The following is a 288358-nucleotide window of genomic DNA, read 5'->3' on the forward strand; positions in this document are numbered from 1 at the left end:
TGAGCATCTTAGTAAAAAGACAGGTGTTCTTTGTACATGTGTCCTTGTGTGTGTGTGTTCTCTGTGTGTAGGTGTATGCACCCCTTCTGTCTGTGTGCATGTTCCTCTCTGTCTCTATGTGCGCATGTTTCTGTCTCTCTGGGTGTACATGTTACTGTCTGTATGTACAAGTTTTTGTGCATGTGTCTTTCTGTATGTGCATGTGCCTATAATGTATGTGGGTGTGCATATGGGCCTGAATGTATATGGATGCCAGGTCCGTGTAGGTGTTTTCCTCTTCAGCTCAGAGAGGGTCTCCCTCACTGAACCTGGGCCTCACTGTTGGTTGACGAGGGTTCTTCTTTCACATCCCAAGGGCTAGGACACTCTACCACCCTCAGCTTTCACAGGGTGCTGGTGGTCTGAACTCAGCTCCGAACTCCTCATGTGCGATTGCAAAGCACTTTACCCACGGAGCCATTTGCCTCGTGGAGATGCTCCTTCTTCATGTGCGTAGGGGCAGGAGTTCCAACAGCGTCTGATCAAAGTCTTTTCATCGGGATTCGGTGCTTGGGAGTGCTAAGTGCTCCATAGAGGTTGTTTGATTCTTGATTACTGCTGCGTGGCCCAGTAGCCAACACCAAACCTGAAGCCAAACATGTTAGGAAGCTTTATCAAGTCGTTACGTGTTAGCTTAGAAAGGTAACAGAAATGATGATTAAAAAGACAAGTCACTGGTTTTTGTCCAACGAGTTGGCAGAGATTTTAAAAGCACCAAGAGTGCTGTGGCAGTATGAGAGGCCGTCGCTGTCTGATATGACAGGTTGACAGGCTAAACCTGTACTCATGGTGTGCGTAATCTATACCGATTAGAGAAGTTTAACCTCATCCTTTCCCGTCTGTAACATTGCCCAGTGCGCTTCACCATTTAGGGATGCGGAAGAAGTGACCCTCGCGAAGCCCCGCCCTCGCAGCCTCCTGCCATTGGCGCTTTGCTGCGCCTGCCTCATTATGGTTCCACCTCCAGCCTTCAGCTTAGCCAACAGGCTGGTTTTGATGTAATGCTTTTACATCACAGTAAACTCCCAAGTGGTGCTCACACAATAACCAGAAACAAGTAGAATTTTATCAGGAAGTGCACGTATCATACTGCCATTTATGGTAGGGAACAAATAGAAGCGACTGTAATGTGCACCTGTAACGGGTTGGTTAATTAAGGTCCGTGCACCAGGGATGCAAAGACTAGAAAAACCTCTTAGATGACCGATAGTACAAGAATTAAATGTTAAATGGAAAAGGGACAGTCGTTATAGGCAAAACAACATAATCCAAGAACATTTACTGCCCTTTGAATTAGCTGTTGACCATGGTTTTAAATATTATCATTTTTAATCTCTTCAAAGAGTAAAACCCTATTTCTTCCTTCTCATCGCTTTGAAATCCTGTGGGTTTTTATTTGTTTGTTTGATACAGCAGTTCCGGGAGCCACCATCTATCTATGTAAGTTTGCTTTCTTGAGGGTATCCCATTTTCTAGCTCCCAAATAAGAAAGAATGCTTTTAAAGTTGACTGTGAGTGACGGTGCCTCTGGATTTCTTGCTGGTCTTTAGCTGAAAGAGTAATGGAGAGATTCTCAGCTTGGTGTGGCAGTGTGTGCCTCTAATCCCAGAGACAGATGCAGAAGAATCAGAAGTTCGAGGCTCTCTTCAGCTACGTAGCAAGTTTGGAGGCAGCCAGAAAGATATGGAACCTTGTTTTAGACAAGAAAGCAAGCAATGAACAAGAAAAAAAAAACACAGAAATAAAAAGGAGATATATATATATATATATGCAAATATTTATGTAGCATAGATATTATTTTCCTTCTACTCAAGTACGATTCTCTTAACTGCAGATTATTTTAAACGTTTTCTGTTCTGCCCTTTCTCTTCAGGGGTTTTCTATAACAGTGTGGTTCCTTTGTTTCTCTTTCATATCCCATAAACTGGTATTTACTGTTTTGAGGTCGGATGTAAACCTGCCCATAAAGGGTTACATGATAAATGTCTATAATCTAACTAGATCACCTTACTTGTGTAGGTTGATAAAACCTGGCCAATCAGATTAGTTACTTTGAATTGATTGAATTCTAAAAGGGTATTACTTTAAGTAGAATAGTATTTTTTACCCCCTGATAATCAGTGTACATAGAAAAGTCACAAATGTCTGAAAAGAAACACTTACAGTGAGGTTTTCTGTAGTTTGGTTTGGAGGGGAGTGTGCTGCTGCTAAGCCTATCACTTGCCAGTCGAGGAAGGTGTTTTATTTTAGTTTAGTTTTACTTTTTATTTATTTTTCTCTCATATATTGCATTCCAACTTCAGTTTCTCCTCCCTTCCTCCCCTCCCCCAGCCTCTCCTTCACCTCCTCTTTCCCCTAGATTCATTCCTCCCTCCCTTTACTTCCCTTCAGAAAAGAACAGGCTTTTCTGGGACATCAACTAAATGCAGCATAAAAGCTACAAGACCAGGAACAAATTCCTACATCAAAGCTGGATGAGGCAATCCAGTAGGAAGAAAAGGGGCCCAAAGTCAGGCAAAAGAGTCAGAGACAACACCGCTCCCACAAGAACACCGAGCTACACAACCATAGGATACAAGAAGAGGACCTGGGTCAGGTCCATACAGGCTCCCTGGTCTCTGAGAGCCCACTCAAGACCCTGTCAGTTGATTCTGTGGGCTGTGTTCCTGTGGTGTCCTTGACTCCTCTGGCCCCTGCAGTCCTGATACGCCTATTTCCCCCTGCCCCCAATTCCAGTCACCACTTTCTATATTCTTTCCCTCTTCCCCCAACCTGGTATTTCCGGTTCCCATCTCCAACCCCTGAGTCCATCCTTGAAATCTATTTTTAAACACATGTATGTGTGTGTGTATGTATGTATGTATGTATGTATGTAATTTTTACATCCTGACCATACTTTACCCACCCTCCTCTCCTTCCAGACTTTCTCCCCACCTCTCCCTACCCATTGTCCACTACTCCATTTCTCTTCAGAAAAAGGCATGCTTCCATGGATATCAAACAGCCATGGCATATATCTAATCCAGTATGTCCAATATCATCACAGAAATATTTTAAAAATTTTTTTATTTAGCATTCTCTCATATAGTACATCCTGACTGCAGTTTTCCCTTCCTCCTCTCCTCCCATCCCCCAATTCCCATCCCTCAACCTATTCCTTAGAAAAGGGCTGGCCTCCCATGGATATCAACCAAACATGGCCTATCAAGTTGTTACCTCCCTTCATATTTAGGCTATATGAGGCCACCCAGTAGGAGGAAAGGCTCCCAAAGGCAGGCAGCACAGTCAAAGACAGATTCTGCTCCCACTGTTAGGAATCCCACAAGAAGACCAAGTCACACTGTCAGTGTTCTAGAGGACACAGGACAGTGATTGTTCAACGAGCCATTGCAGATGAATTTAGGCTTCTGAGCATGGGGGGGCGGGGGGGATCAACCTCTGAAGGACTAAACCCTGACTGCTTCCCAGAATCTCTTTTTATTGTTGTACAAAAGGCACCTTAGCAAGTCAATTTCTGAATACCAAAACTTCTTATCTGACCTAAGGGTTATCTTTAAAGACCCATCACCTAAGCATTTCTCAGCCAGAGGAGACTTCCTGGTTTGCCAGGCCTAAATTATACAAAGGCTCTGAGAATCCTTCAAAAGAATAATCCCATAAAAATCTCAGACAACAATCGCTGACAAAAGGCTACTTCAAAGCTGAGGTGCTACCCCCCCCCCAGATTCATGTCAGATAAAATGGTTCTGCTAAAATTCTGCTACACTATACAACTGTTATATATGCACGGGGCTTGGGTCAGTCCCATGCAGGATTCCTGGTTGGCAGTTGAGTCTCTGTGAGCCTTTATGAGCCTAGGTTTGTTGATTTTTGTGAGTTTTCTCATGGGGCTCTTAACCCCTCTGGCTCCTACAGTTCTTCCTCCCTGTCTTTCTTCAGGATTCTCCAAGCTCTGCCTAGTGTCTCACTGTGGGTCGCTGCATTTGCCTCCCTTAGTTGCTGGGTGAAGCCTCTTTCTTGATGTCAGTTAGGCTAGGCAACAGTCTATGAGTACAGCAGGATGTCAATCAGAATCATTTTATTGACTTTTTTCTGCCAGTAGTGTTCTGTTCTATCCTAGGTCTCTGTGCTGTCCAGCCTTTGGTTTCTGGACCTCCAGGGCTGGGGTCCCTCTCATGGCAAGGTTACAAGCTGGACCAGCCATTGGTTGGCCATTACCACAATCTCTGTGCCACCTTTACCCCAGCACATCTTGGAGGTAGGACCAATTGTAGGTAGAAGGATTTGTGGCCGTGTTGGTGTCCCAATCTCTCCACTGGAAGCCTTGGTGGGTTACAGGAGATGGACTAGTTCAGGATCCATGTCCCCCATTGCTAGGAGCCTTAGCTAGGGTCACATTCATAGATTCCTGGGAGGTTCCATTGTACTGGGTTTCTAGCTAGTCCCAGAGATGCTCCACACACTATCTAGTACTTTCTCCTTCAATCCTCCCTACACCTGGACCCCTGTTCTCATCCCATGTGCCATTAGACCCTTGTCCATCCCCTCTTTTACTCAGTCCACCCACAATGTCTATTCTGTTTCTCCTTCACAGTGAGATTCCCTCTTGAACCATTCTCCTTAGCCTCTCTGGGTCCGTGGAGTGTAGCATGATTATCCTTTACGGTTACCGTCCACTCGTAAGTGAGTATATACCATGTTTGTCTTCCTGCGTCTGGGTTAACTCACTCAGGATGACCTTCTCAAGTTCCATCCATTTGCCTGCAAATTTTATGAAGTCATTGTTTTTAACAGCTGAGTAATAAATAGTCCATGTGTATATGCACCACACTTTTATCATCTACTCTTTGGTTAATGGACGTCTAGGTTGTTACGGATAAAGCTGCTGTGAACATGGTTGAGCAAGTGTCCTTGTATTACGGTAGATTTGCTTTGGGTATATGCCCAGGAGTGGTATAGGTGGGTCTTGAGGTAGATTGATTTTCAATTTTCTGAGAAGCCACCATATTGATTTCCAATGTGGCTGTATATGTTCTCACTCTCATCAGCAATGGAGGAGTGTTCCTATGTTTTCACATCCTTGCCAGCAGGAGCTGCCACTTGTGTTTTTGATCTTGGCCATTCTGATAGGTGTGAGATGGGATTTCAGGGCCATTTTGATTTGCATTTCTTGGATGACTAAGGATGTTGGATGTTTCTTTAAGTGTTTCTCAGCCACTTGAGATTTCTCTTTGAGAATTCTTTGTTTGGATTTGTACCCCATTTTTAATTGGATTATTTACTTTGTTGATATCTAGCTTCTTGAGTTCTTTTTAATTTTGGATATTAACCTCTGCCAGATGTGGAGCTGGTGAATATCTCTCCCCATTCTCTGGGCTGTTGTTTTGTTCTATTGATGGTGTCCTTTATCTTACAGAAGCTCTTCAGTTTCATGAGGTCCTGCTTACCAATTGTTGATCTTAGAGCATGAGTCATTGATGCTCTCTGTTCAGGAAGTTGTCTCCTGTACCAATGAGTTCAAGGCTGTTCTCTACTTTCTCTTCTGTCAGATTCAGTGTATCTGCTTTATGTTGAGGTCTTTGATCCACTTGGACTTGATCTTTGTACTGGGATATATTTGCATTTTTCCACAGGCAGCATTCAGTTAGACCAGCACCATTTGCTGAAGATGCTTTTATTTTTGTCCATTTTGTATTTCTGACTTCTTTATCAAAAATGATGTGTCCATAGGTGTGTGAGTTTACATTTGGGTCTTTGATTCCATTCCTCTGATCAACCTGTCTGTTTTTATGCCAATACCACTTGGTTTTTGGTTTTTTTGTTTTTTGTTTTTTTAAAATTACTATTGCTCTGTAGTACAGCTTGAAATCAGGGATGGTGACACTTCTAGAAGTTCTTTTGTTATAAGGATTATTTTAGCTGTCCTGGAAATGTTTGTGTTTCCATACGAAGTTGAGAATTGCTCTTTCCAGGTGTATAAAGTATTGTGTTAGAATCCTGATGGGGATTGCATTGATTCTGTAGATTCTGTAGATTGCTTTTGGTAAGATGGCCATTTTTATTACGTTGTTCCTAGCTATCCATGAGCATGGGAGAACCGTCCATCCTCTGCTATCTCCTTCGGTTTCTTTCTTCAGGGACTAGACGTTTTTATCATGCAGGTTTTCACTTACTCAGTTAGAGTTCCCCTGAGGGATATTTTATATTACTTGTGGCTGTTTGTGAAGGGTGTTCCTCAGCTCTTTGTCATCTGTATGTAAGAGGAAAACTGAAAAGTATTTTCGGGTTAAACTTGTATCCAGACACATCAGTGAAGTGTTTATCAACTGTAAGTGTTCCTGGTAGAAATTTTTGAGTTGCTTATGTATACTACCATATGGGGCACCATTTGTAAAATAAAAGATTATTAATATTATTCTGTATATATTAATTAATGGTAGAAATTAGTATGGTGGCAATTATTCAGGCCAGCTTTTCCCCAAATAACCCCACAGAGATGATTTAATATTTCTTTTTTTCTTTTCTTTTCTTTTTTTTTGTTTAATATTTCAAGGACGTAGGCCTTAGCTGGCCTTAGATGCTCACCTAGCTCCTCTACGTTAAGCTGACCACCTAGCCACATCCAGCCATGTGGTTGGCTATGCCTTTTAGGCCTTCACACCTGTCTCCTCCCATGTCTCCTGGCACAAAGCTTTCCACCTTCTTCTTCCCAGAGTTCCTTTCTCCTTCCCAGGAAGTTCCCCCTTCCACTTTCTGCCCAGCTAATTGGTAATCAGATTTTTATTAAAGCCAATCAGGGAATACCTTAGGTAGATGAAGGATGACAGAGACACAGGGTACGCCAACAATCATATCATCTTTGGATACCAATACTTTGACTTCTCCATTTCCTATTTAAATCCCCTTGATCTCCTTTAGATGTCTTATTGCTCTAGCTTGAACTTTAAGTATTTTATTGAATAGACATGGAGAGAGTGAATAGCCTTGTCTCATTCCCAAGATTAGTGGAATTGCTTTCAGTTTTTCTCCATTTAATTTGATATTGCCTTTATTATGTTTAGGTATGTCTCTTGTAGTCCCTGCTCTCTCTCAGACTTTTATTATGAAGGGGTATTGGATTTTGTCAAAGGTGTTTTCAGCATCCAATGAGAAGATCATGTGGTTTTCTTCTTTTCATTTTTTAATATGGTGGATTGCATTGACAGATTTTCCTAATTTGAACTATCTCTGCATCCCTGGGATGAAGCCTACTTGATCATGATAGATGGACTTCTTGATGTATTCTTGGATTTGGTTTGCAAGTATTTTATATAGTATTTTTGCATCAATGTCCATGAAGGCAATTGGCTGGTAATTCTCTTTCTTTCCTTGTTGAGCCTTTGTATGGTTTGAGTGTCAGGGTGACTGTGGCCTCCAAGAATGGATTTGGTAGTGTTGCATCCATTTCTATTTTGTGGAATAATCTGAGAAGCACAGGTGTAGGGTCGTGGCTTTCCTGGTTCAGGGCATTGTCCTGGCCTCTGGTGGAGCAGAAGACGTTGGGCAGAGGGGTGGGCAGGGATATGGTGATGAGAGGAGGAGTGGTTTGTGTTTGTTTGCAGGTGTTGGAGGAGGGTGGGGTTTTCCTGGGGTTCAGGACTCTGGCCGGGCCTCTGGTAGGTGTGGGCCAGGATCACTAATGATCGAATTGTTTTGGAAATCAAAGTAAATTAGATCGCCTAGTGTGGATCACTTGGAAATTGTATTTTGTAATGTTTTAGTCATGTCCTAGCAGTATGATATGACCTTGTGTAAACCTCAGTTTTCTCACGTCAAGTATTTGTTCTTTTGCTGGATAAAATATGCAAAAGTATTACTATTAATACTAACAAAATATTTCCTGGTCATAACAATGAAGAACACTGAGCAAGTGGGGAAGGTAAAAAGGAGAACGCATGACATCTCGTTTCTGTGCTTCTCATGCTTTCAAAGGTTGGGATAACCCTCCTCAGGCATGGTTAGCCAGCAGTAGCTCACAGATTTGTTGGGAGACCACTGAATATGACTCTAGCCAAAAAGTAGTAATAAAGTGTTTAGGGAACTGTGCATGTACTGTTCCACTTTCTGTGGTAAATACTAGACTGAGTTACAAGTCTCCTTTTGTATAACTTTTTTCTTCATTAGGATTTCTTTCTTTCTTCATCAACATAAATTTCTATTTATTCAGTAGTATGATTATGGGTATGATGATCTACAATTTGCTAGTTTTTCATTTTTAGATATCTCTGAATTAATATTTTATCTTAATAGCTTGCTTACATTTGTGATAGAGTAGAAAATATTATGACAATTTAAATATATACTTAGGGTAAATGATAATTAGATGGGGAATATATTGTTTCTCTTATGCAGTGGACTATTCATATTTAACAAATTTTAAATTCCAGTATTTAAGCAGATTTTATGATGAGGATTGATTATGCTCCTGATAGAAGAACTCGAGGGATATATAATCTTAGTTTGTGAAAATTATAGATTTAGCTATAACTATTCTTTCAGGATGGGACCTGTCAGTCATGAAAATTAGGATGATTAATGAACTTTAAACAAGTGTGTAAAACAACACTGTCAACCATCAGTCATCAAAAGACGCCTACAGTCTGCAGAGGGAGCTCAGGACGTGGTCTGTGGCCCTAGGAAACAGTGACTTAAGCAAAATACCCAGTTTTAACCCTAAAATTGTGACATTCAGATGGCTAAAATAATCATACTTTCTGCTGATAGTAGCTGATTGTGCCTGTTTAGCTTGAACAATTGTGCTAAGGGAGTGCACATATGTGAATGTCACAGGAATGCACAAACATGAATGTCAAAGGAATGCACATACATGAATGTCACAGGAATGCACATACACGAATGTCAAAGGAGTGCACAAACATGAATGTCACAGGAATGCACGTATGTGAACGGGTGGGTTTCAAGCCAGAAGGAGGAGTTTCCGTGATGTTAGTACTTTCATTTGTTTATCCCCAGTCAATATTTCTACCAGTGACTCTAACAAATTCTGCTTAACACCCGTTTGTTTGGTATTAATGTCTGTGTACCAGGAGTTTAATCCTCAGGAAGAGATACCTGCAGCGATCATTTATCAGCTTTTCTATTAGGTGCCAATGCCCTGTATTAGTTCTGTATGACCGTGGCAGACCTGTGGTAGGAGATGGTGATGGATTTAAATGTGAAGTCAGGGAAGTTGATGTTAATAAGGAAGACAGGAGTCCAAGCCGCTGGCACTGTGTTGCGTGATTTGAACACGTGACTTAATTTATCTCCTGATACAGACACCTTCATTACCATCCTTGTACGCATAAGGAGATGGGGACATGGCGGCTAAGACTCTTACCCAGGGACAAAGGCAAGGCCATGATTAAGTTTGACTTCAAAATTCATGCTTTAACTACTTCATAAGCAACAGGAACTATTTTAGTGGACACCAGAAGTCACCTGGAGGCTTGTTAAAAACAAATTATTGCATAACAGTTTGTTCAAACTAATTGCCGTGTCCACACCTACAGCTTTTAGCAGGTCTGATGGGGACCTAAGAATTTGCAGTTCTCCTAAGCTTCCAGACGGGACCGATGCTGCTGCATCAGAACCACACAGTGAGAACAACCAGGCCTGTCCTCTAGCATGCTTAGTAGAGCTGAGGTACTGCACACATGGTTGGCTCATGTGATGAGCCGGTCAGTACTGCAACAATTTGGATGGGATGGAAGTTGTCTTGTCAGGTTTGCCAGAAGGAGAACATAGCCTAGCGTTTCTCTTCAAATGATTTGCGGCAGATGTGCTTTTAAGAGAAAAGAAGCCAGAGAAGCAGGGCAGAGCAAGGAATAACAGCCGGGGAAGAGAAACTGGAGACAAACTTAATCTGACCTCTGCTCTTCATTTCGAATCATAGCAGAGAATTAGTCCCACTGAGTGTCCCTGGGCTGGCCTTTGGTAGCCTAGTAATCAGTTTCAGTAGCCACATCTCAGGTGGGTAACTGCAGTTTCCCAAGTAATTCTCCAGAGAAGGGGTCCTCTATGAGTTATCGGCCAACAGTCATAGCATTTGAGTAGAGGTACACGGACCAGCCTTAAAGAGGAATTAAAGGGCTATCAACAGTATCACTATTAAGGAGTGACATAAGCCAACAAAAAATGAAACCTACCCACGACATCTGCGAATCCCACAACCGAGAAACACAAATATTTGAAAAAGAAAACTGCATTTGTATTGAACATATACAGGCTTTTCTTGTTGCCAGCCTTTAAATGCCACACTATATTAACAATTTATACAGCACTGTGTTGAATTCGATATTATAAGAGATACAGAAATGGTTTCAAATGTTTGGGAGGACATAAGTAGATCATGTGCACATACGACACCATCTTATACTGGTGTCTGCAGATTTGGGCACTTAAAACCGTCCTCCGTGGATGCAATCTATGTGTAAGACTTGGATTTACACGAAAAGGGGAGGCTTTCAGAAAGTTTTTAGTAAAAACTCAAGACAATGAAGAGAGTGTTTAAATGCTAGGAAACTAATTAGAAATTTAGATACATTGACCAACACAGGGATAGCCTTTGAATATATTCAAGGAACTCTGAGGTTCCAGAAACCATGTGGCGATCTTTATAGTTAAGATGGCTTCTTACAAAAGCGTGAACGTGTCACCTGTGATGTGTATTCTCAGGCCCACTCAGGCTTTCCTGAGTTTGCCTCATCTGTGATAGTCAACATATATATGTTATGCGAAAGCAGATGGGGGATCCAAACCCATGGTCACATACATGACCCTGTTTAACCAAAAATCAGTGGCTCAAAACAAAATGAGTCAAGATGAATGCGAAAGGTTTGTCAGGGAGTGAGGGCAGCGAGGCAGGAGTAGTGGGGGCAAGGGGAGGGTGTGGGGGCTGAGAGTGGTCAGTGTGCAATGGGTATTGTGTGTGAACTTGTGGAAGAACAAATTTAATGTATAAATTAAAGTAGATTGAAGAGTCCAGCTGTCCCTATTACCTCAAGCACTTAAAAATATTTTTAAAATGTAAAACAACGTCATCTTCTTACTAATTCTTTCCTTTGTTTTGGGAAGTATGTCTTCATAGAAACATGATCATAATTATATTTAAATTAAGTGAATAGTTGCATTTGGAATTTAGTTTTTAATATAGCAAGTACCCATAAATAAAACATTGAACCGAAAAATTATTGTCATCCTCAGTGGATTTTAAATGGATTTCCCGATATCAAATTATTTGAGAACCACTGCTACAGTTCAAGTAAAGTATTACATGATTACACGTGAAAAACTTTGGTAACAGGCACGAACAGTACATTCATTCACCAGTGATGGATTAGGAATTTCAATAGTTCACCTGGCAGAGAGCATGCATGGCACAGCTGTGGTGTGCTGGGGAACATCATTATCAAGTAGAGGCCGTCTTGGGGATGTTACAGTAGACCAGAAAACCAACAGAGATTAGTCATCGTCAGAGATTGGAATGCTTTGGTTTTACTTGGTTTCTGAGGCTAGGACTCGTGTCACAGTCTGACAGCTGCTCTGGACAAAACTTAGCATTACCCAGAGTGAGGCTGAAGAAAATGCAAAAGTAGGGACTTCCTGCTTCTTAGTGCAGACCTTCAGCTGCAGTGAGGACAGCTTCCCCTCCTCCCCTGCCCTCATCTCTTGGGACATCAGTGGCATACTGAACTGCCCAGAGGCTTACAGCAGCCAGGCAGATGGGGAGTCACTGAAATCCACTGGATGAAGTGCTGAGGGCTATGTGCAGGTGAACAGGCTACTGAAGGCCAGCTGGCATGGCCTTACAGCTTTGTAAGTTCAAATGGTGGCAGAGGTGTGGAGTTTTATGTATGGTTTGAGGAAACATTGCATGAAATTCAAATAATCTTTATCTTGGGCAGCAAATGTTCCTTACATGATCAGTACATAACTCCTCGCTTCAAACAGTGCAGAAAGGATACTTGACTGCTGTAGAAGACTAAACGAGGGACTTCTACGTTTCACTTAGAACTCAATGGCTAACAGATAGTTAACATATAAACCACACTTTGTTTCTAGACAGAGTCTCATTCTGTAGTTCAGGCTGCATTGTCTCACTGTGTCTTAGCCTGGCCTTGAGTTCATGGACGTCCCCTTCCTTTGCCTCCCAAGCTCTGAAAGCACAGGTGTGAGCCACCATGTGTGGCTTATATCGAATTTTATATTTTAAAATGTACAAAAAGATACCTCTGCTAATAACTGAGTTTTTAAAAGATCTGCTTTGAGTGGTATAGGAAATCAATTCACTTTGCTGTTCTATCGCGGACCACGTTTCTTAATTGTAGAAAAATAGCTAGATTTAGATGTATATGCCTGTGACATTATCTACAATGGATTTTAAAGCTCAAAGCGGAACTGCCAAGATGTCTGGAACGGGCCAGTGTGCTTGTAGCCCAGCTAACAAATTGAGTCCCATTTCCTGAACGTACCTGGTAGGAGGAAGGAACTGAGTCCTATAAGATATTCTCTAGTTTATGCTCTGTGACATGTCTCTCCTCTCTCTCTCTCTCTCTCTCTCTCTCTCTCTCTCTCTCTCTCTCTCTCTCTCTCTCATATATGCACAAATAAACATAAAAATTTGATATGGAATGGAATGAAAAAGGGAAGGTCATAACTTCTTCCTTTTTGACTGGCTGTAATTTAAAATTGTCATTAAAATGGAGTAGATGATCCAAAGTGGGCTGGTTAAGTGCATTGAAGTATCTTCTGTGCTAGCCCTGGGAAGCAGGAGTTCTTGGAAGTTGGTGAGTACAGGCAAGACAGTTATAGAATCATTGCTGTGACTTGCCAACTTCTGACATTGGGAATTAACAAGACCACGTCCTTCCCAGCAACATCCCCCACCCCAAAAAAAACCCCAGGGCACTGACTTATGATCCTCCATGCAGAAAAGGGGATATCCTAAGGGGCAGGCTAGTCAGAACTGCTCTCTGGGATCCGGTGTTTTGTGGGACACTTGTCTTCATTAGTACGTGTTAGGGCTTTTACTTTCCATCGTCAGTTTGTGAACTTTTCTGTTGGATGGAAGACTTTAGTAAAAGAGACGTGACCATTTCGCTGTAGTGAAAACGTGACCAGCAGCTGTCTGCTTTGTTGAACATGGACTTTACTGGTAATCCTTATCAAACCATGTTTGGATAAATGAGGTAATAGTTGGAGGTAGAATTAGGAGCACAGACTGTGTATTCCAATTAGGTAAGTTTTCTTTCCTAAACATTTTACTCATTTAGTTTAGGAAAGTCTTTTCTACATTAGTTTGACAATGTCGGACATTTCTGTATATAATAGATCTTAATTATATCTACCTCTAGGTCACCCTTTCCACCTCCCTGACAGCCTTCATCCATATCGAATACCTTCATGGCCCTTTCTGCCTTCACCCACTGAGTCCAGTCGATGCACCTGCTGGAATGTTGACTGATTTGTTGTTGGTCCAGGTCATGCGTGGAGACCCGAGGCTGCAGTGAGTTCAGGTCATGTGTGGGTACCCACGGCTGCAGTGAGCTCATGAGTGGAGCAGCCAAGCCATGTCCAGAAGTCGGCGTTTCGCGCATCTCTTCAAGCCTTGCTATGGTTGTTAAAAATCTTTCTGCTCCCACTTTCGAGATGTTCCTTGAGTCTTGGGGGATAGGGTATTGATACAGATAACCCCATTTAGGGCTGAACATCCAGTAGTCAGTTTCTTAGCACTTTGACCACTTACAGCTCTGCGTCTCCACACTAACTTCTGTCCCCTGCGAAAAGAAGCTTCCCTGGACTGAGAGCAACGTTCATCCATGGGTATAAACATAAACATTTAGAGGCAATGTTTATACCAAATCTACTTGACAAGACAACGCTAGCTTCCCTCCTTAGCACTAGCATTCTGGCTGAGTTTAAAGTACCAGCTATGTGTTCCTTCTTGTGGAGTAGGCCTCAAACCCAATGAGAAAATGATAGCCATTCCACGGTTACACCAGTGGGTCCATTGTGCCTTGCTAGTCAGTATTGTAGCATGCAGGGTCCAGTGCTGTGTAAGACCACCAGGGCCTTGTCTCCTTCAGTGTCCTGCATAGCACCTCTGGCTCTATGGGAAGTAACCAGCAGAGAAGTTTTCCTGTCAGTTCTGGCTTTATTTCTGTTGTGCAATCGAATGTGTTGTGTCTTCAGAAATAAGGCCTTGCTATGTAGTTATGGTAATGGTGATGTAATTACATTGCAGAAGGAAGGACAATGACCTGTGTTGTTTGGGGGACCTCTGAGGCCTGACCAGTGACTCACAGGAAGGCATCCTACATCTGGTACTGAGATTTTCACTTAATATCCCAGGTCTTCTGGGAGAAGAATTGTTCATCCATGCAGAGTACCTGTGTTCATAAAAAATTACATTTTGAATTGGCCTACAAAATCCTAGGATCCTGTAAAGAAACAGCCTTCTTTCTTATTAACTTGTTCCTGCCCTCTCTCTCTATTCCAATTAAATAATTATTTTTGATGGAAGAAATTGTTACCCTTTAGTTCATGATTAACTTTTAGGTCATAAAATAACCCACTGATAATTACTAGTCTTTATAATTCATATGTATGTGCTGTTGAAAAGAAAATAATATTTGAAAACATCCTGTGGAACTCTAACTTGCTGGCTCAGAAAGGCTGAGAATACAAAGTTGAAGAGGCAGGGGACAGGGTTCTCTTGTGTTTAGTGTTGGCCACGCAGTAGGAGGACATAGTGAGATGAACATGGAGCCTTGACATTGCTGGCAGTCAGGAGCAAATTACCAGTGACCACTCACAAGAGAATTGCATGGATGGCTTCTCAGGCTTTTATAGTTAACGTTACTTTGCATTTTTTTGTCTGTTAATTTCCTTATTTAGGTAAATTTTGAATCATTTTCGTGAAATAAAGACAGCTTATGTTTTGCCCTTTGATTACTCTATTTCAACGCTCACAATATTTACATTGGTTAATAGCACTTATATTACTGTATCTGGAGTTTTCCTGAACCTTGATTACTGACATTCCATTTCTGTTGCAGAGGATTGGAGATGGGCACTGAGCATATTTTGTTCATCCATTTACTACTTTAGAGCCTCAGGTTGCACCTTCAGATTACATTTTTTTTAAAGCTATGAAAATGACAGCGTCATAAAAGTGCTAATAGTATGTTACTGGAAAAAGAAAAAAAAGAAACAGGTTTTTGTCCTAGGGCCTAGCAGTTCACCAAGTGAGACTTTCCCCAGACAAGCACAGGTAGGATATTATGGAGGGTGAAGTCCTCAACAAAAACAACCCATCATAAACTCCCCGAAGCACAAACCAGAGCATCACTACGAGAGATGATCTCAGAGGCCAAGAGCACAACCAGAGAATGATGACCCTCCGAGGAGGCTGGCTTCAGATATGCCCACCGCCCTCAGGGTTTTACTAAATGGCTTCTTGGATGACTTCTATTTTGTATGTCCAAAAGAGACTCATATATTAGGATATTATTTCTTTTTTTATAATGGAACAAATGACAAGCCACTGTTCTCAGTAAATGTTAACAATTTCTCTGTAAAGCAGTTGCTGATCTTAGATGGAGGTATAGGTATGGTTCTAAGGGCAGACGATGAGTAAGAAGCATGATTAGCCTAGTATTTGGAAACGCAATTATTGGGGCAGCATTGAGATATCAAGAAAAGCTTCTGTTTAATGTCTCTAATTATAAGCAAGTAGAATCATGCACTGTAGTCACGGGCTTCTAGATACATGGATGTGTAAATTCCTCCTTTGTTTGTTTGTTTATTCATTTATGTGTTTGGGAGATAGGGTCTCATTTTGTATCCCATTCTGGCCTGAAACTCATTGTATAACCCAGGCTGCCCCTCAACATGTAGATCTGCTCTGCAACCAGGTACTGAGCCCAGGTTTGCACCACCTCGGTGACTTGGTGACCGAATTGTTAGTCTAAAGGAAATGATGCACCTGACTTCCATGCTTCCTCTGGGACCCTTCTTAAGATACGTGCAAGACGAAAGACAAGATAAATCCTAATCTTACCTCTAAAGTTTTTATTTTATGTGTATTGCCTGCATGTATTTCTTTGCACAGCATCTGTGCCTGGTGCCTGGCGGGAGTCAGAAGAGGTTATCTGATGCCCGGAAGTGTAAGCAGCTGTGTGGGTGCTGAGAATGGCGTCCCCGGCAAAGGCAGCATGGGCTCTTCAGTAGACACGGAGCCATCTCTGGCTTCTCCGACTCATTTAAGGGGTAACACATGCTGGAGTGTGGTGCGAGGTTTGAGAGGACACGGGCCTCTGAAAACCAGTCATGTCTGATTAGGACTTTGAATGGCAGTACAGTCGAGAATGGTTACGGGAGCCGGAACGTGCGGCCGCAGACTGTTTCTGTAGCTGGCGTATGGCAGAAGTGTTTGTGTGTTCATCAGACAGCGCCCATGCAGGTATGGGGCCGTTTGATGAAACCTGGCTTAGGGGTCAGTGCAGTTCAGTGCTCTGCTGGGAGGAAGACTGTTACAGAGGCAGGGCGTGGTCAGCATTCCGTGTTCTTTCATGGCTGGGCCCTGGGTACCTGAGTTGTACACTTGGAAACATTCATATAAGATACGCTGTTAGGGAGACCCCGTAGCCTAAATAGATGGCTTCCGAAGGCTTCTTTTTTTTTTTTTTGCCTTGAAGATTCTGTGCATTCTGTTCTCTTTGGCAAAACTTAAGAATTTATATTTTGAGAGAAACCAAGTTGAAATTCACAAAGGAAGCCAAGTATCTTTTCTATTCATCAGGCTAGTAAGAAAATTTGTAAGGACACCTGTGATGGCCGTTGTGGTCAGCAGTGAAGTGTATCAGACAGGCTCCTCTACGTGTAAGTCTAATGCTGACAGACAGGGTTGTTATTTCTGGCAGCACGCGTGTGCTTAAGAGGATACCAAGCTCATTTTTGTGTACGAAAACGTGCCAAGGGGATAAGGGTACACAGCTCGACAAAGAGCATGCGCTTAACAGGCCCCAGGCCCCAGGCTTGGTTCCCAGAAACAAACGACCCATCCAGTAGCGGGTAACCTAAACCCAGACAGTGGAACCAGGAGCCTGCGCTTCTCAGGGAGGGCATTAGTGCGCTGTTTTAGTTTGGTTGCCCTAGTTACACAGTCTGTCCATGGAGTGACTTGGACGGGTCCATGCTGTAGCTTTTTACAGGACGTTTAATGGGTTGCAGGTTTCAGGTTTGTTTTGAGTCTTTTCGTGGAGAATTCCTGAGGAGGATATCTTGATTTTATTAGCAAACCTAAAACAAATAAAAGGGAAACCACGTCTTAGTGTTTCTTCCTCTTTGAATTTTTTTTTTTTTTAAAGCCAGGTAGAAGTGTCAGCCCGGGAGAAAGATACACTGCTTAGAAGGTATTGCAATGAGATTTTATCTTACAAGAAATTATACATGAATCTAAAATCCTTGAATTTAAGAATTTATTCATTGTTAATTGGAAATTAATTTTCATCCGTTGTTAAACTGAAAAGGTTAATTTAGAAACATTCTATGGAGTATTGTGGATTGCACAAATGGGGTAGGGGGTTTCAAGTGTGTTCATGGCTCCTGAAGTGCTTCTTTAAAGGCCTGGTTTGCTAAATCAAGCATTGGGTATTTGATAAGCCTTGAGGAGAGGTGCATTTAGTCCTGCCGACCTCAGCAGAGCCTCCGGGCAGTGATTACATTTGTCTGGCTATATAGCAGGCTGAAGAGAGAAGGGAAGGGAGGTGTCGGGTTGGCAGTGCTGTCGAAGAACTCCCGAACGCTGGCTGGAATTGTGTTCGTGACCAGTGGGTCAGAAGGTGACAGCTGGTGCTCTGGTTGCTTGACTCCCTGACCCCTTCCGAGGGGGAAGTGGTGATGTGAGGAGAACAGTCTATGCTTTGGGTGAGAGTTCGGTGGTTGCAGACCCTTCTGAGTGCCCTCCCCCAGTTCCCGTGCGTGCTGATGTGCTGAGTGTGGACTGTTCGCAGCTGAGGCACTTTGTGAAGGTACTGCTGGTAGAAAGCATAGGTGTCTCGTGGTCATCCGCACTGGTCCCAGCCTGTTTTCTGTTTCCTGCTGCACCACAGTGTGAGGGGCCTCTGGTCTATGTCCCCGGTGGCCCTGAGCCCCATGCTTTTCCCCTGTGGCCCCAGCACACCCCACCCCCTCTTCCTGTGCTTACCAACACACTTTAGAGCTGGGAGTAAAACATTCCTTCCACGACAGTTTCTTTCAGGTGTTCTTGTCACATGGTGAAGAAGGTGATATGTTTACCTTGTCACGTGATGAAGAAAATGATGCATTTGCCAGGATCTGGGTGCTTTCAGCAGTAGCCACAGCAACTGAGCCTAAATCTTATCCCCAATCCTTTATGCCACGACCTGTATTTCTACTACCTGTTCTCTTCTACCAGCCTGTCTTACTCCATCACAACCAGGTTTTGTAAATAATTATAATACCTTTCCTAACTTCATCCTCAATCCCAACCTAGGCAGTTTCTCTTACCTTACATTAATGTCAAGAGACGGAAGACATCGTCCTTGTCACTACTAATCTTGGACTTAACAATTCTGGTGTTCATCTTCTTTGACTTATTGTAACATTTGGCTATATTGACTAAACTGGCTGATTTTGTGTATCAACTTGACACCGTGAGAGTCATCAGAGAGGGAGGACCCTCAATTGAGGAAGTGCATCCATGAGATCCAGCTGTAAGGTATTTTCTCAATTAGTGGTCAGTGGGGGAGAGCCCATCCCATAGTGGGTGGTGCCATTCCAGGGCTGGTGTCCTGGGTTCTGTAAAAACGCAGGCTGAACCAGCCATGTGAAGCAAGCCAGTGAGCAGCACCCCTCTATGGCCTCAGCATTGGCTCCTGCCCCCAGGTTCCTGCCCTGCTTGAGTTCCTATCCTGACTTTCTTTGGTGATGAACAGCAATGTGGAAGGAACTGTAAACCCTTTCCTCCCCAACTTACTTTTTGGTCATGCCAATAGAAACCATAACTAAAACATTAATCAAGCCTTTCTTCCTGGAATAAACTATTCTTGTCTGCAAAGCACTAGGCCAAATGAATTCTTTTACTCACCTAACGGGTCACTAGATTACACCATGGCAAAAGTTGTAAACTCTTCCGTAAGCCATGGTCTTTATGAAGTATTGAAGACAAATGCCTACCAACCAAGGTAATCTAGAAGGGGAAGACATGGCTGAAAGTGAGAAACAAAGTCAAAAGACTGAAGGTGGTCAGGAGTGATGGCTCTGACCATCTTGAAACACACTGGGTCTTTGCAGTTCATGGGCGTGTGGGACATCGCCGTCAAGACAGGTCTCGGGAGTTGCTGAGGAGACAAGTGGGAGTCTTCATATGTGGGTAGAGAACCAGGCGGTCTGTGGCTATCGCCAGTGTTGGTCAGCAGCAAAGTTGGACTTTGCTCAGAGATGCTGGGGAGCACTTGAGTGGTAGCCTTATGTTTTGGGTTATAGCTCCCTTATTCATCAACATCTTCATAAGTTCAGGGCACATCACCTATTTCATAATACCTTCTCAGGAAATAATCCTGAGTGAATTTTATGCTGGAAAGAATGTTTTAAACAACAGTGAAGTTCATAGTTACAGTACGCCTTTTTATGACAATGTCCCCTGAAGGTTAGCAATCCACCCTCTCCTGCTCCATACCAGGCATAAAATAGTGAAATAGTGAATCACGAAGTGAGAATGCACTGTGAAGATCTGTTGTTTGTAGACGTGACAAGGTACATTAAAACAAATTTTCAGTCAACCATGTATCGGGACCTAAACGACGTTTATAGGAGAATGTTATCCAGCTCCCACATTGGAACTTTTACATATGACTCTCTCTTGAAAAGTAATAAACAAATGAATGTTTCAGGAAATCTGCGATAGACGAAATCAGGTGGAACTGATTTAATGCTATGGATAATTACATAATTAGTGCTGTAAAAACTAAAGCGTGCTATCTGCTTGATGGCCTGGGGCTGCTGTGAGGGAGGTATGCAATTACACAATCAGCAGCCTCCTCCTCTGCCGATGCCAGGTAAGCCTGCTGCAGCCTTGGCTAGGAAGGAGCTTCCATTCCCTGCTGTTATCTAAGAGGAGAGGGCTGAGTCCTAAGTGGCCCACTGTCCTGGATACATTCCCCCGTGTCCTGGGTCTGTACGAAATCATCCCCTAGGACCAGTGGCTTCTAAGCTTTTCTGTAGTAAAACAAATCCATTTTTCCTCAGACCCATAAGACTACACTGAAATCTCTGAAACCAGTGTCTTTGTGAAACATCTTACCCCCTGAGCTACTCTACGAGTCCATTATTGTTTTAATGCTAGCCGGGTCCTACCAGTTGATTTCAGAACTCATTGATGGCTCCTGCACCCGACTTGAAGACTCTAACCTTCCGCCCTTAGTGATGGCCGTCGTCAGCGGAGGAGGAGTTAACGGGATTGCCCAGGGATTTGTGTGGCAGGGTGGTACAGCATGGTTGGATGCGCCAAATCTTTGAAGTTGGGTGTATTTGGTTTTAAATCTCTACTTTTACTCACTTTCACCGTGTGACTTTGAAGATATTAGTGAAATTTCCTAAACCTCAGACCCCTTCTCTGTAAAATAGAGTCTCGAATACCGACAGGACTGAGATGGGAACCGGGGTCTTCGTGTCATTCATTCTGTCCCGAAAATAATGCCCATCGGCTGTGAGTGACTCATCACTGCACTTGGTTTCTTTGCCTGTCTTCTCCATCGTGAGACACCTCAGCTGGAGGAGAGCGTAGTTACTAACGCAGCCTTATAGGTGGGATTATCATTTGTTCAGTTCTCATAGCACAACCTTAGGGCAGCTTTACTTCAGTAGAATAGAATTTTGGAGGTCGGCAAGCCCCGTGACCGTCAGGGATACAGGGATACACTGGTTCTGACATCCCACATCTCAGCAGTAGCAGGAATTGTCCCGAGATAATCGTTCCTTTGCTTGGTGTAACAGAAATGGAAGGTTTAGTGTTTATGACACATTTCAATATACATTTGAAATATTATGTTATATATATAGAATTTAAAGAAACTTTATGATCATTACACAGCCTCCTCATTGTGAGGCGTTAAAGGCCTATACCTTTGTGCCTGGAGTCCTACATATAATTTTTCTGTGGGTTTTCTCGATCTTAGCTGAAATATAATGATTTAATTATTAAATTAGAAAATACAACCTCTGTTTCTCACTTGAAAACAGGGCAGGAGAGACTCCTCATTGTACATCTGTATGAAACCCCCTTTCTGTAGTCGGTGAAATTTTTATGTCCATGAAATGCCAGTTCCTTGCTAGTTTTATTTCTGTAATTTCTTAGCCAGTAGGAACTTCCTTGGTTCCATTGCTGTCTTTGCTGCCCCCTTCCATTCATCTTTTCTCTGGAATTCTGCTGAGATCACGGTTATTCAGCGGTAACCTGGGCTTTGTTGGCTGTGTGGAAAGGACATAAATCAGCCTTGAGAGTATCAGCCAGAGACAGCTACAGGGCATCCCTGTTGCATGGCTTACTCTCCCTGGTACCCAAGTGCTGACTGCTTTGAAATGGATCCTGTAGTCTCATGCTTGGTACATACTGACGATGACCCTTATTTCCCATGCCGTCTCTGTTTCCAGGCTCTTACATCACATAGGAAAGTACTGAATGCATTTTAAAGTTCATACCATATTTGAAGGCGTTCAGGAGAAAGGCTCTGGCTCCTTTAAGACAGAAACACCCTTTTCTCTGCCAGAAAGCTCATTGTAAAACTGCGAGGTTTAACCGAAAAGAGCTTCCATTTAAATTGAATACTGATAGAGAAGGTTAATTGGCCTTAGATACTGGGTTGCTAAGGAAGCATTTTTCTGATTGGGAGGGAACTCTCCTGGGTGTTCTGCAGCTTCTTGTGGATGCTTTGCTTTCTCTCTTGCTTGCAGTGTCTGAGTTGGACAAGGAAAGAGCAGAAAGCTATCATCGGAATGGAAAGCTGTGTGGAGCAGATGGTTGCTCTGTCTTCGCTGCAGAAGAGAGAGAGAACTAAATACTGGCTAGCAACAAGCCCGTGCCAGCAAGGACTCTTTGTTTAAGGCAGACACTTGGAAAATACCACGAGGGCAAGATAGAAGGAGCTTGCTGGGAGGACAGAGAGAGGTTAGGCTAGGTTTTCCTCTGTGTCTGGATACATTCAAGCAAAGGAGATGGAAGGAAGTTTTGAATCAGTCTCCAACATCCGAGGAAAACCATGAGATTAACTAGTTGATCATATTAAGAAAATGATTCAGCATAGATTGTATTTTGAAGGTATTACACTACATTTTCTATAATATTTTGGAAGTTTAGAACTTTTAATCTTATAATTTTAATAACTACTACTGGATTAATAGTAACACTTTATATTTATGTCTTCCTAGTAAGAAAGGTAACTAAATAATTTTTTTTCCTTGAACATTTTTCGAAGCTGACATGTCTTTGTGTTCTGACTAGCTGCATGGACTAGGCTCTCTGACTAGCCTTTAATTTATAAGCTAGCACATCATTACTGAACGATGCTCCATTAACTCAGTGAATTTAATACCCGTAGTTGGCTGAACTTCGTGTTTTCCCTCCACAGGTACTTGTGAGTGTCTCCTGAGCAGGAATTCTTTTGTCCAAGGACATCTGAGGAAGAAAGCACTTGTAGGCAGTGGTAGCTTTCAGGAGAGCTACCCACAAACCCCCATTCCTTCTATTCGTCTTTCTTCATGTCTGTACTGGGATCTACTAGCTCTGTTGAACGATACGATGCAGAATTTTACGGCATCTTTAAATGTTAACATTTAATTTAACTTGATTTTTTTTTTGGTGAATGTATGCTTAAAGAAAGGGCCAGACATTCCTGACACATCCTAAAAACCTGGAGTGCCATACAATTCACAAATCCACTCTAGTGACCTGTGTCGCACACATCCCTGGTTGTATGCCCACTTAACTCTTGCCTTATAAGGGTTATCAGGAGAGTCTTAGAAAAAACACTTTTTAAAAAAAAACAAACCTTTTTATCCATTGTTTGTGAGTTTCACATGTACCCCAGCCCCGCTCATCTTCCCATAACCCCTCATATTCACCTTCACCTTGGTAACCTCCGCCCCCAAATAAACAAACAAACAAACAACAACAACAACAACAACAACAGATTAAGCATTAAAACATTTCATTGTGGAAGCTGTACTATGTTACAGTGTGCCCCTAAGTGAATCCCTCTGTCCAAACACCTTCACTTGCAAATAATTATTGCAATGAGTTATTGCTCTGGTTGGAGATCACTGGCTCCTGTGACACCATCGATATTGGGTCCTCGTTGGGACTCCTCCCAGTTACCCTGCTGTTGCCTTGTGTCATGGAGGTCCTGTAGCTTTGGATCAGCAGGACCAGCCTTTTTCTGCAACTCAACCATTCACAGATGATACAGATTTTAGAGTGGTCCAATTCAGAGCCCTGGATCTGGCCCTGAGTAGTAGCTGGTCAACATGTTGGCTCTCCCTTATCTATACCACCAGGGTGAGCTTTCCAGCCCTGCTCTGGCTAGGGCACCCGATGGTGCCATCAACAGGAGACAGAGTCAGCTCCCCTGCTTTCATGCCCTTGGGACCCACTCACCTGCACCCCATGCCTCCAGAACCAAGCTGTACTGTGCTGCAGCTTGTGAGGGCTGGGCCAGCTCTCCTGTTCGCTTGCTCACTCTCTCACCCTTGGTGCTGACTGGCTCACTTGTTCTTTCGTCATCAGGGCCAGCTCCACTGTGAGGTACAGGGTCCCTTCTCTGAAGTGCTCCAGCCAGTGATGGGGCAGGGAAAATTCTCCCACTCTCATGACCCCCGATTCTGCCCTCCTGGCGACTGCAGGCTGCAAGGGGAGGAAGGGAAGGGCATAACCTTGCACCAAAATCACCTCACACCAGACAGGTGGTGGGCTAGCTCTCTAGCTCTCTTACCCTCTCAGGCCTGCTCACCTGCTGAGCCATCTTGCTGGCCTCATCAATGATATATATTAAGGTGGAAAGCCGGACAAGATCATTAACAAAACAAAAAATAGAATAATAAATTAAAGTGGAATCGCTCAGAAGTAAAGCAATAGAATTGTGTATGTGAGACACAAGGAAGTCTCAGTAATCCTTTTTCAATTCTGTGGTGTAAGTACACTCTAATATTAAAGTGTGTGTGTGTGTGTGTGTGTGTGTGTGTGTGTGTGTGTGTTTTAAGTCTGTATTTTCAGATCGCTTAGCCTTAATCTTGCTCCATAGCCCATTGGTTCAGGACTTTGAGAGCCTTTCAGAGTTAGCAAGTGACGTCTCCTTAGTGAGACAGGGATAACAGTGACAGAAGGGGGCAGCTAGAAGGAAAGCAACTTCATACAGACTTCGAGCAGGTAAATCAACAAGAGGAAGTGGCACTGTGATAGCATTCAGTCACTTTCAGATAGAATGCTTATTTTAATGTAGTATCCACTGCTTTAACATATGTGTAGTTTTGTGGCTATGAAAGACTTCACTGAGCTGAGATTTAAAAAAAAAATTTTTTTAAACTTCAGATCTCAGCTGCTTATATTAAGACAAAGCTCAGCTAGTAAACTCATTAAGTCAGGACCCTAGGCAGTTCTCCAGTGCCGAGTCTGAAATCCAGTGTTGCAGACATCTTTGCCTCCCTGTCAGGAGTGACCTTGAAGGAAGCCAGCGCTTTATGAACCAGAATCCTTTGTGGCACTTCATTCCGAATTGATTGTTTCTTTACACTAAGCTTTAAGATCTTTTCTTTGGTGTGATTTGGTAAGCATTTTCTTTGGTAAGACTTTCTTTTCTTTATGCTTCATAGATTTTGCACTTATCTGGAATATTTTGTTGTCAAGTTCTTACAGCAGGACCACCATTCTTCCTGGTCAGGTGTTAGAAGGATCGAGGTCTTGGTACCACAGGATTGTAGCTTTTAGCAACAGGAAAACACGGATGTCCTGACTTAAGTGTTACGCAGATGTTTTTCTCCTGTCATAGTCAAGCTCCTCGGTTGGCTGGACTGTGAGCACTGAGCTTGCATGACTTCATTCATTACGTGAAGGATATATGTCCTGCCTTGCCGCTCTCCACTGCATGGTTTAGATAGACAGTTTTCCTTCTTCTAATTTTTCTAAACTCTAATACCTTGAGAAAGAGCTTTGATATGGTTTATATTCAAAGGAATCTTAGGAGATAAAATGATTGTTTTACCTCCTTGGTGTTACTTGTTGATTCATGCATATATTCTATGAAGTTCCGATCATCTGGTTGCTCCAACACTGCTTTATTGGACCCCAGGAAAACCTTTTCCGTGCTGTGCCTCTGGAAAGTGTCCTCATTTTGACCGGTCAGGGTAGGTGTGTAACACAGACATTGTGTTAGTGCATCTATCAACTGATGAGTTGTAGATAGTGTACATTTTCCTTTTTCCTAGTGAGTGAGCCCAAACTCCAGTGCTTTGTGGAAACAAAAAAGAAAGCACCAGACTTTTCCTAGGCTTCTTTACACTGTGCTTTATGGCAGCCCATGGTGGCTGGAACTCAGCAAAGCACCATGAGAAGTCGTGAGTAGGGAGCATGCGAGGGTGTCGTTCGGCAACACCAGAACCTGTTGCCATCTGTGGAACTGGAAATAGGGCAGTACATAGGTCCGTAAGCAGGCTGAACTCACGCTCTTGTTCTTTTCTTTCAATTCCTGTGTTGACATCACGAGAACTTCCATCTTGGAAACCTATTGAGAGCTTCTGAAGATGCTTAGTTTATTTTAAATTTTATTTATTGTATATTGTGTTGTTGTGGTTTGCCTTGGAGTTCTCTCTGAATTTGTAAAATAAAGGCAAGAGCTCGAGATTTGGGCAGAGGGAGGAGTCGGGAGCGAGAGGGGAGGAGTCAGGAGAGGGGAGGAGTCAGGGGAGGAGAAAGGAAAGAAGCGAGGAGAGAGTTGTCCTGGGAGAAGGAGAAGCTGGAGACCTGGCAAATAAAAGGTGCAAGGGATGAGGGATTTGGGAGCTAGGAATAGGACAGTGTAGGGTGGATCTGCCCAATCTAGACGCTAGATTGTTTTCATATTAATTGAGTTGCGTTTTCTTTGTACTGGCCGATTCGGGTTGGAGAGGAAACTGCAACAAACTGCAACATTGTGTGGCTGAGAAACTTGTAAATTGTTTTGTCTTTTAGAAGTATGCAGGGGTTGGGGATTTAGCTCAGGGGTAGAGCGCTTGCCTAGCAAGCGCAAGGCCCTGGGTTCGGTCCCCAGCTCCGAAAAAAAGAAAAAAGAAAAAAAAAAAAAAGAAGTATGCAATAAATACGTTGAGGCTGAAGTAAATTTTTATTATTAGTAATATTCGGGGTTTTTTTTCCTTTTCATGGTGCATGGAGGGTGTGCGCATCTACGTACGTCCTCATGGGTGTGCGTGCACATTGGAGATTAATATTGCTATCTTCCCAGACTTGTTCTTCCCATTATTCAATACAACCCAGAGCTTGCTGACATTCTAGTCTTACAGGACAGTGTGCTCTGGGCTCCTGACCCTGCTTTAGTGGCTGAAAGTGTGTGGGCTCTGAAGATCAGGTTCACCTTGCTGTACAGAGGTGTTTTAACCATTGGACCATCTCCAGCCTTGTTATTGTTTTTTTTTTTTTTTTTTTTTTTTTTTTTTTTTTTTTTATTTTGGAGTCAGGGTCCTAAGTTAGCCCAGGCTATCTTCAAACTTGCCTTATGACAGTGGATGACCTTGAATCTGTGCCTTTACCCCACCATGCCCTGCTCATTCCTTCATTCTTAGTTGTTTATTTTAATTATATATTTTTTGAATCTTACATATGAGTACTGCATTTACATCACCTCCGCCTCTCGTATGTATTGCATATTTAATGCAGCCCGCCAGGTCCAGTGAGTGTTGCGTGAACACATGTGTTTAGAGCTGCTCCCTTTGGGTTGGAGAACCTCCAGGAAGCTCATCCCTGGAGAAGACTGGCCCTCCCTCTCTCAGTCCATAGCTTTCACTGAGAGCTGGGGCTTTGTGAGAGTTCTCACACCCACATTAGAATGTCCACTGTTGTCCTTGTGCTGGACGTGTGCAGGCAACTGGAGCTTCCCCGTCACAGGAGAGACAAACTCTCAGTGTAGAGAGTCCTACAACCTCTCTGTCCCTTCTTGTAAGACAGCCCGGGAGCCTTAGGTGTAGACAGATCAGTTGGGGTTGTGCAGGCCACAGTCAGCCGTTCTCTGCATTTTGACCAATCGTAGGTGTCTGTGACCGTTTCCCTCTGTTACAGAAAGAAGCCTGGGGGTGAGAGCTACACTTATACCTGTCTATAGGTGTAAGGATAACTTTTAGAAATTATACTTGTTTAGGAAAATGGCAGTAGTGGGTTCTTCTCTAGGGTCTATGGCCCCACAGCCATGGGTAATTGGCTGGGATTACAGTACCAGGCAAGAATTCCCTCCTATTGAGTGGGTCTCAAGTACCACTTAAGGTTATCACCAAGATATAAGTGCCACTGTTGCCCCCTTGGGGATATCCACCAGTGGGACATCTACCCCATGGTTATGGTTCATCTTTCACAGCTAGGCAGGATGAATGGCTGCTTTTACACACTGGTAGCTTGCGTAGTGTGTCATCCACTAGTAGCTTGCGTAGTGTGTCTGGATTCTGAAACAGCTCATCCTTTGGCTGAAGGCGTCCAGCTCTGGCTTCCAGCTCTATTTCCCTAAGCTCTGTGTCCAGAGTTTTTCTAAGCAGTCACGCCTTTTCTTTGATTTCTGGGAAGCGAACAGCAACAGAAATGGCCCGTATTGTTTTCTGGGGTCTCTTGGACTCTCATGACCAACAACTTGCAGAGAGGTTTCCCATACTCGGCACTGGAGTTTCTGTTAGTCTAATGGCTGTTAGGAAAGCGTTTTCACTCCAAGTGATGTAACTTCATTTGCATCATATATATTTGTGTGTGTGTATACATATATATATATATCATATATATTTGTGTATGTATATATATGTACTTATATTATATAGTGTTTCCCTGTAGTTTTTTGAAGTATACTTAGTGTTCTTTACAAAAGTACTAAGAGGTTAAATAGACATGCACTCCCATTACGAAATGGAGGGCACATTGGAAGCCAGTGGAGAAAGCACCTTGGCGATAGAGACATATTTACTTCCCAGGCAGTGGTACCAAGCTGTCCTTAGAACTGGCTTTGGAAGTTAAACAGATATAACTAAGTGCATAATTAAACATTTTATCAGTGGTATATATACAAATTAGCATTTTTGTAAGTGCACGCTGCACTTTTTTAAAAATGTCTCTCTCTCAAGCTAACAAAGAATATGAGGACTTGCAAAAATCGTGAATAGTATGAAAACACTTATAGAAAATTTTTATATTTTTTTCAATAGCTATATTAAAAAACTATTTCTAATTATTTTCTATTAGGTCTTCAGAAATGCATTTAAAATGTCAAGTTATTTTGTTTTTGTTTTTGAATTGATTGTTAGCTAATTATAATATTTATTATGGAGAAATGATGGACTAGAATGGATAATATTGAATTAGAATAAAAGCTTAAGATTCTAAATAGACAAACAATAGATGTCAAACAAAAGTCTTCTTGCATTTTAAAAATTCTTAAATGGGTCAGTGGTGGATTCCATGAAATTGTTTGATTGAATTTTCGCCAAATGTTCATTTCCCATCACTTCCCAATTCATTACTCAACCTTTATTCAATAAGTTCCATTACTAATTAGTATAGAGAAAAATAATCAAGATATTATACTTATTTTAAAAAATTTTTTTTTAGAAAACCACATATTTCAGTAAACAATTGAGTGGATTCTACAAAGAAAAATTGTTTTCTGGTTATTGTTACTAATAATGCGATTATAGTTTATGACATAAAATAATGGAATCAAATTAAATGGCAATAAAATCAACAAAATAAATGCCATGAAAAACAGCAACTGTAGATGAAATAAATAATAGCTTTAGGGATATGACATGACTTGAATAAAAAAACATTTGCTCATTTTAGTCGTATTTCATGTGTAGCAGAATGATTGGATTTAAAGTATGTGTTTTAGTTACATGTTGTTACAAACAATAACAACAACAAAACGACTACAACACTTAGTAGATTTAAGCAACAGTCTGCCTCCAGGTTCAGTGTAAGCCTGGACTTAGCTACAGGCTCCACATCCAGGGGCTCTTTTCACTTGAGTGCTTGATATACCTCCATTGGGATTGCTGAACTAGGTGGGGCTAGACCTTAGTGTCTCTGTCTCTCTCCCCTCACATACCCCCTCTTTCTTGTGTGTGTGTGTGTGTGTGTGTGTGTGTGTGTGTGTGTATGTGTCCTGCCACATCTCCCTTTTCCCACCTCTACCCCAACTCCCTTTCCCCCCCTCCATCCCTCTCCCTCTCTCCCTCTATCTATCTCCCTCTACCATCTCTCATCTCCCTCTCCCCATCTCCCCCCCCTCTTCCCCCTTTCCTCCTTCCCATCTCCCTCTCCCTCTCTCCCTCTCATCTCCCCCTCCTCATCTGCTCCTCCCCATCTCCCCTTCCTCATCTCCCCCTCCTCATCTTTCCCCTTCTCTTCAGGAGGCTATCTAAGGCTTCCACCACATGCTCTTCTTTTCAGCACAGTTGATCTCTTAGCTGGTAACCTTTGTCCTCATCCACTTTTCAAGAGACCAAAATAGCAGCAAATGGGCTTCTTATGACTTCCTCCTGGGAACCACACGGGGCTTTATCTAGGCACCTCTCTTAACTAGTCTAAGTCCTTGGGTGGTAGTTGACGAAAGAATGGAGTGCCTTGGTCACTGACTGGGTGTAGGAGTAATCATAACAGCAGTTGGCACAATGCACATTCACTCCTCCAAATACTCAGGCTTGAACTCTACTTTAATTCAAAAGTATTTTAAAAGTTTAGTCATATAATTTTGCTTGGAAATGAAGTATCAAGGACAAAGCAAAGAAAAATGAAAAGCCGTGAGGAGGAGAATGGGGTTGTACTGAGGAGATCTGTGTTGTTGTCAAAGGGAGTGCGCTCCTTTGAGAGGTAATTTAGGTCATGAGAACTCTCCAGTGAAGCATGAACTGTGGCTTTTCCTCCTGGTGCTCAGCCCTCCTTGTGGAGGAATTTGTTTCCTTAGTTGGTGAATTCTCACTTGCTGTGATCATTGTTAAAACTTTTGAAAATTGGGGAAATTATGGCTGTTTTCTTAATCTTTATTACTGTTTTTAATTATGCATGGTAATGGTTTCATTATGATTGCATGCAGACCTATGTATACCTTGGTCTCAACCTAACCCCATTACTTTCCTTTGTCCCCTTCTCATTCCGGTTGGTCTCTTTTCTCTCCCCGAACAGCTACCTTTTAACAGTAATGTTTAAAATCTGAATTCTATATGAGAGAAAACACGGGGTCTTTGTCTTTCTGAATCAGCTTATTTACCTAACATGGTGATCACTAGTTTAATATGTTTTCCTGCAGTGACATGCATTTTCTCATACTTATGGCATGTGTGTGTGTGCGTGTGTGTGTGTGTGTGTGTGTGTGTGTGTGTAAATTTTCTTTATCCATTTATTTACCAATAGGCACATAGGAGCCTTTAAGTTGTCTGTTGTAAATAGTGCCATGATTAACATGAGTATAGTGGTTTTAGCTCTTCACTTGTATATGTGAAGATTATTATTTTTCCTATTAAGTACTTGGAACAAAGGTCAATGAAAAGCCTGGGTCACTTCAATAGTAAAGGGGAGATCTTGTATACAGGGAAAATGTTCGAGAGTAAAGAGTAAGAATCCTCCCGCACACATAAGCAGAAACAAGAACAAATCTTGTCCAGTCTTTGTCAGAAAGTAGATGACACTGGAACAGTTTCTAGTTCATTTTACTCTAGTATTGTTCTGATTACGAAACCCAACAACAACAACCAAAAGACAAAACAGTAAGCAGGAGAACCACAGACCTGTGTCGCCATTGTGAATAGAGCCACAGACCCCTGTGCACACACTGGCGAGTAGAGGTAGTTGATATGGAAATGGCTCTGTGCTTTAACACATTTGCTGCTTTTGCAGATGACCCGAGTTTCATTCCCAGCACCTATATGGTGGCTCACAAATACATAACTTCGGTTCTAGGGGATCTGACCACCTCTTCTTACCACCCCGGGCACCAGGTATGCGTGTGATGCACATTTACACATGCAGGAAAAAAGTAAATAATTTAATGAATGTATGTGGTGCACTTTTACATATGCAGGAAAAACTCTCATACACATAAAAAATAAGGTAAGCTATTTTCATCTCATGGACGAAGGGCTGATTCACCTTTAAAACATGAATTGGAGCCATATACCACATTAACAGCATAAGTGAGGAAAATCACGTAGTCGTATTTGTCATAGAGAAAGAATGTTTGGCAAAACACAATACCCATTTGTGATACAAACTAAAAGAAGAGTTGAGAAGTTTCACCACTTGATAACGGAAACTAACAACTAAGACCACCATAGCACCATTGCTGTCTTGTTGCTGAGAGTTGATTTTGTGGCTTATCCCGTCCAGTAAATGTTCTGCCTCTGAGCTGTCCTCAGCTCTATAGCACCATCCTTAATGCTTAAAGACTTTAAAAGACTCACTGTCCCACTAAATTTGAGGAAAATCAAAAGCAATTGCTATTAGAATAATTCCCATGGAAGATCTTTCTAGAGAGTTCATACTGCGGGCCTGAGAAGCTCCCAGGAAACCTGCAGATGACAAACCCTACCTGAATTTTAATGAGATCTATTTTTTCCCCATGTGTTTTGAAAAAGGGAAAAATGCCTTAAATTTTGTGTCCTAGGAGTAGACTTTAGTGACCACATCTCAAGAAGCATTTCCGGTGATGCAGGGTCATTGGGTAATAATAGTTGGGGAACTTGAGCAACCAAATCAAGAGACCAAGGTTAATTAGTACCAGTAAATTCTATTACAGTGAATACGTACTAAAAAGCTTTCTGAATAAGATTGTTTCTATGTCAAAATGTTACAAAACACAGGTTTTTGATTTTCTTCTTGAAATGTAGAAAAGGAATATGTAAAAATAAAATGTATGTGCATACTGAAAATGAAAATACAGATTTTAAAAATAGGAACATTACTAATTTTGTTTCATAGATTCTAGGAAGGTGAGCTTAAATGTTATTCTGAACTCACTGAGGTATTGGGGAGGGCCTGTCAGAATTGGAGGAGAGGAAAGCAGTCTGACCAAAATATATTATGTGAGGGCTGGAGAGATGGCTCAGCGGTTAAGAGCACTGGCTGCTCTTCCAAAGGTCCTGAGTTCAAATCCCGGCAACCATATGGTGGCTCATAACCATCTGTAATGAGATCTGATGCCCTCTTCTGGTGTGTCTGAAGACAGCTACAGTGTACTTATAAATAAATAAATCTTTAAAAAATATATATTATGTGAAATTAAAAGAAAATATACTATGGAAACAATATTGAAAAGTCAAGCTATTTATTAAATACTATTAGAATAACTATTGGGAAAAAGAGGATTAGATGTCATGTTTGTGAGCTTAGAATTCTCAAAACCTACATTTTTTTATTGAATATTTTCTTTACTTACATTTCAAATGTTATCCCCTTTCCCAATTTCCCCTCTGGAATCCCCCTATTGCTTTCCTCATCCCCCTGCCTCTATGAGAGTGTTTCCCCACCCATCCCCTCCCATCTCCCGGGCCCTGGCTTTACCCTACATGGGGGCATTCAGCCTTCACAGGATCAAGGGCCTCTCCTCTCATTGATGCCCAACAAGGCCATCCTCTGCTACATATGTGACTGGGGCCATGGGTCCCTCCATGTGTACTCTTTGGTTGGTGGTTTAGTCCCTGGGAGCTCTGGACTGTCTGGTTAGTTGATATTGTTGTTCTTCCTATGGGGTTGCAAACCCCTTCAGCTCCTTCAGTCCTTTTTCTAACTCCTCCATTGGGGGCCCTGTTTTCAGGTTTACAACCAAAAATACAAAACCTATTTTTAATAAGGGTTCTTAAATGCTTTAACCTCCCTTCTAGCCTACAACTCACCAGAGGTAGTGCCCAAGAAAGGTTATTAGGATACAGGGGAAGTGGAGCTGTTTAGAAATAGTTCTTTGGAGCAAATCCAGTCTGTGTCAGGATACCAGCAGTTCAGTTCAAACATGAATCAGCAGCAGTAGATGATCCAGCAGAAACATCTAGGCCTCTGCTGAATATGCATGGGTCAGCAGGAGCGACCTGGACCAGTAGGGTCGCCAGAAAAAGTTCTCTGCCATGCCTTTCTCAATGACGTGAAGATCAGCAAAGACACCAGACCAACAAAACCTTACAGAGTTAGCTGTACAAAGCCCTCCATCACTGCCTATTTATACTTCTTCCAAACATCAAGTGTCCTCTCACAGGTCCTGCCTCAGCAAAACATCATATTAGTCCGTCTTAGCAAAACTCTACATGAGTCTGACATATCCAGAAAATTCCACTTCATTCAGCCAGTCAGCCCAAGTCTGTGGAAGCAGCAAGAAGCCACTAGAATACCACCAGAAATCTTTTGGTGCATTTCTTTCTATGAAGTTACGATAAATAGTGACCAGTAAGGAATGGCAAGGCTTACCAATACCATCTATTGGGTTATATTTGTATTCCTTCTTAACATCATGTGTCCTTCCACTTGCCTGCTTTAGCAAAGCATCCTTTCACCTGTGTGCCTCAGCAAAACATCATTTGACAGAACTGACCTAACAAAGAAACCAGAAGTTCCCATATAATGTGTTCCTATCGTACACCAAAGGAAATCCAACATCCAAAACTACAGAACTAAAGTATACAGGAACTAAATGAAAATGTGGCTTATTTTTTTTATAATATGACACAATGAAGACTTTCTAACCATGATACTGATAATCAAAAATCATGTTTCTGTTAGCTATTAGTGAAATTAAACCTTCCCCAAACATAATCCTTTAAAACGATTCTCAGTTATTAATTCTTGAGAGTCCCTAGTCTGGGTGAGCAGGTCCTTATGGATTTCCCTTGACTCCCTTCAATATGGTTTACCTGATAAGTTGTCTCGAGCTGAGGAGACTAAGAGACTACCATCCCTCCCTCCAAGGCCTCTTTACCTTACATGGGGCCTACCTAGTTTTGAGAGACTGAAGGCAGAAGCAGTGGGGTTTCTCCAAACCCCATAAGGCTCTTACACATTCCATTGGTCCAAATAAGTTTTGAGATCACCCAGATATGAAGGAATGAGTAAATAGACTCCACCATTAAGGAGCACCAGCACATTGCAAAGGATATGGAAATGGTAAGGCCTCTTTGGAAACCATTATCTCTCTAGGAAATCTCATCCAAATCTACTTCACTTGGAGGTCTTTGTTCTAATTTGCCATCATGGTAGTACTTTTCTAATTCAGTGATGTGTAATACTTATTGGGTGACCTCAAGACTTATGATTGGGATGTGTCGTTTCATTAATGTTATTGTTCTTACAGTGTATTAAGTTTCCTAAACATGGGAGGCTATAATTTTTAAAATGCCTAACTTCCCCATTCTTCTCACTTGGAGTGCTAGAAGTAGCCTAGTAGTTTATTGACTTCTGCCTAGTATTTTCACTATGTCGTCTCTTATTGTTGGTTTTTTTAGTAGTTTCTATTGTTAATATCATCAAGTTCACTGAGTTTTTTCAATGTCTGATTTTTTTCTTAATCCTTTTCAGCATTTTCATATGTTGAAGTTTTACTTAGATGTTTGAAAAAAACATATCATCTATCTGTCTATCTATCTATCTATCTATCTATCTATCTATCTATCTATCTATCTGTCATCTATCCTATCCGTCATGTATCTATCATCCACCTTACCTACTTATTATCTATCAATCATTCTATCTATCCTATCTATCCTATGTTTATCAATAAATCAATCATCTATATTGTCAAGTAGTATCTATCAATCTATCTTATTATCTATCATCTATCTTACCTATTTTCTACCAATCGATATTCATCTATCATTTATGTTTTATCTATCAATATATAGTTATCAATCATCATCTATCTTATGTCATCTCATATAAAACTGTCTATCATCTATTAATGTATGGATGTATGTATGTTTGTATGTATTTATTTACATCTGTCTGCTTATCATCTGTCTTCAATGTTTCCTTTTAACATGTTCAGCTTTTCCTCCAACCCTCTAGCTAGATCTTGTATGAGCTGTATCTACCACCTGGTCTCTTGTTTGTTTTTGAGATTAGATCTTTTACATCTCAGGCTGACCTCAAATTCATTGTGTAGCTGGGGATAGCCTTGGACTCTTTATCCTTCCTCTACCTATCAAGTCTGGGTGATTACAGGCATGGGCCAACACATGTGGTACCATCTGCTTTTGAAATGAAGGGGAAAGATTTATTTTGGCTCTTAGTTTCAGAGCCTTCATTCTAGGGTCTCTTGGCTTCATTGCCTTGAACTAGCATAGGGAATAAAGGCCTACAGGCAAATTGAAGGTCTAGACAACATGATACCTGATGTGCTTATCCCAAATGACTTAGTTATGAAGGTGACTGCCTGATGTCTGGGGAACTATGAGTAAGCAACACTCATAAATAACTGTTATCTAACTCTTATGTAACTAGTTCTGGCAAGAATCCACTTTTATGTGATTCGGTATAAAATGTCCTTGAGACCAGGGCTCGTGCTCTTGCCAGAATAGAGTGAGTAAAATATGTCGCATCTGCAAACAGCACTCCATCTTTAATTTCCTGACCCTAACCTACCCTCATCTTTGGTCACTGAACTTGGCCTAGTAGCTGGAGGGAAAACGGTGTGTTTTAGTTGCCCCCGAGGAAGATAGTTAGGAAGCCAGGAAAAGAGGGAGAGGAGGAGGAAGAGATTTATAGTAATAAAACAAATGAAGTCTTTAAAGTCAGGATAATGTTCAAAAACATTGTTGGGTACATATGGTAGCTACCATCAAGGGCCTCCTCCAGTCACTAATTTCCTTCCAGTAGGTCTCACCCCATAGGGCATTTACCACCTCCCAGTAGAACTATAGGCTGACAATACGTCCTTAACACCTGCATCTTGAGAAGGCACGTACTTAACCTTATTAACAATCACGTTAATTTGTTTATGTGTTTCAGCGCTGGCTTCAATTGGTAGCTTTTCTCTCTGTGTGGTTTTACTTTTTGCTTTCTTTTAGCCTGATGATTTTGATAAGATGCTAGATCCTGGTGAACCTTACTTTGGTGAATGCTAGGTATTTTCTTCTTCCTGTAAGCATTCCTGAAGCTTGTTCTGCAGTGTGTGGATTACCTGGAAATCATTTGATTGTGGAGTCTTGTCACCTTGGCTAGCAATGGTCAGAACAGTTACTGGTCTGAGAGTATTTGCCCCTTCACTGTGGCACCCAGTATCCTGTGAAGTATGGCTGCTGGGAGCCTGAACTATTTTCACTTCTGTGTATCTGTCAGCCATACTTAGCTTTGGATGGTTCTTTCCTTGACCTGGTTAATCTTCTCTTAAGTGAGTGAATTTGTGTGTGTGTGTGTGTGTGTGTGTGTGTGTGTGTGTGTGTGTGTGTGTGTGTGTGTGTGTGTATGCGTGGGCAAATCTGTTTTCTCTAATTCTTTGACTAGTTAACTTGGAAAGTTATTAATTAAAATTTTATTTCTGTGGGTTTATAAATTATTTTATTTCATTTATTTTGAGATGGTCTCATTATATAGCCATGGCTGGCCTGCGACTTACTATATGAACCAGGCTAGCCTTGAATTCACAGAAAGCCTGCTTCTGCCTCCTAAGTGATGGGATTAAAGAAGCATGGTGCTGTTCTTGGCTTAGTTTTTATTAACACATCAGTTAATTCAGTTAGTGGACTTTGCTATGTGTTGTTCTTATTCAGTAACTGTTCTTATACCCCGACCCCTTATCTTCCTCACCCACTTAACTCTTTTTTAATTAAATGTATCTCACACAATATATTTTAATCATAGTCTTTCTCCTTCACACATATGTGTACACACACACACACACACACACACACTCATGTGCACACAAACCAAAATTAAAATAATAAAACAGACAAAACAAAACAAAACAAAACAAAACAAAAAAGGACCAAATTACGAAAACAAAAGGTTTACAGGAAATTCCATGGAATTCATGTTGTGTTGAATAGTTGATCCTGGGCGTGGGGCCTGCCCTAGAGTGTGCTTGATATACCCAGTGATGCTCCATCGGAGAAAACTGGTTTTGTCTCAGGGGGTGGGAATTTATGTCAACTTCCTCTTGTATGGCTGGGATTTTGTGTGGTTTTACTTGTGCCGGTCTTGAGTGTGCTGTAACGGCCTCTGTGAGTTCACACGGGCATCAATCCTGTTGTGTTTGAAAGAGGCTTTCCTTGGAATCATCTACCACCTCTGGTTCTTAAAGCCTTTCTGCCCCCTCTTTCACATAGAGAACCCTGAGCCTGTAGAGGAGGATTTTGACGAAGACGTCCATTTAGGACTGAGTGTTCCAGTCTCTCACTGTCTGCACATTGTTCAGTCGTGGGTCTCTGTGTTGATTACCGTCCACTGGAAGAGGGCTCTCTATTGAGAGTTGAGCAATCCACTGATCATAGATTGTCATTAGGGGTCTTTCTGTTGCTATGCATCTTTAAGAGGCTAACAACGATAGGTTTTCCCTATGGCTCATGGACTGTCTAATCTTAGATCCTTGGCCACTTTATCAGTATCGGATATGGATTCCACAACACAGAGTGGGCCTTAAAGCCAACCTAAAAGTGGTCTGTCACTCCCAGTCAACTCTTAACTATCTTGACATCCTTAGATTCCTAATTGAATCACCTCAACTCGGGAAGCCTTTGACTGCGCTTGCCTGAACACTCTCTATAGGCAGTAGGATGACCAGTCTCCCCTCTCACCTGTTTGTTTTTGGTTTTTCTATCTCAGGAACTGTAGTTTTGCTTAATTTTTGTTATTTTTCTCTCAAAAAATTCATTTTCATATGTCTTGTCCAGTGTATAAATTGTTTCCAATGGAAAGATCAATCTTGTCCCTGTCACTCCTTGACTGGAACTTGAAGTAATCACAAATGTAATAATTTTAGATGGCAGGAGATATTTGTGCCTCTACCATATTAAATGTAAATGATACTATTATAGAAGGCACTGTAAACAAGGTTGAAAGACAGAATGTCAGCCTGGGAATTAAAACCCCCAATATATAAAGCAACTGTTAGAAGTCAGTAAAAAATTAACACATAAATTTAAACTAGGGAGAGTATTTTTATTTGTTTGCTTTTGTTAACTAGCAGTTGACAAAAGACATAAAAATAACCAGCAAATGTACAAAGTAAGTTTTTGTTTCAATGCTAAGAAAAATGTACTAATTGAAATGGTCTAAAATACCATTTTTTTTATTTATCATTTTCACACAGAAGAGAAGCAATAACGGTGTCTGTGTCTGCCACAGTGAGCATTCATACACATTAATGAGACTGTAAATTGTCACAGTTTTTCTGGAAGATGCTTTAGTGATGTGCATTCAAAATTTACTTCACAATTTCTAATCCAGAAATTGATTCTTCACAAATAATATCAAGGATTTATAGATGTATTGATTTGAAAACCTGGAAATAATTTCACCAGCAAATAGTTATTCTTGATATATATATATAAAATATTTTTAGCTTAAAATGTTTTTAGCTTAAAATTTTTATAATTATGGCTACAAATATTTTGTAATTTATTTCTCCAGTTAAAATTTATGTATGTAAATACATTCAGAATATCACTATTCTCCTATTGCTAGTAATGAGGAAAGATGAAAGATGCCTTCCTGAGAAAAAGCAAGCTGCATTTCAGTATGTATAATGGGGAATGCACATAAACATACACACACATGCATACACACATGTATGGAATTCTTCTGACAGGATTACAAATACTTTCATGTTTTAGTTGCTCTTCTTGTATTTTCAGTATACCAAAATAATAAGAATGGCATTTTCTCTTTTTTCCTTTTACAGATTAATATAATTACAGCAATTTTCCCTTTCCTTTTCTCTCTCTGACCCCTCTTCTATTCCTCACCGGCTGTCTTTCAAATCATGCTTCTGTTGGTATCAGTTGTCGTTAGCATGCATATATATGTACATGTATATACATAAATAGTCCTAAATATAACCTGCTCAGTCTGTATAATGCTACTTGTATGTATATTTTCAGGGTTGACCATTTGGTGTTCGATATCCTTCTTGGAAAACAGTGTCTCCTGCTCTCTGCATTTCTTGGTTGCCTGTAGTTCTTTGAGCAGGTCCTGTGCTTGCTGTCACAGTCTCTTAGTCATGTATGAGTCAGTCCTATTGTCCCGAAGACACTGCTTCTGTGGAAGCATCCACCACCTCTGGCTTTTCCAGTCTTTCTGCCTCCTCTTTCACACAGATCCCTGAGCCTTTGTTTAGAGTCGAGACCTTGTGGGCTTTTCTCTGTCCACTTCGATGTGTTCGTTGGAGTTCTTTTCTTGTTCACCTCACATTTGGGCAGTCATGTTATAGCTCCTGATATTTCTGGGGGACAGTCTCACTGCACAGTCCTTAACCCTTTGGTTCTTCCAGTCTCTCCACCCTTTCTTTTGCAGTGTTACCTGAGCCCTAGATGTGTGAGTGTTTTGTACATGTATCCATTGGAACCGGGCTGCTCAGCCTGGCATTGTGATTCATTTTGAGTTTCTTTAACAGCCTCCATGTGCAGCTCAGAGAAGTTTCCTTGTTGTGGTAGAAGGACTACACTTATCTGTGGGTGTAAGGACAAATGGGGATTATGCTGGGTTAGTAAAATGGTAGTTGTAGGTTCTCCTCCAATGCCCATGCCTTCTCTAGAACTGACTTTAGTTCTAGTACCAGGCATAGTTTTCCTCTTGTTGAGGAGGTCTTTAGTGTAATTTGAGAGCCGTTGGTTACAGCCAAGGTATGCGTGCCACTACTGCAGCCTTAGAGCTGCCATGCCATGCCGGTCGTGGTTGTGTTTCACAGACACCATAGCTGTGTAGAACTCTTGGTTGTCAATGACTTTATGAAATTCATAGGCAAATGGATGGAACTGGAAAATATCACCCTGAGTGAGGTAACCCAATCACAGAAAAACACACATGGTATGCACTCATTGATAAGTGGCTATTAGCCCAAATGCTTGAATTACCCTAGATGCACAGAACACATGAAAGTCAAGAAGGATGACCAAAATGTGAATGCTTCACTCCTTCTTTAAAAGGGGAACAAGAATACCCTTGGAGGGAATAGAAAGGCAAAGATTAAAACAGAGACAGAAGGAGCACCCATTCAGAGCGTGCCTCACATGTGGCCCATACATATACAGCCACCAAACTAGATAAGATGGATGAAACAAAGAAGTGCAGGCCAACAGGAACCAGATGTAGATCTCTCCCGAGAGACACATCCATATTACAGCAAATACATAGGCGAATGCCATCATTAAACCACTGAACTGAAAATGGGACCCCCATTGAAGGAATCAGAGAATGGACTGTAAGAGCTTGAAGGGGCTTGAGACCCCATATGAACAACAATGCCAACCAACCAGAGCTTCCAGGGACTAAGCCACTATCCAAAGACTATACCTGGACTGACCCTGGGCTCCAACCTCATAGGTAGCAATGAATAGCCTAGTAAGAGCACCAGTGGAAGGGGAAGCCCTTGGTTCTGCCAAGACTAAACCCCCAGTGAACAGGATTGTTGTGGGGAGGGTGGTAATGGGGGAAGGATGGGGAGGGGAACACCCATGAAGAAGGGGAGGGGTTAGGGGGATGTTGGCCCGGAAACGGGGAAGGGGAATAACAATGGAAATGTAAGTAAGAAATACCCAAGTTAATAAAGATGAAAAAAAAAAAAAAAAAAGAACTCTTGGTTGTCTCACTCCTTCACAAGCGTGTGTGATGCCGTCTGGTACCATGAAAGCCAGTCCCCAGGGAGGAAGCATTCCAGTTTGTTCCATTTCCAGGGGCCTCTGGGACATGTTTCTGAAGCCTAAGTTGTCTTCAGCAATGGGAACTTACCTTTTGTATCTGGGGACCCATTGAGGGCAATAGCAATAGCTTTTTAAAGTCAGCAAATAGATGAAAGACGTGATGGAGTAACGGGAAAGAGAAAGAAAGCCACTGCCAGGGTCATTTTCTGTAGTCCAGTCTGGCCTTGAACTTGTAATTTTTCTGTTTCTCCTGCCTGAGTTCTGTGATGACAGGTCTTTGCCACAATGCCATGCCAGATCTGAGTGTGTTTTACAGAGGATGATAATAGGAAGGTTTGTTTTTTTAAAAAATGTCCCATAGGAAGTACAGGCATGCAGACATGAGCCTAGCGGAGAGGCTCTACCCAGCAGCTGACTGAGACAGATGTGCAGACCCACAGCCAAACATTAGATGGAGCTTGGGGAGTCTTGTGAAAGAGTTGGGGGAAGGGCTGAAGAACCTGGAGGGGACAGGAACTCCATAGGAAGACCCTTGGGGCTCCTGTGGACTTAACCCCCAACCAAAGAGCATACAAGGGCTGGACCTAGGTCCTCCACACATATGTAGCAGATGTGCAGCTTGATCTTCATGAGAATCCCTCAACAACTGGAGTAGGGGCTGTCCCTGACACTGTTCCCTGCCTGTGGATTCTGTTCCCCTAACTGGGCTGTCTTGTCTGGCCTCAGTGGGAGAGGATGTGCCACAGGAGTGGGGAGTCCTGTGGTGACTCAATGTAGCAGGGTGGGTTAGTACCTCCTCCTTCTCACAGGAGAAGGGGAGTGAGGATAGAGGGAAGAGCCGTTGTAGGGGGAGGGACTAGGAGGAGGGGTGCTGCAATCTGGACATAAAGTGAATAAATAAAATAAATTAATGGGGGGCGGGGGGAGAAGTACAGAAACTAAGGTTATAAAATAGAAATTAAACCAGTGATTTATCTTTTGTGCTTGCTGGGTAGAGTAAAATAGTAGACCTGTGTATGAGCCCTAACTTTTTAAACCTGAGGATAGACTTATTTTGGGTCCTGAATCTAGCCTTTAATGGCCGAGCCGTCTCTCCAGCCCAAGGATAGATTTATGGGAAAATTATATAACATCTTTGACTTTAAAAGTTTTAAGTAGTTGTTCTCAAATCATATACTCTGATTGTTATGTGTGTTATGTAAATACTGAAAGAGGAACACATTATTATCTGACTTAAATAACATTACTTCTTTTGAAATTGTTATACAATGTATTTGGAACATGGACATCCCCTTATCAAGTTCTGCACCTTCCCTTCCCACCCATCTTTGAGTCGCCTTCTTCCCTCAGTCTTCCCTCCTCCTCTCCTTCTCCCCATCCATCTAGTTGTGTTGCCTAACTAGTCTTGGGAGGGAAGTGCTGCCCTGGAATGTGGTCAGCCCACCAGGGGTCACACAGTTAATGAAAACTGACCCCTTTCCAGCTCCTCAACTAGTGGGGGCTCTGTGCCCATCCTCCATGCTGGGGCTTCTTTCTGGCTTAAGGTTGTGCAGGTCCTGTGCATGCAGTCACAGTCGCCACCTATGAGCTGTCCTGTTGTGTCTGGAAAACTCTATTTCATTGACATTACCCACCATCTATGGCTCCTATAGTCTTTTCACTGATGTTATCCGCTCTGCGTGGCTCTTACAGTCTTTGTCTCTCCTTTCTCTAAGCTCCCAAACCTTAACGGGAGGATTGATATGTATGTCCCATTGAAGAAAAGGAATGAGAATAGCTTCTACCTAATACCAGATGTACTTGGATTCTTGATTATAATTATAAAATACTAATTATCTCTGGACATCTTTAATATCAGTCCAGCCTCCCCATTATTTTTAACCCAAAATATATTAAATGAAGAAACTCACTGAGATTTAAAAAAAAAAAAAAACTTTTACTATTAGTGACATTCCTAGCTGCAGCTTCTTTCCCTCAGCTGTTTGAGAATCTATCCCACCATCCCTGCTTATGGCCTCTCTGGTTCAGAGCCCTGGACGTAGGCGCAGACCAGCATAAGCTTGCGTAGGCCCGGTGACTTCCTCAGCTTGTCAGAGTTTCTCAGGCTTTCCCACTTTCTAACCACTCTACTCCTAGGGATAAACTAGACCCAAAGAACAAAAGGAACCCCGCTTCTCCTACAATGACGTGAGGTTAGTAGAGATATTAAAGGACAGTAATGATCTTGAACTTTTCAAATGAACGCATCTCTTTATGGCTTTGCGGCCTGGCTCCAGAGAGTTCACAGAGGCAGCAAGTCTCGCCGCCTCCTTCCATGGCATCAAAACTAGTTTCATGTCACCAATGTTGTAGAATAGAAATGAGCGTTTTTATCAGGGACGTCGCTGATCTTCCCAGTGAGGACGCCAGCCCTCAGCTATTACGTGGATGTCAGTGTTAGTCAGATGACACCCAGAAGCTCAGCGCTGCAGCCTGTCTGGGTTTGGAATATTTATATGCACTGTGATGAGGAAAGCAGGTGCATGCACACATCTATTTCTAAGATTTGACTATTTTGTCAGATGATTTAGGTTGAAAATTCCTGCAGATGTCAACTTAAGCCAATTTTTGCTATTAGTAGAACAGTTTAAAAGTTGGTCTCATGAGCCTCCCAGATACACTTCCTGTGGAACGCCTTAAACCCAGCTTTGGAGCCAAATGGAGCCCTCTCCCTTTTGCTGTGTAAGCACGTCGCAGTCTTTTCCCAGTCTGGGATCAGCATTGCTTGGCAATATCCCTTGATGTCCTCTCGCCCCGTGGCCTCACTTTCTGTTGTTAGATTTCATACATGAGCGGCTGTGCCAGGCTCTGGGGTGTTGAAAGGAGAGTTTTTGCTAAGTAGGGGTGCTTCGGTACTGAAGTCTTGAGAGTTTCTAACGGGCCCTCCTGTCTGAGATGGCTAAAGTCTGTTTGCTGTGGAGGCTCACAGTCCTGGTGAGAACTGTGAACTAACCTAATAGTTTAGCATTGCATGGTAAGGTAACGTTTCTGCAGGCCGTGAATGCTAATGCCTTTAATCAGCAATTTTTTTACACTTTCATACTGTCCATGGTCACCTCTTTACTGGCTTAACCTTCTGTTTATAAAATCATTTGTTCAAATGGTATCAGGTCTTGTTTAAAACTTTTCATTGAGTCTTTGTGAATTTCACGTCATGCACCCCAATCCCACACGTCCCTCCATATCTATCCTGTGCCTTGGCAGCCCCACTTGAAAAGAAAAGAAAAAAGCAAAATAAAACAAAAAGCAAAGAAACAACAACAACAACAACAACAACAACAAACCCATCTCACCATGGAAGCTCTGGTGTGTCAGTGTGTCACACAGTACATTCTTTTGTGTGTTACACAAAAGCTTCACATGCAAGTTCACTGCAAGTCCCTGGTCTGGGTCAAGGCCCTTGGCTTCTGCTACACTATCCGTACTGGATCCTCACTGGGACTCCTCACAGATATCCTGTTGTTAGCCTGTGTCATGGAGATCCTGTAGCTTTGGAACTGCAGGACCACCCCTTTCACGCACTCCAGCAGTTCATAGATGGGGCATGTCTGTGGGCCCTGGATCTGTGCCTGGGTGGGAGCTAAGCTGACCAGCCTACCAACTCTCCATGCCCTTGCCACCATTATCAGGTCTCTCACTGTGCCCTGGCCAGGAGCAGGGGCAGGTCTCCTGTGCTAATAACGTTTGGGGCTGGCTCTCCTGCACCTATGTCACCAGAACCAACTCTCTACTGTACCTCCCAGGCAAGATGCTGCCCCTCTTTCTGAGTGTTGCAGTCTGTGAAGGATAGGGGTGTGGTGGGGGGCATGGTGAGGGGCAAGATCTGCTCCTTGATACTCTGGATATCAGCATGGCTTCAGGTAGCAGCCCAGCCCAGGGATGTGTATTTGCCTTTGGATGGTAACATGGGACATAGACTCTTGCCGATGCAGAGCCCCAGGCTCAGACATGGCTCTCAGTGGCAGCACTGAGACCTCACCATGGCATCAGATGGCAGCACAGGCTACTCACATCAGGCTGCTCCACACCACCCTCCAGTCTCCAGTTCCACCTCTCTTCCCACTGCACAAACCGTTTAGCTTCTCTTTCTCTCCCAACCCCTACCACATACTTGCTTTTCACAGTGGTGCCTACCTACCCACTGGTGGCCTCTGTGTGTCCTCTGTCTGAATGTCACATCTTTTAATTACTGTCTTTCCTGTCCATATTATCATGGATCATAATATTATGATATGTTGTTAAGTTTGCTTAAAGTATCTAAAAAGAAGTAGAAAAGTATACCTCTAAATTACCTACAATATCTTCTGAATTACCTTAAGGTTAAGATGAGCTGACTCTCCTGGTTACTGGACCTTTTCTGCTTGCTTGCTTGCTTGCTTGCTTGCTTTGAGACAGTTTCATTGTATCCTTGCATTTGGCCTACAGCTCACTATGTAGACCAAGGTGCTCCCACATACAGACATCTCTAACATACAAGCCTCCCAAATGCCAGGATTAGAGGTGTGCAGTCCACGTCCAGCCTATTCAGTTGTGTTTGAAGTAATTTAATATAGTCTACTTTTAATTTAACATGACCAAGTCCTCTGAAAAATTATAGCCAGTTTTATCTAAACTGCAGCTTTGTGTTTGTTTGTGTGTTTGTTTGTTTGTTTGTTTGTTGGAGTGTTTGGATCCAACCTAAGGCCTCGGGTTTGCAGACACACCTTTTACCCCAGCTCTGAAATATCTTTTGTTATGTATTTTATAGAACAGAACTTTAAGTAAACCTCTTTGATTAAAGAGGAACTTTTTCTTGAAGAAGAGTGTTGTGTCAAGAAGTAGTAGTAGCATCACTATGGTTATATACAACAGTGGAAATATTAGCAATAAAGGTTAAAAATCACCATTTTTGCCAAACCCAAACAACCTTCACAATTATCAGGGGTCACAGGGTTATAATGGTTAAGGAATAAAATGTCAAGCATTGTATACATAGGGATGTGCACAGGCTAATGTATATACCACACTGTCTTATGTAAGGAATTTAAATTTCCTAGATGCTTGTATTCATAGGTGTGTCTGTGTATGCATGTGTGAGTGTACTTATGTACATGTACATGTGTATGCTTATGCGTGTGAATGCATGTGTGTATATGTGTGTGAATGTACCTGTATGTATGTGAATGCACATGGGTATATGCGAGTTGCATGCATGCACATATGTGCCTGTGTATCTTTGTATGCATGGGTGTGTGAGTTTACTTGTGTATATGCATGTATGTATGTTAGAGCGCATGTGTGTATGTGTTTTCTAGATCCAGTTTATTAAGGATAACAGGAAGACTGTTTAGAAAACTTCACAGTTGAAAAATGTATGTGCAAAGTTTATCAGTATGTCCACACCATCTTAAATTGCTGCAGAGTATTTACACAGAAAAATCTCAGCTAAGCCTCTAACCTACCTGTGCTATAAAAATGTCCACCCCAGCAGCAAGGAAGCCATATACAAAGCTAAGCTCAAATTAACAAATAGTGAATCATTTCTTTATCTTATTTCAATTATGTAACTTCCATTACATGGGCTGTTTTTTCTTTAGAAACATATACTAGAATTTTCTTATGCAAAATAATGTGTGTATTCCTACCCTAGCAACATTTTAAATATCCATTTTACTCATAAAATCAAAGCAGTCTTGTTGAGCTGGGGTTTGCCGTGGTGTCAAAGCAATGTTTCTAGAGCACAGTTGGCAGTGGGATGGGCTATGGAAGGAGGTGGAGTGTGGGGCTGACAGCAGCACTGGTGACAAGGCAAGGCAGAAGTGTGCCTTCCCACACTGACAGTGACCCAGGCCCAGGCTTTTATATTTCCATGGTTGTCCATTAGTGTTGTTACATTGTGTGAAATCGTAATTTGAAATTATACAAAGAATGAAACATTTTTGCATGTCCTTAAGGTTAGTGTTTTAGTATTTAAAATTACATGTTGTGTGGTACAGTGAGTTTAATCGTGTTAGTTTGTCTTGACCAGGGTCTTGCTATGCTGTCCAAGCTTGCCTCAAACTCTTTGCATCCTCCTCCCTGTCTGGTTCTCAATTATCCCTTTGCTGGGGTTACAGGTGTGTGCCCTCATTTCTGGCCCAAGTTGTTGTTGTTGCTTTTTGTTTTTATTTGTTTTAATTGACCTTAGCATTTTCTTTCTTTTTTTCAGTGTTAGTTTTATATATTGCTGCAAATGAAGGCATCATCGTTTCTATACAAATGTATCAGCTCACAGGACCAGTAACTTTCCTTCCAGATAAGATAGTTCAGGATTGAGTAAGGTTTATGGTCACAGTGTGGAGTCAGTTTCAATAACAAGTCAAGGGGCTGGAAAGAAAGCTCACTCGGTAAAATGCCTGCCCTGCAAACGTAAGATGTATGTCTAACCCTCAGAAACCATGACAGTTGGCAGGTGTAGTCTCACCGAGGTGGAGGAGACAGAGTGATCACTGGAGCTTGGGACATAGCTGTTCTGGTTGAGTCTATCAACTCCAGGTTCAATGAGAGGCCATGTCTCGAAAAGTAAGGTGAAGAGCCGTCAAGGAAGACAGTTGATGTCAACTTCCGGTGGTCCCCAGTGGTGGAAAGCCGGACAGGACAGATCTCTGGGACTTCCTGGCAATTTTGTGTCTAATTGTCTAGCCCAGGCCAGTGAGGGACACCTGTCTCAGAAATTAAGGTAGATGGTGCCTAAGGAACAATATCATGGTTAACTTCCAGCTCCCATGCCTACATATACATGTGCGTGTACCCCTCACAAAAATAAGCTAAATTCACAGATACTGAAGGGACGTCTTCCTAAAAGGAGTCTGCAGTACATCATCCTGATCTAAGTTACACAAGTGGATGGATGCTTCTCCTTTAAGTAGTCCCTATGACATCTTCATGATGTAAGGTCCATGAGCATATAGATTTCTGTAAGCAGTCCCTATGATATCATCCTGACATAAGATCATCATTCTTCCAGCTCATCCATATCCATAACAGTCTAGTTAGGAGTATTAAACTAAACTTGAAAAGTGAATCTTGTAAAGGCAGAAGGACAGTATCACTTCTCGAATTTAATTTATATTTAACTAACCATGATCCTAACCCCTGGGTCTAAACACTAGACCCATTATAGTACTATGAAAAACTTGCCCTTATCAAAGAAATGAATTGAGGTTGTTAGGATGACTCAAATTACAAAGTTGTCAACATTTTTACTTTTTAGATTACTCCTTGAAAAAAAGTGAAAATCTAAATATTTGTCACCTAAACCTGTATGTATTAATTGGAAAATCTTGAGTTCAAAAAAAAAAAAAAAATTAGATGAAATTTGTTCCCTGCCTCATAGCTTAGTTAATTGGTTAAAGTGTGACATAAATACACATTTGACATACATATGTTAGGAAAACCTATTTAGTGATTAATTTAAAAGCAATAACTACTAAAGATTACATTATTTCAGTACGAATGTATCACATTTATGGGATATTAATATAATAATAAAGCATCGCAATTGACTGTATATATTTATATTTCATTTAGAGCTTTCATGGTAATAAGCCTACATTTAAATATTTCTGTATATTCTTATAAATGGGACGATAAAGACACAAAGGATGCTCAATTTGTAATGATTGAACTATACAAGATTAATGTAACAATGTAGTCAATATTCAAATGCTTTGCACTGTGTATGATAGATGGTACCTTTGTTCAGAAAATAGTTATATAGCCCTCTTAAAATCAATAACAATAATCATAAACAAGATAATTCTATCAGCGTAAGTCAGTCTTACTCTGAATATATTAATTTAGCACAGTATTACACTTAATGAATTATCATTAGTCATAGATAAATACATTTTCACGTGTGCATATTTATAGCCTTTAATACTTACAATCTTAGGGTTTTTTTGACAGGCTCAGGTAAAAGATGCTCATTTCCAATCTGTAAAGCAGTATAATCAGTCTTTTGAAGCCCACTGCAATCAATATCTATGCAAATGGAGTATCTTTGGAATTTACATTGCTTTGTCAATCACCCTGGATTACCCACCCTGCACTCAACCTACTAAGAGAATCTTTGTCTTTTTAAAGGGATAGTGATGACTTCTTTTGCCTAAGTATTTTTGTATGAATCAACGGGGTGATGGCTTTGATTCTCTCACCCCTACCCTTTTCCTACCTGTCTTTTCCACTTCTCCCATGTATCCTCTCATATTGTCAGTCATACGTTGGAGAGGAAGGGTTCCTGAGCTCGAGCCCTGATCCTTCCATGTTCCTATTGTTGACTTTGAGTTTTCAGGAGAAGGACCAGACCTCTGGAAACTTGAGCTGGTTTACCCAACATGCACAGAACAATGATCGTGTACCCCAGCCTGCTGGGAAAATTGTCTTCAGAGGCTACCAAGACTCTTTTTGACTTGACACATCATTAGCCTTAAAACCTGAGTGGTGACAAAGGACACCTGCTAAGCAAATGACATAGGATGTGCGCTCAGTTGGATAACCAAGTGCAGGTGACTCCATAATGGGGAGTTCAAAGCTTACTACAATTGAATGGAGTAATCAATAGTCTACAACAACTAAGGGATACAGTGGGAGATGACTTAAACTCTGTTTTTATAGCGAAGAGAAAAAACAGACTGAACAAAAAGGGGAAAGCCTTGTTTAACATCACTTTTACTACAGAGGCTTGGGTTTTTTGGTTCTGTGTAACCGCAGCACAAGCCTATGGTTTTGAAAACTGCTGGAGAAGCCCGTGGCTAAGGCTGTTTTCCCGTGAAGGCAATGGAAGGCTGATAATTGCCCTGTTCTTACACCGGCCAGACAACATCTGATGAGTTGCACTGTGTTCTATTCTAAACCGCTTGAACGTGTAGAAAGGAAATTACTTATGAAATTGCTGCCTATAGTAGAGAATGTGGCTCCGCCGTGAGGGGCACACATGTAGGAGATGCTGGGCTGCTGAAGCAGCTCCGTGACATCACGGAGGAGCCTGACTCTGGTAGTCACTGGTTATTTCCTTTCTACACGTTCAAACTCCTCCATTGGGGACCCCGTTCTCAGTTCAGTGGTTGGCTGTGAGCATTCACCTCTGTATTTGTCAGGCTCTGGCAGCGCCTCTCAGGAGACTCCTGTTATCAGGCTCCTGTCAGCCTGCACTTCATGGCATCAGCAGTAGTGTCTGGGTTTGGTGGCTGTGTGTATATGGGCTGGATCCTCAGGTGGGGCAGGCCCTGAATGGCCATTCCTTCAGTCTCTGCTCCAAACTTTGTCTTCATATTTCCTCCTGTGAATATTTTTGTTCCTCCTTCTAAGAAGGACTGGTCATCCTTCTTTTTGAGCTTCATGTGGTCTGTGGATTGTATCATTGGGTAATCCGAGATTTTGGGCTAATATCCACTTATTAGTGGGTGCTTTCCAGCTTCTGGCTATTATAAATAAGGCTGCGATGAACACAGTGGAGCACGTGTCTTTTTTATATGTTGGGGCATCTTTTGGGTATATGCCCAGGAGTGGTATAGCTGGATCCTCAGGCAGTTCAATGTCCAATTTTCTGAGGAACCTTCAGACTGATTTCCAGAATGGTTGTACCAGTCTGCAATCCCACCAACAATGGAGGAGTGTTCCTCTTTCTCCACATCCTCGCCAGCATTTGTTGTCACCTGAGTTTTTGATCTTAGCCACTCTCACTGGTATGAGGTGGAATCTCAGGGTTGTTTTGATTTGCATTTCCCAAACATGGCTGAGGATGTTGAACATTTCTTTAGGTGCTTCTAGGCCATTCGATATTCCTCAGTTGAGAATTCCTTGTTTAGCTCTGTACCCCATTTTTAAATAGGCTTTTTTGATTCTCTGGAGTCTACCTTCTTGAGTTCTTTGTATATATTAGACATTAGCGCTATATTGGATGTAGGATTGGTAAAGATCTTTTCCCAATCTGTTGGTTGCTGTTTTGTCCTAATGACAGTGTTCTTTGCCTTACAGAACCTTTGCAGTTTTATGAGGTCCCATTTGTCGATTTTTGATCTTAGAGCATAAACCATTGGTGTTCTGTTCAGGAAATTTTCCCCAGTACCCATGTGTTTGAGACTCTTCCCCACTTCTTCTATTAGTTTGAGTGGATCTGGTTTTATGTGGAGGTCCTTGATCCACTTGGACTTGAGCTTTGTACAGGGCAGTAATATACTTTATTTTTTTGCCTAGAAACCTTGGCCAGGGTTTTATAATTAAGGAAGAAAGATGACAAAGGATATTGAGAAGCAAGTACTTGAGATCCATGCAAGGTATCTGACTCAGCGGTGGGATGGAGTCAGGCTATACAAGTTCAGAAGAAGGGCATTGTTTACCAGATATGTACAGGAGAGAATTTGCTGGGCTGGGGAGATGTTCTGTGCATTAAAGTGCTAGCCATATATGGTGTGAATGAGAATAGGTTTGTATGTTTGAATGCTCGGTTCCTAGTTGGTAGAACTGTTTTGGGAAGAGTTAGGAGGCGTGTCCTTGTTGGAGGAAGTGTATCACTGAGGATGGACTTTGAGGTGTCAAAAGCCACAGGCACGGAATAAATAAATGTACATTTAAAGAAAGAGTTTCCTAGTAGCCTCATCAAATCCACACTGAATCTGCTTTTTCAAAAAAGAGATTTTGATGTCAGTATTGTTGACTCTCTAGAAGCCTACAGATTGGGATTTAAGGAGTCAAGTTAGAGGGAACCTGATTTATGACTCTGATCTTTACCCTCTTCTGTTCCAAGGCACTTCTGTATACACATACAGAAGCCATGCTGAGTGTCAAGTTCATTGTTTTACAAAGGATTCCAGTAAAAAAAAAAAAAAAAGATTTCTGTTACTTCAATCGATAATGACGAATGTTCCTGAAACCAAATACTTGCTCTACCGTCCAACTTTTATGTGATACTCAGCGTACTCTTTTAATGGATGGTGTCAGTGAGCATTAGGGATGAAGGACAGTGATGTGGGAGGCAGGTAGTCCTGTAGAGCATGTCCCCACCTCAGAGGGCAGAGCGTACCTTTTCCTGACTTTAGAACTAATTAACTTAAAAACAAATGAGTACCACATGCATATTTAGACATGTTTCTGATAAACAAACTCCCGTGTCCTGTGACTAGTCCACAGGGAAGATTTATTCAGTTGGTTGACATTTCATTCGCCTTACACCTTCCAAGGATACAGCATGAACTGTGTAACCCAAGATTAATTGATGGTTGTTTTGTCCTCCTGTAGTATTTTATTGCATGTTTTTTTTTTAGGAAGGCATTAAGAAGCTTGCATGATTTATACTTTGCATATTCACAGTTATAAGATCTTACGCACATTAGGGCTATGACTCTGATCCCAGAACATCATTGTACCTTGCACCATGTGCTACGTACGTAGTCTTGTGTCAGCTTGACACAAGCTAAAGTCATCTGAGAGGAAGGAACCTCAATTAAGAATATGCCCTCTTAAGATTGGCTGTGTGTAAGCCTATTGGGCATTTTCTCACTCGGTGATTGGTGTGGGAGAGCTCAGCCCAGTGTGTATGGTGCCATGGCTGGGGATCCTGGGTACCATTAGAAAGCAGGCTGAGCAACCCAGCAGGAGCAAGCCGAGGGGAGCAAGCCAGCTCCTGCCTTGTTTGAGTTCCTGTCCTGGCTTCCTTCAGTGATGGGCTACATGGAAATGGAATGATAATGGTCTGGTGCGATGGCTCAGCAGTTAAAGGCAGGCACAGAGCCTGGTGACAAGTTCTATCCTTGTAGAAAGGTAAATGGAGAAACTGACTCCACACAGTTGTCTGTTGACCTCCACACATGGACTGTGACATGTGCCCTCCCTAACAATAATAATGGTAAATGAATATTTCAAAACTTATGAGGACATAAGAATTATGAGAGGTTAAATTCTAGAAATATGCTCTTTGGCCTGGCCAGTAGAAGCAAGATGATGAAAGGAGCATCATCCTTTGGAAAGTGTCGCGATAAGACATACACGCTGTGGCTCTGAGGCCTGCCACCTTCAGAAGTTGACCTGTGGCAAATGTGGCTACCCTGCCAAGCGCAAGAGAAAGTGTAACTGGAGTGCTAAGGCAAAGAGATGAAACACCCCCGGGACTGGTCGGATGAGGGACCTAAAGATCGATCGTCTACCGCCAATTCAGACATGGATTCCATTCAGGAACAACACCTAGACCCAAGAGGGCAGCTGTTGCAGCATCCAGATCATCTTGAGGATTTCCATCAATCATAAAATAAATGTTCTGGTTTCAAAAGAAAATTCTAGAAATATTTTTTTAACTATTCCCATGTTCTAGGTAGATGTAAAATAATTTGTAAAGCTTTACACACAGCAACACAGCATCTAATATGAAGAAGCAAATGGCTTTGATGAGGACCGCATTGAACCTAGCCCTGATGCCATGTCCACTCCGGTTAGCTGTTCCACACGAGTTTGGACACGTGTCTAGTACATATCTGTGGCTTGTTCGTAGCCACAGCCTTTCTCCCTCCTCTTTCTTCCCACTTGGCCTTCAGGTCCCTCACAAAGACTAATGTTCTAGAAGTCTATCCTAGAGTGTAACACATGTATGTATGCCTGGCATGGAGTTATCTACACCTGTTTGTTACAGCTGCATTAGTCTTCGGAGGGTGCTGACGTCCGTGCGTTGTGATCTGGGCATCAAGAATCCGAGCAAGCTTAGAGTCACAGGGTCCTCTCGATGTTTCTAGTAGTCACTGCTGATGGACTGCTAACAGCAGCATTCTGCTTCTTTTTCCTATATGAATGTGTCACATGCTAAATATTCTCTTGTGTTTTCTTTTGTCTGTAAATGTATCCAAGTTTTATGTAGATACTAGCTCATTCTATTTTTCTCTTTGTTTTTAAAACTAACCATCAATTTAAATGGTTTTTCAATTTTGGATAAAAAATGTATAGTTACAAAAATGACATATAAGTCAGCACGTGTAATTTGTTTTTCTCTGTATTCTTCAGGCAGTTTATTTAAGCCCGGTCTTCATCTACTATGAATCTCCAGCTACTAGGAAACAGTCAGCAAGACTGTTTCCCTTTGGCTGTAACCCGAGAATTAACTGAAGGGAATAGAGAGAGGGAGGTTCAGCTCAAAGCTCTGACCCCTGCTGTATTCGGTTAACTTTTCAGGGGAGTAGAAGGATCTCATCTTGAGAGACCTGTCTGAAGGGACGTAGAAGTCTTTTTCTTGGTAAAGCTATACAAGATTATTATTGAATAATCCTAGAGGGTACCTATTACTGGGAGGATAACATCTGAATACAATATCGTATCCAGTTAAAATATAGTTTTGTTTCAGAACGTCTGGTGTTTATTGGCTTTCGTAGGTGTTTTGAAATAACTGTGGTACTATTGATTTGTTTGGAGGTCATTTATGTTGCATCTGTCCAGAAAGAATTAGCAGTTAGAACAAATACCCACTAGTGGCAGTATCTGACACCACCACACATTTGCATGTGGGGACGTCAGCCAAAGTATTGTATTTTCCACAGAATTTCATTCGTAGTTTGCTATATCCTGTTGCTGGCTACTTGGACAACTGACACACCATAAGGAATGCTCCAGGTGTAACTGTTTTTTGAATACTAAGCCACATCATAAGTCTCTATGCTCATTCATCATTGGGTTTATATGATGCTAAAGTAAACTAAATCATTTTTTGAATATTTTTCCTTCCACACTTCAAGATGTCTTCTTGGGTATTGCCTAAGCCTGCTAATTTACAGCTCCAGAACCATGTTGTCTCATTTGGAAATAAAGCATTGAGTAGTTTAAAGTGAAATGACTCACTGTATAACAGAATTGCTGTTGGATCTTCTGAGCTGTAAGGGTTGTTTTCTATAGCTATGTATGTAACTGTGCATTTGGGTGACGATGCCCTCTGAGTACTAAAGGACCCACTCGTGAGCTGCAAGTCCACGTTTAAATCTAAGATTGGACAGTGTTACTCACGAGATAGAAACTTGGTAGTTTCAAGGCCGGATGGCAGCAAGTCTGGAAGTTAATAACCTCTGTACTCCACTGGCATCTGCCATCTACCCTGTGCTTGACTTCCGTGGTCCCATGGCACTCACCCCAGGGAGAGGCACCCACTCATCAGGCAGCCTCTTCTCTCAGAAGCTGCAGAGGGTAGATGTCAGGATTTTTGTATAAGAATGACAGTAGCACCCCATTGTAGTAGTTATACCCTCGTTCTTATTCACACAAAAGTCCTTAAAGAAAACCAGTTTTCTACATATGCAGAATGGGCTGAAAGGACTGCTTGAACTCCTTCACATCCCATAGCCACAAAAGTCTTAGCGCCTAAAACGAAGAACGGAGTAAACAGTTATGTAAATGGATTGAATGGAAGCAGAGCCAAAAGCACACGTCGTTTTTCCTATCTGGCTTTCTCTGACTAGCCTGGTGCTTTTAATATTGCCGCACTTCATCTTCATGGATAATGTGCACGAAGCCTTAATTTCTAGCACAGAAGGATAATGGCTCAGTGATCATTGTCTTTCTCTAAAACACAGCTGAATATAAGCCAGAAGGCTAAGAAAGGGAGCTGTTCTTTTAAAACGGCCTTGAAATGGTGGATGAAGTCAGGTATCTGCGAGAGCTTGTTCACCTTAGTGTGGGTTCTTTTTCCACAGTACACCTCAGGGACTTAAAGTGTCCTTACCTACCTCAGCCGGTCAGCAGAGGAACTGTAGGCAGCCGGCTACTCACACAGGGTGTTGGAGACAGCCGTGCGACACAGTGTTAAGTGGTTTGGTCCATAGCAGAGGAAGTTCCCTTCTGCCCACCTCTGAGCTACAGAAATCCACTCATCTGTGGTGTTTTGTTGTTTCTGTTACAAGGGTAAGATCTCCTTTAACATGCTAGGCAAAGGGGGCTTTATAATAGAACGAAAAACCTATCACACAGCTATTTGTTTTAAAATAGGACATCGATCTTTAAACAGTTGTGCCTCTGCTGATCTTATGTTAATCTTACTATGTCATCTTTTAAAAAGTCATTATAACCGATATAATAGCTATGTGTGTTTATGTGTATGTGTGTGCATATATGTGTATGCATGTGTGTGTGTGTGTGTGTGTGTGTGTGTGTGTGTAGAATAGCTGCAGGTGTAAACAATCACTCCCTGGCCGCTAGCTAGTTTTATTTCATTTTTTTCCTGTGATGGAGCAGAAAGCCATTTTAAACAACTGAAATGGAGGACACAAAAGAGTAACCTAGAACCGTTTGAGAGTTAGTGCTGTGCTAACTGGGGGCCCTTCTCCAGCTTCATGTGATGGCATGCTCACTCTATAGAAAAGGCGCTTTCAGCAAGTGTTTAGGAAAATATGTTCCAAAAGATCTGCATAACATTAGTGTAACCAAGTGTTCCTCTCTGTGGCTTCCTGTTTTGGAATTAAATGCCTTCAGGGTACTCAGAATAACTCTGTTTAGAAACACAAGAAGAGTTTAACCCCTTATGTTCTGGATCAGACTTTTAAAACATAAACGTGAATTAGAAAGTAAAAGGACCTCATTCTATTCTATATCTCAAAAAATTTATTCTTAAATAAGGAGTTTTTATGTAAAGTTGGTGGTTTAGTTAAAAAAGCAGAAACATAAAGATAAATTATCATTAAAACAATAAGGTCAGTTTTGTTTCTTTATAAACAATTTTCAAAGACAACCCTTGTCTTATGGGTGATTTCCACGTAAGCTCACTGGTGAGTTCCTTGTTGTTCCCAGGAAGTGCGGGGTCCGAGGAAGCTGGGCCTGGGTGTCTTTCTTTGTGCTGTTGAATTGCTGCTGCAAGCCAGCAGAGGGCGCACCCAGCAATATTTTTGTTTCTCTTAAAGCTTAATAATGCATTACATTTTCCTCCTTCGCTTTCATTAAAAAAGATGTCCACACCTAATCATCCATTGATTGTACATTTTCATTGTGTCGATTCAAGTGTAAATATGTTGCTTTTAAAAGGGAGACTCAAAGAGGCCTTATTTATGTAATTCGGAACATATTTAAGACTGTAATGCAGAGTGAAAGGCGGACACTGCATGACCTCTGTTCTCCAGAATATTTTTTAACTTAGTTACAGAGAAGGCAAGGTAAAGGTCCTTAGCAGGAAAGAACGGTAGAAGTAACACACGGCTCAGTCCACGGTCAGCAGACATCAGCACCTTCACAGAGAAGGGACATGCCAAGTGAATGTTGAAAGAAAGCTTCCCCAAACTGGAGATCCTAGTTGGGATGCAACACGGTACATTTGGGGACAAACAGCTGTCCAGTTAGAGGCCAGAGAACTTGGACAGTAGAGGAGGTGCCCCGGGGCTTCAGCAGGTCAGAATGGGAAAGTGAAGATGCAGAATGATGACTGTGGAAACCATGCTGGGGAGCTGGTTTTATTCTAGGAGGACATACGTTTTGTTTATTTAAATTTCTCTTTGATATTGACACATGTTAATAATATATTTGGATAAGCCCATCCTCATCCCCTGCCCCCTACGTCTCCCCATTCCCCATTTCCCACTACTCCCCCTTCCCACTGCTTATTTGATCTACACCCCCCCCCCTTTTTTTCTTTTTTCTTTCTAATTCCTGCTGAGTCTGTCCTGTATATATGTCAGGGCGATCCCTGAAGAAAATTAACTCTCTCCCCTCAGCAGCCCTCAATTGCCAAATAGCTCCTTGGGTATGCCTGGGACTTTCCTTTCTCCCATCCACGCTGGGATTTTATCACATAATGCCTTTGGGGAATGAAGGGTTAGCACAGAACTGAGAGAACGAAGTTGTTTATTTCCATCACTGGGCAGGGGCAGGCACGATACCATCTTGATGATGATGATGGTGGTGGTGGTGGTGATGATGGTGGTGGTGGTGATGATGATGTCGGTGATGGTGGTGGTGATGATGATGATGTTGTTGGTGGTGGTGGTGGTGATGATGGTGGTGGTGGTGGTGGTGGTGATGATGTTGTTGTTGATGGTGGTGGTGGTGATGATGGTGGTGGTGGTGATGATGATGTTGTTGATGGTGATGGTGGTGATGATGATGGTGGTGGTGGTGGTGGTGGTGGTGGTGATGATGATGATGGGCCTTTCCTGTATTTTATCACTAGGTGAGGTCAGCTGTGACAACTTCATTAATAACAATGATGCATTTTGTTTGTGTTTACATATGTAATGTTTATGTATATGGTGAGACACTTATGCACGAGGTAAAATAACATTATGTGCAAGGTAAAATAACATTGATTTTGTATATACATATATATCACATGTACGACTCATATACATTTCAGCGTTATCACATGATTTAAACATTGATATTCAAATTGTTATGTAATATGTAATATACCCTACAGCAAATTCAGAGCAGAACTGGAACTCAGCTCCCAAGGCTTTGAGTTGAACCTGATGGTTTTTTTCGTTGTGCTCTCTGACTTTTCATCATATAATGTCAGTGTAGGTGGGAAGGGTCAGGTACACCTTGTAGACGCTGTGGAGATAGGAAGGTGAGCACAAGGCAGAGGGAAGGGACGAAGGCACCTGCCAGGTTCGTAGGCTACGTGATTGGGACGCAGAGTGATGTCATTACCCCACAGGAAACCCTACACCTATGCAGGTCAAGCTGTCAGGCTGTGACAAGCCAGGGGACAGAGGATGATTCTATCTCGGCAGGTCAAGTTCGAGACGTCCGAGGGCATCTTCTCTAGATGTCTAGCACATACTTCATATTTTAGGTTTGGAGCTCCAAAGAGAAGTCAGAGCTAGAGCTTCTGGACATCCGAGATAATTCAGAGAACAGGCGCAGACTGGTGATTGACGTCAGAGACAGATTTGGGGGACACTGACTGTGAGAGCAGTCGGATGCCCCATTCGTCCGTCAGCAGGGATGTGCATCACCACTGTGTGAGCTTCTGAAGCCTCTGCCCTGGAGGGTAAAAGAAGGGGCTCGGCACACCCAGATGTCTGTGGGGAGCCAGCAAGGGGACATCACCGGGCCTGTTCACCTTAGGGCGTAGACTTCTTAAGTAGTCACGGAACCCTAGTTCCCTGCTGAGGTGCAAAGCTGACTTCCAGCGCACTCTTCTGTGAGAGGTCCGAGGACTCAGAGGTGTTCACCTGCCCACTGGCTGGAAGCCAGGTGACTGTCACGAGACGCATACGACACCCTGCAACTCGGCCCATCTATCTTCATTTATTCCACTTTGAAATTCTTTATGGGAGAAAGCACTGCTGTTTTGTATAGTGGTGTAAAGTCACTAAAAATTTCAAAGAAGAAACTGGGATGCCACCCTTGAATATGAACCATAGAGTAGCCGTCAGTACGATTTCCTTCCCTGGAAATTTGTCACTCTGCAGAACTTTCTTTTCCTGTTGCTGCCATCTCATAGCTGACAGGAAACACATTAAAGGGCAAAGGATGGTTTTGCCTTTGGCTCAAGGGGCTTCCTGTAGTAGCTGTGAGGGGAAGACAGGGCCTCAGGAAGCTGAGGCTGAGGTCATGCTGCCTCTGCCTCAGGGAGCACAGGATGGGCGGAAGTAGGGCGTGGCTAATGAGCCTCAGGGTGCACCCCAAAATGGGAAGCAAGTGTTCAAACATGAGCCGGTGGGGGACATTTCATGTCTAAACCCCAGCCTTACCTCCAATCTGCCTTCCTTTCTGGTGATCTTGTTATGATACTATGCCCATTATTTTAAATAGAACTTAACATTATTTTTTTTTTAAAAAAAAAACTACTGTTACTTAAAAGAAATCTGGAACTTTTAAATATGTGTTTCTTGGTACAACAAAAATGTGTATACATGTATTAGCTATATAATACTGGTTTTATTATGATTTTTCAAGTACATGTATATAATGTATTTCAGTCATCTTCACCACCTCCCCTTTACCCTATCTTATTTCCTACTCATTTCTGCTAATGCCCTTCTTCTTCCTGTATTTGTGACAGATCTTTTTTTTTTTTTTAAAGTTGTGGAGAGAAAGGCTGGGGAGATGGTTCTGTGTAGCTGCTGTCTTAGCTAGGGTTTGCATTGCTGTGATAGGGCACCATGACCAAAAGCTGCTTTAGAAGGAAAGGGTTTATGTCTCTTACGTTTCCTGGTGACATTCCGTTGCTAAGGAAGTCAGGGCAGGAACTTAAGCACACTCAGAATCTGGAGGCAAAGGCAGGCTGTGGAGGGGTGCTGCCTGTGGCTTACTACTCATGGCGTGCTCTGTTTACCTCTCTTTAGCATCCAGGACTCGAGCCTTGGGGTGATACAGCTCCATTGAGCTTGTCTCTTCCACATCAGTCACCAACCAAGAAAGGCCTCACAGACTTGCCCACAGGCCAGTGTGGTGGGAACATTTTCTCAGTTGAGGTTCTTGCCTCCAGAGTGACTGTAGCTTTTATCAAGTTGATGTGCCATTAGGCCGCACAGTTGTGAAGCCTACCTAACATTCTTTAGAACCCACATGGTAGGAGGAAAGCAAGTGGTCCTGTGGTCTCCACACACACCGCGGAATGCATGCACCAACGCATGTGTGCATTTAGGGTGAGGTTTTAGAACACATGCTAGGGTGGGAGAGATGGCACGTGCCTTTAAGTTCACTACGCTGGAGGCTAAAGCTGGAGGGCCTCGGACTGGTTGTTATCCTGGGCTCCCAAGCAAGATCTTATTTTAGAGCATCCTAAAACCTCATATCTCTGCTAAGACCAGTACTGTGTTGTTGCTGAAAGTTGTTTCTGTGCCCCTGTCCTTCTTGCCCGTTGCCTGCTTTTGTTTGGTATAATAGATTTGTCACTTTATCAAACTAGTCTATATTTATCTTCGGTTCCATAAGTAAGTTCCATTTTAGTTTAATTTTCCACCTTTGAATTATTTCGATTCGCATTTCAACTGTCCAACCCCCATCACTGGGCAGGACTTTCCAGGAAAGCCTTGCAGGTGGCTGTGAGAATGATCCGTGTTGTATTAGCACAGATACACGCAACAGTGCGGTTCCTTCTAGAACTGCGCAGCTGTGGGCCCTTTTCCTCTAGTCTTCAGAGCGGCTGTGGAAAGGCCTGGTTATTCTGTGTTATGTGCAATTTCTCCCTGCTTTCACTCTTATTCTTCTCTTAGTTCCTTGACTTCGTATTCCACTTTAACATTACTAGCCTGTGAAATCAGCCGAGGTTGAGCCTCTATTTCACAGCATAACCCTAAGTAACCCTATTTCAGCTGGACAATTAAACATTTTTAAAGAAGCCATACAGAAAGTAAGTAAAAGCACTGTAATCTTCAGCAAATGCCTGCGAGATAGAAACTATGAAACAAGGATGTGTTCCTAAACCAAAAGGAAAGAAAGATTAGGAAACATACACACACACACACACACACACACACACACACACACACACACACACACGTACCATGGAGGGGGAATCACAACAAGGTAAATAAGTTGAAAAGTGAACTTTTAAGAAATCAGAAGCTCTTAAGTGTTAAACACAGGATTTGTCATGAGCTGTTACAGATATTGGATTAAGTAAGCTGCCAAGTTATGAAATTCTTCAGACCGTGTGTTATATTGGTTTGGGGATGTTTATGTCTCCTCCTGGCTATTAGACTGTTTCCTTCTTCATAAATTCCAGGAAGATGCCTTATACATCACTCTGTTCATCTTACAAATCCTTTTGTCTTTCTTGGTGCCTTATCCAAAGTCATATATAATGGTCCTGGAAGTAAATTTTCACTAAATAGCATTTCTATCAATTTTTAAAAAATATTTGTTTAGTTGTTCTTGATGAAATATATTTGAGAGGGCATAAATTATTGATATTTAAATGAAGACAATAGATTATTTCAAAAATCTAAAAATAATTTACAATTTTACTTATACTTACAATTTTTGTTAATGTATATCTCATTATTTGAATTCAAGGATTTACATATTAATAAGGGTAAATGAATAAATTCATTTTTTAAATTCAGTTTCCATTAATTTTGCTAAAAGATCATATACAAAATGGTATTTTTTAGAACCTGGATTTTATGAATTGAAAATGACTGTTTATGACATGCCTGGCTTCTTGGATATTAATGCTAGAATTACTAAGAATTTGGAAAAGTCATTGTAGATGCACAGGGAGACATAGCTAGGGGTAGCATGAGTTTGAGGCCAAACGGCTTTATAGGAGACCTCACCTCCAATGAGAAAATGCTGTGATGTAAAAAGACAGAGCTGTGGCATGAAAGTACGCTTAAAGATTGGTGATAACTGATCATTTTTGTTATGCTGATTTAAATAGTAAGACCGAAAAATTCCTGAAACAAGGTACATATTCAAAGTGACAGGATAGAGCTATAGGCTGCTTAACTGCATATTTTATTTAGAGAAGCATATTGTATAAGTGCTTAGTGATATTAAAGTCGCTATCAACCTCGGGATATCATATGCAATTATTTTTAACTTTTATGCAGATATAGTCATTAAAATGTACATTTCGGGAACATTTTGAATGTCTTTCAAAGCGTGTCTGAGTGATTTCCATTTGAAAAGTAATGTTCTAGATTTGTTATTAATCCAAATATAGTGATATAGCCTACTTTATTGATTTCCCCGTGGTTTTTAAAGCCAAGAGCGAGAGAAGTCACAGACGCGGTTTGTTGACATATTGCGGTGCATATGTATGCTTTTCTGGAGGGGAAGGTATAGCGTATACCACCCATCCAGAACACTTAGTACCAGATTTATGATTCCTCTAATTTGGCTTGTAGTTTGCCAAAGAGCATGTGAGTGCATATTTGATCAGAAGCATATTTTGCCTTGAATCAGATAAAGAATACTTAATGAGTCCGTGCTAAGGAGTAGTGCGGGGAGGAAGGACCGGCAGACCGAAGGAGTTTTAAAATAGCTCAGTGCAAACTATAATACATGCAAAGTAGTGTTCTGTAAAAAGTCAGCGCAGCTTCAGGTTTCCATGCCATCACCGCAGTAAAAACCCCACTGCAACTGCTGGGGATGGGGTCTCACGTTACGTGTGGGGCAAAGACGCGCTTCCACCGTTTCAAGCGTCAGCTCTGCCCGGGGTGGGAGGGGGCGCATAGCCATGCTCTTTTTAGCAAGTGTCTCACAAAATGAGTAAAAATTATTGGATAAAATTAATTCTTCTCTGTGATTGTTCGATCGATAGGAATTACCTTTTTGTTTTGGTTTGTATTTCTTACCTTATCGCTGAAGCGAATTTAGCCGTTTGTTTGTTTCTCGTCTTTGATACCTTGCCTAATCTTCTTCTTATTGATTTGTGAGATTATTAAAGATGAAGTACTGGGTGGGTTACAAATATTCTGCCCAGTTTTCCTTTTTCTTTTGTTTAAAAAGTTATTTTCATACATAATTTTCAAAAATAGCTTTGGTCAAATAGAATAACCAGTCTGTGATTTCCCTTTTTGTTAAAAGCTGAGAGCCCTGTATTATATAATTGGTATTTCTTTTGATACTGTGATGCAGGATGAGGTTAATCAAGGCAAGTTTTTTACAGTGTTTAGCTTAAAGTTATAAGAAATTTATGGTATTGGACTGCATAATTGTCATCTATAAAGATTAATTTTTAAATATCTTGATAGAAGATCAGCTGTTTTGCCCCAGACTCTGAGGCCTCTACTAGAAGTACCCATCAGCTTCCTGGTTTTCTTGGTGCTTCTTCCCCTGCACCTTTGTAAGAAAGGTGCCTTTCCAGGAACTTAAGAGGGACACATTTACACACGTAAGAAGTCACTGTGTGCAATCATTCAGCGTTTACATTAGTCCAAAATGACAGCAGTCGTTTTCATGCTGTTCATTCAGTAAAGTGTCAGCTACGTTTTGGTTTCACTTGGATCTTAGGAGTAGCCTAGAAATCTGAATAAAATTATCCCATCTCAAAATCACTTACCCATGAGCTCTGGTAGCACAGACACTGAAACAGTGGTTCATCAGCCAGCCTTTCTGATGTGAGTAAAGCTCGGAAATGCTGGGTTGGTTTTCTGTTACTGACCCTGGAGATTTGCCAGTGATTCTGCACTGAATTAATAATTGTTGGCCAACTCACTGTTTTTATTCATTAAATACATTTTTATTGACCACCAGGCACTATTGCAAATTAATTTCAAAATATTTCAGACAGGAAACATCTGAGCATGAGAAGGTTTAGTGAAAAGAAGATCGCAGTTTGAACATATTGAATTGAAAAACAAGATATAGGCTCCCTGCAAGGTTCATCCACCCCTGCAGAAGAGGGGAGAAAAGAATGTGTAAGAGCCGGAGGGATGCTGTGAAACGATGTCTTCTGGGCATGACGTCACTGTCGCACCCACGAAGTCATAGCAGTGGTGATCACCTGCACAAGTGCCATCAGCCTGCCATCATGGATTGAGGGCGAGGTCATGAGGCCTCACTCCTCCCTGCAGAGCTGTGGGCAGTTAATGGTTGCTGGGAGAAGGGGAGTCCCATTCCTCAGTGGTGTAACCACTTAAAGCCTACGGACTAACTCCCCACCCACACTCATGCAAACAACCATAAATAAATGCAGTGGTCATTGCAAAGACTTGGCTGTGGAGAGGAGAGGAGGTTTGGAGGTCATAAGGGGTAGAGAAGAGGGGGTTTGGGATTTAGCTCAGTGGTAGGAGCCTTGCCTAGAAAGCACAAGGTCCTGGGTTGGGTCCCCAGCTCCAAAAAAAAAAAAAAACAACAAAAACAAAACAAAACAAAAAAACAAAAACAAAACAAAAAGGGGTAGAGAAGAGAGGAGGGAATGTGCCCGAAGTAATATATACATATATACATATACATATACATATATATGTATATATATATAATATATCTGTGAAGGAAGTGTGGGAAAAATGCCATGGGACATCTAAATGAAGATATATCTAGACTTCAGATGCGAGGTATTTGGGGGAATTCAGCCTCGTTATATATACAGATGCTGAAACCACAGAAATGTTTGAGATTAATGGAATAAAGTAAGTGTGGTGATGGCTGAGACAGAGCTTTGGGAAGTACAGCCTTTAAAGAGGTGAGTAGAGAAAACCCAGTTGGAGCAATTAATGATGCAAAGGGTCTTAGGAGGAAAAGTCAAGGCACCCCATTACTATCAAAGGGAAAGAAGTAGAGAATTCGAGGAGGAATTAGTCTTGACTTAGTTTGTGTGAAAAATATGTCAACAACAAAAAAAAAAGTTCTGGGAAAGCCAAAAAATTCTCAATTCTTTTAAAAATAATTTATTTTTATTTCATTAACATTTTATCTTTATTAATCCTTCAAGAGATTCTTATGTGTTGCTGTAAAATTATAAAATGCCCCCCCCACATTAGATCCATGCTGGTAGATGTCTTAATCTCAGTCAGCAAAGCCTCTCACCTGCTTTGCTCCATCCCATATCACACTGCCAGTGGCCTCTCTCTGAGCCGGGCAGCAACCTCTCTACCCATCCAGTTCCCAAGGCAGGCTGCCACCATGCCAGACATACACATCCCAATTCTGTGGTGGCTTAATGTCCCAGCCGTCACATACTCTCTTAAACTTAATTCGCTACAAGAAAGAACACACAACACAATAACCTCTGATCCAGTTGATAAGATATAATTGCCCACCTAAACATACAAAGCCCTGTACACATCCATCCCTTAAGAACATTCATAACAACCTGTAAATGTGCAGAGAGGAATCTTGACATCCACCTCCATGTTCTCTCGGCGGCTTCTTCTCCAGTCTCCTCCTGTTCCAGTCTCCTCCCCTCCCCTCAAACTTTTCTCCTGCCCATCCTTCCTTCTTGTGCAGTGACAGGCCTCGTTCTGTCTTGTACCTGCCTTCAGCTCTATGACATCCTCCTACACGTATGTTGTATTTTTGTCTTGGTCAGAGTCACAATTGTGATGAAACACCATGACGAAAGCAACTTAGGGAGGAAAGGGCTTATTGGGCTTACACTTCTACATCACAGTTCATCATCGAAGGGAGTCAGGTCAGGAACTCGAGCAGGGCAGGAACTTGGAATCGGGAGCTGATGTAGAGGCCATGCAGGAGGGCTGCTTCCTGGCTTGCTTTTCAGCCCACTTTCTTACAGCACCCAGGACCAACAGTCTAGAGATGGCTCACAATGGGCTCTCCCACATTGATCACTAGTTTAAAAATGCCTGACAGACTTGCCTACATCCCAATCTTATAGAAGCATTTTCTCAAGTGAGGCCCCCTGCTCTCTGATGATCTAGCTTGTATCAAGTTGACATAAAACTAGTCAGCACAATTTTGATCATATTCATTTCTTCCCCTAACTCCTCCTAGCTCCTCCTCCTCCACTTCCTTAGTCACCCAACACCCTATTTTCTCTCTCTGCTCCCCTTCCTCTAATACCTTCTACACCTTCTCCCCTTCATTTTAAAAACTTGAAAACCATTGGGTTCAGTTTGTGTTAGCCAAGCAGTCTTAGAAGTAAGCCTGACCTGGAGTGTAATCCTTAGGCTGTGTGCTATACATGCCCTTTTTAAGGATGAGCACACTGACGTTTCTTATTCTCTGCACATTGACCAATTGTGAGACTGTGTTAACTGCCATTTGCTGCAAGCTTCTTTAATAAGGGTTGGATGAGGCACCAATGTGACATTTGGTTCCATCTCCATGTGTTCCTGGGTCAGCATGGTGGCTGGGTGTAGTTGATAGACCTGGCTCAGCTCTTATTTGAACACTATAGTTGATGGTCAGGTTACTTTGACTTGTAGAGATTTTCTGCTACTTTAACTTTATATGTGTGACTCATTTTATAAAACCTTAAGACTGTTGTTTTATATCAACTGTAAGAGGAGTCTTACGTTGAGAGAAGTGTGTCCTCATTCTGAAGTGAGCCTGCTAGGCAGGTCCAACATCTAATTCTTCCCCAAGTGTTAGCACTCAGTAAAGACAGATCCTTGGTGAGAAAACTTGTGCACTTTATTCCATGTGGACAAGGACTATATAAACCTTGGGGGTGGGATGGGATTTGGGGAAGGGGGCATATGTTTTCTATTGGCTGAATTTAAGATGTTAATGATGCTCTATTTGCATGGGGAAGGACTCCAGGTACTACATCACATGACTGACTGTAGCTGACTGCCCATGGTCTTCTCAGTGGGGTGTCATGGTTACCGGTTCCAGAGAAGGTTCAGAGACAGGAAGGAGCAGCTCTACTCCTGGTGGTCTCAGGTCTCTGAGATTCCCCAGGGTCTGAGCTCACTCAATCTTACCAGTTCTTATGCTGGTCTGATGGCGTGGCCCACTTGCCCTACACCCCTTCCTCTTCCTTTTCGATAAGTTTCAGGCACCACATTGAACCTAGGTTCATTATCTGTACTTGTTCTTTGAGTCCTTAAATCGGAGACCTGGCCCCATTTTTACAAAACGATAGTGGTAGAACCCCAAGCTTAGGTGCTCGGAGTGTCCATTACTCAGGGGCATCGTTGGTTCTGGATTCTCCGCTGACAAAGCAGCAGGTGTGTCTTTGCGTACCTAGTGATGTTCTAGATACAGCCACTCCTACATGTGTAGGGCCAAACGGGAGCTTGTGAATAGCACATCGCCACACGGCCCACTCCAGCCTCTTCACTTGCTGCTTTGTAAAGTCAGACTAAGCTGCCCTCTGTGATTTGCCCGTTTTTGTAATTCTTTGAGAATTTCACACAGTGTATTTTGCTGATATTCAAATACCTTCCCCAACTCCTCCCACATCCAACCCCATTCCCACCCACCCAACTGTGTGTCCCCCCCACCCAAAGGACAATTTATGATGCTCGTACAATCTTGAATGTTACCTTTCCATTGGAGATGGTTGAAAGCCTTAGAGACTTTTCTTCTCCCAGCAGGTATCAGTTGCCGATAGCTCCTTAGCTCAGGGGTGAGATTTGAGGTCCCCATGCTGGGATTTGGGTTTGCTTGAGCTTGTGCCATTCTTGTGTGTACCGTCACCATTATTGGGTTCATTAGTGCAACTACACTATTGTGTCAGAAGATTCCGTTACCTTGTAGCCATCACCATCTCTGGTTCTTACAGTCTTTCCACTCACTTTTTAGTGATCCCTGATTCAAGAGGAAGAGGTGTAATAAGATGCCCCTCGTAGGACTGACATCCCTTAGTCTCTTATTCTCTGCACCACCCACCATTGTGGGTCTATGATTTAATCTCCACCTATTGCAAAAACAAGGTCCTTCGATGAGGGATGAGACTTGCCCTAATCTGTGAGTGTAGTAATAGGTCACAGGAGTCGTTTCTTGGTCATTTTATTCCTTATACATACATGTCAGTGTGAGAATTGTTGATCCGTACCTGTTCATCTGAAACACCATTAATAAAGTTCGCTGTATGTGTTTTGCCTTCAGTCTTGAGATACCATACCTCCTAGAACTGTTGGACGACATCCTGCATTACATCTTACCCTCACACTTTGAAAAGTTATTTTTTCTCATTAACTTCTCTGGGAAGTAGCTTAGCTACCACAGACTTGTTACTTAATAGTGGGTAGTTAGTCATTTATGATACTTATATCCACTGCCAAATTGCAGCACCATTGTAATGATAACGTTGTGCTGACTATACCTCATTCCTTAACGTCTCTGGGTCTCTGTAGTCCAGCTCTGCCCCACAGCAAGACCGCTGTGGTTTTAGGAGTTGCTTTGGTATTAATTTGCATTTAATTTTTTTACTTTTTATTAAAATACAATTACATATAATTACATAGCTCCCATTCTCTCTCCTCCCTCCAATCCCATCCATACCTCTCTAACCCCCTGCCAAGTTCACAGCCTTTTTCTTTGGTTATTGTTGGTGAGTGTATGTGTGCTAGGTAAATACATAAATACGACTTGATGAGTCTGTTTACTGTCGCTTGTGTTTCTGTTGCTGTGATTTCAGGGCTGGCCACCGGCTATTGAATAAGCAGTTGTGGGGCTCCTCCCCTGGAAGGACTCGTTCACCCATTCTTGGCAGTCACTGGTCTTTGTTTAAGTGTGACTCCATGAGATATCCCTCTTCAAAGTCGGGGTGTCTGTTGGTGTTGGCCTTGTTGAGTGTTGGTTAGGCAGTATAGTATTACGGTCATATGAGTGTAGCTCTCCTTCTGTTTCTAGAAGACCCACCTGACTTCCTATCTCTCATGCTCTGCTGGTCTCTCTGCCCCTTCCTCCATGACGCTCCCTGACTATTAAGTGCATGAGTTATGTTGTAATTTATTTAATGGGGCTAGGCACCCCAGGCCATTTGATCCCTGCATCTTCATGGATTGTCTTTGCCAGTGGTCTCCCATCTGCTGCAAAGAGAGGATTCTTTGTTGGGGGTGACAGCCACGGTTATCTGAAGGAGTAAGGATAACGTTTAGAATGCAGTTAGGAACTGTGCTGATGTCCAGTGGTGGTAGTAGGTTCTCCCCTAGAGCCCATGCTCTCAGGAGCTCTGGGTAGTTGGCTAGTTTTGCAGTAGCCAGCATGATTTCCTGCTATTGCTAAGTCCCATCAGATAACTGTTAGCTACCACCAACTGTGAGTGTTACTATTGCACCTTGTGGGATCTCTCCGCATGCTGGGCATTGTTTTAGTTCATAGGGGTCATTACTAGGTACAGGTGTTGCTTGCTTCCTTCCCCTGACAGCTTACATAGCACCTTCTGCTACTAGGAAAGCTGGTCCTCCGAAGAGACCTTCAGTCCGCATCCAACTCAAATCTTCTCGGTCTTGTGTCTAAAATGTGTGGTGTTTCTATAATAGGGGCTTAACCTTCAACCTCTGAGAGTCAACCAAGCCAACCACAGGTAGCATAGATAACCTATAATCTACATTGGTTTAGGAGTCTTTTGGACTATTCTAATCAACAGCTCAAAAGGAGGTTTCTTGTGTGCCTGGTATTGGGGTTTTGGTTAGATAGGCTGTGGTACATGGTCTGTATTGTCAGCCCAAGCAACATGACTTCATTTAAGATATCTATATCTATATATCTATATCTATATATCTATATATATAGTTATATATAAATAAATAGGTAAATATAAAATATCCTTATGGCTTTTTTCAAGCATTCTTACTGTTATTTGTTCTTTCTCCCTCCCTGTTCTTCTCTATTGCATTTTATATGAAATGGATGCTAAAAAATATGTATTCTGTATGCTGACTCTTCACCTAGCACAATTAACTGAAGATTCACCCACATTATATTGCATATCAAGAGTTTTGTTTTATTGTGGAGTGTACTTTCCCCTCCAGTGACTAATATTTGCTGCTTTGCATGTGGAGCTATCGTGTGTACTGTACCACAGACACAGGTATGCAGCCTTTCCCAGTCATGTGTTTTCATTATGTGAGGAGGTAGGGGGTGGGAGGGATTATCTAGCCATGGACATTGTGTCAAATGCAGATGTGTGTTTAACTTTTATAAACTGCCACTTTTTAAAACTGGCTATAGCATTTCATATTGCAACCTGCACAACTTTTGTCAAAACGTATTATGATAATAATCACTCCTTTAGTGGTATCCCATTGTAGTGTCATATGTTCATTACCCATTTTTATTTTGGGGGAAGTGTTTCAAAATAAATGTCTTGTCTCCTTAAGTATAACACTCTTACATATTCTCAAATATATATTTCTCACATGCATGGCTTGTCTTTCATTTCTTACTTTTATAAGGACAAAGTATTTACTTCTATCAAAATCAATTATAATTTGAGAGGGCCATGCTGTTGGTGTGCTAGGAAGTTCTTGCTTATGATAAGGCCATAAAGATTGTCTCCTATGTCTGTTTCTCCTGTGTTGGGGGATGAAAGGATTGAGGATCCAAACCTAGGACCTTGCACATGATAGGTACAGTTTTTCTGTTACAGCCTCACATCTCCACATGGTAGGTAGTTTCCACTACCGAACCACACCCTCACACCTCCAGGTTCTAGTATAAGAAATTTATGATTTCAACATGGCATTTGTATCTGTGTTGTCAAATCTGTGCATAATGAAATGTAGATTGGAGTGTACACTGCCTCCCACTCGCCTGCTGGGCTTCATTTGGAACTGCACTGACTCTTCTCGATCAATTTCAGAGCATTTCATGTCTTAACAATACAGATTCTTCTGACATGTGTAGTCCATGACATATTTCTCAGATTATGTAGGCCCTAAGAGAATTCTTTTAGCATTACCTTCTATACAGCAGTGCAGAGCCATGCAGGTCTTTTGTTAGACCCAGTCTTAAGTGGTTGATGGTTTGAGTGCTATTTTCAATGGGATTTCTGAATTGTTCATCTTTTAATTACTTGCTGTGACACATAAAACTACACTTGACTTCTGTCTATTAATATTGAATTCTGGAACCTTGCAAAACAACTGTGTGTTTAGGTAGTTACTCTGGAGAATCACATGACTCTTACATAACTGGGATATCTTCTAGAAATAGTTTGCCTTTTCATTTTCCATCTCCTTCCATCCTTCACACCTCCCCTCTCCCCCTTCCCTCCCTTTCTTCTTTCTTCCCTTCTTTCCTCCCTCCTTCCATTTCTCTATTGAGTGTTTCTTTCTTGCCTCCCTCCGTCTCCTGCTCTCCTTCCTCTTCCCCTCCCTTTATCTTATTGCAGCGGCCCCCAGGCAATGTTGCAAAGAAGTAGGGATGGTGTGGACAGTCTCTACATCTAGAAAGGAGTATTCGGTGTTTCATCGTAAGAGTGATGTCCCTGGGGGAGCGGGGCAGAAATAGTGCTGTCCCTGATAGGATTTGTTTCTATCCTTAAAAAAGAAAAACCCTTGGGGTTGTGTTTATGTATGTTTATGTGTGTCCATGCGTGTGAATTGTTTACACATATGTATGCGTACACAGAGGTGCACATGCCCATGCACTTGTGTACAGAAACCAGAGGAAGATATCAAGTGAATCCTTCCATCCCTTTGTTCCTTTGAAACAGGGCCTCCCGCTAAAACTGAAGTTTTTTGGTGAGGCCAGGTAGCTAATGAGCTCTCAGGATCTACCTGTCTCTGACCCCAAATGCTGGCATTACAGACACATGCGACCAGGCTTAGTTAGCTTTTATGTGAGTGCGAGGTCTGAACTCAAGTCCTCCTGTTTGCATAGCAAGCTCTCTTACCTGCTTAGCAATCCCTCCAGCCCCCCTAGTGGCACTTTTAACTGAATTTTAGGTGAGGAACATCATTTTTGTTCCCAGGTTGGTGAAAGTTTTTAATCACAAATTTAACTTTCAATGCTTTTTCCCTGCATCAGTAGAAAAGCTTTATGGCTTTTCTCTCTTACTTGGTTACTATGGCAAACTAAATTGGTTGAATTTTGAGTGTTGAACTATCTTTGCATTCTTGTAATGCATCTTATTTGGTCATTTTTAATACTATATATTATTAAATTTAACTTTCTGGAATTTTATTAAGGATTTCATATTGATATTCATGAAGAAAATCTTCATTGTTTATTGATCTTATTGATTTATTGTTTTCTTGTACTTTTTCCTCTTTTCTGTTATTAAGGTAGTAATCAGTCCTATTTCAGATGCTGTACTACATTTCATACAAATCGTGTAATTTTCTAAGTTGTCTAAGGCTTTGGTATCTTGTTTATTGGATCCTTTTCCCCATGACTTCTACCCAGATTAGCCCGTGCCTCATTTCTCCTTATTAGAACCATTCGTTATGTAGGCTAACTGCCATCTTTTAAACTGAGGTCTTCATCTGTGATTACCTGAACATGTCCAAAGTTCGTATAGCTCTTGTCACAGTATCTATGCCTTTAGTCACCCGAGATGTGATTTATATCATTCTCGTACCATACTGAATTGTTCAGTTGTGATGTAACAATTGACAACTTTTTTTGCATTTAAAAAAATCTAATCAGCATGTCGTCCTAGGATATGCTGAATGTACAAGTATGAATACATATTTATAACTAATAATTTAGATAATTGGCTTGAGTTTCTGAAGCCTCTGAGATGGAGAAGCTGACGTGAAGTAAAATGAATTGAAATTTTAATGTATAAGACATTTATTAATACGGAGTTTGAAAGTGTAGATTTCTGATTCTTCATATAGGAGTGTTAATATTGTTCACTGTGATAGACTGGGATGAAGGAAAGACTCCAGTCATCTCGGTCACAGGAAATGTTCCTACCGCTCAACTCTTTCAATTTTGCCACCCCCCTCTCCTGTCAGCTCTTTTTCTTGTTCCCCTGGATTTCTTAAAGTGGTAGCTGTCCTTTGTCCAATGGAGTTAATATGCTTCTTCCTAAAATATTTATTTATTTTTAAGACAAATTCGGCAGGGAGATAGAGGACATCAAAAAAATACATGTCCAATTTTCATGCCCTGGTAGGGATTCAGAATGTGGAGAATTTTAGATAGGCAATAAATAATAAAATTGTATATTATTTAGTTTATAAAATTATATAATTTCATAAAATAAAAGTAAATTCTGTGTTACATCGAATTTTTAGTGGTGTCTCGGCTACACCCCATGCTCCAACATTAATATTTATTTAGTGAAATTCTATTCATACAAACTAGAATAGGTAAATATTATGGAAAGCCTCCAGTAAGTATTGACCACCAAATCATCCTTTGTCTAGACCTACTTGTTTATTTCCTACATTTTTCAAATCACAGTAGAGATCATAGTTTCGGATAAAAGACTGGGAACTGTTGCCTGACTGCTGTACTGTTTATTGGTGGTGGTTTCTAGACCCATTCCCATCTCCATGTCTGGTGTATACCATTCAATGGCGGTACTCCTGGGGCTTTGCCCAAGGGTGTTCTAGCATAGCTAGAGCAAACTCCGCTCCAGGGTGAGATAGCCCTGTGATTTTAGGAGCTAACACCCCAGAGTCACTCACCACCAGGAAGTAGTGAGATTTAATAAATAGATTCTAACTGATTCTAATAAGTGACTTGTAACAGCTCAGGTAGGAAAGTCTGAGGCACATTCTTTAGTCTCTCAGAGGGTCCCAATAGGATCACTTTTGCTTAGCAAGTGATCTATACGAGGTGCTGATTGCCTTTCCTGCCTATTTCATGTCCTCATAACCCTACTCTCTCACTGACGCTCCTGAAATCACTTTCAAATAAATGACTGACATTCGAAGCCTCATCTCAAGGTCTGCTTCTTGTAGTAACTCATGCTAAGACGGGGACCCCCACAGAACATGGATCTGCAGTGTAGGGTTTTGTTTTTTGTTTTTCTCAGACGTTTGTGTGGTTGTTAGCCACTTTTCCTGTGTTAAACTTTCGCCTATTAAAGGGTCTATTATTGAGTACTAGGAGCGCCTTCCTGGTTTCTGACTGCCCCTGTGAATGTTTGCAAATGCAGCAGCCTTCCCGTTGCTAAAGGTTCTGCTTCCGCTTCCTGTGCTCAAGGCCACTGCCAAGTGAATGTCTTGGCTAAGGTTTACTTTTTCTTAAGCTGATCATGACTTAAGATATTTGCCTCACATTCGCAGTGAAAGAATCTTTTCTTGGTTTGACATTTAATGCACACACAAAATAATTGATTCCCTACAGATGTCCATGGGGATGTGGGCATTTGGTCTGGAGAGACTTTCTCTTTGCATTTTTAGACTCCTGTCGTGTTGATTGTAAAGAAGAACTTCACCTATTAAAATAAAATGCATTATAGAGGAGCGGAGATCATTAATTATGTTATAGCTCTTTATCTTTTTATGACACGCAGTGCTGTGTGTGTGTACTGCTTTAAAACGCCTGCTCTGTAGTCCATTATAGAGGCACAAGAATGCTTTATGCGAACGCAGTCAAGTGGCAGATGCTTCTTAATGACAACTTCTCAAGTCATTTAGAAAACAAGTCAGTTCTGGATTTGCTGGGTTTTTTTCTATAAATATGGCAACTGTGTACACAAATGATCCCAAAGATGTTAGAACTGATATATGAAACCACTCGTATAATATTTTAGACTGCTAGAAGTTAGTTTAAAAGCCACAACTGATAGCATTTTAATACAATTAGCATTTTTCTTACTATGCAAGTCATTCTTTGTCATTATCAGGAACCAGAAAAAGACATTGATTCAGTATTCTGAGCTTAAACTTCTTTTCTTCTTTGGAAACCCGTGTTGGATGTTGACTTCTCGTTAGCAATGTGAGGAGAACAGGCAGTGGTGAGTCCTGACGTGATGACAGGGGCACATGGGGTCCAGCACCTGTAAGACAAACACAGCTCCTTCCAGAAGTAAGTTCTGCATTTTAGAAGGCACCGGTGATGCCCATGTCCCCCTTTGTGCAGTCATACCGGGGCTCGCCTCTCCTCGGTGTAGTGGGCAGACACCCACAAGGCATATTCCAAAGGGTTCCAGGGAAGCCACCGTCACCGCCCTGCAGTCTCTGCCGCTCAGTGGTATTTACGAAGACATCTGTGTTCAGGAAACTTTCGTTTAAAAGGTAAAGATTCTTGGCAGCATTAATATGCGCAGGCCGTGGCATTTACTGTGGGTGACTTTGTCCAGCTCCTTGGTATTGGGATCAGACGAGAGGGCTGGAAGAGGAGAACAAGGTCACGAGAATCAAGGGGATGAGGCCAAAGATCAGTTCTGCCGTCTTCTAACTTTGCTCTCCGAGGGTCTGGGTACCAGTGAGCTTTCAGAACATGCCACTGGGATGAGATTTCGGGAATAACACAATAACTACTCTTGCGTTTGCATTACTAATATTTAAATACAGATCTGTGTTAGTGTGTCCACTCACTTGTCAGAGAATAAGGTGCCATGTCTTACCAAAACATCCAAAAATGAACCAAGGCCCAGACACTAGCAGGAGGTGCAGATCATTTCCGTGTTTATAGCTCGGTGCAGTGTACCTAGCCACTGGCCTCAGCAGGACAGTCCCCTGTTCATCTGTGTTCGATTAGTGCAGCTGCTGTTTCTCAGGCTCGGGGCTTCAAATGATTTCTCCAAAGAAACCTTAGAGGAAAACCAAGGTGTAGTAGATAAACAAAGTCTGAACAGAGTTTTCAAAATTAGCCTGCTCAAGTTTGAAATTGACTTTTCAAACATAAACTTAAATTTACTACTAATGACTTAACTTCACCTCACGTGTGTATCACACTTAGAGGTAGTGGTGTCAATTACTGGCTAGTAACTTACTGAAAAGCACCCAGAGCATGAAGACTAACCTTGTTCACACAGAGAGGACATGCCTATTCACATACATCCATGTCCCAGCACCACCACATGGCACAATATGCAGGTCCATATTGTTGGCATGGTCCAGGGTATCCAAGTGGTGGCTCATGTTGGTCTCAGACCTGCCATGTCCTGTGGCTGCCACTTGGCAGCCTGGACATACCTGTTCACATGTGTGCCAGTCTCACTGTTACCTTGGAGTCACCTGGGCTTGCATGTTTACATATCTATCTATAAACAGATCGATATAGGTATGTGTAAAGATGAGAAAGAAATTGTTGCTAGTAGCAGAAAGACACAGGAGCAGAACAGAGTGTAGCCAAAGGCCTTATAGTAGAGTGCAGCAAGAGAAGTTCAGAAGGTTCCAGATGACCAGTGAGTGATCCTCAGTGATAACAATTCAATGCTTTTACACAAAAACAGTTGCTAAAAATCTGCCAGGACAAGTTGTGAGGTCACTGAAAGAAACACGATCCCTGGGGCAGGGTGATTATGATATACAGAGGCCAGTCGCTATAGAAAACTCAGTTTATACGGAAGACCTGGAGAAAACATATTCTCAAAAAAACAAATTTATAGAACAGGTGAGATTGTATAGACTCTGAAAATGAGGAAGGCTTTCTCTAATTGCATCTCTTGAAATTGTCATTTTACAGTATTTGTGAGGCCATTTGATCATTATTTGTATATCTGCAGTGCAGAACAGAATATTGTTCCTGTCTTTTCTGATTCCTAGACCCTAGGGGCGGGCAAACGTGGTCTGCTGCCTGCTATTTTTTTTTCTAATGTTTTATTGATTTCTTGTGAATTTTACATCGTGCACCACAATCCCATTCATCTCCTCATCCCTCCATTTCTGCCCTCCACTGTTGCAACCTTCCTGCCAAAAGACAAAAATAAAGTAAACAAGCAAAGAAAGATCTCACCGTGGAAGCTGTGCTGCGTCACAGTGTGTCATACACCCTTCTGCCGGAACAGTTTTACTTGCAAATGTTCATTGCAATGAGTCACTGGTCTGGTTCGAGGCCCCTGGCTTCTGCTACTCTATCACTACTGGATCCGCACAGAGACTTCTCTCAGATCCTGTTGTCGCCCTGTGTCACAGAGATCCTGCAGCTCTGGAGCCACAGAACCTGCCCCATCATGCACTCCAGCAGTTCATAGATGGGGTAGATGTTGGGATGGGCCAACTCAAAGTCCTGGATCTGGGCCTGAGTGATAGGTGACTTGTTCAGCCTACCAGCTCTCCTGCTTTGCCCAGATAAGGGGCGGGCCCAGCTCTCCTAAAATATCATTACTTCATTTTCCTCTCCCTCTTTCCTTTCCAGCCCCTCCCATTTCATCCCCTTTCACACCATCTCCCATTAATGGCCTCTTTTTCTTTTTCTTCAATTATCATTGTTATAAATTTATGTCTATATAAATATATAAATAGAAACCTCCTAAGTCTGCTTGGTTTTGCTTGACTGTGTATGACGTCAGGGCTGACCACCTGGTATTGGATAACTGGTTAGGGGGCTCATCACTAGGCACAGTAGTAATTAAAAGCCTGTGCTTCTTTGCTTAAGGGGTAGAATCCGGTGAGATTTCCCTCTTCCAATTTAGCATGTCTACTCATATTATTGACCAGGACGTGTTTAGGCAGTCACTTTTTTATGGTATCATGAATGAAGCTTCCCTGTCAGATTTAGGAGACACAGTCTCGTACTGCCTATTTCTATATATCCCACAAGCTATAAAAACACATGGTATAAAAATCAAACAGTATTTCTTGCCTCATTAAAATTATGTGAAACTTAAATATTAGTGTCCATAAATAATGGTTAGTTGGAACAAAGTCAAATTCACTAATTTGCATATTTCTAGGCTTCTTTCATGCTTTGAGCATTTTTATAGACTGTACAAAGCCTGAAGTTTTACTATCAGCCCTTAAGATAAGGGTTTTGTGACCCTTGATTTGGAACACAGAGACGCTCTGAAACATTTGTTGATGAATGAATGAGTTAATAGTAAACTTTCTACATGCCAGGCAGTTTTATACACTATCCTACTTAATATCCATTTAATAAGGAGACTATCTTTGTCAGTCTTCAATTGCTGTGAAGACACCCAATGACCACAGCATCCCTTATAAAGGAAAGCATTTGATTGGGTCTGGCTTGTAGTTCATTGTCATGGTAAGAAGCATGCAGGCATACTGGCAAACATGGTGTTAGAGAAAGAGCTGAGAGCTCTACTAAAGCTCAAAGCATCACACACACAAGAATCACATACCCCACTCTCATCAATGGACAGATCATGGAAACAGAAACTAAACAGAGACACAGTGAAACTAACAGAAGTTATGAACTAAATGGATTTAACAGATATCTATACATTTCATCCTAAAACAAAAGAATATACCTTCTTCTCAGAACTTTATGGTACCTTCTCCAAAATTGATCATATAATTGGTCACAAAACAGGCCTCAACAGATACAGGAAAATTGAAATAATTTTCAATCAGATCACCACGGACTAAGGCTGGTCTTCAATAAAAACAAAAACAACAGAAAGCCCACATACACATGGAAGCTGAACAATGCTCTACTCAGTGATGACTTGGTCAAGAAAGAAATAAAGAAAGAAATTAAAGACTTCTTAGAATTTAACGAAAATGAAGGCACAACATACCCAACTTATAGCATACAATGAAAGTGCTAAGAGGAAAACTCATAGCTCTGAGTGCCTCCGAAAAGAAACTGGAGAGAGCATACACTAGCATCCTGACAGCACACCTGAAAGCTCTAGAACAAAAAGAAGCAAATCCACCCAGGAGGAGTAGAAGGCAGGAAATAATCAAACTCAGGGCTGAAATCAACCAAGTAGAAACAAAAAGGACTATACAAAAGATCACAAAACTAGGAGCTGATTCTTTGAGAACATCAACAAGATAGATAAACCCTTAGCCAGACTAACCAGAGGGCACAGAGACAGTACCCACATTAACAAAATCAGAAATGAAATGGGAGACATAACAACAGAAACTAAGGAAATTCAAAAAATTATCAGATTCTACTACAAAAACCTATACTCAACATATCTGGAAAATCTGGATGAAATGGACAATTTTCTAGACAGATACCAGGTACCAAAGTTAAATAACGATCAGATAAACCATCTAAACAGTCCTATAACCCCTAAAGAAATTGAAGTGGTCATTAAAAGTCTCCCAACCAAGAAAAGCCCAAGACCATATTGGTTTAATGCAGAATTCTATCAGACCTTCAAAGAAGACCTAATACCAATACTCTTCAAACTATTCCACAAAATAGAAAAGAAGGAATACTACCCAATTCATGCTTTGAAGCCACAATTACACTAATATGTAAACATATGAGACAAGGCTTTCTGGAGTTGTTCATTACCATCTACAGTAGCATCATCAGGAACATCACTAATAGGCAGTGATGTTAAATCTCAGCCTAGAATCACTGGATTCAAAGTTTGAGTGTGGAGCCCAGAAGCACATCTGTTTATCCTTCAGGTTCTCTTAAGAATCTGATGTCTTTGAAGAAAGGCAGAGTCTTGGGCTCGGAGGCTAAAGATTTTGTGTCTTTGCTCAGTGTCTTAGTTGTTGGGTGGCTGTGGAATTCTTCCTAGAGCAAAGGAACAAATGACATCATACACATCATCATTGTCACATACATCCTAACATTGCTGCTTTCTGACGTAGAATGGAAAAGGCAGCTGAGAAGAAACTCGGCTCACTGACTTTCGATATGTAAAATACCTGAAAATCTTCCTTGTTCTTTTAGTTAGTCATTATTTATACAAGGAATGCCAGACTTTTGAAGTCTCATCCTGCTAATTCCCTTACACTTAGATAGGTAGAAATCATAAATGAAAAGAATCTGGAGAGATGGCTCAGTGGTTAAGAGCACTGACTGCTCTTCCAGAGGTCCTGAGTTCAAATCCCAGCAACCACATGGTGGCTCACAACCATCTGTAATGGGATCTGATGCCCTCTTCTGGTGTGTCTGAAGTCAGCTACAGTGTACTTATATATAATAAATAAAGGAATCTTTAAAAAAAAAGAGAGAAAGAAAAGAATCTGCCCTTTAAAAAGGCTGAATGGGCTCTCTTGTCTTTGTTTCTAGGAAAGTGAGCTCTATGGTATGATGGAGGCGCTAATGGCCTTTAACATGCAAGGTACTGTGAAGCCCTATTTCTTCTCGTCACAGGAGATGAACTCTGATAGACAGCCCCTTCCACAGTCTACCCTGTACTCAGCCTTTTTGCTTCCCAGCTCCAGGCACGAACAGGGTTGCTGTCTCCTCTGTGGTTTTTAGAAAACAGGGACTGAGAACTGCATGCCCGGGGTAGCTAAAAACTGCAGAAAACTGCCAGATGCACTCTGCCAGGTATCTGAGTCCTTCCCTCCTGCCTCGCGTGCCCTTCAGCACAGAAAAGGGCTTAATTTTGTACTGGAGAGAACCCAACGTACATTGGTGATGAGGATGCCAACATAAAACATAAGCAAAGTGGCCAACTCCCTTTCCCCTTTTATATCAGTCGTTCCTCTGATAATAATGCTGGTTAAGAAGGGCATAGCTACGGTGCCGTCTGTGGACCATCTATGTCCCCTGTGGGTTCAGTGCCACCTGGGTTGCATGGAACACCATTCCCCTTATGTGCCACATATAACAGATGCATTTCTAAGAAAATGACATCATTCTCAGTGGTTTGTGTGATCGTCACTAGCTTAAAAGCTACAAAGTTCATGAGAAAAAAAAATCATCCCAGTCATTAAGATAGCAAAAAGACTATGGCACAGTAAAGTGATGAGGACGGAAAACATGAGAGCGGTGACTTAAAGTCCCACAGATTATTTTTATAACTCATATCAAATATAATCACAACATTTCTTATTCAATAACTGCCTTTTCATTGGGCAAAAGGCTTCATCAGTCTAAACCCCGGTAAGTGCCACATGGCTGTTGGTTCAGGACACTCAGCAAATGGCTTATTACATAGCATAGCTTGCTACTGTAATTGGATGCCCTCGATGAGTACACACGGACACAGCTCAAAAGCGGCCTTGGAACTAGCTCTGGCCCACTGCCCCCTCCTTGGCTCCTGGCCATGAATTTTGAGCCACCGACACTAGGTTTGAATCTAAGAGAGACCAAGATGACTGAGGTGACCGTCTTTTCCTTGAGGACCATTGTGAACAGAGCTCATTCTTATATGTGCTCAGTAACAGTCAGAGATGGTTCACGATAGGAGTGCACCTTCTCTCCCTGTAATTATTTCTCGCTGTAGGATAAATAGAGATACAGATCTCATTTCCAAAGCTCAACACTCTATTTGGATTTGCTTTCAATAAAATATCTATAAAGTGTCTTCAGCAAGATCCCTACTTAATGGGATTTAGTTGTTAAGCTTAATTCATATCAGATTTACTAAATGAGAGATCACTGTCAACTTATTGTTAATTGAATTCAATAAAATCAAGGTTTCTATAATTAATGTAACTACTTAATCTTTTAGCTCCATGAATGAATATAATTTTCTGAGCATAGGTTTCTTCTCATTCAATGAATTAGTAACATCTCGAGGAAAATAAATGTATTGTGAGTTCTTTTACTAATAACTCTTAATATCAAATTAAGTAAATCCAAATATTTAAAACACTACCTAATGAAAAAAGCAAAACATTAAGCTAAAAATGCTATTATGTTTTGAGTATCAGCCAAAATCCAGTGCAGTAATAATTGAGAAGTGGCTTACTGTAGTGGCTGAGTGACTTTTCCCGAACTGAAGCAAACATGCTTCTTTCCAGTCCATAAAGAGCGGCTCAAGAGAGCTGAGAGCCCACACCTCTGTGCTGGAGACTGTGGAGTCCCACACCATGAGTTTGGGACTACTTTCAGGCGCGTGGGCAGCACGCGGGCAGCGGAAGCGGAAGCTGTGGAAGTCCCGCTTTACCTTGGCTTCCTATAGATGCCTTATCCCTGGAACTTACTCCCCTAGACCCTTCCTACTCCTGGTCCTCCGAGGAGACTCCTCTCCTCCAGCTATCTGTACTGCTTATATAACCTGGAGAGGAGCCTTGTGACTCATGTAGCTTTGGTCCGGCTCCTGAGCCTCCTCGTTCACTGATGCTTCTGAGTCCCCCTCCTCCCTCCAGAAGGGAAAGTTCCAATTCCGAGGATGAACTGTAGGCAGAACAAAATGTGACTGCAGTGCCAGCCCTTGCTTCTGACTCCCTTGGTGCCAACTGCATTTCTGGGCCTTGTTTGTATACATCAGCTGAGAGTATTGGGCGAGAAACAAAGATTAAAGTTCCTCTCAGCGTTAATTCTCTGAGCCTGTTTACTGTAACACAATGTCAGAAAATTTTTCCTTAGTTTTATTTGGAGGATTAAATGTTCACTAGAGTTGATAGAGCAGTTAAATGAACACGCTAGGAGTCGTCAAGCAATCCCTACACCCACTACTTTGTGACTAGTCATGCCCCCCTGCGCTTGGACTTACTGCCCTAATTATCTTAAACAAATTCTACGCATCGGGTTCTTGTTAATAGCATGACCGCTCCGCCATATTTGTGGCTAGCTCCTCCAGGTCCTGGAAGCCGTAATTACTAAGCCATCAGCCAGATCCCATATGCATATGCAGTGTTTTGTCCCAGTGGTGATTTTTTGTAAAACTATGGTAACTATGACAACTGGAATGTGGACTCTGATACAGTACACCATTCTTACCCAAATGCACAGTTTTACTGGACCGTGTGTGTGTGTGTGTGTGTGTGTGTGTGTGTGTGTGTGTGTGTGTGTGTGTGTGTGTGCAGGGGCTATGCAATGTTCTCGTATGTATGAGTGCGTGTAGCTGCCAGCGAGAACAGCGATTGGCTGGAAGCTTTTAATGGACTCTCCACAAGGCCTATTTGTTCCTTGTCCCTTATTTCTTAAACTTTGTGGGACCAGAAATGTGTCTTACCCCCAACACATTCTTGAGTTCTTAATTTGAATGAGGCTGCAGGATATTCTTTTAAAAATTTTCCCTTCTCTGGTAAGGCTGTCTCAGATAATGCATCACCATGGTTTTCTGCAGCCATTAAGAGCTCATTTCCTTAGACTCAGAATGTTTCTGAAAAATTGCTCCGTGATGGAGCCGGAGAGGTGGCTCTGCGGGCACAGACACTTTACAAGTGCAAGGATCCAAACTCCATCACACACAAACGCAGGCATGTGGCTACTTGTAAACTTAGCATTTGGGGATAGATGGAGGCAGGCCCACACATTCACTGACAACTCAGGGTTATCGAGACCCTGTCTCAAGATAATAAGGTGGATGGCAATAGAGGAAGACACTTGTCCTACACATATAACGTGTGTGTGTGCACTCCTCTACCTGTATATTGATTGGTTTATTCTTTTGTGAAGTGTTTGATATTTAGCTTGCTTGCATTTTTTGTAGAATTAATCTTCGTGTATTAGAATATACTCTTTGTATATTAGAAATAGTAACTTAGAGATAAATATGTATGTCTACAACCTAGAAAAATATGTCACACACACACACACACACACACTAACTAAAAGGGATAGTCTGAGATGATAAATAACTAAAGATTATAAACATACAGATACCTGCACACTCTTAAATTATAGTCATAGAAATACTTCAAGTCAAAGAGAAAAGGATGTACTAAAGGATTCTGGGAGCTTGTCACGGAGACGCATGCTCATAATCTTCCTGCTTAGGAAGCTGAGACAATGGGATCATGAGTTAGAGTCTAGTCTGGGCTGTATTGCCAGTGTCTGTCTCAAAAAAAATCTTGAAATATAGGCAAAATGTTAAGTTTAGATAATTAACTATCTAATGTTAATTTAACAACTTTCATCTTTATAGAAAATTAATATATTTATGATTACTGAACATAAGTTGGGTTATGTAATAGGCTTTCCATTGAAGGTATGAGACTCAAAAGCTGCACACACAAAATGTGCAGATTTGACTGTATATTAAAAAGCTTTGTAATAAGGGCCAATAAATAGTTTGCAAGAAAACTGTGTGAAAACACACACACACACACACACACACACATATATATATATATATATATATCTCACATATTTTTCTAGGTTGTAGACATACATATTTATTGCTAAGTTATTATTTCTAATATACAAAGAGTATATTCTAATACCTGAAGAGTAATTCTACAAAAAATGCAAGCAAGCTAAATATCAAACACTTCATGAAAGAATAAAGCAATCGACATACAGGTAGACGTTTGCCTTTGCGAAGACTAAAGAAAGGCAGAAATTCAAGCAAAAACTGCAATTCAAGAACTCATCAAACAGCCACAATGAAAGCTCAGTAGTAATTAGACACGGAAGGGGGGGGACTCACGGAACACTCCACCATGGTGTCCTGTCAGAGCCACACAACTGTGGACTGAAACTAGGGGTCAAATAACTGCAAATAACTTCTTCCCTCTTGTAAGATGGTTTTCTTCAGCTCTGCTGTCCTGTTGGAAAGTCAACTGATACACCGAGTCATTAAAAAATTAGTAGATGAGCAGGGAGAGTGTCACATGCAGTTCTTCTTTCCTTCAGTTTGTAACCATGTCAACCAAGCAAGGGCACCCTCCCCCTCTTTCCCAGAGCTGTTGGCACACCCATATGTACCTCTTCTCTGTCCTCTGCCCCGAACCATGTTCTGATATCGTGTGGCCCTTCAGACTCTCATTGGTTTGCTGTCTTCTGCTATATCCTTGCAGTCTTCATGCCTTCCCATATGCCATTGCAGAACTATCTCATAGCCGGCATTTTTTAAAAACATGTCTTTATTGTGACGTGTTCTAGGTTGATTATGTAATATTTCTCCTGCAATGAAGATCCTAGCCTCTGTGTCCTCATACTCTCGTTTTCCTGTGGTTCAGATTTCCAACAGTGAAACCACTAACTGTATCAGCGAGTAGATCTATTTTGAAATTGAAGAAATACGGACAAACTGTCCTCGACAAAAAGCTGTATCAAGTTATATCCCCAACAAACATGGTTGAACGCCTACCTCTTTTAAGGGTTCTACTAAAGAGTACCATCTATGACAACCAAACCTTTAACGCATGACCCTGGGAGGACACTTAAGATCCAACTCATGACAGGTTGCAATTCTTTTATTATGTTGAGAAACAAAAGAAATTATAAATGTGAAATAACCCAGTTGTGAACCAAAAAGGAAGAACTTGGTTAAAAATTTATTGCAACAGATCTCTAGACCTGCGGCTAAAATTAAATAAACAGAAAAAGAATGCCTCTCTTTTGTTGTTGCATTAATTGTATCTGGAGTATTTAGTTGAATGATTTCTCGCTGATTATTTAATTCCTTGTATTTAATTGATATGTTTACAGATGTTGGGTGACAACCGTTGTATAAATACCTCCCATTGTGACTTGTCTACTGTAGTGTCTCCTAGGGAACTGACTGTGAGCAGGGAGTTAGGGAAGGAGAAACGGATCCGGAGAGCAGCTCCCTCCCGCCTTATCTCCACAGGCAACCGGATTTCATATTGATAAAGTTCACCATCTCTTCTCTAGTTCTTTCTGACTGTTCGTGGTTGCTGTTGCTGTTTTGACGAGAAGCTGAAATGAGCCAAGCCCACTTGCTTCATTCTTCCTACTAATTTAATTTAATTTCAAAGGAGAAATTCTCCAGCACAAATAAGTAAGTGCACACGGTTGGACCTGGCAACCCTGACTCAACATGCCCTATCAGTTGCTTCTAAACTGAAGACACATCCTTCAGAGTTGCCCATGCATGATACAAAAGAACCAGTCAGTGAAGAAGGAGTACTTGGGGAGTGGAATGACTGTAGCCATCTCTGCTCACACAGCCTTGTTTAGCTGCATGGTAGTATGCTGATGACCTCACCCTAAGTCAAGATTTACTGTTAAGCTGTACCAAAGATACACAAGATAACAAAATCGGAATTACTTGGGATCCGAAATACACCTAGCAAACTCAGACTCTTGCAAAATAACTTAATCCGAACGGAACCGGGCATTGTTCATTGTAATGAGTCATCTTTGGGCAAGTGCAATAGAACCTATAGGGGCATTCCATGGCCTCTGTTCAGTTGTTAGGACGGATTTTAGTTTTCACAGCTCTTGCTGCTAAAAATCGCACAGTGGAAGCTTCAGAGTTCTGCTGTAGAAGTTCTCGGTGCTGCCCCCACCCGTACCCCACCCCACTCCCCAGCCCCCTTCTTGTTTCTCTACTGAGAGCTGCTTTGTTCCCCCAAACAATCTGGAATTACTTAATGATGCTAATGTTTTCTGGTTTTACTGTTTACCTAGGACTCAAATGTTAAGTGTTTGTGTGGTAACTCCCTTTTTCTTACCCCCTAGCCTTGAATTTACTTCACTGTTCTCTCAGCCGGGAGAAGCGCTTATCTCTCCCTCTCTGCGTTTGCACTCGGGTGTTGTTGTTGTTGTTGTTGTTGTTGCTGTTGTTGTTGTTGTTGTTTTTATTGTTGTTTTAATTGACAAACTCGGGTTGGCTTAGTCTCTGCCTTTTTGTCCCCTCAGGAGAACTTGGAGCTACCAGTGGATGATTCTGAAGCCCTGGGGCCTGTGGCGGCGGCGGAAGTGATTAGACAGGAGTATCATGTCTTATACTCCTGTAGCTACCAAGTGCCCGTTCTTTACTTTAGGGCAAGCTTTTTAGGTAAGACCATGTCTAATACAGAAAGCGAATTTATAAAATTTACATATAAGACAGGGAGCCCATTTGGAAAATCGTTCCCGAGGGGGGAAGAAAATAGAGGTAAAAATAAAAAGCTGTGAGTGAGGTAAGGTTTTACCAGTAAGACTTCTCATGCTTCAGAAAGAACAGACTTCACAGTGAATGATATCATCCCAGCCTTAAATCTGATCTTCGCATTTCTGGCCTCTTGCCTGAAGGTGACTAAGCCACCTGGCCGTTCTTGACTTTAAACAAGTAGGAACAACTTAAAGCTGCAATGTTTATTTACTTCTCACTTTTGCAGTAAAGATGTCTTTCTGTCTCAAGCAATGCCATTAACTCAAGTTCCTGGGCTTCTTTCACCAAGAGCTTATGGTTATTTCAAGAGCTGTTTATTGGTTGGCGTAAGGCGTACTTAAGACTAGCAGTAACACCTCCGTTAGCCATCTTCACATCTCAAATGCCTCAGTGTCTCGCTGTGCTGTTATTTAACTCATTCTCCTGCCAAGAAGGTGGACACCTTGTCTCCTTGGAGGCCTCTGCTAATGAAGTTTATTTAGTGGCAGCCACATGGTGTCCTCACACTGCAGCTTGGGGAGACCAGGGAGGCCGCTGGGTATGCACTGGCTAAATCAGGTCAGCTTCAGGGTACCTTGCACTCAGAGCTCCACCCAGCCCACCTCTTACCTTGTGTCTCTTTCTGTGCACGCCTTTCTCGGCAGCACTGCCTTTGCAGACTACAAACTTCCGGATAGCTAAGCCATCTGAATTTCGCCAATGATATTTTATTTTTAATTAAAAAGTAGCTTAAGCTGCTTTGAGCGTGTGTTCGGTGGGTTTAATCACTCGCCGCTTTATATTGTTTAATGGTCTCCAGTTTTGCGGGGCTAGCAGTTTAACAAGCACTTAGGATTTAAAACAAGAGCAAATTCTTAGAGACTCCCCGGTGAGAAGATTTTTAATCTGAGTTGCAGTTCCTAAGAACTGACAATTTCAGGTAAATTTTTAACCTGGGAGTGAGGACTGAGGACACCGATAGTTTACTAACTCTCGAACTCTCGCTGCAGACTCATCCATATGATTATTACTAACCTTTAAACATTTGCTTTATTGTAATTATATTTGATTTGGAGTCCAGAGGTTAAAAAGGATTTCTTGCCTGCACGCTGTCCTCTCTACTAAAAGTGGGGGGTGGGTGGAGGAACGCTTTCCTGGATTCTAGTTTGCAGTCGCCCTACCTAGCATCGTCTAGATTCAGAGATGAACCACGGCAGCAGGGAGAGGACACAGGACAGTTGTTCTGGTTCTTCAGTACTGTTCTCTCACATGATCAGTATTCACTGTAAGCAGTTAATCACCAGGGATGAGTTTCCAGAGACAAAACAAGCCCTTTAGCCTGTCAGCATCAGGGATGTGAGGTGTTTCAACATGGCTGCTTCTAGCTGGAAGTGGGTCTCGCCGAGGCTGGCTGATGAGCTCACACTGGTTCTGCGCTTTGCACGTGCCAACAGCTCCCCTCACAGCACGGCACAGTGATTGTTCCTGCAAGTCCAATTATACTATAATGACATTAGTGTGCTTCCTGCATGCCGTTCTCCATGGCGATTTTAGTTCCTAAAACATACGTGCACAACTGGCACTCCTGGTTCTATTTTTAGAATTTTAAGACACCCTTCATTTGTGACTGATAAAGAAAACCAGAGGGGTCATTTGTTTTATGTGGAAATGTATTCCAAACCTCTCGTTCTGTCTTGTATAGAATTGGTTCCTTAGTTCCTTTTATTCTAGAATTCATTTGGTATTTGTTTAGGCACATTAAAATATGGAATCATTTTTCATAAAGAATATTGAAATGTTTTCTCGTGGAGAAAAATGGAAAGTGGTTCTTCGCTAGATCATTCCTTGTACTTTTAAATTTTGCTTTTACCTAACTTAAACTCAGGGGCCTTCTAAGAATGCATTATTCTTCATTTATGAGTCATAATTTTGCACGTATTCCCCCTGGTCCAGTCCTTCTTTTGATGTCTGCTTAGCCTGACTGCCCGTGTGTTACCAATCTAATGATGTGGTGAACGTATTCCTCACGTCTTCCTCTTATTCCAGGCCCAGGTTTTTCTTTGTTTCCCTCTAAGAGAATCCGACCTAGAAACAGGATGGTTGTAAAATTTCTTGCCCAAGGGTCTTTTCTTTCTTTCCTCCCCCCTCCTTTTTTGGTTGTTGTTGCAAAATATAGTTCATTTGTCTGTGACAGAAGTTAGAGTTTCTTTTGCATCTGTTAGTAAAAATCAACTTCTCTGCTTAACTTTGGATTTTTTTTCGATACATTCATAATACATACACACATATACATATACTTAGACACACACATACAAATAGGAAAGTAAAGGAAGGGTTTGGTGGTTCCCATTGAAATTGACCTTACCCCCCTTATCAACTGGTTGAGATTTCTTCTGACTCTGTTTTGTTTCTTGAAATGCAAATCCGCCGTGCTTGGAGTTCCCTTTGCTCCTGTACATGATTCATGTCTGCCAGGCCAGCTTCTGCCTGAGACTCGGCTGACATGCTGACTACCCTTGTTCCTCCCACGCCCTGTATCATGTCCCAGCAGACCATGTCATCACCTCACACTGCAGCCTAATGACGCGTCTCTTTATTTGCCCCCTACCAGATGGCCCTCAAACGTATGAAGAGTAGTGAAGGATATTAGTGTTGATTACCTACGAAGTGAGAAGCATTGATTATGGATCTGTGTTCGGTAGCTGCATGGCATTTTAACACACACACCATGCTCACCGTGCTGATTTTTTTATTCACAGCGTCAACTGTAGGCAAGCATCAGCGGATGCTTACTGGATGAATCAATAGTGAAGAATATCTAAGCGTTTCTAAATAGAGACAAAAGACTTGAATATTGTAATACTGTTCTCACTGTTGGGACAGGTTATAAGAAGTGATGGTGTCCTTTCCAGGAGACCTAAGGTCCACACTATCTCCGTGTCTTTACTGTTGAAGCAGTTGCTTCTCAGAGACTGTAGAAATAGTAAACTAAGGAAAATGGAACATCCTGAACAGCCAAAGCACGGATCTAGCCTAGCTGAACAGCTATCCTAGCTCTGTAAATATGGTTCTTTATTTGATTCTTGAAGGCAGATGGCCAAGTTCATGTAGCCTTTACTTTCGTGTCAATAAGACCCATAGGAACATGTTACCTCCTCTTTTATTTTCCCTATTACTGCTACTACTGCTGAGACAAGATCTCTGTCGTCTAAGCTGCCCTCAACCCCAATTCTCCTTCTGCAGCATCCCAAAAGCTTGCTTATAGATATGGTGTGCACCACCATACCTGATCGGGAACTTGGTTCCCAAAATGATAGCCTAGACGGAAGAGAAGTGAATTCTTCTCAGGGCACTGGTTCTCTTAACTGCTTTTGCCATGGCTGGTTTGGACAAGGCAAAGGTAGTTCTATTTATCATCAAGTTTCTGAGTGAGAGGTTGCTGCCCTTTCCTTCGAGAGGCTGCAGATATAAAGCATAATGAGTCTGGTTTTGAGCAGTGCCTTGTGATTTGTGAGTCCATCCCCACAGAGCGTCTGTGTTATCGCATATGTGTCGATGCGTCTCCTTTTTCTACCGTGTACTTTTGTGGTGCTGGAGTTTGACCAAAGGCCTTGCGTGTGCTGCTTGTGTGCTCTCCCACTTAGCCCGCCCACTGCTTTTAAAGCCCTCTGCATCAGTTGTGTGTACCACGACAAAGATTCCCCTTCTCATCATTTTTATTGTTCCATGGACATTTATGTCCCGTTTTTCCTTGATGAACTTGGCTGGGAGCAAATGGCAAATGTTGGAAACATGGTTTAAAGAGTCTATTTATACCGAATGGCCTTGATCTCACCAGAGTCATGGATTTAAACACCCGTCCTGACACCTTAACTGGAGATTTTTATGTTTATTCCAGATTGAATTCTGACTTATTTCTTCCATTTCCCTTTTCTCTTTCCCTTTGTTCTTAATCTTTATTGAGAAATGGACCAAGTGGTTCTTCTCATTTTCAAATATTTAATTCTTTGGCTGACATGTGCGTTCTTCTTGGGAACTGTTTTGACATATTTCCTTAATTAGTCAGAAGGGCCGCTTTAGAATAGGGACGGAAACATTTCTCCCATTCTGCAACTGAAGTCTGTCTTATTGGCCCAGAAAGCAAGGATATAGAACTTAAAATGCACCCCAGATACTTCCTGTGAAAGATTTGTTCAGTTGTTATGGGCTTAAAAGATGCTCCCAGAGAAGAGGAATGAAAGAAATAGCCAAACAACAGTTTGCTCTCAAAGGTGGGATAAAACAAAGCAAGGAAAAGGTTCAGATAAAGAACAACGAACCGTGTAATTCAAGTGCACAAGTCAGCAAGGTGAAGGAGGAGGAACATTGCTTGGGTCCGGAGCATGAGGAAGCCTTTGGTTTGAAGTACACAGAGGAGACTTAAAGGAAGAAAAAAGATGTGAGTCACAGGGAGTGGAGAAATAGAAGTCAAGGATTTGTAGTTCTATCTCAAGGACCTCAGGGACAGTGAGGGGTATGTGCCCAGCTCTGGGGACAGAGTAGAGAAGGCATGCTTGGCTATCAGTACAGAGCAGTGTGGTTTCGGGGTGTCCCCTTAAGAGAAGAAATGGTTGAAAAGATAAATGTGGGTCAGATTATTGATGAGGTAATGGGTAGGAAGGAGTTGAGATATAACAAAATGAGAAAATGAACTGAATTGCATTTCCTAGAAATCATGGAACAAAAAGACAGATGAATAACTGAGGCTGAGAGCAAAGTGACAGACAGGAATGTGACACTCCGGTTGTTGTCAGCATTATGAAAATCTTAAAATAGTGACCTTCTATAAATGATGAGCTGGAAAGAATGTATTTTGTATTTCCAGGATAAAAATCCTCCCGTTGAAAAGGAGTTATTTAGTAGAGAGAAAAAAAATGGATGAGTCTCAAGCAGAAACTATTTCAGTTAATTATCACAATAAGCAGAAAATGGAAAATAAATTGACAGATAATTTAACTTAGAATCTCATCTGATTGTAACAACCTTTAGGAAAGCTCATTAATTTGTACTGTATGTAAGCAGGAGCAAGTCTAGCAAAAGTCCCATCAGCAAACTAGAACAAGAATTTGGTGAATCAAAAACAGAGTCTAGGGGTTGGGGATTTAGCTCAGTGGTAGAGCGCTTGCCTAGGAAGCGCAAGGCCCTGGGTTCGGTCCCCAGCTCCGAAAAAAAGAACCAAAAAAAAAAAAAAAAAAAAAAAAACAGAGTCTAGGGATTGAAATTGGATGTGAGGAGAAAACGGTGAATGCTATGAAAAATAATGAAAATGTGAGTTAGCTAATACAAAGATGGACAAACTGAAAAGTCAAAATTATAGAGAAAAGTTAGCAAGAATGAAGGAGTGGGGGCTGGAGAGATGGCTCAGCGGTTAAGAGCACTGACTGCTCTTCCCGAGGTCCTGAGTTCAAATCCCAGCAACCACAAGGTGGCTCACAACCATCTATAATGGGATCTGATGCCCTCTTCTGGTGTGTCTGAAGAGAGCTACAGTGTACTTATATATAATAAATAAATAAATATTTTTTTAAAAAAAGAATGAAGGAATGTTGAGCCTTGTAAATATTTACAGTCCTCTGAGGACTTAGGGGACGGTAGGGCATGTTATAGAACATGATAGTAATAGAAAGAAAAACCCCCAAGTTTATTAATTATACACACCAAGGGGAAAGCGATATGGCAGAGTTAACTGAGCCACTTGGAATAGCGCCTAAGACCACGCATGCGTCATACTGCGTGGAAGGGGCTGCTCAGGGAGGAGCCCACATTCTCACCTGTGAGCGGCTGCATTATAGCTTCTGGGGCATGTGAGTATCTGTTCTTCCCAGTAGAGGAAATCCTCTTCTACTCCACACCAAAACGAAACAACCAGCACGCAGCAGCAGTGGCACTGTGAAATGTTTATAAAAGCACCGGAACCCAAAGCCTCGCATTGCACCGTGGCACATGGTTGCAACCCCAGGGCTGGACTTGGAAAGGGAGGCAAAAGGATCAGAGTTTAAGTCCAGCCTCAGCTCCTTGGCCTATTTTTCTATTATTAGACAGATCATTTAAAAACAAAATGGGTCTGCTAGGCTACAAAGATGGCTCGATACTTAAGTATCTGACTTGGTTTCCTAGCACCTACACGTTGGCTCACAACTGTTTGTAGCTACAGTTCCAGGGAATCCAATGCCCTCCTCTTCTTGCCTTTTGGATGCCGGTCCCACACATAGTAGGTATACATACATACATGCAAGCAAACAGTCATACATAGAAACTGAAAGTAAATATTTTCAACAGTTCAGATTTATGAAGCCACTAAAGCCCTTTAAACATGCTCTATCAGTAAGAAGAAAATAATGGGAAATGACCAGGAAAAGCAGAATAGGACTTGGAAATGGATGACAGAACCAAGTGAAGATAGTGGGGCCCCAGTAGTGATTGCAAAGTGAAGCCCTTTGGCTTCAGTGGTGAGGAGAGATTGGCCTTCCACTTGGTTCATAATTTTGGAAATATGCTTGTATACTGAGGATTCAGACATCTACTATATCTGCCTATATGGATTCCCATAAGATGTTTTATGTAAATACAAAGCATTTATTCAGTGAATTTTAAAACTATGATCATTGCCCTTGTCTTTAGTAAGAACTGGGCCTATTTCCCTAGAAGTAATGCTGAACTCTGTCCTCATCTATCCTTAGCTCTGAAATATTGGCCATAATGTGGTATGAAGATGTTTTTAGAATATAGAGATGGATAAAGGAAACCAGAAATGAATGATGCCCTTGGGGGAGCTAACAGCCCAAAGAAAATAAATCAGGCTGAAATCCACTGGTGAGAAGTAGAGTATGCTCAGGGCCACAAGAGGGAAAACGTGATACCAACATGGAGGGTGATGGGGTGACTTGGACCAGGGTGATCACAAAGCCTTGGGAGGGCATGGAGTTCACAGACACTGTGGTGGAGGAAGGGGAGGGCAGGTCTAGTAAGATGAAGGCTTCAGGTACCCGGAGTTGAGCCAGTATTGGTCAAGACCACTAGTGGCAGCAGCAGCAGCACAAACACAGCTTACAGAGAGTTGCTGTGCTTGGGTGCACACAGTGTGGCAGCAGAAAATGCAAGCTCTGGAGACTCGCTTCTTATTTGCTCCTTTCTGCGAACTCGGGGAAGGTGTGGGCCTCTGTCCTTTGTCACGTGAAAGCAAAAGTTAGACCATGCCAATGTCATTGCATAGATTTTTGAGGATTCTCAACATTTCCTGAACCTGGATTTGGCACCGTATGTCATGTCGGTCGTGCTGTGTGTCCTGGTCCTCACAAGACAGAAGGAAGATACAATGTTTTACTAATCTTCACGCACAGTGATAGAACAGTGCTTTCAGGGATCCTGATGACTCATTCAGGGTGCGTGGAAACCGCAGACTCAAACTCCATACCTGTTCTCATTTCTCAATGTTACCACTCCAGTGATTGACAGAAAATGCAAAACCATGAAATAAACGAATTAATTGGTGGTACAGGTGGATGAAGTTGCCATGAGCTATGTTTTTATGCTTTTTACATAGATGTCTTCGATTAATAAAGATACTAAGTATTAAGTGTTTATAGGAATAAGTGAAAAATGACAGAATTTGCTAGGCAAGTAGCTGATGTGACCATACATGAACAATTACACTCATTCCATAGCACAGTGTAATTTTCTCACTGAAGCAAAAATGAATTTTCTCCTTTGGTGGAGCATTGTCTGCCTCCCTGTGGAGTATGACATGAATTTTTATGTCCTTCAAAGCTCCGTGGAAGGCCAGTCTGCTAAACAATGGCATATCTCGTTATGAAAAATCCACTCTGGTTTCTTCTTTATTTCTAATGACCACATCTAGGATGTTTCTGTTAAACTTACTGTGCATAATTTATATTCCTTCTAATCACTTTTAGGAGTTATCTTTTTATTCTTTATTTTTTATTTTTTACTCTGTGGCTTTTTATAGTGTGTGGCTTACACTAGAGTTAGATAGTGCTAGGGAAATACCTCAGGGTATTATTGGACTCACAAAAACTACTACTATTAAGGAATTTAATTTAGGAAGCTGCATATTTTGAGCGATATATAGTTTACTTGACATGTATGTTATTATTCATTCGAGAGATTTTATGTGAAAATGTCAAGTGATGCTGGACATTACTAAAGATTGCACTTTTTTAATTATTCCAATTTTTTTGTCCAATGTCTCTTGTTCCTTTTCTACTGCTTTAGCATAGATGTGTGTTATCAGCCCAGCTAATACCAGCACGCAGTGGGCACTCAGTAAACACTTAGTAAATAAATGACCTCTATTATAGTGTTTATAGGTTTCTTCTGAAGTTACTTTGTCTTCTATTTCGGCTTTTCAGGTTTTTAGAAATTTTACTCCACGTCCCCCTTGATGTAATTATTGTGATTTCTAGATATAAAAAAATCACCGAGTATTTCATATCTGGTGAGGAGTGGTACACAATGTATCTTCTTAACATGGCTTGAAGTTCTTGACTGGAAATCCTTTGACCTGAGTACATTGACACAAAATAATATGTTTAATACACTTAGCCAAGGGCTTACTTACAGTCACATTTTTAAGTTAAAATGCTGCTTTTCAGTTTTCAGAAACATCTATCCGTGCACCAGATACTTTGCTTTCATACTGCTTAAGCTCTGTTGGTATGGTGAGATTTTTAACATAGTTGGTTGTCTCAGTTCAGTGGCTCAATGGAATTTCTAAAGACTCCAGTTCAATTTGAAATAATTAGAATCAGAATCATATTTGAATACCTGTCATGTGCCCACAGTGTATGCTAAGGTTTGAAGGGCTGCTGATTTGGTCATTGTTGACCAAATTGTATGAAAGGCAACAAAATCCAATTCTAGCGTGTCTTCAATCATGACGGGATAAGCTATGGCTAGGCAGATCAGCCCTAAAGACTTAAGGGAGAGAACACATATCTTATGTAGGTCATATTGTCAAAGAGATGAAGTTGTTATGTCCCTGTACTTTTTAGAGAGTGGGCAATAAGCAGAAGCTGGAGACATTCACAAAATTTCAGAGGAAAATCAAAGTATAGGCTTGATTCCCCCCCCTCCAGTCCTTTTTATTACAAATTGGCAGATGGTTACTCATTAAAGAGGAATTTAGTTTGTGTCAATAAAATCATTTGTGGCCCAACATGAAAAAGAAGATGAATACCTTTAAAATTATTATTTTTATGATCTAAGTATGGGTTCAGCAAGAGTAAGATGTCTTAATGGATAAAGAAAGATGTTTGCTGTTCAATCTGAGTTTGACTCCCACAGCCTACATGGTTAAGGGAGAGAGCTGACTCAGTAAGTTATCCTCTGGCCTTTACCCCTACACACACCATGGTGTGTGCATAGTATGGCCTACACATGAACACACGTACAGAATAATGAATAATTATGTAAGTGAACAAGTTAATAATAATGATAATTAATGATGATGATGATGATGATGATGATGATGATGATGATGAGGATGATGGCATCATGGAGTCCAGAACTTGAAATGGAAAAAATTCTTATTTTAACAAAGTACCATTGTGACACAAAGTATTTGTTTTCCTTGTCTGGCTCTGAATGTGGTTCCAACGAACAATTCCACTGACAGCTCTTGTAGCATTACTTGAATCATTTAGCCTCCCTTAGTGACTATTTTGAAGAGAAGTGGTCTTTTAAATATTTAAGACCTGGCATGTTTGTTTAAAATGCTTAAATTCTAATCTTTATAGTCATATCAGGCCTGCTATGATCTAGCAGAGGATGCCAAGTAGGAGACATCTAGGGACGCTAAGAGGCTTTGCAGTGGCCCTTGAGAACTAGCCAAGTTACACATGCGTATACACACACACACACACACACACACACACACACACACACACACACACAGCGGGGGGAGGGAGAGAGGGAGAGAGAGATAAAGAGAATGTGCACAAAAGAGCAGTGTTATTTGTTTTTGCAATTTTGTTTGTTTATAATGTTTATATGTGTGTGCGTGTTCATGTGTGGGTACACATGCCTGTGTGCATGAGCATATTCACATGTGTGTGTATACAAGCCTCTTTGTGTGTGTGTGTGTGTGTGTGTGCGTGCGCGCGCGCTCATATGTGTGGGTATACAAGCTTGTGTGTGTGTGTTCATGTGTGTGGGGACACGTATGTGAATGCCATAGGTTGATGTTGCTTGTCAGCTCTCACTGAACCCAGAGCTCATCAAGTGCAATCTCACTGGCCAGTTTGCTCCAGAGAAAAGAAAAACACAGGGCACATACAAACTTGTATATGAGTCATTATTTATAGTAGCCAATAAATGGAAAAGAAAAATACCAAATGCCCATCAAGTGGTGAGTGGATAAGCACAATGTACCTTGTAATCAATAAATACAACTTGGCTGTAAAAAAAAAGAATGAGAGACCAGTACATGCTATGATATGGAAAACTTATAAAACAGTTCACAAAAGAGCCAGCTGGTCACATATGTGTATGTTTAACAGTGGTTTTCTAGAGGCAGGCAGGTTAGGGGATGCGAGGAACAGCTGATAAGTTGGTGGTTCCGAGTATTGCAAACCCGAGGTGATGCTCACAGAACCCTGAGATTACTGTTGATTTTAAACAGGAGAGTTGGATGTATGTGAATTTCACCTTCATAAATCTGTCTTTTATATCTTCTGTGACCCCCACAGGAGCTAAGAGATCGCTCAACCTGCTACTTCTTAGGTCTGCCAGGGCTTCCCTCTCCCCTGTCCCCAGAACCTTCTCCCCTTCTGCCAGGCATCACACTAGCTCACCTGCTCAGAAAGGTCTGACCCCGCCTGTCAGCTGTCCCCCTGCAGCCTCCTTTGTCTTTCTGCCACAGTATACATCACCTCTTAACGTCCCATATGATTTTCTTTATGGACCGTCACGTTCTTGCTCTCTGGCTGTAGTATAACTTCCACGAAAACATCACTTGGCCAGCTGATGTATCACAAAAGCTGGGGATATAGTAGGTGCCACATAATATAAATATCTATTTCTAAAATTAACCTCTTATCTCATTACCCCAAGGAGAAAATTAAGGGGTGAGATACTAGTTCTTCTGTGTTGAATTAAAAGTTATTTTTCATTTTGACTTAGTAATTCCGTTCTAGGAAATTTATCAAAAGAAAATAATTGAAAAGAAGAAAAATTGGTGTGGCCTCCTTGGGACTCCTTTGTGTCAGGTACTGTTTCAAAGCTTGTGAGGTTTTAAATGACCAACAGCAATGTGACACTTAAGTAAATATGAGTTACAGGGTAGCATGAGTACAGCATCAGGTAAACAGTCAAGGTGCAGAGATGGCTTTTACTTAGCGTGGGAAACATTTATACTGAGTATGAAAAGTATAGAAACTCTGACTTCTACTATGGAGTTAAGACCTCTTTATTGATGACTTGCAGTGTCAGACCCTGGTTCAGATGACAGGGTCCATTCAGGAATAAGAATGACCAAGATCCACATCTGTACATCTCCACGGTTGGGAAAGGCAGGAAATGAAGAGGTGCGTAAGCGGGTAACCTCAGAGATGTTTATTATGAAAAAAGCCCGGGAGAGCAAAAGGTTCGCTGGTTGCTATGAATGTGATGTGTGGATTCACTGCCTTCAGTAAGACCTCGTTCCTAGGGAAGAAAGACAGTGGTGCAGATAGGCCAGTTGGACGGGGCTGCAGTGCCTCTATGCTTGGATTTTACCCTGTGAGGAGAAGAACAGTAGAGTGTACAGTTCGACACAAAATACATATAGTTCTATAAGAGTGGACACCCAGCACTAGAGCTTGCAGGACTAACAAAGGCCATTGTGGAAGTTTGAACTTAAGTCCCTGAGTAACATAAATGGAAGAGCAAGCATGTACTGTAGGGAAATTTAGAATGTTGGGACAGACCATAGTTTTTATTGTGAGATTGATGGCTGAGAAAGAGACCGCTATGGAATGACTGTTGGGTTTCTGGTCTTTCCTCACTACGTGAGAAATAGAGAAAACACATGGTAATTTATCAGTGTTGGGGGGTTGTCTTCTGAGGTTAGAGCCTTGGGCCTCATACGTGCTAAGCATGAGCTATACTGGTGAAATACAGCCATGCTCTAATTTGTGAGTGAAATTAATATCAAGGATAGAGATAAACACATTGTTGCTAATCATTGGTTTCATTGAGCCTCAAAGAGCCTGAACACTAGGAACACAGTACTTACTTCCTTTTTTAAAAGCTACAAAAGCTAAAACCATAGAAATTCTTTTATCTTTCTTTTTTGCTTTTATTGAAAATTCATACAAGTTCTCATTATGGTTTCTCTTCAACCATCCCCTTCCAGATCCTCCTACCTCCTGCTCATCCAACTCTATACCTTCTTTTTCTCTCTCTTCTGAAAACAGACAGGTTAAAAAAATTAAAAAAACACAAAAAACACGAAAAACACACATACAAAACTAAACCTTGAAAACACAAAATTGAGAATCATAATATACAAGCAAAATATCAGTAAGGTAAAAGAATGCCCAAACAGGGCTGGAGAGATGGCCCAGCGGTTAAGAGCACTGACTGCCCTTCTAGAGGTCCTGAGTTCAAATCCCAGCAACCACATGGTGGCTCACAACCATCTGTAATGAGATCTGATGCCCTTTTCTGATGTGTCCGAAGACAGCTACAGTGAACTTATATAGAATAAATAAATAAATCTTTAAAAGAAAAAAAAAGAATGCCCAAACAAAGCAATATAAGACAAGGGGAAAAGTCATAGAAACACTGTTGACCTCATTGTGTGTTGGCCATCCTGCTGGGTGTGGAGTCTTAAGTGCAATTTGAATCCCCAGTAAGGCACTATGGGAAGATACTAATTTTTTCTTTGCAAGCAGCTGTCAGTTGGAGATAGAGTCTTGGTATGGATGGGTGAGCATCTCCACTTCACCCTCTCACACTGAGAACCCATCTGGCTTAGACCTGTGCAGACCCTGTGCGTTGTGCTATGATCTCTGAGTTCCTGTGTGTACCCAGCCTGCTCTGTCTGGAAGACACTCTTTTCTTGGAGTCATCCGTCCCCTCTGGCTCTAAAACCATACAAATCCTTACTCATTTTAATAATGTGCATTTTTGAGATAAGTACAATTGTACTCTTTTTATTTGTTTTGAGCTTGGTTTTAACTGTGGTTGGTTTTTTTTTGTTGTTTGTTTGTTTGTTTGTTTTGTTTTGTTTAAGTCGACTATTGCCATTTGAACCCTGTATTCTAAAAAGTTCTCTTTTTTATTCTCCAGATTCAACGTGCTCTGAAAAAAGCACTGGCCCTCAATCCTAGTATCACATTTGATGGGAATCCTGGGACATTCCCTGACATTGTCGCTGGGCTGCTCATTATTAGTCTTGTAGAAACACTCCCAGCCTAGTAGGCAGGCTTTTGACGGTGGCAACAAGCAAATGATGCTTAGGTCATTGATTATTTTAAGGAGTAAAATTAAAGTTATTATTTGTTAGCATATACTAAAGCTTAGCTTTCTTCTCTGTGTCTGAAGACTTTGGTGATCAGGAATACATTATCTATGTATCATATATATACATATATATAGTACTTTAATATGTGTATGTATTTTAGTACATACACATAACGCATTCACGGCATCACTGTCCTCGGAGGAAGCATGTCTTAAGAAGAGCCTTGGATTGTGAGTCCTGAAGCCAGCTTCTGATTCTGTCACTGGGGTGAGCTGACAGCGTCATCTTTAGTCACCTTATCTCTAACACTAGTTGCCCTACTGTGCTCACCTTATTATCCTCCTACTAAGCCCCTCTCATTTTGATATGTAAACATTATTTGAAAGCATGTTGTCTTTTGAAGTTTGTTTACTGAGATTGGTCTGTGACGCTGCGGGACGTCGGATCTTATTTACCTCTTCAGAATCAACACACACGTGTTCTGAAGATGTATAGTGCTTATCTTCAGAGCAGAGTTTGGCCTACTCTGTAAATGTGTTCAGAAAACAATATAACACAGATATCGAAGGCAGCTTGTTTTCAACTTGTAGCTAAACATGACATTCAAATGTTAATTGGATGAATAAATCTTGTTCATTTTACAGACATGGAAATGTCAATGGAATAAAACTATTTATCACAAGATAATGGTCTCCTGCTGCCAGATAAATGCCAAGATGAAGATAGTTATTGAAAATGTATCAAAATATTTCAGTGCTATTTATTGAAAATAAAGGTTGAGGGAAAGTTCAGCTTTTTGGGTCAGACATGAGAAATGCCCTGCTTATTCCATTAGCACGTTACGGCATCAAAGGCATGGTGTGTGGCAAGGGAGCCTGGGACAGTCTGAGAAGCAGCAGTGCAGATGTAGAGCTGTTAGCTTTGAGAAGGACTGAGTACAGCATGGATCTGTTAGCTTTGAGAAGGACTGAGTACAGCATGGATCCATTAGCTTTGAGACAGACTGAGTACAATGTGGATCCATTAGCTTTGAGACAGACTAAGTACAGTGTGGATCCATTAGCTTTGAGACAGACTAAGTACAGTGTGGATTCATTAGCTTTGAGAATGACTGAGTATAACATGGGTCTGTAAGCTTTGAGAAGGACTGAATACAATATGGATCTGTTAGGAAGGACTGAGTACAGTGTGGATCCAGTCACTTTGAGAAGGATTGAGTACAGAATAGAGGCTGGGAGCTGCTGAGTAGTTACTGAGTGTTTTCTGTGTTCCTGACACAGTCCTGAGAAGGCTCGCTCATGTAAGGCTCATGGGAAGAAAATCCTGAAAGGATTATCCTACTGTGTGCACAGGAAAAGTAACTGGAATTCAAAAAGCAAAGATGTACAGAGGAAAGTAGCTGTGATGCACACAGAGAGCAACTGCCAGCCCATGTTTAAGCTCCAAGTAAACTCTAAGCCTCCTGTGTCCCCTCATACTACACTTCTTGTGCTCTCCAGTCTGTAAACCACAGCAATGTTTACTGTTTGCATACGAGTATTTCCCTGGGCTATACTGCACTTCTTTGAGCCCAGTAATGCAATGTATGAGGTGAAATTGGATGCTTATCCAAGGAAAAGGCCTATGTGTTGTCTTGAGAACTTACTGCTGTGAGTGGACAGACAGAGTAACACTAGATTCTTGCATTTTGATGCCCTCCCAGCAGTGCGTTTTGAAAATATTTATAACTGTCTCTCTCTTCCTTTGTATTTGAACCCATCCACCTATTTTCCCTCTTATCTGGGTGCATTTGAAGTACCATGGTGGTCTTCATCAAACACTTTGAGTGGACACCAAGTGTAGAGAAAGAAGTAACAAAAAGGAGAGGATTTCTCACTTCATTTTCTTGCTATTCCCATCATGCAAGTGGCCTGGGTTCTCCAAGGCATTCATTCCATCTCCCACTTATCCCAACACTAAGTGCTACTGTCCCCGTCCTCTGTGCTCTCCAACACTAGGTTTCCTCTGGCACTGGCCGCTTTCTATTTAGTATTTTAAGATATTAATATATTTGTCATAGTTTCTTCAGTGAATGGTAAACTACTTACTATAAGTAATTATGCTCACCTTCCTTTTCATCCCCTCGACGCTCAGTTGAATGATTTAAACATTATTGTCCATCAGCAGGAGACAGAAAATGTCTAGGTGTGGTCTCTGCCTCAAAGACAGAGAAATCACGAAGGCTCCAGTAGCATCTGCAGCAGACCTCTGGGAATCAGAGAGTCTGTCTCCTGGGCGTGCCCTTAGGCGTGAATCTGTTGTTTCTGTCTGAAGCATGTTCACCTTTTGTTTAGTTTATAAAAGTCCGAAAGGCAATAAATAGAAATCTTAGTTGCTATGTGAATACAAAGGAGAAAAGCTTAAATGTTTAATCTTCCCTCAGGAAGAAAATAGTAACTTACGCAGAAGTCTGATACATAAGTGTGTGTGTCAAGTGTGTACACCTGTAGAGATTTTTCCAGAAGTCAAAACACTCAGTGCTTTTAGAGCAGCAACAAGCACCATCCTGTCTCACAGATCACTAATGTAGCCTTGCATATACTTTCACAGATGGGAGACCTTTAGCTCTGGAGGATATATGGGAAGGAGTCCATGAATGCTATAAGCCGCGGCTGCTCCAGGGACCGTGGGATACCATCACCCAGCAGGTCAGAGTCTTTCCCTCTTGCCGAATGTAGCTCCTTACCTCTGTTCACTCTGTCATCTAGTTCCCTCACCTCTGTTTCCATCCTGCACATTTTTAGCGACTTCAGTTCGATGACAGTGTCTTGTAGGACATCGCGGTTTACTCCCCCTATTATAAGCTTTCATAACACCCCATAATTTTCTTTCACGGAACTTATTATAATTTTGAATTATATATTTGAGTGCATTGTTTTTCAAAAAAAAAAAATGAGCTCCCTTGTGGGCAGACAATGTCTGTTTTCCCTTTTCCTCTTTACGGTATGCCCAGCATACCAGGTGTACTAGGTGCCAAACAAAAGTTTGCTTTATATGTAGAAACAGAATCTAAGTTGGCACATACATTAAGAAATAGGAGTTTCCAGCACCCAGAAAGGCAAGAAGATCTCAGTAAGTTTGAGGCCGGCCAGGGTTACATAGTGAGATCCTCCTGTGCTAGCATGAACACTTGTTGTGGGGCCCCCAGAGTTCTGTACCTCAGTGTTTCAGTGGAGACAGGCAGGTTCTACAGCTCTGAATCAATGAACTACACATGTATACAACATGCACACAGACAGAGCCAGAATGCTCAGAAATACCTTTGATAGTTGCTTTTAAATGTCGAGGAAAATGATAATGGGTGTAGAAAGATCCTATGCAAACTCTATGGCTTTAATTTTCACATTCTTCTTGATGCAAGATCTCGTTGTATAGCCTGGCTGTCCTCATGAAGTAGGCACTTCTAGTTATATCATCTATAATTACTTCACAGTTTTACTTGTAGGTGCATTTGCAAAAGAAAATGCGAAGTCTTGATTAGTAATAGGTTTGCAATATGCGAAAGATGAAAATAGATCTACAAAATGGGACATAAAAAGCAAATTTGCAAAAGTATAGAAAACAGGCCTGTCAATCAGGCCATTATTGCTGCCTTACGAAAATGGAAGTTAATTATTTTGGAAATTTAAAAATACTCATCATTTTGCAAACCTCAAGAACATAAATATTTTTTTACGTCTATCAAAACTATTTCTCCAAGACACTGTTTAGCTTAATAACAGTTTCCTTTAAAAAGTGCCTTTATCAGCCATTAAACTATACCCTTATGTGGATTTCATTATAATAATGGCCGTTTACTTACCTGTCAATGAGAGTAGGTCTGTGATGTGGCTGCAGGGGACCATTTTGTAGATTTTTAACTGAGGACAAAACTTGTACTAAGTGCCTTTCACATTGCCCTCGGTTTATGCCTTTCCTTTGCACTGTTGTCCCCCGGACTAACCTGGGACTCCCCCTGAATCCATGGGCAGAGCTTTGCATCCCTAGATGCCCGATGCTCTCCTCTCTGCCCACTTCCTCGGCCATGCCTTCTTCAGCCTCACTCATTCACCCCTCTCTGACCAGCCCTGGGCATGCTCACAGGGTACCACCTCTCCTGAGGGCTGTGGCTGCCACTCCCTGATGACCTCCTGCTTTCTAAAATTCATCTTTCATTCCACTCTGTGCACCTCTGGCAAAACATGGCCCTTGGTTTCTCTAGCTCCTGTCACTGCTTTGAAACTCTTTCTAGCTTTTTCCCGTCTGTCTGGATAGTACTTACATACTCTTCCATTGAATCTTCCAGATGATATCAGCTAGCTCCCCTGCAACCTGGTTCTATAGACCTAGACCCACTACATGAGAAGCTACTGTGGCTAAAATAATTGTATATTTGTGCTGTGTATAAAAGCGCTTACAACACAAGCTGGCAAACTGAGTTTGTTCCCTGGAACCCCTGAAAAGATGGAGAGAGCCCCCTTCTCCAAGTCGGCTGCTGATCGCCACATGCGTATCATGATGTGTGTGTCTGCACTCTCACACAAATAATAGTAACAAAAAATAGCCACAGAAGTTTCTTTTAGCAATGTCATCTTGTTTAACGAAAACTCATGTCTATTAATTTTAAGAGTGTCGAAGTGAATGCTGTTTCAACTCTCAGTATTGTCAATGACCGCACAACTCCAGAAATGTATACCATTGAGTCAGAAGCCACAGGGCAGAGAAAAGGTTTGGCTTTAAGTATCATGGAAGATGTCAAGGGATATAGGAAGATCATATTCAAAATATGGGTGTCTTTAATTTTAGCAGGTTTTAAATACAAGGTCTCACTATGTAGTCCTGGCTGGCCTAGAACTCACTGTAGACCAGGCTTGCATCAAACTCACAGAGATCTTCTTACCTTTCCTCCTGAGTGCTGGGGTTTAAGGTGTGCCCCACCACTCCCAATTTGAACTACCTGCTCCTTGATTGTGCCTCTGATTCTGTTCCTAGATTTTGCCTTTTTCTCATTAATGGCTTTGTTATTAATCTCGGTGCCAACCTAGTGGTACTTTCTGGTATTTGTATAATTTTGTGCTTTGATTCCACACGTCTCTGTTCTGGCTCATGACATAGGAATGGAATTTTGAATTCACAACTGGATTTGCTTTTGTTTCTTAAACCAATGTTTCCTATAGAGTTCTTTATTTATGGAATATCTAAGATGTTTACTCAATATAACGAACTAGTCTGTACACTCCTTTAGAGAACTGTCTAATGTATTCAAATGTAAAGACACATGAATTCCCACTTTTCCCACTTGTCATAGTGTTGCCATGTTACACATCAAATCTGATTACAGTAAGCAGAGTGATTTCTAACATGGGGATCACTTAATAAATATTTTATATGCCCAACTATAAAATTTAGGTGGACTTTTGGAAATTCTTTTATGGGGCTTTTGACTGTGGGTAGTTTAAATAACTTCTCATAACACTTCAGTAAAATCTTCATTTAAGCTTTAGAGTCACTTAACAAAGTCAGGACAGTGAGAAAACCTCATTTGTAGCCATGGGCACCATTTCTCATTTGAAAGTCATTATATGTAATTCTTTTGAAGATCTTGATTCTTAATCCCAGATTGGCTAACACATTGGTGTTTATCTTTTCCTTTGCTTGGGATCTTTGGGAGAATAGATCTGCATTTTTATAAGAGCTCATGCCTAGGAAAACAAGGTGTTTGCAATGGGATGGAGTGGGTGGGCACCATACAACCCTGGAGGAGAATAAGCTGATCGAATATTGGTCGCACCAAATAGTAGTCCTCGTTTTGCAGAATTACACTAAAGAATCATTAGCTTGCAGACTGAGCACTGTAATAATGCCCTGCCCTCCAGAGTGCCTTAGAAACAAAAGCAGCCTTTGCATAATATAAAACGCATTTCACTTCTTTCCCAGGCCTGACTGTGCTCATATAGTTTGTTGCTCTTCATCTTCAGTAATCACACTTCTGTTCTCTCAGCGTTTGTCCTGATGATGAGGGCTTGTTCATGTCAGACATGAACCATCTCCTTTGAAGACAAGCCACTCATGAATCTCATGCATCTGATTATGCTGATGGCTCACCTGCCTTTGTCCAACCCTGCAACCTAATGCAAAATTCCTAAAGAAAGTTAACCAGTACTTAGTGGTTCTCTCTCTCTCTCTCTCTCTCTCTCTCTCTCTCTCTCTCTCTCTCTCTGTGTGTGTGTGTGTGTGTGTGTGTGTGTGTGTGTGTGTGTATGTGTGTGTGTGTGCTGGAGCATGTGCACATGCAGTCTATACTCATATGTGAAACACACTCCATTTAATTGGGGTTTCTTACATGAAAATGCTTTGGACATATTACTTGATCAAAGAGTGACTGTTACGGTGACCATCACTGAAGGTGGGCACTCTATGTTTCAGGGCATAGGAGTCCTACGATCTTAGCATAGGCTAATGTCACAAGATTTTAAGAGGAAAAAACCTTCAATTTTTACTTAAAGGTATTTTGTGTGTGGAGGTTTTTATTTCTTGTTTCCTTAAACCCTGTATTTAAGGATATTCAAAAGTATAGATGATAGTATATACACTTATAGACTCATGATGCTCTTGTTTCTTTATCCGTTTAGTTAGTTACTCCTGTTTAAACCTAGGTTTCCCCAGTGTGATAATCAGATGTTCTAACCTTAGATAGAGCCCGGCCCCAGGTTGCTTTGTTCATATGTACTTTTTGGTATCTCATCAAATACCAAATTTTGGAATTTTTTTTTGACACAGATTTTAGACAATATTTTATCTCATCCATAAGTATTTGAGTAGGCATCTTTAAAACTAAGGGCTCTGCATAAGCATTTATAGCAGTGTTATTTATAATAGCCTCAAATGGAAACATGATGGGTGTCCTTCAGTGAGTGGTTGTTTAAACAGATTGTGTGTCCATTCTTACCCTGGAAAGCAATCAAAAGGAGCCAACTAATGACACACTCGACAACCTGGATGAATCACTACATAATGAAACCAAGTGCAAACAGACAGTCTCCAACGTTTACATAATGCTTCATTCGATTTCCATAACATTTTTTCTCTTTTCCATTTATTTCTTTCTAAATTATGTACTCTCTCATAATTTCACACACACACACACGAAATTTTTTTATTAATGTCACTCCCTCATTATCCTTTTTACCTTCCCCTTCACCTTCCCATCGTCCTACCAATTCCTTCCTTTCAAGTACAGTTCATGAGGTGTGTGTGTGTGTGCATGCACGTGTGCATATGTACATGAGCATGTGTAGCATATACACATATGTGAGAGCCTCAGTCCATTTAATTGGGCTTGCTTACATGGAGGTGGTTTTGGAGAGATTGACCAAAGGCAGTCTACAGTGGTTACACAGCTGAGGAATGTGACCCCAACACACAAACCATTAACTCCCTCTGACTTGTTTGGGAGCCTCTCCTCTACCCTGTGGTAGAATTTTGCCCATGTATTGTAGTGCTAACCACAGCAGCTCTGAGCTCATCTATGTAACAGCCATATCATGTCCAGGACTACTTTACATCCTCTGGCTCTTAGATTCTTTCTGTGATGTTCATCCGGAGTCTTGGAGGGTTGATACAGTCATCCAGTTTAGTGTTTAGGGCTACGTACTTGACTCTTGCCTGTTTTCAACACATTGATTAGTTACGAGTCTCTGCATTAGCTGTTGCCCACTTGCAAAGAGAAACTTCTTTGACCAAGGCTGAACGCAGAATAATTTATAGGCATAAATGTAGACTTTGAAGGCAGTTTGATATGATGCCCAATACAATAGTAGTAGGTTACCCTCTAGGGCTTACGCCCTTCTCAGCTATGGCCTTTGGCCTTTGGTCAGGTTTACAGTACAGTATGAGTTCCTTCTGTCGAGTGGGCCTACCTGAATCTCAAACAGAAAACAGCTGCTCACCTTAACTCCCATGCCTTTGTGGCCCTAGCAGGTGCGTCTTGCCTGAAAGTTGGTATTGTCACTCACAGGGTGCACAGCTTGATATGGCTACTGATGACTTTTCTCCCGGAAGTCTGCTTGGCAGTGCAAAGCCTAGCCAAGCAGCGAGGAACTTTCCAGTCCAATTTCAGCCTTGATTTCTCTGTCTTGCAAGCAAAGACATCTTTGAGCAATAAAGTCTCTTTATGTAGCTCTGGTGCTCAGTCAAGAGGAAGGGCTGAGCTTTCAGACCCTCCAGGGCCTGCCCAACAGTGCATAGAGGTGACCCGCACCTGGCACTAGGGTTTTAATACCTTAGAACTTCTAGGAACAGCAACATCTAGCCAGACAGGATAGTCCTATTTCCTTAATTTATACTTTTAATTGGGTTACAAACTAGTGGGCTTCCTGATGACCTTTTTGAACATCTTACCTTACCCTCTCCTTTGCCCCCGATTTCCCCCATTCTCTCCTCCTCCTGTCCTTAATCTTTCCATTCCCAGCATTCCCATCTCTACTTCACACCACACATGTGCTCTCCTACCTCCCTTAAGGCACTCCCCATCCACTGGCCTCTTTGTACTTGGCTGGCTTCTATGGTACTCTAAGTTGAACACAAAAATTAAATTCAAAATTAGGTTCCCCATAAGGGAGAATGTGTAGCATTTGTGCCTGGGTCACCTCACTCAGTTATACTTTTTTTTATAGTTCCATACATTGCAAATTTCTGTTTTCAGTGCATGTAGCTAGGTTTCGTTTTGTTCACATACCAAGTCAGCTACCTGATCCCTACGCTGATCCTCTTTCCCAGCTGAGCGGCTAGCACACTAATGAGTGTTGAGGGGCAAGCATCTCTATGGTGGGATACGGGGTCCTTCGGTGGAGCGCAGGAGTGGTCCTTTCCCTGTGTGCCACACTGGCTCATGCTGTAGCTGTTTTCTAAGGTTCTGAGGAATCCCCAGGATGATTTCCTCAGGGGATGCGCCAGTTTACACGTCAACCAACAGTGAACAGAGATTTTTCTTTCTCTGTGTCTTCGCCAGCATTTGTTGTCTTTTGATCTCTTGATGGTACCCATTCTGGCTGGGGGGAGAAGGGAACACAGCGTAGTTTTTAATTTGTGTTTCCTGGTGGCCAGTGATAATTGACTGTGTTTTAAAATGTTCATGAACATTTATTTTTCCTCTGAGAACTCTGTTCAGGTCTATAACCTAATTTATTTTTATTAAGCCAGTGTTTTTATGTTTTGCCTTTTGAGTTCTTTGTGTGTTTTAGATGCGTATGCAGGGAAAGATGTTCTCCTACTGTGCAGTCTGACTCTTAATTTGACACTTTCCTTGGCGTTTTAATTTCAGGAGGTGCCATTTGTCAATTGTTAGCTTACCCCCCTCCCCCTTTTTCCCTAGATCACTGTCTTAGTCAGGATTCTCTAGAGTCACAGAACTTATGGGTAGTCTCTATATAGTAAGAGTTGATGACTTACAGCCTGTAGTCCAACTCCCCAACAACGATCAGCAGCAGCTGTGAATGGAAATCCAAGGATCTAGCCATGGTTCAGTCCCATCAGGCAGGCAGGCAGGCAGGCAAAAAAAAAAAAAGAAAGAAAGAAAAGAAAGAAAGAAAGGAAGGAAGGAAGGAAGGAAGGAAGGAAGGAAGGAAGAAAAGAAAAGAAAGAAAGAAAAGAAAGAAAGAAAGAAAGAAAGAAAGAAAGAAAGAAAAGAAAACCTTTTCCTTCTTCCATTGTCCTTATGTAGGTCTCCAGCAGAAGGTGTGTCCCAGATTAAAGGTGTGTATCACCACTCCTGGGTCTGGGACTTGGTTTGCCCCAGGTGACCTTGAACTCAGAGATCTCCTTGCCTTAAGCTCCTGGGATTCATAGCCACTTTGCCTCAAGATCTCCATGCTAAGATCCAGGTCAGAAACTTGTATCTCCCAGCCTCAAAATCAGGATCAAAGGTGAGCCCTCCAGTTCTGGACTGTAGTTCATTCCAGACATAGTCAAGTTGACAACCAGGAATAGCCACTACAGTGACCAACGCTTTGTTTAGGAATCCTAGTTTCTGTGTGTGTCTTGTAGGATACTCTGTCTTTCCTTCTAGCTGTGTCAGAGTTTCAGGTATTGTGCTAAGGCCTTTCAACCATTTTGGAGCTTATCTTTGTCCAAGGCAAGAGAAGAATCAACTTACATTCCTCTACGCAGTAAAGCATTTTTGAAAGGGTGAAGTCATACCCGACAGCAGGGTTGCGGTGGTGCGGTGCTGAAGCAGGCTGTACTGAGGCCGGGGGAGCTCTGTGCTCTGTATCCTCACTTGGTGAGCATCTCAGTTGTCACACGGTAGGATTATGCAAGATGTTGCTGTTGGGAGGAGCTGAGCAGGTTGCAAAAGATTTCTTTGTATCATTTCTTTCCGCTATATGTAAAATTACAATTATTTCATCATAGAAAAATTAAAAACTAAAAACTCTCAGTATTGTAAGTGTGGTCTGAAATTACATCTAAAATTGGGGGAAAGTACAGAAACATTAAGCAAGCAAGCACTATTTTAATTTTTTGAGTTAGTTTGAATCAGTATCCAAATAAACCTAACCCAGAATGGCCAAAATCACTTAGAACTTTAGAAATCTGCTTAAAATCTATGTGGATTTTCATTCCTTCCTCTTTTACATGGCAAACCATGGAAGAAACAGGTTGTTTATTCTACAAGTTTATTTTGCAACCTTGATTATTTTTCCTGGCTGCATCATTATGATGCTTCATGTGTTCTCCCCTAAATTTTATGAGCTGGTAATTAGATATTAAGGTTTGATCAAATTTGTGCTTGAATTTGGGGTGGAGCAGGAAAACTTCATAAGTGTTTTTGATTAGTCTCATGCATGATCATGGCTCTGTTTTTTAATATTAGCATCTTCTGATGGCCCTATATCATTAACTCATTAAGGGGTTCAATAATTGCGATGTTTTAATTGTGTCATTCATTATTTATTTGTGAGACTATTTCAGTAATGACAAAGTTTCACCCACCACTCTTGTTTTAGAAAGGCAGCAGACATCTACTTCTTTCTTTTGTTCTAGCTTTGCAGATGGAGTTGACCATTTAGCAACCTCTGCAAGACACCAAGATTGTTTTATTAAATTTCTGTGAATGGATATTAGTGTTTTGTCTTAGTTCATGATTGTTATTGTCTTTTTTGATGTTCAACATGTCTTAAGTTACTAGTGAACATCTCTTTAACTCCTGAGTCATCTTGATAACAAGCTATGTATTTTTAATGCCTTTCTTGCCTTATGGTATGAAACGTTGCACATAAATGTTGTACATGTCCTGTCCAAATTTTAAATGGTAAAGCCGTGTGTGCGTGTTGTGTGTGTGTGTGTGTGTGTGTGTGTGTGTGTGCCCGTGTGTGCCCGTGTGTGCCCGCATGCCCGAGTGCCCGCACTGGGCTAGTTGCAGGATCTTCTACAAATTATGACACACCTTGTGTCTTAGTTTAATTTTCCTATACAGATGATGCTATCATCTACAGAGTTGGAGGGAAAACTAAATCAATATACATATAATACTTTGAACATTGTCTAGGATATGTAAGAAAATACATTATGGAAAAAAAACAGCATTGATTACTTCAGGGCAAATAGTTACTTCAGTAATTTCTACAATAACCGATGAATTAACTAGATTAATATTCATTCATTCAGCTCTTCCATTCAGTTGTTTCTTAGGGATTTTATCGCCATACAGCAACAAAGTACTAAAATCCTGACCATGTAACCACCTTTCTACCAGGCTTTGACCCACCCCTCTCCTTGCTCATGTAGTTGACGCCAAACCCTTGTGACTTAGTCGATTGCTTGGGCCCAGGATTTCTTTTGGCTCTAGGCTGCTTCACTCCTTTTCCCTCTCTCCCTCATTCTCCTTCATCATTATTTTCGCATTTCAGGATTGTAGAACATCCACCATTATCGAATCTGTATTAGCTCATTTTGTGCACCAAAGTGAAATATCGGAACATGGGTACTTTATTTTGGAAAACAAAACAAAACTTGATGGGGTTACCATTTTGGAGGCTGGCAGTTCACACGTGAGCAGCCCCACCCATTCGGCCTCCAGTGAGGAGGCCCCTGGTGACATCACAGCAAGACAGAGAAGCAGAAAGGGAGATAGACACATGCGTGCATTAGAGATAACATACCAAAAAGTAAAGTCATGGGATTCAGGGCCGGCTTCGCTTTGTTCTTGGTATGCTATTCACGAGGGAGCTAACCAATGCCCCATGAGAACCCCATCAGAACCTTCTGAGAGAACATGGTCTGCAGGGATTAGCCTTCATTGCTAGCTTGAAGGGATTTGGAACCATCTGGGAGATCTCGCCTGTGGATGTGCCCAGAGAGTTTTAGCTGATGTGGGAAGACCGGCCTGGAGGGTGGGTGGCACCATTCCATGCACTTGGGTCCCAAACGGAGTAGAATGGAAGGAAATAGGAGACATCAGATGAATACCAGCGTTCCCTTCTCTCAGCTCCTTGCCTGTGGAAATGCGAGGCATTCTAGTCATGCATTCCCAACCCCGTGAATCATGCCTTTGCCACCATGATGCAGAGCCCCCTCTTAGGCTGTGAGACGAAGCAAGTGCTCTTCCATTCAGTTGTCTCTTAGGGATTTTATCGCCGTACAGCGACAAAGAAAGTACTAAAATCCTGACCATGTAACCACCTTTCTACCAGGCTCAAAACTATGACACAGGGGACCAAATTTTTAGTATATAAACTTTGGGGGTATATGTTGCAGGAAAACATAAAAAAATGGCAGAACCGGTTCCCACTCATACCCTGGCAGTCGCTAGTTCTGGCTCCAATGGGCCATTGGAACGAGCGCTAATTTATCTCAGATTAGTGTCTCTCCCGCGGCTCTCTGCTAGCTGCAAACTCTCTGGTTCCAGCTACCCAGTAAAATCATGGCTCTAGAAGTCCAGCCGCCGCTGGCCTATCGTGGCTCCTGCCACAGACTCTGCCCGCACTCCCAGCAACCGCCCCCTGGTAGTTATAAAAGTATAAACTCTCAACTTCCCGGTAAAACCAAGGCTCAACAAACTGTAACCCAACAATCAGATTTATATGTTAAATTCTCAGTCCACAATACATCCACACAATAAACTCACAACCGACTGATAAGGATATAAACCGCCCACCTAGATAAGATAAATTTGCCAACAGAAATCTATCCCAGCTACCTTGGCAATTCAGGACCACCCGGATATGGGTCATCTTCCCGTCTCCATTTTGATTCTCTTTCTCTTCCCCCTCTCTCCCGCCTTACAAAAGCTTTGTCCCCGCCTTATTTTTTTACTGCCCAATCATGGCCTTGACCTAACTTGTCTGCCTTCACCTGCTTAATGACATCAACCTACAAGTATACACTAAAGTCAATTCCAAACTATTGCAGGCTCCTTTTCCCACGCAAAAATATTAAAATTATAATTTTATAACTCATAACAGAGATGGCTATATTCACATTCTGTGCCAAAATATTTAATTTCACCTAAAAGTTTTGTCTTTTCTTTTTACAAGTAATATAAACATTTTCATGGGTCCTTAACGGGTAAGTGGCCCCTAGGCACTGTACTTGAGGAATACATGACTGGGCTATAGGAACCTCCAGGAGCTGTCCCTGGTCCGCTCGTGCCCAATCTCAGTCTTCCTATCATTTCTCTCTACCGCTGCTGACACGAGTACGTGATGGGACGTACGTTTCCTTTTATGGCTTCTAGCTCTTCAGCTAATGTGCTAGAGACACACTTCTATTTTCACGCTCCCAAACCACAAAGGAGTCCATCACAGTGGATCATTTTCTCCACATGTGCATTTGGGCTCGTGAGGGATGAACACATGCCCATAAGTCTTTTGTGTAACAGCCTGTTCAGAATTGCCTTCTCTTCAGGTCCCCAGCTTAATTCCTAAAGGTAAGCAGGAGACTTACATATGAATAGCAACCCATGTCTTACCTCCTTTTACATAATTATTTCTAGCACCTGAACCGGATGCTTTAAATTTGGAAGCCTAGAGTTTGGAAGCCCTTTGCTTTCTGTTTCTGTGTGCCTGAGGGGACCGAGTCCAAGTCAGTGAAGGTTGTTCAGGGGTGGAACTCTGAAGAAGCACGATGATTGTTTCTCTCCCTTGCATTGCATGCCCTGTGCAAGAACCCGACTAAGAGACCGGAGAGATGGCTCTGCTTAAAGTGTGTGCTGTACAGGCATGAGGACCAGTGTTCTGATCCCCAGAACCCATATAAATGTTTAATGGTTGTGGCAGTCCACCCGTGATTTTAGCCTAAGAAAACAGGCGGGATTTCCAGAGCAAGTTCTTTGGTGCGAATAGTCATGTAGTTGAGCTCTAGTTTTGATCGATGGGCCTTGTCTTTGAACAAAATGATGTACCATTGAGGTTCGTTCCCAACATCAACCTCAATCCCCCACATGAAATTTATATGCATGTGCCCACACACATGCAGAGATGCATACATATAGGTGCACCTCATGTACACACACAGAAAAATTTTAAAAAGCACCATCTTAAGTATCTATAGGGAGTAGAAGACCAGCAGCCTCTGTAAAACACGTTTACCCAGATACCATGATTTCAGCTTGAAAAGCAGGGCGTGCCTAAAACGTGCAACAGGATGATAATTTCAGGAAGTTTCGCTTTCTTACCATAAAAAAAGTTTCTCCAAGATTAAAACAAAGCACGTATACATAACTCAACAACAAAAATATTCTAAGTGTCTTCGGTGAATAAATTCCTCTTGACTCTCGGTGCTGCAGGAAGTCATTGGCTTGGGGATCTTGAGTAAGGAAGCTTCGTGCGTTCCTCGGTGATTTATAATGATAGCTGATGATTTAATTGTGCTTCCTCTGGTAAGAATTGTGAGTGCTCAAGTGAAGCGCCAGTGATTGGCTTCTTCTGAACTCAATCTCCCCGGAGCCTTTAGGCTTCTCTTTTACACAACATCCGATGGCTGACTTTTAACTCTTCCTGGTTTAAATAATACAAATCAATTAAAACACACAGCTGTTTAACAGAACAGCGCCGTGCTGCTATAGGTCTCCGTGGGTATTTCCTGATGGATCATAATGACATCAATTTAGCGCACCTGGTAGGATCCTTGTGAACTGGAAGTGGCTTAATTCTTAAATGACAAGAAAATTAAGTTGCTTTATAGGTTGCTGCTGCTTCTTCAGAACCTCTGCCAGCTCCATGGCTGGCGCCTTTCACGGTGGGGTTTGATTTAAGTAGCAGTGCCAATATCGTGTGGTTGTTTTCTCTGTAATTTGCTGCTAATTTGTTGTATCTGACTTTGAACACTAGTAAGTCATTCGGTAAGCAAGTTAATGGAGGCCCAGCGCTGCGTCTGTCTTTCAGGACTTTTTTTTTTATTTCTTTGGTTTTTTGCTTGCTTTTTTGGGGTGGGGGTGGGGGTGTTGTTTGATTTGTAGACATAATATTTTAATAGTTCTCAGTAATCTTGTCACTTGTTTTAAGAGGCTGAAATATGCTCGGGTCATTGGCATCTCAGTGCAGGGCTGTTTTTCTCCCGACTGTACTAACTGTTTTTAGATTGCCAATCTGCTTGTCCACTGAGTTGTTGATGGCCACGGAGACTGTATATCATCAACATAATGGATACTGGATACTGGATATCGCCAACATACTTCACTTTCCATGTTCATTGTTTTGTCAATCCAGAAAAGTCCACTGTCTTTCACGGTGCATTGTGCTTTTCTTGTTTATAGAAAACCACCACATTTTTATAAGGACTTTATGATCTCAGTTTGCACCCTTCACATTTGTTGCATAAAGAAAAGTATGAAGATGGGAGACTCTGGCAGAGGACCAAGCTGTGCTCCCAGCACCAGTGCATTGGCATCTCACAGACACCTGTAACTCCAGCTCCGGGGGATCCAGTTCCCTCTCTGGGCTCCATGGGCACCTAAATAGATGCACACATACACACGCACACACATGCGCGTGCGCACACGCGCAACACGCACACACACACACACACACACACACACACACACACACATTTAAAAAGAAGAGGCAGCATATGAAACTTACTTTTCATTGTCCTTGGCCACCTGTCTTTCATGAGTATCTTAGTTTTGTCACAGGAGTCAGTGCTGGGGGAACACTGTCTTCCCATCTGGCCCGAACTTTCTGAAGTTTCTAACCGCTCGTCACTAATGTTCACATTAATCTAAATAAAGAGATTTTTTTTTAAAAAAAAATAGTCTTATTGACATAATTTCTCAGATTTGCTTTGTTCCATTTGAATGAGAGTTTTAGATTGCATTTCTCATAAATAACCTGGATCTACTGATGTATTTGAGGTCACATGTTTATTTTACTGAACGATAACAACAAGATGCTACCTAATAGTTTCTGTCTCATCTGTACCTACTTGAGCAAAACAATTCTTAGGTTTTGATCATTAAACTTTTGATTCAGTGCATGCCTTGAATATATCCAAAGGCCTTATTTAAGAAATTTAACAGTATGTCACTAGAATTTCTATTCCTGAACAAGGAGCAGCTTATAAATATAAAAATAAAATACCATTTAAAATATTTAATAATTCATTTTAATATTATTCATCCTAGCACATTTCATTTTTATAATTACCTACTATCAATTTTTAATTTTTAATAAACACCTTAGATCCCAAACTTCAAGTTTGAGGAATATTTATATTCTCATTTCCAGTATTTTACAAAGAGGTTTGTGATGGGTAGGTGGTAAGGACTGTGCAGAGACTGGCATGCTGGGGACGGTGATACAGGATTGGGGAGAAAGGAGTGCAGGCTCAGCTGGGGCTTCACCCTGGATGTGTGAATCCATCACCAATAGGATTTGAAGCTACCGAAGAAAGATGTTACTTCTCTTTTCTTCTATGAGACAGTGTCTCATGTAGCTCAGGTTGGCCTTGAACTCACTCTGTAGCCAAGGCTGGCTTGAACTTTGATCGTCCTGTCAGCACCCCGCATGCTGGTGTGCAACATCACACCCTGTGTTTGACTGTGTTTTGGATAGAGTCGTCGCGGTACACACACACACTCTATCATGCATTCCTTTATTTTTCATTCCTCGTTCACCCTCTTCAGCTTTCCCTCACTAGTCCATTCCTCTGGTTCAGATCAGCTGCTAAGTCCATATTAATGTTTATAGTCAATGTATTATTTTAAAGAGTAACCCATAAGTAAATACAACAGCAAAGTGAATCAAGTATCTATGGAAGCCATTACCACTATCTCAGAGTTTGCTGCTGCTATTTTTCAGGGTAGTTGTCCAGGGGTTCTTCCTCTGTCCAATCTGCTTTTCAAAACCATGTCAAGTAATATACATGTATGTCTATCTATTCCCTCTATATCTACTGCATACATATAGGACATGCATGTTTACCTAATCCTTCTAACATACAGTACACACATATACTATAAGTAACATATCAAGTGAATAAGGACTAAATAATGGAAGAAGTGACAAGTTTAATAGAGAGCCCAGGCTTAGGGATGTCTGTGTTCTCTAAAACAAGAAATACAGGGGAAAGCAATTCAATATAATACTTCATTCTGTAATAGAAGGAAGAAGACATGTGTATCTGAAGAGACTAAATTTTCTTGTGCCAAATCTTTTGTAGATAGTTTTGAAATATAAAACAGGATTCTCCTTTACAAATATCACTCCCATCTGTGATTGAAGCCGGGCAGAGGATCTTCAGCCTTTCTACAGTAAAGCTATAGCAGTGTGTGCTGCTGTGTGGGTTATGCAGTAAAGGTCCTTACTAGTAGCTTACTGTCCAGGTTCAGCCTGCAGATGTGCATTAAAGGTCCTGAGACATTTTGAATTTAGATGCTTTTAAAATAGATACATGATTTATATTTAATCATGGTTAGCTTGGCTCCCTCAGATTCTGTGTATTTCATGTAATTACTTTGTCTGACTATTTTATAAACCATTAATTTTCCTATACATTTATTGAGGAAAAGCAAAGAACAACAATCCTTTCTCTGATTTACAAAGGCATATGTGTGTGTGTATGTAATATTCCATAAAATATAGAAGAAAATTAAATTATTTAAAACCCCAAGACATCCCAAGTTAGCACTGTTAACTTCAACTTCAAAGTAGATAACTTTCTGAAACTTGTGTATCTGTGTTTCTCTCTCTCTCTCTCTCTCTCTCTCTCTCTCTCTCTCTCTCTCTCTCTCTCTCTCTCTCTGTGTGTGTGTGTGTGTGTGTGTGTGTGTGTGTATGTGTGTGTGTTATAAACACAAATGAGTCAAATTATGCTCCTGGATTAAAAAGTTTTACATCACTGACTTTTCATCCCCATGTTTAACTATTCTTTAATGACTGCACAGGATTCTAAGCTGGTCTCTTATCAGATTTTTGTAGTTTGAAAATTGAGTGTTTTTCAGTTTGTATTCGGAAGCTTTTGAGTAATATCCTTATAAGTATAGCTTATATATGCTGATTGTTTCTTTGGATATATTCTTAGAATGGAATTACCAGGTCAGTGTATATTTACTTTTAAAAGTTCCGTTACCCACCATTAAAGGGTCTGATTTTCATTCTTGCCAAAACCAAGCGTTCTTCCTCTGTCCAGGGGCAGCCTCCAGGAGTAACCGCCAGCATTTTCCAGTTCGTTAGATTTGTGAGTGTATGAGCAGAACAGCACGGATGCCCTTAAGTTCTTCCCTAAGCAATATAGGATAAGTAGAGTCTTGAGGCATGAGGCTTCGTGTGTGGTAAGTGGGTCAGCTACCTCCTCTAGATAATAAGGTCGGTGTGGAATATTTGATCAAGTAAACCTATGTGAGGGCTAGTCCATTGTGAATATATCCCTTTCCAAACAGAGATTATTTTGCATACTTTAAACATCCTCATTTGGCACCTTCAGAACACGTTCCCAACTAGGCATAGAGTAGCTGTATTTGAGGTATTTGTGCTGCCTGTAATTGGCACCATATAATTTATTCTGTAAGCAGAACCAGGCCATCATCCTAAGGACAGGTACTGTCTTTACAGGAAACCAAGTGCTTCCTTTTCTAAGATCTCCATGGAACTGGAAATAAATGTGAAAGTGTGTGTCTATTATGTAACTTCCTAAAAGTAGAATCTGCCTGTCTAGAGGTATTCTAGCAACAGCAGCTGCCACTCAGGAAGCACTTTCCAAGTGCCAGGTGCTCCACACTCCCTATTCACAGGTTGACTCCACACCTTTGCGTACAAGAGACACTGAGACCCCAAAAGCAATGTGCTGAGAGTCAAATACCCAAGAAAAGAACCAGAATCACATCTCAGACACCTGTGTTTGGAAGGTTGTGTCCTCAGCCACCATTTTACCGCCTGGCACAACGTCCATCTCGCTCTGAGGTTGGCATCATAATAAAGATAGTATATTAAAGTGGCCTGATCCACTATAGAGTCAGAAACCCCCTTGAGAAGCTGATGAAAACTTTGGAATCTTTTCCTTGACATACACAAATTTGCAGCCCTAAATCAGAAATTCTCTGAACCTCAAAGGGCATCCAGATCCCTGGAACTTGCTATAACCATAGTGATAGTAAGTTGTCCTCCATCTTTAGTGATAGTAAGTCATTCTCCAACCCTAGTGATAGTAAGACATCCTCATGCATAGTCATAGTAATTCACCCCCATTCATAGTGATGTCATTCTTCATCCATAGTGGTAATAAGTCAATAGTGAGTAACAACAGAGGCCACAGAAGCTATACATTAAGTTCTGGTCTTAAGAAGAAATGATGGATACTGTGGTGTCTACTTCTGGAGTGTGACTCTGGAAATGTTCCTGTAAAATGAACTAGCCTTGGTTTCTCAACACTCCCAATAAGGGCTTCAACTATGTGAAGTAATTCTACTTCTTCAACTGAACTTTGATAATACATAACTTGGCCAAAGTAGAGATTCTTCAGTGGGCTGGGAAGTTGGCTTTGAAGTCAGAAATACTTGGGTTCGTCTATTTAACTAGCACTGTTTCTATTTTGATGGATTTGGCCTTTTACCTTCCTCATCTGCAGAATAGGAAATTATTTTCACACAAAGAATCTAAGAACAGATCCACTAGGTTCCTCTGATCCCGTTTGTGCCGTGATACCTGTCATATGCTCAGCCTCATGTGTGGCACATGGTCAATACCTGAAAAGAACTGCACAGAGCAATTTCATTCTGTGTACATCTAACACCTCAGTGGCAGAATAGTCACGGGACCTGCTGACTGTGGGAAATGGATTAACACGTGAGTGCTCATACCATACCTACTGAGCGAGTGTAAAGGGTTTACAGTCTCACCCCAAACAAATTAAAATCCTGTTGACTTCAGAAGTTCTTCCTCAGGAAATATATACAGTTCTGGTGGTCCTGGAACTCACTCTGTAGAGCAGGCTGGCCTTGAACTCAGAGATCTGCCTGTCTCTGCCTCCAGAGCTCTGAGATCAAAGGTGTGCACCACCGTGGCCTAGCAGGAAAGATCTACAGTTTTAACTGTTTGACAGTTCTGTAGCTTATTGCGGGATGGAGCTGGCAAATCACAGGAGGAATGTCCTAAGGCAGAAGTCGTCCCACTAGACCCCAGTGAGCATCGTCCCCATCAAGCTTCTCCTTGAGCCAAGCTACTTAGGAATTGCTAGCAGGTCTGTAGCTAACCCTGTAGATTCCCACTGAGACACGTGGATCTTAACCCTCCTTCAGTGCATCTAGTATAGAGTAGCGGATACACTCGGCCTGGTTTTTTAGACCATTTGCTGGTGTTGAAGCATATGCACGTCTAAGTAGCTTCCTCCAATCGAGACCCTCGTTTCCATCAGGACTTGCTCCCATCTCCACTACAACCTTATTCAAATGGTGTTTATTAATCAAAATCGAAGTGGCCTATTCCTCAAACCCAGGCATAGTGTTTCAGACTTAGCAAATTTAGATTTGTTCATACACAGCTGAGGCGGAACCTCCACAGGAAGGTAGTCGCCTATGAAGTCTTATCTAAAGGTCCTTTCCCCCCCATCTCTCACTCTGTCTTCTCATAACCACACTCATTACAACTGCTGAGAAAGAAAACCAGTTTGAGTGAGTCCTATAAAATGATCATTTTCGGTTTTCCAAAGTCCATCTTCTGAGAAGAAATCATCAGTACAGCACATTTGTTCTGGGCGTCATGTGTGCTTGACTTCCATGCCATTGTTACGCTACTGGGAAAGGCCAAGCGATCAGCAGTCCCTGTGTCTCACGGATTTGAATGTCCCTCCTTGGATTCGGACTTTGCGAAGTTGGGTTGTAACTTTTTACAGGACCCTGCTTGCTCCCCTATGGCACTCGTTACAAACCCAATACTTTTTGCCATATTGCAGGGATGGATTAATCTCACCTGGTGTATTAAGAACAAACCCAGTGTGGAAGACTTGTGGGATGTTATGACCTTTTCATGGGGCTATAATTTGCATACCACCAAGGCTACCATTTGAAAGTGCATTAATTCAGTGATTTTTGTTTTCTCAAAATGCTGTATTGCAAACACTCCTGTATAATTCTAGGACCTTTCCACCATCCCTAAAAGAAGCTGTATGAGCTGTTGCTCTCCATCGATTCTTTCCCTCATCCTTTCAACACGACAAGGTAGCCTGTCCCAGTACCTAGCCTGTTCTGGAATCTTGTATAAATGAAGCCACAGACCGCACGTAGCTTGTTCTCATCTGGTTCAGAGCTGAAGCTTCTAAAGTTCATTCCTTCTGATGACGACTGAAGGAAATTCTGTTAAGCCACGTTTTGTCTTTTTCTCAGGTCAGGAATATTTGGCTTATTTTCCTCTCTGTTGTATTACTGAAAATGCTGGTTCAAACACATACATTTTGGCATATGTGACTTTGTATGTGCCTAAAAGTAGAATGTCTGGGTCACATGGTAACTCCACTTAATTTTGAGTACTGGCTACTGAACTACTTTTAACACAAAAATCATCCTTTTTTTTTTTTTAATTTCCACCAACAATGTGGAGGCAAAGAAGATTTCCCCATCCATGCCAGTGACTGTCATTATCTCCTAATTAATTGTTAATATTCTGTTAGATATGAAGTTATATCTAACCATAGTGTTGGTGTACCTTTACCTAATGTCCAATAGTATGGAGTGTGTTTTCATGTGCTTATTGTGTGTGTATGTCTAGATCCTTATCAGATATATAATTTTAAAATATCCCCTATTCAATGCACTCATCACTTTCTTGGCAGTGGATCTGACTCAAAACCCTCACCCTGACAGAGCCTCCTCTGTTTTCCCTTTGCCAAGCCTTAGGTTTCATGTCTACAAAATGACTGTTACTCACAGAGGTTCTCAACAATTTTTAATGTTTGAATTGAAGTGAGGTCTTTGTTTTGCTTGCACATGTTGTTATATATGGTTCTAGAAAGAGGTCAGATTCATCTGCACAGAGATGTCTCAGGGCCTCAGAAAGTGTCCTTTGTTACAACTCTTCTTTTCCCATTTAAATGGTACTGCTAACATTCAGTTGAGTGCATGTGTGTATATTAATTTCTAAATGCCCAGTCCTCTTCCACTGATGTGTGGACACAGTATTACAACAGCATCACGGGTTTCCTTGTTTGGTTTTTGTTTTGTTTTTGCTTTTGTCCTGTTTTGGTTTTGTTTTGGTTTTGTTTTGTTTGAGACAGTCTTATGTACCTCAGGCTATCCTCAGCCTTGTTGTACACTGAGGGTGACCTTGAATGGATCCACTTTCCTCTACTTCCCCAGTGCTGAGAGGACAGGTATCTACCATTGTACCTGACTCCAGTCTTGACTGCTAAGACCTTACAGCAGTCAGGCCTGACAGTCTTGCCTTGAGTAGGAATTGCTCTTCCTGGAGTTTGTTTTGACTAGTTCATGTTCCCTGCACTTCAGTACTAACCTTGGGCCAGCTTCTCAGTAGCGCCCACACTAGACTGCCTTGTACATCTGGCTATGTGTTTAATTTCACCATTAGACTGAAGAGTGCCCAGCCTTCTTTCTCCTTTCAGACAGTGGCTGCCATTCCTTGGCGACCTCTTTTGTCACTCTATATAAACTGTAGCATTAGCTCTGTGGTATCAACTGGTAATTTTGATAAGGCTGTTTAATTTAAATTTACTTTGCCATATAAATAGATGTAATAGCAGAGTGTGTTTATATGTACATATCAGGTAATGTTTAATGCAGGTTAAACATTCATTTGATCAAACATTTCTCCTAACTTTACTGTGAAAAGCCAATCTTTTAGCTTTCTCAAATGTACAGTGCATTATTGTTCTCTGTAGTCATCTTTCTGCATGACAGGACACCAGAAATTCTTACACTCATCTCACTGTCTGAGCACCCATTGTAAACTTCCCTTTATCTGTCCATCCACTCTGGAGGCCACTGTTCTGCCTTTGACTTCCATGAGGTCATGGCTGTAGACTCTAGTCTAAGTGAGTTCAATGCCTTATCTTTCTCCCACAGTGCTATGAGCGCTGGTGAGAATGGCTATCCGGGCTGCATGAAATAGATTCAGTGGATGTTAAGTGAATCAACTAAAGCTTACAAAGAGAAAAAGAACTAAGACTAACTGATGGCGAGCATGTGAGAGAAAGGAATGTGTATACTGTCGGGGGCTTTGAATTAGTGAAGATTATGGAAAATGTATGATGGTTCCTCCAAAGAGTTAAAAGTAAAGCTATGACATGACCCAGGCATCCAGCCCCTGTGTACATATACAAGTAAATGCCTCAAAGAGACAAACCTTCACGGTGTTGTCCACATGTCTTTCCCGCCCACTTCATTTCACAGACACTCCTTTTCTCAGTTTGATGGTTAGGAGGAGGGTTTCCCCATGTTTTCGTTGTCTGTGTCCTCTGTACTGTTCCATGGTGGTACAGCACTGGGTCAAAGTCAGGAGGTAATGCAGGGAGGGCAAGGGAGCCCACTGCCACAGAAGCAGACATCCACCTGGAAGTTATCACCTTCCCTGGATATAGGGCTACCGGTCCCACTCTGTCACTGTGGTTAACTTTACAGAGGCCTCCTGAGCTGGTTATCTTTTGTGGTTGTTGTTGTTGTCTTGCTTGGTTGTTGTTTTCATTAGGGATAATTTTATTGATTTTTTTTTTTTTTTGAGCAGTCCTATTTGGTTTTACCCTAGGTTGCTGGGCTATCCAGGCTCTGGTACTTGGTTACTCAAGCAGTGTTGGATATGGGTTCCTTCTTATGGAGTAGGCCTTAAGTAAGATCAGACATTGATTGATTTTACTCCCACAAGTTCTGTGCCACCATTATCCTAGCATAGTTTGCAGGCAGGACAGATTACAGGTCAATGGTTTTGCGGCTCAGTTAGCGCCCATGTTTCTCTTTTGGTAGCCCTCAGAGTACCTTCTTGCACCAAAGAGAATAGAATGGAGAGGTGAAGGCTCCATGTGGACGCCAGTTCAGTGGGTTGTGTGGATGCTGTAGAGAGTAACCCTTTGTCTTAGCATTACCCTACACTGTTTGAGGATTTCCGTAGTACCCTGTTGGCCAACAACTCAGTTGACTGCAAACCAGTCCCACCACTGTAGGCCTTGTCTGGGAACAAGAGATCAACAGCTGAGACTCTGAATCCCCCATTATTAGGTCCTCATTAGGGTTACCCTCATAGATTCCAGGAAGTTTCCACTGCTCTAGGTTTCCATGCCACACCCCAGAGACCACCCTTAATTCCACCCATCTCTGCCCATACTTTCTCCCTTCCAGTTCTCATCTCCCTCCCAGTTCTCATCTCATCTCCCAGATCCATGTGACCTTCTTGTCCCTGTCCCCAGCCATCTGCAGTCCATTCATAAAATCTATTCTATTTTCGCTTCCCAGGGAGATCAGTGCGTGTCCCCTAGTCCTGTCATCTTCACCTAACCTCACTGGGTCTATGGCTTATAGCTTGATTATCGTTTACTTAGTGGCTAATATCCACTTATAAGGGGATGCTACCGTATTTATCTTTCTGAGTCTAGGTTATCACATGCAGTATGATTTTTTTCCAGTTTCATCCATTTTCTGGCAGATTTAATGGTATCATTTTTAAAAAGAATTGTTTATTTTACGTATGTGATTATACTGTGGCTGTCTTCGGACACACCAAAGGAGCACATTGTATACCACTACAGATGGTTGTGAGCCAACATTTGGTTGCTGGGAATTGAACTCAAGACCTCTGGAAGAACTTCTGAGCCATCTCTATCATTATTTTTAACAGCTGAGAGATACACCATTGTGTAACTACACCACATTTTGTTTATCCATTCTTCTATTGAAGGACAACTAAGTTGTTTTCAGTGTCTGAGTATTATGAATAAAGACAAATGAATATATCTGAGCAAGTGTTCTTGTGGAGAACCCTTTGGGTGTATGCTCAAGAGTGATATAGCTGGGTCTTGGGGTAGGTCTATTCCCAATTTTCTGAGGAACTGCCATATTGATTTCTATAGTGGCTATACAAGTTTTCACTCCTACCAGCAATGGAGGCATGTTCCCCCTTTTCCACATCCTTACCCGCATGAGCTATCACTTAGGTTATTGATCTTAGCCATTCTGACAGGTGTAAAATAGAATATCAATGTTATCTTGATTTGCATCTCAATGAAAGTTAAGGATGTTGAATGTTTTTTAAGTGTTTCTCAGCCATTAGGGATTCCTCTATTGACAATTCTCTATTTAGATCTATACTTACCTCCTTTTTTAATTGAAGTATTTGGGGGTTTCTTATATCTAGTTTCTTGAGTTCTTTATATATTTTGGATATTAATCCTCTGTAGGATGTAGAATTGATAGAAACATTTTTCTATTTTTTTTAATCTTTATTAACTTGGGTATTTCTTGTTTACATTTCAATTGTTATTCCCTTTCCCGGTTTCCAGGCCAACATCCCCCTAACCTCTTCCCCTCCCCTTCTATATGGTTGTTCCCCTCTCCATCCTCCCCCCATTACCGCCCTCCCCCTAACAACCCCATTCACTGGGGGTTCAGTCTTGGCAGGACCAAGGGCTTCCCCTTCCACTGGTGCTCTTACTAGGCTATTCATTGCTACCTATGAGGTTGGAGCCCAGAGTCAGTCCATGTATAGTCTTTGGGTAGTGGCTTAGTCCCTGGAAGCTCTGGTTGGTTGGCATTGTTGTTACATTTTTCTATTCTGTAGGCTATTGCTTTACCCAATTGGTAGTATCCTTTGTCTTACAGAAGCTTTTCAGTTTCATGAGATCCTACTTTAATTGTTGATCTTAGTGCCTGCACTATTGGTGTTCTCCTGTGCTGATGCTTTCAAGGCTATTCCTTACTTTCTCTTCTGTCAGTTTTGGTGTATCTGGTTTTATGTTGAGGTCTTTGATCCACTTGGGCCTACGTTTTATGCAGCGTGATAAATATGAATCTGTTTGCTTTCTTCTACATGCTGACTGACATCCAGTTAGACCAGCACCATTTGTAGATGTTGCTTTCTTTTTCAGTGTGTATATCTGGCTTCTTTTACAAAAATTAAATAGTCATATATGTTTGGATTTATATTTGGGTCTTTGATTCAATTCCATTGACCAATCTGTCCATTTTATTCCAATACCATTTGGTTTTTATTGTTATATTTTCATAGTACAATGTGAAATCAGGGTTGATGATGCTACCAGCAGTTCTTTCATTGATTACAATTGTTTTATCTATCCTGTTTTTTTTTTTTTTCTCATTTGAAGTTGGGAATTGTTCTTTCAAGGTCTTTAAAGAATTGTGTTCAAGTCTTGATGGAGACCGTATTGAATTGGTAGATTCCTTTTGGTAGGATGGTCATTTTTTTCTTTGCTATGTTAATTCTATCTTCTTCAATTTCTTTAAAGGCGTGAAGTTTTTATCATGCAGATATTTCACTTGCTTGGTTAGAGTTACCCCAAGATATTTTATATCATTTGAGGCTATTGTGAAAGGTATTATTCCCTGAATTATTTTTCAGTCCATTTGTCATTTGTATATAGGAAGGCTACTGCTACTGTTTGGTTTGGTTTATTTGTTTTATTGTTGTTGTTTTTAGTTAATCTTGTATCCAGGTACTTCATTGAAAGTTTTTATTGGCAGTAGCAATTCCCTGGTATAATTTTTAAGGTCACTTATATATACTATCATATCATCTTCTAATACTAATACTTTGACTTCTTCCTTTCCAGTTTGTATCCCCTTCAGCTCCTTCAGTTGTCTTATTGCTCTAGCTAAAACTTCAAGTACTATATAGAACAGATATGGAGAAAGTAGACAATTTCTTTATAGCTTTATTGATTACCAGGTGCTATAGTAGTTGCTAGTTAACAGCACAGACACGGTTTCTGTTCTCTTGTCATCTAAATTTAATGAAAATCAAATGTTTAAACAACAACTGTAGATTAGTCTGGCTATAGTCTGGAAGCGATTGAACAGAGGATAATTGGGGCAGGGAGACCAGTTAAGAGGGACAAGTAACCCAAGCAAAACATGAAACTGGTGCAGATGGGGGCAGAGGCAATGGAGGTAAATCATGGTGGCACTAACCATATAATACAGAGGAGATGGGGCTGACAGTACGGGGCAACTGGCCAACATATAAAGTCATTAACAGGCGTGAGTTTGGATGCACACCCTAAGCTTAGAGAACAGGAAAGATGTTTGGATAAGACCTGTATATTGGAACCTCATGAGACAGTTCAGGAATAGAAATGTGGAGGTTTATGCTATCAGCAATGGTAATGAGGCCTCGGGAAGAGATGGAGTCACTCAGGCATGTGTAAAATGGAGAGTCAGAACAGCATGAAAGGGGGCTGTAAGCAATGTGCAGACAGTGCCAGGACGTTCTGCTAGTGAGGAGCTCAGGCATGAGTGGGCCTCAGCTTCAGAGGACCCAGGTAAGAAAAGCCTGAAATGTGCTCATCCGGTTAGCAGCACCAAAGTCCTCTGTGTCCTCGTGGTGAGTAAACACGTTCTGCTTTGTTGGTTGGTGTGGGCGATGAGGAAGCAAGCACAGGAGATATTTCCACAACTGAAGAGGGAGGAGCACGAAGAGGAGAAGAAAGCTTGGGTCTTCACCATCGTTCAAACATGTGCTATGACCAGATGCAATTGTTGGGACAAGAGAGGATATTGTATGGTCTGTCCCTTTTTTACTGTAAGGTGATAAGAATGTTTATCTTCATTACAGACAGGGAAGGATGCAGAGTGTAGAACAAATGCAGGTTGAGTTCCTTCCCAGGAGAAATGGAGAAGGAGCTAGAGAAATTATCAGGATGTGCAGGAGGTGTGGGGGATCCCCGGGAGCAATGGCAGTAATGGGATTCTCTGAAGAAGCCCTGAATTCAAGGGCAGAGCAGGAAGTCATCCAGAGCTGGGACTTCACGATTAAGATGCAGAGGCAATAGGCAAGGGACACAAGAATATAGAAGGGAAAGTTGCTGAAGAGACAACGTCTGCAACCCAAATCTAATAGGTAAGAGAGGAAGCGAGCACACAGAACATGTGACCAAGAGGTCGATGAGCTGAAATGTTAAATATAATTCAGAAGAAATTTCGAAAGATCTGAAACCACAGACTGCAGCTGCTGGAGGGCCAAGCCGCAGTGGGAGTCAGAGAAAGGCTAGGTATTGAATGAATCATCTGCATGCATGCAAAGTCACCCAGGAGGGGGTAGGACTTCAGCCCGATGTTCTGAGTCAAAGGAAGGTGGACAGAAACACTGCATGGCAGTGATGTGCATGTGGTGTCGAAACAACTGGTGGCAGTCAGTTCTCTCTTCCATGATGTGCGTTCATTGAACCTTACCCACTGACCCTCTCACCATGCCACAGATATAGTGCATTATTAGCCTACCTCCTTCCTGCCACCATATATACTTGCGTGGAAGTTCGAGGCACATTTTAAAAAGTACACCAACCTGAACTGCCAAGCTTATTAATTAGCATGCAGCAACTTTTCCTGTGTAGGTACCACCCAGTCAAAAATGACGATCATCCATCATGGTCAAGTAGGCTTCATCCCAGGGATGAAGGGATGGTTCAATATCTGAAAATTCATCAGCATAACCCACTATATAAACAAACTCAAAGGGAAAAAAACACATGATCATCTCATTAGATACTGAGAAAGAATTTGTCAAAATCCAGCACCCTTTCATGATAAAAGTCTTGAAAAGATCAGGAATGCAAGGCTCATACCTAAACATAGTAAAAGCCATATACAGCAAACCAGTAGCCAACATCAAAGTAAATGGAGAGAAACTTGAAGCAATCCCACTAAAATCAGGGACTAGAAAAGGCTGCCCATTCGCTCCCTGCCTGTTCAATATAGTACTTGAAGTCCTAGCCAGAGCAATCAGACAATGAAAGGAGACCAAAGAGATACAAATCGGAAAGGAAGAAGTCAAGATATCACTATTTCCAGATGATATGATAGTATACTTAACTGACCCCAAAAGTTCCACCAGAGGACACCTAAACCTGATAAACCATTTCAGCAAAACAGCTGGATATAAAATTAACTCAAACAAATCAGCAGCCTTCCTCTACTCAAAGGATAAACAGGCTGAGAAAGAAATTAGGGAAATAACAACCTTCTCCATAGTCACAAATAATATAAAATATCTTGGTGTGACTCTAACCAAGCAGATGAAAGATCTGTATGACAAGAACTTCAAGTCTCTGAAGAAAGAAATTGAAGAAGATCTCAGAATATGGAAAGACCTCCCATGCTCATGGATTGGCAGGATTAATATAGTAAAAAATGGCCATCTTGCCAAAAGCAATCTACAGATTCAATGCAATCCCCATCAAAATTCCAACTCAATTCTTCATAGAGCTGGAAAGAGCAATTTACAAATTCATTTGGAATAACAAAAAACCCAGTATAGCAAAAACTATCCTCAACAATAAAAGAACTTCTGGGGGAATCATCATCCCTGACCTCAAGCTGAATTACAGAGGAATCGTGATTTAAAAAAAAAAACAAACTATATGGTATTGATACAGAAACAGGCAAGTAGATCAAATACAGATGTGGATACTCACAGCCAACCATTGGACTGAACATGGGGTCCTAGAATTGAAGACCCACACACCTATGGTCACTTGATCTTTGACAAAGGAGCTAAAACCATCCAGGGGGGAAAAAAGACAGCATTTTCAACAAATGGTGCTGGTTCAACTGGAGGTCAGCATGTAGAAGAATGCAAATCGATCCATTCTTATTCGCTTATACAAAGCTCAAGTTCAAGTGGATCAAAGATTTCCACATAAAACCAGATACACTGAAACTAATAGAAGAAAAAGTGGGGAAGAGCCTTGAACACGTGGGTACTGGGGAAGATTTCCTGAACAACACACCAATGGCTCTTAAGAAAGAACACAGGGGTTGGGGATTTGGCTCAGCGGTAGAGCACTTGCCTAGCAACCAGAAGGCCCTGGGTTGGTCCCCAGCTCGAAAAAAAAAGAAAAAAAAAAAAAAAAAGAAAGAAAAGAACCCAGATGTCCTTCAATGGAGGAATAGCTACAGAAAATGTGGTACATTTACACAATGGAGTACTACTCAGCTATTAAAAATAATGACTTGATGAAACTTGTAGGCAAATGGATGGAACTAGAAAATATCATCCTGAGTGAGGTAACTCAGTCACAAAAGAACACACATGATATTCACTCACTGATAAGTGGATATTAGCCGAAAAGCTCGGAATACCCAAGATACAATTTATAGACCACATGAAGCTCAAGAAGAAAGAAAGACCAAAGTGTAGATACTTCAGTCCTTATTAGAAAGGGGAACAAAATGCTCACAGGAGGAAATACAGAGACAAAGTGTGGAACAGAGACTCAAGGGCCATCTAGAGACTGCCTCACATGGGGTTCCATCCCATATGCAGTCACCAAACCCAGTCACTATTGGGGATGCCAAGAGGTGCATGCTGACAGGAGCCTGATATAGCTGTCTCCTGCAAAGCTCTGCCAGGGCCTGACAAATACAGATGTGGATACTCACAGCCAACCATTGGACTGAGCATGGGGTCCTCAATGGAGGAGTTAGATAAAGGACTGAAGAGCTGAAAGGGTTTGCAACCCTATAGGAAGAATAACAGTATCAACCAACCAGACACCCCAAAGCTCCCAGGGACTAAACCACAACCAGAGAGTACACATGGAGACACCCTTGGCTTCAGTCACATATGTAGCAAATGATGGCCTTGTCGGGCATCAGTGGAAGGAGAGGCCCTTGGTCCTGTAAAGGCTAGATGCCCCAGTGTAGGGGAATGCCACTGTGGGGATACAGGAAGGGAGTGAGTGGGTGGGGCAGCACCCTAATAGACTCAGGGGGAGGGGAATGGCATAGGGGTTTCTGGAGGGGAAACTGGAAAAGGAGATAACATTGTGTTAAAAAAAAAAAAGGAAATATCCAATGAAAAATAAAAAGACTAAATAGCACTGTTTACAACACTGAAATGATTTCAATGTTTAGCATCAGTGGAATGGCTGGATACATTTCACAGTGTATGCACACTAGAGGTCTATTAAGTAAGTTATCTCTGCAGCTATAGACAGGAAAGTATATCAGTGGTGCATTAATAAAAAGATATTTCTGATTAGTATGAGTTATTTAATGTCATTTTTATGATTAAAAAAGAAATAGCCAAAAAAAATGAGAACATTTTAAAATACCCACTACCATGGTGTTTTCTTCCTTCCTTCCTTCCTTCCTTCCTTCCTTCCTTCCTTCCTTCCTTCCTCCCTCCCTCCCCCTTCCTCCTTCCCTCCCTCTTTCTTTTCTTTCTTTTTTTCCTTCCTTCCTTCCTTCCTTCCTTCCTCCTCCCCTCCCTCTCCTTCCTCCCTCCCTCCTCCCCTCTCCTTCCTCTTCCCTCCCTCTTCCTTTCTTTCTTGCTTCCTTCCTTCTTTCTTTTTTCTTTCTTTCTTTTCTTTTCTTTCTTTCTTTCTTTCTTTCTTTCCATTCTTAAGTGTATGGGCCTCCTTCTTCTGGGTTTTAGCCAAAATCACTCAATGCTCACATACCTGAAGCATAGAGTATACATAAACATGATCACTTTCACTGGGTGAAACCGGTATTTTCAAACTATTCTATACACTCCTTTCAGCAGTGCAGAGTTGGGGTCACTCCATAATCCAACCATGTTTTAAGGTGTCACTCTTTTTAAGGATAGGATTCAAGTGGCTAGTATGGCCAAGAGACTGGAGTCTGTGTAACATGCTATACATTTTATACATATTACACAGTGGTTGGAAGCTCCACTGTGTTTCACCACACCAATTACTTCCATGTGACCCCTGGAACTGCTTGGTGTGAAGTATTGTCCATGTAGCACTTTTTCCTGTAGATACCAGTCAGCACAACACTATTCATTTAAAACAAAACTAAACCTTGACCTTTCAACTCTGCCCTTTCACCTTCGTGATGTGTACACTTGGATCTGTTCCCTCAGTTGTCTGCCACTACCATACCATCTTTAATCCAGAGAATTGATAGTAAGGAGAAATATTTCATTTCATTTTTAACCTATTCCTGATTTGATTTTCATTTAAATTTTATAAGAAGCCTAATAATTTCCACAGTCATGCTGATGCTCTGACATTAAATTAGATCTGGAGATTTAAGCAAAATTCACAATTTTACATTATTGATTCTTCCAATTATCGATATGTTATATCCCCCAGTAACATTTAAAATTATTTTTCTTAAATTATTTTACACAATATGTAGACATTGTTTTACATAATTCTGTATCTTTGGCATATATTTCATTGCACTTTCTTAGCTTCTTGTTTTATTTAGAGCCACCAACACATTTCTGAATCTAGGTGATCATTCTTGCCTCTTTCTCAATTTCAGAGGGAAAACTGTAAATATTTTAAGTGCATAGCTCATATTAAATCTTTTATTCTTTTTATGCAAATTTTCATGCAAGAAGATGCCATTCAGTGGGCATACTCTCCCATACCATCCTCCTTCCCTCCCCTCCTCCCCTCCCCCCCTCCTCCCCTCCCCCCTCCCCTCCCCCCCCCCCTTCCCCCCCCCTCCCCTTCTCCCTCTCTTCCCCCCCTCCCCTCCCTCCCCCTCCTCTCCTCTCCTCTCTCCCCTCCCCTCCCCTCCCCTCCTCCCCTCCCTCCCTCCCCCTCCCTCCCCTTCCCTCCCCCTGTACTTCCCCCCCATCTTCTTCCCTCCCTTCCTTCCTCTCCTCCCCTGTTCTATTGGTCTCTTTTTCCCCTTACTCAGTCTCACCTCTACTTGCATGTCTTGTATACATACATGATTTTATGTATCTATATAAAGATCTATAAATCACAAATGAAAAAATATTATGTGATAGTTGTCTTTCTTAAACTGGGTTAATTCACTTAACATGACCATCTCCAATTGCAGTTGTTTTCCTGCAGATAACATGACTTTGTTTCAGTCAAAAATTGTCTGTCATTGCCTACATCTTATTTATCCATCTCTCTATTATTGCCACCTCTTGTGCTTATTTCATAATATAGTATATATTTACTATATATTCTTGCTGTAATAAACAGTGCTACAATAAGCATTGATATTCAAGTATCTCTGTGATACCGTGACTTGGAGTCTCTTGGTAAATATCCTATGGAGGTACAGGCAGCCAAATGTAAATCTTTTTGCCCTTTTGAGAAACCTCCATCCTGACTCCCCTGTGGCTGAACTAATTTCTTCGCACCAGCGTTGTATAAACTTCTGTTTTGCCCAAATCCTCACCAGTGATCGTTGATACTGTTTTCCTGATGACTGACGTCCTCATAGAGGTAAGATGGAATCTCAGTGTAGTTTGATTTGCATTTCTCTGATGGCTCATAGGGTTGTCATCATTAGGGTTTTTAGCAATGTGATAAAACCATGACCAAAAGCAACTTGGAGAGGAGAGAATTTATTTCAGCTTACAGTTCCCCTTCACAGCCAATCACTAATGGAAGTCAGAGTAGGAATTCGAATGAGGAACCTGGGCAGGAGCTGATGCAGATGCCATTTGGGTGTGCTGCTTACTGTCTTGCTCCTTGTGGCTTGCTTGGCCTCTTACTTGTAGCTGCCAGGACAATCAAGCTGAGGAGGATCCCATCTGCAGTGGGCTGTGACCTCCTGATTAATCATCCATCAAGAAAACGCACCACAGGCTTGCCCCTAGGCCTGATCGGGTCAGTTTTCAATAGAGGTTCCTCTTCCAAAGTGGCTCTAGCTGTGTAAAGTTGACACAGCCAGCACAGAGGCTGAACTTTGTTTTTTCATATGTTTATTGGCCATTTTCATTTCATGTTTTGAGGGAATGTCCATTTCCTGGGCCGTTTATGGATTGGGTTGTTTGGTTTCTCACTTAGAGTTTTGAGTAGATAGGAGTAGCTAGCAAAGATTTTGCCCATTCTGCAGGCTGTTTCTTCACCCGATTAACAATCTCCGTGTGCCGTGTGGAAGCTTTCTGGTTTCATGAACCGCATTTGTAGATCCTTGGCACTCTTTCTGAGGCAGCTGGAGTGATATCAGGAAGTGTTAGCCCGTGCCTAATCTCCATGCGTTTCCCCTAGTTTTCCTTCAACAGTTTCAGGATTTCACGTCTCACATTCAGATCTCTGATTCATTTGGAGTTGAATTTTGTGCAAGGTGAGAGGCTCCAGTTCACCCCTCCCGTGTAGATAGATACCCAGGTTGTCTAGGACCATCTGTTGGGCAGGCTGCCCTTTCTCCACTGTGTACTTCCGGCCGTACCGTTTCCCGATTCTTGGTGTTTTAACTTATTTTTCCGTCAGATGCCTTATAGTCATTTTAAGACAAGCAAATGATTTTTGTTGTATTTTTAAGGTGGTAAATTGCATTGATGTTTCATGCTTTAAATCGGTTTTTCTCAGGGAAGAAAATCCAAACATGCAGAGCAGCCGAGAAACACAAGCTTTCCAGAGGAGCGCAGGCCTGGCTGCCTCAGTGTATTGCTAGGTTTCATTGGCTAATATTTTGGTTGGGACGTTTTCTTCCATATTCATAAAGAAATTGGCCTGTAATCTCCCTTTCTTATAATAGCTTTGTCACTTAGATATCGAGCATATGTTACCTTCATAAGATGACTTGGGAAGGGAGCTTCTTTTCCTTTTCTGGAGGAGTTTTATGTTTTCCTGGTGTTATTCCTTCTTTAACTGTTTGGGGGAATTAATCAGTGAAGCCATCTGGTTTGGAGTTTTCTTCATGGGAAGAGATTTAATAAAAAAAATGATTTCTTTGATAGAAGTGATACTATCCAGCATTCTCAATATAATGTGGGCTTCTTTGAAGGTCATCTTCCCCCTGCGACCTAGAGTGATGGTTGCTGCTTTAAAGATTCCATTCTGGTGGGTTTCCACTTTCATGATACCATCGTACAAATGTCCATGTCCTCCCAAATTCATATATTGGACCATGAATTCCCCAGTGTGATGGGACTTAAAAGCAGAACTGTTTATTTAGTGATTTGATGACTTAGTCATGAAGAAACATGCTTATGCTGGGATTGCTACCTTACAAGAAGGCTCCCAGAAGCCCCTTTCTCTTGTCTGAAGTGAGGACACAGTAAGAAGCTGCTTAACGTAAGCCAGGAAAAGGGCCTTCACCAGACACAACATTCTCTGGAGCTGTTCCTAGACTTCTCGCTCTTCTAAACTGTGAGAAACAGATATCTATTGTTTTTTAGTCACTTCACTCTGTGGAATTTTCATGAGAGTAGCCTAAATGGAGTACAATAGATGATGTGCCCTAATATATACCTACATCTATTCTATGTATCTCTCTCCTCTTTGAGACACATGGTTTCCTTCAAATCCATTCCTTGATTATTTCCCTCTCTCTTTTAAAATTCTTGGTCATTTTCTCTTCACACGACTTCTACTATGTCACTCTCCACGACTCCACTTCTAGATGCCTCCACCTCTCTGCCACATGTTGTCTGTCTGTAAATGTTCTTCCCACTTTCCCTCCCTCATTTCTGTTCTTATTACTCATGGTCTATTATTCTTTATTATTTTTGCATATATACAAGTAAATGAATGCAAAGTGCTAAATGGGTTTAGTGTCTCTTGGACTCCCTTGACCAACAATTTGAAAGTTTTCTCATTCCTGATACTGGGATTTTGTTAATTTGTCTATTACTCTTGGGAGAAGCTTTGTCACCCCTACTGGTATATCATCATTTAAACTGTATATATTCATATACAGATATACTTATACATATTTTAGGTAAATATAAAATGATGTGATTCCTTACAGCTTTCCCATGCATCCTTAGTGTTATTTATCTCCCCCTCCTGAATCTCTTGTAGCACCCAACCCCTCTGCCTTGAGCCCCCTTCCACTTTTCCATCTCTCCCTTCGTGTAACCTTTGTCTCACCCATATAACCCTCCAAAAGTCATCCTCCTAGCCTCCCCCACCGCCGTGGGTGTGTGCATGTGTCCCACTGAATCTGTCCAGTGGATCATGGGCATGGAACTGTCAGTAGGCCTGGTAGACCACTCGGTGGCTTGTACAAGTGAGGATGGTTACACACATACACACATACACACATGGCCCATCATGAGCCAGAGTTTGGCAGAGACAGGGAGAGCCCTTCCCTGAGCAGCGATTGATTGTTGGTAGTTCTTGCAGTGGCCCAGGCTGGATGCAAGCTCACTGCTACAGCTTTGGCCTTCTGAATACTGGGATGATGGGTGTATACCACCATTCTCTAGTTAACTAGAAATATCTTGGCCAGGTATGGTGGCTCACACATGTAATCCCAGACGTTGGAGGCTAAGCCAGGAGAATCCCTTTGAGTCCCAGGCCATTAAATCGCACAGTAAGTTCTAGGTCAGCTTAGCCTACAGATTCAGACTCTGTCTCAAAAAAGAAAAAAACTCACATATATAAAATAAATAAATCTTTTTAAAAAAAAAAAAAGAGTGCACCACTATGCACAACTTATATTAACATTTAAAAAAATCCAGTTACTCTACCAAAACTCTCAGTCTTTCTTGAGCATAATGTTAGAAATTGAACTAAATGTCTGGTATTTTCATGTCTGACAATAATATCCGTATTATCTCTGGTATTTATCTTGTCTTTTACTTCTTATAGTTACTTTTTATTTAGTACCAGACATCAAGAATAATTTCACATGGATAATAGAAGTTTTTTTTTAAATGCTATTTCTATCCAGAGAAGATTTTTTTCTTCTTCAGGTATGCAGCTCATTTAAGGGCACTAGCAGTTCTAATCACAAAATCCCAACCAAGGCAATGTTTTGAAGCTGGGTTTTGTTTCCTGTAAGAATTGGTCTGTTTCCGGTACCCTAACTTCTAGAGGATGCTCAAGAAAGATTGAGAGTTTTGGTAGAGTGGATTTTTTTTAAATGTCAATATAAGTTGTACACAGTGATGCACTCTTTTTTTTTTGTAAAAAGGATTTATTTATTTTATAGATGTGAGGTTTTTTTTCAGACCACACCCCAAATCCCTTTATGCTTCCAGGACTCCTTTCCCCTGGTGCACCCTGGGCTTGCAGAACCAGCAGTCACCCAGATGTCAAGCCCTGTCTCTGGGCTTCCTTCTCCTTCTGACTCTTTGACCTACATACAACTCATCATCTTCTAACTCCAGTGCCTTCCAAAGATATTGAATCTGCTTCCCTCTTCCTTAGAAGAAACATGGCTAGATATGAAACCCTATTGAGCTGGGCCATTTGAAGGAGAGTGCAGGAGAGAGCTGGGGAACAGCATCTACCCTGTGTCCACATAGTTTCTACGTGCCTGAGCAGTCTGCCTTTAGTCAGGACAAGGGGAAAGAATATGCTGAGGAGAGTCTGAGGAAGCCAGAATGTTCCGAGTCAAGAAGGATTAATCAATTCTTTTTCTTTCTTTCTTTCTTTGCTTTGGATAGGCTAAGTCAAACTAGGTGACATCTAAGCCCTATATAATTTGAAATTCTAGGATTCTATTAAATGAAGATGAGCTTCATTTAGGTTAATTTAGAAGTTTAATTAGAACTTAAAGTTTCTCCTGTAGCGATAAGGAGGCTTATCATCATAAAGAAAACTTCTAGGTTTTAATTTCAGCACAATAGCTCCCACTTGTAAAACACTGAACCAACTTCCATCCGTAGTGCGCAATGGAACTGAAACTCTTATGTCCAGAACGATCTACTTGCAATGTTATCTGCTAAGAATTTGCTTTTCTCTGAATCTCTACACAGTCATACGGTGAAGTGGCTTCATCCCTCCCCTATCCTGTTTGTGATTTTTATTATTTCTTCCATATGCTTCACAGGTTCTGGATCATTTCCTGTTCATGGTATTAGTAACTTCGTTTGCCCGGTCTTATGTTCCTGTATTCTTACACATTGTTTTCCTGTCTTTCTCTTAACCCCATTTCCCACTTCTCTCCTCTGAGCTATAATTTCCACTGTGCTCTGTAGACCTTTTTCTCTACAGCATGACAAGAGGAGGTGTTGCCCCTAGGTTCTCTTCTGCATTCTCCTTTATTGAATATCTGTTCGGCCATTGGCTTCCGTTGAGCTCTAATTGTCTTGAGGGGATCCTGCTTCTCCTGTAGCTTTCACTTTCCTCCTCATCTCAAACTGTCATGTCAAGCTCATGACTCCTTTACCCTTTAAAGCTCACCAGCTCCTTGCAGCCCTGGATAGTCTACCCCTGATTGTATTACCCAAGTACTCCAGGACTCAGATACTGTCTGTTCTCATGCCAGCACAGAAACTACAGTATTGAGGCTTTCTTCAATTCGATGACCACAAAGCCCAAAGATCCACCCAGCTACCTACACATAGTGTTCCACTCCGCTATTGAATTCACTTTGCCGACTCCATAGGAGATATTTGGCATCTTCTTCTTTCATGACGCAGGCCCTCTCTCCTCCTTCATATGTCAGAGTAAGAGCAGATGTAATATGAAGAGAGTCACCTCATCTCTTTGAAGCACCAATTCTGGGACTGACATTCTCTGTCAGTGCTCCTGTTGCAGGAGAAGAGGACCTACCACTTCCCTGTACTGCCAACCTGTTCTTTTTCTCTGAATTCTGAACGTTATTTGGATGTGAGTCTTTATTGTGACAGCATGTCTCTCTGACATAGGATCTTTCATTATTTATCTCCTGTGTTGAGAAACTTCCCTTTTAAAGGTTATGAACACACACAGTTCACAGAGATAAGTATCCTAAATATTTGAAAAGACACGCAAGCCAATTTATAAAACTGTACAAAATAAAACTGCACTGAAATGCCATTTTTATCTTACTGGCAAAAACACAAAAGTCTGAAAGACGTTGTGCATGAGAAAGGAGCACCCTGTTTAATCAAGGCTGCCTCCCTCCAGTGCTGGAGGATTGAACCTCGGGCATGCTAGGCTCTACCCTGAGCATAGCCTTCATCCTGGAAGGGTCAGTTTCATATTCCACTGCTTGGGGGGGGGGGGGTTTGCAACTTTACATCAGTTGGGTACTATGTAACAGCATTGTGAAGCACACGTAGCCTTGGGCCTCAGTCCCCTGTCTCAAGTTCATCCTATATCAGACTGTGCATCTTAGGGTGACCTCCAGACTTGGCTCTGTACTCTTCCTGGATAGTTCTGTCCTGTCCCAAACCTTTAAATACCCTTTTGTAAACTACTGACTCTGACTTTAGGCCTGGGGCTCAGAAACTCCTCTGGCTACCGACCTGTGGCTGTGGATACTGACTCTCCTCTCAGGGTGCCCGGATGCTGCCAATACACCGGCTAGGAGAGGACTGAGAGAAGTCTGGAAGGGGCGGGGTCTGCAGTCATCCTGGGCATCAGATGCCTATGTATGCCAAGGAAGGTGGGCGGAGTCTGGGACAAACAGGATCCAGATCTAGTTGGCTTTCTTAGTCGGTCTTAGCTTGTCGTTAACTTCTTTATTGGGGGTGAGTTTGAACTGAACACATACTTCATTGGGGGTGAACCAAGGGTTATATTGTTTTTGGGGTGAGAGTATCCAGAGTGGCAAAATGTCATTGGCTGAAAGCTAAGATACTGAGATGCCTCATTTGCATGGAGAGGCGTTCCAGGCGCTTTGCTTCCTGACTACTCGTGACCACCTGCTTGCAGGGTCTCCAAGGCAGGCACACAAACAGGGCGGGAGTTAACCCTACTCCTGCTGGTCTCAGGATAAGGTTTTAATCTCAGGTTTGAGATTTCTATGGTTTGGACATGCTCAACCTCAAACATCCCGTGCAGTTCCTCAGCTGTCCGGGTCCACATGCCCCACACAGACCAGCCTGTTTACACAGGCTATGTGTTGGGCTGATGGTACTTCAAACTTATGGTAGCCCAAGTAAGATGGATTTTCCATCTCCCCATCTACCCCCACAAATGTCTATGTTCTCCACGAGCTCCTCCTCCCCCAGCCTTTGATTTTTAGTTAACTGTGAACAACTTTGTATATTCCTTGCATTCTCTTTGTCTTTTGGCTAAGAGCCAGTGTTTTGAGCCTTTGACTTTATACACTTTCAACACTACTTCTCAAGGATGTTGGCTTTGCCGGCATTCCCTAGTTTCTACTCCACCCTTCACTCTCGCACTGGCCCCAACAGCAGGGTTGCTTCTCGCCATGGTCCCTGCACTGTCTCTCCCTTCCTTTGCGGCTCCTAGCTCTTTCCCCAGTTCCTGCAAGGTGACGTTCTGTCTGTGACTTCCATCTTGTATTTGTGCTTTGAACAAAATGCTAATTAAGTGCTTAAGTGACAATGTAGGATGTGTATAACTGGGATTGTGAGGCATAGCTGCAAAGAAAGTGGAATGCCATAGCTCATGTCTGCCGGTTAGCCTTGAGGAACATTTATGGCAAAATATAGTGTAGCCAACCAGCAAGAATGAGATGGTCTTAAAAGGCACCATCTACCTGCTGTGGTAAACCCCAAGTGCCTTCCTGTCTGTGTTGGAGACCAGTCACTTCATCGGGTGCTAGAATGCTGGCTCTCTGGGTTGGGCCTATGTCTTTGATGTATTTCATTAACTCCAAATTTTAATCCTGGGATGAAAGTGCAGAATCTGCTGCTCTCCATAGCCACAGTGCTTCACAAGATCTGCTATCTCGTGGTGTCTCACTGTAGTTTTGTCCTGGTCTCTGATCGTAACTCCTCTGCTATTGACACTTTATTTTGGCATTATCCAAGCCAGAGTTGCCCCTTCTTTCTTTTGAGCTTCAGAGAACATCACTTAAGTTGGTTTTGAACAAATCCGATCGTGTTTCTTTAGTGTCAAGTTCACCAGTCGGTTACGCTATTCTTCCTCAGTGTAACCAGGGTAACTGCCTGAGCTTTTCATTAGACTAAGATAGCAGGAGTAAGGCTTCTACTCATACCCATGGGCTTGCTCGCCATGATCCTTTAACATTACATCATCTGTGTGTATGGAGACACATTATAATCCACAAATACTTAAATATGAGTGAAGAGCTGCTTCCAGAAATGTCATTCATCCTCAGTGATACAAAATTGTCCCTAAAAATCTCACTCATCATGTGAATTCAGAATGTTTATTATCGGTAAAAGTAGAACTAGAAAGTGTGGTGTTCTCAGGAAGCACACGTGTGGGGTTATAAATTGAATAGGAATAATCTAGCGGAAGCAGGTGAGGACTAGTAATTCACAAAAGACTTGCCGTCGCATTGTTGTTGCAACAATTGCTACACGTTTCTAATTACAATTACCGTCATGATTAGGCAAATGGGATGAGATTTTTAATATGAAAATTACTGAAGACTCATTCTTCCCTTCTGTGTAAGAGGAATTGAGTATTAGAGCATCACTGACTCCACCTGCCAGGGATCTTCTTGTGCCTGAGAAGACTCTCCCTACGTGTAGCATTCATTGATAGGTCAGACAGCCCATAGTTTACCCGAAGCCTTCCACAAGAAAGCAGATCTCTCAAGTGGGAGGGCTTTCTTGTCACATGGCAGCCAGTGGTTGCTCTTATGGGGAAGTACAGGAGAACTGGCAGCTAGAGGAGCGCTCACAGAGGGTCTTCTGGGCCTAGATGATGGGGACAATGTGTGTTCATCTACACTCATTCTCAGTACTGCTCTGTGATGGTTTGTATGTGGTTGGCCAGGGAGTGGCACTGTTAGGAGGTGAGGCCTTGTTGGAGTAGGTGTGTCACTGTAGGCGTGGGCTTTAAGACCCTCAACTTAGCCACCTGGGAGCCAGTCTTCCAGAAGTCTTCAGATGAAGATGTAGAACTCCCAGCTCCTCCTGCACCATGCCTGCCTGGACACTGCCATGCTTCCACCTTGATGATAATGGAATGAACCTCTGACCTGTAAGCCAGCCCCAAGTAAATGTCATCCTTATAAAAGTTGCCTTGGTTATGGTATCTGTTCACAGCAGTAAAACCCTAACTAAGACACTCCCCAAGTTCATGACATACCAGAGACTATTCTTAAATAGTTACTAAATAACAAATGATGACATGTAATTTATAATTATTTTTGAAATTCCCACATGCCAGGAAATCAGGCATAGCCTAGCTATGTCTTCTATTTAGGGCTTTTCACTGAACTTAATGTCTTCCTAAGAATTGTCTGGGAGGGCTGGAGAGATGGCTCAGCCGTTAAAGGCGAGGCACATAACCAACGCTCTAAGAATTGTCTGGGAAGAGCCACTTTGTAGCTCATTCGTAAAGTTGTTTGGTTGTTGGTAGAACTCAGTTTCTCCCTGTCAGAATGGAGCCTCTCTTTGTTCTTTGCCATGCGGCTTATCCATGTGACATCTGGGAACATGGCCACTTGCTGTGTCAGAGCCAGAGGTGAGAAAACAGGGGAGAATGCCAGCAAAAAGAAAGTGTGCTCGTCGGCTAAGATCAAAAACTCAGGTGACAGCAGATGCTGGCAAGGATGTGGAGAAAGAGGAACACTCCTCCATTGTTGGTGGGATTGTAGACTGGTACAACCATTCTGGAAATCAGTCTGGAGGTTCCTCAGAAAATTGGACATTGAACTGCCTGAGGATCCAGCTATACCTCTCTTGGGCATATACCCAAAAGATGCCCCAACATATAACAAAGACACGTGCTCCACTATGTTCATCGCAGCCTTATTTATAATAGCCAGAAGCTGGAAAGAACTCAGATGCCCTTCAACAGAGGAATGGATACAAAAAATGTGGTACATCTACACAATGGAATATTACTCAGCTATCAAAAACAATGACTTTATGAAATTCGTAGGCAAATGGTTGGAACTGGAAAATATCATCCTGAGTGAGGTAACCCAATCACAGAAAAACACACATGGTATGCATTCATTCATAAGTGGCTATTAGCCCAAATGCTTGAATTACCCTAGATGCCTAGAACAAATGAAACTCAAGACGGATGATCAAAATGTGAATGCTTCACTCCTTCTTTAAAAGGGGAACAAGAATACCCTTGGCAGGGAATAGAGAGGCAAAGATTAAAACAGAGACAGAAGGAACACCCATTCAGAGCCTGCTCCACATGTGGCCCATACATATACAGTCATCCAATTAGACAAGATGGATGAAGCAAAGTAGTGCAGGCCGACAGGAGCCGGATGTAGATTGCTCCTGAGAGACACAACCAGAATACAGCAAACACAGAGGCAAATGCCAGCAGCAAACCGCTGAACTGAGAATAGGACCCCCGTTGAAGGAATCAGAGAAAGAACTAGAAGAGCTTGAAGGGGCTCGAGACCCCATATGTACAACAATGCCAAGCAACCAGAGCTTCCAGGGACTAAGCCACTACCTAAAGACTATACATGGACTGACCCTGGACTCTAACCTCATAGGTAGCAATGAATATCCTAGTAAGAGCACCAGTGGAAGGGGAAGCCCTGGGTCCTGCTAAGACTGAACCCCCAGTGAACGGGCTTGTTGTGGGGAGGGCAGCAATGGGGGGAGGATGGGGAGGGGAGCACCCATAAAGAAGGGGAGGGGGAGGGGGATGTTTGCCCGGAAACTGGGAAAGGGAATAACACTGGAAATGTATACAAGAAATATTCAAATTAATAATAATAATTAAAAAAAAAAAAGAAAAAAGAAAGTGTGCCCGTAAACAGACTAGGTAAGGGCCTGTACTTAGTCATGGAAGCGGCGCCCCTTCTTGTGGCGATGTTCATTTCTGAAGAAAAAGTCACTAAGTCTGACTGACCTACATACAAGAAACCTGGATTACACAGAGAAGTAAATTATTGGGTCAGTTTGGAAAGTTGCCTACCAGATCTTGATGGCTGTGTTAAGTTATTTAAGGCCAGACATAGGAGCACTTGCCGGCAATTTTAGTACTCAGGAGGCAGAAGCAAAGAAATTATAAGTTCAAGGACAGCCTGGGCTATATAGCAAGAACGTCTCAAAGGAAAATAAAATCACTTGCATTAAACATCATGTTTGATAAGAAATAACAGGTTAGGGTTAGAGAGATGGCTCAGTGGTTAGGAACATTTGCTGTTATTGTAGAGGACCTGAGTTCAGTTCCCAGCCCCTACATCAGAGAGCTCACAGTGTGCTTATAGCTCCAGCTCCATAGGATCCAGTGCCTCTTCTTACCTCCTCGAGGACACACATACACACACACACACACACTCACACACACACACAACACACACACACACACACACACAGACACACCACACACACACACACACACATATACACAATCACACACACACACACACACACACACACACACACACACACACACACACACATACACACCCCACGCACACACACACATACCACACACACACACACACACACACACACACGAATACACACACACACACAAGGGGGAGGGAGGATGCGGGGAATAAATTTTATAAAAAGAGAGAAAAAAAACCAATTCATTTTGTCTTGAAACAAAAACAAATGCTAACACATAACTTAGCACCTTCATCAGTCATATTTTTAAAAAATATATTTCCAGATAGTTACACTGTAGTAATTAATAACCTTCTGAGAACTCAAAGACCCGAATACAAGGGAGTGTATTGCAGCAGGCTTAATCAATGTTTAGTGTTGATAGAATGTAAAATCGAAGCACCAGGGATAGAAATAAAATTGCCTTTCTGCAGAAAGATCCTCAACAATTGAAAAACAGCTCTATAAAACTGGAGAACAGCTTGATGATTTAGAAAATAGAAACCGCAAAAATATTCTGTAGATCCTAGAGATGTCTCCAGTGTTCATTATCTTGTCTGCTTTTGAGAGTCAAAAGGAAGGGTAGCAGAAAGGGTTTTGCTCTGGCCCTGAGCCACTCTGGGTTGAGACTATTAACTAAGCATAGTCTGATCTAAAAATAAATCTTCTGCACTCTTATTTTCAAGTAAGTTTCCTTCTTCATATCCAAACCAGGATATAGACATGAAATTACTAGCTTCTATGTGCGCTTATCTGATGAATTCTTCAATAAATGGGTTTGATGTTATATATGATAAAAATGCATTAGAGCCACAGGATTATCAGTGCTTTAAAACAACACAGTCCCGGTACTCACCTGAGCAACCTGAGTTACTTCAGGGATGCTAATTGGACGTGGGTGAGACTAGAGATCAATGGTGGGCTGGCAACATCTCTTTGAGAGACCCCGTTAGATATTTGCCCTATGCCCAGGAAATGTCTCCACCTAGCAATTGATTATTAGCATAGGCCTTGACATTAAAAGTTGTGGTATCACGTGGTTTCACCAGACTCATCTGAGGCAGGCTGATAAGAATGAAGATGAGGATGGCCTGAAGCCATCCTTGTGATGAGACCCTCGGTAGAACCGAGAAGGCCACGAGCGTCACAGTTAGGTAGATGATGGTCTTTCACTGCCTGTTACTGGCTCTGTGGTGTCAGTGGCACTTACCTTCCTTGGAAACTTAGTGTCCTCCTATATAATGGGGAAGAAATGGCAAAAATGACGATGGTGGTGATAGTCACAGACAACTTTTAGGACGCCCTTATTAAATAACAAATGAATGCTGGGTGATGTGTGTCTAAATTCACTTCTGTTCTCATTACATCATACTGCATTACTGTGTAGTAACCGATGAGGTATAAATATATTCCTAGTCAGTGTGTGTGTGTGTGTGTGTGTGTGTGTGTGTGTGTGTGTGTGTGTGTGTGTGTGTGTCAGAGAGTACTTTCAGCCACGTTTATCCTTTGAGGTATCTTATGGAGTATGTATCCATATCCGTATATGAGCGCAGATATGTATTCATGTGCGTGTATATATACTTGTGCACACAAAGGGCATATTATTTACTGTCAAGCAGTATGCTTCACATGCATTTATCTCACTTCCTCCTCAAAACAGCCCTGTGATAAAGATTACAGTAGACAATTCTCACAGAGACAGAGAGCAACAGAGACAAGGATACTTCCTGTGATAACATCGGTTTCCAGCTTCACCGCTGCTTACTGGAGAACCAGACACTGATTTAGCCAATTCTAACTTAGCCCTTCTAGTGTAGAGGCGAGGGAGTTGTGGGGGTTGATTCAGCCCCACAGTTGGCTGGGGCTCAGTTCTGCCTCCAAGACCATGTGGTTCTTCCTCACCCCAGGACCTGCGGGTGTTGATTCCATTCTTAATGCCTTATCTCTCATCTTTACTTACTTGGAGTGAGGAGGCTTGAACTCTTAGATCTAACTTTCGTCTTTGGGTATTTCTTGACAGAAAGAGCAATGGTAATTGCTCTTATTAGGTTGGTGCGGTTGTGGGTGTCCCAGTAACCGAGAGCAAATGGCGGGAATAAACCCGGTGTCACTGGATACAACAACTTCCTTCTATTCCTTCAGTTTACTTTTCTGGGCTATTTTTTTTTTTACATCAATTCAGAATCTCTGTAGGTTTTTTTTTTTCTTCATCATATGTAGTTAACAATCTGAATGACACATTCTTTATAATACCACAATAATTCCGTCTATTACATCACTTAATTTATAGGAGTCCTAACACTAAAATCGATAAACATTATTTCTAAAATGTCAAGAGTGTTAATGGTGTGATTAAGAAAGAAAAGATCCTACAGTTTCCCTGCACAGCACCCGTTGATATACTGTTGTCGAGCACACCTAACTGAAGCTGCAATATGGGAGATTTAAATCATTAAGACTCTGTCAACTTTAAAAATGTGTGTCGGAAGCTATTTTTAGCTTCACGGATCTTCTGTGCCATATTGTGGAATTCTGTTAGCAGAGAAAGGGAGAGACTACATGTCTCAGAGAAGATTGTCTCAGGTTGTTTTGAGACATATCAACAGTTGCTAAGGAACCATCTCTAATGCTTCTGGGAAATTCTGTAATACTTCACTTAGAAATTGGGAGAGATTTTTTTTTTATAGAGCAAATCTTCGTGGACAAGGAAAGCATATAACGGCTGATATTAGGGAACGGTTTCAAACTGGAAAAATTATTTTAACTTTCCTAGAAGATTGAGTTTAAATGGGGCTTCCTAGCACCGTATAATCTCCTTACAGAATCCTGGAAGCCTCCGTTTACATCTGATTTTAGAACAAGCAGCATTTTAAAATCTGGTCACATTTCAGTTTATTTTCCATGATTGATGCTCTAAAATGGAGATTAGCACTTCTTTTCACACGGAGAATTAATTAGCATGCTAGCATGGTGGTTTCACTGATTTTCTTCCCTTTTGGTGAAAAGCGATCTCAGTAGTAAACATTTTGTAGGCGCTGACTGTTTACTAGACCCTGCCAGACACAGTCTTGTCACCTAATGGCACTGCTGGGTGAACGGTTCCCTCTTTTCATGTGGCTCTGCAGAAGGTGAAAGACACTCAGTAGCCAGCTTTCGGAAGACTCATGCTGCTACTCAGCTCCCTTGCACGATCCTTGTGAGGATGTTGGACCAGTGTCTGGTAACGCCTTCACATCCATTAAGCCTCATCCCCCGGCCGGACAGGAGGCTGTTCTTTCATAAGATCATTGCTTTGAGACAAAATAGTGTTAGCTAAAATGTTTGATCTACAGATGTTATCACTTCTGGAGTTACTTAAACAATAGAGTAGAAATCACTGGGTGTTTTCTTTCTTTCTCATTCACAAACACTAAGTGTGCACCTGGTATGAGACAGTTGTTAGAGTTAGCACTGAGGCTAGGGTACAGTTATCACACAGCCTTGGTCTTCACAGGTCTTTAGTGTAACAGGACCACTGCTCCATTCACCTGCTCCATTCACGAGCAGCCGCAAAGGAAGAGGCTGAGGACCATAACTATTGCAGAGCCATCAGGGATGGTACAGGCTGAAGAAATACCCCCTCCCATGCACACCTTCTTCCGCTTGAGTTCTCCAGTTCTCTCTTGGTCCCTGTGTACACCATGCTATTGTTCCACAACGTCATACCTTTGCTTCTATGGTTATGGCTCTGTCTCAAGCATCCTTCCTAGCTACCAGAGTTTACCAGCATATAAGTCTCTAAACAGGTACATATTTTGGCCTTCAGATTGGAGAGCATGTGCCAAATACAATGGTAAGTTAGAAGATGCCTGGATATTAGATCATTGTAGAAATAGGAAAACCCAGATATTGCCATTTTTTGTTCACACAAAGGTTTTTCCCACAGCTAAATAAGCCAATAATGTGAGATCAAACCATTTAATGGGACTCAGATTCTCCAACAAAGTAGTTCAAGGACCTGATGTTGACAGCATTGCTTGTGGGCATGGAAGATATGTTTAAAATAAATAAAAAATGATAATGGCCACAAGCAAATGCTAAATACCAAATGAATGATTCAACAGCTGTGAGATAGAGAAATGTAAAAAAGATATAAAAGCCACAGTCCTTGAGGATATTGTTGCAAACTCAGCATTAATTTGGAGTCTGAAGTCCTGACTTTGCACTCCAATCAGAATACCAACCAAAAGACATTTTGCTGGTGTTTTACTGATTATGTTAACAAGAGAGCATGTCTTAGAGGTTCACAAAACATCATGACTAAAGTGGGCCAAACTGATGTTGTTCGTGCATTTCTTCCTATATTATAGGCATAGAAGTCATCCAAGATGACCAATAACTTCTCAGTCATGCCTTAGAAAGCTCAGCTTTCTAAGTTTTATTTTAAAGCAAAAACTGGGGTCTAGAGAGATGGACCATGGGTTAAGATGCTGGCTGCTCTAACAAAGGACCTGAGTTCAGGTCCCAGCATCCACATAGTAGCCTGTGAGTTCAGCTCAGAGGATAGGATGCCCTCTTCTGGATTCTGCAGGCACTTCATGCATGCAATGCACTTATATGCAGGCATAATATCCATACACTTATATGCAGGCATAAAAACCAAGACTACTTTGGTCTAATACTAGATTTCCCAAATGAATTATCAAATGTCAATCAAGAGGAAGATACTGATTCAATGCAATCCCCATGAGAATTCCAATCCAGTTCTTCAGACAGTTAGACAGAACAATTTGCAAATTCATGTAGAATAACAAAAAACCCAGATTAGCTAAAACTATCCTCAACAAAAAAAGGACTTCCAGGGAATCACTATCCCTGATCTCAAGCAGTATTACAGAGCAATAGTGATAAAAACTGCATGGTATTGGTACAGAGACAGGCAGATAGACTAATGGAACAGAATTGAAGACCCAGAAATGAACCCACACACCTATGGTCACTTGATTTTTGACAAAGGAGCCAAAACCACCCAATGGAAAAAAGATAGCATTTTCATCAAATGGTGCTGGCTCAACTGGAGGTCAGCATGTAGAAGAACGCAGATCGATCCACACTTATTACCCTGTACAAAGCTTAAGTCCAAGTGGATCAAGGACCTCCACATCAAACCAGATACACTCAAACTAATAGAAGAAAAAGGGGAAGAATCTGGAACACATGGGCACTGGAAAAAATTTCCTGAACAAAACACCAATGGCTTATGCTCTAAGATCAAGAATCGACAAATGGGATCTCATAAAACTGCAAAGCTTCTGTAAGGCAAAGGACACTGTTGTTAGGACAAAACGGCAACCAACAGACTGGGGAAAGATCTTTACCAGTCCTACAACAGATAGAGGGCTTATATCCAAAATATACAAAGAACTCACAAAGTCAGACTGCAGGGAGACAAATAACCATATTAAAAAATGGGGTTCAGAGCTAAACAAAGAATTCACAGCTGAGGAATGCCAAATGGCTAAGAAACACCTAAAGATATTTCACACCTTTAGTCATGAGGGAAATGCAAATCAAAACAACCCTGAGATTTCACCTCACACCAGTGAGAATGGCTAAGATAAAAACTGTCACTCAGGTGACAGCAGATGCTGGCGAGGATGTGGAGAAAGAGGAACACTCTTCCATTGTTGGTGGGATTACACACTGGTACAACCATTCTGGAAATCAGTCTGGAGGTTCCTCAGAAAATTGGATATTCCACTACCTGAGGACCCAGCTATACCTCTCTTGGGCATATACCCAAAAGATGCCCCAACATATAACAAAGACACGTGTTCCACTATGTTCATCGCAGCCTTATTTATAATAGCCAGAAGCTGGAAAGAACCCAGATGCCCTTCAACAGAGGAATGGATACAGAAAATGTGGCACATCTACACAATGGAATATTACTCAGCTATCAAAAACAATGGCTTTATGAAATTCGTAGGCAAATGGATAGAACTGGAAAATATCATCCTGAGTGAGGTAACCCAATCACAGAAAAACACACATGGAATGCACTCATTGATAAGTGGATATTAGCCCAAATGCTCGAATTTCCCTGGATGCACAGAACACATGAAACTCAAGAAGGATGACCAAAATGTGAATGCTTCACTCCTTCTTTAAAAAGGGGAACAAGGATACCATAGGAGGGGATAGTAAAGCAAAGTTTAGAGCAGAGGCTGAAGGAACGCCCATTCAGAGCCTGCCCCACATGTGGCCCATACATATACAGCCAGCAAACTAGATAAGATAGATGAAGCAAGAAGTGCAGGCTGACAGGAACCAGATGTAGATCTCTCCTGAGAGACACAGCCAGAATACGGCAAATACATAGACGAATGCCAGCAGCAAACCACTGAACTGAGAACGGGACCCCCGTTGAAGGAATCAGAGAAAGGACTGGAAGAGCTTGAAGGGGGTCGAGACCCCATATGAACAACAATGCCAACCAACCAGAGCTTCCAGGGACTAAGCCACTACCTAAAGACTCTGACCTCATAGGTAGCAATGAATAGCCTAGTAAGAGCACCAGTGGAAGGGGAAGCCCTTGGTCCTGCCAAGGCTGGACCCCCAGTGAACGAGATTTTTGCAGGGAGTGCAGTAATGGGGAAAGATATGGAGGGGAACACCCACATAGAAGGGGAGTGGGAGGAGCTAGGGTGATGCTGGCCTGGAAACTGGGAAAGGGAATAACATTTGAAATGTAAATAAGAATACCCAGTTTAATAAAGATGGGGGAAAAAAGAACTGTAAAAAAAAAAAAAAAAAAAAAAAAAAAGAGGAGATACTGAGCCTTTTATGCCTCAGTTTCTCACAGTCACTTCATGAACTAATAAACATTCCTCGCACATAGAATGTAGTCACACTGTGCATATTAGCTATTGCTAATATTAATGATTTTACTTCAGGTTGATAATGAAACCTAGTATTTATTAAATAATTTGCCAAATTTAAAATTAACTCTATTATATAGTTCATGAAGGAGTTCTAGTGTTATATTTATAGAGAGATCCATGGCTTTTATCCCATGAAGCAGTCATCGTTTGGTGGGCCATCTGGCAGTGATCATAGTTCTGTTGAAATCTACCACTAAGGCTAATTACTACCCAAGTGGGCTCTTGGGGGTGGAATACATCCCTTAGGCTCTCAGGCACATCGACTGCAGTTACACGGTACGAGCAGGACTGTGCATGCCAAGACAACAGGCAGGCCATGTCATTCTTTTAGGTATCAAAGAAAACAAGTGTCACTCTTAAGAAGTTTAGCCACACCGTCCCTGATACAGTCCTCAGAATGGTGCTGTAATGTGTATGCCATATACTTGGCTTTAACAAGGCTTTTAAGTCTGTCAGGCAGGTTGGAGGATTAAAAGCCCTACGCAGACAGGCTGTGCACGGACATTTATAAGCAGCATTTGTTTACTCTGTAAAGAGCCAGTGGCGAGAATATAGATGCAGACGAGAGATAGCAGACACATCTGCAGTGACTAATAGCACCAAACAGGGCCACACTCACACACCATTATCATCTGCTATCGGGTTTTGTTTTTTCCGTCGCTTTTTTTAAGATGCCCTTTGATGCCTCCAGAGATTGAAATTCCATATAAGCACGGAGGTTAGGTCAGATAAGAATGCACGCAGCCTCTACTGTATGCAGATGTCAGAAGAATGTTATTAGCTGGAATATAAATAATCTTATTACATACCGTCTGCATGCCGGTGTCTGCACACTTGTGGCTTGTCACCAGAATGAGGAATGACAACGCTTAGGCTCTTGCTAAGTTGTGCATCACATTGGCCGTGTTATCAGTCTCGAGGCAGAGAGAGACTCTCTGAAGTTTCTGTGGATCACCCCTGGATGTGAGAGATAAATTTCATCACCCAGCACTGTCATGTCTTGCAGTCCGTCATCAATAACTAACAAACAGAGATCTACGGCTCGGTGAGAAACGGCACTGTTCGGGACCAGAGAGCTATAGAGTGAGCTCCTTTCCCCAGAGATGGGCAGTAGCACGCAGATAACACAGGAGAATCAGTCAATGAGAATATGATACTGTTGATACTAGTTGGCCATAACTGGGCTGGAGAGATGGCTCAACAGTTACTTGTACCGCTCTTGCAGAGGACCCCAGTTCAAGGCCCAGCACCCATGTTGAACAGCTTACAAACTCTCTAACTCCACCTTCAGAGAGATTCGATGTCTCTGGCTCCTAGGGATATGTGCACTCACATGCATATGTCCACACAGCTAATTTTAAATAATAAAAATATCTTAAAAAGTACTACACAAGACCGCAATAGAACTTTATAGTCTTACACGTGGTGGTGCATGTAATCATGGTAAAGTCATAGACCATTGATAGAGACTATACAGAGAGATGTTTTTAAAATGGGCTTTTTGGATTTTTATCTATTTTTAGTCTGTGTGTATGGGTGCTTCGCCTGCATGTCTGTATATGTGTGCAGAGTCCCGAAGAGGGCGTGGGATCTCCTGGAACTGGAGTTTGACTGACTGAGTGTGGTCTTGGAAGAAAACCCAGGTCCTTTGGAAGAGTATCCAGTGCTCTTAACCACTGAGTAATTTCTCGAGCCCCTAAATATGTGTATAGTTTAATTAGAACACATCCCTTCCTTTCTTGTCTTTTCTCCTTCTAGTCCTGTCCAGCCGCCCTGCTTTGAGGCACTCCTGTGTCTCCTGCTCTCCAGTTGATAGCTGCTTTTATTATTGATGTACAGTACATACACATACACGTGTATATATACAATGCGTATGTGTGTATGTATATGTATGTCTAAATAATACAGTTTAGTGAGATCGTTTTTGTTGTTTGTATATATATTGCTTCGGTACTGACCATTCTGTACTGGATAACCAATAAGGGAGCTCATCCCTGGGGGGAGCAGCTAATTTTCCTCCCAGAAGACATTCATTGGCTGTAGTTAAAATAGACTTTATTGTGAGCTGAAATGGAGAGAATTTTTCAGTTAGAAAGACCAGCACAGCAGTAAGAAAATGCTAGCCAGCTATAATGGTTGCAGAGAGCAAACCATGTTAGGAATATACAGTGTGGGCAAAGCCAGCCTTCTGTAACTGGGACAGCATACCTGTGAGGACGAACAGCGGCAGCTCAGATATAACTCGACCCAGAATAACCACTGAGCAACACACGAACCTTTGTGGTTGTGTTTGCCAGCGAGTATTTAGGGCTTACATTATGGTTTGGCAAGTGGTGGATACGCAATGAAGCCTTCATTCTATTCGTGATTAGGTATAGTCTAAAAGGCAGGCTGGAAAAATTGTCTGGAACAAGTTACAGGAGAAATAGAGGGCTTCACAGTTGGAACTTTATCATATAGGTATAGATTTTTAGCCAGGCAAAACCCAAATACATTAATCAGGCATTATCCTGTGACCCACGGCTCTGATTGGTTGTTGAAAGAGGTTTCTGTTCCCAAAAGGGTTGAGCAAGGGATGACGTCATGTTAGTATCTGAGTTTCTGTATTGAATGGAAAAGGAGAAAATGAAGAACCCAAAGCAAAGAAGGCCGGAGGAGAGGTGCCTGCCAGAGTCTGTTTGGGGTCTGTCTTCCAGTGGTAGAAGGAAATGGGGGTGTTTGGTGGAAGCTGTGCTTTGTGAGATGCTCAGTGGTGCTTTGGAGAAATAAGGGGATAAGAGCAATGAAGTGAACATAGATTCCAAAACCCCTCCTTCAATGAAGGTTACTTCTGAGCCTCCAAAGGCGTCCATCTGAGATGCTCTTCCCGTCGCCATGGCGAGTGGTGTTTCTCTGAGGTCTCGATTAGACAGAAGGGGTTGCTCTCCTTCCTTGAGTTAAAGAAAAAGGTCTGTGTCTGCTGTAAATTGTAAAACCAAAGGAATGCCTAAGTTGGATTTTTCAAAATTACATGGTTTAAACTTTTTGTCTTATACATGAAAACTGTTATTTCTACAAATAATCGGGTGTCAGCAACGTGGCAGACAGGCAGATGTTTCGTCAGCTGACACCGTTGAGCCCTGTGCTTGTTCAATATGAAAAAGTACAAAGTAAAAGATTCCAAGATTTGCGAATTCAAGAAATAGATTTCCTCGTTGCCAGTGCAAAGTAGTTTGGCTAGATCGTATTTGAAGGGGAATGTTGTCATCTTACAAACGAACATACCAGCTATCACAGTGCCCCTCAGTTAACGCAAAGACTTGAGAGCTGTGACATCAGAGGAGCTTCTGCTCACAGTCACCTACGATCACGTGAGTCAGCAGGGAAGAGAAACATCCTGGGTTTTAAGCTGACCAGATGTCTGTGAAACTCACATCTGGATGGCAGTACGAAGAAGGCTGTGGAAAGGAGATGCTTTCTTATGAAGGAAAGCACTTTGCTCCTCAAGCAGATTGCAAATGAGCCCCCCCCCATTGCTTCCTAGACATGTCACAAGAGTCTAGAACCAATGACCTTGGCTACTCTATAGAGTGGGAGGGTGCGGTGGCCATAGCGCTGGCCATAGTCTCCATCTCCTCAGCTTATGCCAGTCTCTGCCTGTTTCCAGGGCAGCAGCAGGTATAAAGTCTCCATGCCTACGGTGTGGTGGATGGCTCTCTGGCGGACTCTGGTGGTGGATGCTCTGCATGTTTCCAGACGGAACAGCCCAAGACTGACTCTATTAGAGAACATTTGAAAAGATAATAAAAAAGTATAAACAAATAGCCCATATACTAAGGTCCCCTGTTTTGGACCTTAGTACAATTTTAACTTGCAGCTATGACTCTGAAGCATCCCAGTATCACAGACAGTGCGCACAAGCGTCTTAGAGTGAGTACGCACGTGACGTGCAACGCTGTTTCTTGGTTGAAGGGAAGGAATTAATCATGTAAAGTCAACTCAAGGTATGTGTGCCTGTGTGTATTTAAGTTCTCAGAGCTCGTGTGCCTCTCATTTTTCAGACAGGCACTTCTCAACATATGTCAGCATGTCTGTGGGTTTTCTCACTGTGTTGCTAGCATTTGGATTGCCAGCCGGCCTTCAACCTGAGCACTAAAGTTTTTAATTATTATAGTCATTGAATGAACAAATGAATTGGAGATATTGATTTGTTCTATTAAGGAGAGCTAATGCGTGTGTTTCCACGCATATATTAGCATACTGCATCAGAGATCATGTCTCATCTCTTCCCCGTTTTTTCCATTTTAATTTTTGATAGACCATGTATAATCAGTGAAATAAATGCCATCCATTAGTGAGCTTGGTCTTCCCTGAAGTATTAATATTCTAAACAATCCTATTACCCAAGCATTATTTTGATAGTTTATTAAAAGTCCTGCAGCTCTCACATTGCTATATCTAAACAAGCTTTACGCAATTAAAGTTATAATAGGAACTTTATTACAATGATGTATAACTTGTATCATCCTAATAAAAGTTCCTGTACACAGCGATGCTTTAATAATGCTGTTTCTGTAACCCTGCTTCCTTAGTAATGGGGCTTCTCTCATGGCAACTTCATTATTAGGAAATGATCTCAGTAATAGAAATGCAAATTCCGAGTTTGAAAGGAGCGTTGTGTGCACAGCTCTATTATTGACCTGCTGTCTTCTCATGCATTACATATCATCATCATAAGCCAACCATGTAGATTATAGTTATGATTATGACCATGCTGTTACCTTTTAGCATTCATGTCATTCCAGGTCGGCACTGGCTGCCATTTTAAGATGAAATTCAGGGGTTAAAATGATTTAAATTTTAATTAAAATTAGTTTCAAAAGCATTAAAATGACTTACAAAACTTTCTCTAATTTTTATTGTATCTTAGATTGAGTAGACATCGGCCCTTAAAATGGGGTGTTCCCTCGATACTCACACTGTCTTCTGAATAGATATATGAGAATAATGCTTTGAAGGAAATGATTTTATATCTCCAATTTTCATAGATACCCGCTCAAAAACCCTGACTGTGGAGACACTTGAAGCAGAGATTTTTCCCTTCCAACCCCTGCCCCATGCCCTTTGACCTTTGCTCATACCAGGGCACTGAACAAGCAGTAACTTGGCAACTTCATTTATGGCACCCCACGGCCTAGATTATACTTTTCAGTATAAGAGAGCAGAGGAGGTAGGTAAGTGCCTCAAATGTGGAGACAGAGAGTCTCCGAGGAGCCATCTAAGCTTTCTTCTCCTATTCTACATCTATAAGATAGGGATAATGATAGTAGGATATTGAAATGGTCATGGTGATTTATATATGTATGAAAAACTGTACTAATAGAAAATATTTATATACTGATGAAAATAGGTGCTAATACTTATGTATGCTACACGATGCTTTTACTCATAGTTTCAAAAATTACTTTTGCTTTGTATGCTTCCCCCCTTATTAAAATTTAAATATATTTGTTATTTCAACCAACTAAGTACTAGTGAAAATTTTCAATGCCAATTAAATCAGATACTCAATATAATATTTTCTGAAAAATATATATGTTCTCTATATATATTTGTTTTAAGCTTTACATAAAGATCAATGAAATTATTTTAAACATAAAATATACATTGAGATAAAAAGTAGAATGGAAATATGACAGAGAAAAATAAAAGATCCAAGAGTTTGTGTGTTTTTCAGTGAACGATGGTGGTTATGTATCTTCGGTTGAAAACATCTAAGAGAGTTATGTAGTAGTTTCATTTACGATCACCAGTTTGTACAGTACACTGAAAATGACATGTATATAGTGTTTAGGTACACATAAACAAAAACATTTGAAAAGTGAAGATATAACAGACATGAAATTATCTCTATAATATATGTTTCTCTGAATACCCACTTTGCTTGAAAACAGTGGGTTGTTTTTTTTTTAACAAGTTCTGAAGCTGTGTAAATCGTAGAAGTCAGAACCTCTCAGCCCTACATAAGAGACTTCACTGACACATCTCTTACTTCCCTGAGTACTCCCACATAGGTAGTAAGCTTGGGCAGGAGCCTTCTAGGGCCTTACTTTGCTCCGGGCAGGCTGGCTGAGCCCATCCCTGCCCTGTGGGGGAGGAGGAAAGATTGAGCTTGGATGAACTGGCCTTTATGGAGAGCATCCCAAGATGTCATTCTGTACTTTGAAAATTGAATAAGAGGAAATGTGTGTGTGTTAAGCATGTTTACTGCTTATTACATTTATGTGAGTCGGCGTGTGCACATTCGTTTTTGTTTTTTATTTCATACTATGCTTCGTGTTGAAAGTTTGGATGCCACCTTGTTTGTGGGTAAATTTCATATCAAAGACACAGTTCTGTAGGTCGATATCTAGACTTAATATTCCTGTTTCAATTTTTCGTTGCTTTTCAGTTTTTATCATTGTTTGTGTGGAGGTCAGGCAGTCGGAGAACAGCTGGTTGGAGTCAGTTCTCACCTTCTACTGTGTAGTTCCCAGGGATAGAACTCAGATAGTCACACTTGATGGCAAGCCCCTTTAACCTTTGAACCATCTCACTAGCCACTTCCTTGATATTCCTTTTCAGACCCTTTGCAGGGTAAATAGAGTTTTTCTGAGGGGTATGTTAACACTATATTTACACCGATCAATGCAGGAGCTCAGGCAAATATGAGCTTTAGTTAATTTGATTTTCTATGGCCTACTTCTGTGGCCCTTTGAGACTCAACCAGCAGCTTGTAGAAGAGACTCATGTCAGACAATGCAAGCCTGTTCCTAGAAACTAGAGCTTTGAAGCATACTAGTTTTGAAAAGTCACAGGCTCTTGCCCTACCTGTCAGGACATACTTTATATATTTACAAGTGTTCTAGATAGTCAATTTTGACGTCTCAGACTCTTGCCCTGCCCATCAGGACATATTTTATATATTTACAAGTGTTCTAGATAGTCAAGCGCAACCCTTCTCCCCGTGTCATTTTGCAACAAGTCGGTTATTTCTCAGTTCGCATCCTCACATCTCAGTGGTCATGTCGAAAGTGGCTTAAAACCTAAGCTAGTTGCCTAGGACCTTATAAAAGATGCTGCGTGCTGTTTAGATGAAATATTTCAAAGTTGCAATATTAAGACAGTGTTACTTTACAATGCAGTTTGTATTGGGGCAACAAAAGTTAACTGAATCTTCTTTTGAAGGGATAGGCAATATAAATATTCCTACTGTTTTAACACAGTCATAAATGTTACTGTAGGGAGATAAGCTACAAGGAAGAATATGTATGCGCAATGTGTAATAGTATAAAACTGGAAAATCATCCAAGTGTTTCATTGTGGTGTAACGTTTACACACTGTGATTTGTTAACAAGATGGAATATTATGTAGGGGAAGTTACAATAAAGAATAATATATGTGAAATAATATTAAGAAGTAGGATATTTTGGTCACAAACATATTCATTGGTTATTACATAACTATTACAGGTATTACTATGTAGGTAGGTACATACATTTCTACATCCCAATAAGTCCTGAGCAGAATTCACCTCCGGCAGGAAGGAAGGAGGCTAAAGGACTCCTGAGTCTGAAGCTCCAAGGAACTTGACTTTTCTGTTTGGAAGGAGAAAAGAATGGTTTGGCTTAGCTTCAGCCTCCATCTCATGCACATATCATCTCATGCACATATCATCCATACATATATCATCTCACACATATCATCCATACACATATCATCCCACACACATCATCTCATGCACATATCATCCACACACATATAATCTCACACACATCATCTCATACACATATCATCCATCATCCATCCTCATGCACATCATCATCCTCATGCACATATCATCCATGCACATATCATCCTCACACACATCATCCTCATGCACATATCATCCTCATACACATATCATCTCACACACATATCATCTCATGCACATATCATCTCATACACATATCATCTCATGCACATATCATCTCATGCACATATCATCTCATACACATATCATCTCATGCACATATCATCTCATGCACATATCATCTCATGCACATATCATCTCATACACATATACATATATCAGGTTCCACCTCATACACATACCCACCTCATACACATACCCACCTCATACACATACCCACCTCATACACATACCCACCTCATACACATACCCACCTCATACACATACCCACCTCATACACATATCCATCTCATACACATAGCATCTCATACACATAACATCTCATACACATAGCATCTCATACACATAGCATCTCATACACATAGCTCTCATACACATAGCATCTCATACACATATCCACCTCATACACCTATCCATCTCATACACATATACGTATACCAGGCTCCGTCTCATACACAGAGCCCCTGCCTTTCCTGGTATCAGTCTGCTTTCAGGACCCTGAACTCCCCTGGGTTTCTAGGCGTTCTTGTCTAGAAAAGCCCACTAAGCCTTTACAGTGCTGTTGTTGCTATTACCATGATTACTTTCTTGTTTTTATTTGACACAGGGTTTTACTTTGTAGCTTAGCCAGTCTTGAGTTTGCAGTCTACCTGCTTCATGATGAAAGCCCATAGTCCCATAGGGCTACTTCAAGTTTGAGGCTAGCCTAGGCTACATAGTGAGACCCTGTCTCTGAAATAAAAAGGAAGGAATCGGAGAGAGGAAGAAACTGTGACCTTTGACCTTAGTGCAACTTTACTTATTGTCGCCCAACGGTTCTCGCCAGCAAGAACGACGCATGACACCAGGATCCTTCTGCAGCAAAGCGTTTATTACATCTTGAAGAGGAGAGAGCGAGCCCCAGAATGGCGCTTGCTTATATATTAATTCTAATGTGGCGGTCCATGCCTGATTGGTTGCTTACCCATGATCTCATAGGCACGCCCAGAGTAAAAAGACCTGGCACGAAGGCATTTTGCACATACACAGTTAACTTCCTGAAAGGAAGTTCCTCGAAGGCTGGCGCCATCTTGTAATGGCGGAGGTTATCCTGGCCTTCCACGTGGGGTGCAGTGGAAGCCAGGGCCATCTAGCGGTGGCGAATGTTATTGTGCCCCCATCTCCCTATTTATTTATTTTATAACAAATCAATTATTTTATAACAAATCATGATCACCCTATCGTGGCAATGAGGAAACCTCAGCGATGTGCAAGGGCTGATCAAAGGATCACTGAGTCTCTCATACAGTGCAATGGATCCACAGATCCATGGGGTGTAAAGACAGAGAACTCGAGAGAGTCTCTCTCCTCCCAGTGCAATGGACCCAGATCCATGGGGTGCAGGAGCAGAGAACCAGATACCCACTAATTCCTGAGCATAGATAACCAAATTCCAGGGGAGGCCCCTTGTACAATGGCCACAAGTGCTTGAGTGATAACGGCCTTGTCACGTTTCTGTTGAGATCTGAGTTTGCAAACCAACCATGGTATGAATACTGATCCACAGCATAGGGCTGCATCAAACAGAGCCACTCCCGATAAGTAATGGGCACCTCAGCTGTTACCACCAAGGGCCGTAGTCAAGCCGCTCCTATAATAAAATTTTAGAATTCCCAATTGTTAGCAACTACTCTAGAAAGTTCATCCACTGTGCTTGTCCAACAATAGATTGGGGGAGGATAACTCCAGACACTGCAGACACAATGCCTGCAGCAGTAATGGCTGCTACAATAGCAGCGAAAGTGTCAAGGTCTTTTCCAGGACAGTTCAGGATCAGTCATTCTTCTCTGGAACAACCAGCAGACAATGGAACCATTTCTGAGATCTGTATAACCAGGACAGAGTTCTCCAGTCACTGTAGCTTTACACAGGTGGCTTTCTTTGTGGAGCTATAGTCTGTAAAATGACAACACCAGTTACCAGTTAAGGCAGCAAGAGTCACCAGGGAAATGAAGGGGCAGCAACAGCTGGAATCCAGTCTTCTCCAGCAAGCAGCAGTGTACAGAGGGTCAGAGAGCAGGCCTTAGTCAGGTAACACTGACTGCAGCAACGGCAAAATCTCTGTGATGACAAAGGATGAAGGGAGATCTTCCATCTTCCTCTCAGAGCAGGAATGACTCCAGGGACCCGAACCATGAGAGCTGAATCTTCATGCTCCCAGTATCAGCAAGTCTCAGCAACCACCTCTGGCAGCTGGCATACTCTTGTAGAATCCTGTAGAAAAAACACAAACATTCCCTCTTCCCCATATAAAATACCTGGACAGGAACATGTCACTAAGTGGATCTCTCTCACCTAGGCAGAAGTATGCCTAGTTGTAGGGTGCCATAAACTTTGGCATCCAAATTTTTTAAAATTGAAATAAAAGGAGCATTATTTAGCATACAGGGATAACTCCCCCTTTTTATTTATTAAGATATAGTAAAGATATTATTTATTAAGGTAAGTCTTCGAGGATTAAATTGAGGACACTGAGCACTAGTATTTATAAATTGACTTGTATATCAAATTATTGTCTCTAGCATTATTGTATTGGATATATAAAGAATGAGATTTTTACACTAATTGTTCTTATGTAAGGCCTAATCTGTATGGTATCTGTCCTCCCTTGTTAAGGAGCCCAGGCAATCCAGTTTAAGTTCTTAAATGGTCTATTAAGGAACAGTATTTAGTGCTCTTAATCACTAAGCCATCTCTCTAGCACCTCACAAACTTTATTTATCTAAACATAAGCATTGATTAGAAATGCCAAATCCTGTAAACAAGGTCCAGATTTAGCCTTATCTAGAAATCCTGAGTTGGCAGGGTGAGGCTGGGCGTTGAATGTAAGCAACTGGAGTCTTCCTCTTTTCATGAGGGTGTGTTATCAACTCCATTACCATTTTCTAAGAGCTGGGTGTATGGTTCTGTTTAGTTGTCTGAGCCAGAGCACTGAAAGGACAGTGAGTTGTCAGACATTCACACTGAAATCATCACTAACTGATTTTATGTAGAAAACCTGCCTCTAATAAAGCATTAAGTAAATGAAATCAATTGTAAACCACAAGCCACACATTGGCTATCAGTATGTGAATTGAAAGCTTGATTTTTTAACATTTTAAAAACAGTGGCTATAGCACGTAATTTAATAATCTGTGTTGGAGCAATAGAAACTCAAGAGAATAAACAAGTGGTCCAATCATATATGTAGCATTTTCATTAGATGAACCACCTATAAATACAGGAAGCACATTTTCTATGGGTTACATTGAAAGATCCCCAAGAGACCCTTTACTCAAGTCTTGGGAATTCACAGACCCCAGACACAGGGAGACACAGGGATGTAATATGCAAAGGTGGAGGTTTATTACAGAGATCTATTATGGAGATCTCCAGGCCGACACTATGCCACGCAGGAGACAGAGGTGTTGAAGAGGCTGGGAGGAAGGGTATTTAAAGGGAGAAACCACAACCCAAGGGGGCAGGGGTGGTGTCTTTGGAAAATCACAAGAAGCTTCCAGTCTCTCAAGATTGCTTAACTTTGTGTTCCCTTTAGTTCCTAGGAGAAGCTTCTGGCTTCTCAAGGTTGTTCTCTTAAGATTCTAATTTAACTTTATGGTCAGCTAGTTCCTGGGAGAGGCTATTATCTTTACCAGGTCGGGAATCGCATATCTAAGGGCCTTATCTTAAGTCCTTTCCTCTAGTTCCTGGGAGAGCAGGCTCTACTTTCAGGTAGAGGGCAGGGTCTGGAATTGGAAGTATTTAGGGCTTCTTATGGGTGGGACAGCATTCCTAAACTTTTGACTTTGTGGCTGCATTTTTTATTCTTTCAGCATGCACAAATTTGCAGTAAATAAAAAAGCATGCAAAGAGTAAAATCAACTTTGCCTGAAAATTTGTATATGTGATAGGCCAAATATCAGTATTTTGTAATAACCAATTAACTGTTGTTTGGAATAAGATATGTTTCACCAGGTTTTTTTAAAAATACTTCCATGACTTAGCCTACAATTTTGTATTAACACAACTGAAGTTTTATCTCCAATGTGGATAACAAAGACCTAAGTCCTCTGGTAAGGTGAGGTACTTTTGGCAATTAAGCTTAAAATTAGTTTCAAATATTTTTTTCTGGAGTAGTGTAAAGCTACCCCAAAAATTAAAGCTCATTTTGAGAGCAAAAAGTTTGTAGTAAAAATTTCCATACACACTGAAAGATTCAAAAGTTCTAACTGCTTACATTGAAGAAGCAACAAAATTACATAATAAGGCTATTAGCCACTCTTTTTGTAAAAAATTTTTAATGATATCTTCATGGGCTCTCTAAAATTATAAGCAAGCTCACAAAATAAAAACTCACAATCGCCAGGATGTAAACAAACTGCATAAAAACAATCCTCTAAATCTATCTTGAAATGGCAGTTGGAGTAAGCAAACTGGCTGTAATGCTCTCACAAGTTCTAAAACCTCATCAGTCCTTCGTAAATCTTGTAACAATCTCTACCTGTTTGATTTTTTTCTTTTAATTAAAAATAAGTTTGAGTTAGTCAAAGTAACACTGGCAATCCTTAATCACAATCCTTAAATTCTCCTTGTAACACCAGAGCACAACCACAAGGTCACCTGATTCCTGAGTAAGTGACTAGGCGCTGTCCTTGGGGCAGTGGAATTAGCATTAAAATACACATAACTTCAGGGCAAACTACAACTTTGGAAAGCAAAACCTAGTCTCCAAAATCCAGTCTCCAAAACACCGAGTCTATCCTTCATGCTACTAAGTTTGACTGCCAATTCCTTTACATATGAACGCATCGATGGTGCGGGTCTCCAATACCTCAAGAAAGAGACATTGCCCTAAATTCTTTTAGAAGCCTGGTTTCTACAATAAGAGTTCCATAAAAATATTGTCTCAATTTAGACCTATTTCCCTAGGTTGGCTCATGCCGCATGTTGTCTAGAATGACTCCATCCAAATTACCAGCTTTCTGTTACCAATATTATACATTTTTAACCATATCCAATAACTTAAAAGCCAATAGTCCAATAACCAAGGCATGTAGAGCATATTTATACATTTAAAACCAATCAGAAACAAAATTGAAGTGGCTACACCTATCTTTAATATTTAGACCAAGCACCATTTTTACTTTTCTAGCTATGATTTTAAGAGAAGCACCTTGTAAGTCAGGGATTTTTCTAAGAGAAACAGCCATCAGCTCCTGTACCAAGGAAGCTGAGGGGCTGCAGGAGCCTTTAGGATCGGCTTTGTAAACATTTAGCCAGCCCCTGGGGGAGCTTGCCCAGCAGACTTAGGGCTTCTAGCTACAGATGTAGGCTCCAAAAGCCAATTGAAACCTTTTATTTATTTGTACCTTTTTTGAAAGGAGTTAAAACTACATCAATGCGTGAATCAACCAGCATTTAAAATTTTTTAACCTTTTTTTTAAACATGAAACACAAAACATTTAAAACAACGAGAAACAAAAACCAGACATAAACTGACAGACATGGACAGCTTGGTGCACCAAGGACAGACAATAGACATAGAGGGAAAGACTAGATGGTGTCCCACCGAAGGGACCCACATATCCTACCTATGGAACCCAGAACCAGAAATAAACATTTCTCCAACAGGAGCCAGCAGAGAGGCAGGACGTCTCCTGCTTTCCCTCTGTTCCTAGGAGAGCTCTGAAAAGGTTTTTCTCTTTCTCCAAAGCATCTGCGGAGAGTCCGGGAGGACTGTTTTTCCCAAACCCGTTCTCTCTCATGTCTAGGGTGTAAACTATCTCTAGCCAGGGTCCAAAGACTAAAATATAACTCTAACAGAACACATACGCAAAAAACACTTTGCACTGTTACCTTGTCCCTTTTTTATGACAAGTTTTACTCAGGCCAAATCATCCATCTTCACGCCTAATCCCTTTCCCACCGGCCGGGCTCCAGGGACGTCCAGGTGGTACCTCTTTCTTCTCCGATCTCGGTGGGACCTCCATTTGGGGGCGCCCAGCACCGACCTGGTACCGAGAATCGGGCGAAGCTACGGGATGAAAGAAACACGCGACACACACGTTATTCATGGTCCAAGCCAGGAGAGGGAGAGGGAGAGGGAGAGAGAGAGAGAGAGAGAGAGAGAGAGAGAGAGAGAGAGAGAGAGAGAGAGAAAGAGAGAGAGAAGAGAGAGAGTGAGAGAGAGAGAATAGTGAGAGAGAGAGAGAGAGAGAGAGGAGATGGAGAGCGGAAGGAAGAGTGAGAGTGAGGAGGAATAGTGAGAGAGAGAGAGAGAGAGATCAAGACCAAACATGTCTCTCAGAGCTCACCTTTCGACCTGCAGTGCTGGACCCTCTCCGCGAGCGGAGGCTCTCCTTGGCGCCGGGCGATGGTGTGGTATTTGTCCCGGTTTCGCACCAAATGTCGCATGCCCAACGTCTCGCCAGCAAGAACGACGCACGCTGGACACCAGGATCCTTCTGCAGCAAAGCGTTTATTACATCTTGAATAGGAGAGTGCTGGGGCCCAGAAAGGCGCTGCTTATGAAACCCTAGCGCGGAGCATCCACACATGATTGGTCGCTTACCCATGATCTCATAGGCACGCCCCGGAGTGGGCAAAGACCTGGCACGAAGGCACTCTTGCACATGCGTACACAGTTAACTTCCTGAAAGGAAGTTGGCTGGCGCGGCGAAGGCTGGCGCCATCTTGTAATGGCGGAGGCTATCCTGGCCTTCCACGTGGGGTGCAGTGGAAGCCAGGGCCATCTAGCGGTGGCGAATGTTATTGCGGCCCTCTACAACTTACTTCCAAAATACTCGCATGCAATTGTCTCAAGAGCCCTAAACTTAAAACTCCCAGCGATCATACTTCTGTGACCAGGACTTGCTCTGTCACACTTCAGCTATGGGTAGCATCGTGCTACCTTGTTTCTAACTGTTGTTTCTAACTGTTAATAGTCAGGACAATAGGAAAACTAATGTCCCCGAGCTCAGTGTTTATAGGTCAGAGATTTACCTAACAGTTTTCCTTATTGGAAGGGGTTGCACAGTATCTGCAATGAATTCATCACATCTCTGGGAATTTTTTTCTTGGAGTGTCTTTGAGAGAGCTTCTAAAGAGAAAAACTAATTTTAGCTCAACAAAATCCCCAGGAACGTGCTTCAGGGAAGAGGGGGGGGACAGCAGAGCATCTTATTATCAGAATGGGGTGAGAAGCAGGAGGAGCCACGTAATTGCCGGGAGCCTGAGCTCTGAGTGGATTCTCTCATTAGAAATTTACACTGATTATATGTATCTAAAGAGAATATTGTGGCATTATAAAAACTGATCTGGAAGATTCATCGATATTTTTTTCTGTTGCTTTCAAATTCTACCTGGCATGATTCTAAAAAGTAATAGAGTTATACATAATATACGCGCACATATATAGGCTGCTGTTTTATTTTGTTAATAAAATATCTTCCTTGTGATGGTTGCTATACATTAGTGCCTGGTTTTCAATAAATTAGTATGTCTGTGTGAATTTGTTCTTAAAACTCTCAAACTCTCTGACTATCCATTGCTAAATTCTCTGACATGTATAGCCAAAAGTGTTATCACTATTTTACATGGATCTCAGGCGTCTGGGCCAGATATTGCCATCATTCTGAAACGCAGTGCAAGGGGGGAGTAGTGTACTGATGCTTGGAAAGGGTTGGTCATGGTGATTTCACCTAAAAACAGAGTGAATGTACCATGTTGGTGGCTCATGCTTAAGTTCTGTTTAGTGTCAACAGACTTAGCATTGGAAACCTAATTCTCCTTTTTTCTATTTAAGTTTACACACACACACACACACACACACACACACACATTATGCAAACACACACATATATACACATTCATTGTATATACACATATATTGTATATATACACATGCATGTATTGGTTGTAGATATACACAGATACACATATTGTACACACCCATATGCATACATTGTATACACACATATATATTGTGAATATACACATACATATATTTATTATATATACACAGACACACATACATATATTGTGTATACACACTACTATATAGACTATACACACATTGTGATTGTGGCTTTACCTCGGGAGCATAACCCACAGAGCACAGATTGACAAAGTGACCGCTGCAATAGCATGAGGTTTTTTAATCCATGTATGTGGGGTTGCTCATCCATGCAGGGAGAGGCAACCCTGAACCCAAAAAGCACACAACTTTTATTCGTTACAGAGGGCAGACTTCAGCAACAGGGTTAGCTGACCTATTCTCATTGATGGTACACAGGACAAGGGATCTGGTCAGGTATTGGCTGGCCTGCTCAAGGGGCTGTTCTTGGCTCAATTAGTCACTTTCCTCCTCCAGCCCTACACCTGGCCTTGAAGAATCACTGGGAAAGGGCTAAGTTGGCACGTCTCTTAGAGGGGGGGCAGGGTGAACTGAGTGGTCGGGCAGGATCAGGATGACATCTTGCGGTTGTTCTCGGAATTTACCACAGGGAGAGGTAGGGGGTTTTTCCAAGAACAGTTGTTATTGTTTTGTCTTAATTAGCTTAGTCAGAATCTTGATCACCAAAACTTTATCATATCACTGGGCATCATGACCACCAGATGTATTTCTCAAAACCTTGTTTTTATAACTTTGTTTCTCATATCTATGAAACTTATCATGATCACATTGTGATGGTTTGTATATGCTTGGCCCAGGGAATGCTCTATTTGGAGGTGTGGCCTTTTTGGAGTAGGTGCGTCACTGTGGTGTGGGCTTTAAGACCATACTCCTACTGCCTGGAAGTCAGTCTTCCACGAGCAACCTTCAGATGAAGATATAGAACTCTCGGCTCTGCCTGCATCACGCCTACCTAGACGCTGCTCCACCCTGATGATAATGGACTGAACTTCTGAACCTGTAAGCCAGCCCCATTAAATGTTGTCTTTTATCAGACTTGCCTTGGTCATAGTGTCTGTTCACAACAGTAAAACTCTAACTAAGACACACACACACACACACACACACACACACATTTATTGTGCATATACAGACACAGATGTATAGTATACACACACACACACACACACACACACACACAAACACACACACACATATAGAGTTTTGTTATCAGGGACTGAAGCCAGGCCTTTAAGTGAGTGCTCTGTAATTGAGCTATATTACCGCCCTCATTCTCTCTTCTTGACACCATCACATGTGCTCTCCATGACCTCGTGCAAGCCACTCCTCTGAGAAAATTAATACAAATTAGGAAGAATGGTGTTCATAGTATTCTGAACTTTTAAACCAGGTGACATGCACTGATGCAGCTCAGGTTTCTCCCTTTTCTTGATGGAACAGTAGCATCCACTGTTTCTAGCAGTTGTATCTGAGATCCATATCACATGCACACTGTATTCACCAGGTTATCGCTAACCTTCCATGTTCCTTTCCTTTCCGAATCTCTCTAATCCATATTTTTACCAGCAGTTGTTGTCCATAATTTACTTCCATTGTACTTAAGTACAGGAGGGCAGCTTCTGTCCCAGGGGCCTGAAGGCCTTGGGCCCAGCCATCCTTTGCTTTGTTCTGTCTCTCCTCTCTGGAAATATTCCAATCATACAGCCTGTTTCTGCTCCCCAAACACACCCCACCTGCTCCTTTCTCATCCCTGAAATGTTTTCTTCAGCTTTCAAACACGGCTTTTAGAGTAGTTTTTAGAAATACACGGAGTAACTAGTGCTAATGCCTTTACAGAAGACTCATTAGGAGGCACACGGTTGCTTTGGTAACACTTCTCATGTTTGTTTTTATGTACTCACTTTCAGATCATTGGGTTACTTGAGATAAAGAAAAATCTTGAGTTACAAAGAAAATTGGTGGTGCATGCCTACAGTTCCAGGGCTTGGAAGAGGAAGGCAGGATATTAGGAATTCAAAGTCAGCTCAACTATAAAGAGTTTGAGGACAGCCTGGGCTACATAAAACCACAATGCAAACCAGTTCTAGACAGTGTTTTTCTTGGTAAATTATGCACCTGCTGATTTTTGTTCAGATACGAGCATAAACTCAAAGGACCCTTGAGCACATCCGTACCGTAGCAGAGCAGTCTGCCACCCTCGATTTAAAAAGAAGAGGTCTTCAGCTTTCACGCATCCTTAGGATGGCTTTCTTTTGAAATGCACATTTGCACGCCCATCAACGTCTCTTCATACTGAGTCAGCACAGGAAGGAGTTTCAGCACAGACTCACCTGCCGGAAGCCTTCATCCTTGAGCTTCCCTTGGTGGGCAGTTGGAACTGCATCATTCTTGCTCCGTGTCTAATTCCAGATGCATTTGCAGGTTTTTTAGTTACAGCTCCAGTTTCAGGACAGCTCCAGAAAGGCCCAGCATCCTCTGTCCCAGCTCACTTTCTTGCTTTTGAAAAAGGTAATGGGTAAATCTTTCCTCTCTCCTCATAAGCCAGTGCCTACAGGTGAACAGGAAGATAGGCTAACGGGATAATTATAAGTTACATGGTATTGGTCGTTTAGTCTCTACATGCAGTGAGGCCTTCATACACAGACCTATGGGGTTGGCTGGATCTGGGAGCTTATGAATGCCAGTTGAGCAGGGGGTGATTAAACGTGTCCAGGGGACAAGAACAAAACAAAACAAAATAAACAACAACAAACCCTAGCATTCCAGGACAATTTATCATGTAGGAGGAGAAACTAACAGAAGAGCATCTTTTAGTCAGGGATGTATTGTGGTTTGCCCTGGAGTTATCTGTATTTTGATGCTAATTCCACTGCCTCAAGGACAGCTGCCTAGTCAAGTACTCAGGACTCAGGTGACTTCATCGGAACCTTCTCCCCATTTAATTTGTAAAATACAGGTCAGGGCTGGTACAGAATAGAATGAGGCCTGTCATTGGAGGAGAAGGAAGGATGGGCAGGAGAGAAGTTTGAGGGAAGAGGAGGAGAGAGGAGGAGAGGGCAGGGTAGCTGCTGGGCAACATGGAAGCTGAGGTTAAGATTCCACGCTGTACCTTACAGGTTGTTATGAATGTTCTTAAGGGATGGATGTGTACCGGGCTTTGTATGTTTACGTGGGCAATTGTATCTTATCAATTGGATCAAAGGTTATTTTGTTGTGTGTTCTTTCTTGTAATGATTTAAGAGAGTCTGCGGCAGCTAGAGACACTGGGCCGCCATGGAATTGGGATGTGTGCTTCTGACAAGGTATCTATCAGGTATCTTGGGGCAGTGCAGTGCAGGACCTAGTGGGGTAAAAGAAAGCCATTTTTTATAATTTTACAGCAACAGGGATGTTTCTCCAAACCACTTCAATGCTGACTTCCTGTCTCTTGTTATAGTGATGGTGAGAGAGGCTTAGTTGTTGTGAGTACTGGCTGCTCTTCCAAAGGACCTCAGTTCCCAGCATTGGCATGACAGCTCACAATGTCTTTAGTTCCAGTTCTTGAGGATCTGACACCCTAACACGAATATGAATTCAGACAGAACACCAATGCACATACAATAAAATTAAATAAATTGTTTTAAGAAAAAGGATGAAGAAAAGCCTTCGTGAAGAGATCTTAGGTCCCGTCTTAAACGGAAGGAAGAAGTAATTCCTTCCTTATCTTAGTGGAGAAGGAACCTTATGCAATGTGGCATATTTGGGGAAAGCATATTCAGATCCTCCCCAAGTAGAGCCTTTACTGGACAGACGTCAGGGACTGCTTAGAGAGGTGGCTCTGAGCCTGATCCACAGTATAGATGCCAGACTCTGTAGAAACTATTTCTATCTTGGAGCATAACCTTTGGACACCACCTATGGGTGTGTTGCACACCCCATGTGTGTTTCCAGTGCTGCAGACTCAAGAAAGGAAGGTGGAGACAACAGGATGTGGGCACTAACTCTACATTAAGGGGTGAGCAAACTCCAGGGAAAAATAAGGAAGGCAAATCGAGGACTTTAAAGTCAACCCTTAAACATGGACAGACTTGGGGAAGATGATTGATGTCTCTAAGTTTTTTCCTTACTTTTTTCTTTTATTTATTTATTTATTTATTTATTTATTTATTTATTTATAATTTTATTTTTCTTGGATATTTTATGTATTTACATTTCAAATATTATCCCCTTTCTACCCTCTCCCATACCTCCTTTTGCCTCCTGCTTCTATGAGCATGCTCCTACTCCCACCCACTGACTCCAACCTCAACGCCCTGGCATTGCCCTACGTTGGGGAAACCAGCCTTATAGGACCAAGGACATTTCCTCCCATTGATGCAGGACAATGCCATCCTCTGCTACATATGCAGCTGGTGTCAAGGGTTCCTGCATGTGTACTCATTGGTTGGTGGTTTAGTCCCTGGGATTTGGTTGGTTGACATTGTTGTTCTTCCTATGGAGTTGCAAACCCCTTCAGCTCCTTCAGTCTTTTCTCTCACTCCTCCATTGGGGTCCCCTTGTTCAGTCCAATGTTAGCTGCAACCATCCTCATCTGTATCAGTAGGGCTCTGGCAAAGCCTCTCAAGAGATACCCATATGTGACTCCTGTCAGCAAGCACTTCTTGGCATCAGCAATATTAACTGGGTTTGGTGGCTGCATATGGGATGGATCCCCAGGTAGGGCAGTCTCTGGATAAGCTTTTGTTCAGTTCCTCCTCCACTCTTTGTCTCTGTATTTCCTCCCATGAGTATTTCGTTCTCCCTTCTAAGAAGGAATGAAGGATCCACATTTTGGTCTTCTTCTTGGACTTCATATGATCTCTGAATTTGTTTTTAGGTATTCCAAGCTTTTGGACTAATATCCACTTATCAGTGAGGGCATACCATTTGTGTTCTTTTGTGACTGGAATACCTCACTCACTAGAATACTAGTACCATCCATCTGCCTAAGAATTTCATGTAATCGTTGTTTTTAATAGATGAGTTGTACTCTATTGTATAAATGTACCACAATTTCTGTATCCATTCCTCTGTTGAGGGACATCTGGGTTCTTTCCAGGTTCTGGCTATTATAAATAAGGATGCTATGAACGTAGTGGAGCATGTGTCCTTGTTATATGTTGGAGCATCTTTTGGGTATATGCCCAGGAGTGGTATAACTGGGTCCTCAGGTAGTACTATGTCCAATTTTCTGAGGAACCTCCAGACTGATTTCCAGAGTGGTTGTACCAGCTTGCAGTCCCACCAACAATGGAGGAGTGTTCCTCTTTCTCCACATCCTCGCCAGCATCTACTGTCACCTGAGTTTTTGATCTTAGCCATTCTGACTGGTGTGAGGTGGTATCTCAGGGTTGTTTTGATTTGCATTTCCCTGATGACTAAAGATATTGAACATTTCTTTAGGGGCTTGTCAGCCATTCAGTATTTCTCAGTTAAGAATTCTTTGTTTAACTCTGTACCCCAGTTTTTGATAGGATTATTTGAATCTCTAGAGCCTAACTTCTTCAGTTCTTTGTACATATTATATATTAGCCCTCTATCAGATGTAGAATTAGTAAAAATCTTTTCACAATCTGTTGGTTGCCATATTGTCCTAATTGACAATGTCCTTTGCCTTACAGAAGCTTTGCAATGTTATGAGGTCCCATTTGTTGATTCTTGATGTTAGGACGTAAGCCATTGGTGTTCTGGTCAGGAAATTTTCTCCAGTGCCCATGTGTTTGAGGCTCTTCCCCACTTTTTCTTCTATTAGTTTGAGTGTATCTGGTTTGATGTAGAGGTCCTTGATCTACTTGGACTTGATCTTTGTACAGGGCGATAAGAATGCATCAATTTGCATTCTTCTATATGCTGACCTCCGGTTCAACCAGCACGATTTTTTTTTTTAAATGCTGTCTTTTTTCCATTGGATAGTTTTAACTCCTTTGTCAAAGATCAAGTGACCATAGGTGTGTGGGTTCATTTCTGGGTCGTAAATTCTATTCCATTGATCTACCTGCCTGTCTCTGTACCAATACCATGCAGTTGTAATCACTATTGCTCTGTAATACAGTTTGAGGTTATTCCCGGAAATGTTCTTTATTGTTGAGGATAGTTTTTGCTGTGCTGGATTTTTTGCTTTTCCAAATGAATCTGCAAATTGCTCTTTCTAACTCTGTGAAGAATTGACTTGGAATTTTGATGGGGATTGCATTGAATCTGTAGATCGCTTTTGGTAAAATGGCCATTTTTACTATATTAATCCTGCCAATCCATGAGCATGGGAGATCTTTCCATCTTCAGAGACTTGAAGTTCTTGTCATACAGATCTTTCACTTGCTTGGTTAGAGTCACACCAAGGTATTTTACAGTATTTGTAACTATTTTGAAGGGTGTTATTTCCCTAATTTCTTTCTCAGCCTGTTTATCCTTTGAACAGAGGAAGGCTCCTGATTTGTTTGACTTAATTCTATATCCAGCCACTTGGCTGAAGTTGTTCATCAGGTTTAGGAGTCCTCTGGGGGAACTTTTGGGGTCACTTAAGTATACTATCATATCATCTGTAAATAGTAATATTTTGACTACTTCCTTTCCAATTTGTATCCCTTTGACCTCTTTTTGTTGTCTAATTGCTCTGGCTAGAATTCAAGTACTATATTTAATAGGTAGGGAGAGAGTGGGAAGCTTTGTATAGTCCCTGATTTTAGTGGGATTGCTTCAAGTTTCTCACCATTTAGTTTGATGTTGGCTACTGTTTTGCTGTATATTACTTTTACTATGTTTATGTATGGGCCTTGAATTCCTGATCTTTCCAAGACTTTTATCATGAAGGGGTGTTGAATTTTATCAAATGCTTTCTCATCACCTAATGAAATGATCATGTGGTTTTTATCTTTGAGTTTCTTTATATAGTGGCTTATGTTGATGAATATCTATATATTGAACAATTCTCGCATCTCTGGAATGAAGCCTACTTGAGCATGATAGATGATTGTTTTGATGTGTTCTTGAATTTGGTTTGTGAGAATTTTGAGTATTTTTGCATCAATATTCCTAAGGAAAAGTGGTCTGAAGTTCTCTTGTAGGTCTCTTGTAGTTCTCTTTGTAGGGTCTTTGTGTGGTTTAGGTATAAGCATATTTGTGGCTTCAAAGAATGAAATGGGTAGTGTTCATTCTGTTTCCATTTTGTGGAATAGTTTGAAAAAGATTGGTATTAGGTCTTCTTTGAAGGTGTGAAAGAATTCTGCACTAAACCCATCTGGTCTTGAGTTTTTTTTGGGGGGGGGAGATTTTTAATCACTGCTTTGATTTCTTAAGGGGTTATGAAACTATTTAAATGGTTTATCTGATCCTGATTTAACTTTGGTACCTGGTATCTGTCTATAAAATTGTCTATTTCATCCAGATTTTCCAGTTTTGTTGAATATAGGCTTTTGTAGTAGGATCTGATGATTTTTTTGAATTTCCTCAGTTTCTGTTATTATGTCTCCCTTTTCATTTCTGATTGTGTTGATTTGGATACTGCCTGGTTAGTCTGGCTATGGTTTATCTATCCTGTTGATGTTCTCAAAAAACCAACTCCTGGTTTTGTTGATTCTTTGTATAGTTCTTTTTATTTCTACTTGGTTGATTTCAGTTCTGAGTGTGATTATTTCCTGCCTTCTACTCCTCTTTGGTGAATTTGGTCCATTTTGTTCTAGAGCTTTTGGATGTGCTGTCAGGCTGTAATTGTATGCTCTTTCCAATTTCTTTTTGGAGGCACTCAGAGATATGAGTTTTCCTCTTAGCACAGCTTTCATTGTATCCCATAAGTTTGTGTATTTTTTGCCTTCATTTTCATTAAATTCTAAAAAGTCTTTAATTTCTTTATTTCTTCCTTGACCAAATTGTCATTGAGTAGAGCATTGTTCAGCTTCCATGTGTATGTGGCCTTTCTGTTGTTTTTGTTGTTATTGAAGAGCAGCCTTAATCCATGGTGATCTGATAGGATGCATGGGATTATTTCAATCTTCTTGTATTTATTGAGGCCTGTTTTCTCACCAATTATATGGTCAGTTTTTGAGAAGGTACCATAAGATGCTAACAAGAGGGTATATTCTTTTGTTTTAGGATGAAATGTTCTATAGATGTCCGTTAAATCCATTTGGTTCATAACGTCTGTTAGTTTCACTCTGTCTCCCTTTGGTTTCTGTTTCCATGATCTGTCCATTTGTAAGAGTGGTGCATTGAAGTCTCCGACTATTATTGTGTGTGGTGTAGTGTGTGCTTTGTGCTTTAGTAAAGTTTCTTTTATGAATGTGTGTGCCCTTACATTTGGAGCGTAGATATCCAGGATTGAGAGTTCATCTTGGTAGTTTTTCTTTTGATGAGTATAAAGTGTCCTTCCTTACCTCTTTTGATAACTTTTCATTGAAAGTTGATTTTATTTGATATTAGAATGGCTACTCCAGCTTGTTTCTTGGGACCATTTGCTTGGAATTTTTTTTTTCCTGGCCTTTTACTCCGAGGTAGTGTCTATCTTTGTCACTGAGGTGTGTTTCCTGTATGCAGCAAAATGCTGGGTCCTCTTTACGTATCCAGTCTGTTAGTCTATGCCTTTTTATTGGGGAATAAGTCCATTGATATTAAGAGATATTAAGGAATAGTGATTGCTCTTTCCTCTTATTTTTGTTGTTAGAGGTGGAATTATGTTTGTGTGGCTCTTGTCTTTTGGGTTTGTTACAAGAAGATTACTTTCTTGCTTTTTTATAGTATGTAGTTTCCCTCCTTGTGTTGGCGTTTTCCATCTAGTATCCTTTGTAGGGCTGGGTTATGGAAAGATATTTTGTTAATTTGGTTTTGTCATGGAATATCTTGGTTTCGCCATCTATGTTAAGTGAAAGTTTTGCTAGCTGTAGTAGCCTGGACTGGCATTCGTGTTCTCCTAGGGTCTGTATGACATCTGTCCAGGATCTTTTCAGCCTTGGAGTGGGTTCCAGAAATCAGCGAGGTCAACACAGAACAGATAAGTCACAGGCCTGCACAATCCCTGCCTGTGACTGAAAGGGAAACTTGAGTGCAGCCTGGCTGCACAGTGGGCCCCAGGCCAGCCTGGGCTGGGATGAGATGAGACCCATGATACCTGATGGTCCTGAGACTGGCTGTGAGAAGATGCTCTACTATTCCGACTTCTGAGGCTGTGCACATTCTGCTCACTACTGCAGCTGTACCCCCACTTCACACTCATGTCTTTTCCTGTTTAGCATTTGTCATTGAACGTTCTCCCTGGGAATGTTCTCTTACTTTTTCAGGCTAGTTTCCTTATAAACTCGCTACCTCCAACTGCCCTAGTACCAAGAATTTTGTTTATTCTTTTAATGTGGAAAAAATAGATGGGGCCTCCATTTTCCTCTGCCCCGTGCTGTAGCTCAGTAAACTCTTCTGGCTTTCCCTCCCCGCATCCAGGACTTTGAGAGGCACTTGGAAATCTGCAGGATCATCTGATAGTGCCTCCCCCAAGATATCTTTAAAAATAAGTTATTCCACCAGAACAGAGGATTTTAATGTAGACATTGGTATGGATCATAATAAGGTTTCCAGACAGAGACACGGGACCTAGGCAGAGACACGGGGCCCAGATAGAAACTAAGCCTTTTTGACTTAGTTTAAATGTTCTAGCTTTCTTTCTGTGACATAATCTCGGCAATATACAAAAAATCATTCCACACCTTAGACTTTCTCATTGTCTCTGGATGAGAGCTTTGATTAGCTCTTTACAAGTTCTTCATTAGTAATTGGCCGCTTTCTTGTTTTGTCTTTAGCTGCTGTCTCTAAAAAGTTTATTTTCTACCAGATAATTCTTTGAAGATCATGTGGAAGCTGCTGTGCTGTGTCAGGTTATGGAATATTGCAACTTAATATGCTGTATAAAATGCAACAAGTGCTGTTGGGTTTAAATGCCCATCTCTCCTCAATGCTGCCAGCTGGGGTGCTTGCTCAGTCTTAGCAACTGCCTGACCTACTTGTGCAGCGTGACTGTTTAATTAATAGACATTTACATAAACTCCTTGCCCCGCAGCAGGCTTTATAAATCCTGGTGGTTATCTTCTTTCCACCCTGTGAAGTATCAGCTGTGCTGTTTCCATTTTTGCATATCAAAACACAGAGAGATTAAAATTATATACAACAAATTGATAGCTAAATAAGTTAGGGAACTCAGAGAGCTCTCACATGTGAGTCATATGGCTTAAAGCAATAACCCATAACTTTGTAAGTATGTTCAGAGTCTACTGCTCTCTTATCCATCGGTTGGAGTTGGAGCTGTCAGACTCACAGAAATGGAGCCCTTTATAGATCTGTGCAGGAGTGGAAGAATCTCTTTCTGGGCTCTCTGGAGCCATGACAGGAAGGTTCGGTAGTAGACAAGGTGGTATGACAGAATTATTACTGTGATGTCTGTAATTTTTAATAAAAATTCTAGGAATCCTGGTGATATCTGTGCAGCATGCAACTCTGAAAAACTGTTCATGGTATATTTTTTAAAAACACTATCTCAAATATCATTGGATTTTTCTGGCCACAAGATGTTTAGGTACAGCTAGAGCAAAGCGTGTCTCATTTGACTCACTAGCCTGCAGCAGAAGGAATAAGAAACGAGCTCACCTTTCTGGGAAAGGTTTTCATTCCTGTCTCATGGTTTTGTTCTTCGATACTTTTTCATTGCCTTTCTGCTGTCTCTTCAGCACCTATACAGGATAGAAGCATGGGCTTAGGTCACTAGTCTTCCCTCCTAAAATATTCTTCCAACTGTTAAATGAAATCTCTGCATTCTGTACCTTATGTTTTTGTCTTGTGTAGGTATTGATTACTTTTAGGAGATTTGTGGATCATAAAGGGTTTGCCATACTCATTTAACAATATCTTTAACAAAACAAAAGCTTTTCAGTGTTGTGTGTAAAATGGAAGTTGGTATGTCTGTCTTTTAACTAATTTTGTTTTTGTTTTTGTTTTTGTTTTTGTTTTTTTCGGAGCTAGGGACCGAACCCAGGGCCTTGCGCTTGCTAGGCAAGCACTCTACCACTGAGCCAAATCCCTAACCCCTTTTAACTAATTTTGCAATAAATTTGGAGTCAGCTTTGGGGCTTACAATCTCTGGCCACATTCTGCTCTCCTCCAGCACTAATCCCAGCTGGCCTTTAAGATCAGAATCAGGTAAAATGTCAAATGTTGGGATGTCTCCAATGTTCCTGTTCACTCCACCACCCCACCCTGGTCTGACGCAGCCAGTTTCTTCCTCAGTCCCTGTATACTGGATTTAGATCTTTAGATGCCAGCATCATAGTCTACTGTGTTGTCATGCCTTCTGTATCCTTGCACTTTGGTACCCTAACCATATAGCAGACAAGCAGGCAGGGACCTTGATGCATTGGTTTTCTCAGTAAATATAATTGTTTATATAGAAACAAGTAAATAAGCATGATATTGATAGTACATCCCTTTAATCCTAGCACTCAGAAGTCTGAGGCTGGAGGATCAGGAGTTTTAGGCCACATAATAAGTTCAAGACCAAGTTTGGCTACATAGTGAGCTCTTGTTTCCAAATGGAAGGTGGGTGGTTAGATTTTAGAACACATTGCAAAACCGACATGCCTTAAAGTAAGTTACATGGGGTGAGTTATTCCTATTGGTACCCCCAAACCCTCTTCCTTGGAGAACTGACAGAACAGATGTTGAACTTCTCCCGTAGATATACAGAATGTGCTGCATCTAGTCCCATGCCAATGAAACAACCATTCTCTCTCTTGTGTCTTCCAATGCTGTAGGATTACTGATGTCTCCCACATATATATTCCCATTTGTGGTGGAGGTGGCATTTGTAAGGAACACTTTGATTTGGCACAACAGACTCCCTCTGTCTAGTCATTAGTTCTATAAATATTCATTTATTACCTGGAGCAGAGTCTGGCGTGGTCATGGAAGGGATGGTGTGACGTGGTTCTGGCCCCTGGAGCAGAGCCAGCAGGGTGTGGGCCTCCATAAGTGTTGAAAGTTGCTGTGGGCATATGGCTTATTTGTATAAATATATAGGACATATTCTCCCTGCCAAGGCTAATGACTCCATGATAATTTGAAGCATTACTGGTCTGGGAGTCAAGGGTGTGTCTAATGTCTCAGCAAAATGGTAGAATGCTGTGACCTCAGGACACCCCTTAAGGCTGTGGGAAAGAACTGTAAAAACATGAGTTCAAAAATATATAATTTCTCAACTGTGCAATATTGTAAGGTCCATGATTTGCCGAAGAATGATACCCTTAATAGTATGCAAAAGCAAAGACCAATTAATTCTGTAGAAGTCCAGCATGCTGGGGTCTGCCATTTCAAGATGGAGATTCCCAGGTAAGCTCACAGTCCCAATTTAAAGCACATTAGGGGAATTCCAGGGAAGGGTAGGTGCCCCTTATCTTAATTGGTTGGCTCTATCTCTAGGGACATTCCAGAACCATTGCTGGGAGACTGGAAACCGTTGCAGGGGAAGCCTAGAAACTATTGCTGACCCTGCCCTTGCCTCAGGCCAGCTTCTGATGGTGGGTCAGCTTCTGATTGGCTGCCTGAAGCCTGGGTTTTTTTTTTTTTTTCCAGTACCTGACTTGGGGGGATAATCAAAAGGAAACCTTGGCTGGATGATTGAAATTTAGGCCTAGTCTCCTGACCTGCCAGTTTGAAGCGTATCATGAAGTTAGCCTTCTTAATAGGAGGATACAGTATGAATTATATGAGGGGTTTCATGGATCTAAAAGAACAGAGGCAGCCACACTATTAAACAGCTTGTCAGAAAGATACAAAGACAGACAGATTCTAGAGTTCAAGGTCAGCCTGAGACAAAGTGAATTTAGGCCCAAGCATGGTGGGAGGGGTGATCTCAGAGCTACATCCCACCCAGCTGGCTTGTTGTCTGTGCTTACAAAGGCAAGCAGATCTCTGAATTAATTTGCAATGTTAAGAAAAAGGTGCTTGCTGTCTTTTCCTAGGAGTCAAGGAGCTAAGGTCAAAAAATGCTAATTGGTGGGATAATCAAAGGGGAACCTTTGCTGGATGATTGAGTTGATGTGTAAATGAAAGACTGGACTTCGGCCTATGATTGCTGACCTGTCTGGTCTTCAGGACACTGTGTGGAGCAGAACACAAAGCTATCAGCTTATACCTACAATTGACATCAAGTCATTTTTTTCCACTGCTCCCAAACTCTCAATCAAGCCGAGGCTGGACCTTGGCAACTTGTCATGTAAAAGGTAGTGTCTTAGATGCTGAAATGAAACATCACAATCAGAATACTTTGTGTGTCCTTAAAGAAATGCAGAACACTTGAGGTCCTTGCCTATAAATTGTCAGTTGTCTAAACACTGTGGAATTAGCAATAAGCATGGGGTGCAGTGGTAATATGGGTGGAAGGCATCTGCTTCAACTGTGATCTCAGAGAAAGATAAATGTCTGTGGATGAGGAAAGGAGAGAAAGTTTGAGGCAGAAAGACCAACATGCACAAAGGTCTGTAGGAAGAAATGGCTGTTTGGGGAACCATAGCTGGTTTCCTGGTGAACTGTACCAGTATTGGTTTAATTCTCTAAGATTCCGTCACATTTCTAAGTCACTATAAATGAGGCTCTTTGCACAGACAACTGGCTTGCTCCTCCCAGGTTTGCTCAGCTGTGAATTCTGCAGAGAGGCCTTCCTTACCAACTATGTCACATAGCTCTCATGCATCGTTTTCTTTAAAAAAGCACCTCTTCCTTTTCATTCAATCTGCCTTGCTACCTTTAAAAAGATGAAAGAGAAAAAGATCTTCAGAAATTTCCTAAATATGGTCTTCATGTTGGTATCTTCATGTTAGAACCCCTCCGCAATACTGTGCAGAAGCATGTAGAAAGTTCTGCAGAGGGGTACACATCTAATCACAGGCCCTAAAGAAGTACCAGTATATAATCATACTACAAGTAAACAATTAAAAATACAGAATTCGTAATGAAAATCTAAGAGAGAAGGCAAGCCAAGAAAACAAACTTTAGTTATTAGAATCCACAGATTCAGATATTGAAAATACTCATTATAAAATACAAGTATATTGAACATATTTTTGAAAGAAGACTATCAAAAATGGGCAAATTTCAAAAGGTGTGAGAACACATACCTGTAATGCCTTCATTTAGATCCTAGAAGCAGGAAGAACAGAGATCAAGGTCCATGGCTGAATAATGCATTTAAGGGCACCAGAGACCCCATCTCAAAACAAAATGAAGCTGAATATGGGTCTTTAATCTCAGCAACAGGAAGGGAGAGTCAGGTGAACTCTGTTAGTTTAATACCAGCTTAGTCTACACAGTGAGTTCTAGGCCAGTCAGGGCTACATAGAGAGACAAGGTCAAAATGATGATGATGATGGTGATGGTGATGATGATGATGATGATGGAGGATGATGATGATGGTGATGATGGTGGTGGTGGTGATGATACAATAATAATAACAACTAATGCAAAATTAAGGAAAACCAAATAGAACATTTAGAAAGCAAAGTATCATTAGAAAGCCTAGATTAAAATGCAGCTAAATATAGTTAAAGGGGCTGTTACTGCGCTAGAAGATGAATCTGAAGAATTGTGCATGGCATAGTAAAAGTGAGACGAAGTGGTAAATGTGCTCACAGGTTAAGAGAGATAAAGGACAGACGAGAGCTGACGTATGTAATAGAATTTTCGAAGCATAAAGATGAGGCCATACTCAGTAAGTTAATTCCAAGAATTTCTCAGAATTGTTAAAAGGACCTCCCTGTTTGTGTTTGGGAAGGTCAGTGAATTTCAGGCAGTATAAACAAAGGAAATCCACACTCAACCACTTCACAGAAATACCAGGAGGAAAGAGGAGGCCTAAAGATGATGCCAATTTACTTTCAGTTACAAAACACCAGAAGCTGGAACGTGAGGCCCTGTAACCTGAGTCCTGATAGATATGTGTGCAATCTAGAATTATTTTACCTACAACTCATTTCTCTTTCAGAAATGAGGGCAAGGTGGAGCTTCCTAAGATGGGGCTGTGTATTACCTGCAAAGCTATGCTGAGCATAGATCACTCACTAACACACACTCCTGAAAGATCTGTGTTAGGGAGAAAGAGAAGGACTTCCAGAGGAAGAGGCAGGAGATTCAGGACAAGGCCAGCCTCCGGTTTGAGGCTATCCTGGGCTACATTAGACCTGGTCTCAACAACAACAAAAACCCCTTTAATAAAACTATCCATAAATGAATGTTAAGAGACACAAAAAAGTAATTGGATAAAATGTGAATAACTCACAAGGAACATGGAATTATAAAATACTGATAATATCTAGTAACTGGATCCGAGCAGCAGCAGAAGTAATGGAAACACCAGGAAACAGCACATAAGCAAGGCGGGTAGAGAGGGATACTCACCCCACAATACTTCAACTGCCTGGGAAACGAGGAGGCTGAATAAGTAGTTTTTATTAAGAGAAAAAAATTTAAAAATTTGGAGGACAACTTTAAAATTAAACATACATGTAATTTTCAACTTAAATAAAAGAGAAAGAGCAATGTGAAAAGATTTTTCCCTGTGGCTGGAGAGATGGCTCAGTGATTGAAAATGCATACGGCTCTTGTAGAGGATCTGAATTCTCATCCCAGCACCTAGGAGTGGTACAGTGGCTTCTGTACCAGGAGATCTGGCGCCCTCTTCTGGCCTCCACAGACATCTGCACTCATGTACACACAACACATACATAATTAAAATAAATCTTTTTTTTTTTCTTTTTTTCGGAGCTGGGGACCGAACCCAGGGCCTTGTGCTTGCTAGGCAAGCGCTCTACCACTGAGCTAAATCCCTAACCCCTAAAAATAAATCTTAAATAACTTTTTTCTCTTATTGTAGACTCAAAATAAAGGCACAAGGAGAGGCCAGAGAGGCCAAAGGAAAGACATTAGAATGCAAGGGTTTGCAGTGCAGTGAGACAGAGGGGCTGCTGAAGAACTGAAAAGGGATCAGTAAAATGTAGAGGAGAAGATGGGCGAGAGGAGCAGGAGGAATAGGAACAAAGTGACTGAAAATGTTACAATGAAACCACTGAGTTTTGTTCCAACTTAAAACCAATAAATACACTTAGATAAAAGAGTTAAATAAGAAAAGGTTTTTAAAATCCACAATAAAATGAAATTATATCTTGACCTCTATGAAAAAAAGAGATTGTATTGGTTTTTAATCTATATTCTTTTCACATTAAGCAAAGATAAAGAAAGAGTGAAATTAATTTCCAGTAAGAATGCTAGGCAGCTGGTATGGCTATACTAACATGAGATAGAAATCTTGTCAGACAATGTGATTAGAGATAAATATAATCATATCGTATTAAAATCCCAATTTTTCTTATCCCAATTTTTTAAATCCCATGCATTTAATAATTAATAACACAGATTTGGGGTGTGTGAAACTATATGTATAATATATTACGTATAATATATTATGTATAATATATTGTATAATTTTATATAATATATTTTATATATTATAGTTTATATATAAAAACTGTAGAGTAGAAAAATTAACTATTAGAGGAGCGATTTTTATTCCTCTTAGAAAATGATAGGCCACCAACAACAAGAGCATAGAGTTCTAAGCACAGATCTATCAATAGAAAACAAAGCAAGGGGTTGGGGATTTAGCTCAGTGGTAGAGCGCTTGCTAGGCAAGGCCCTGGGTTCGGTTCCCAACTCTGAAAAAAAAAAAAGAAAGAAAAGAAAACAAAGCAAACAAATGCAGAGAGATGTCTACCTTACCTCACACACCGTGTAAGCAATGATGGACTGCTCCACATGGGTCAGCGGCCACAGCGCCTATCCGAGGGCTGGAGACATGACTCAGTGGTTAAGAGCACTGACTGCTCTTCCAGAGGTCCCAGCAACCACATGGTGCCTCTGTAATGAGATCTGATGCCCTCTTCTGGTGTGTCTGAAGACAGCTACAGTGTACTTCTATATAATAAATAAATAAATCTTTTAAAAAAAAGATCAGGGCTGGAGAGATGGCTCAGATGTTAAGAGCACTGACTGCTCTTCCTGAGGTCCTGAGTTCAATCCCCAGCAACCACATGGTGGCTCACAACCATCTGTAATGAGATCTGATGCCCTCCTTTAGTGTGTCTGAAGACAGCTACAGTACGTTCATGCATGAAATAAGTAAAAAATAAAATCTTTAAAAAAAAAAAAAAGATCATTCATGAACAATATCACAATTACGAGCTAACTAATGTGATATAATGGGCCAATGTGCCCAGAAAGTGAGGAATATATATTCTCTATTCATGTTTTTCAAAGCACTTGGGGATCATATCAAAGATTAATAATGGGGGGGGTGAAGGTGCCTCACCAGTTAGTAGTTCTTGCTGTGCAAGCACAAAGACATGAGTTCTAATCCACAGGACCCACATGGGAAACTCGGCATAGTCATACACACAGTCATCTCAGGGCCGTGGCAAGCAGGGACAGGAGGGTCACTAGGCTTTGCTAGCCAGAGCTTAGCTTCAGGTTCAGGGAGAGACCCTGTCTTATAGGACCAAGATGGAGAGTGGTAGAGCTGGACCTCTGGTGTCTACACATATGCAGGGTTATGTGCATACAGTACACACACACACACACACACACACACACACACACACACACACACACATTTTCTTTTACATTTTTAAAGGTTAAGATCAGTCCAAACATAGAGTACAAAACAAATAGTGAAGCAGACAATAACAGTGCTTAGGGAAGATTCCAAAAGCCATGTGTAGCAGGGACTGGCACACAGAGCAGGCTCTTACAGAACATGCATTTGTTAAACAAAAGGCACCTGAAGCTATGACCGCGTGTGTGCAATGGATCTGGACGGGCATTCACTGGCGTCAAATCGTCCCCATCCACTTCGTTCTTTGTTCTCTATTTTCTGAGTTCTGTGTATGACTCATAGATGCTTATGAATGTACACGCCTAAGTAGATGCTTGCAGGGAGAAGTCGAGAGTTGAGAGACTGAGGAAAGAGCTATCCTGAGCATCCACTCTGGTTGGATGTAAGAGGAGTGTCAGTGCCATGAGCAACAAGACTGGTGGTGTGAATGGCCTTTGCCCTCATTACACGAATGACCGTAAGCATAGCTCACCATGGTGACCACGAAGCCCTCCTTGGGTGCTGTTGCTAAAGCCAGTACCCCGTCCTGCTGGTGCTCATTCCCCTACACCAGGTGTGGAGTGCGGAAGAAACCTCTCTCCATTTTTTTCTCTGTTTGGTTTTTTGAGAAGGGTCTTGCCATTGTAGCCCTGGCTGTCCCTAGAGCTTGGCTGTAGACCAGGTTGTCCTCCTGCCTCCTGCATGGGATTAAAAGGCATGAACCACCACATCCAACCTAACCTTTCCCTTTCTGAGGATGTGCTCAGAGTGGAAGCAGTGATCAGTCTGCATTACGAAAGTGGGCGAAAAGAGTGTGTGAAATTGCATTTGAGCCCTCCCGGAGAGCCAAGAGAATTAAGAAATGAACCAAGTAAGTCCTCGTGTTTATTACACGCAGGACGAAGGTGCAGTGTTATCATTTCCTCTGATAGTTACATCTAATAGTTCTAAAAGCAATTCATAGTATTCATGTCAGACTTACTTTATGCCACATTTAACCGTCACAAAATTAAATTTCATAAGGGAGTGTGCCTATGTAACTCCCCCGGAGTCCCAGAGATAGAGATCTAACCCATCTCTTCTATTTGCACAGAAAGCCATTTCGCAGAATTGTGTTCCAGAGAAATGCTTAGTGAGCTGCAAGCCCAACACCGTCGGCTGTGTGCTTCCTCAAGGACAGTTTGCTTCATGCTCAGTTCAGTCGCACTAACAGCAGATGGTAGCACTCACACGTGAATTTACCTCTCAAACAGATCTCAAAACGAGTAACACGGAAAGAGATCCTGGCGGTTTTGATGCCCTTTCATTTCTGAAAAAGGCGGGTTACAAATCAAGTGTTGGAGTTTAGAATTTTTTCCCCCTTTGATTCCAACATGTAATTCCTAAGTGAACTAAGGATTGCTTTCATCTCTGGGTCTGGCTGTCTACACAGAAAGCAGAAAGTGCACACATTATCTCCTGAGAGGATCAGTTAAAAGAACTGTCCGTTGCAGAAAAGTACCTTTTGAAAAATACTGTCCTGATTGTCTTCACTGGTCATACACCAGAGCGTTTGAAACCCTCCCCCCCACTGTGCTGGATAGTCTTATATATAACTTATAGTCTTATATATAACAAGCAGATGCCGTCTGAGAGGAGGACACTTTAATCAAGGAAATGCCTGCATAGGATCTGGCTGCAGGCAGAGGACTGTCTTATGTCAGTGGGAGAGGATGCACCTAATCCTGTAGAAACTTGACATCCCTTGAAGAGGGATTCTGGGGGTAAGGTGGGGGGAGGGGTGGGGGAGCATGCTCTCAGAGGCAAAGGGGTGTGTGTGTGTGTGAAGAACTCTGGGAGTGGGGACTGGGAAAGGAGGCAACACTTGGAATGTAAATGAATAAAATAATTTAAAAAGAGTAAAATAAATATGAATTAAATTTCCAAGCCCCTCCCCCCAAAAAAGATCTGGCTGTAGGCAAACCTGTAGGACTTTTTTTAATTATTGATGAATGTGGGAGGGCCCAGCCCATTGTGGATGGTGCCATTCCTAGGCTGTGGTCCTGGGTTCTATAAGAAAGCAGCCCGAGCAAGCCAGTGAGCAGCAAGCTCCCCATGGCCTCTACATCAGCTCCTGCCTCCAGGCTCCTGCCCTGTGTGAGTTCTTGCCCTGATTTCCTTCAGTGATGGAGTGATACCTGGAAGAGTAAGAGAAATAGACCCTTTCCTCCTTCAGTTGCTTTTGGTTATGGTGTTTCGTCACAGCAATAATAGCCTACCAAGACACCTACTTGTTCTGAAAACAAACTTCTAGGCCTAGAGGATCAGGTAACTGAATGGGGCTCAGGAACAAGCATGGAGGGTAACCGGCGTTATTAAAGGGTGTGATCACCTAATTCCATCCATCTTAGTCAGGGTGTCTGTCGCTGCAAGGAAACACCATGACCGAAGAGCGAGTTGAGAAGGAGTTTCTTCAGCTTACACTTCCACATCATAGGCTATCATTGCAGATGTCAGGGCAGGAACTCTAGCAGGACAGGAACCTGGAGGCAGGAGCTGATGCAGAGGCCATGGAGGGATGCTGCTTACTGGCTTGCTCCCCATGGCTTGCTCAGCCTGCTTTCTTATGGAACCCATGGCCCAGGGGTGCCAGAGGTGTCACTACACACAATGGCTGGGCTGTTCCCCATTGATCACAAATTGAGATCTCGTGGAGGTATTTTCTTATTGAGGCTCCTTCCTCTTGAACGACTCTAAATTGTGTCCAGTTGACATGCAAAACCTGCCGGCACAGCCATCATCATATCCCATCTTTGTATTCAACCTGGGGGAAGAAACCCTTCGTTATTTAAAACAGCCGTGGCTCAGCAGTCAGGAGCACTTGTTCTTGTAGAGGACCGGGGGAAGCGTCCTAACATCCGTGTAATGGCTTACAACTGTCCTAGGCTCTGGTGCCAACAAAGCTGATGCCTTCTTTTAGTTCCCTTGGGTACTGGGTATGCACACAGTGCACATACATGCATGCAGGCAAAACACGTACACATGTAGAATAAAAATATTAAATAAGACTTTCAAAAAAACAACCCTTTAAACATGATGCCAAACACTGGTGATTCATAGGGCCTCCAGGAGAGCACAGCCTAAACCAGATATGAGCTGAGCTCTCAGCCTGTCTTAGAGGATGCAGCACTCAGAAGTGACTTGATTGACTCCAGCAGCCTGATTGACTCCACCCACTCCTAAGACTTGGGGGACTACCACTCAACATGTGTACAGACATATAGCAATAGCATCTTCTTGATATGGTTACCAGCCCCTGACTCAGGTATCGCCAGCTGGTACGCTACATGGGATGGAGAGAGAAGGGGAGCTTGAACTTAACCCCACTATACCCCAGAAACGGCGTCAGCATCCCTAAACCCCTCAAATACTACCTCCTAAATGCTGTCCCATGAAGTCATTTCTTTCTCCCTTTTTATTTTATGTGAGCAAAAAGACTGTTAGGTCACAGATGCTGCCCCTATCCAGGGGACTAGCCATCCCTTAAATCCTATCCAGTGCCTTCACAAAACTGCTAAGCTCCTAGAATGTAGCAGCCCCCAGAGAGTGAGGCAATGGGGTTAATTTCCTAAAGTGCAGATTTATAGCTTGTCTAATATGATTACTAATCTTCTGAAGTCAGAGACTCTTCTCTCCTAGCTCAGACCCCTACTCTTCAGAGTTTACAAATGTAAAGAATTTCCTTTGTTCTTCAGGTGGCTGTCGCACCTCCTACCCCAGTTATCTTACTGCCCGTAGTTAGCATTATTAGAGGACCTGATCATCTGAAAATATTTGGCCAAGATCACTGTAAAAACTGAATTTTGTGGATTCTGTAGCATTACGACCTTCATGATTGGGGCTGAAGAGATGGCCTGGTGGTTAAGGGCACTGGCTGCTCTTCCAGAGGACCCAGACTTGCTTTCCAGCATCCACATAGTGGATCACAACCCTCTGTAATTCCAGGTCCAAGAGATCTGATGCCCTTGGCCTCTGAAGGCACCTGTACTCACATGCATATACCCACACACAGACACATACTTAATACCTCATTTTTAAAAATTAAATTCTTAAACAAAAGATCTTCAGGAGCTAGTATGGTGTTCATGTCTGTAATCCCAGCACTTGAGAGGTAGAGTGTAGGAGAGTCAGAGTTCGGGGTCATCCTCTACTGTGTAATGAGTTCAAGACCAGCCTGGACTACAGAATGCTCTGTGCCACAGAAAAAGAAGTAGCGGTGGGATGTGGACATAGCCCTGGGCACATGCCTAAAATATCAGCGCTTTGGAGGCAGATCCTGGAGGCTCAGAAGTTCAGTCATTCTCTGCCCACGTGTAGTTTAAGGCCAGCCCAGGTTGCATGAGATCCTGTCTCCAAAAATCTGTCTCCGTGGAAGTAACCACATTTTTTAATTAAAAAAATGCTTTGACCTTACTTTGATTTTGTCATAAATCAATTGAAAATTACATAAGAATTATTGCTAAAAGAATAAATGAGAAAATATATGCATTTAAATCACACCAAGCAAGCAACATTTTTCTGTACAGTGTGAGTGCTCTTGGTTTCGTAATGATTCAGAGCCTCGTATTCCCCAATCCCATGTACAGACTCGATATTCCTGACCCAAATGTCTGAAATAGGAAAGGCTCTGAAATATAAAACTTTTTGAACATCAACAAAAGTTTCAAATTTTGGAGCATTGTGAAGTCAGGTTTTATATGAGAAACGCTCGACTTGTAAAAGGTCTGAAAATATTCCCAAACCTCCAAACTTGTGAGGTTTCTGTTCCCAGGCATTTAGGATAAAGGAAATAAAAATTTACTTTCAGCATTTTAAAAATTAATACTCCATCTGTCTCTTAAAAGTAGTTAAGGATCTGGTTAATTTTCTCCAACTAAGAGGAGCAAATACTGTTTAGAAAGCATTGCATGTTAAAACACGTACAGTTTAACTAATCGATTAAGGATATTTTCTTTTCTCTTTTTTTTTTTTTTTTTCCGGAGCTGGGGACCGAACCCAGGGCCTTTCGCTTGCTAGGCAAGCACTCTACCACTGAGCTAAATCCCCAACCCCGATTAAGGATATTTTCAACACATTGCTAGAAGATTCTCATGGTCAGCCACATACTTCAAGGGTTTTATAGTCTTTTGAGTCTAAATGCTCTCCCAGCCAAACCCCTTACTAACGTTCCAATGATAGCGTACCGCTGGGTCCCGCTTTGGTTTCGACATGGAAACCCCTGAGCAGTCTGCCCTTCCTTCCTCTCTCTCCTCAGTACTGCCACTGTCTCTGCCACATCCACACAGGTTATAGCCCAACACAACAATGCATTACTTTTTCTTTTAGAATTATATGTCATTTAAATAAATTGAGAGAAGAAAAATATCATATTCTGTGTTTTGAAACAGGGCGTCACTGTGTAGCCCAGGCTGGCCTTGAGCCTCCTTACCTTACATCTCGGTCTCTAGAGTGGGGGTGGGGATACAAGCATGTGCCACCACGCCTGGCTTAACTACAACCTTCATCATGTAAGAAGCTTGTCTTTATCTTTTCTTTTTTTTCTTGTGGATTTGAGTTTTCCTTTCATAATATTTACTAAAAGACCTCCCTTACTGTACATTATGACAGATCTTGCAACAAGCGATTCTTAGCCCATCACCCCAGAAGCATATATGCACTACCTTTATCTCTGAAGGTAGGGTTGCTGAATAAAGTGTTAGTGTGCATTATGAGGGTCTCTCTGCAGACTAATTAGTCAGTCCTGTGTGATCATTCCTCTTTTTTCAAAACATTTTTTTTCTTTTATTACAAAATAGAATCTTATCCCCTAAAGGTATAGAAACTACACAGAAAGATCAACCGAATCAACAAACCTGAACCCCTGGGGCTCTCAGAGTATGAACCACAAACCAAAGAACTTACCCGAGCTGGACCTAGGCCTCCCTGCACATATGTAGCAAATGTCTTCATATCTGCTACAAATGTAGCAGATAGGTCTTCATGTGGGTTCTGAACAACTAGAGAAGGGGCTGTCCCAAAAGCTGATTGATACCTGTCCATAGGAAATGCTTGTCTCACAGGACTGCCTTGTCTGGCCTTAATGGGCGAGGATGTACCTAACCTCAAGAAGACTTGAAGTGCCGGGGGGGCGGGGGGGGAGATAAACAGGGAACCCCCAACCCCTCAGAGAAGAAGGAGATGAGGGGATAGGGGGATAAGGGAAAGATTATGGTAGAAGGTGGGCATTGAGTGGGATGTAAAATGAAGAAGTAAAAATAAATAAATAAAAAATAGATTCTTTTCTCAAATGATATATCCTAATCATGATTTTTCCCTCCATCTACTCCTTCCAGTTCCTCACCACCTGCCCTCCAGATCCACCCCTTTCTGTCTCACATTAGAAAAGAACAGGTTTCTATACGAGATAGTGATCAAACACAACAAAACAAAATGTAATAACATGAAGCAAAAACTATCATATGGGAGTTGGACATGGCGACCCATCAGGGACAGGAGTCCCAAGAGCGGGCACAAGAGTCGAAGACCCACAAGTCATGAGTCCATAACAATATTAAGCCAATATTAAGCTAATAGATAGAATATATATGGAAAAACCTGGTGCAGACCCATGTAAATACTGTGCTTGCTGTGAGAGCTCACAGTCCTTGCTTAGTTGCTTCAGAGGGCCTGGTCTCCTGGTGTCCTCCATTCCCCCTGACTCTTAAAATTATTTCACCTCCTCCACAGAATTCCCTGAGCTCTGAAGGGAGAGATTTGATGGAGACCTCCAATCTAGACTCTTCCCTCTAGTCTTTGCATCTGTTCCCATCTACTGCCAGTGGAAGCCTCTCTGATGATGACTGCAGAAGGCACTAGTGTATGAGTATAGCAGAATATCATTAGGAATAATTTTGTTGAGTGTTTGACCAGTCATATTTGGTTTTGCCCCACATCACTGGGCTATCTAGTCTCTAGTTCTTGATTACCCAAGCAGTGCATTGGGTGTGTGTTTCGTCCCATGGAGTGGTCTTAAATCAAATCAAACATTGGAGAGTTGACTTCTCCCAACAGTTCTGGGCCACCATTGCCCTAACATATTTTGCAGGCAGGACAGACTGTAGGTCTAAGGTTTCGTAGCTGGGTTGGTGTCCATGGTTCTATTTTGGTAGCCTGCAGAGGACCTTTCGTACCAAAGAGACTAGAATATAGGAGTGAAGACTCCAGGTAGGCACCAGCTCTACTTCTTCCCATTTAATGAGTTGTAGTCGACAATGAGGCCCCACTGTCAGTTTGCAGAGATCAACCCTTTGTCTTAGCATCATCCTTGGTTGTTGAGGGATTTCCATGAGACCTCCTTGGCCAAAAACTCAATTGATGCAAACCAGTCTCACCACTGAAGTCTTACCTGACAATAGGAGATTAACAGTTGAGACTCTGTCCCTATTACTAGACCCTCATTAGGATCACCTTCATGGATTCCAGGAAGTTTCTACTGCACTAGGTTCCCACACCCCCTCCAATTTCAGCAGTCTCTCCCCAGACTCTCTCCTTCCATCTTATCTTCCCCCTCCACCAGATCCCTCCCATTGCTACCTCTACCCATCTCCAGTCCACCCATGAAATTTATTTTCCCTTCCCAGAGGGATCTGTATATTCCCCCTACATACCTCCTTTATATAATCTCTATGGGTGTATGGATTGTAACTTGGTTATCATTTACTTAATGGCTAATATCCACTTGCAAGTAAATACATATCATATTTATCTTTGGGGCTCTGAGTTACCTCACTTAGGATGATTGTTTTTTCTAGTTCCATTCATTTGCATGCAGATTTCATGATGATATTTTTTTAACTGCTGAGTAATACATCATTGGACAAATGTACCACATTGTGTTTATTAATTCTTCTGTTGAGGGACATCTAGATTGTTTCCAGTTTCTGGCTATAATAAGGCCTCAATGAACATGGTTTGAGCAAGTGTCCTTGTGGCAGGATGGAATGTCCTTTGGTTATATGCCCAAGAGAAGTATAGCTGGGTCTTGAAGTAGATTGATTCTCAACTTTCTGAGGAATGGCTATATTGAATTCCATAGTGGCTGTACAAGTTTTCCCTCTCACCAGCAATGGCGGAGTGTTCCCCTTGGTCCACATCTTCACAAGCACGAGTGTCACTTGTATTATTGATCTTAGCCATTCTGACAGGTATAAGATGGCTGAGAATGTTGAACATATTTTTAAATGTTTCTCAGCCATGCAAGATTCCCCTTTTGAGAATTATCTGTTTAGATGTGCTCCCCATTTTTATTGGATAATCGGTTTCTTTTTATGTCTAGATTCTTGAGTTCTTTTTATATTTTGGATATTAGTCCTCTATCAGATGTGAAGTTGTTATAAAATCTTCCCATTCTATGAGTTACTGTATTGTCCTCTTTGCCTTACAGAAGTTTTCATTTTCAAGAGGTCCCATTTATAAATCGTTGATCTTAGTGACTGTGTTATCTATGTTCTCTTCAGAAAGTTGTCTTCTGTGTCAGTGTACCCAAGGCAATTCTCCACTTTCTCTTCTATCAGGATCAGTGTATCTGGTTTTATGTTGTGGTCTTTGATACACTTGGACTTGAGGTTCGTGCAGGTGATATATATGGATCTATTTACACTCTTCTGTATACAGACATCCAATTTAACCAGCATCATTTGTTACCGATACCATCTTTTTTCCATGGTGTATTTCTGACTTCCTTATCAAAACTCAGGTGTCCATATTTTGGATTTATGTCTAGATCTTTAATTTGATTCCACTGATGAATGTGTCTCTTTTAATGCCAATACCATTTTTTTTTTTTTTTTTTTTTTGCTGCTATTGCTCTGTAGTACAATGTGAAGACAGGGATTGTGATACCTCCAGCAGTCCGTTTATTGTTCAGATTTGTATTTTTGGTTTTCCATATGAGGTTAAGATTTGTCAAGGTCTGTAAAGAATTGTTCAAATTTTGATGGAGAATATATTTAATCTGTAGATTGCTTTTGGTAGGATGGTCATTTTTACTATGTTAATATTACCGATCTATGACCATAGAAGATCTTTTCCATCTTCTGATATCTTCTTCAACATCTTTGTCCAAAGACTTGAAGTTTACGCAAGATATTTTACATAGTTTGAGGCTATTGTGAAAGGTCTTGTTTCCCTGATTTCTTTTTCAGTCCATTTTTCATTTGTGTATAGAAGAGTTACTGACTTTTCATTTTTTTCTTTTTTTTTTTTTTTTTTGAGTTAATCTTTTATTCAGCCCCTCTATTGAAGGTATTTTTCATCTGTAAGAGTTCCCCAGTGGAATTTTTAGGGTCAATTATGTAAACTTGTTGTTTCATCTGCAAATAACTATGTTTTGACTTCTTCCTTTTCAATTTATATCCTTTTGATTTCTTTCAGTTGTTTTATTCCTCTAGATAAAACTTATAATATAAGTAATATATTAAATAAGTATCGAGAAAGTGGACAACCTTCTCTTGTTCCTGATTTTAGTGGAATTTTTTTGAGTTTCTCTCCATTTATTTGATATTGGCTAAAGGCTTGCTATATAAATTGCTTTCATTATGTTTAGTGTATAAGGTATGTCCCTTATATCCCAAATCTCTTCAGAACTTTTATCATGAAGGGGTGATGAATTTTGTCAAAGGCCTTTTTTAACGAAATTATCGTGTCATTTCTGTCTTTAAGTTTGTTTATATGGTGATTACATTTACTGATTTTCTTATATTGAGCCATCCCTGCCTCTCTGAGATGAAGCTTACTTGATTATGTTGGATAATCTTTTTAATGTGTTCTTGGATTCAGTTTGCCAGTATTGAGTATTTTTGCATTATGTTTGTAAGGGAAATTGATTGTGCTTCTCTTTTTTTTGTGATTCTTTATGTGATTTGGTTATCAGAGTAAATGTGCCCTCATAAGAATGAATTGGAGAATATTTGTTCTGTTCTGTGAAATAAATTGAGGAGTATTGGTGTTAACTGTTATTTGAAAGTCTGATAGAATTCTACCCTAAATCCATCTGGCCACAAGCTTTTTTTGGTTGGGAGACTTTTAATGACTGCTTCTATTTCCTTAGCTGTCATTGGTCAATTTAAATTGTTTTTTCTGATCTTGATTTAACTTTGGTAAGTGTTACCTACTGAGAAAATTATCCATTTCTCTTAGATTTTCCAACTTGGTAGAGTACAGGTTTTTAAAGTATGTCCTTATAATTCTCTGGATTTCTTTGGTGTTTGTTATGCATCACACACACACACCCCTTTTAGTTTCTGATTTTGTTAATTTGGATATTGTTTCCGTGGATAAGGATTTGTCTATTTTGTTGATTTTTCTCAATGAACCACCTTTTTGTTTCATTAATTCTTAGTGTTACTCTTTGCTTCCTTTTTATTGATTTCAGCTTTCGGTTTCATTGTTTCTTGCCATCTACTTTGGTGTGCTTACTTCTTTTTGTTCTAGAGCTTTCAGGTGTGCCATTAAGTTGCTAGTATGAGATCAGTCCAATGTTTTTGTAGGCTCTTAGTGCTGTAAACGTTCCTCTTAGCCTTCTTTCATTGTGTTTAGGTATGCTATATGCTCATTTTCATTGAATTCTACAAAGTCTTTGGTTTCTTGCTTTATTTCTGTCTTCACCTATGTTTGATTTAGTAGAGAGGTGTTCAGTTTCTATGAAATTATAAGCTTTCTTTTATTGGTGATACCCATCTTTAATCTCTGGTCTTATGATCGTATGCAGGTAGTTATTTCTATTTTTTTCTGTCTGTTGAAACTTGTTTCTGAGTATGTGGCCAATTTTGGAGAAAATTTTATGAGGTGCTAAGAGGAAGGTGTATTCTTTTGTATTTTGGGTAAAATGTTCTCTAAATATCTGTTTGGTTCTTTTTGCTTATAATGTCTGTAGTTGTCTGTTTAGTTTGTGTCTGGATGATCTGTCCATTGGTGAGAGTATGGGATTGAAGTCTCCCAAAATCAGTGTGTGAGGGTCAATTTGTGATTTTGACTATAATAGTGCTTTTATTACATGTTAAGAATTAAAATGTTGGGGTTGGGGATTTAGCACAGTGGTAGAGCACTTGCCTAGCAAGCGCAAGGCCCTGGGTTTGGTCTCCAGCTCTGAATAAAAGAAAAGAAAAAAAAAAGAATTAAAATGTCCCATTGGTAGATTTTTCTTCACCATCTGTTTTTACTAGTTTTAGTTTCAAATCTCTCTCTCTCTCTCTCTCTCTCTCTCTCTCCTCTCTCCCCCCTCTCCCTTCCCCCTCCCCTCCCCCTCCCCTCCCCCCCCCTCCCCCCCCTCCCCCCATGTTCCTGGCTGGCCCCCTTTCTCCCCTCCCTCTCCCCCCCTCCCTCCCCCTCTCCCTCCCCCTCCCTCTCCCCTCCCTCCCCCTCTCTTCCTCTTCTTCCCCCCTCTCCCCCTCTCCCTTCTCCCCCCTCTCCCCTCATTCTCACTCTCTTAAATATTAGAATAGCTATACCAGCCTTCTGCTTTGTTCCAGTTGCTTGGAATATCTTTTTCCAACCCTGAGGTAATGTCTATCCCTGATGTTGAGGTGTGTATCTTGTGTGCAGCAGCTCAAATCCATCTTGTTATTCTGTGTTTTTTTATTTGGGAATTGAGACCATTGATGTTGATAGATATCAATGACCAGTGATAGTTGATTCTTGTGATTTGCTCTTGCTGCTGGTGGTGGTGGAAGTGGTGTATTTATGCTTCCCTTCTTTTGGTTTTGCTGGTGTGAGATTATTTATTTCCTGTGTTTTCAAAGGTATAGCTAACCTCTTTGAGTTAGAGTTTTTCTTCTATTGCCTTCTGTAGAGTTAGATTTGTAGATAGATATTGTTAACATTTGACTTTATCATGGAATATCTTGTTTTCCCCTTCCATGATTGAAAGCCTTTCTGGGTATAATAGTCTAGACTGGCATCTGTGGTCTCTTAAAATCTGTAGCACAGGCTTTTCTGACTTTTAGAGTCTCCATTGAGAAGTCAGGTGTGATTCTGATATTTCTGCTTTTATATGTTACTTGATCCTTTTCCCTTGCAGCTTTTTCTTTCTTCGTTTTGTATATTTAGTGTTTTGATTATTATGTGCTGTGGGTGGGGGGGGTGTCTTTTCTGGTCCAATCTATTGGTGTTCCATTTGCTTCTTGTACCTTTATACTCATATCCTTTTTTAGGTAAGGAAATTTTTCTTCTTGACTTTGTTGGAAGACATTTTCTGGAACTTTGAGCTAGGTTTCTTCTCCTTCTTCTATTCCTATTATCCTGTCCCAGATTTCCTGGATATTTTGTGCCAAGAAGTTTTTGGACTTAACATTTTCTTTGATGATGTATCCATTTCTTCTGTCATATCTTCAGTGCCTGAGATTCTCTCTTCCATCTCTTGTATTCTGTTGGTGAAGCTTTCCTCTGTAAATGTTTAAGATTTTCTCGGCTTTGGACTCTTAACCATCTGACTGTGATATGTCTACTGTTACATCTGTCACCAAAGTGTATGAATTTTTAGCCAATCTCTCTTTGAATATTTAGTATACTCCTTTCTCCTCTCTTCAGATTCCTTTTTTTTTTTTTTTTTTTTTTTTTTTCAGAGCTGGGGACCGAACAGGGCCTTGCGCTTCTAGGCAGTTCTCACCACTGAGCAAATCCCCAACCCCTCTCTCTACCTATTACATGAGCTAAATCTGACCCCAACCCCAAAGCTTAATATTTCTTTTTTTTTTTTTTTTGGTTCTTTTTTTTTTAACATGTCTTCAAATCCACTGAGCTAAACCCCAACCCAAAGGGAATATTCTTTTGTCTTCAAATCCACTGACTTTTCTCCTGCAGTCTCACATCTGTTGATGAACTTACCTAGCATTGCACAGTGAGTGCAACATTTCTGTAGGCCTCCTCCTGAGCTTTCTTTCCCTTCAGTGACGCCACCATTTGCACAGTCATCACCATCACCTTCCTGTTCAATTCTGTAAACAAATTCAAGTCTGTCGACATAACTGTATAGCTGCTTTGAAATCTTTGCAAATCCAATGACTTGGCCCACTCAAAGTTCATATTTATTTTTAAATGAATCACCCTATGTGGTTTCTTCATATGCGTCATAAATTTCTTTTGAAAACTGGACACTTTGAATGACATATTACAACAATCCCAGATTCTGGACTATTATTTTTTTTTTTTTTTGCTATTGTTGCTGTCATTTCTGTTTGGCTTAGTAACTATCCTGGACTTTGATTTCAGAAATGGTCCCCCTCTAAGTATAACCATTGTTATGTCTGTTATTTTTCTTTTTAATTCTGTTTTGTTGTTGGTTTTGGTTTGTTTGAGACAAAGTCTCAATGTGCTGCTCAGGCTGGTGGGGATCATGATCCTCCTGCCTCAATCTTCCAAAAGGATGAAATTATATTCATAGTCTATCTCTGTGTCTGTGTCTGTCCTTGTGTCTGGCTCTTTATTTTCATTTAAAACAGTTTTGCCTGCCTTCCTCAGAGTGATACAGCTATATCTGCATAGCTTACAGGTTGATAGAGATTGTATTCAGCACATTGAGTCCATAAACTCTATGACATACAGCCTCCCTTTTTTGCCACTGGCTAATATATGGGTGAAGTGCCCTCAAACTTAAGATCCTCCACTTCAGGATCTCTGTGTTACAGTGTTTGGCTTACCAGCTACTTGCTTCCTCTACAACTGCAGCCTCCCGCCCCAGAGCTGGAGAGCTCCTTCTTTAGATCTGGTTCTGTGATTGGTATTGATAGCTTCTCAACAGTGGCCAGGATCATCACAGCCCATCTGACAGCACAACTGCTGCTTCTTGTGGCCAGAGGGTGAGCTCTGGCAAAGCCACCAGTGAGGAGAGCCAGGATCTGGTACAAGGAATAGGAAGTATTCGAAGCAAGAAGGCTGCAAGATTTCCTCTGTTTCTAATTCAAAACCCTTGAGCTAATCATAAACTATACTTCTCAAAATTTTTATTTGCCTTTGGTTGTTGATTCCTAGTCCCTGGAAATAGTTTGTGTGGAACTGATGTTTGACAGTTTCATTCAGGTTTGTACTTACATTGAGAAGAGAGGAGTTGCTAGCCCATTTTGTCACAGTGGGGAGTCTGTTCCCCTTCACTGTTATTTCTCTTCCCTTTTTGTAATATTTTTATTAATTCTTTAATAATTTCATAAATGAGCCATGTGTCAGAGTTTACACCTTTAGTTCTAGCACTTGGGAGAAGAGACATTTGGATCTCTTGAGTTTGAGGCCAGCCTCATCTACACAGTGAGTTCCAGGACAGCCAGGGCTACAGAGATAAAATCTGTCTTGAAAAAGCAAACAAAAAAAAAAAAAGAATTTCATAAACGTATTTTCAGTATCTTTACACCCCAGCTCCTCCCCTTATTCTATCCTTTCTTATCGAACTTTGACATTTCTTCTTCTTCTTCTTCTTCTTCTTCTTCTTCTTCTTCTTCTTCTTCTTCTTCTTCTTCTTCTTCTTCTTCTTCTCCTTCTCCTCCTCCTCCTCCTCCTCCTCCTCTTCCTCTTCCTCCTCCCCTCCTCCTCTTCCTCCTCCCCCTCCTCCTCCTCCTCTTCCTCGGCTTCTTCTGCATCTGCTTCTGCTTCTTCTAAGACTTCACATTGTTTATGTCCATAAACTGGCAGAAGAATGATCTGTAGCTTATAGCTAATCCTTCCCCTATAGAGAATATGGAATTACACCATAGGGGATTTCAGTTACAGAAACAGCCCTGTTCATTTGAGAGACAAAGGGGAGGGGAAGTCAGAAGGGAAAGAAATATTGCAGATCATTCATTTTCACATACTGTGTTGTGCTCACAGAACATGTGCCCACTGACCCTGGGAGGAAGGTAGCCTGCTGAAGCAATTAACACACTAACCAAATTTCAGCTTAAATATACAAATGATTTTGGTTCCTTGACAAGGAAGTAAGGGAAATGCTTTGTTCTGACTGTCAAGTTACTGGTCTTCATGTACATCACTGAAGAAAAATTAAAATAATTATAAGCCAATTAGAAACACTGGCTAACAGACAGAGCCAAGGAAATTTATCTAATTTATAGTGTGTGAATGGCGTGTGTGTCCCATTGTGCTCAACAGAACATCAGCTCCTGTAAAAGTATCTGTTATTTGCCTAATATACTTGTCATTTTGGAGGCCCATTGCCTCTATCTGCTAGCCTAGGCCTAATCCTGGAAGCTTCTAACCTCTGTTCCATGTTATCTAGGCCTAGAATGTTTTCAGCCTCTGAGACTTACTGCTGAATAAGCAAGCTCACCCTTTCTTGTTCTTCCTGAACTCTGGCTGTGAAAGACTCCCGGAGTGGGGAGACCCTCACTCAAGTCTCGGGATGACGCAACCCCCCAAGAACTCACACAAGACCGTCCTTGTTGTAATCACATGAGGTTTATCGATAGCAACCAGTGCACTGGGGTCGAGACTCGTATCCCACGCAGGGGCAGTGGAGTTCAACCCCAAGAGGCTGGGAGAAGAGGTATTTAAAGGGAGAAACCACAACCTGAGGGGGCAGGGATGGCGTCATTGGAAAGTGTGTAGAATAACAGTGAAAATCACAAGGAAGAACTCTCTGTCCCCCAAGATTGTTTCCTAGGAGAAGCTGTCTCCTACTTCTCAGATTGTTTAACTTCATGGTCCGATAGTTCCTAGGAGAAGTTGTTTCCTGCTTCTCAAGATTGTTCTCTAAGATTTATGGTCAACTAGTTTCTGGGAGAAAGTTGTTGAGCTGGCCAATGTAATTATCCATTCGATAGCCCTAGGAGAGGCTTCTTGGAACATACAATTTTGGGGCCTAACCTGTTTGTTTGTTTGTTTGTTTGTTTGTTTGTTTCTGCTCTAAACTTTGTGTCTAGGGGGGCAACTTTAAAACTTTTATCTTTCAGCTGGGTGATTCAGCTAACCTGCTCTGGTTCAAAGTCTACGCCAACCTTACTGATTCAATGTGGCTTCTCTCTTGGCCTCTGACTGAATTGATCTGCTTGACTTCATACTAACTTTGGCAATCTGTTCTAATCTTTTGGCTACTTATTCTCTGGTTCATTCTGTCTTCACTGTGTCTAGCTTGTTGTCTCTCTGCAACCTGTCTCTCTATTATTGTCCTGGTAAAACTGCCTTCTCTCTCTCTATGTACTACTCCCTCAAATAGCTTCTCTTTCCTCTTTCTTCTTGTGAGAGTTGAGCATATCCTATTCTGTCAGATCTTTCTCTAATTCATCATTTTTTCTGCCACTGAATTAGATGCCACTTTCAAACAGGTATGCTTCTTTCTACTAACTAACTTCACTTTCATTATTTGGGATTAAAGGTGTGTACTAAGGTCATATCTATACTCCAGCCAGAGGGATTAAAGGTGTGTGCTAAGGGATGAGTCACACCACAACTAGACAGTGTTTTTTCACAAGCTTTGTCATGTTTGGATTATAATTGTATTTCAAAGTAGAAAGTCAACCTGAATGCTAATCAGTGACTTGGAATTTAAGTTAGATGTTTATCTTAAAAGAGCAGAGCTGGTGATCTGGCTTAGTGATATTCTACTGCTGTGAAGAGGCACCATGACCATGGAAAATCTTTTTTTTTTTAAAGATTTATTTATCTTATTTATATGTGAATATGCTGTAGTTGGCCTTCATACACTTCAGAAGAGAGCATCCTATTACAGATGGTTGAGAGCCACCATGTGGTTGCTGGGAATTGAACCCAGATCTTCTGGAAGAGCAGTTAGTGCTCTTATCCACTGAGCCATCTCTCCAGCCTGGAAACTCTTATAAAAGGAAGCATTTAGTTGGAGACTTGCTTCCAGTTTCAGAGGTTTAGTCTGTTATCGTCACGGTGGGAGCGTGGTAGCATGCAAGCAGTAATGGAGAGCCATCATGATCCAGAGGCTGAAAGAGAAACCTCAAAAGCACATTTCCTCTAACAAGGCCACACCTCAGAATCCTTCTTTTTTTAAGATTTATTCATGTATCTTATTTATATGTGTACAACTGTAGCTGTCTTCAGACACACCAGAAGAGGGCATTGGATCCCATTACAGATGGTTGTGAGCCACCATGTGGTTGCTGGGAATTGAACTCAGGACCTCTGGAAGAGCAGACAGTGCTCTTAACCACTGAGCCATCTCTCCAGCCCTCATAATCCCTAAACAGTACCATTCCTTGAGGGTTAAGCATTCAAATATAGGAGCCTAAGGGACCCATTCTCATTCGCACCACCACAGTGGGTAAAAGCACTTATAACCAAGCCAAATGACATCAAATGGCCTGAGGTCAAGCCCCAGAACCCACATGATAAAAGGAGAGAAACAACTCCTGCAAATTGTCCTCAGATCTCCACATGTGTGCATATGTGCACATGCTTCCTGTGGCCAAACACACGCACACGCACACACACACATATATGCACACACACATGTACATAGTTTGGAGGAAAAGAGATGGCATACAGATTTTAAATAATAAAAAGGAAAGCAGATTGTTTAGCTTTTTTCAAGTAGTTCCCAGTGACAGTTTGGATTTTTTTACAGGAGCATCCAATACTTGGGCAGCCATTTTTTGTTCTACATCCCTGCAAGACAAATGAATTCATGACTGCTGTGCTAAAGAATTCACAGAAAATCAATAGGTAAGAAACACCATCAAGACTCATGGTACTCTACTCTGATTTTAAAAGTGTAAATCTTTCTGTGTGACTCTAAAAGCCAGGCTAAAATAAGAAATATTCTTTCTAATAGTAATAGTAAACACATCGATTTTGTCTGTGTGCTAGGTGTTCGAGTTTAGATATATGAGCACACTGGGCTTTTATAACACCCCAATAACTTTTAGTTAATTTTCAGAGAAGAAAGGTAAAGGCGTAGAGGAGTTAAGCGACTCTAGCAAAGTCACGCAGTTAGTTTGGTGTAGGACTGGGATTTGAATACAGGCAGCGCCAGGATTTTAACTACTTGCTCAACAGATGTTATGAATTCAAATGGAAACATGGGGCCATCATGAGGAATCCAAGGCCTGGTTCTCTTTTCCAATTTAACTACCTTGAGAGATCTCCATACCCTTGGATCACAAATCCAACTTACACCACCATGTAGATGGCATCAGGGACTTGGCTGTTCCAGGCAAACCTCAGGGAAAGGCTTCATTTTTCTTCCTTCTGGCCACTCGCTGGCTTGCCATCAGAAACTATCATGGAACATTTGTATTACATATATCTTACTTGTTTCCTAGAAATGTCAACTACATCACATCATGGCTGAGCATCGTGGGGCCAGTTGTTGGTCTGAATTTACCTCTGAGCTACGCCAAAGCAACATCACAATCTGAGTGATCTGTGAACAAGCAAGGTAAAGAGAAAAGCCTGGGTCTCATTCTTTGTTCTTAGAAAGATGACGGTGTCTCTCTTACCCTTAGCTACACCCAGGGTCTGGGGTCAGTTTGCATTGTCTTCATTGGGGTGCGCCCTGGCTTGGTCACTCGTGTTACAACAGTGACCTGTCCAGGTATCTGGGAAGGGTTGTATTTTGTTACAGAGAGCATCCCCACAACTGCAGGTAGTTTTATTTTATGGATACTGTCTTGAAATAAGACTTTACTGCTCTTTTTCATTCTCTTTGCTTTTGTTTTCTCCTTGTTTTCAGATCTGCTGATCCTAGAAACTGCAGCATGAAGGATAGCAAGAGCTCTGCCTGGGAAGCCTCAGCTTTCATGGAAATGGGACTGCAGTATCTCATGTCACCAAGATTTGATGCGGAGTTCTTTCCTCAGAAAGAAGACATCTGCAAAACCTGTTTGCTTGGGATAGTGGTTGTGTGGAAGGAACAAGTCACGAATTCAGATCACTATAAACAACAAAAATGAACCTATTTCAGCGGTGATGTCATTGCTGGCGTCATCAAGGCTCGCACAGGTTCTTTTTGCCTTGGCACAGTTCTTCTGTTGTGGAGATTGATGGGGAAGTATATTTGTGTGCTTGCTTTAGTGTACAATGTGTGAAAATTAAAATGTAGAACTTGCCTGTTTCTGAAAATTAATGTTATACATTTGACCCATCTTAAATTATTCTCCCACAGTCAAACTCAGGAGCAATGGGTTATTTCTCAATTACTCACCAAAAAAATAAAAGTGTGTGTGTGTGTGTGTGTGTGTGTGTGTGTGTGTGTACATAGAAAATTAGATACAGAATAAAGAATAACTGATCATTTTAATATAATGATGTATTTTACAAGCCAGGTATAGAAAGGTAACTACAGGTTTTTAAAATAGCTATAAAAAACATTCAAGCATTGCAAATGCTTTTTTTAAATAAAAATAACACAGTCGTTTTTCCTTCTATGCGTGAGACCCATGACTGCTCTGCTGCAATACTGCAGGCTTTTGTGTAAGTCTTCATAGCCCTACAATGTTCTTTCTAATATGAGAATAACAAGCTGTCTCATAATGTTGCTGTGAGAACTATATGAAGTCATTAACACACAACTATTGAAACACATATACAAATATTAATTAAATGTTCACCTGCTGCATAATTGACTACTGTTAATTTAGCCCATAACGTGTTTCCTAGCCAACAAGTCATCAAGACAAACCATATCTGGAGGAATTACAGGTTTCTTTGTTTCAGATTTTCGTTTCCTAGAAGATGAAAGTTAAGTGGAAAATACAATGGTTATAGTTCCTTCTGTGAAGTGTGCCCTGCAGAATCACCTGAGAATACCTTATACCTACAAATGCCAGGTCTACCTTCTGAAACATCCTGACTGGGGTGACCTTGGCAGCCATGCTCCCTGGAAAACCTCTGCTGTGGATTAACCATTACCATAGCATTGATTTATGCTCCACTAATCCAGCAAGCCCTGCTGATTCTCTAAAGGATACACTTGTTCCTGGTGTTTGTCAGCACAAGGTTCCATCATAACCTGAGAAACTCATTGTACTGGCTGCTTTTGTGTGTTAACTTGACACAAGCAGGAGTTATCACAGAGAAAGGAGCCTCAGTTGTGGAAATGCCTTCATGAGACCCAGCTGTAGTCATTTTCTCAAGTAATGATCAAGCGGGGAGGACCCAGCCCATTGTGGGTGGTGCTGTCCCTGGGCTGGTGGTCTTGGGTTCTATAAGAGAGCAAGCTGAGCAAGCCAGGGGAAGCAAGCCAGTGAGTAACATCCCTCCATGGCCTCTGCATCAGCTTCTGCTTCCTGACCTGCTTGAGTTCCAGTCCTGACTTCCTTTGATGATGAACAGCAATGTGGAAGTGTAAGCTGAATAAATCCTTTCCTCCCTAGTTGTTTCCTGGTCGTGATGTTTGTGCAGGAATAGAAACCCTACTGATACAATACTATAAGCTGAAGATATGTTTAATAAAACTAACTTATTGAGCATTGTAGTCTAGCTACCCATCTTATTTTTTAACTTTTATACTTTTATTTGTTTTATCTGTATATAAGCACAGGAAAGAACACTTGACACATAACACTTGTGAGAAGGAGGGACAGCTTATGAGATGGGGTATTCTCCTTCCACTCTGTGTCCTAGGGATCAAACTCAGGGCATCAGGCTAGGCCTTGGATGTCTTTACCCTCTGAGCTACCTCACTCATTAAAGCATTAGCTGCCCTTAAATATGCCTGGAACACTTACATTAGCCTGCAGTTAGGCAAAACTACATTATGAAAAGCCTATTGTTTAATAGAAGTGCAGAATATCCCTCATGTACAGGCATCGAGCATTTTGTAAATATTATGGGATGTGAACACACAAAACATAATATCCAAGAAAACACAATAACAAGCACAATACTGCAAAGCACTGTTTATACTGAAAAAAGTTTCCAGAAAATATACTGTGAGCATGGATTTCCCCTTCCCCAGTTCCTTCCAGATTCTCTGTACCCACCCAACTCTGTTCTTTCTCTCCCTTTCTCTTTAAAACAAAGGATAAAATTTAAAAAAAAAAAAAAAAAAAAAAAAGCACATGCACAAAAACCCCACAAAGTATAAATCAAAATCAACGGAAAGAAAGAAGAAAGAAACCCAAACAAAACAAAAAGAGACAAAAAAAAAATCTACAAAGACAGCACTGAGTTTGTCTTATCTCAGCCTGTACATTGGGTCTGCCCATGACATGTAGTTAATATGCCCAATGAGACTCCATTAAAATCAGGAGAAAACTGACTTTCCCTTTGCCAGTGGGTATCGGTTGCAGATAGGTCCTTACTTAGAGGTGGGATCCTTTGTTCACTTCCTCCTCCCCGTGCTGGAACCTCATACCGGTGCAGGCTCTGTGCTCATCCATGCTACTGTCCTGTTGTGTCCAGAAGACACTTTTCCCTGAAGTTACCCACCATTTCTGGCTCTCACAATTCTTCTTCTTCTTCTTCTTCTTCTTCTTCTTCTTCTTCTTCTTCTTCTTCTTCTTCTTCTTCTTCTTCTTCTTCTTCTTCTTCTTCTTCTTCTTCTTCCTCCTCCTCCTCCTCCTCCTCCTCCTCCTCCTCCTCCTCCTCCTCCTCCTCCTCCTCCTCCTCCTCCTCCTCCTCCTCCTCCTCCTCCTCCTTCCCCTTCCTCCTCCTCCTCTTCTGCATAGCTCTCTGAGCCTTTAGGGGAGAAGTTGGATGAAGGACCTCATTTTAGGGTTGAGTGCTCTGAAGTCTCTCGCTCCCTGCACAGTGTCAGACGCTTTGCTATTTGAGTCTCATGGTCTCTCCAGCTTGCCCTTGATGCCTACTGTCACAAGAAAATACTGCAGATCATGAGCTCAGGAGAAGATCAAAATTCAAACTATGGTTTCTGCTGCCTATGAGCCGTCATGAAGTAAAAAAAAAAAAAAATAGCTACTACTGTAAATTGGCTTGCATTTACAAGATTAATAAGAACATTTAGACTTTTTTTTTTTTTTAACAAGATGGCTGCTCTGGTTTGAAACTCATCACCTTTGAAAGTTATTCCCAGTGATATTGAGAAATAGTAGGTTGTCTAAGAGAACGGAGTCTGGTTCAGATCTCAAAGAACTGGATCAAGTTCTGTTGGGAGTTGGTATAAAGCAGATGTGGTGGTTTGAATGACAATTGCGCCCCATGACTCAAGTGTTTGAATTCTTCCTCCTTGGTAAACTGTTTAGGAAGGATTAGAAGGTGTGGCCTTCTTGGAGAATGCCCTTAAACCAACAGGCTAGGAAAGGAGGAACAGTGTTAGAGGGGTGATAGATCCAGATTATCATGGGGAGATTGGATTTAAGTGGAGATGGGTGGGCAACCAACTTTGTTTACAAAAGTTGAAACCCATGCTGTCTTACAGGAACATCTCTCAGCAGTCTCAGAAGTTATCTGTCCTTAGGCAAGTGGCCCTTACAGGTTTGTCTGTCCTTAGGCAAGTGGCCCTTACAGGTTTATCTGTCCCTAGGCAAGTGGCCCTTACAGGTTTGTCTGTCCTTGGGCAAGTGGGACTTGCAGGTTAAAGGCAGTTTTGTTTTATAGATCTTTTCATCACAGCAATTAAAACTTAGAACATAACTTTAGCACTCACAAATCCTGTGTTAAGGAAATAAATGGATTGATGAAAATGAAAGAAGCCTGGTACTAAAGGGTGTGGTGACCTCAGGGCAAGACCCTACCTAGCCAAACTTCCAACTGGAGAAAAGGAACTAAAGCAAGTTTGGGGCATGATGTGGTGGCCAGAGCCTTCCATCTCAGCACTCGAGAGGCAGAGGCAGCAAGATTTCTGAGTTTAGGCTCAGCCTGATCTGCAAATTGAGTTCCAGGACAATCGAGTTTACATAGTGAAGGGAAGCTTCGAAAACAAAGCCAGTGAATATCTGAGTGAGTGGCCATGCTCCAGCCTGAGCAAACAGCAGAACTTGGCAGCTTCACTCACATGGCTCTGGCTTTAGAGTGAAGGAGGCAAGAAAGGAGTTATGGAATCTTCCCCTTTGTCCAGACAAAACTGCTGAGGCAGGGATGTCCCTACATGGAGACCCAGAGAGGCTTTTTCATGAAGCTGTGTTGATGAAGCCTGGATTGTCTTGAGTGTTAGAGATGCCAGTGAAAGAATAAAAAAATGCAGCTAAGAAGTCAGAAGTTTAAAAAAGCCCTAAATACCTCAAATTCCAGACCCTGCCCTCTACCTGTAAGTAAAAGGTCACATTTCTTGAGCCTGCTCCCCCAGGATCCAGATAAAAGGGTTTAAGATAAGGCCCCAGATAGGGAGCAACCTGTAAAGATCAAAAGAAACATTTCTTGGGAACTAACCTTAAAGTTAGATTTAAATTGAGAAATTCGACACCTTGAGAAGCAGGAATGGCTTCTCCCTAGGAAAAAGGGAACACAAAAGTTAAGCAGTCTTGAGAGACAGGAAGCTTCTTGATGATTTTTCAATGACACCTCCCTGCCCCCTTGGGTTTGTGGTTCTTCCCTTTAAATACCCTTTCTCCCAGCCTCTCAGGGTACAAGACACCTCTGTCTCCTCGTGGGATATGTTCGGCCATTTAGAGATCTCCATAATAGATCTCTGTAAGGAAACCTCCTTTCAGCATATTACATCCAAAATGGTCTCTCTGTGTCTGGGGTCCTCGACTTCCCGAGACTTAAGTAAGGGTCTCCCTTTGGGGATCTTTCACCAGTCTTAGGACACCTGCTCTGGAAAGCTGCTAACAAGGAGTGGAACCAGCCCAAGAGAAAGGGATGTGTTACATTCAACGAAGCTGAAAGGAGTTAGGAGACCTGAAGAGCACTTCAATGTCAGACGTGGCGGTACAGAGTTTGGTCTTGCTTTGGTTCAGTATTTTTTTTTATTATGTCCTTTTCCTCCTTTGCAAACAGTAATGTATATCCTGTGCCATTATATACTGGAACTATGCGCTCTGCTTTTTAATTTTGGTTTTATCAGGGATCACAGCTTAGAGTGCCGTTTCAGAGTTTGCACTTTGGATTGAATGCTTTTTTGTCTATGAGTCTGTTGGGGACAGGAAGAGGAATGTGGTGGTTTGATGAAAGGGGTCCCAGAGGTGCATAGGGAGTGGCATTATTTGGAAGGATCAGGATGAGTGTCCTTGTTGCATTGACGTGACCTAATTAAGATGGTGTCTCCTCACAGCAATGAGAGAGCACCTAAGAGCACAGGTTAGCCCATTGTCCCCTTTACTTTTCCTCACATCTACCTGCTTTCCGTCTTTCTGCCAGAGGATAAGTAGCATAAGGCTTTAGCCAAGTGCAGCTGACAGTTCTTGAGCAATGAGTCAAAAGAAACCATTTCCCTTATAAATCAATCTCAGCTGTCCTGTCACATTGAGAAAAACTGACACCTCAGGCCAGAGATGGCTTCATGAAAGCGGGGTCTCTACTAGGTGAGGTAATGCTTCTCTGGGGAAGCAACCCAGGCCACCTCTATGGGATGAGGACTGAACTCTCAGAACAAGTAGAAGTCAGAAAGTTGGCTGTGAGAAAAGCTACCCAGAATTTTAAAATGTCTGATCTGTGAGTATCCGTGTTAGTACAAGAGCTTTTCATCAGGGTGCTGCCTGGCACTTTACTGTACTCACTTAGCATCTCTGTAGTTTCTGCAAGGAGTCTTCCCTTCAGCCTCCCTAAATGAACAAAGATTTCTCAGCAGTGTGTGTGTGTGTGTGTGTGTGTGTGTGTGTGTGTGTGTGTGTGTGTGTGTGTGTTCTGAATAATACACTTATCCGGAAAAACTAGGTATCCTTTGCTAACAAGCTCTGGGATGTTAAGCTACCAGCTCAGGACTCTTTAGCTTTGGTTTGGGGTTTTGTTCTTTTTCTGTCCAGTACTAGGAATTGAACTGAAGGCCTTGAACACAATAAGCAAGATATTTTCAGTCTCTTTGAGACAGGGTTGCTGGGGTTGACCTTGAACTCATTTTGTAGCCCTGGCAGGTCTTGAACTTTTTCATCTTCCTGGTGCAACTAAGACCTGACCCATTAGGGAGATTCCAGTGGTTGTCCTTCACATCAGGACTCTCTTGTAAAGGTGAACTTATTTATTTATTTATTTTACATTCCAGATTTTATTCCCTCCTGGTCCACCTCCTAAGGGTTCCACATCCCATACCTCCATCCTCTCAAACCTGTACTCTCCCCAACCCCTACTTTCCAGTAGTATTCCATTGTGTAAAGGATGTCCTCTGTACCCACCCCACCATGGACCTCTAAACTTTCAGGGCCTCCAGTCTCTGTGGTTAGGTGAATCTCATGTGACTGGAACCCAGTGTGGGAGCCTCTGCTGTATATGTATTTTCCAAGCAGTGTATGCCTTTTGGTGATCCATTTCTAAGAGATCTAAGGGTCCAGGTTAATTGAGACTGTACCAGGTTCTCCCACCACAGGGTTGCCTCCTCCAGCATTCCTCTCCAGCTTTTCATTGACATCAACTAGAGGTCAGCAACTTGCCAGTCTCATTGTACTGGGTTCATAATTGCATCTGATTTCTTAGAGCTGCTTTTTGGATTTTTTTAGGTGACCAGCCATTTGAATGATGGAGGTCTTTTTAGTTGAATTTTTTTTATAGCTTCAGTTTTCGGTTTTAGGTTTGGGGCTCTCAGAGCTGCCATAGGCCCATGTTGGGCCTGTCCCTGACCTTCTTTTCCTCATTTTTTTGATTTCCCCATCTGTCGGGGTTTTTTTCAGACAGGAAGAATTATCTTTGAGTATTTTGGATAGTAACCCCCATCCCTTACTTTTTTTTTTTTTTTCAAATCTGGAGGTAGATTTGTGTTCCTTCACCCACTGTAGGGGCTTTTCATTTTCATGTGGTTTATTTATCAATTTGAGTTCAGAGAGCCCTACTTCCAGTTTTTTGGTACATTCTAGAGGGTCTTCCCAACTTTTTTCCTCCCTGAGGTCACCTATTTTTTCTTTCTAAATGGTCCTCAGGCTTCAGTTTGATTCATTAATAGATCTGTTTTTGTTGAAACCCCATCTATTTCTTCATTTCCCTTTGTGCTTCCTCCCTCCCCCTTGGGTTGCAGGAAGTTTTCCTCCCAATGAGTTGAGAGGCCTTCCACATTTATTGATTTTATTGCTTTTTCCCCAGCTTGTTTTTCTTCTTGAGTCATGGGACTGTATCTTGGGTTTTTATTTCTGTACTTTTTATCCATTAATATCCACTCTATTAGTGAGAACATACCATGCATGTTTTTTTGTCTGGCTTATAGTCACTTTGAGGATGACATTTTCTTTTTTTTTTTTTTTTTTTTAAAAAGATTTATTTATTTTATGCAACATAAGTGAGGCATGTAGCTGACTTTGGATGCAATAGAAGAGGGCATTGATTCATTACAGATGGTTGTGAGCCAATGTGGTTGCTGGAATTGGAACTCAGGACCTCTAGAAGAGCAGGGCCTTAACCTTGGAGCCATATCCCAACCCGGGGGTGACATTTTCTAATTCCATCCATTTGCTTGCAAAATTCACAATGTCCTTGTTTTCCATAGCTGAATAGAATTCCATTGTGTAAATGAACCATATTTTCTGTATCCAGTAGTTGGTTGAGGGACATCTGGGTTGTTTCCAGCTTCTGGCTATCACAATAAGGTCTCTATGAACATAGTGGAACATGTGCCCATGTGCCATGGCCACAGATTGATATATTTCAAGAGTGGAAACCTGGATCTTTAGGTAGGATATTTCTAATTTTCAAGAGAATTTTCCAAATTGATTTCCAGAGTGGCTCCTTACCAGTTTGCAATCCCACCAGCAATGGAGGAGTGTTCCTCTTTCTCCACATTCTCGCCAACATGTGTTATCACCTGAGGTTTTGATCTTAGCCATTCTCACTGGTGTATAGTAGAATCTCAGGTTGTTTTGATTTGTATTTCTCTGATTACTAAGGACTTTAAATATTTCTTTAGGTGCTACTCAGCAATTTGAGATTCTGCTATTGTGAATTCTCTGTTTAGTTCTTTTTTTTTTTTTTTTTTTTTTTTCTTTTTTGGAGCTGGGGACCGAACCCTGCTGACTAATAGATATGACAAACCTGTGACCTTTCTGACATCCTGTCAACATCAGCCGATTCCCTGACCACACGAATATTGTGTCCTTGGCCTGTAAATGTTTCTTACTTCCCCCCTCCCTCTGTTACCCATGTTATGGTATAAATTCAGCCTTGGGGAAAAATAAAATTGTCGCCTTGATCAGACTCTTGTCTTGGCATCCTTCTTCGTATCTCTTGTCCCCCATTCTCTTACAGGTACCCAGCACCGTCGTTGACAATATGGGATGGAGCAAAGCAGGTGAGAGACTTAAAATATCTAGCAGATATCTTGGGACACTGCAGTGCCAGACCTAGTGGGGGATAAAAAGACTTTTATTTTTCATATTTGTATAATTGTTAAGAATTGTTTTCACTATTCTGGGTTATTTGCCTTTCTAGATGAATTTGAGAATTGCTCTTTCCATGTCTTTGAAAAATTGTGTTGGGATTTTGATGAGGATTGCATTGACTCTGTAGATTGTCTTTGGTAGAATGGCCATTTTTACTATATTAATCCTGCCAATCCATGAGCATGGGAGATCTTTCCATCTTCTGAGATCTTCTTCGATTTCTTTCTTGAGAGACTTGAAGTTCTTATCGTAAAGATCTGTTGCTTATTTGGTTAGAGTTACCCCAAGATATTTTATATTATCTGTGGCTATCTCGAATGGAGTTGTTTCCCAAGTTGTTTCCCTAATTTCTTTCTCAGCCTGTTTATCATTGGTATGAAGTAAGGCTACTGATTCATTTTATTTAATTTTATATCTGACCACTTTGCCGAAATTGTTTATTAGTTGGAGAAGTTCTCTGGTAAAATTTTGGGGTCACTTATGTATACTATCATATCATCTGCAAATAGTGACACCTTTAATTCTTCTTTGATAATTTGTATCCCCTTGATCTCTTTTTGTTGTCTTATTGTTCTAGCTAGCACTTCAAATACTATATTGAATAAATATGGGGAGCGTGGGCATTCTTGTCCCAGAATATAGTGGGATTGCTTCAAGTAACTCTCCATTTAATTTGATATTGTCTGTTGGTTTTCAAGTAAATTGCTTTTATTATGTTTAGGTATGGACCTTGAATTCCTGATGTCCCCAATACTTTTAACATCAAGGGGTGTTGTATTTTGTCAAGTGCTTTTTCTGCATCTAAGGAGATGATCATGTGTTGTTGTAAAAATATAAAAAATAAAAAAGGTAGGGTTGTCTTTTATCCCCCTAGGTCCGGCACCTCAGTGCCCCAAGATATCTGATAGATATCTTGGTTGAAACACATCTCAACTCCACGGCAGCCCAGTGTCTCCTGTCGCCACACACTTTCCTACACTCAAACAGTCACATGAAAGAATATACAACACAATAATCTTTGACCCAATTGGTAAGATATAATTCCCACCTTAACATTCAAAGCCTAGTACCATCCATCCCTTAAGAACATTAATAACAACCTGTAAACACACAGAGCAGAATCTTAACATCACCTGCCATGGCTTCTTGCCCTCTCCCTCCTGTCTTTCTCCTTTCCATTCCAGTCTCCTCTTCCTTCAAACTTCTCTCCTGCCCATCCTTCCTCTCACCTAATGACAGGCCTCCTTCTATCTTGTACCCGCCCCTCACCTGTATTTTACAAATTCAATGGGGAGAAGTTTGAGTCCTGAGTAGGTGACTCGGTAGCTGTCCTTGAAGCAGCGGAATTAGCATCGAAATACAGATAACTCCAGGGCAAACCACAACAATCATGTGATTTTTTTTCCCTTTGAGTTTGTTTATATAGTGGATTTTCATCCTTGCATCCCTAGGATGAAGCCTACTTGATCGTGGTGAATGATGGTTTGATGTGTTCTTGGATTTGGTTTGCAAGAATTTTGTTGAGAATTTTTGCATTGAAATTCATAAGCTAGATTGGTCAGAAATTCTCTTTTTTGGTAGGGTCCTTGTGTGGTTTAGGCATCAGAGTAATTGTGGCTTCATAGTATGAATTAGGTAGTGTTCTTTTTTCAGATAGTGTTTCTATTTTATGGAATACTTTGAGAAATATTGGTATCAGGTCTTCTTTGAAGATTTGGTAGATTTCTGAACTAAGTCCATCTGGCCTTGGGCTTTTTTTTTTTTTTTTTTTTTGGTTGAGAGGTTTTTTTTAATGACTTCTATTTCCTTATGGGATATGGACCTATTTGGAAAGTTTACCTGATCCTGATTTAACTTTGGTATGTGGTATCTGTCTAGAAAACCATCCATTTTATCTAGATTTTCCAGCTTTGTTGAGGCTTTTTGTATAGGCTTTTGTAGTAGAATCTGATGATATTTTTTAATTTCTTCCATTTCTGTTGTTATATCTCCCTTTTCATTTCTGAGTTTGTTAATTTGGGTACTGTCTCTGTGCCCTTTAGTTAGTTTGTCTAGGGGTTTATCTGTTTTGTTGATTCTCTCAAAGACCCAGCTTTTGGGTTTCTTGATTCTTTGTATAGTTCTTTTTGTTTCTACTTGGTTGATTTCAGCCCTGAGTTTGACTATTTCCTGCCTTCTACATTTTCTGGGTGAGTTTACTTCTTTTTGTTCTAGAGCTTTTAGGTGTGCTGTTAAGTTGCTAATGTAAGATCTCTTCAGTTTCTTTACCAATGCACTTAGTGCTATGAATTTTCCTCTTAGCACTGCTTTCGTTGTGTTCTGTAGGTGTGGGTATGATGTGTCAACACTTTCATTAAATTGCATGAAGTCTTTAATTTCTTTCTTTATTTTATCCTTGACCAAATTATCATTGAGCAGAGAGTTGTTCAATGTCCACATGTGTGTGGGTTTTCTGTTGCTTTTCCTGTTATTGAAGACCAGCTTTAGGCCATGGTGGTCTGATAGAGTACATGGGATTATTTCAATCTTCTTGTATTGGTTAAGATTTGTTTTGTGACCAATTATATGGTCAATTTTGGAGAAGGTACCATGAGGTGCTGAAAAGAAGGTGTATTCTTTTGTTTTAGGGTGAAATATTCTGTAGATATATGTTAAGTCCATTTGGTTCATAACCTCTATTAGTTTCACTGTGTCTCTGTTTAGTTTCTGTTTCAATGACCTGTCCATTGGTGAGAGTGGGGTGTTAAAGTTTCCCACTATTATTGTGTGGGGTTCAGTGTGTGTTTTGAGCTTTACTAAAGTTTCTTTTATGAATGTGGGTGCCCTTGTATTTGGGACATAGATATTCAGAATTGATACTTTCTCTTGGTGGATTTTCCCTTTGATGAATATGAAGTGTCCTTCTTCATCGTGCTTGATACCTTTTTGTTGAAAGTCTATTTTATTGGATATTAGGATGGTAATTCGAGCTTGTTTCTTGGGAATATTTTCTTGGTAGACCTTTTACTCTGAGATAGTTTCTGTTTTGTTAATGAGATGTGTTTCCTGTATGCAGCAAAATGTTGGATCTTGTTTGTGTTTGCATATTCAGTCTATTAGCTTATGTCTTTTTATAGGTGAGTTGAGTCCATTAATATTGAGAGAAATTAAAGACAGATGACTGTTGGTTCCTCTTATATTTGCTTTTGTAGGTAGTGTTGTGTGCTTGTGGTTTTCTCCTCTTTGCTTTGTTGTGAGATGCTTAAATCTTGTCTTTTTTTTGGTATAGTTATCTTCCTTGTGTTGGAGTTTTCCTTCTACAATCCTCTGCAGGGCTGAATTGGGAGATAGATACTGTTTGAATTTGGTTTTGTCCTGGAATATTTTGGTTTCTCCATCTATGTTGATAGAGAGTTTTGCTGGGTATAGTAGCCTGGGATGGCATTTGTGTTCTCCTAGAGTCTGCATGACCTGACTAGGCTCTTCTTCATAGTCTCTGTTGAGAAGTCTAGTGTAATTCTGATAGGTCTGCCTTTATGTTACTTGGTCCTTTTCCCTTGCAGCTTTTAATATTCTTTCTTTGTTCTGTGTGTTTAGTGTTTTGACTATTATGTGATAAGAGGATTTTCTTTTCTGGTCCCATTTATTTGGTGTTTTGTAGGCTTCTTGTACCATTATAGCCATCTCTTTCTTTAGATTGGGAAAGTTTTCTTCTATGATTTTGTTGAAGATGTTTTCAGGTCCTTTGAGCTGGAATCTTCATTTTTCTCTATTCCAATTAGCCTTAGATTTGCTCTTTTTATTGTAGCCCGAATTTCCTCTATGCTTTGGGCTAGGAGTTTTTTATGTTTTGAATTGTCTTTGACCGTTGTGTCAGTCCCTTCTACTGTATCATCTACATCTGAGATTCTCTCTTCTATCTCTTGTATTCTGTTGGTGATACTTACATTTGTAATTCCTGACCTCTTTCCTAGGTTTTTTGTTTCCTGGTTTGCCTCCATTTGTGTTTTCTTTATTGTTTCTACTTCCACTTTTAGGTCTTGGATCGCTTTATGCAATTCCTTCACCTGTTTGTGTTTTCCTGTATTTCTTTAAGAGATTTGTTTCCTCTTTAAGGGTTTCTACCTGTTTACCTGTGTTTTCACGTATTTCTTTCATTGAGTTATTTATATCTTCCTTAAAGGACTCTATTATCTTCATGAGATAGGATTTTAGGTCAGCTTCCTGATTTTCAGATGTGTTGGTGTATTCAGGGCTTGCTGTGGTGGAAGAACTGGGTTCTGATGATGCCCACATATATTGGCTTCTGTTGCTTGTGGTCTTGCACTTGCCTCTTGCCATCTCATTATCCCTAGTGTTTGCTGGTCTGAATGACTCTGTCTGGAGTCTGCTTCTTTTGTCCTTGGGTTGCAACAGATCTCCTGGTAGGCCTGCAGCCCTGGCTGTAGCAGACCCACTGTGGGGATTTCCCACTGGAGGGTATTCAGAGGGGCAGAGAAACTGCTGATCTGTTGCCCTGGCTGCAGTAGATCTCCTGGGAGGCTTCAGACTGCTGGGTCTTCAGAGGAGCAGTCACACTCTTGTTCTGTGAGAAGCTGTTCTCCAAGGTGGGGGTGGGGAGTGTCAATGGACTGTGGTTTCTGTTTCCTTGTGTGCAGCCACACTCCAGGGAGACTTTCAGTCTTTTGGGTCAGTTGCCCTGCATGCCACAGAGCCCCTGGGAGGTCTTCAGACTGTGGTGTCTATTGCCCAGTTGCTCTGTGTACAGAGGAACTTCTGGGATCCTTTCAAGCTGTGGTGTCCTGGGTGCAGTGGCTCTCCTGGGATGCCTCAGGATGTGGTATCAAATATTTTGTATATGGTGGTTCTTCTGGTATGTTTCAGGATATGATGTCAAATGTTCTGAGTGCAGCAGGTCCTCTGGTATGTCTGAAGATATAGCCTCTTCCAGGGAGCAGACTAGCTAGCAGTCTGTCCCAGCTGAAAGAACCAGGCAGAAGGGTCATGGTGGATCTTGTCATTGAAGGTGAGGACACTTTTGGAGTCTAGCATAGTGGTATGTGCCATTAATTCCAGGAGATTCCCAACAAAAATAAACTCAATAGATGAAAACAGAAACTAAAGTTGACAAATATATTGAGAGAGGGAAAGGGCATGGAGTTGGGAAGTGGAGAGCAGTTGGGGGAGGGGGAAAGAATGATCAAATATATTGTAGGAAAAACTTTTTTTTTTCAATTAAAAGGAAGGAGAAGTCTTCTAGCACTCAGGAGGCAGAGGTTGGAGGCCACTTGGATTTACATAGTGTATTACTAGCTAGGACAATATGGTAAGATTCTATCAAGAAGAGGGAGATGAGGAGGAGGAGAGGGGGAGGAGGAGGGGGAGGAGGAAGAGGAAGCCACCACCCTTGGCCTCTCATCCTCTCCTGATGGATCAAGAAGGTTCCAATCTGTAGTAGAGATGGTGTTTATTCTCTGGCCAGTAGGAAGATCAGAGGCTATTAAGATCAGAGCAAAGTTGGGTTTTCTCATCTCTTTCTCCCTGTGATGTCATTTCATTTATAAAAATATATATATATATGTGTGTGTGTGTGTGTGTGTGTGTGTGTGTGTGTGTGTGTGTGTTCTGCAGTTGCCTTCAGACACACCAGAAGAGGGCATCAGATCTCATTACAGATGGTTGTGAGCCACTATGTGGTTGCTGGAATTTGAACTCAGGACCTCTGAAAGAGTAGTCAGTGTTCTTAACCACTGAGCCATCTCTTCAGCCCTAGTGTCATTTTAAAAACAAAGACCACATTATGAAGAAAATATCGAATGTATTTCACATATTGAAAGTGCTGTGATTTCTCAACTTTGCTTTCAGTCAGTTGTTTGTCCTCAGTGGTGGGATTTGTATTTGTTCGGAAGAACAAAGCACTGTTAGGTATTCCATCTGTCCATGGGAATCACAAGGAGATGTACAGCCTGCAGCACACAAGGCTAAGTCATATATGTCATTTTGTCACAGACCAAGCTGTCTTCAGGCAGCATGACTGTATACAGTATATAGGCAATCTGTGTATAACTGTGTAAAACCTTCATAGGATGTGCATGTGTCTGTGGAGGTAAGGTTGGCGTGTGCTGGTTTGTAATTCAGACAGATTTCTTACTTCAAGGAAAAGAGATCTAAAAGTGAAACAGACACATTAGTTTCTTCCACGTCAAAAATCCTGTCCTGGCCTTGTTACTCTGTTGGCCAGTGAGTTGATGTCACTTTTGTAGGAGGACTTAGGTAGTAGTTAACTGTTCTTGTGCCCATAGCCTTGGCTATTCTCATGGATACGAGTCTGAAATGGCCCCTCTGGGTTTGAGTTTTAGGTTTCTGGTTGTTTCATGTTTTGTTTTCTCTTATATATTACATCCTGACCACAGTTTCCCTCCCCCCAGTACCTCCCTCCCCCCACCTCTCTTCTCCCTCAGATTCACTCTCCATCTGCCTCTCCTCAGAGATGAGCAGACCTCCAGGGACGCCAACCAAATATGGCATAACAAGCTACAAGGAGACCATGCACATACCATCACACCAAAGCTGGACAAGACAGCCCTGTAGGAAGAAAGGGGCTCTAGAAGGAGGCACAAAAAAGGACAGTCCCAGCTCCCACTCTTAGGATTCCCACAAGAACAGCAAGCCACTCAGCCATGGCATGTCTGCAGAGGACCTTGGTCAGATCAGGCTCCCTGATCTTTTCGAGTGCCCGGAAGTCCTACTCAGCTGATTCTGTGGGCTGTGTTCTCTTGGTGTCCCTGACCCGTCTGGCTCCTACAATTCTTCCTTTTCCTTCTCCACAAGACTCCCTGTGTCCTACCTAATGTTTGACTAGGATTCTGCATCTGCTTCCATCAGTTGCTGGATGAAAGTCCCTCGGGTCTCTTTGATGGTGAATCCACTAGGCTCTGGAGTCCCTAGGCAGAACAACTGTAGGTCAGAAGTTGGGTGGCTGGGTTGGTGTCCCATTCCCTCCACTTGAAGTCTTGCCTGATTACAGAAGATGGCTAGTTTAGGTTCCACATCCCCCATTACTGTCTGTTGGGGTTACTCTTGTAGATTCCATTGAATTTCCACTGCACTTGGTTTCCACCCCCAAGTCTACCTGGGAAATCTATTTCCCATTCCCAGGAAGATCCTTTCATTCCTCCCGACCCCCTTGAGTCCTCCTTGTTACTTAGCCTCTCCAGGTCTATGGACTGTAGCATGATTTTCTTTTTACTTTATATCGAATGTTTTGTTTTTAATACAGGTTCTCACACTGTAGCTCAAGGAGGCCTCAAAATCAATATGTAACCTAGGCAGGCCTCAAACTCATGGTAATTCTCCTTCCTCAGCCTCCAGAGTGCTTGTATTGCAGGTGTAAGATAATGTGCTCATCTTAAGCTTCAATATTTTATAGTGTGTGATAAGTGTTTTTGCCTTTTATTCTTCAGTTTGGTAGTGATCTAGGAACTGTATCACAGCCCTTGCTTTTCCTTTGATGATGTCAGCAGCGACATCTAGTGGTCTTGGTGCCAAGTGCCCTTCAGAGTTAGTCCTCTTTTGAAAAGTATTAAAAGTGACCAACCCCACATGTATTTTATGTTCAAATCAACCTATCTAATAATAAGCCCATAGCTCTGTGATACGTTCTTGGATTTCTTTAGAAGTGTCACATGTCCTGAAGCCATTCCTAGTTACAAAGAAGAATGCTAGCAAAGGCGGTACGCGGTGTTAACAGGAAACCACACAGTTCAACAGATCTGCAGTGTTTGATGATTAGCAGTTCCCAGGCTTTGCCTGGCAAATCACACTATGTCTCTGTTGGAGGCTTGATTTACCTCGGTAATCACAGAGCCAGAGGCTGAAGGACGATAACATTATGAAAGTAGCCACGACTACTATCCAATGGGTTTTTAGCTACCTGTAATCCCAGCATTTGAGAGGCTGAGGTAGAAGGATTACCAAGAGTCCAAGGCCACACTGGCTACATAATGACTGCCAAGCCAGGTAGGCCCACTTACCAAAGCTCTACTCAAGCAAGAAAAATAAATGTTCTACACAACATTTGTCACTTGACTGTCCCCACATCTTTATTTTACTGATGGTCCACGTACTCAGCAGCTATACAGATGTTCTTGTATGGTCAGTGTTGTGGCTACACCATCAGAATGTATGGAAAACTCTAAATTATGGGAAATTTTAAACATAAAAGTGGAGACTGGTTTGATCCCTCACACATCTAAAAGTCAGGATGAATGAGCGCACCAAGACGGCGTTGTATTTGCTTCACTTACTTCCTCAGTTGTTCCAGGGCCTTACAACAAATTACAGACATTGTGCCATTTGTTTCTATGAATACAGACTTTGTCTTTGATCTTGTCCATTGATTTTTGATCTGTTTTTCAATCGTTGAAAATTGTAACCCTTAGGACTGGAGAGATGGCTCAACGCTTAAGAGTACTGACTGCTCTTCCAGAGGTCCTGAGCTCAATTCCCAGCAACCACATGGTGGCTCACAACCATCTGTAATGGGATCTGATGCCCTCTTCTGGTGTGTCTGAAGATGGCGGCAGTGTACTCATATATAAAATAAGTAACTTACTGAAAACAAAGACATGTAACCCCTAAACTTTGGTGTTTTGGTTCTTTTCTTTTTTCTCTGATGGTGGGCTTCATACCCATGTTGTGATTGTAAATTTACCAGAGTCTTTGGGCCAATTTCATTTTCAATGACTGTAATCAAGCCATTGAGTACAACCACAGCAGAATGGCCAGGTGCATTTTACAGGTTCCATAGGAGGTATCAGTGATGTGGTTTGTCCCCCACAGGTCCGTTCATGGGGTGGGAAGAAGTGTGTTGACAGTAAATAAGCCCCTGCATGGCTTATACCTCAGATCCTGCCTCCAAGTTCCTACCTTGAGTTCCTGCCTTGACCTCTCTCAGGGATGAACTGTTCCCTGGAAGTGCAAGATAAAATAAACTATTTGCTCCCCATGTTACCTGTGATCTTCCTCACTACAATACAAATGGTAACTATATACCCCAGTTCTAGGGGACCCAACACTCACTTCTGGTTTCCATGAGAACCATACACACATGGTATACATGTCTACATTGAGGCAAAATACTCATGCACAGTAAAAATCCTTTTTTTAAAACTTATTTTATGTATATGAGTACACTGTAGCTGTCTTCAGACATACCAGAAGAGGGCATCAAATCTCATTATAGATGGTTGTGAGCCAACATGTAGTTGCTGGGAATTGAACTCAGGACCTCCGGAAGAACAGCTAGTGCTCTTAACCGCTGAGCCATCTCTCCAGCCTCATATTTATATTTTGGTATACAATGCTTTATCTGCATATACACCTTTCAAGAAGAGAGTATCAGACCACATTATAGATGGTTTTGAGCCATCATGTGGTTGCTAGGAATTAACACAGGACATCTGAAAGAGCATACAGTGCTCTTAACCACTAAGCTCAAGTGAGCGTGGGCATGTACACACACAACTCTACCAGAAACTCGTATCGGGATGCTCCTACACCCCTTAAAATTCATCTGTAGGACAAAACTAGATCAAGAATCATGCCTGATGAGTGAACACACAGCATGGGAAAGAGAAAAAGGCATGTAATAATGGGACCATGTGTGTGTACACACAATACAATGTGTAAAATACAGAATGAATGGAAATGACTCTAGCTGATGTCAAGGTGACAAGGAACTAGCCAGCAAAGCCTATGGTCAAGATCACTGGTAAAGGACCTGCAGAGGGAGTAGGTACTTCTTACTAGATATTACTAACAGTAGCACTCCATAGGCCGAGAATATTGAAACCACCACACATACAGTATAACCTTTTAAAAATGCCTTCTTGTATTTCTAGTTGCTACAGTACACCGATTTCATTATGTTATTTAAAAACCACATGAACATTTGTCTGTGTGAAGATCTGAGCACAATGAGTGGTCCCTAGAGAGGCCAGAAAAGTTTCAGATATCCAGAGCTGCAGTTATCGTTGTGTTCTGCTGGACATGTGGAGAACCCAGGTCCAAGTGTGTGTATAAACCACTAACTTGTTTCTCTAGTCCCAGCAATAGTTTTATGGCTAAATAGTATATCATTTTTTAATATACCACAAGCTAGCTGCCTCTCCTGTAGATTTATTTCTAGTCCTTGGCTGTCACAAAGTTACCATAAATATTTGTGCACAGGATTTAAATTATGGGCATATATTTTGTGTAACTACCTGGGAATTTAATGGCTTAGGTCTATGTGTACTGCATAACTTCATACAGAATTGCCAATCCCAACAGACAGATGGAAGATCCAGTTTAGTATTTTGCAAGTACCCTGCATAGATTATAATCTGCGTGATTTTAATAGGACTGCTTTACTTCTGAAGTTAGCAAGCAGATACGAAGCCTTTGAGTATATGACTTGAAAATACTCGTTGCCTTTTAATTTTAGATCTTCAAAAACACTAGTTTAAAAACTTGACCAAACCCAAAATTTGACAAAGTGTCTTGGTGTGCCGTATACATCTTTTATAAGACATTCTTGGAGGAACAACTAAGGACCTTACCTTAACACAGGTTAAAGATGCTTGTTTCTTGATTCACCTTGTTCCTGTTTAGAAACTAGAATTTCACCACTCATTTTTGTCATCAGTCTTAATACTACCGCTATAAATTGTCTGAAAGTCAAGTCACCCGTAATATTTTTTAAATTACCCTAGTTCTTCCATACATTTTACAATGTTCTCCATTCTGAAAGAGGGGCAGAAACTGTCCCAAGTTGTTCATTCCTTTCTCAGACCATTTTTTTTAAGAAGGCTTCATTATGATCCTTACTGACCTTCAAGTCCAGTCTTCCTTCCCCGATGAGATTAAAGGTGTGAGCCTCTGCCACAGCTTTCTTGCTCATTGGGAAAAGACATGGAGACGTAAATGTGGGAAGGATAGGGCTTTGTTTACCAACACCGATGGTCATAGAGGAACTTAAAATCATTTCCACACACTGGATTGAGTTTGGTAGCCACTGTACTGAGGGGCTATGTAGCTGGTTTAAAAAGGGTTGGGGGAAACATGTAAGAGTTAAATACACAAGAAGCTCTTGAGTACAGGTTCAGCTGTACAAAGATGGAGAACAAGGTTCTCCCTGGCCCTGGGAGCCTGAGTTCCAACTCTCCTCCCATTGTCCTAGTAGTAGCTATACACCCATGCCAGATGTCACAAGAAGCCTCTGTTCCTAAATGCACTCCCTGGTAGGGTTGACCAGTGAAGTCTGAACACCAGTTGACCAGTGGATGCCTCAACTAAGGTTCCCACCTATGAAACATTGTATGGAATCTACAGGCAGACCTGCTCTACCCTAGTGCAGATATAATCATCTTTCATTTATAATCTCCCCTTGAGACAGAGAACACCCTGTGACCAGCAAGGTTTAAAAGGTAAAGGCGAGGCTTTGCAGAGACTGAAGAATGGTTTGAGCCAATTAAGTACAAAAATAGTCAACCAGCAAGAGCAAAGCTGACATGGGTTGTTCTTTACCCATTTAATTTAAACTGGTCCTGCAGTTTCCAAGTACTTCACTGTTAAGGTAGGGTATGGACTCTCCCTTACTCAAGCCTTTCCCTGTGTTCTCAGTTTACCTTGGCCCAAGCTCCTCAGCACTATCATCTAATGCACAGATCACGTGGGTTGCACCCCTTCCCATACACTCAAAACATTCTTCCTGCCTCAGGCTCCCAAGGGCTGGGATTATAGTCCCACGAACAGGCAGTCTTTTCTAGGACTCTCTGGAACTTTCTGCATGCTAAGAATTCTCACTCACAAACACTGAAAATTATAGTACAGATGACAACATTAAACTTGAACTGCCAAGAATAGAAATGCAGAGCACTTTTAGAGTCCTGTGCACAATGACACTGTTCACTCGTCACAGGGTTATTTCTATGCTGTAACTGTGTGGAACAAGCCCCACTTACATTACAAAATACTTTAGCAACTGTCTCCTATAACTGGTGAAAGCCAGATATATTTGGCGTTTCAGGGTAGGAAGTAAGACACAAAGTATTTTTTCTGTATATGAAAATTTATTCTGTTTCCATTGTCAAAATTTTATGATCTTGGTCTTTCCTTCTTGCCTTTGTACAGAGCCAAAAGAGAAACATTGGCTACTTTAACCACCTTAAAGCGGACTCCAGGAATATCACCCACGGCATGGCCTTTGCGACCAAATCCAGCAACCAGAACTTCATCATTTTCCTGAAATAAAATAAAGTCCATCATAGGCATTACTGGCAATTAAAAGAAATACCCACTTCCCAGAGTAAATAATTTGAAGACCCACCCCCCCAGCACAATCATAAAGTCACCTCAATGAAGTTCAAGCAACCGTCATTGGGCACGAACGCTGTGATCTTCTTGCCGTTCTTAATGAGCTGCACCCTGACACACTTCCGGATGGCAGAATTTGGCTGTTTGGCTTCAACCCCTCTGCAACATCAATGGCACGTGAGTTAATAAGGTTTTAAAAAATGATTACTAATAAAGCAGAAGCAGTTCCTACTCAATCCAATCTCAAATCCTGCAGATGCCACCATTTCAACGAAGTTTCCCCAGACAAAACAGAACTAGTAAGCTGGAGTTGTAAAAATTAGTGTTGCTAAATTTGTGAACACTACACACACACACAAAAAAAATCACCATTTTAGAAAGTCAATGCATCCTTAACATGCTAGAAAAGTAATTTTCTCAACTCCAAAAAGGTCCTAAGAACTGTACCAGCTGGTTAAGGTACAGTTCCCACACTGTTCAATATATGCATTAGTATGTATTATTACCTGTTACCTTTCACGCCTTCCAGACTACGGTTGAAATTAAAAACTTTACTAACCCCCAGCAGTAGTCCTAACATAAGCAAGGATACTTGCCATTCTCTCTCCTAATAAAACCCAGACCAACTCAGGCTCACGATCATTTGCAACTTTTTAAGAATCAGTTCGTTCTCAATTACGGTAAATTAACGCTTTTAGGGCGCCTTTCACTTACACTTTTTCCAGCACAATTCCCTTTGCATGAGAGGCACCCCCAAACGGATTGGCCTTCAGGGCTGTGCCCAAGTGGGCTTTCTTGTACTGTTTATCATGCCACTTCTGGTCCCGTCGGTGACTGCGGAGCTTCCGGGCAGTACGGAGACCACGACACTTACCTGAAAAAGAAACACCGAACCCTCCGTAAACCCTCCGAACCCGCGCTTCCACACACGATCCTCGGCAGGAGGTACTTTTACGTCAGAGTCCTGCGTCTCCTCTTAGTCCGTGGATCAATTACCCTCGAAATTCCCTAACTAATTCAGAGATGCACACAAAACCTGGGTAGGGATTTTTCAGTTTATTTACATTTCTAGTGCAATGGGTCTGGAGCAGGGGCCCGGCAAGGCAGCCCGTAGGCCGCAGGAACTCATCCGCACGGCCACGTGCCCGCGAGCCGGCGCCCCTTCTCCCGGCCTCCGCCGGGATACAACCTGCTCCCCGCTGTATCGACCCACGACAGCCCGTACTACGAGCTCTAGGTCCCTCCAGCAGCCCCTCAGCCCAGCCCACACAGCTCACCCATCTTGCCGGCGCCACGGGCCCGAGAGAAAGAGAGAAGAGAGGCAGGAAGGACCCACAAGGCACTGCGGGAAGCCCCGCCCCAGCCAAGGGCCCCGTGCGGCCGTCCGAGCGGCGCCTGTACCGCTGTGTGTAGGTGAGTGGAGGGATGATCTTTGGAAACGACTCAGTGCCTCCGCTTTTCTGAAACACAGTCTGAGTTTTATTTAATATTCATTAAATTCAAGGCGATCTCATTTACGCTGGTTTTTTTTTTCAGGCAAATGACAAGGATAGAGGTATACGGACTACCAATCCCAGAAATCTTTGCGCTAATTACTCATTGCGCAGGCGTCCCATGCAAACCGCTCAGGTGCAGGACTGGGCGGTGTTAATTCGGAGAGGGCGGAGCGAGGTGGGGCTTGGCAGAACGGGCGGTCCCCAGTTTCACTGAGAGGTGGGATCTTGAAGTGTATTTAGGAAATGAGGTTTCTGCTTACAGGTTCACACGCTTCACAGTAAATTATAAATTTTAATGAGGCAATGATTCAGTGATGAAAAATCTAGCCAGACTTGAGCTTTTAAACAGTGAGCTGGCATTTGTTGATTGTGAATCCTTGCTTAATTGTAGTACCTTTACAACACGAGTGTTTCCTGTAAATGAAGTAAATACAACGTTTTTCTGGAATGTTGAGCCACTTAGCGAAAATTTTAATGGCTTTGCACTGGAGATTTGGCAGTTAAGAGAATGAAGATTTCTGCTCGTTAAGTTTATATTCTAGGTAAAGGGCCAGAGTACATAAATATAAAGAATATCTTTATATACTGACAGATGTTATAGAAAAGTACAGTTTTGTATGCAGGGGTACATTTAAGATGGTATCGCTGGGGCTGGAGAGATGGCTCAGAGGTTAAGAGCACTGACTGCTCTTCCAGAGGTCCTGAGTTCAATTCCCAGCAACCACATGGTGGCTCACAACTATCTGTAATAGGATCTGATGCTCTCTTCTGGTGTGTCTGAGGACAGCTACAGTGTGGACAGCTAAGTGCCACTCTAAAGTTTTAAGCTGGGGGATTCTTAAATACTATATACGTTTTTTCTGAGTTCAGTTGTAAAGAGACAAAAACAAATGAATCCGGAAACCATTTAGGAAAGTGCAATTGTAAAGACGGGAGGTGATAGCCCTGGAGGGGCTGAGGGTGACCTTACTGGATTGGTTTTATTGTTCTGCAGTAGAGCCAACAGGATTTTTGAGGCCTGGATCTTGAGTAAGAAGGAAAATTCCTGAAAAGAATATGTCTATCGAGGCTGATCTGGTGATTAGAATTTCGGTTCTGTGAAGAGATTGGAATATAGGTTCAAAGGCTAATTAACTTGAGCTCAATTTAGCCCTTTGATCAGCCTATCCTTGCCTACTCTGATTTGGAACTCATACTGTGGCTAATAGATACAAACCTATTTAAATGTATTAACTTAGCCGACTAGTAGCTTCCACCAATCCAAAAGCTAAGAATATCGTCGTACAGCATCTTGAGCCTATAAGAAAAACTCTTCCCCATCTTGATGTATCTACCTCTCTGGTGTACCCACCAATCTATTTTAAACTTGCCTTGATTTATGAGTCTTTTGTTAACACAATAAAAACTTCATGAAATTGCTTCATGGAACATGGAATTTGGGATAAGCTAAATCTGTTTTCCCAGGCCACTCAAAATGTCTCCAGAATAAATCGTCTCTTATTCCTTTAAAAATGAGAACTGTGGCTTTTGCATCGTCATGAATTAACTACCTCCCCCTTGATTTTTGACTTGAACAATTGTGTTATTAAGTGGAAAGTGCTGCAAAGGTTTTTTGTTGCTTATTTATTTATTTATTTATTTATTTATGTGACATTCTGTAGTACAGGCTGGCCTTGAACTGATCTTCCTGCCCTAGTTTCCTGAGTGCTGTGATTGCAGGCATGAACCACCACACCCAGTTTGGAGGAGCGTATTTTTTTTTCTTTTTTTCTTTCTTTCTTTTTTTCAGAGCTGGGGACCGAACCCAGGGCCTTGCGCTTGCTAGGCAAGCGCTCTACCACTGAGTTAAATCCCCAACCCCTGGAGGAGCGTATTTTTAAGGGGAAAGTAAATGCTCTGTGTTTACGTGTGTTCAGTTTTGCACCCGGGGATGTGAAGTGGATAGGTAGACCTAAGTTCCAGAAAGATGGTGGACAGATATTGAAAACTCTGGTTCTGTGTGAACCATAGAAAGAGAAAACAGCACATGGCCTTAAGGAAAGCTCAGGGGAAGAAACTGAAAAGAGCCATTTGCTAGCCTCTTCTTCAGCACCGCTGTGAATACCTGCATACCTCTGGACAAATGGCAAGGCGATGGAGGTCTCTCATGAAGACCACTATGATGATATTCTCTCAGACAAAGACATGGTGGGGGTCAGTAACCCCCTTTGCAATTTGCCTAGTCAGTGGTTGTTTGATAACATCCTTTTTACTTGAGAAACAAGCACTTCCTTTGCCTAGACAAGGCCAGAAGCCTCCTGTCCTAAGAAAATCCTGTTTTACAACTTAATGAAGCCAACTAGAGCTGGAAACACAAGGAAACAACTATCTCTCTAAATAGAGGTGTTCTGAAATAAACCAAGAGTCCCTCATTCCACACAGTTGACCACAGACTCTCAACTAAACCTATCCACTTTCTGAGGTCTAACTCAACAACATAACTTCTTTTCTTTCCTCTTCTCCACCTCTCTTTATTAGACTCAGGCCAAATCCTGATCTTGACCATCATGACAGTCTAAGCAGCTGCCTCCATTTTTTGTCTCACAGAATCTCACTACTGAACTTTCCCTCCCCCACCTCTGGACAACTGCCACGATCCTGAGTTCACCCGACTTGCTATTTTTTCTCTCTTTCCCAAAGTCCAATAGAATTGTCCTAGGACTTCCTTCCGAGACTGCCTGTAAATTATTTTTACCAGTAAGACAAAGAATCTGCAAAAAGAGATTCTATATTTCCCAATGACAACTTTATTATTGTCTGAAAGAGTTACTACAGGCCGAGAACAGAATGGTAATTTCCAGGTGCTAGGTACTGTGAGAGATCCAAGTGATGTTTGTCAAGGGATTTAAAAAACCACAAAGATATTCAAGAAACCAAAAAGGAAATTCAGGGACTGTATAACATGGAGACTTTATTTAATAATACTACACAGATTTGAAAGTTGCACTGCAGGAATGGTACGCACCTTTAATCCTAGCACCTGGGATTCAGAGGAAGGGGCCAGCCTGTTCTGTGGAGAAAGTTCCAGGATAGCCAGAGCTACACAGAGAAATCCTGTCCACCCTGGGGTCAGGGGTGGAGAGAGAAAGAAAAAGAAAAATAGAAAGTTGCTAAGAGTAGATTTTAAGGTACTTGACACACACAGTCGGCATAGTGGGTGATGCATATATTAAATAGCTTACTTTAACCACTAATATATGCATATCTACCTCAGCTTTCTCCGGCGGAATGAATGATAATGTGAACAGGCACCCCCTATGTGGGAGATGCTCTGAGACATGTGAAAAGCAACAGTGTTATCCTCCCACACAAATAGATTGTTGATTATGTATATATACTCTAAGTGTGTCACATACCACATATATATTTAATATAATATATCACTTATAAATATATAATGTCATATATATTCTATGTCCTATATATGTCTATATAAAAACATACAAGTCATATTATTATATAATGTATATTTATATTAATGCACACATATGTAAATATATAATATATTTAAGTATATATTATAAATATAATTTCATATAATATATAATTTAATACTATAATATCTATTTAGTTGATCAAGTACTTTAAAAAATAATTTAAAGTGACTTCTCTGATTAAAATGGATCACCATCTTCCACTAAAATTAAACCCCAGCTATCTTCTTTTTCAATTAATCATTATTCGTTTACATTTCAAATAATATACCCCTTCCCGGTGACCCCTCCACAAACTCTGCATCTAATTCCTCCCTCTCCCTTTGCCTCTATGAGGGTGCTCCTCCACCCACTTTCCTACCCCTGCCTCCCTGTCCTGGCTATCTATGCTGGGGCATAAAGCTTCCATAGGACTAGGGGCCTCCCCTCCCATTGATGTTGGACAAATGTATCTAGAGCCATGGCTCTCTCAATGTGTACTCTTCCTCTTCCGTTGGTGATTTAGTCTCTGGGAGATCTGGGGGGTCTGGTTGACATTACCGTTCTTCCTATTGGGTTGTAATTCCCTTCAGCTCCTTTAGTCCTTCCTCTACTTCTTCCGTTGGTGTCCCCAGGATCAGTTTGATGGTTGGCTGTGAGAATGCGCATCTGTACTGGTCAGGTGCTAGCAGAGCCTCTCAGGAAACAGCCATACTAGGCTCCTGTCAGCAAGTGCTTCTTGGCATCAGCAATAGTGTCAGAAACCCCAGCTGTCTTAAGGGCTTAAACATCTACAACAAAATCCATAAGAAAACAGATATTGATATTTATTTGAACTTGGGAAGAAAAGTATTTTTGTAAAGAGAAATAATTCGATCACTTAAAACTAAGAACCTCCATCAGAAGCATCTGAAAGAGCTGGGATGTAGCGGTGGTAGAACACTTCTCTAGCATGCACAGGGTCCTGGGTTCAACTCCCAGCACTGAAACAGAAATCCGAAAATAAAAAGACTGACTCTGAACTGAGGCTTCGTGTTCAGTCGCACAACTGATGGTAGGTTGACACTTAAATAAAAAAAAAAAAACAACTTTATTCATACATAATGAGGAAATAAACCAGCAAGAGAAATAAATAACATATCCCAGAAACAGAAGTAGTGTATTCCATAACCTCTCGAAGAGCCATGCATCATTCTGACTGTGGCTTTAAGTACCATGCTGGCCTTGAACGGCATTAGGAAGCATCTCCTTATTACATCTTTAAGGGTCCAGGTAAAACTTGGATGGCTTGTTAGTATTGTAAGAACTATTTCATCTGTACTCATGTGAACGTGTGTTTCCGGGTGTATGTACACATGCCTGCAGGTTTCTGTAGAGGCCAGGCAAGGGTGCCAGCTTCCCTGGAGCTGGTTACAGGTGGGTGGGCACTGAGCCCCTCCACTGCTGTGTGGACGCTGGGAACTCAACTCCAGTCCTGTGAAAGAGTAGAAAGTGCTCTTAACTATGGAGTCACTGCTGTAGCCTTGATTTGTTTCTTAAAAGTTTAGTAAATCATCCTGTAAAGTCACCTAGGTGGCCATTTTCCTTGTAGCAAGATGAAGTACAATGCCAATCTCTCTATTGCTATAAAACTACGCACAGACTTAACTTGGATTTTCTATACGAGTCATTTTTCTAGGAATTTACTATGCCCACCCTCAATTTATCTGAATCCTTAAAATAATTTTTTTATAGTTATAGGTTTTGATTGGAGAAATCTGCCCATTGTTACATTTTGCACTTGTGGGATGATGTCACAGGCGAGGCAGGTACAAGATAGAAGGAGGCCTGTCATTGGATGAGAAGGAAGGATGGGCGGGAGAAAAGTTTGAAGGAAGAGGAAGAGACTGGAAAGGAAGAGAAGAGGAGACAGGAGGGAGAGGAAGGGCAATATGGCGGGTGACGTTAAGATTCCACGCTGTGCCTTTACAGGTTGTTACAGGGATGGATGTGTATTGGGCTTTGTATGTTTAGGTGGGCAATTCTATCTTATCAATTGGGTCAAAGGTTATTGTGTTTTGTGTTCTTTCCTGTGTAGATATAAGTGTAATGGAGTGTGGGGCTGCTGGTCTGGGCCGCCACGGAGTTGGGATGTGTGTTTCTGGCATGGAAACCTGCCTTGGGAACTGGATGGGTAGAGAGATTGCTGCCAGGCTCAGAGAGAGGCTTTCGGCAGTGTGATATGGGATGGAGCAAAGTGTGTGAGAGGCTTTGCAGACTGAGAATTAAGATATCTAGCAAGGGGTTGGGGATTTAGCTCAGTGGTAGAGCGCTTGCCTAGGAAGCGCAAGGCACTGGGTTCGGTCCCCAGCTCCGAAAAAAAAAAAAAAAAAAAAAAAGAACCAAAAAAAGATATCTAGCAGGTATCTTGGGGCACCGCAGTGCCAGGCCTAGTGGGGATAAAAGGCAACATTTTATTTCTTATGTTTTTACAACATGCACTCACATATGTAAGTTTATATATTTGTGTGTGTGTATACATAAATATTGTTGTAATACATCTAATTATGCATTAATTCCTTTAGTAAATATAATATTAGCGGTTTGGTTGTTTGATTATGCTATGCTTTCGGTAGTGGGCTTGATTACTACGTTGTTCATTTGCTTTTTTTCCCTTCGAATTTTTTAATTCTTTTAGACCACAAATAAAGTGTGATTTGATGTTCAGTGTGAGTTCTAAGGCAAGGATTGCCATTGCTGTGTGGAAGCAAGGCAATAAAAGAGTTAAAGGAACTTGTGCCCCATGCCTAGCTCTAACAGGAGCCTCAGCAGCATAGCCAGCTGAAGGCTAGCCTGGGCTTCAGGAGGCCTTGCTTCAGAAGCCAAGGTGGGGTCAGAATGAAGAGTGAGCCCTTGGAAAGAGGGGCTCCACCACTTCCGGAGAGTGAGCTACTAGGAGTGGAGGAAGGCAGAACTGAATAGGTCAATAGTCCCAGCCACGTCCGGTCTGCTCTATGCTGAAAGGCCGGGGAAAGGTTTCGGGCAAGAGTGTGGCAAGATCTGAGCTATGTTTATAAAGGATCCCTCTGCCTGTTCTGAAAGAGTGGTTGTGGGAGCCAAGGAGAGACTTGGGTGAAAGAAAGAGAAAAGCCACTGCTGACCACTAAGATAAAGAGGGGACTCCCCTACACTGTTGCTATTCTCTCCCCCAGTTCCTGAGGGCTGTTTGGTGTTTGTTTTTTTAAATTATTTATTATTTATTTAATGTATATGAGTACATTGCAGTTGTCTTCAGACACACCAGAAGAGGGCATCGAATCCCATTACAGATGGTTCTGAGCCACCATGTGGTTGCCAGGAATTGAACTCAGGACCTCTGGAAGAGCAGTCAGTGCGCTTACAGGTCGAACCATCTCTCCAGCCCTGTTTGGTGTTTTTTTTAAACCATCACAATAATCCCTGTGTAATAGGTGCTGTTATTAATTCTGTTCTACAAAGAAGGCGCTGAGCTTAAAGAAGCAACTCCCTTAAACAAAATATGCTTGTTTTTCACATTAACTATAAAGCAGAAATTTTTTTTTTCAGGTTTAGGAAAAAATGTACTGAACATTAGATAAACATAATTTAAATCTAGATGGAAAACGGGATGCTAAACTGTAGTATCCGAGGCAGCTACAACTAAGCGGGTGTGGCTGCTGTAAGTGTTTTCTTTGGGGTTGCTGCCGAATGTCTCTGGGTTATTAGAGATTCAGCAAACAAACAAACAAACAAACCCCGAGAGACACCAGGTAACAGAGGAGGTGATTTGGTGGCTCCTGCGATGCTGGCAAGTGTCAAAAAGGGAGTGAACAGTCTTCTCTTGTTCCTGGTAAATTTAGGAAGAATACTTCGAACATTGTTCACTTTTCCCTTTTGGGTCAGGCTGCTCAAAACATTTCCTCAATTCTTTCCCGGCAGGCCTCTCTTCCTGCTGAGAGCACGCGTTGGCTTCACCGGCGGCCATGTCTGGCTCTTACAATCCATCCTGCTTCCACAGTGAGCTTTTCTGGAGCCTTTTAGCGACGGGGGAGGGAGGGTTTCAGGCTCTGCAGCTCCTGCTTTGTCCTCTTCCTCAGCTTCGTTAGCACACAGGGGTGTGGGGTGACGCTTTTATGTCAGTTCTCTGAGATGTTTGTCTCCCCAACTAAGAAGGAAGATTTGGCTTTCAGAAATTAGATCAGGTGGTGAGAATTAGCTCAGGGGTGATGCCAACCACACCAGGGAGAAGGTGTAGCTCAGGGGGAAAAGAGCCAGAGGTTTTAACAGTGCTGACAATTAATATTGGAGCATTAATGTAGTTAGAAATGACGCCGAGTACTTTAACTATAAAAAGCGATGTAGCAGTTGCTATGGAAATGTGACAAGTTAAAATAACAGCTTTAAGTGGAAGCACAGGAGAGAAGCAAGGGAGGGCCCCCTGATTACACACCCTGAGTAACGGAGGCTGATGAATGCCAAGTGCTTCATTTTACCTGATTAAATTATTAAACATAATTTTTTTCTCTTTATACAAAATGAATAGAATTTCTTTTCCTTTCCTTTGAGCTGCCATTCGGTGCAGTGATTATTCTCATAACTATTCCAAGGAGAAGCTAGAGAAATAAGTCTGCATTGCCATGTAATCTAACTAATATTCAGGCCCAATCTGTAAAAATCCTGTTATAATTAAACCTCTATAGGACCCCGGGGCTGGGGGGGGGGACTTGGCAATGCTGTTCTTTGATACCCTTTGTGAGATTCCCGAAAGAGAACTCTCTTTTTAATATGCACATTAAAACTTACCCCCAGGTGTTCTCTAGCTTGGCCAGGAACCAAACAAAGGAAATAGACTTCAATTTCAGCGGGGACCTTTACAGGAAAGGTAATTCCTCCCCCTGCTATGGAGTATTAAATTTTTGAATGTCCTTCCCTGGAGAGGTTAGGCCTGGAATAGATGAACCAGATCTGCATTGTCTGTGAATTCAGCCGGGAACTACCTGATCCAGGGGTGTGGGAGGGGTAGTTAGAGATTCTTCCTGCCCTCAAATTCCACAGTGGAATGAAGACTCGGGAATATTTCAGAAGTATGTACAAAGAATGTGTGGACACAACATAGACATATAAAGCAACTAAAGCAATTATATAAAAAAAAGTAATTATATTAATCTCATCTGAGATTAGTGAGAGGTCGTTGGCTAAAAGATTTTATGCAGAACAAATGTCTTTTTTTTTTTTAAAGATTTATTTATTTTATTTATACAAGTACACTGTAGCTGTCTTCATGCACAGGGGAAGAGGGCATCAGATCCCTTACAGATGATTGTGAGCCACCATGTGGTTACTGGGAATTGAACTCAGGACCTCTGGAAGAGCAGTTAACGCTCTTAACCACTGAGCCATCTCTCCAACCCAAACGTTTTTAAAGAAAAGAGAATCAGAGGGAAAAGGAAAGACAGGGAGAAACAAACATGTCGTTGTAAAAATATATATATAAAAAATCTATTGTTGTCTTTTACCTCTCTAGGTCCATACCGTGGTGCCCCAAGATATCTGCTAGATATCTTGTCGGAAACACTTCCTAATTCCGCAGCGGCCCAGACCAGCCGCACACTTTCTTACGCTCAAACCCTCACATAAAAGAACACACAACACAATAATCTTAGATCCAACTGATAAGATATAATTGCCCACTTAAACATACAAAGCCTGGTACCATCATCCCTTGAGAACATTAACGACAACCTGTAAATACACAGAGCGAGATCTTTACATCAGCCTCCATTGTCCTGCCATGGCTTCTCCCTCTCTCTCCCTTCTCTCTTTTCTCTGTCCTAGTCTCCTCCTCTTCCTTCAAACTTCTCTCCCACCCATCCTGCCTTCTCCTCCAATGACAGGCCTCCTTCTATCCTGTACTTGCCCCTCACCTGTACTTTACAAATTCAATCCGGAGAAGGTTCTGGTGAAGGTTCTGATTCCTGAGTAGGCAGCTGTCCTGGGGACCGTGGAATTAGCATCAAAATACAGATAACTCTAGGGCAAACCACAACACAAACAAATGAGGACTCTAGGTTTTTATTTTTTTTAAAAAAACAATTTATTTTTATTTATGAGTATACTAGCTATCTGCAGACACACCAGAAGAAGGTATGGGATCCCATTGCAGATGGTTGTGAGCCACCATGTGGTTGCTGGGATTTGAACCCAGGACCTCTGGAAGAACAGTCAGTGCTCTTCACCACTGAGCCAGCTCTCCAACTCCAGTTTTTATTATTTTATTATCATACAAAATGACAAATTTTTCCTGTTAGTTAAAAAAAAAAATTGCTTTCCTCTCTTGTTGGTCCCAGAACTCATTGATCATGAGCCACTACAAATGAGCTTGTCTGACCAGTAAGATGACCGTCAGTTCACCTACTGTGGAATAAGTACACATATGCATATTTACTGTTTATTCAGTGGCTTTCTCCTAAAATCTCCAAATTTATGCTCACTATTGAGAAAATAATTTCTCAGACTCTTACAATCCAGGACTAGGGAAGTGGAGGTTTGAGGAGTTCAGGACCAGCCTCAGCTATATGGTAGGTTCCTGGGCAGCCTGTGCTATATGAGTATCTTAACTCCTGAGTCCACCTTACAACACGGAGATAAAATAATGTCTTGGATGTATTAGCAAACAGCACACACAATGTGCTCTTTAAAATGAAACGGGCTGGTTGACGTCTGTCAAACAGACCACCACACTCTTGTCACAGATACTAAGCCATGATAGGGCAGCATCCCAGAGCACGTGCCTTGGAGTGAGCTTAGTTTTGGTGAATTCAAAGTGCTTTCTGTGTCTGCTGACTTGGGCCCCTGCAATCATCTGGTAAAAGCTGTTCTTTAACGCTATTTCCTCTCTAAGATCCTAGTCAGAGTCTGCTCTCAACCTCAAGCTTCCCTTTCTGCGTCATGTCTCTGTCATCTCATCGAATGCATCACTAGTCAAGCAGACACCCATATCAACCTCTTTCATCTCTATTTGTCACTGTCACGTCACTGTCCTCCTTTCTTTTGTCAACCTGGGCAGAAGTGGGCCTCAAGAAGATTACGGGTTTGTCGTGCACACCTTTTAAGGATTTTTGTCTCGGCCGTCATGTGTTTACATTTTTGAATATTTATTACCAGATTTGGTTTGATTTTTTTTTCCCTTGTGTTCTTGGTAAAAGAAACTGGCGAGGTGCCAATCAGTGTTGCCGGGCGGACAATCGTAAGAGCGGACCTCCTGTCTCAGTTTAACACGAGCAATGATGCATGCCACTGATCTTAGACATGATCCATGCTTCACGAAGTGAGAGAGCGAGAAACATAATAACATTTAAATTAGACGCACGCGTCGCCATTTGATTTACTATTCAGATTCCAATCAAATCAGAAGTTGATTTGATGGAAATTGATAGGAACCTTAGCCGCAGTTAGACTCTGAGCTTGATGTGGAATTGCACACCCCGCACTCAGTCCCTGCGAGCAAGGAGCGGGAAGCACATACTGTATACCTGTCTGTTGGGAAATAAGTATAACCTGGGTTTCTTTATTTCTTTTTAGTTTTTTAGCATATAAAATAATGGATTTCATAATGGCATTTTCATAGGTCCGTTTAGTTTTACTACATCATGTCTGCTTTTAGTCAACTAAATTCTGTGGAATGTTTGAGGTAATCCATTTTCTAGTTAGAGTGATTTAAGATTCAGGCCCTACAAGTCGTAACTGTTAGCATTTTGTCTAAGTTCCGCCCCACAGTTACCTGGCAACAGCCAGGTTTGCCTGACTCACTATAAAAGGGGCTGCTTGCCCCCTCTGCTCTCTCTTGCTCTTGCCTTCTTCTTCTTCTTTTTTTTAAAAATTTATTTCATTTATTTTGTGTTTATGAGTACACTGTAGCTGTCTTCAGACACACCAGAAGAGGGCATCAGATCCCATTACAGATGGTTGTGAGCCACCATGTGCTTGCTGGGATTTGAACTCAGGGTCTCTGGAAGAGCAGTCAGTGCTCTTAACCACTGAGCCATCTCTCCAGCCCCTGCTCTTGCCTTCTTACTCCCACTCTGTCCTCTCACCCCTTCACCTTCTCTTCCATTCCCCTCCCCCCTCCCTCCATTGCTGGCTTCTACTCCCCCCTCCCCCCCTCTTTCTGTCTCTACTACCCTCTCAGCTCCCCTCCCCATGCCCTGAATAAATTCTATTCTGTACTATACTGTGTGTGGCCGGTCCCTCATTGGGGAGGGATACCTCCTGCCTGCGGAGGCACCCCCTTTCCCCACACCTAACTACACATCCACCAAACATATCTCTCCTTATCTTTTTATAAACAACAATAACCACATGGCTAGAACTGGGGATTCCTTCTGTGGGATTGTTAACAGGTTCATTCATCCAGCCACTCACTCAGTACAGTTCAGGGTATCTATTAAATGTCCACTAGAACTCTAAGTATATATATTGGTTAATTAGTCAAAGCCCCTGCTTTCACTAGGCAAGCTTTCTGAGGAGGCAGCAGTATAAACAAGTAAATGAATATTGAAGTGTGGGTTGTGATGTCAGGCTACAAGGGAGGCTGAACTGATGTCCAGAGAGGAGGCCCATGCGACCTACTTGGACAGAAGAGCTTGGGCACAAACCTGTGTGCTGCAGTATGGTCAGGTGACGTAGCTGATGTGGTGGAAAATGGGGACAGCAGGGACTGGTATTCTGGGCTTTATAGGGGGTCTCTATGCAAGGACCATTAATTTACCATCTGACTGGTGGATCTCCCCTCCCCCGAAAGCACTGGATAAATACAGACTTCTATTCCTATATGCTTCCTAACTTAAGTTAGATGTATTGTTTTTTTCTTTTGTGAACATAGTTCTACATGGTCATATATGAGTGCAAGAGATGAATTTTTGATTTTGAAAATTCCAGTTAACATTAATTTAGTAATATGCAGCAAATCAGAAAATTAAGCACGGGACATACAACTTCCTATTCTCCTGGAGGGCTGTTGAGGGAAAGTTTCTACCTCTATATTTTCTGCATGTGTGTGAGCCACTCGCCTTTTCTCTGTTCTGGGATTTTCTGTTTTCACGGTGAATAGCTTTGAACATGAACATGCATCTCCTTTTGAAGCCAATGGCAGGTTTGTTCAGAACATTAGAAACAGACGCTTTTCTTCCTGAATTAAAAGCAGATGAGTTTCCTAAACACCGTGCACGATCGGGGTTCCTCCAGTTAGTAAGGCTCTCGTCACGTGACTACACCCAAGCACAAGAGGCAGGGATGCTTTTGCTTTGGCTCATGGTCTCCAAAGTTCCAGGCATGGATGTCTGCTGCTGTAGGCCTGTGGTGAAGTAGACCGCCATAGCTGTGGAAGGAAGGGCAGCAGAGACTCCTCGCCTCACAGGAGTCTGCGAGAAGGGGAGGGAGAGAGAGAGACTGTGAGAGAGTGAGGGAGTCTGGGCTGCGATATGTCCTTTGGTGATCTATCTCAGGTGACCCCCCTCCCCCTACATCCTAGCTCTGTTCAGTTAGGACACTGACCCAGGTATAGAGACATTCATGGAATCGCTAGGTGATGAGTCAGAAAGTCTTTGTCTTTCACCCAGGGCTCTTGTGTTGTCTGTCACCTTCTCTGAAACGGGAAGACTAATCTGTCAGCTGGGTAAGATCTCAGCTTTACACGTTCTCAACAAAGACTCCCAAGCAATCTGAGAGGCAGGAAGAACACCAGGCCAGGCCATTCCCAAGTGCGCTCAGCCTGCGCGATATCTAACATTTTTCTACTGTCTTTCTCCTGCAAAGTCACAAGATGAGCTATTCTCAGACAATCTCATCAGAAGTGTGACTTCTATTCTCCAGTTTGTGAAAGCTACTAGGTATTAATTATTCTGCTTTTAATATTCTTAACCAAGTGGGAGGATATTCCCACAACGAAAAGAGCGGTATGGTAAAGTGTTAGGATCATCAAGACGTATAATCCTTGATTTAAAACTAACCCTTTTGTGTGCATGGGCTTGAATGATACCCAAGCATAGTCCTCTGAGTGATTCTTACAACACTGTAGTTTATCTGCATTCCCAGGGCCAGTGAGTGCACACAATAGGGGGATGGTTTTGCGACTATACCACCTCCCCACTGGGTTCTGAGGAATAGACAGTGTCATTGATACTGTACTTCGAGGAGCTGCTTTGGCTGTTGGAGATGCTGTAAGTCTCCAATATAGTGGCTAGTTGACCTGGAATCTGACAAGTCTGAATTGAGAGTTATTATGTATGTAGATTTCACACCAGCTTTTACAGCTGGCCAAGTCTCCTCACGAAATCTTAAAACTAGAAATGGTAGTATCTTAGATATGCTAAGTTAAGAATCATTAAAAGTAATTTCACATTCATTTTTGCTTCTTTAAAGTGACTACTAGAAAATGTAAGCTACATATGTTGCTCTCACCGAGCAATGCCCGTTCCAGAGTCTTGCTACTTGAAGGACAGTCCTTGAGCCAGCAGCAGCTGGGTCATGAATAGGAACATGGACTCCTCACCCCACCTGGACCTACTGACTCAGAACCCAAATCCCACCAAAATCCTTGTGATTTGAACAAACATGAGAGATTAAGGAATAGAGAACTCCCTAGGGCCAGGGTTGCCAGATTTAACTATTAAAAATGTAGGCTACTCAATTAAGTTTAGTTTTCTGATAATCAATGATTTTTACATACACCATATCTTTGTGTGTGTGTGAGCACGTGCGTGCTTGTTCCTGTCTGTGGGTGGGGTGGGGCAAAGTTTAACTCCTATTCCTCAGGGTGACATCCACTTTGATTTTGGACATAGGGTTTCTTACTGGCCTGAGACTTACAGAGTAGCCTAGTCTGGCCAGCAAGCCTTAGAGCCCACAGGTCTCTCTCCAGCACTGAGATTCCAGGAGTCAGTCTCTGTGTCTTTTATGTGCAGGTTCTCAAAGTCTAACTGGATCTTCATGCTTATACAACAAGCACTTTGCCAACTGGTTCTTCTCTCCAGTCTCATATACTATGACTTAAATATTGCATGGGACATACATATTGAATTGACTTGTTTTTCTTGGATTCTAATTTAACTGGAGATTGTGTAGTGTGGTGGTTTGAATAGGTATGGTCTCCATACACTCATGTAGGGGAATACTTGGCCCAAGGGAAGTGGCACTAATAGGAGGTGTGGCCTTGTTGGCGGAAGTGTGTCGGGCAGACTTTGAGATCTTCCATGCTCAAGCCACACCCAGTGTGACACACAGTCTCCTTCTGCCGCCTGCAGATCAAGATGTAGGACTCAGCTCCTCCAGTACCATGTCTGCCTAGACTCTGCCATGCTTCCTGCCGTGACGATAATGGACTGAATCTCTGTAAGCCAGCCCCAGTTAAATGCTGTCCTTTATTAGAGTTACCTTGGTTGTGGTGTCTCTTCACAACAATAAAACCCAACCTAAAACATACAGTTTATCTGTTATTAGATGTCCAATTAAATTCCTGCTCTCCAAAACTGCTTTACTACTTGCTATTTTGTAGAAAAGATCAAGTTGATAAAAACAGAGATGGTGAGTAGAAGAGGGAGTGTGGAAGAAGGTAGAAAAGTGCATGTGGGAGGAAGTAGAAATGAGTCAAGGCACAAGAGATGGTACTGAACTATAATCATTTATTATTATTATCATGATGACGATGATGACAGCATTTCATGTGGCCCAGGTTGACCTTGAACGTGTGGTCAGGGATGAAGTCGAACTTGTGATCATTTTGCTTCCAGCATTCAAGTGCTGGAAAACAGATGTGTGCCAGCTCACCCAGGATATTAAGTTATTATCACACCCTTCCCCTTTAATTCCGGGTTTTTGCATCTTCCCTAGTTATGATGCTTCATTTATCTTTTGTTGTTTTCTGAATGGGTCCCTGGTGCCATGTAAGGAGGAGGCAGCACATAAAGAAGGGAAGGACGTCACCAACAAGTCCCCAGCTTCCCTGAAATCCTTTACCTCTCCCCAAATTCACTTCAAAACAGCTCTGCCCAGGCTGGAGAGATGGCTCAGTGCTTAACAGCTCTGCCTGCTCTTCCAGAGGACCCTGTTTGGATCCCCAGCACCCACAAAGTATCTAAAACCATCTGTAACTCCTTTTTCAGGGGACCCAAGGCCCTCTTCTGCCCTCTGAGGGCAACCGTACACATGCACTCCACAGACATATATGTGGGCAAAGCACTCATACTCATAAAAAATAAAATAAAAAATATCTTTAAAAAAATTAAAGATAGCTTCTGTCAATTACTAGTACTTTCCCATTAGACATATCAAGGTCCCGAAGAGACAAAAATGCCTGTGTTTTGTTTTGACTTTCAGTGTCACGGATTTTTGTTACGTGTGGTTTTGCCATTTCATCTTCACCAGAATCCTTTTTATCCAGCATAGAAAATACTGGACTTTGTTTTGGCATCTCGTAGCACATGTGCCATTGTCCTGTGTTAGTATCCCCTCCTCTTTCCCTCTCAGGCAATTATTTAAAGCGCCCCTGCCTGGGGTTCTTCAGAAACCTTCACAGAAAGAAGAACTTCCCTGGCTGTTACAACAGAAGTTCTCAAAGTCATCCATCCTCTTGGGCATGGCTTTAGCAGTTCCTAACTCCAGATCCTCAATATCTCTCGCAAGTCCTCTGGGAGGTAGAAAGTTCCATTTAACAAAGAACTGTGATCTAGGACACGTGTGGAAATATAGGTAAGTTCTAGAGAATGTTTTCCAACCAGGTCACCTTAAAAATGTCTGGAAAAATAAATACTTTGTAGACTTGAGAGAGAAGGTTATCATTTCCTGAAAAGCAGCGTGAGAACCTTAGTAAAGGGTGTGTAGCAGTCACACAACAGGGCGATTTCCCATAAAAGGCTCACTAGTGATGCATTTTCTCTAAAACCCGCTCTCTAATAATGTTTAATGCAATGAATAATTGAAAAGCTAAATGCTGGGTTAACTCTGATCTCCAGATTGAGCATTGTCAGGTCTCGACCTCCTTCTTTCCTCGCCCCCCCAACCCCCATAGTGCATCCTGGGAAAGCTATCTTTTTATTGGCTGAAGGTGCTGTCAGTCACTTGGCAAGAACAGTCCCTCCTCTGCTCTGCTTGCTCTATGTATTAGCAGATGTGCTTGGCTTGAAGAAGCATACATTTCTTGATGGGAAGAAAACTCTTGTTTAGTTTCTCACTTCTGTTCTTATGTATGGTGTTTTCAGTCAGTTTGGATCAGATACTTGCCAGGAAGAATGTAGGGTGAGTAACGGCTCATCTTTTAATGTGATGTGTTTGCAAGTGTGACATTAGATGTTCTGTCCTTTTTTTTTTTTTTATAGAGTTTTGTACCTGCATTTGTTTATGGTTCAAAAATGTATAAGCTAGGTTATACCATACAGCTAACGGCAATATTTATTAGACTATACTTTTATTGTAAGAAGCAAGGACTATTGTCCAAAACACTAAGAAATACTGCATTTGTATTAAATACACCACTGCTTAATCGGCTCTCAGAGCAGACCTGGTTCCGGTTTCTTTTATGTTTATAAATAGGGGCTAAGTTCACACTTTCTCCTGTCAAGATTATATGAGTGGGCATAACTTGTGATCCCAAAGAAGTGATGTTAGGTCTCACTGATTAATAGAAGGTGCTGACGGTTTAAGACGGCCCTGGCAATTAACAAGCACCGTTTTTGTTTTCTTTCTATATCTTACAAAGGAGTACTCGCTTATCTCTAAAAAAGTATATTTAGACTCTCAACTACAGCCACTGCATGTCTTGTTCCCCAATTATTCATGATGTGCCATCTCACCAAGTGCACCGGGGACATTCGTGTGAACACGGAGCCCAGCAGCAAGCAGGGCGAGCTGGAAAAGCTCCTTGCAGAACTCCCAAGTCAGCAGCTGACAACAGCTTTAGAATAGACATTCACGGGTTAGCGATTTAGTCTCAGGTAGAGCGCTTGCCTAGCAAAGCGCAAGGCCCTGGGTTCAGTCCCCAGCTCCGAAAAAAAAAAAAAAAAAAAAAAAAAAAAGAATAGACATTCACAATGTTCTGTTCATTTCTCCCCCTAAATCAATTGGTGCTTTCACTGAAGCTTTCTTTTAGATAGGAGATGGCTTACATATCTTAGGTAGTTAAATGTTACCTTGTTTTGTTTGGGACAGGTCTCCTGTAAGCCCAGGCTGACCTTGAACTTCTCACCTCCTATCTGACTTCAAGATCTGAGATTACAGAATTCGTGGTCACACCTGGCTTCATAATATCATGGAATCCTGTGCTTTTGTGATGCTTGGCAATTAAATTTAGGGCTTCATGAATGCCAAGCAAGTGCCCTATCACTGAGCTATATCCCAGTCTATAAAATGTACTCCACAAAATTTATATAGAAATGAGTGGCTTTTGTATTATATTGGCAAAGAAGTCAAAATTAAAAAAATCAGGGGTTGGGGATTTAGCTCAGTGCTTGCCTAGCAAGTGCAAGGCCCCTGGTTTCAGTCCTCAGCTCTGAAGAAAAAAAAAAAAAAAAAAGGAAAGAAAAGAAAAAGAAAGTGACAGTGTACTCATATACATGAATAAATCTTTAAAAAAATCAAATTCTGCTTTTATTAAGGCATGATATATATATATAATTTTAGTTTTATGAACATCATAGAACTTAGAAATTATATGAGCAGCTGTACTCTTCAAGAAAGCTGCAAAACCTAGATGCTACTAATTAGTACATATGGAAAATTACATATATAATGAAATATTTAATCCTAAAGAAAAAAACTATGGCATTTGCAAGAAAATGGGCGTAACTGAACTATTAGGTAAATTATCTCTGACTTAGAAACAGAAATATAGCATGTTCTCTCTTTTAGGAAGACCTTAGATTTTAATATAAGTGTTGGCAGACAGAGTAGTAAAGGTCATGAAACTAGAAAAGGGACCATGACAGGAAAAAGGGAGGACTTAAGGGAGGGTTGGGGAGGAGTACGGGGATGAGGTGACTGAATACATGTGTCCTTAGAGAGGAAGGGGCTGCAGGGAAAAAGGAGATGTGGGGTGGGGACAGAGGGGGAAGGAGGGTCAGTGAAAGCAAATTATGAATGACAGTCCAAGAATGAAACCCATTGTTCTGTGTGATAATTTAAACATTAACAGAAAGTAAGTCATGTAGATGACTGTCCTCATCTAGTAATGCATGCTAACTCTCTATGAAGGAACGGGTAATTTCTATTTCATGGATGTTCTTTCAAATCACAGATCTGAAAAGAAGAATTATCTTTTAACTCTGTAGGGCTATCCCTAGGAGAGATGACAGCAGGCTAACAAGATTTACGTGAGAGGTGTGGGGAAGGCGGGTTGTTTTTCCAGAGGTCCTGAGTTTAATTCCCAGAAACCACATGATGGCTCACAGCATCTGTAATGAGATCTGATGCCCTCTCTGGCCTGCAGGCATAAATGCAGGCAGAACGCTGACTACATAATGAATAAATAAATAAATAAATAAATTAATTAATTAATCTTTAAAAAATGACTATTTTTGTATGGGTTGACCAGGGATTAAAATGACAGTGAACTTCTTTGCTTACTTTAAGTCCTTCATTAATGAACACATGGAAAAATTTGATTAGACGAAGCAGTTTAATGGTACTATGGCTTGTTCATTCATTCATTAAAATACTTATATCCAGCAAATATTCCATAAATTCTTCTATAAGTTAGGAATGCCAAATTGACTCTGTACATTTTATTTTTCCTAGGTAAACTATACTTCATTAATTCTACGTTTTTGTTACTGAAGACACTTAAAACTTGAATATATAGGTTGGCGTTAGAATATATAGCTTGTGAATGACAACATTTAAACTGAAGAAAATACTAAAAATCTTTTTTTGTGTGTATGAGAGCTTAGACTCTTCAGGAAGTGTTTCCTGCTTATTAGCTGTTTCTTTGTATATTCAATGACGCTTCAACTCACCCGGGGGGGGTGGATTTGGAGGTTGGGTAGGTAGAAATGTTTTGCATAAGACGCATGTTGCTCGGGAAATTAAATTTCTTAGTGCCCCCAAGCTCGCCAAGATAAGATTGGCCTCAGAGGACTGGCTCACATCCACCCCATTCATGAGGGACTTATCGTAAACAGACGTGTCTCCTAGGTTGTGTGTGGCTAAGTGGCATAGCACATGCCTGGCACGAATGAAGTCCTAGGTTCAGTCCTCTGCACTGCAAAAGAAAATAGATAAAACATATTCCACACGAACTGTACTTACGAAAGTCCTTAGATCTTTGCTTAGAAAGTCCCAAGCTACAAACACCACACATGCCTGTCAAGAGTAGGATGAAGCAGCAGTAGATAGAACAGCGTTCATAAATTCCAAAGTCATGGGTGAAGATGAAAAGAAACCAAATACTAAGGGATAAATGTTATATGACCATTAATTTACAATTCTGTAAAATGACAACTCATACAGAAAGAAAGGCGACTGCCTGTCTATGTGCTCGGGATGGAAGGTGGAGGGTGACAGGTACATTGTAGCAATGCTCGGAGAACCTCTGGTGGGTGGCATTAATATTCTTTAACTCTGTCGTAGCTCTAGTGTCATGGTTACGCTCCTGGGTCAAAACGCATGGTGTTGACCAGGTTACATGGACAGAGTTTACTGTACAAAAATTACAATGGTATGCTGTCCATAATGAGGAACAAACTGTTGCATACACTTTCTCAAAGTTGTCACCTGTAGACATTTTCACTAGATAATTTAGAATACTGTATTTAATTTGTAACCAGTTCTATTTAATTACGTATGAAGTAGGATTGGCTGAGACACAAAGGCTGTATCCTGGGTTGGTGCGGGTGGGGAGGATTTTGTATTTTGGCCTGCATTTTTGAGAAGATTTATTTTATTTTAAATCATTTGTATATATGTGTACATGCGTGCCACCTGTGCGTGGGTACTCAAGGAGGCCAGAGGCATCGGATCCCTTTGGAGCTTGGGTTCCAGGAAGTTGTAAGCCATCTGATACGGGTTTTAGGGATAGAACAAGGATCTCCTGGGAGAGTAATACATGTCCACTGAGGCACTTTCCGATCCCCCGTTTTGCATTTTTTTAAATGCATGGAATACATGACAAAACACTTCTCTATCTCCTATCCTAGCCTCCTATTTTACCTTAGGAATTCATGTTAAAGAGCTTCACAGTAAAGAGCCATCCACTGTAATGTCCTGGGACAGTGGCTCTCAACCTTCCTGTAGTTATGACCCTTTACTACAGGTCCTTATGTCACGGTCACTCCAGCCATAACAGTATTCCATTGCTGCTTCATAGCCATACATTTGCCACTGTTATGAATTGTAAACATCTGGTATGCAGGACATCTGCCGTGTGACCCTCCAAAGGGGTCCCAATCTACATGTTGAGAACCACTGTCCTAGAATGTCAGAGCACTGGGGACAATTTGTGTGAGAGAGCTGTTCAGTACGATAAGGAACTACGCTACTCATGCTATCTTGGAACCAAAAAGAGGCTGATCTATCTCACAGGAGAGAGGCTTATTTATCTTATGTTTTCAGATGTTCAAGGGCAAGAAGCCTGAGTTGACACAGATCTGCTGAGGGTCCAAGGCTAATGGCAGACGGTGAGATGAAATTTATCTTGGGACAAGGAGGGGCATCTTCAGCAAGGAAATAGAGAACAGGAGGGGCAACGCTTGCTCTTTTTATACAAATGTTATCAAAAAGAATTACTGAGGGTTGTAGGAGAACCATCACTAGGCTGTGTAAGAACTACCACACACTAAGGACGTCTGCTTCACCCACATGCTGCCACCTGTCTGCCCAGCCTACGGTCACTGTGGACCTTTGGAGGACATTTAAATCACACCATAAATAGGTGAAACTGGGAACATGGCTGAAGAAATCATGATACATTTCTATTATGTAATGCTGCATGAAATTCAAAATTGTGTCAAGACATATATGACAACATAGGCGAATATTTGTGATATACGCTGAAGTCTAAAAATTGCACTCTGAAAAACAAGAATTCTCAATATATTTTTAAGTGTTGTAAATTTTCATCTTAGAGACAGTGATTAAAGACAGAGTGTGAGATGCCTGAGGGGTTGCAGATAGAGAAGAGGTCTGAGGAGAATTCCCTGAGGCATTCTATAAAAAGTAAATTCTGTAATAGTATGTTATTATCAGTATATATAAAGAGTAAAAGGCTATCAATAATTTCTATTTCAGAGTTTTCAGAAATACCTTTTTGGCAATTAAGTTTGTCTTTTTGTTCAAGACAGGGTTTCACTGTGTAGCCCTGGCTGTCCTGGAACTCACTCTGTAGACCAGGCTGGCCCCCAACTCACAGGGATCTGCCTGCCTCTGCCTCCCGAGTGCTGGGATGGAAGGCTTGTGCTGCCACTGGTGGCTGAATTTGCATTTTAGAAAATAAAATTGAATACTGAATATTTCTATTGAATATTACTATATATCATATAGTAAAAACAAGTGTGAGGTAAAATTTCATTGAAAAATAATTTATTGCTCATAACTGTATTTATGTTATTGGTTAATGCTTGGTGGATAGATCACTGCGTGGTATGGAAGTTGTCTGTCAGTAATCTCCAGTGAGTAAGAATCACAATTCATCCACAAAAGCAGAAAATTTTCAGAAGTTTCTGTATTTTCTATATCTCGTTTGGAGAGGATGGGTCGTATTTAAATCAGAAATTCATGGCTAAAAATGTTGCATTCTGAGTGGCCACAGTGTGCCTCGTGGAGAGATGGACAGCTGGAGACACAGCTGGGATGGCTTCTCAGATCTGCAGATGTTTGCTTCCCATTTGAAACTCTGTTTCTAATTTCAGTTCTCAAGCGTCTTCCAGCAAAGAAGCGATTGTACCGAATGGTAAGACTTGGAGTTGCCCTTTCAGTTTCCTGGGTGCAGGGATAAAGAAAAGCCTGTTCTGGGATACATTTTCCTCATTTGTGTTGTTAGTAAGGAGAATCCCTCCTGGAAAAAAATCTTTTAAACTAGGGCATCTTTAATGATAAGCCAGAACAGGCACATGCAGGATGTGGTCCAGTGTGGTCCTCAGCATCATTCAATCACGTCAGCAAACTGGTAGCATCCAGCCTTGTCACTCACATCATTATTTATTTGACAGGTCAACTCATTATTCATTTGACAGGTCAAAGGAATAGCGGAGAGGTGAAACCAGTCCAGAATCTCACAACAGTGCCCATCACACAGGTATGGCTGTTGACACATTAAACTTTACATACAGGCCTTCCGAGGCTCTCAGGGCTACCCTGAATATGTGCACGTTAGTTGTGTCAACTACTAACATAATCTACTCTGGGTAGCTGAGAAAACCATACACTTCTTAATTGTATTTGCCCTCTCCTGCTGTCCTCACGGTGTTCAGTTTTCTGGCTTTATCTACAGAGACTGCAGCAAGGGCTTCTTTTACTCCTGGGGAACTTACTGCTCTTTCCTGAATTTCTTTCATTTACCCTGGAATAACTGCTCCACTCCCTATGCTGCCTTTTAAGTAAATATAAAACAACATGTGGGCTGGAGAGATGGCTCAGTGGTCAAAAGCACTGACTGCTCTTTCAGAGGTCTTGAGTTCAATTCCCAGCAACCACATGGTGGCTCACAACCATCTGTAATGAGATCTGATGCCCTCTTCTGGTGTGTCTGAAGACAGCTTCAGTGTACTTACATATAAATAAATAAATCTTAAAAAAAAAAAAACCAAAAACCAACATGTATCCATTATTGCAGGATGTGAAATAACCTTTATATCTGTTGGAAGACTTTGCTTCCAAGGACACACATTCGTCTCTTAAAAGTTCTTTTATTTGGTTAACCAGACTTTCAACTACAATCTGAGCAAAGCACACTGGAGTACATTCAGCCATCACAATCCTGTTAAGTTCTCCAGGGATGGGATTCCCTGCATCCTCTTCTGGACAAAAAGAATCACAGTTAAATTTAAGAATCAGACCTGGCTGGACCTTACTGATGAAGCACTTGGTCAAAACACCACCGTGGACACTGGCAACTCTAACTGCAGCGAGGAAAGCGCGGTGTAAGTTAGTCTTCCTGACTGAGAAAGCCTTAGAGGTTCTGCGTGATCCAGTGTGACTAGCCGCTTTGCATCAAGTCACAAATTAACTTAGAAATATTTAATTAGTTTTCCAAGAATTTTGTACAACCTCGTTTGATCATATTCACCCCCAGCTCTTCCCAGATCCCCCCTCTTCCTAACCGCCTACCCAACCAACCACTGAATTTTGTGTCATTTTCTTCTTTTACTCAAAAGCAAATTCGTTTGTCCAAATATTTCTGCATGTGAATTCTGCTGGAGAGTGTCTGGTTAGTTTTATTTCTGTAAGCTTTAAAAGTGAGTTTCTAATTCACTCTAAAAAAGGAAGGGAAAAAAAGGAAGGAAGGAAGGAAAGAAGGAAGGGTCTTAGGGTTTCTATCGCTGTGAAGAGACACTATGATCAAGACAAATCTTATAAAGGAAGACATTTAACTGGGGCCGGCTTACAGTTTCAGATGTTTAGTCCATTATCATCATGGTGGGGAGCGTGGCAGCATCCAGGCAGACATGGTGCTGGAGGAGCTGAAGGAGCCAATAGTTCTATATTTTGATCCAAAGGCAGCCAGAAGGAGAGTCTCTTCCCCAGGCAGCCAGGAGGAGGGTTTTTTCCTCACTGGGTGGAGCTTGAGCACTAGCAGACTGCCAAGCCTACCCCCACAGTAACATACTTTCTCTAACAAGGCCACGCCTCCTAATGGTGCCACTTCTCATGGGCCGAGCACATTCAAACCACCACAGGAAGGAAGGAGGAAAAAGTTTATCTATGAGCATGTCCGCATTTAGAAGGGAGTTTGATAATATATCAATTTAATTAAACAATAAGACTTAATTACCCGCTGGGCCTATGATGTCCCCAGTCCTGGGCTGTTGACTTGCCTTACAATACCAGGCACGGGCACCTCCTTCCATGCTCCTACCCCAAATCGGAGGGTAGTTAGTTACAATAGTTATGTCGTTATTGAACGGGTGGGCGCATCTTGCCCAACAGGTTGGAGTTTTGGTTGCAGGGTTTCCAACTGGGCTAGACCACGGAAACCTAACCTGTACTTCCTGAGCAGCCGGAGGACGCCCTTCTGTACTTTTGAAAGCTAGCCACAGGGAGGTTTCTGGCGAGGTTCTAGCTTGCTTTCTCTGTATCGCACATGGAGGTGTGTGATATCTTCTGCAATGTGCTCGTGTTCTTTAGTTCTGATAGGCAACCAAGAACAGACAAGAGCCCGCATCATTTGGAGGAAGAAGAAAGGAAGGACGGATAGGAAAAGGGGAGGAAAAGGGAAAGGAAGGAAAGGAAAAATGTTTATTTTCCGGCTTGGTCTCAACTTCAAATGTTCAAGTACCCTGCTCTTACCATGAAATGAACTTAGATCGTGCAGCAGGGTACACGTGTCTTACTGGGTGACTCAGGAAAGCCTGTTTACTCAGAACTAGGTGTCGTGTTTGGTCATGGGGGAGGTTCTCAGATTATGGAACACGGGTAAGTCCACGGTTTGTTGCGCAAGAGGACAATTGGTCGAAGTTCAGAGATTTACTCTTTGAGCGTTAGAGGAACAGACTGATTAGCGTTGGTTTGAGGTAAGCAGATTAAGTAAAAGTCCCCATCGAGAACAGATCACTCCCAGAAAACCTTTCAGGCATCCAAATCTTTTGATTGTTTTTGTTTTGTTTTTTTTTCTGTTACTTGCTTTGGTCCAGGAAGAGGAAAGCTGAACTGTTCCGATTGAGTCCCATAAACCCCGTTTAAAAAAAAAATATTTGTTGGTACAGCGGATGCTTTTGGAAGATTCATTGCTCTTGTTCTGTTTTGTGAGGGTTAGGATACTTTGTATCAACTACAAGATATCATGTATGCTCTCCTGTGTGAATCCTTTTTATACATTATACAGTGTGGCCGGAATTGCTGGCTTGCTCCTGACTTTTGTTTCTTGTTTTAAAGTTCTTGATGATGGGTGAAATGGATTATTTTGATATATTTGTATAAAGGATATTAGGCATCTCCATTCAGAATGACGCTCTCCTAAGGGACTTAAGGAGTTATAATTGCAAGATTTAGGGGACTATTAAGGATTCATCTACATTTATTTCACTTGTTACGACACAACCATCAAGGACTACAGAAGAGAAAGCCACACTGCTGAGGGCCCAGGACACTTTTCCCAGGCTCCAATTAATTCCCTACAGGGCTCTTTGTTTGTGGTCAGTTTCATGGAGAGACGCTGATTGCCTGGGGACAAGCATGCTTGCCCAGAGCTGGCTGGCATACCTCCACTCCATTTATCCTGACATTAGGGGATTGTGGGAAGATAGGTGGGCAGCATGGATTTTTACCGGGCTGTGGAGACGTTAGTCATCAGAGGGAACTGTGCCTGGAAAGAAAAGTTAAGACTTGCCTTGCAGGTCCAGTTCTGCCAGGGAGATGTGCCATTAGGTCCCGTGGGCTGGTCACACGTCAGATGGAGATGGTGGTAACTTCACCATAGCTGACAGCCTTGGTGGGCTTACCGCAGGCCAGGGATAGTGAGGTCTCCACATCTGGTAGTCATCACAGTGGCTCTCCGATAGGTCATAAGGAGTCAGGCTGAACAAGGCTCGGAGACTTACTGGAGTTCCACTCAGAACTCCAGTTTTCAAGTGTCTTTAAAAGGGACTCATTCCCAACTTCCGCTTGGTCTTTTCTCACAGGATTAAACAGATGAGGAAATCCAAGCACAGGCTCTGGAGGACCGTCAGGTGCTGTTCAAAGCAGTGGCCCCTTCTCCTTAATACCAATGACAAGCGCAAAGGCCTGCTGTCTCACTACCCGCTGGAGAGGCTGTGGGGGCTTTCTGCTTGTTTGAAAATAAAATTTAAGATTATTTTACTTTTTTTTTTTTTTTACTTATGTGATTGTGTCTCTCTGGGTGTGGATGTGTGTTTAGATGCCTGAAGAGGTGACAAGAGTGTGCTGGATCCCCTGAGGCTGGAGTTATAACCTGCTGCTAGCCATGTGACCTGGGTACCGAGAACTGCATGCCGAGTCCTTTGAAAGAGCATCAGAGTTCTCTCTGAACTGAGGAGTGCTTTCTCTAGACACACGATTTAGTTTTCATAGTGCATACGTCCGATATTGAGCAGGCACTGGTATTTTATCTTCTTAGTCACCACCCTAGAAATATACTCAGGTATGAGCCCAGGGTGGGCAGTCCCCCTCTCCTGCAGCCCAGCTCACAGAAATATGCAGGCAGCCTGGGTATACCCACACCCAGAGAGTAGACCAGTGTCTTCTTCCCAGGAAGTGAGGGGTTTTAGTTCCAACTGGTAAGACCTCCGGATACCGATTCCTCTGTAAAATAACGAGCTGCCTTTCCCATTCCAGTGAGGGAACCCTTGTGTTTGACAGAACTATAGTAGGGGTTGCTGAAAGAACAAACAAACCCGAGTGGAGACATAGCCATGGAAGGTCAAAAGCCCAGATTGGAAAAAGGTGACCACGCTTTAGCTTTTGGAAATAAAATGTTCAGGGAGAGGCAAATTTGGCAGAGAGATTTGCTGTGGAAGGATTTGCTCTTTTTAACTAGTGAGCACCCTGCAGACAGACTACAATCCCAGCATCTGTGCGTGTTTTGAGGTTGGACAGTTATAGTGCAAAGAATTCAGAATCTGTTGTAAATGTGTAAGAACTGGGCACCAACTGAGATCTTTTTTCCACTCTTGCTCTGGGTTGTACCCATTTTTGTGTCCCTGGTTAGCTGTATGCATCCGGCACCTACAACATCCTCACTGACCAAATAGTGAATTGGATATGTTGAGATCAGGCCTTAGGCTCTTTGCTCCAAAGCATGGTGTGTTTTTGAGCTTCCATGGGAACCAAGGCCACTGGGCAGAAACCCCTGGTGGATTGCTTCTGGGAGCTTGCCTCACCAGGTGATGGATGACTCAGAATGGCTTTGCTCTGAGGTTTAGTTCACAGGTACAGATCAAGCCAGTGAGTGACCAAGCCAGAGAGGTCCACTGGAAGAACTACAGAGGTTTTTGTCCACACCTGGCATAGCTTGTTCCTTTAAAGGATTTTCTTTAGAACTTTGACAGTCAAAATACCACCAAGGAAGGGATCTCTTGAAGCTTCCCTTAGCAAAGAGGCTCCCAAAGTGTTTGCAAACAGGCATATGAAAGGGGTCCAAGTTTATCCTGTGAGGAGACACAAACTTTTTTTTTTATCAGTCTTGGTTATATGATTTGCTTTGTGGTCATCACATGCCTTCCTCATAAGCAGTATTAGGGTATAGTTCAGTGTGGCCACTGATGTTTTGGAAGTATGTCAAGCTAATGACGTCACAGCATGCTGTCTTCCATTCCCCATGCTATTTGATTTTGCTGTCTTTGGTTTCTGAAGGCACACTAAGGTGTTCTGACTTTTATTTTACTTCTAAGATATTTTATTGATATAGCGGCAGCCTTCTCTTTACACGTAATTTTTAAAATATTTTCCTATCATAACGTGCTCATCATTCTTATATTTCTAACCTTATTAAAATATAAGTGAAGACCAACCTGCACATATTCAAGTGTATCACGTGATCACTGGTCACATATAGACGTACACACGTAGTACTATCACCACAACCAAGACCATAAACACTTTCATCATGTCTAAAATATGCTTGTACCCATTGTAATCCATCATCTGGGTCACTCCTACCTCTTGAGAGAACCGTTGGTTATTTCAATAGAGTCATATAATGCGTTCTCTCTTTTTTATTGTGGCTTCTTTCACTTAACATGATGACTCAGGCAATCTTCTGTGATCATTCTTTTTCATTGCCAAGTAATATTCCAATGTATGGCTATATGACAATTTAATTATCTCTTGACCCATTGATGATAAAACTTTGCTACTCTCCTTTATGTAACTTTTTAGATAGTTATGAACATTCTTGCATAAGTCATTGTGGCAGAATGTATTTTTGTAAAAATTTTTTCATGTAGGAGTAGAATGGCAAATCATATTATATAGGCATAGATATCAGTCTATGAAACTGCTAAATTTTAATTGAAAAAATCTGCAGTCACACACTGCAGCAAGGCTAGCTTAGAATGTTCTACATAGTGTAGTATGGCCTTAAGCTCATGGCAATACTACTGCCTCAGTTTCCCCAGTGATGGTATTACAGGAGTGCAGCATCATGCCTGCTCCAAACTTTAAAAAAGCAAGTCCCTGATTTTGAGACAGGGTCTCTTGCATTTAAAATTGGCTTCAGATTTAATCTGTTGTTGAGGCTGGCCCTGAACACCTGATCCTTTTGCCTCTACTTTCTGAGTGGGTAAACACCACTAATGCATTCTGCTTTTCCCAGTATCACCCACTTGCTTCGTGTCCTCAGCAGTGTGAAACTGAGCAGAAATTCCTTTCTAAAAGCTTCTGTGTGGTTAATACTTTCTGAAAAACATTCACTGGTCTTGGGCTAAAGGGTACATCTTGGGGTTAGTAAGACAGTTCCATTCTTAGGGCAATGTGTGTGCACCACAAAGGCCTGGAGAGCCAAAGCGACACATCTCCCTGCTGGAGACACTTATGAGACACAATGTAGAAGCACAGCCATTCATGTCCTTCGTGGTAAGCCAGCAGTTTCTGTCCAGAGACTGATTGAAATTCTTCCACTTACCTCCCGGATAGCAGCCCAGCATCTCCTCTCTCTTTTCCCAAGGAGAATCTGTCAACACTAAGGGACCAGATGCTTTTCTGTAATATTCAGAAGGTGAGGAAAAGCCACCAACTCCACGCGAACTCTGGACTCCTTGCTTCCACTACAAACCCCAGATTCCAGTGAGGGTGGAATGAGGGCTAGCTCTCCCGCACTACCCAGGGCTTGGAGCGTGCCAAGAGAGCGGATACTGTTGCTCTTGAGAGAGAATGGTTACTCTGTCTTTGACTCAGGAAAGCTACTGTTTACCTTCAGAAAAGTCTGCACAAATACCAGTTGTAACCTGTGAGCTCCGCTTGTGAGATGCGTTAATCATCCTGTTTGTTGTTCTGTGTTATGCAAATTTGTTTTTATTCTATGATTAACTAATGGCCAATGATGCTGAGCATATTTTAAATTTTATTGTTTTGACTCTGTCTCTCTGCCTCTGAATGTCTCTGTCTCTGTCTCTCTCTCTCTCTCTGTGTGTGTGTGTGTGTGTGTGTGTGTGTGTGTACATGAGATGAGTGCAAATGCCCTCAGAGACCAGAGGCATCAGATCCCTGGAGCTAGGGTGACAGTACTCACAAGTCTAGGTTTGTGACTTCCTCCTTCGGCTGAGTGCTGGTGTCACAACCATGTACTACCAGATAGAGTTCTGTTTTGATTTTCTCTCTCTCTCTCTCTCTCTCTCTCTCTCTCTCTCTCTCTCTCTCTCTCTCCCTCTCTCTCTTTCTCTATGTCTTTCATTGTTGTATATTTTCTTTTTTTTCCTGTTTTTATTTTCTTAATGGGTCCGTTTGAGAAGCAAACCTTTTATTGTAATAAAAGTCCAGTCTATCATCATGTTTTATGGCTCATGTATTATCTACGCCCAGTTGTAGGAATATTCTAAGTCACTGCTATCAATGTTGGATGTTTAGATGTCACAATTAGTTCCATGACCTGTTCTGAGGGGTTTTTTTTTTTTTGAGTGTCTGAGAGGAGTCAATCATTCCTAATAACAACCGTTTTTGATTATAGTTATTTATTCTGCCCCCTTACACCCCGTGCCCATGTGTGCACACTCAAGTGTAGGTGTGCCAGTGTGGAGGTTAGAGGGGAATTTTCAGGAGTTGATTCTCTCCTTCCACTAGATCTCAGGGTGCTGGGCTTGGGGGCACATGATCCCACCAGCTGAGCCATGCTGTAGTCGGAGCCATTTCTTTCTTTTTTTTTTTTCTCTCCATCTTTATTAAATTGGGTATTTCTTATTTACATTTCAATTGTTATTCCGTTTCCCGGTTTCCAGGCCAACATTCCCCTAACCCCTCCCCCTCCCATTCTATGTGGGTGTTCCCCTCCACATCCTCCCCCCATTACCGCCCTCCCCCCAACAATCCCGTTCACTGGGGGTGCAGTCTTGGCAGGACCAAGGGCTTCCCCTTCCACTGGTGCTCTTACTAGGCTATTCATTGCTACCTATGAGGTTGGAGTCCAGGGTCAGTCCATGTATAGTCTTGGGTAGTGGCTTAGTCCCTGGAAGCTCTGGTTGGTTGGCACTGTTGTTCATATGGGCTCTCAAGCCCCTTCAAGGTCTTCCAGTCCTTTCTCTGATTCCTTCAACAGGGGTCCAGTTCTCAGTTCAGTGGTTTGTTGCTGGCTTTCGCCTATGTATTTGCTGTATTCTGGCTGTGTCTCTCAGGAGAGATAAACATCTGGTTCCTGTCAGCCTGCACCTCTTTGCTTCATCTATCTTATCTAGTTTGGTGGCTGTATATGTAGGGGCCACATGTGGGGCAGGCTCTGAATGGGTGTTCCTTCTGTCTCTGTTTTAATCTTTGCCTCTCTATTCCCTGCCAAGGGTATTCTTGTTCCCCTTTTAAAGAAGGAGTGAAGCACTCACATTTTGATCATCCGTTCTTGAGTTTCATTTGTTCTAGGCATCTAGGGTAATTCAAGCATTTGGGCTAATATCCACTTATCAATGAGTGCATACCATCTGTGTTTTTCTGTGATAGGATGATACTTCCTAGTTCCATCCATTTGCCTATGAATTTCATAAAGTCATTGTTTTTGATAGCTGAGTAGTATTCCATTGTGTAAATGTACCACATTTTCTGTATCCATTCCTCTGTTGAAGGGCATCTGGGTTCTTTCCAGCTTCTGGCTATTATAAATAAGGTTGCTATGAACATAGTGGAGCATGTGTCCTTGTTATATGTTGGGGCATCTTTTGTGTATATGCCCAAGAGAGGTATAGCTGGGTCCTCATGTAGTGCAATGTCCTATTTTCTGAGGAATCTCCAGACTGATTTCCAGAATAGTTGTACCAGTCTGCAATCCCACCAACAATGGAGGAGTGTTCCTCATTTTTCACATCCTCACCAGCATCTGCTGTCACTGGAGATTTTCATCTTAGCCATTCTGACTGGTGTGAGGTAGAATCTCAGGGTTGTTTTGATTTGCATTTCCCTGATGACTAAAGATGTTGAACATTTCTTTGGGTGCTTCTCAGCCATTCGGCATTCCTCAGCTGTGAATTCTTGTTTAGCTCTGAACCCCATTTTTAATAGGGTTATTTGTCTCCCTGCAGTCTAACTTCGTGAGTTCTTTGTATATTTTGGATATAAGCCCTCTATCAGTTGTAGGATTGGTAATGATCTTTTCCCAATCTGTTGGTTGACATTTTGTCCTAATGTCAGTATCCTTTGCCTTACAGAAGCTTTGCAGTTTTATGAGATCCCATTTGTTGATTCTTGATCTTAGAGCATAAGCCATTGGTGTTTTGTTCAGGAAATTTTCTCCAGTGCCCATGTGTTCGAGATGCTTCCCCACTTTTTCTTCTATTATTTTGAGTGTATCTGGTTTGATGTGGAGGTCCTTGATACACTTGGATTTAAGCTTTGTACAGGGTGATAAGCATGGATCGATCTGCATTCTTCTACATGCTGACCTCCAGTTGAATCAGCACCATTTGCTGAAAAGGCTATCTTTGTTCCCTTGAATGGTTTTGGCTCCTTTGTCAAAAATCAAGTGACCATAGGTGTGTGGGTTCATTTCTGGGACTTCAATTCTATTCCACTGGTCTATCTGCCTATCTCTGTACCAATACGATACAGTTTTTTGTTTTTTGTTTTAATCACTACTGCTCTGTAATACTGCTTGAGTTCAGGGATAACGATTCCCCTGGAAGTCCTTTTATTGTTGAGGATAGTTTTAGCTATCCTGGGTGTTTTGTTATTCCAGATGAATTTGCAAATTGTTCTATCTAACTCTATGAAAAATTGGGTTGGAATTTTCATGGGGATTGCATTGAATCTGTAGATCGCTTTTGGTAAAATGGCCATTTTTACTATATTAATCCTGCCAATCTATGAGCATGAGAGATCTTTCCATATTCTGAGATCTTCTTCAATTTCTTTTTTCAGAGACTTGAAGTTCTTATCATACAGATCTTTCACTTGCTTGGTTAAAGTCACACACCGAGGTACTTTATATTATTTGGGACTATTATGAAGGGTGTCATTTCCCTAATTTCTTTCTTGGCTTGTTTCTATTTTGTGTAGAGGAAGGCTACTGATTTATTTGAGTTAATTTTATGCCCAGCCATTTTGCTGAAGGTGTTTATCAGGTTTAGTAGTTCTCTGGTGGAACTTTTGGGGTCACTTAAATATACAATCATGTCATCTGCAAATAGTGATATTTTGACTTCTTCCTTTCCAATCTGTATTCCTTTGATCTCCTTTTGTTTTCTGATTGCTCTGGCTAGGACTTTGAGAACTATATTGAATAAGTAGAGAGAGAGTGGGCAGGCTTGTCTAATCCCTGATTTTAGTGGGACTGCTTCAAATTTCTCTCCATTTAGTTTAATATTAGCTACTGCTTTGCTGTACATGACTTTTACTATGTTTAGGTATGGGCCTTGAATTCCTAATCTTTCCAGGACTTTTATCATGAAGGGGTGTTGAATTTTGTCCAATGCTTTCTTGGCATCTAATGAAATGATCATGTGGTTTTTAATCTTTCAGTTTGTTTATATAGTGGATTACATTGATGGTTTTCCATATAGTAAACCATCCCTGCATCCCTGGAATGAAGCCTATTTGATCAAGATGGATGATTGTTTTAATGTGTTCTTGGATTCGGTTTGCAAGAATTTTATTGAGTATTTTTGTGTCAATATTCATAAAGGAAATTGGTCTGAAGTTCTCTTTCTTTGTTGGGTCTTTGTGTGTTTTAGATATAAGAGTAATTGTGGCTTCATAGAAGGAATTCGGTAGCGCTCTGTCTGTTTCAATTTTGTGGAATAGTTTGGATAATATTGGTATGAGGTCTTCTATGAAGGTCTGATAGAATTCTGCACTGAACTCATCTGGACCTGGGCTCTTTTTGGTTGGGAGACTTTTAATGACTCCTTCTATTTCTTTAGAAGTTATGGGGTGGTTTAAATGGTTTATCTGTTCCTGATTTAACTTCAGTACCTGGTATTTGTTTAGGAAATTGTCCATTTCCTGCAGATTTTCAAGTTTTGTTGAATATAGGCTTTTGTAGTAGGATCTGATGATATTTTTTAATTTCCTCTGATTCTGTTGTTATGTCTCCCTTTTCATTTCTGATTTTGTTAATTTGGACACACTTGTTGTATCCTCTCATTAGTCTGGCTAAGAGTTTATCTATCTTGTTGATTTTTTTCAAAGAACCAACTTTTGATTCTGTTGATTCTTTGTATGGTCCTTTTTGTTTCTACTTGGTTGATTTCAGCTCTGAGTTTGATTATTTCCTGCCTTCTACTCCTCCTGGGTGTACTTGCTTCTTTTTGTTCTAGAGCTTTTAGGTGTGCTGTCAAGCTGCTGATATATGCTCTCTCCTGTTTCTTTCTGCAGGCACTCAGCGCTATGAGTTTTCCTCTTAGCACAGATTTCATTGTGTCCCATAAGTTTGGGTATGTTGTACCTTAATTTTCATTAAATTCTAAGAAGTCTTTAATTTCTTTCTTTATTTTTTCCTTGACCAGGTTATCATTGAGTAGAGCATTGTTCAACTTCCATGTATATGTGGGCATTCTTTCCTTATTGTTATTGAAGACGAGCTTTAGCCCGTGGTGGTCTGATAGGATGATGGGATTATTTCTATCTTTCTGTATGTATTGAGGCCTGTTTTATGACCAATTGTATGGTCAATTTTGGAGAAAGTACCATGAGGTGCTGAGAAGAAGGTATATCCTTTTGTTTTAGGATAGAATGTTCTATAAATATCTGCTAAGTCCATTTGGTTCATGACTTCTCTTAGTCTGTTTATGTCTCTGTTTAATTTCTGTTTCCATGATCTGTCCATTGATGAGAGTGGGGTGTTGAAATCTCCTACTATTATTGTGTGAGGTGCAATGTGTGTTTTGAGCTTTAGTAAGGTTTCTTTTACGTATGTAGGTGCCCTTATATTTGGGGCATAGATATTTAGGATTGAGAGTTCATCTTGGTGGATTTTTCCTTTGATGAATATGAAGTGTCTTTCATTATCTTTTTTCATGACTTTTGGTTGAAAATCGATTTTATTCGATATTAGAATCACTACTCCAGCTTGCTTCTTCTGACCATTTGCTTGGAAAGTTGTTTTCCAGCCTTTTACTCTGAGCTAGTTTCTGTTTTTGTCTCTGAGGTGTGTTTCCTATAGGCAGTAAAATGCTGGGTCCTTATTACGCATCCAATTTGTTAATCTCTGTCTTTTTATTGGGGAATTGAGTCCATTGATGTTGAGAGATATTAAGGAATAGTGATTGTTGCTTTCTGTTATCTTTGTATTTGGAGGTGAGCTTATGTTTGTGTGCTTCTCTTTTCTTTGTTTTGTTGCAAAACAATTAGTTTCTTGCTTTTTCTACGAAGTGGCTTGCTTCCTTGTGTTGGGCTGGATTTGTAGAAAGATATTGTGTAAATTTGGTTTTGTCATGGAATATCTTGGTTTCTCCATCTATGTTAATTGAGAGTTTTGCAGGATACAGTAACCTGGGCTGGCATTTGTGTTCTCTTAGGGTCTGTATGACATCTGTCCAGGATCTTCTAACTTTCATAGTCTCTGGTGAGAAGTTTGGTGTAATTCTGATAGGTCTGCCTTTATATGTTACTTGACCCTTTTCCCTTACTGCTTTTAATAGTCTTCCTTTGTTTTGTGCATTTGGTGTTTTGACTATTATGTGACAGGAGGAGTTTCTTTTCTGGTCCAATCTATCTGGAGTTCTGTAGGCTATGTTCATAGGTATCTCTTTCTTTACATTAGAGAAGTTTTCTTCCATGATTTTGTTGAAGATATTTACTGGTCCTTTGAGCTGGGAGTCTTCACTCTCTTCTATACCTATTATCCTTAGGTTTGATCTTCTCACTGTGTCCTGGATTTCCTGTATGTTTTGGGCCAGTAGCTTTTTCCGTTTTACATTATCTTTGACAGTTGAGTCGATGATTTCTATGGACTCTTCTGCTCCTGAGATTCTCTCTTCTATCTTTTCTATTCTGTTGGTGATGCATGTATCTGCGGCTCCTGGTCTCTTACTTTGGTTTTCTATACCCAGGGTTGTCTCCCTTTCTTTTTTGTTTCTATTTTCAATTCCTTCACCTGCTTGATTGTATTTTCCTATAATTCTTTCAGGGATTTTCCCCTCTAAGGGCTTCTACTTGTTTACTTGAATTTTCCTGCATTTCTCTAAGGGACTTCTTTATATCTTTCTTAAACTCCTCCATCATCATGATCAAATATGATTTTAAATCTAGATCTCGCTTTTCTGGTGTGCTTTGGATATTCAGTGTTTGCTTTGGTGGGAGAATTGGGCTCTGATGATGCCATGTAGTCTTGTTTTCTGTTGCTTGGTTTCCTGCGCTTGCCTCTCGCCATCAGGTTATCTCTGGTATTACCTTGTTTTGCAATTTCTGACAGTGGCTTGACCTTCCTATTGGCCTATGTGTCAGGAGTGCTGTAGACCTGTTTTCCTGTTTTCTTTCAGCCAGTTATGGTAACAGAGTGTTTGCTCTCAGGCATGTGGTCATCCCTGTCCACTGGCTTACAGCTGTCCTTGTGGGTGGGAACCAGAAGGGCCTGCCCCTACTTCTCCTAGGTCCCTGTGGACATGGGGCCCAGATGGCGCTAGGCATTTTCCTCTAGAGTCAGAAATGTGGGCAGAAAGTAGTCTTCTCTGGTTTCCCAGGTGTGTCTGCCCCTCTGAAGGTCCAGCTCTCCCTCCCACAGGATTTGTATTTGACTGGGTCTGCTTAGATCCCAGCACAGTCTGGACCACAGGGCTCCTGCAGCTTGACTGCTCCAATCTTCCCATACCCAGAGGCACTATAATGTTTCCTCTTGGGCCAAGGATGTGGGCAAATGTGGGGAGAAGTGGCAGTCTCTCCTGTTCTGCAGTCTCAGCATTGCCCACACTTCTGGGCAATCAACTTTCTCTCCCATGGGGTTTGGGAGCCAAGGGGACGGTTTTTAAGGATTTTGTTCTAGCTCCTCAGGTCTGAGAGTGCTGCCAGGCACATTCTAGGTACTCAGTACATGTAATCATTTGCCACTTGAAGGTGGGGCACAGGGCTGGGGGATGGCTCAATGTATGAGAGTGCTCGCTCTGCAAGTCATTAGTACCACCTGGAGCCATTTCTGTTTTGATGAACGATACTGTTTCCATTTTCTTAGGTTGTCTTTAAAGTTTGGTGATGCTGAAAATCCCAAGGATATTGATATAAGGTAGGAAACATTATAGGTTCAGCATGCCAGATATACTATGAGCTGCTTAATTTACTCATGCCAGGCATGTGCCCATGCTATGACGCTGCAAACTCCATATCTAACTACACTGAGAGGTTGGTGGCTGTGTCTGATGGGATCCTGTAGGAATGCTTTCTACACAACGAAGTCCAAACATATCTCAGTACTCTGAGAAATCAGCAGGTAAGGGAATCTTGTAGGAATGTTTTCATTATCGTCATCACCACCACCACCACCACCACCACCACCATCACCATCATTGAATTCTTTTTTTAATTACTACCCAAACGCCTGTACTTTAAGAGCACATGAACCTGAGAATGTGGTCCTTTCCCCAGAACTAAAAAATATTGCTGAGAGAGTCTGGTAGGCTTCAGGCTCTATTTTAAGGTGATTCATCATAGCTTTTTATGAGAATCACGCTATTTGACCACCACGAAGAGATCTTTGCTGTTCTAATTCCCCATCAATCATTCAATAAAGGCCTCAGTATTTTTTTCTGCTGGATAGAAGGCTGCATCTACAAATAATGACTCAGCTTAGCAGCCAGTAATCAACAAACTTAAAGCAAACGATGTTCTCCATGTGCTGGGTAGCGTATCCCTTTAACCCCAGCATGCTGGAGGCAGAGGCAGGCAGGTCTCTGTCAGCTCGAGGTAAACAATGAATTCCAGATAAACGACACCACACAGTAAGACCCTGTTTCAATTTTTCCTTCCCATAAAAATATTTATAGTTTTCTCAGAGTTGGTGATCAAGACATTTGAAGGCATAATTTTCCCCCCACAGTCAGTCAATGTAGGCAGGAGGACCTGAGTATGTTAAAACTTACGTTAAAAAAAGCTGGGTAGGGGTGGTGTTGCTTATAAACCCAGTACTGGGAAGGTGGGGACAGGTAGACCTGTGGGTCTCACTGGCCATATAGGACAGTGAGAGCTCTGACTTTAAAATAGCAAGAGGAGGGTAGCTTCTGAGAGGTTCTTCTCAGGCCTCATATGAATGCATGCGTGCACGCGCGTGCGCACACACACACACACACACACACACACACACACACACACACACAAACACACACACATGCATATAGGGCAAAGATTCCCTTCCTATAGGATGGACATTTTGTGAGATGAGCTCAAGTGTGTTCAGCTTTAAGCGAAGATCCAGCAGGGGATGCTAGGGCATATGTGCTCTCCTCCTGTACACTTTGGCCGTGTAGAAATATTTATGAATCTCCGATAAAAGTTTCTGTATTCAGGCTTGTTTGAGAGTGATGACACACCTCGCCTTTCAAACAACTCAAAAGATAAGTTTTTAAGGAAAATTGGCTTTTTATAACTGAGTAATCCAGCGTATCGTAGGTTTGACCCTGAACGGCTTTCTTCCTCAGGACAGCTGCCCCCACACCATAGGATGGTAGTGTTTCACAGAGCATAAAGTAGAACATACTTTGTCATGAGGAAACAGACTCCACTAGGTACCTGGACAGATGTGCACATCTGATCTAGAAACGCCAAGCACTTTTGCTTTGAAATATCACTGTTCCCCAACTGGAAAATAGTCCTGTAAATCCTCCTCTCGTGCCACTCCTCCTCCTCCTCTCCTGCAGCTAGGACAAAGGTGTGTGACATGTATGGCCATATTCCCTCTATGTCTTAGCATTTGAGGATAATAGAACTTACTTGCCCAACTTTCATCTGCCCATCTTCTCTCCCTATAAGCCTTTCTGGCCAAGGCGGGCTCTGCTATGGTCGTTTTTTTTGTTAATGTGACACAAAGCTAGATATAATTGAGCAGAGGGAACCCCAACTAAGAAAAGGTGCCCTCCTTAAAGTCAGCCCGTGGACGAGGCTACTGGGTATTTTCTTCCTTAGTGATTGATGGAGGATGGCCTAGCCATTGTGGGTGGAGCCACCCCTGGGGTTGGTGGTCCTGGTCTCTATAAGAAAGCAGGCTGAGCAAGCCATGGCGAGCAAGTCAGTGCGCGGCACCCCTCCATGGCCTCTGCATCAACTCCTATCACCAGGTTCCTAACTTGTTAGAGTTCTTGCCTTGATTTACCCCATTGTGTGGTTATCTGAGATTTAGGTCCAATTGGATTTAGGTCACGGTGATTTTTATCACAGCATTAGAAACCCCAACAGGAAAGTTTGTGCTTACTACACTTAGAAGGCCAAAAGGTGAAAAAATGTTTCCAACACGTACGTCCCTTGTAACTTATACAAGCGGTACCCTAGCAGTCCACTTCCTCAGGCCTTGCTCTGACATGGCTAGGGGCTGCATCTTGGGATGGCTTTCAGGGGCAGTCCTGGACCCACCTGGGGGTCAGCTCTTAGATGAAAAGGCTCTTGTTATTCCAATGTACTTGTGGTCATGATGGATCTCTATGAGCCATCACACTAACAAGACAGGGCTCTGACTACTTCCCACCCTTGCCATGGGAAGTGTCAGCCCCAGCCTCCTCTACCTCCTATGAGACTGTTCGTTTTACCTCAGCTCCCAGAATTCTCCATGAACTCAAAATAAAATGAAGAGAACCCACGAAAACAGAAAGATAAGAAATATTGAGTTATAAGAACAAGAAAGTAATTGATAATCCAACCAGTATATCCAATTATTACTGATGTTCTAATCTTACCAGTGTTGAATTTTGTTCTATGTGATGTCTCATCTTTTAAAATAAAAGAAAATTATCATGAGTTATATATTTTCACGATATTTTTTCACGATTGGAGAATGTTCCAATTTAAAGCCATTAGTGGTGAGAATGATGGTCTCAGGTTGAATCTGACAGGCAGCTTAAACACAGCATCTGAGGGAAATTGGGCAATAGGTTTTTGTCCTGCTGGGTTCAATATGACACGAGGATAATGTAAGAAACCTACTCCTATTATTTTACGACAATTTAATTCTGTGTTAATATACACCTAAGCTTTTATTAAATCTATAGCAGTTATAAATATACAATTTGATTCTTAGTAAAGAAAAAAAGCCCCCGGGCCTCCCACCCCCCGTAGGATTTCGTATTGCTCTTTTTCCTGTTCCCAATCTCTTGCCTTCTTATCTATCTGGCTGTTGTTTGGCTCCAAAGAGAAGCCTCTCCCCAATTCCACAGCCTGACAAAAGGGGGCGCCATTGTACTGTTCACGGATGACGCTCGGTCTGAGACAGAAAAGCAAAAAAAAAAAAAAAAAAAAAAGCGCCAGCTAACACTAATGTACAATCCTCCTCAGGTTCACCCTAAGCAATTACAACAAGCTGTCCAGCCAGAGTTGGTTTAGTTTACACCGTGTCGAGATAATTTTCAACAATTCGGTGCAAGCAACTTTTAATGCAACCGGTATATATGCTTTGTCAACTTACTCCTACCACTGCCAACGCGTCAGCAGCCTGCGGCGGAACGATGCCCTCCTGTTGCTTAGCAGCTCAGATGATGTGACAAGCCTGTGGGAGGTCACGTTTATTGATTTCCAGGTAATAAACTAAAACTTACGCTTTACACGCCTGCATACTTGGTGCCAAAGAAACTCAGTGTTTGTTTAAGCCACCCAAAACAAGCCGTTTAAGGAAGAGTGTCCTCGCAGTACCTTTAAGGTAGCATTGGTTTATTCTGGGTCTTCTGAGGTATGAGATGGAGCAGGATGGAGAATTCCTTCTGCCTGAGCCCTCCAGGGCTCGCTTTTACTTTCCCGTTTTCCCACTCACTAGGCACCTATCTAAACCCTAGTGCAGCTGTGGCTGAAGCCTGGTGACTGACATTTCCTGGGCCCAGAGGCTCCGTGAAGAGAGTCCTTCTGGGAGCGAAGTGGGTGATCTTATCAGAGCAGATAAGAAGTACATCTGCAGTGTGAAAGGTAGTGTTGACAGGTAGCCTGGGAATGGAATCTTAACCATCAAATGTAGCCCGGAGAGCTTGAAAACCTTGGGAGAAACGCCTGTGAGCATGGCTGGCTCCTTTGCACCCCAGCAGCCCAACTGAGAGACAGTCTGTCAAGCCTCTCTATTTTGTTTACGTGGCCAGTCTTACTCACCGAAGTAGCATGCGTGGCGTTGCACATCCCTTATAAGGGCATGTTCCCACTTTTTCCGTATTTACATGGGGATACAGATTCATATATATTTCTCTCAGCTTGGAGGAGCCATCGTGTTGGTGGAAGGCGCAGGGGAAGAAGGGAAGAGCACATACTTTGGAGTCAAGCCGATCTGATTTTAAAAATCACTCCTCTGCCACACGGCTAAGTTACATAACTGTGTCCGTACATCTTCGTCCATGTAGAAAGTACACGGCCTCATATGTGTGAGACATTCAGGACCATTGCAGGCATGGCGTAACAATAGCACTTAGAGCAGCATAGGCTAATGGTTAAGACGACATATTTTATGTTATTTACATTTTGTGACTGAAATAACATAACAGAAACAATTGGGTAAAGGCAAGGGATGGGGATTTCAAATGAAGGATAGGAAAAGAGGATCGGAAGATGACTTTGCAGCCACCAGGGATGACTGGGTCACAGACTCAGGGGATGAATCTCTGTGCTGGCTGAGCGAGGCAACGTGATTTGGCTTCGAGGCTCTGAAGCAGAGCATAAGGGAGAAGCGCCCCAGTGTACATTCACAGAGCCCCCAAGACTCCGGAGAACTTGCAGTGAGGAGCACATTCCTCTCCAGGATTGTGTAACATGTATGCATGAAATTGGCTTCCTCACGGTGAATGTGGAAGTACCTAGAATGTAAACAGAAGCAGAGTGCAAGCTCAGGCCACAGAGAGGAGAGTCCGCAGAAGACTGCTGTCCACACTCCAGGGTCGCTGGCTTTTCCTGTAGAATAAACATTTGTCCCTCGGTAGGCACAAGAGATTGGTTGCAGACCCTAATTCCTTCTGTCCGCCAAATCCAGGAATTCTCAAGTCCTTTACACACAGTGGCATGGTATTTGCATATGACCCACATACAGCTTTCTAGGGTAGTGACAAGAAAAGAGAGAGATGATACCAGAAGCCGTGGAGTCCTATGAAGTCGCATGTGTGTGAAGCCGGGTTTCCCGTGTGTAAATTTTATCATCACACGATTTCTGCTGTGTGACTCCGGGTGAGTTACAGAACTTTCCTGAGCCCAAGGCTTGTCTTTGGGCTACAGTAAAATAGTCACTTGCTCACGGGCTACTATGAAGGCCAAGTTGGGTAAACAGTGTCTGCTACACACAGAGCCTTCGGTGTGTACCTCGGTTTGGGCTTTCACCATATCAGTAGTCATGTCCTCCCTTCCAACCACTCCCTGTCAGCGGCATCCAACACCATACTTACCAAACCCAGAGCGTCCTTTGAGTTAGACACATAGCAGATGTGCCATTTTGTATGAACTCAAATAGTCCTAAAACCAGATTAAAAGATGTTTCATTTCAGAGACTCGAACTGCACACTTTTAGTTGCCACAGCTCATCCATCCCAGAACGGTTGGTCAGTGTTCTTTGAAAATCCAGTTTCCTGCCAGAGATGGTGGCTCCTGTCCGTGATTTCAGCACACATGAAGTTAAGCAGGAGGAAGACAGTGAGTTTAGGATCAGCCTGGGCTATACTATGAGCCCTCAAGGCAAACAAAATTTCATTGCCTGAGTAAGCAGAATCATATTTATCAGATCACAAACTTAAATTATTCTATAATGTGGTAGTGATAGGTGCCCTACTCCTTTTCTTATTTTCTTGCAAAAGTACCCTGAGGAAAGCTGGTTTGAGGGAGAAACACTTTATTTGGCTCACAATTCCAGGTTCCAGTCCATCCCTGCAGGAAGTCAGGGCAGTACAAACTTGAAGCAGACAGCTACTTCCACAGTCAAGAGCATAGCTGCATGCATGCCTAGTCCTCAGCTCACTTACTTGGTGTTTATACAGTCTGCGATGTAAACCTAGGGAATGGTGCCGCCTGCAGTGGGCTGGATCTTCACACATTATATTTGTATAATCAATCTGTCCCCTAGACACGCCCACAGAGAATCTGATACAGACATTCCCTCGCTGACATTCTCTTCTTAGGAGGTTCCAGTTATGGGAAGTTGGCGATTAAAACTTAGCACATGGGCTGGAGAGATGGCTCAGTGGTTAAGAGCACTGACTGCTCTTCTAGAGGTCCTGAGTTCAATTCCCAGCAACCACATGGTGGCTCACAAACCGTCTGTAATGGGATCTGATGCCCTCTTCTGGTGTGTCTAAAGACAGTGACAGAGTGACAGTGTACTCACATACATAAAATAAATAATTAAAAAAAAAAAACTTAACGCAGTATGTAAAATTTGGTTACTTAGGGCCCAGAACCATTAGCACAGTGTGAATGGACTCTTAGAAGGTCACTTCTGTTCTTTTCTTTGTCTGGACAGATCCAAGGCTTCTCCATCAAGGGGGCACAGTTTTCTCAGGCTCGAGACTGCAGCTCTTCCTTCTCACCTGCTGTTCTGATTGGCCTGGCCATGTCTCTGATTCTGTTGCTGGTGTTGGCCTATGCTCTGCATATGCTCATCTACCTGCGCTATCTGGACCATCACTACGAGTTCATCACCTCTCCTGCCCACTTCCCATCTCTGAGAGCGCTGGACACAGGGGAGGAGAAGGAGCTTCTGGGGAGCCAGGGAGCCGAATGCTACGAGCTAAGGAACCAACAGATCTGCAAAATCTATATTTAGTAACACGAGTCTCCATCTCCTCATCAAGGCCAAACCATCTCCAAAAGACATTGTTCTCTTTTGTGATGTCTGACTTGTGAATTGTTTGATTAAAAAAGAGAAAAAGAAAAACCTTGCCAATGAGTTGGTTTCTAGCGTTTACTGGCTTTGCTAGGAAGGTCTGAGGCAGTGAAAAAGTATCTCGAGGGATCCCACAGAGGTAAGCAGCACTGTTCCCCCAAAAGATGCCTTGGACATTAGTGAAGAAAAAGACGAAGAAAGGGAGTGCACTGGCTAGTTTTATAAGTCATGGAGAGGAGAGATCCTCAACTTAGGAAATGCCTCCGTAAGCCTGAGCTGTAGGCAAGAGTGTCGAACATTTTTGTAATTAGTGATTGGGGAGGGGCCAGCATGTGGTGAGTGGTGCCATCCTGGGCACGTGGTCCTGGGCTCTATAAGAAAGCAGACTGAGCAAGCCATGAGGAGCAATCCAAGAGGCAGCACCCCTCCATGGCCTCTGCAGCAGCTCCTGCCTATAGACTCTGGCTCGGTCTGAGTTGCTGTGCTGACTTTCTTCAGTGGTGAACAGTGATGTTAATTTAGAGTCTTAAGGCAAATAGACCCTTTCCTAATATGGGGATATTAGAGAAACCTTGAAAAAAGAGCTAGGAAAGGGGAGAGAAAGTTGGCAGGAAAAGTTCAGATCTTTTTTGGGGAACACAATTTTCTCTTTTTCCCCAGAAATTATATTGCAGCATCATTTTAAAAAAGTAGTGTTCAGGCTGGAGAGATGGCTCAGCGGTTAAGAGCCCTGACTGCTCTTCCAGAGGATCCTAAGTTCAAATCCCAGCAACCACATGGTGGTTCACAACCATCTGTAGTGAGATCTGATGCCCTCTTCTGGTGTGTCTGATGACAGCTACAGTGTACTTATATATAATAAATAAATACATCTTTAAAAAAAACAAAAGAGTAGTTTTCCTTTTCTCTTTTTTCTAGAGCTTTCTCTAGATAGCTGCTATGTGTCTGCACAGAGCACTGTACTCTTAAGTTTTCTTGTCCAGGCCTTTGACATACAGAAGCAGCACAGCCCATGCTATGTGGTAGGGATGACAGTCATGCTTGTTCCAGCTGGTTGTGGGCCCGGGTTGGCCTCACACACGTGCAGCAGACTTCTGTAGACTGTCATGAGCACCCCTGATGAAGAGTGTGCATGCTGTACAAAGCCCACTGTGGACAAGCCCTCTAGTCCCCATCTGCTGAGAGTGTGTCGTAACCTCTTCCTTAATAGAAATTCTGAGGCCAACACATGTGTTTTTACTACCACACTCTTCCTCACAGTCCTTCTTTTCGGGTCTTGGAAGGTCTGAGGATTGGTTCATTCTCCATCTCTCCAAAGCTGGAGTGCACTTTCCTTGTGACAGAGCTGGCACTCATAAGAAGGGCATTGTATTTCCTTCTCCTGAGTCTGTGCATAACCAAGGCTTACTAGGAACACTCCCCTCCTCTCCTCCAAACTCAGAGTGCACACCAAGGAAAGGACACTGGGAGGTTTTGGTGACAGAATTGTTGTCCACCTGAGATGACGATCAGTGGGCAATGAGCCCTAACATTTCTGATACAGCAGTCGGCTGAGCATGTCTTTTCCATTTCTTTTGGCTGAGTCATTTACCAGCTGAATGAAGGTTGAGGTCTTAACCCTGTCAAAGTCTGAGTGATGAAAATACTTCATCTAAAGTTCCTTTTGTTTGGTTCTTCAGAGTAGACTTGATAGCCTGGAGCTAAGACTCATGTAACTGATTTCACAGAGAGGACTGCAGAAAAGAGATGCTCAGAAAAATGGAAACCCAAGGTGATCTATGTTCTAGCTTGCTTGGAACCAACAGAATTCCTGCTAATATTGAAGGTGGTCAACTCAGACTACACAGCTCAGCCATGACAGCTGGATTTTCGCTGTTGTGGCCTTGATTATGAAAGCCTTTTAATAGGTTATAAGTACATGAAAACTAGAACGTTTATTGCTCAAAGTAGGATGCTTTTAAGAGTGAAAAGAAATGTCATTAAAGTTCCATGATAGAAAACATGATCAGTGCCAGGGAAATGGAGGGTTCCATCACCATAGGTATTGGTTGACTTACTCTATATGCTGGAAAATGTGAGCTAGAGATTTTAAATAAGAGAGAGTCAGGTAGGCTAACTTCAGATCTTCATATCCCCCTTCTTCCAAGTCCAATGCCCTAGTCTCACCCTCCAGCTCTGTAGCAGACCACTTGATATAGCCTCCCCTCCTCTTAGGCCACCATCTTCAGCAGATGACAAAGCTCTTGTCCTCTAATTTTTCTTTCCCCAACTCATCCCATTGTCCCAGCCCCAACTCTAGCAGTTATTCTCTGGGAGCTCAGCAGCCAAACTTGTCAGAGCAGCAGATTTGCTCTCCCTCCTCTCCTCCGTTTCCAGTTCCCTAGTCTCATTCCCAGCTCTGGCAGACTGGCTATCGTGAGCTCTCCTCACTCACCCTCTGCCCCATTTCCCAAGCAGATCCTGGAGGAATACTCTGCTTCCCTCTTTCCTGTGGACTTCCTCAGCACCCTCGCCTCTGACTCTAGCCCATTCCCCTTATAACCCCAGCTCTCAATACCTAGAAACACATTTTATCTGGAACCCCGTTCCCCCAGTGACCACATATTATGTATAGCATACAACACACAGCCACCCTCCTAAATATCAGAAAAGGCAACAAAAATCAAAGAAAAGAAACAAACAGACAAATAATCCTGCTCACTTTTTTAAGTCAAGTCCGGATATCAGTACCTAGAATTATAATCATTCCAATCCCAGATGCTTAGACACCAATGTAAAAACACAACAACAGTCAGAATAACATGTCAGCACTAGAGACCAGCAATTGTGCCACAGTAGGCCCTAAGAAATGGAACATAAATGTAGCACAAGCAAGGACCTTAAAATAATTACATAAATATGATAGCGGTCCTTAAAGAGAAAATGAATAAATCTTTTAAAGAAATCTATGAAAACACAAACAGTGGAAGGAAAGAAACAAAACAGTTCAAAGATCTGGAAGCAGAAATAAAATCAATAAAGAAAACCCCAACTAAGGGAAACTGGAAATGAAAATTTAGAACTCAGATAGGGACCTCAGAGACAAGCCTCACTAACAGAATACAAGAAATGCGGGAGTCTTAGGCGTTGAAAAAAGAACAGAAGAAATGGGTACCCTCATCAAAGACAATTTTAAGTCTAACACAAAACAAAAAACCAAAACAAACCAACAAAACAAAAAACAAAAACAAAGTAACAATAACAACTCTTCCCAAAAAATTCTGGATAAAAAAATATTCAGAAAATCTGGGACACTATGAAAAGTCAAAATCTAAGAGTAATAGGAATGGAGGAAGGAGAAGAAAGAAACCAAAGTCCAAAAGGCACAGAAAATATTGTCAACAAAATTATAGAAGAAAATTTCCCTATGGGAATTATCCCTATATTCTAAGGGGAATGACTATCAAGGTACAAGAAACATTGTAGACTACTTGGTATAGAACCCCAAATAGATTAGACCAGAAGAGAAATTCTCCTTATCACATAATAATCAAAATACTAAACATAGAAAGCAAATAAAGACTATTAAAAACTACAAGAAAAGTAGAAAAACTTTTAACTATATAAAGGCAGAACCATTAGAATAACACCCAGTTTTTCAATGAAGACTCTAAAAGCAGAAGGACCTGGATAGATGTTGTAGTGGCTATTCCTGGCTGTCAACTTGGTTATATCTGACAAGAACTACAATCCAGAATTGGAAGGCTCACCTGTGATCCTGATCTTGAGGCTGAGAGATACAAGTTTCTGACCTGAATCTTGGCATGGAGATCTTGAGGCATAGTGACTGTGAATCCTAGGAGACTAAGGCAAGGAGATCTCTGAGTTCAAGTCATCTGGGTCAAATCAAGTCCCAGATCCAGGGGTGGTGGCACACACCTTTAATCTGAGCCACACCTTCTACATAAGGACATTGGAAGAAGGAAGAGCTCTCTTCTTCGCCTGCCTGCCTTGTGGGATTGAGCAACTGCTAGATCCTTGGACTTTCATTCATAGTTGCTGCTGACCATTGTTGGGGACTACAGACTATAAGTCATCAACAAATTCCCTTACTATCTAGAGACTATCCATAAGTTCTGTGACTCTAGAAAACCCTGACTAATAAATGTGATGCAGAGACCACAGGCACCAGCCCAGAATACTATACCAGCAAAACTTTTAATCACAATAAATCAAGAAAAAAGACATTCCCTGATAAAATCAAATTTAAATAATATCTACCTACAAATCCAACTCTACACAAGGCTCTAGAAGAAAAATTTCAACTTAAATAGGCTACCATAACCACCCCCCCTAAAAAAACCCACAGGAATAAATAATCTGAGACTAGAAAATCAAAAGAAAGGGAAATGCTACCTCCCCAGTACAGCATCAAAATGTCAGGAATCAACAAACACTGCTCACTGATAATTCTTAGCAACTTAATTCCCGAGAAAAAGAACACAGACTAACAAAATGATTGGAAAAACAGGATTGAACCTTTTCTTGCACTCAAGAAACATACCTTAATACCAAAGAATAGACATCACTTCAAGGTAAAAGGCTAGAAAAAGATATTCCAAGCAAATCTAAAAAAGCTTTTATAGTCTCCATTGAGAAACTGGCTGTGATTCTAATGGTTCTGCTTTCATATAGTTACTTCCTCTATTCCAAGCAAGAGGCAAGCTAGTTTATCCATTTTATAATACTCGACAAAACAGATTTAAAAAAAATCAGAAGCAATAGGAAAGAACACTACATATTCATCAAAGAAAAAATCCGCCAAGAGGACATTGTAATTTTTTTATATTGCAATTCTTAACATCTATGTTTCTAACACAAGAACACCTAAGTTTGTTAAAGAAACATTGCTACAGCTTAAATCACATACTGACTCTCATACGCTGATTGGGGGAGACCTCAGCACCCCACTTTTTCCACTAGACAGGTCGTGCAGACAAAAACTAAACAGAAAAATGCTGGATCAAAATGATGTTGTAAAACAAATGTACCTAATAGATATTTACTGAACTATTCACCCAAACATGAAAGAATATACCTTCTTTTCAGCACCTCAGGGAAATTTCTCTGGCCAAATACTTGGACATGAAGTAAGTCTCAACAGATATGAAAAATGGAGATAACAGTGTAGCCTATCTGACCACCATGAATTAAAGTTGGATATCATCATTAGAAGAAATCTTAGAAATGCATGAGAACTGAACAACTCACTACTAAAAGAAAAAAATGGGTCAAAACTGAAATAAAGAAAGAAATCAGAGACTTCCTAGAATTGAATGAAAATGAATACACAACATACCCAAACTTACAGGACAGAATGAAGACAGTTCTAAGAGGAAATTTCATACCACTAAGAGCCTACATGAAGAAAAATTGGATATATCTCATAAAGCAGAGCTACTTCGGACTTGCCAGCACTATAAATAATGACACAGACTTTTTAATATTTTAAAGCATGGGCCCTTCAGCTAGGGCAGCCTCCTACTTCTCTAACCTGACTAATCTTGGCATGACGTACCACCATATGGCGAGCTCTACCTCTCTGCTCCTCTCTGGTTCATCAATTCACTTCTGCGTCTGCTGCTGAATCTCTCACCTCCAATTCTTCCCCAGCATCCTTTTCTCTGCTTGGAAGATCCCCCCTCCACTGCCCTCACAGATGCTGATTGCCAGATCTTTATTATGGCCAATTGGATACAATTCTAGATTGCCTTAGACAGGTGAGGAAGAACAAATAGTTACAAAATATAAGATCAGAGATGGGTCCCGGAAATAATAACCAAGATCCTGAAAGTATTTATCTGTCTGCCAGCCCAGAATTAACAATTGAATATGCAGTGTACCCCAACAATCTCATACTTGTAAATTTAACAGCACACCTGATAGATCTAGAACACAAAGAAGAAATCACATCCAAAAGGGGTAGATGGTAAGAAATAATCAAACTTGGGGCTGAAATCAAAATACCAGAAACAAATGAAAAATACAAAGGATCAATTAGACCAAAAGTTGGTTCTTTGGGAAAAAAAATCAGTCAGACTGACAGACCCTTTTCCAACTTATTTAAAGGCAGAGAAAGAATATCCAAATTAACAAATTTAAAGATGAAAATGGGAATATAACAATAGTCACTGAGGAAATTTAGAGAATCATAAGGACATACTTTAAAAACCTTTACTCCACCAAATTGAAAATCTAAAAGAAGTGGATAATTTCCTTGAAACACACCACTTACCAAAATTAAATCATTATCAGGTAAGCAATTTAAACAGATCTATAGTCCCTAGTGAAATAGAAGTTTTTTTAATTAAAATTCCTCCCCCAATGCCAAGTGCCAGATGGTTTTATTGCAGAATACTCCTTAAATTATTATACCATATTATACCAATCCATAGGAACACTGCCTAATTTATTTTATGAAGCCACAATTACCCTAATACTCAAACTACACAGAGACCAAACAAAGAAAGAGAATTTACATCAATATTTGTTTTGAACATAGATGCAAAAGTTTTCAATAAAATATTTGCAACCTGAATCCAAGAACACATCAAAAAGATCATTCACAATAGTCAAATAAGCTTCACCCCAGAAATACAACGATCGTTCAACATACATAAATTGGCAAATGTAATCCTGGAGAGATCAGGGATACAAGGGCCTCATGTTACTATAGCAAAGACAATTCATAGCAAACCCATAGCCAACATCAACTTAAATGGAAATTCCTTTACAATCAGAACAAGACTAGGTTGCCACTCTCTTCCTACCTATAGTACTTGAAGTCTTGGGTAGAGTGATAAGACAACTGAAGGAGATCAAGGAGAAAGGAAGAAGCCAAATTATCTTTATTTACAGATGATATGATAGTATGTTCAAGTAACCCTCAAAATTCTAGTTTGAAACTCCTATGGCTCATAAACACTTTCAGCAAAGCAACTGGATTAGAAATGAACTCATGAAATTAGTAATGCTCCTCTATACAAGTGATAAATGGGTTGAAAAAAAATTAGGGAGTGACACCTTTCAGAAAAGCCTTAAATAATGTGAAATATCTTGAGGTAATGCCAATCAGAATCATGAAAGACTTGTATAACTGCAACTGTAAGACACTGGAGAATGAAATTAAAGAAGATATAAACGGATGGAATGATCTCCCATGCTTAGGGATTAGTAGGATTGATATAGTGAGACATGCAGTGTATAAATTCGATACAACCCCCATCAAAATTCCAACACAATGCTTCACACATTTGAAAGGACAGTTTTCAGTTTCATATGGAGACAACAGGAACATCAAATTGGGATAAGCTAAAACAATCCTCAACAACAACAACAACAACAACAACAACAACAACAACAACAACAATCTGCTGGAGGTAACACCACTCCTGATTTCTAACTGTACTCCAGTACATAGTAAAGACGCATACTATTCACACAAAATCAGACATTTGATCTAACTAGGCATAACATCTAGGCATAAATCCAGACACCTATGAACACATGATATTTGATAAAGAAGCCAGAAATACAACTAAATAGAAAGAGAAGGGGAGAGAGAGAGAGAGAGAGAGAGAGAGAGAGAGAGAGAGAGAGAGAGAGAGAGAGAGAGAGAGAATATCTTCAATAAATGGTGCTGTGATGGCTTCATGTACAAGAATTCAAATAGTTTCATATTAATTAATCTACAGAAATCTCAAGTGCAAATCTATCAAAGATCTCAACAGATATACTGAAACTGAGAGGAGAGGAAGTGGAAAATAAGCTTGAACACATTGACACAAGAGACAACTTCCTGATCAGAACACCTATACAGCCCAGGTTCTAAGGTCAACAATTAATAAATGGAACCTCAAGAAACTGAAAAGCTTCTGTATTGCAAAGGACACTATCATTTGGACACAGCAGCAGCCTATAGAATGGGAAAAGATTTTTTACCAGTGACACATCTGATAAGGAGTAATATTCAAAATGGATAAAGATTTCTTAAAGACATTATCTCAAGAGAACAAATAAGCCATTTAAAAATATCAAAGTGGAGAATTTTCAAAAGAGGAAACTCAAATGGCCGAGAAACAGTTAAAGACATGTTTAACATCCCTAGTAGTCAGGGGAATGCAAATCAAAATGACTTTGAGATTTCGTCTTACACCTGTCAGAATGGCCAGCTCATGTTGGCCAGGATGAAGAGCAAGAACAGTTATCCACTGCTGTTGGGATGGTAAACTTGTAGAGCCACTAAGGAACTCAATGTGGTTGTTCCCAGGAAAACGGGACTAGATCTACCTCAACATCCAGCTACAGCGCTCTTAGGCATATACCCAAAAGACACTTAATTATACCAGGGAGACCATGCTCAAGCATATTCATTGCTGCTCTATTCATAATAGCGAGACATTGGAAACAACCTAGATATCCATCAATAATGACTGCCTAAAGAAAATTTGGTACATTTACACAATGGAGTATTATTTAGTAATTTAAAAATGAAATAATGAAATTTGTGGGCAAATAAATGAAACTAGAAAAATCCTGAGTGAAGTAGCCTAGACACAGAAAGCCAAATATGGTATGTGTTTTCTTTTTCTTATTTTTTAAGACTATTTATTTACTTTATTTATATGAGCACACTGTAGCTATCTTCAGACACACCGGAAGAGGGCATCAGATCCTATTACAGATGGTTGGGAGTCACCATGTGGTTGCTGGGAACTGAACTCAGGACCTCTGGAAGAGCAGTCAGTGTTCTTAACCTCTGAGCCATCTCTCTAGCCCTGGTGTGCATTTTCTTATACGTGAATATTAGCGGTTAAGTCAATGAGAAGTAAGCTACAATCCATAGAACCATAAAGGTCAGGTACAAAATAAGAGACTGGGGAACAAGTAAATCTCCTTAGGAAAGGGACATGCAGTAGAAAGTTATGGATTGATGGAATTAGAAGGTAAAGGAGGGATATAGGGAGGAGGAATGTGGGAGAAAATAGAGAGAGAGATAAGGGCCATTTGAGGGGTAAAGTGGAAATCTAATACAGCAAAATCTTCCTAAAATATATACATATGTGAAAGCAATCTGAATGAATTATCAAATAAAGGGGAAGACAGAGCCTCAAATGGACACCTCTGTCACCAAATGAAGCTTCCAGTAGCAGGATTGTGTTATATCTAATAGAGTTGTTGACCAAAGGGGGCCTGTGGAAACCCCCAAGCAACCCCAGTTATTACCAAGATTATAGCTTGCTTTCTACAAGTTGATGGCATGGTCCTAATGCTGAAGACAGCACTACATAACATCTTGAACATGGGTAAGTCAAGTTGGTCCCTACCTAGCTTCCTCACGTCTATGGGCTAGTGTTTTTAGTATAGAAATGTACTCTGTGTTCTAACAAAGGAGCCACAAACTCTTTGATCTATGTAGGATGATGTCATGCAGGTGAAAGCAGGTACAAGATAGAAAGAGGCTCGTTATTGGATGAGAAGGAAGAATGGGCGGGAGAAAAGATTTAGAGAGGAGGAGGAGACTGAAGCAAGGAAAGAGAGAGAGGGCAGCCGAAAGAACAGAGAGAACATGGAGGCAGATGTTATGATTCCTCTTTGCACATTTACAGGTTGTGATGAATATTCTTTTTTTTTTTGTATTTTTTTTATTATTATTATTATTACCAAGTATTTCTTATGTACAAGTGTTATTCCTTTCCGGTTTCCGAGGTAAACATCCCCCTCCCCCTCCCCTTCCTTTGGGTGTTCCTCCCAACCCTCCTCCCATTGCTGCCCTCTCCCCAACAGTCTAGTTCACTAGGGGTTCAGTCTTAGCAGGACCCAGGGCTTCCCCCTTCCACTGGTGCTCTTACTAGGATATTTTGCAGTATACATGGAGGTCAGAGTCCAGGGTCAGTCCATGTATAGTCTTTGGGTAGTGGCTTAGTCCCTGGAAGCTCTGGTTGGTTGGCAACATATGGGGGGCTCCTCAAGCTCTTCCAGTTCTTTCTCTGATTCCTTCAACAGGGTCCTGTTCTCAGTTCAGTGGCCTGTATTCTGGCTGTGTCTCTCAGGAGCGATCTGCATTCACATTTTGATCATCCGTCTTGAGTTTCATTTGTTCTAGGCATCTAGGGTAATTCAAGCATTTGGGCTAATAGCCACTTATCAATGAGTACATACCATTTATGTCTTTCTGTGATTGGGTTAGCTCACTCAGGATGATAGTTTCAGTTCCAACCATTTGCCACTTAATTTCACAAAGTCATTGTTTTTTTGATAGCTGGTAATATTCCAAGATACCACATTTTCTGTATCCATTCCTCTGTTGAAGGGCATCTGGGTTCTTTCCAGCTTTGGATTATAAATAAGGAAGACGATGAACATAGTGGAGAAAAGCATTTAGTATCTTTTTTATATGTTGGGGCATCTTTTGGGGATATGCCCAGGAGAGGTATAGCTGGATCCTCAGGCAGTTCAATGTCCAATTTTCTGAGAAACCTCCAGACTGATTTCCAGAATGGTTGTAGCAGTCTGCAACCCCACCAATAATGGAGGAGTGTTCCCCTTTCTCCACATCCTCGCCAGCATTTGCTGTCACCTGAGTTTTTGATCTTAGCCATTCTCAGAAATCTCAGGGTTGTTTTGATTTGCATTTCCTTATGAGAACATTGAGTGTTTCTCAGGCAGATGTGAATTCTCTGTTTAGCATTTGAACCCCAATTTTTAATAGGGTTATTTGTCTCCTGCTGTCTAACTTCTTCAGTTCTTTGTATATTTTGGATATAAGCCTCTATCTGTTGTAGGATTGGTAAAGGAATTTTGTCCTAAAGTGTCCTTTGCCTTACAGAGGCTTTGCAGTTTTATGAGATCCCATTTGTCGATTCTTGATCTTAGAGCATAAGCCATGGGTGTTTTGTTCAGGAAATTTTTTCCAGTGCCCATGTGTTCCAAATGCTTCCCTAGTTTTTCTTCTATTAGTTTGAGTGTATCTGGTTTGATGTGGAGGTCCTTGATCCACTTGGACTTAAGCTTTGTACAGGGTGATAAGCATGGATCAATCTGCATTCTTCTACATGTTGACCTCCAGTTGAACCAGCACCATTTGCTGAAAATGCTATCTTTTTTCCATTGGATGGTTTTGGCTCCTTTGTCAAAAATCAAGTGCCCATAGGTGTGTGGGTTCATTTCTGGGTCTTCAATTCTGTTCCATTGGTCTATCTGTCTGTCTCTGTACCAATACCATGCAGTTTTTATCACTATTGCTCTGTAATACTGCTTGAGATCTGGGATAGTGATTCCCCCTGAAGTCCTTTTATTGTTGAGGATAGTTTTAGCTATCCTGGGTTTTTTGTTATTCCAGATGAATTTGCAAATTGTTCTGTCTAACTCTTTGAAGAATTGGATTGGTATTTTGATGGGGATTGCATTGATGTGATGAATATTCTTAAGGAATGGAAGTGTACAGGGTTTTGTGTGTCTAGGTGGGCAATTATATCTTATCAGTTGGATCAGTGGTTATTGTGTTGTGTGTTCTTTCATGTGGCGATTTAATTGAATTCAAGAGAGTTTGTGGTGGCTGGAGACATTGGGCCACCGCAGAATTGGGATAAGTATGTCTGGCATGGTGGCAACCTGCCTTGGGAACTGGATGGGTAGAGAGATTGCTGTCAGGCTCAGAGGGTAACCATCGGATATGGGATGGAGCAAAGCAGGTGAGACACTTTGCTGCCTGAGATAAAGACATCTAACAGATGTCATGGGGCACTACGGTGCCGAATCTAGTGTGGGGTAAAAGAAAGCCATTTCTATTTTAATTTTACAGAAACAGATCTACAATGGTGACCTTCCTGCAAGCTATGTTGGTGAAACGGTGGCCCAAGGCTTGTGGAAGTGACCAACCAATATCTGCTTTGACTTGAATCTCACTCTGCAAGATGGAACCTATACCTGATGCTGTATGGGTGACCGAGGACCAGAGACTAGATAGCCCCAGGCTCTAGACCTAGGGAACTAACCAATATCACTATTCTACTAAAGGTAAAAATGACTCCTAATGACGTTCTGCTATAGTCATAGCTCATCCTTTATCAGAGAAGCTTCCTCCTGCAGCAAAACAAATACAGAGAACTACAGCCAGACATTGCACAGAGAGTAAGAGACCTTGGAACACTCAGTCCTAAATGGGATGTCTCCATCAAATCCGTTCCTTCAGACATCAGGGAGTCCCATGAAAGAGGAGGCAGAAAGAGTATACGCTTGAATGGTCACATCTGGCACATAAGGAAAGAAAGTGCAGAGAGCAAGCCATGTACAGGAGAAGAGATAGATAGGAAGGATGCAGAGTAGGCTGTGTCCATTTTAGTCATCTAGTTTCTTCTTCAAACTGTGTCACTTATGAGTCAGATGAAGAAATCTTTTGTTTAGCAAGCTTAGATACTAAACCCAAACTCTTAAATGTTACAGGATATCTGATCACATTGTGAACCCTAAGATTGTGAACTGGAAAAACCTTGTCGTGGTGTGGTTCGGTCCTACCACACACCATTAATCCAAGAGTTAAATAAAGTCAACCCTAGGTCAAGAGGCGGAGCAAGCAACCAGCTGACAGGAAGTGGATGTAAGTAAACAGAAAGGAGAGTCTTTGAGTTGAAGGGTATTTATGACAGGACAGCAACAGCAGAGGAGAAAGGGCTTTTTCCTTCTGGGACATTGGCTGAGGAGGAAGGTCAGCTGGGTGCTTTCTCTGCCTCTCTGAACTAGCAGGTTTTCACCCCAGCATCTGGATCCTGAGTCTTCATTGGTAAAATCCAATGTTTGGAATTTTTGTTTTTGAGACAACACATAAGTAAAAGGAAATTTTAGTAGGGTAGAATCTTGCCCTAAAGACCCAATTTCTTAATCTGTTTTCTCCTAGAACACAGGACTCAGCTCCATTTCGCCTCCTGGTGTCCCTCGAACCACACTTTTTATATTTTTTCTTTTCTAAGTTTGCTAGGCTTGTTCAAAATGCTCTTCATGAGAATTAACCAGAGAAAAAAAGTTTCTATTGGGCTTTTTTGAGGCTTCCTTTGTCAGTGCAATTAGCATAAATCTCTTTATCTTTGCCTCAGGTAGACTCTTCAGACAAGGACAAAAAGCAGCCACATTCTTCACGAAAATACCACAAAAACAGTCTCTACTCCACATACTGAAATTCTTCACTGAACCATCTTGAGCCGGGTCCAAATAGTTCAAATTACTCTCGGTAATGAAGTCTTCCATATTCCTTCTAGGACAGCCCATTAAACCCCATTTAAAGCATTCTACAGCTTTCCAAATCCATAACCCCGAAATCCACATTGTTTCAAACAAAAGCACGGCCAGGCCTATCACAGCAATATCCTAGTCCCTGGTACCAACTTCTGCCTTAGTTAGGGTTTTACTGCTGTGAACAGATACCATGACCAAGGCAATTGTTATAAGAACAACATTTAATTGGGGCTGGCTTACAGGTTCAGGCTTACATCCATTATCATCAAGGTGGGAACATAGCAATATCCAGGCAGGCATGGTGCAGGAGGAGCTCAGAGTTCTATCTCTACCTCTGAAGGATGCTAGCAGAATACTGGCTTCCAGACAGCTAGGAGCAGTAGGGTCTTAAAGCCCACACCCACAGTGACACAGCTACTCCAACCGAGGCCACACCTCCAAATAGTGCCACTCGGTGGGCCAAGCATATACAAACAATCACACATCTTTTCTTGTCCATTGGAAGGGTGGTCAGGGACTTGGTTTTGACTATCTTTATGTTGCTTTAGAGCTTAGAAACTCAGGAAGTTGTTTTCCCTTTGATAGTTCCCACCAGCCACAGCAATCTGCTACCAGCAGGGCTAGAAGGCTGATCATTAAGAAGCGCTCTAATGGTAATCTATAGCTTTGTCTATTTTTCTGGGCTTCGTGAACTAAAAATTTAATTACTGTTCTTTAATGTAGTTTAATTAACTAGTTCTTTATTTTGCCATATAAGGAGATTTAAAAATAAAAACAAATACAAAACAATAACAACAATAATAAAACTCTTTTTTAAAAAATATTTATTTATTATGTAATTATGTAGAAGTACACTGTAGCTGTCTTCAGACACACCAGAAGAGGGCATCAGATCTCACTACAGATGGTTGTGAGCTGCCATGTGGTTGCTGGGATTTGAACTCAGAACCTCTGGAAGAGCAGTCAGTGCTCTTAACCACTGAGCCATCTCTCCAGCCCAACAATAAAACTCTTACATCTAAAAATCATCACTTAAAGTTAAGTTGAACCTAGGAAATTGCTGTTTTTTTTTTCTTCCAACAAGTAACCCAGGTTAGCCTTGAACTTTAAATGTAACTGAGGTTAGATTCTCTGAATTCTCCTGCCTTTACCTCCCAAATGCTGGAATTATAGGTCTATACCATCATATCTGGGTAGAAATTGCTATTTTTGTTGGTCAAAAATTAGTTGAGTATTGGAAATTTCACATGGTTCAACTAAACATGCTAAAGAATATTTCAATTTGAGAACTTTGAAGAATATAATTTTACAGGAAAGGACCGGATTTCTATATGTCTTTAACTTAATGAAAAATACACTAAATTCTTTAATTTTCTTGTTTCATTATGGGCAATGAAAATGTCCTCTTGGGCCCGCCCTTTCTCTCTCCCTCCCCTCCTTCCTTATTTCCTTCCTTCCTTCCTTCCTTCCTTCCTTCCTTCCTTCCTTCCGTCCTTCCTTCCTTCCTTCCTTTGTTCCCTTCTTCCTTAGTCTCTCTTCAACTCTTTCTTTTAACTTGGAAATAAGGTTTTGTGAAACCAATTTAAGGCTTTGAACTTGTGAAACCTGTCTTGGGCTCCCGAGTAGCTGGATTTAGAGGCCTTCATCAGAACGCTTGGTTTGGTATCTCATTAACCACACACATCCCACCCCAGAAACAAAGCAAACTAAAAACTAAAACCCAACAAACCAAACCAAACCAAACCAAACCAAACCAAACCAAACCAAACCAAACCAAACCAAAACCAAAACACCACTCTAATAAATGCATGTGGGTTAGCCTTTCAGGGCAAGACTCATTACTTAGACATCTCCACTGTTCTGTTCTGAGGACCTTATGCTGTTGATGGCTGGATTTCTCACTTGTACTGTATTTAGAATCAGGAGCAATGTTCTACCAATGAATGCATTTCCATATTTTCCCAGCCCCTAAAGATCCCGGTCACCTTTACAAGAGGATCCCAGTGACTGGTGACACTCAGTGAATGAGACCTACCAACCCCAAATCAAAGGTGGTGGAAATGTTTGGCATCATTTTTGACCAATTTGGCATTTTGTGTCCAACTTTTCTGTCATTTCCCTTCCAGGCTGGATCCAGACAGACTGTAAACCAATTTTGGTTATTAAAAACATCTTTTTAGCTCTTGGCACTACAAGCAAAACCACTCCTGAAAAAAAAAAAAAAAAGCCTGTCCATATGGCTTTGGATAGAAGCACATTTTTTTTTTTGAATTTACTGTACATGTGAAAACAATAAACAATTTGCATTTCTTTCTTTTTCTAGTAATCCAAACTCTATCCTAAGGGTTTTTATAGAATCGGCTTAGTTGTTTCTACATTGCCCTGCTTTCTGAGATATTACTGATTCTTAGTGAACTAAACCTTAGTTAAATCTCTCTCCACTCCCCTCTCCCCTTGTCTCTATCTCTATTTCTCTCCCTCTTTTTGTCTCCTCTCCCTTTGTCCCTCTCTGCTTTCTCTCTCTCCCTTCCTCTCCCCTTTCTCCCCATTCTTACTTCCCTCTCTCCCTCCCCCTCTCTTTCATAAATGCATCAGGAAAATGTTTACTTAAATGTTAAAATGCACATATGACGGCATTAAAGATGTGGTTTTGCCTTTATGGGGAAGCAAATAGAAACAGCAAACTCCTGATATCTGTGGTAATGGGAAACAGACTGTGTTTGTACTGATAGTTTTTAAGTTTTTAACTTTAGAAATTAAGTTGTACCTTGTCCTCCACCAAACTTTTTGCCACAAGCAGCGGAATTCTTTCTCATTTGTTGGTCTCAGACAGATTTTAGAATACGGAAGTGGCCAGGAGGAAAAAGAAGAGAATCAAAAGACCCCTAAATCTCATGTTTCCTCAGGTTTTTCTCAATGTGTTGACGACATCCATTTGTGAGCAGAGGGATGCACTCTGTGTTAAAAGGGGATACAAGTCTTACATATGTATTTTTATGTATGGCATTTGTTTTTCTTTACAGTCTAAGTGGCAGCATCCGCCTGATTCTCATTAGCCCCTTTCCCATCCCAGTTGCTAGTTATGGATTGGAAAAATTGGTAGAGGGGTGGCCATTCAGGAATCTGTGGCCTCGTCCAATATATTCTTTCAAGAGGGAACGATTTGAGGTACAGCTCAAGGCAAATATGCAGCCACTGGTCCATCTACCTCTATCTAGGAGCTTTCAAGAGTAAGCACACACACACACACACACACACACACACACACACAGCCACAAACTCACACATGCACACATGCACACACGCGCACACGCATGCACGCACACATCCCATCCCACCCATCCACCCATCCATCCATCCATCCATCCATCCATCCATCCATCCATCCATCCATCCATATGTAGGACTTTGGGCGAATTTCTAAGGAAGGTTAAACTGGTACACAAGGTTCTTATATATAGGGGCTTGTAACAGAATGGAGGGGCAAAGCCTCATTTATTCTGAATCTGTAATGTTTCCTGAATGTTAGCAACTCACACACAGGGAGCAGTGTACATTACAGATGTGGTATCCAGATGTACTGTTTCAATGATGTAGTCATTAATTTGTTCTGGGAGAATTTTTATCTGTTGAACAAGACTTTGAAGAAGACTTCTAATCTAAAATAATTCCAGAGGATTTTATATCTCTTGGTCACTGATAGCAGTGACCTTGACACAGTTCTGCAAAAACTTTGGAGATCACACACACACACACACACACACACACACACACACACACACACATACACACACACACCATACTATCCATATGTAGGATTATGGTAGATTTGGGGGAGTAATAATTAACATAAATTAGAGAAGCTGAAAACACCAAATAAAGAGATGGGTTTTAAATGAGGCTGGATATTGTAATTAGACCCAGATGGCTTCTTTTGTAGTAGTATGGTTTGCCCAAACAGCCACATTTCTTTGTTTGAATGTCAAAAGAGAAAACAAATTAAGCCCTTGTTCTATTTCCTTCTCCTCAGAATGTCTAAGGAGCCTGGCAATGTAGGCTTTGTGAGATGTCCATTGGAGCAAACATGATGCTGTGTTCTCCATGACAGAGGCCCTGAGATGCAGCATATACCACCTCATAACCAAGGGCTTCAAGAACTCCAAGAGCCAGTTCCTTTTCTCTGTCCCATCTGTTCAGAGTGCTCATTGCCTTGGGGGAACTGTCTCAGGAAGCTCAGGGTGCCATCCCCATTTGCCATTGGCAACCAGACTCATCACCAAATGGAAGCTCTGGTAGCCAGGAGAAGAACCGAGTGTCTTCAGGCCATT

General features: G+C 41.6%; 3 protein-coding genes and 1 pseudogene across 3 annotated transcripts; 3 read left to right on the forward strand and 1 right to left on the reverse strand.

Annotated features, from left to right (window-relative positions):
• Nucleotides 1-53157: 53157 nt before the first annotated feature.
• LOC116897305 lies at nt 53158-53444 on the forward strand (annotated as a pseudogene).
• Nucleotides 53445-80526: 27082 nt separating this feature from the next.
• On the forward strand, nt 80527-205053 carry Atg10 (autophagy related 10). The gene is made up of 7 exons (XM_032897052.1): nt 80527-80557; nt 82191-82324; nt 86947-87085; nt 103254-103351; nt 203433-203530; nt 204130-204245; nt 204540-205053. Exons 1-6 carry the CDS (start codon nt 80527-80529, stop codon nt 204227-204229), a joined length of 600 nt encoding a protein of 199 aa, XP_032752943.1. The 3' UTR covers nt 204230-204245; nt 204540-205053.
• Nucleotides 205054-225327: 20274 nt separating this feature from the next.
• On the reverse strand, nt 225328-226942 carry Rps23 (ribosomal protein S23). Its single transcript, XM_032899056.1, has 4 exons — nt 226839-226942; nt 226276-226435; nt 225600-225720; nt 225328-225489 (listed from the first exon to the last, which is right to left on the reverse strand). Exons 1-4 carry the CDS (start codon nt 226840-226842, stop codon nt 225343-225345), a joined length of 432 nt encoding a protein of 143 aa, XP_032754947.1. The 5' UTR covers nt 226843-226942; the 3' UTR covers nt 225328-225342.
• Nucleotides 226943-243652: 16710 nt separating this feature from the next.
• Atp6ap1l (ATPase H+ transporting accessory protein 1 like) lies at nt 243653-270816 on the forward strand. The gene is made up of 7 exons (XM_032899057.1): nt 243653-243796; nt 249397-249437; nt 249721-249782; nt 250409-250626; nt 263958-264008; nt 267260-267500; nt 270399-270816. Exons 1-7 carry the CDS (start codon nt 243702-243704, stop codon nt 270699-270701), a joined length of 1011 nt encoding a protein of 336 aa, XP_032754948.1. The 5' UTR covers nt 243653-243701; the 3' UTR covers nt 270702-270816.
• The last annotated feature ends 17542 nt before the right edge of the window (nt 270817-288358 follow it).

The sequence above is a fragment of the Rattus rattus genome, chromosome 3, assembly GCF_011064425.1.
Source record: "Rattus rattus isolate New Zealand chromosome 3, Rrattus_CSIRO_v1, whole genome shotgun sequence".
NCBI classification, from domain to species: Eukaryota; Metazoa; Chordata; class Mammalia; order Rodentia; family Muridae; genus Rattus; species Rattus rattus.

What these genes read in the sequence shown, in the direction of transcription:
- Atp6ap1l (XM_032899057.1), top strand. Translation starts at nt 243,702, where the DNA reads ATGGGAAGAAAACTCTTGTTTAGTTTCTCACTTCTGTTCTTATGTATG. An exon ending in CTTGCCAGGAAGAATGTAGG is followed by an intron (nt 243,797 to 249,396) that starts GTGAGTAACGGC and finishes TTCTAATTTCAG; the next exon opens with TTCTCAAGCGTCTTCCAGCA. An exon ending in CCCAAGGATATTGATATAAG is followed by an intron (nt 264,009 to 267,259) that starts GTAGGAAACATT and finishes AATCCTCCTCAG; the next exon opens with GTTCACCCTAAGCAATTACA.
- Rps23 (XM_032899056.1), bottom strand. An exon ending in GGAATTGTGCTGGAAAAAGT is followed by an intron (nt 225,721 to 226,275) that starts GTAAGTGAAAGG and finishes TTGATGTTGCAG; the next exon opens with AGGGGTTGAAGCCAAACAGC. An exon ending in GTTGCTTGAACTTCATTGAG is followed by an intron (nt 225,490 to 225,599) that starts GTGACTTTATGA and finishes ATTTTATTTCAG; the next exon opens with GAAAATGATGAAGTTCTGGT.
- Atg10 (XM_032897052.1), top strand. Translation starts at nt 80,527, where the DNA reads ATGGAGGCGCTAATGGCCTTTAACATGCAAG. An exon ending in CGGAAGCGGAAGCTGTGGAA is followed by an intron (nt 82,325 to 86,946) that starts GTCCCGCTTTAC and finishes TTGTCCCCTCAG; the next exon opens with GAGAACTTGGAGCTACCAGT. An exon ending in GGGATACCATCACCCAGCAG is followed by an intron (nt 103,352 to 203,432) that starts GTCAGAGTCTTT and finishes ATTTTTTTACAG; the next exon opens with GAGCATCCAATACTTGGGCA.